The sequence below is a fragment of the Grampus griseus genome (assembly GCF_964374135.1).
Source record: "Grampus griseus genome assembly, chromosome: 3".
Taxonomy (NCBI): Eukaryota; Metazoa; Chordata; class Mammalia; order Artiodactyla; family Delphinidae; genus Grampus; species Grampus griseus.
Window position 1 is genome coordinate 20641575 of NC_139019.1, and position 288358 is coordinate 20929932.

General features: G+C 34.0%; 1 pseudogene across 1 annotated transcript; it reads right to left on the reverse strand.

Moving 5' to 3' along the window:
* Positions 1 to 94945: 94945 nt before the first annotated feature.
* LOC309820966 (GTP-binding nuclear protein Ran-like) lies at positions 94946 to 95638 on the reverse strand (annotated as a pseudogene). The gene has a single exon. The product of its transcript is annotated as a GTP-binding nuclear protein Ran-like (transcript).
* Positions 95639 to 288358: the final 192720 nt, after the last annotated feature.

Consider the following 288358-nt stretch of genomic DNA (forward strand, 5'->3'; position numbering starts at 1 on the left):
GGAAGGAAATCCCTACGGCATGAGGATCTTAGAATATGTTCTACTGTGTCTCCTCCACCGATATTATTTTGCAGGGAAATTAAAGCTTAATTAACCATGTGTGACAAAATTTGATGGAGAAAGGTATAATACATCACATAACGTGGAAGTAGTGCTGGAAATAAGGTAAGAAAAGTTAATGCAATTGCTATTGGCTTGGTAAATTAGTCAAAACATCTCTGTTCGGATTGTGTGGTAAACTATATGAATCTAAATTCTTCACAGTCATCCTTTGGGAAATTACTTCCTTTGGTAATAGATATGATAGTAGTAAGGGTGACATTAAACAAATAGAACAAAAACAAAAGCATTCATTAGGTACAGTATGATAAACTAATAGAAGAAAATACCAAGACACATATGCCTATAATAAAAGTTTAGTTTAAAAGCCTATAGTTAAATGAGATACCATTACAAAATTGAAAGAATTAACTCACAAGTAGACTACATTTGAATGTAGACCAGTAATCTAAAGAGGCCCACAAACTGTCTTTCCCTTTCACTGTCTTTACAGTTTGCCTGCTCTTGGTACTTTGTATTATCATGACTCACTCTGAGCTCCCACACTAATTATTTAAAAATAGTAAATGAACAAAAAAATGGAGAGCAATAGGAATAAAGTATAGAAGGAAGTCAGAGATGGAGACACAAAGGAGAGGAGAAAATATTTGAAAGGGATGTGATTTTTAATAAAACATTTTGATAAAAAGAAAAATAGTGACAACAAAGAAGTAATCCTGGTTCAGAATGAGGGAGCCAGTAATGAAAGTGAGTGGAGCCTTAATCCAGATTCTTAAATTTTGTAGGAAGCAACTTGGTATAACCCTTAGTGCCAATTCCAAGTATTTAACGTTTTTCTGGAATATTCCTAACATGCCCAGCTTTATTTACAACTTGCATTTAATTATTATATTTTATCCTAGTTTATATAAGATACTGTATGTTAAGAACAAAGACTAAAAGATGAATAAGATTGTTTAATTCTTATTAAAATTTGTTTACAGAGAGTGGGAGGGGAGTCTGATACCTGCGGTTTAAGCAGTGTCACGAGAATGCAGTCTCGTTAGCAGCTGCGCTAGGCAGAATAATGTCCCTCAAATATTTCCATGATATAATTCTTGGAACCTGTACATATGTTACCATACATGGCAAGGAGGAAATGAGGTTGCATATGGAATTAATTTTGCTAATCAGCTGACCTATAAATAGGAATATTATCCTTAACTATTCTTTGGGTCCAATGTAATCAAGCAGCTACCTATAAAAAAGGGAGAAGTATGAGTCAGTGTCAGAGTGACATAATCTGAGAAAAAACTCTACTGTGCATTGTTGGCTGTGACGCTGAAGCAGAGTCATGAGCCAAGGAGTGAGAGCAACCTCTTAAAGCTGAAAAAGTCAAAGAAATGAATTCTCCCTACAGCTTCGCCAGAAAGAACTCAGCCCTGTTGACACCTTAGTTTTTAGCCTAGTTAGATCTGAGTCAGACTTCTGACCTACAGAACTATAAGATAATACACTTCTGTTGTTTCAATGTTCTAAATTTGTGGTAATTTGTTGCAGTAGCAGTAGAAAACTAATGCACAGCCCACGGAGTACGCTGGAGAGTCACATAAGCTATCTGAGAAAAAAGTGCCACTTTAGCAGATAGCTGAAGACTGGGTAGATATAAGCAATTCTAAAGGATCAAAGGAAGTCCTAAGTAAGTATGTTACAGGGACAAGGTATGAATTATGTGGAAAGCTGAATGGGGGAGACGGAGCAGTACACATTTTGAAAAACTGAAAAGAAGTTTAGTGTAGATATATGCAATACACTCTGTGTGATGTGTTGGCCAGGAGAGGGGATTGGATTGGGGCAGGAAGCATTTGGTAATGGACAATCATGAGTCTGGGGGTTAATTTATTTAGACAATAATGGGGATTTAAAAGCCGTAAAGATTTGAAATTATTCCTAAAGGCAACAAAAAGTCAATAAAGGTCTTTAAAGGTGTGTGTCAGGGGCAGGGGAGGAAGGTGGTGGAGGAGCAGGGGGGAGGGGGCAGTGATCCAATTTGCATTTTTTTGTGTGTGGTACGTGGACCTCTCACTGTTGTGGCCTCTCCCGCTGCGGAGCACAGGCTCCGGATGCACAGGCTCAGCGGCCATGGCTCACGGGCCCAGCCGCTCCTTGGCATGTGGGATCTTCCTGGACCAGGGCACGAACCCGTGTTCCCCGCATCGGCAGGCGGACTCTCAACCACTGCACCACCAGGGAAGCCCCAGTTTGCGTTTTTGAAATTGCTGAGGCTGCCCATAGAGGAGAGAGTGGAGCAGGCCAGACTACAGTTAGGAGGCTGTGCACTAAACTCAGGAGAAAGATGTGATGGTGGCCTTGACTAGAACTATGACAAGCGGGATCCAGAAAAGGGATGTGAAATCCTGGGAGGTTTTCTTTTCTTTAATTGTCTCCATTAGCAGAGGGTTGACGGCTGTACCTGAAATTTTATCCTTAGTCTCAAGAAAGATTCATTCTAGTATAGAAATAGAAGAGCTTTTTGGAAATTATCAGGATTTTTTTATATGCAAAATCATAGGTATTCACACCTGTATATGGTTTTATAAGCATGTTTTTACTTGATATTTTGTGGAATAAGCAAAAGAACACTGTAGTGAAAGTCAGAAAGGTTTTGCTTCTATTTTGATTACTGTCAATACCAGACAAATTAAAATCCTCTCTAGGCCCTATTATCCTTATGGACAAATTAGACAAATTTGATTTTATGGTATAGGTTAAATTAAATAAAATTGCCAATATTTGACCAATTTTAACTTACAGAAATAAATTTTTATGGCTCAATCTTTGTTTTTTCATTTATGAAATTGTATGCTATTTTTTAACATGTTAGAGAAACAAAAATCAGGAACCTACATATTTAATTTTGAGGACAGTGTAAAACAAAGCAAATATGTTTCATATTTACTTAAAATGACTGATTTAGATACATATAAAACCTATAAACTAAAATTATGGTTTACAATTGCAAGGATATAATACCAACCCTGCTTCTGTTGCACTTTCTGATACCTTAGGCACATCTCTACATTTAGATTATTGTTTAATAAATATGTGTGATAGTCATAGGAACAAAAAAGTTAAAATTAATTTCCTGGCCAACTATTTTCCTTTGTAATCTTAACAACGTGGGGCCTCATGTTCATTATTTCTTACAATAAAACTACTTCAGAATACCTTAGGTAATTGACTTATAATGACGATAATTTTCTCTTCACCTAAGAAAATTACTTTTAATTTTAAATTTCCTCTTAGTCTTAAGGGAATGATTCACCTTGTCAGTTCATTTGTTTTTGATTTCCCATTTTAATTAGTCTCAATTTAATTACAATTGATTGAGTTAAAATATCAACTAAGAAGCTACCTGCATGAAAAGGAAAATCTCATTTTCCCAATAGGATTAACTTACTCTTTAGAGAAAAATACCCAAACTCCTTTGTGTGTGTTGTGTACATGAGCTTCTAAGTTTATTTTGTATAGATTAAGAAAAAAATGACTATTTATAAAAATGATAAAATTATTCTTGGGCCCTAAATCATTTTACTCTTCTGTTTTAAAAAAAAAACAGAGAGAGGAAACACACAGACACACATACATAGATGATTCTAACACATGAACAAGACTGAGAACTGCAAAATTCTATACTGTTTGTCATTTAGCCTCCCTTCCCCTTGCTTTCTCTAATCAAAATACACTGATATAGTTAAACATCTTTTAAGGAAAATATAATTGCCATTGGAAATTGTTAGAAAATTAGGTTCAATCTGTGTTATTTTCCCAACTGATTATAAGAATAGCTGTCATTTCTTCTCATTCTATGTTCATCTATTTTTCTCTTTTTTACAAATGATATTTAAGAAATTAGTACCAAAAGAGTATTTCTAGGAGAAAATCTTATTACTTGCAACCATGTGGGACACATTGATCCAGGACAATTCTTCTAGGACAGCAACTTCTCTTTATTCTCATCTCTGTCTCAATGCCAATTTATCCATCTACTACTCATACCCAATTGTGAACAGAATATTTTCAATTTTATTTTACAGTTTTTACAAGATTCCCAAATTATGAGTATAAAAATTTCCAGCAAACTACAATATATGAGATTAGCATTTAATATGTGATTAAAACAAAACTATATGAAATTTTAATTACAACTAGAGTTGACTTTAATACTACTGGGCAATAAGCATTCTTAACGTTCTGTATTTTTTTTCTCACTTTTCATAAAACATCATTAGTTTCAAATGACAAAATTTCAAAATTCCCCCCAAATATTAAAAATGACTACTGAAATGAAAGAGGTCATTTGTAAATCAGACAATAAAATAAAATAAAATTTGGTTGAACATATATGTTCCTAGATATGATGTATTTTATGTTATATAAGTATAAAATACAGTAGCTCATTATTGAATAAGCTTTTCCATTTTTATGTTTGTAAATGAATGTCACACATTTCATAATTTATTTTTGGAAGTATATGTACTTAATGGAACCATAGCCCAATAGCTTTTGAGGATTCTTCAGTTGAATAGTCTTCAAAGATTTTATTATTTTTTATCATCAAACATAAAAATTGGAAGGAGTTTCATTTTTGGAAGGAGCCATTCATTCTAAAATTACATATTGAGACATATGCTTCTAGCATGAGAGACACAGTAATGAAAACACCAAATAAAATCTTATCTTACTGTACTCCTTTTTCTTTTTTCTTTTTAGTGGGGAGTAAAATTAAACAGTGTCAAGTCTTCAAAATGTTCAGCAATAAGAGATAGTTTAAAAATTAATTATAAGACAGATGGTAGAATGGTGGTTGCTAAGGCTGTGAGGAGAGGGAGAAGGGGGATTGTTGTTTAAAGGGTATAGAGCTTCAGTTCTGATAGGTGAAAAAAGTTCTGGAAATTGGTTGCCAACAATGTGAATGTACTTAACACTACTGAACTGTACACTTAAAAAATGGTTAAGATACTAAAATTTATGATATCAGGAAGGAGGTATTTGCTAATGTTATGGTGGTAATCATTTTGCAATATGTAAATCAAAACGCACAACTTAAACTTACATAATGTGATATGTCAATTATGTCTCAATAAAGCCAGATTTAAAAAATATATAGTATATTCATACATGAGCCAGTATATAGAGATGAAATGACAATATTATATATAAGACCTACATAATCAAGTTGACATCACAAAATTAGGAAAATTAAAAAAAAAACAAGTATATAAAAAGTGAAATGAATTCAAATAATTAAATTAAAACGTAAAATCCAGCCTAGACAAATGACTTTTTCATCATGGGGATCTGCTTGAGGTTGTTGGATAACACCTCAATATTAGAATATTATCTTTCATAAGGATAACACCTCAAAAAGGTGATTGGATAACAATAAGAACAATAAATAAAACAACAATAATGAAAGAAAAGAAGAAACCTTGCTGATATTCCCTTTAGGAGAATAGAAACAATTTAGTTTTACTGTATGATTAATAAATAGCTGTCCACCAGAAGCTGAAAAAAGCACTAAAAAATTGCATTTTCTTTTTCTCTCTGAGAATAAATTAAGAGAATGTCAGGAGAATAATTTTCTACAATGTATTATCTTCATTAGTATTATTTTCCCAAAAGGAAAAGGATACACAAGAAAGATAACAGATGTAGATGCCTGTGACTGAGAAAGAAAATGCTCAAAAGGGTCTAAGAGAGAGGAGCTTCAAGATGGTGGAAGAGTAAGGTGTGGAGATCACCTTCCTCCCCACAAATACATCAGAAATACATCTACATGTGGAACAACTCCTACAGAACACCTACTGAATGCCGGCAGAAGACCTCAGACCTCCCAAAAGGCAAGAAACTCCCCATGTACTTGGGTAGGGCAAAAGAAAAAACAAGGCAAAAGAATAGGGACGGCACCTGAACCAGTGGGAGGGAGCTGTGAAGGAGGAAAGGTTTCCACACACTAGGAAGCCCCTTTGCGGGCAGAGACTGCGGGTGGTGGAGTGGGGGAGCTTCGGAGCCACGGAAGAGACTGCAGCAACAGGGGTGCGGAGGGCACAGCGGAGAGATTCCTGCACAGAGGATCGGTGCCGACCAGCACCCACCAGCCCGAGAGGCTTGTCTGCTCACCCGCTGGGGCGGGTGGGGCTGGGAGCTGAGGCTCGGGCTTCGGTAGGAGCGCAGGGAGAGGACTGGCGGCGTGAACAGAGCCTAAAGGGGGATAGTGCGCCACAGCTAGCCGGGAGGGAGTCCGGGAAAAAGTCTTCAGCTGCCGAAGAGACAAAGGGCTTTTTCTTGCCTCTTTGATTCCTGGTGCCCGAGGAGAGGGGATTAAGAGCGTCGCTTAAAGGAGCTCCAGAGACAGGCGCGAGCCATGGCTGTCAGTGAGGACCCCAGAGACGGGCATGAGACGCTAAGGCCGCTGCTACAGCCACCAAGAAGGCTGTGTGCAAGCACAGGTCACTATCCACAGCTCCCCTCCCGGGAGCCTGTGCAGCCTGCCACTGCCAGGATCCTGTGATCCAGGGACAATTTCCCCGGGAGAACACACGGCGTGCCTCAGACTGGTGCACTGTCATGCTGGCCTCTGCTGCCTTAGGCCCGCCCCGCATCCTTACCCCTCCGTCCCCCCCGGCCTGAGTGAGCCAGAGACCCGAATCAGCTGCTCCTTTAACCCCGTCCTGTCTGAGCGAAGAACAGACGCCCTCAGGTGACCACGCAGAGGTGGGGCCAAATTCAAAGCTGAAACCCGGGAGCTGGGTGAACAAAGAAGAGAAAGGGAAATCTCTCCCAGCAGCCTCAGGAGCAGCAGATTAAATCTCCACAATCAACTTGATGTACCCTGCATCTGTGGAACACCTGAATAGACAACGAAGTATCCCAAATTGAGGAGGTGGACTTTGGGAGCAATGATATATATTTTTTCCCCCGTTTCTCTTTTTCTGTGTGGAGGACAGCTTCTTGGTGCTCCAACCAGGTGTCAGGGCTCCACCACTGAGGTGGGAGAGCCAAGTTCAGGACACTGGTACACAAGAGACCTCCCAGCTCCATGTAATACCAAACAGCGAAAATGTCCCAGAGATCTCCATCTCAATGCCAAGACATAGCTCCAATCAATGACCAGCAAGCTACAGTGCTGGACACCCTATGCCAAACAACTAGCAAGACAGGAACACAACCCCGTCCATTAGAACAGAGGCTGCCTAAAATCATAATAAGGTCACAGACACCCCAAAACACACCACCAGACGTGGAGCTGCCCACTAGAGAGACAAGATCCAGCCTCATCTACCAGAACACAGGCACTAGGTCCCTCCACCAGGAAACCTATACAACCCACTGAACCAACCTTAGCCATGGGGACAGACACCAAAAGCAACAGGAACTACGAACCTGCAGCCTGTAACAGAGAAAGCACCAGACCTAACAAATGAAGAGGAAATAGGCAGTCTACCTGAAAAAGAATTCAGAATAATGATAGTAAAGATGATCCAAAATCTTGGAAATAGAATAGACAAAATGCAAGAAACACTGAAAAAGGACCTAGAAGAACTAAAGAGGAAACAAGCAATGATGAACAACACAATAAATGAAATTAAAAATACTCTAGAAGGGATCAATAGCAGAATAACTGAGGCAGAAGAACGGATAGGTGACAGAGAAGTTAAAATAGTGGAAATAACTACTGCAGAGCAGAATAAAGAAAAAAGAATGAAAAGAACTGAGGACAGTTTCAGAGACCTCTGGGACAACATTAAACGTACCAACATTCGAATTACAGAGGTCCCAGAAGAAGAGAAAAAGCAAGGGACTGGGAAAATATCTGAAGAGATTATAGTTGAAAACTTCCCTAATATGGGAAAGGAAATAGTTAATCAAGTCCAGGAAGCACAGAGAGTCCCATACAGGATAAATCCAAGGAGAAACATGTCAAGACACATATTAATCAAACTATCAAAAATTAAATACAAAGAAAATATATTAAAAGCAGCAAGGGAAAAACAACAAATAACACACAAGGGAATCCCCATAAGATTAAAAGCTGATCTTTCAGCAGAAACTCTGCAAGCCAGAAGGGAGTGGCAGGACATATTTAAAGTGATGAAGGAGAAAAACCTACAACAAAGATTACTCTACCCAGCAAGGATCTCATTAAGATTTAATGGAGAAATTAAAATCTTTACAGACAAGCAAAAGCTGAGAGTTCAGCACCACCAAACCAGCTTTACAACAAATGTGAAAGGAACTTCTCTAGGCAAGAAACACAAGAGAAGGAAAAGACCTACAATAATAAAGCTAAAACAATTAAGAAAATGGGAATAGGAACCTACATATCAATAATTACCTTAAATGTAAATGGATTAAATGCTCCCACCAAAAGACACAGACTGGCTGAATGGATACAAAAACAAGACCCGTATATATGCTGTCTACAGGAGACCCACTTCAGACCTAGGGACACATACAGATGGAAAGTGAGGGGATGGAAAAAGATATTCCATGCAAATGGAAATCAAAAGAAAGCTGGAGGGCTTCCCTGATGATGCAGTGGTTGAGAGTCTGCCTGCTGAAGCAGGGGCCACAGGTTCATGCCCCAGTCTGGAAAGATCTCACATGCTGCGGAGTGGCTGGGCCCATGAGCCATGGCCACTGAGCCTGCGCATCCGGAGCCTGTGCTCCACAACAGGAGAGGCCACAACAGTGAGAGGTCTGTGTACCGCAAAAAAAAAAAAAAAAAAAAAAAAAAAAAAAAAAAAAGCTGGAGTTGCAATTCTCATATCAGACAAAATAGACTTTAAAATAAAGACTATTAGAAGAGACAAAGAAGGACACTACATAATGATCAAGGGATCGATCCAAGAAGGTATAACAATTGTAAATATTTATGCACCCAACATAGGAACACCTCAATACATAGGGCAAATACTAACAGCCATAAAAGGGGAAATCGACAGTAACACATTCATAGTAGGGGACTTTAACACCCCACTTTCACAAATAGACAAATCATCCAAAATGAAAATAAATAAGGAAACACAAGCTTTAAATGATACATGAAACAAGATAGACTTAATTGATATTTATAGGACACTCCATCCAAAACCAACAGAATACACATTCTTCTCAAGTGCTCATGGAACATTCTCCAGGACAGATCATATCTTGGGTCACAAATCAAGCCATGGTAAATTTAAGAAAATTGAAATCATATCAAGTATCTTTTCTGACCACAATTCTATGAGACTAGATATCAATTACAGAAAAGATCTGTAAAAAATACAAACACATGGAGGCTAAACAATGCACTACTTAATATCCAGGGGATCACTGAAGAAATCAAAGAGGAAATAAAAAAATACCTAGAAACAAATGACAATGAAAACACGACGACCCAAAACCTATGGGATGCAGCTAAAGCAGTTCTAAGAGGGAAGTTTATAGCAATACAATCCTACCTTAAGAAACAGGAAACATCTCAAATAAACAACTTAACCTTGTACTTAAAGCAATTAGAGAAAGAAGAACAAAAAAAAACCCATACTTAGCAGAAGAAAAGAAATCATAAAGATCAGATAAGAAATAAATGAAAAAGAAAGAAAGGAAGGAAATGATAGCCAAGATCAATAAAACTAAAGCTGGTTTTTTGAGAAGATAAACAAAATTGATAAACCATTAGCCAGACTCATCAAGAAAAAAAGGGAGAAGACTCAAATCAATAGAATTAGAAATGAAAAACGAGAAGTAACAAATGACACTGCAGAAATACAAAGGATCATGAGAGATTACTACCAGCAACTCTATGCCAATAAAAAGGACAACCTGGAAGAAATGGACAAATTCTTAGAAATGCACAACCTGCCAAGACTGAATCAGGAAGAAATAGAAATATGAACAGACCAATCACAAGCACTGAAATTGAAACTGTGATTAAAAATCTTCCAACAAACAAAAGCCCAGGACCAGATGGCTTCACAGGACAATTCTATCAAACATTTAGAGAAGAGCTAACACCCATCCTTCTCAAACTCTTCCAAAATATAGCAGAGGGAGGAACACTCCCAAACTCATTCTACGAGGCCACCATCACCCTGATACCAAAACCAGACAAAGATGTCACAAAGAAAGAAAACTACAGGCCAATATCACTGATGAACATAGATTCATAAATCCTCAACAAAATACTAGCAAACAGAATCCAACAGCACATTAAAAGGATCATACACCATGATCAAGTGGGGTTTATTCCAGGAGTGCAAGGATTCTTCAATATATGCAAATCAATCAACGTGATACACCATATTAACAATTGAAGGAGAAAAACCATATGATAATCTCAATAGATGCAGAGAAAGCTTTTGACAAAATTCAACACCCATTTGTGATAAAAACCTTGCAGAATGTAGGCATAGAGGGAACTTTCCTCAACATAATACAGGCCATTTATGACAAACGCACAGCCAACATGGTCCTCAAAGATGAAAAACTGAAATCATTTCCACTAAGATCAGGAACAAGACAAGGTTGCCCACTCTCACCACTATTATTTAACATAGTTTTGGAAGTTTTAGCCACAGCAGTCAGAGAAGAAAAAGAAATAAAAGGAATCCAAATCGTAAAAGAAGAAGTAAAGCTGTCACTGTTTGCAGATGACATGATACTATTAATAGTGAATCCTAAAGATGCTACCAGAAAACTACTAGAGCTAATCAATGAATTTGGTAAAGTAGCAGTATACAAAATTAATACACAGAAATCTCTGGCATTCCTATACACTAATGATGAAAAATCTGAAGGTGAAATTAAGAAAACACTCCCATTTACCATTGCAACAAAAATAATAAAATATCTAGGAATAAACCTACCTAAGGAGACAAATGATCTGTATGCAGAAAATTATAAGACACTGATGAAAGAAATTAAAGATGATGTAAATATATGGAGGGATATACCATGTTCTTGGATTGGAAAATCAACATTGTGAAAATGAATCTACTACCCAAAGCAATCTACAGATTCAATGCAATCCCTATCAAACTACCACAGGCATTTTTCACAAAACTAGAAAAAAATTTTTCACAATTTCTATGGAAACACAAAAGACTCTGAATAGCCAAATCAATCTTGAGAATGAAAAATGGAGCTGGAGGAATCAGGCTCCCTGACTTCAGACTATACTACAAAGCTACAGTAATCAAGACAGTATGGTACTGGCACAAAAACAGAAATATAGATAAATGGAACAGGATAGATAGCCCAGAGATAAATCCACACACATATGGTCACCTTATCTTTGATAAAGGAGGCAAGAACATACAGTGGAGAAAAGACAGCCTTTTCAATAAGTGGTGCTGGGAAAATTGGACAGGTATGTGTAAAAGTATGAAATTAGAACACTCCCTAACATCATACACAAAAATAAACTCAAAATGGATTAAAGATCTAAATGTACGGCCAGACACTATAAGACTCTTAAGAGGAAAACATAGGCAGAACACTCTATGACATAAGTCACAGAAAGATCCTTTTTGACCCACCTCCTATAGAAATGGAAATAAAACCAAAAATAGACAAATGGGACGTAATGAAACTTCAAAGCTTTTGCACAGCAAAGGAAACCATAAACAAGACCAAAAGACAATGCTCAGAATGGGAAAAAGTATTTGCAAATGAAGCAACTGACAAAGGATTAATCTCCAAAATATACAAGTAGCTCCTGCAGCTCAATAACAAAGAAACAAACAACCTAATCCAAAAATGGGCAGAAGACCTAAATAGACATTTCTCTAAAGAAGATATACAGATTGCCAACAAACACATGAAAGAATGCTCAACATCATTAATCATTAGAGAAATGCAAATCAAAACTACAATGAGATATCATCTCATACTGGTCAGAATAGCCGCCATCAAAAAATCTAGAAACAATAAATGCGGGAGAGGGTGTGGAGAAAAGGGAACAGTCTTGCACTGTTGATGGGAATGTAAACTGATACAGCCACTATGGAGAATAGCATGGAGGTTCCTCAAAAAACTAAAAATAGAATTACCATATGACCCAGCAATCTCACTACTAGTCATATACCCTGAGAAAATCATAATTCAAAAAGAGTCATGTACCAAAATGTTCATTGCAGCGCTATTTACAATAGCCAGGACATGGAAGCAACCTAAGTGTCTACTGACAGATGAATGGATAAAGAAGATGTGGCACATATATACAATGGAATAGTACTCAGCCATAAAAAGAAACGAAATTGAGTTATTTGTAGTGAGGTGAATGGACCTAGAGTCTGTCATACAGAGTGAAGTAGGTCAGAAAGAGAAAAACAAATACCGTATGCTAACACATATATATGGAATCTAAGAAAAAAAAAAAAAGGTCATGAAGAACCTAGAGGTAAGACGGGAGTAAAGACACAGACCTACTAGAGAATGGACTTGAGATTGTGGGGAGGGAGAATGGTAAGCTGTGACAAAGTGAGAGAGTGCCATGGACATATATACACTAACAAACATAAAATACATAGCTAGTGTGAAGCAGCTGCATAGCACAGGGAGATCAGCTAGGTGGTTTGTGACCACCTAGAGGAGTGGGATAGAGAGGGTGGGAGGGAGGGAGACGCAAGAGGGAAGAGATATGGGAACATATGTGTATGTATAACTGATTCAGTTTGTTATAAAGCAGAAATTAACACACCATTGTAAAGCAATTATACTCCAATAAAGATGTTAAAAAAAATAAATAAATAAACATGGTGGGTAAAACACAACTCTTTAGTGTCATTTCTCTTGCAGTTGATGTTATAGATTTTAAAAGTTTCTAAAGAATTATGTTTCTAAAATTTCTGACAGAAATAGGAGACATCAGTGGAACAAAGATGTTCACAAATTTCTGAGAAAATTGAATCAAATTGATGAGTAAACCACTGCAGGATATCACATATAAGGGAAGTTCACAGAGTTTTTAGAGTTCTATTTCACAGCAAAATTCTCAAATTTCAACCACTATGGAAAATATGGAGAGAAGGAAGGCTGAAAATCAAGGTGGTTGATTTAAATAATAGCCAACATTAAACTTACATTTAGGATAAAACCAGAGAAACACCCACAAAAGAAATTTAGCAAACTTTTTGGAAGGAGCTAGTACTTTAAGAGTGAAAGTTGTCATCCCAGAGAAACACTCTTTTTATATTACACCAAATCAACTCTTCCTTAAAATGTATGACCGTTGTTTGTTCAAAACAGAGTTCTAGAAAAGAACACATTACATTTGGTTAATATCTCTTTGATCTCATTAATTTACAACAGGTCCCTATTTCTCCTCCCATTTCCTTTTCTTCCCATTTATTTGTTAAAGAACTGAATATATTTGTAAATACAAGTGCTTTCCACAATCTGGAATTTTCTTTTTTTTTTTTTTTCCCTGTACGCGGGCCTTTCACTGTTGTGGCCTCTCCCGTTGCAGAGCACAGGCTCCGGACGCGCAGGCTCAGGGGCCATGGCTCACAGGCCCAGCCGCTCCGCGACACGTGGGATCCTCCCGGACCGGGGCACGAACCCGTGTCCCCTGCATCGGCAGGCGGACTCTCAACCACTGCACCACCAGGGAAGCCCCTGGAATTTTCTTTTTATATCATGTAATTTAGCATGTTCTCGGTCAGCCATATTTCTGTTAACTGATAGTTTTGTGGAGACTTGATTAGATCCAAGTATTTGCTTTTGTTTTTATCATTTTAATAAGAGAACTTATAGTGATTTTGTGTTATATTGCAGCATATCAAGAGGCACAAACTTTTTATTTATCCCTCCTCTAACGATACTAAGATTGATTAGTGGTTTCATGTAGTGTCACTGTGCCAACCTTTCAATGAATGGTTAAGACAGCCAGTAATGAATATTGCCTGGATTTATTAATTCATTAGTGTTAAAATATATTAACTTTCTAACTCTGGCATTCCTTTTGCATTTCTTATTCATGACTTCTCTGTAAAAATACTCCTCATCAACTATTTTGATACCCTGAAACAGAGCAAAGACAGGCAAATGCTTGATTCTCAATTTTCAAAATAATGAGTTGGCACTCTAACAAACTCCCAAAGGTAATATTTTTTTGAAGTGTTATTATGAACTCATGAATAATTATATATTTAAGTTTATTAAATTCACTATAGTTACTTTTCTTCCCTGTGGTCAAATTGTTCCATCTTTCTCAACTGAGACTTGCTTTATATAGGCTCATATGTCTTATGACAAAACCCTCATATTTGTTGATAATCCTTTGCTTCCAAGCATGAAAAGATATCACAAGGCATGAAGCTACAACAGCAATCCCTCCAAGGAACTCTGGATCACTTCAATAAGAAATGGTATTTATGGAAAACAGTAGTGATTATTTTTACTGGGTTATTCCTTATTTCTAGGGCTTTTCAATGAACAAAGCTAGGAAATAATTTTTAACATTTCTTAAAATTAGAGGAAAGAAAGCATTCACTTAAATACACAATTCCAAAAGAAATTAACATTTGAAGACTATTATTTAACTTCTATATAATTTATGTGTATATTTTAACTAATGCAGATAATCTTGGTTCCTAATGATATTAACAAACACACACACATACATACACACACACACAAAGATATGAAATCATACTAAAAGAAATAGTATTTTAAGAGACTATTATTTATCTTTCCTTCCTACTATTTATTTGTTTTCTCCTTGCTCCTAGAAGTAATTATTTTTATTGAGATTTCATATATCTTGCCACTGTTTACTTTTAAAATGTTAACACATATTCATATATTTCTGTATTTTAAAAATGTTAACACATATTCATATATTTCTGTATTTTTCCTCTTTGATACTCAAAAAGATAGCACACTATATGTAGTTATATACACATTATATTTTTCATTTAACAACTTTCTTTGGAGATAACTGCTTAGCACATTATAGAGTTCTTCATTCTACTTTCCAGTGGCATAGCACTCTCTGGGTGATTTTTCACAGTTTATGTGGCCAGTTTCCTAAGCAATGTAATTTTTCCAACCAGTTAACCTAAACAGCATTTAAGTTATTTCTGGTCTTTTAACTATTTCAAATAATGCTAAAATGCATGACCTTGTCCATAAGCCATTTCACATCGCTTGCAACTTTAATCTTTGAATAGATTCCTAGAAATAGAATTTCTGGTTCAAAGGGTAAATGAAAGTGCAATTTTGGAAAATACTGCCAAATTCCCCCCAAACAGTGATACCATTTTGAATTCTCACAAAGAATATATAAAGTCTCTGTGATTTACAACTTGCCAAGTGAACATATAATCCAACTTTTAGATTTTTATCAATATGAGAGAGAATGAATACTATTTCAATTACTCTTTTTTGGGTTTTTTTTCTTATTGTTAGTGAGGTAGAGATTCTTGTCACATATATAAGAGCAACTGCATTGTTTTTTTTTTTTTGGCATTTAATATTCATAGTATTTGCTTTCATCCTCTGAACTTTTTTAAAAATCAATTTTCAAAGTCCTTTAGAAATTTAGAAATCATTTTCTTTTAAATAAGTTGCAATTTCATTTTGCAGTTTTTCATTTGTCTTGTTTACTTATGGTGTTTTGTTACTCAATGTTTTATATAATCAAATTTATAAACCTTTTTCATTAGTGTTACTGAATTTTGAATATTTATTAAACTCTCCTACTCATGTATTAAAAATTCACTCACAATTCACTATTTTTTTCTAGTAATTGTATGTATTTATTTTTTTACATTTATATATCTGATATACTCATTATATATGCTGATATAGAGGTGAAAAATTGATTTAGCTTTCTTTTTTTCCCCCTCAAACAATGTAGCTGTCCCAACATCAATGATTTTGTTATGTTCTCTTTTTACCACTGTTTTGAGATATCTCATTACTGTATAATGATTTACAAATATACTTTGTATAATCCTAGGTTTTCTGTCATTTCATTGGTATATCTGTCAATTTCTTGTCGATACTAAACTGCTCTAAGTATATAGATTTTATGATAAGTTTAAAAGCTTGGTAGGAGCGGCTCACTCACATTCTATTCTGGGTATCTTGACTACTCTTCTGAAAATTTATTCTAAATTTTATAATAAACTTCTCTAGTTCGAAAAATTAAACTGATATTTACTGGAATTGAAGCACATAAATTAACTTAGAGAAAATTAATATATTTATGATGTTGAGACTTCCCATCTAGAAACATGTTATATCTTTCTATTTGTTCATTTATTTATAGTATTTTAAGTAGTACACACTAAGATAGTTAATAAAATATATTGTAAAATAAAAATTAGATGCTATTTAAATTTTTTTTTAATTTTAATTTTTTAGTGGAGTATAGTTGATTTACAATGTGTTAATTTCAGGTGTAGAGCAAAGTGATTCAGTTATACATATACATATATCTATTCTTTTTCAGATTCTTTTCCCATATAGGTTATTATAGAGTATTGAGTAGAGTTCCCTGTGCTATACAGTAGGTTCTTCTTGATTTTTTTTTTTTTTTTTGGTACGCAGGCCTCTCACTGTTGTGGCCTCTCCCGTTGCAGAGCACAGACTCCGGACGCGCAGGCTCAGTGGCCATGGCTCACGGGCCCAGCTGCTCCGCGGCATGTGGGACCTTCCATGACCGGGGCACGAACCCGTGTCCCATGCATCGGCAGGCGGACTCTCAACCACTGCGCCACCAGGGAAGCCCCTTCTTGATTATTTTATATATAGTAGTGTATATGTCAATCCCAACTTCCAATTTTTAAAAATTTAAAGACAAGGTACAGAAAGATTGAAAGGAAATTTGGAGGTAATACAAAGACTAGAGAATATAAAGAGGCAGACATACCAAACATCTGATAAAATAAAATACAGAGACCAATACAAGATTATAAATATGCTAAGACCTAGAAAGCAAAAATGTAGTGTAAGTCAATAATGCTTAGGAATAGGAATGAAACAAACCACCCAGATACATTGCTGTGACATTTCAGATCATCAAAGATTTTTTTAAAAAATCCTAAAAAGCATGGAGTGCCAGTTGGTGACATAAATATGATATCCACAATGAAAGTATATTAGACTTGAATGAAAATGAGCATCAATAATCACAGGGAACTATATTCAACATCTTGTAATAACCTATAATGGAAAAGAATCTGAAAAAGAATATATATGTGTATATGTATATATATGTGTATACAAAAATGAATCACTTTGCTGTACACCTGAAACACTGTAAATCAATTATGCTTCAATAAAAAAATTGAAAAGAAAAAAATTAGCATCAATAATACTGGATTTTGAGAGAAATTAACGAGTATCATCAAAAAATAGCAAGAATTGGGCTTCCCTGGTGGCACAGTGCTTGAGAGTCCGCCTGCCGATGCAGGGGACACGGGTTCGTGCCCCGGTCCGGAAAGATCCCACATGCCGCAGAGCGGCTACACCCATGAGCCAAGGCCACTGAGCCTGCGTGTCCGGAGCCTGTGCTCCACAACGGGAGAGGCCACAACAGTGAGAGGCCCGCGTACCGCAAAAAAAAAAAAAAAAAAAAAAAAGCAAGAATTATTTTGAACATGTAGCTCTATCCATAATCATTCACATATCAATTGTGTACCAAAACAAGATTAATATTGGTTCAGGAAAGAAAATAATCATATTTACCTTTTATTTCTAAGTAAGCAAATAAAAATATGTCCCAGGAACAAAGAGTGTCTAAGTTCATCACAAGAGTTCAATTAAAAGAAGTCATAAAATCACAGCTGCAGAGCAAGTATAGATAACAGATTGATATAGAAGAAATAGTGAGACTGTTAAAGTTGGATGGCCTTATGTATCTTAGTGATAACTTAACAACCAAAAGAAGGAGGAAAAGAGGGGAAAGATCCTGAGTAGGGAGGTTGGGAATAGCATTAAGCTTCTTTTTTTCTTTTTTTTTTTTACATTTAATTTGTCTTTATTTTTGAATAGTGATTTAGCTGAGTATTGCACTGAAGATTAACAATTACTATTCTTTCAGCACATTGAAGGACTTTTACCCTGTCTTCTGCTCTCTATTTTGTTAAGGAGAAATGTATTGCTAATTTCAGTATAATTTTTTAAATTTTTATTTATTTTTTAATTAGTTTTTTATTGAAATTGTTCTACAATGTTGTATTAGTTTCAAGTGTACAGCAAAGTGATTCATATATATATATTTATATATATTCTTTTTCATATTCTTTTTCCATATAGGTCATTACAAAATATTGATTATAGTTCCCTGTGCTACACAGTAGGTCCTTGTTGTTTAGCTATTTTATATACAGTAGTGTGTATATGTTATTCCCAAATTTCTAATTTATCTCTCCTCCCCCACCTTTACCTTTCGGTAAACATAAGTTTATTTTTCTATGTCTGTGAGTTTGTTTATATTTTGTAAAAAGTTCATTTTATCATATTTTTTAGATTTCACATATAAGTGATACCATATAATATTTGTCTTTCTCTGTCTGACTTACGTCACTTAGTATGATAATCTCTAGGTCCATCCATGTTTAAAGCAGTAATTCTTAACTGGGGGTGATGAATATGTTTATTGCCTTGACTGTGCTGATGGTATCATTGTGGGTATGCATATTTCCAAACTTATCAAATTGTATCATTAAATATATGCATTTTTAAATATTATGCAATAAACCTGTAATTTTTTAAAAATTGAAATTAAATTAAAATTGAAAAACTATCCTCCTCATATTTTTTAATCTGACTTTGTGGTTGTTTTCAGCACAACTGTTGCTTTAATCAGACCTAAACAGGGACATCATTTTTATTTAATTTTATAGCTTTTATATGTCTATGAAAATATACAATATTGTCTCTTATTATTGAAAAAATTAATCTCTATACTTTTAAAATCATATAAAGTCTAATTATATAACTAACTGGGCCTACTGTGTGTCTACATCTATTTTGCCTGTTATCTATCTATCTATCTATCTGTCTATCTATCTCTCAATCATCTATCACAATCATCTATATTCCAATCATATTTTGTAAATTAAATAAAATGAAGACATATTATGAGACTCTGAATGACAGTGACTTTCTCTAGATCATACAGTGTAAGTTGGGCAATACCACCTCTTGAGGTGTGAAAAATTTCCTTAGATGTTACAATGATTTGTGGCATTTGAACGTTCAACCCTATCCAACAGAATCTTTTTCCTTAGTTAATAATTTCATGGAGTGTGACTAGCAAAAATATATCAAAAAATGTTCTTTAGCAGGATGATAATGAAGAAAAAAAAGTGAGAAACACTGCTCTTGAGAATAACTATGTTTCCTACCGTCAGGCAGTTAAGTTAGAGCAGGGTTCTTAAAACATGGTTTGGCAACCCGTGGGGATCTGGATAACTGTCAGGAGGTTCACTGGGCCAAAATGATTTTTCACAATAATGCTAAGATGCTACTTAACTTTTTTACACTTATTCTCTCATGAGTGCACAGTGACATTTTCCTGAAGTTACATGACATGTTATGCCACAACAGATCAAAAGCAGAAGCAAATATTATAGTCTAGTGGTCTTCTATTACACTAGACTAAAGGTATTTCCACAAATATTAAATAAAGCAATGCCTCGCATTTATGTTTTTTGAAAATACTTTTTTCATCAAGTATTTTATTTATGTCAACATGTTTTAGATTTTGTTATAAGCAACTAAATAACTATATTTTAAAATTATGTTGTAATTTCTAATATGATAAACATAAATCATGTAAACAAAATTCTTTGGAGCCTTCAATAATGGTTAAGAGTATAAAAGGTGACCTTATTTCCAGAAGTGTAATAGTCATTGACTTATCCCAGACCAAAGTCAGGAATTCTATTCTCTTGAAGGATAAGAATTTGGGGAGGGATGCTCTATTCCAAGTTTATAGTGTAGCCTGTAGTGTAGCATTTCAGAGTTAGAACTGAAAGTTGGGGAGTCAGCAGGACACTTCATCTTTGGTGGAACTTGATTTGTAATTTTGCCCTGATGATCTGCCAAAATATCAGTTTATTCCTCAGTGTCTTAGTCACTGCTTTTGAATTTGGAAAGAAATGCCCCTAATAGGTTGATCTTGCTTTCTGGGGTTCTCTCTGTCTGGATCTTTATCTCAGGATTCTTCACTTACGTTTAGTTCGTATTACAAATAATATGGTTTCAAAACAGAAGTAACCTGTTTTTACATTTCAAAATAACACCTTTCACTTAAATGAAAAAATTCAATTATAGATACTAATTTGGAAGACATTTTATGATACTTCTTCACCTGAAGAAAAGTTATGTCATGGAAAATTTCTGTTTTCTACTAGGAAGTTCTGTAATAGCAAAACAACAGCAAGAAAAATGTAAGCGTTGTTATAAAACTTTTACATGTACTGTGTCACATAATTTTACCAATATTATTGTTAATGGCATTTTACAGGTTAAAAACAAACAAAACTGAAATGTGAAAAATGTTTCCCCTCTTGTCCTCCCTCCTCTGTCCATGGAGACCCCCTTTCCTCTCAGGTTCTATCCTGAAGTTCTACTGTTCTTAAATAATAAATACCTATCTCACAGGTCTAATTCCTTCCTTTAATAAAAACCTGTTCCTGAATAGCTGGCTCAGTGAAAAAGAGCTTACATATAAATGCAATCATTTTCTTAACACCAGCAAATTTCTGCTGAAAGATAAACATATGGATGAATGATGGCTGGATAACTTTGATGCACTGAATTTTAATCATCTGGTATTACTTTACCGATACTAGACCCAAGTCAATGAGATTGTGCCTCTATGAATATGTTAAGAAAAAGTTAATCAAAATGAAATGATATGTATGAGGGGGTCCTTCTCACACTATGTTTGAATGCTGCTAAAGGAGCTTTATACACTGAAGTTCAACAATACATCCCCAATAACATACAGAGGCATATTAAGCATCACAAAGTGATCTCTTTCTCAGTAATGTAATATAGGCATTGCAGTTTAAATATTTTAAATGAAAATAAGGAAGGAATTATTCATAAATAGAGACAGATGGAATAAGAAAAGGATGCCTTGACATTTAAAATGTTTTCTGGACCCTTAATGCTTCCACTCTCCACTTGTGAGAAGAACAGGGGATTTTTGTGAATGGGGGAAGATTACTAAAAAAGCAGCAGCAACTTTAGAGGTTCAATAAAAACAATGAATGTTTATATTTAATAGATGTTAAATAGATATAAGCTATATATTATTAAGAATCATTATAATCATGAAATATTTCATGACTAAGACTATGCTTAAATATTTTTTGAAGATTGAATTAGTACATTTTCAAAGGGATAACGTATTTCATGCTGAGGTATAATTATTTTTAGGTATTTTTCCTAAATTTGAAGTGCCAGAAATTTAAACTATTCTTATTTAACTTTTAATTAAAAATAGCTTGTGGCAATCAAACTTTTAAGATGTTTTATTTTTCTATGTTAGCCATAATTTAAATATTGTGTAACAACTTTTCATTTTAAATACAAATCTACTGAGCTGAGTTGAATTATTTTAAGGATATTTTCTTTGAAATTATTAATTCTGTTTTGTATTTAGTACACATTTCCATAAATTAGAGGGAAGGGAAACTAAAAGTGCTGTCTAGGGACTCAAATTTCTTAGCACATTTACTCTAAATAAATTTATAATTAATAATTAATTAATAGCAGTATAAATGTAAACAATATTAATATAAATAATGCAATTAACTTCCAATGAAAGTTTAATAAGTTTCTATTAGAATTTTTCCTTATGCAAAATTAGGTTAGGTTTTAATGTACCTAATATTATTTTTACTTCTATTGATAAATTCAAAGTATACTCTAAGAATTAGTGTTATATTTTACTTTTTTTCACCTGCCCCTTTCAAATGATATTTTATTTACCTAATAAATAATCAAATAGTTTTACTATACCTTTTATTCTGAGTAATTCATAAAGCTAGCATCACTTATTTACTTTTACTGAAAAAATACCTTATATAATATATATCTATACTTGTTTATTTATTCTCTGTTTTCATCATCTTAATCAACCCTCCTTGACACTGACATCCAGAAGGCTGACCTCCATGCTGCTGAGCTACCTTGACCTCTGGATTTAATTATGCTCAGCTAATGGGAGACAGGAGAAGAGAAATAAGTGAATGTGGTACCCTGATTCCTCTTCTACTGGGCCACCACTTGACAGTGGCTACTCCCTGTATCAAATGCTACAGTGGCTGTTTTAGTCCTCTACTAACCATTAGCTCTAATAGGTTGTGGACAACTTCATTTTACTTCTGCATTTCAGGCCTAAGGGTGATAAGGACTTCCTTCACTACTTCCTTTGTTCTTATTAGTCCTAATCCTATCCTTTCTTCACCTTCCCATATCTTGTACAGAATGCTTTCACTAAACTGTCTTCAGTGACCCCCTCTTTTGAATATGCCATCTGTTTCCTGCTTAGATGCTGACATTTTCAACTTGTCTATTGTTGGAAACACTTAAAGTTTCAAGTTATATAGTAATATTGTAGCATCTAAAGTTCAGTCAGAAATTTGTAAGTAAATATCATTTTGAAAATAATGATTAATGTCTGAAATACATTAAATATCTTGAAAAAGTAAAAAAAAAATTTTGAACATATCAATAAAATCATATACAGGTAATTAAACATATTCATTTCAAAATTAAAGCAAAATAACCAAGAGCGAATTCAAGAAATGTATGAGTGTATGTCTTAGAACCACAGATGAATGAATAACAAATTTGTTTAAAAGAAAAAGAAATGACAACCCCTCAAGTATTTATTTCCTTATCTCTGTTTCCATTCTCAAGTCAATGTAACATGGTTCCATTGCACAAGTCAGCTACAAAGCTCCTCCTGACAGTAAACAGCGATTGCAAAATTGAGAACAAGCCCTTCTTCCATCCCTATCCTTTCTTTTTTGTTATTTCTTTTTTTTTATTTTAATGTAAAGTATTTTCTAATTTTAGGACCTTGAACCATGTACAGGTATTACAACCTCTCTAGAAATTCAAGAAATTGAATTTTTTAAACCTCCAAAGATTAAAATGCATTTTATTATTTTTATTTTACTATTTCTACCAACTGAATACATTTCAAGTTTGTTTTACCATAGAGATTTGCCTTCTCTAATATGTCTACTCAAGAGTCTTTTGTGGTGATTTTGACTATTTTCCTTTACTTTGGTAGGAGACAAAGAAAACCAGGGGAATCACCATTGTGTAGTTCCTCATTTTTTGTTATTTCTATAGCTTACTATTTGCATTTCCACTTCCCTCCTTTCTTTTAATACAGTACAATTTATCTCCCACATTTATGTACACTATTTTTTAGGCTATTTCATTGGATTATATTCCTTTTAATACTGAAGTTTGTGTTCTGCAGGTTTTCTTTTGTGAAACCTTTTGCTGCTACAGTAACTGTTTCCTCTTTTTCTCCTTTCTTTCTGTTCACCATATCCTTCTTTTATATACTGTCCCTGGCTAATCCATTTTAGTGAATATTTCTCAGACTGAACTATGTTTATCCCAGTGATCTAGGGTGTGATCCCCTATGGCTGTCATAACAAAGCACCAAAAACTGTGTGGCTTAAACTAACAAATTTATTATCTCAGAGTTCTGGAAGCTAGAAGCCCACAATCAAGGTGTCAGTAGGGCCATGTTCTCTCTGATGTCTCTAGGGGAGAATCCGTCCTTGTTTCTCTTAGCTTCTGGTGTTTGCTGGCAATCCTTGGGTTCCCTGACTAGTGGACACATTGCTCTTGTCACAGGGCCATCTCCTTTCTGTGTGTCTTCATACTGCCTTCCCTCTTTGCATGCCTGTCTCTGTGTCCAAATTCTGCCTTTTCAAAATGCCAGTCTTATTGGTTAGGGCCCACCCTAATGACCTCATTTTAACTTGATTACCTCTGTGAAGACACTATTTTCAAAGATCATATTCTGAGTTAGGAATTCAATGTATCTTTTTGGGGAGACACAATTCAATTCATAACACAAAGCTAAAACACAAACATGATATATTTTCCTGAAGATTTGGGGAGCTGGAAGATTGGGGTGAGGGAAAGGTATGGTTTCAATTTTTTTTCAGCTTTGTCATATACATGTACACTCAAAATAAGCTGAAACCTACTTTTATATGTAGAACAGTTATGCCCTTCATCCCCCATAAGCATAGGAAATAACACATACGATGAAAGAGTATGACTTCATATGCTATATTTTGCTTTTTGAAATGAATTTTGTCTATAATGCTAATCATTTCATGACCCAACTGCATACTTTATATTATAGAAGCTAATTTAAAGTTTATCTGGGCTTTGGAGATTATTTTTTATTTCCAAATTACTAAGACAGAACTAATAATAAAAATATAATTTAGAGTAAATAACTTTCAGGCTTTTACAGCATATCAAAAATCTATTCTTGACAAATTTTCTATTCTTTTTTACATCAACTATTTGAACAGAATCTTCAAAATGTGCTTTCACTCCTGCAGATTATATGCTTAACTTTTACCACAGTGGGGATTCATCACAGGCATTCTAGTTCTATCTCAGAATTTACTACTGGATGTTTTCTTTCATTTTACTGAGTTTTAAATGACTACTATGTAATTATAGAACAACTACTACTTTAAAATAATTAGAAAAGTGGAACGGTTTTACAGAAAAGTTCTTCACTGTAGGTTACCTACTTACTTAGGCAGGCAAACAAATATGCACAGCCTTGCCGGGAAATAAGTGATTTATTATCACACCTCAGGGTCCACAGACTTTTAGAAGTGTGCCAAATGGTACTCTAGTGGCTTAAGAGTTAATTTGGTTTCCCAAATTATCTTCTTAGCAAGAAGTTGGGAAGGCAGATACCAGAACTTCCACCTGTTACTTAGACACTTTTAGTCCAATATGGATATTTGGATGTTGAGAAACAAATATTAATACAGCTCCTGACAAATCTGTGTTTTAAAATATTTTAATTTTTATTTCTTAAAACTTTAAGGTAATTATATGAAGGACTGCAATGGTTAAAAAAGTTATAGATGGTATTTCATTTCCTGAAAGTTTTAAAATATGGATTTCTGAGATGATTTGAGTATTGTTAATGGGAAGAGAGGGGAAGTAGATGACTTCTCAAGTTAATTTCCAGAAAAATAATTTCCTGTTATATGAGTGCTACATTTTCATTATCTAACTAGTAAGCACATTTTCAACAATATATTTACTTGTGAAAATAAAAGTAAAATAAGCCTCTACTCAAGGTCTAATTTTGAATTAAAATTCAGTTAAAATACTTTTGATTTTATATTTTTTCTAAGTGTACTCAGTAATAGTATATGAGTATGGCACAAAGAAAAAAAATTATGTAAGCATACTGAGCAATTTCAGACACACAGAAAGCAGGGAAACAAACCGTGCATTTAAAATATTCAGAATTTTCTGCAGTGTTCATTCATCTGAGCAGCCACAGCCCTTGAACTCTAATGATGAAGTAGGTGACCAACTCCCAGGAATACTAATCTTTAATCAACCCATATTTGAAGCATGAAATTCTCACCCCAGGAAGGTGATTGGTTAATTTAATGGGAATAGGATTGCCAAGTGTGAAATATGTATAGAAGAATAATTTAGAATATTGCTATCTATTGCTCTTGCAATTTGAAGAGTAAAATGTCTCTTTATCTGGAACTTACCTAATTATTTTTTCAACAAAATAATTCTAAACAGATCAAATAGGAAATGTCTCTTTTGATAATCCTTATCGAGGCAAAATGATTGTGACTCAATTGTCTTCATATCTTCAATTGTCTTTTAAGCCTCGATTTAAGACGTTTGATAAATATTCCCTTACAATTAATGAAATGAAAAAAGCTGAGTAGACTCCCATTAATTACATGATCTAATAATGAATATATAATAACTGACAGAATAACCCAACCACTATAAGATTGTCCCTAGAAAAAGTGCTGTAACAGTACTTACTCAAAATTTGTTTTAATGTCAAACATAAATGAATAGTTAGATCTGTAAATTAACATCTTGAAAGTTAAATCACTTGCTTCCTGTCTTCATAGATTTTATGGTCTGGGAAATCTTTGCTGTCTGATTTGATCCTATTTAACTATAAGATTTCTACACATTTTGTACCCTACTGCATTCCAGGAAAATTGTTTTAATTGTCTGAATGAAAGAAATTGTATTAACACTTCATATAAAAGTTTACAAAATATCCAAGCTGTAAGCAACTACCCCTGAGACCAGGTCATTTTCTCTTCTGGAATGAGATGTGATATATAATGTTATAAATTTGGGGACTTAACATTTAAATCTGGAGAAATTTTTAAATTGTTATGAAATATATACAATAAGTCTAATCCAGGTAAACTATAGAGCTGTTTAAAAAAAGTACATTATTTATATACTTACAATTACTTACTTTCTTGAAAGTGTTATTTTTCTTTGTTGTAGAAAATGGTGCACTTGTATAAGAGTTCATTACTCTTATTTTTGATTATTTTGCTTTTGCTAATTAATAAAAATTTAAGATGTTATTTCCTTTAATTTCATTCCTATTTCTTAAAATAACTTATTAAGCTGTTTATATAGGTGTAAAAAATATGTGACAGAATTATATTTAGAAGAGAGACGTATTAAAATATTAAAGTGACTTTGTGTGTTTCTGTGAATCTTTCCAACCTATTGCCATTAATTATACTTCATGAACATCAAATACTGATTTTTTTATTCATATTTTAAAGCTGATTGATTGTTTATGGAAGTTTTCAGAGGCTTTTGATGTTGTAAGAAAAAAAAATTAATAACTATGCCCCAATACCAATTTTTAAATTAAAGTTACACCTTACACTGCTGAGAAACAAATAGGAATTCACTGGCAAGGGAAGAATAATAGCGAATTTGAAATTAGAAATGAGTCATGTTTTTGAGGTTTTCAGCAGTGACTTGTGTTTTTCTGTATTTAGTCAAGATTATGATGCAGTGTTGTTTTCCATCTCCCTTCATCATGATACCAGAGTGATCTTGTCTGATGTTGCTGTCCTGTGAGATTATTTTTGAGAATGCCACATGAGGCCATGAATGCCAGGCTGGCTCCCTGCAATACTGAGTCCTAGACGTTAGAGTTCAGAAGAGCTCCTGTGTCAGGGGCTGCTATTCTCTTGCTCAAAATATATCTTCTTAACATCAGATATACCACAATATAGCAACAATGTCCTTTTTTTCCCAACCAAATTAGAAAATGTAATGACTTTTTTTTTAAACAAACTGCAGAATTTACTATTGACTAGAAAAGCAGTCTATATACAAAAGTGATGCCAGAACATGTAATTTTATGTGTCTTAAAATTTGTATAATTGCTTTACTTAATAGTTTAAATTAAGTAGGGGAAAGATAATCTACTTTGAATTATGTTTGGTCAAATCTCCACACAATCTGCTTTTCCTAATGCTATTTCTTACAGTGATTTCCTCTTCCCTGCATTATTGTAATTTTCATTATGTGCTCCACCTCTGGGATCAGTCAGTTTGTGAATAGTGGTCATTATATTTTCAAAATGAGTATCTCTGATCATTTTACATATTCATCTCTATAATTATACAAGATTTATTTTTCATGCCTTGCAAATGGATTAAAAGTTGACACTCCCTCCCACTATCTGAAATCAGAACTACTCTTCCTCCTAAATTCCTAAACCTTTCATGTATGTATGGACATGAAAACCATTCCCGAATATGCTTCTACTTTCTAATCTCTACATTTTGCTATTTTTATTCTCTCCTCATGAGAGAGTAAAAACATGAGGTGGCCCATGCTCATCTCATGTTTTTTCTTCCTATCAATATACTACATTCCATTTCAACTAAATTGCAAGTTTTACATTTCATAGCTTTGAAGTAGTCTCACACCTTGCTTTTAAACTGATACAGCATTTAGTGCCGCTAACAGAATATCACGTTATGTGGTACAATGCAGATCATTTTTGTGCCTCTCTTATTTCTCAACTAGATTATATGTTTATTTTAGGTAGGAAAGGCTCATCATTCAAACATTCAATATCAAGTGTCTAGTAAAGTCTGGACACAAGTCTTCATTTTCATAAATTCTCAAAACAACCCTCTTGATTGGAAATTTAAACTGTATTGTTTTAATATGTAAAATGCTAAAGACTATATATTTCCATTTTGACACACAGTTATCTCTTTTTCAACTTAAGGTAGTTTTTAAAAATCATTTATTTTTATAAGTATATTACTACATATTAATGTGTCACAACTGAGGGAAAGAAGTTTGAAAGCTGCTGTCAGGAGAAGTTTGTCCAATTTTTAATTATTATCTACTAGTTACTGATAAAAATGCTGAATAGTTAACAATCTTGTGAAAAAGATTATATCAACAATGTTAGTTTCTCTTACCCTGCTCTAAGAAAACTTTCAGTTTCAGAAAACTAAAGAGTAAATTAATTTTACAAATAAACAAAATAAAAATACTGTCTAGAAACTAGCCAAGGTTAAATTAATTAACATTTGGGATTAACATACTATTCACATTCATTTTATATAGTGTAAGGATATTATACCTATGTGTGTGTGTGTGTGTGTGTGTGTGTGTGTGTGTACAGGGGAATGTGATGATCATAGATATGTTCTGGGGGACATAAACATAACAAGTCTTAATAACACAGGCGGTATAGCACGTGAGATATAAGGGAGACTGGAGCAGCGAATATGGTCATAAATGGTCCAGAAGAAAGGTCTGCAACAAAGACTGATTGATAGGGAGTAGGAGCAATGCCCTGGAAAACAAGACCTGAGACTTGTCATACTCCAGTTAAGGGGAATTTCAATATGATAGGAACACACAGAGAGTAAAAGCCCAAAAGAAGGCACCGAATATCCACACATTTAACTTGAATCATGTGAATTGTCAACAGTCAGTAAAAAACATAGCTATGTTCAAGAAAGAGGGAATTAACTTTAAAGTAACTATAGTGTTTGGGAAGAAATGTGGTTAGAGATAGGAAGTCTATCCATGCACCTAGCTATGTGTACAAAGAATCAATTTTTTTCTTAAATCATAACTCCATTGGGAAATGCCAATAATTCAATCACAGTTTTCCCCTCTGAGCATAATCCCACTATTGTTACAGGGAATCCAGTCTTCCTTCTGTTTCCATTCGTTTCCCCATGGGACCAAAGATCTTACACTCTTTCATATCTTCTGTTTTGTTTTCTTTTTAACCAGTTCTACTCTTACAACAGTTGATTTTCTCAACTGATATTGCATATTTCTTCTTCTCTAGAAAATACTGATGCAGGCATATATAGGTTGTGGTAGGGATTCACCATAAACAAAGTACAATGAAGTATCTTTTTTTGTTTATGTAACACTCCCTCTGTTTCAAGGGGTTCTGAAATATGTCTCACATGCTAGGTAGGAAATAATTTGTGAAACATTATATTGTGCCTCCCTCAAAGTTCCCTGATCCAAGATGAAAAAAACAGTAATCCAGGAAGGGTTTCTGTTTCTAAACTAATTCCTACATTTGAGCTACCTGCATACACTTGGCCTATGACATCCTAAGATTGATTAGTACATACCAATCTATGTTGTAACTGTCAGTTTGCCTATCTCCCACATGCAAATATATGTAAGTTACTTGATGGCCAGTACTGTAAACTGTTCATCATTTGATATCTAGTTTTTGAATTTCTACTATGATTATTCTATTTTGGTATTTTTACTTGTTACAATATACAGTTTACATATTATTTTATTGTAGTTATTTACCAACTCTTTAGAAGATTTTCCTTATTACCTAAGAAGTTATATATCTGAGTGCATTATATAATAACAGAACACACAGAGAGATACCCCACAAAACAACATATATACTAATATATGCACAATTATCCTTCCATCTAGCAAAACTTTCATCACCTAGTCTATAGAGAAATTTAGGAACTATCCATGCAATTTAACACACATGAAAAGATATTATATATCTCAGGATCCCTTTCTGAGATCTACTCTTCCTCATGATTTTGCTGAAGAGCTCATTATCAAATTGCTAGCACATTTTTATCTCTTTAACTGCTAACTCATTTAGATCATTATAGGCCTGCAGGCTGCCTAGGTTTCCAACGTCAACCCAAGGATAGTTCTGTGTTGCTATTGTCAGCATTTCAGTCTCAACTGAGATTATTCAGTTCAATCTCATATTTAACCTTCAACTTTTGTCTAAAATGCTCAGCAGCACTTTGAAACAACACATCGTTTACATATCATCACCCCAGTACAATCCAAACTACAGTTAGCAGGATGCAGCAGCTTCAAGAACTTGGGGTGACGTTCCTTCTGAGCCAGTTAGAAGAGTTTTCTAATGGACCAAAAAGTTTTAAGACTCCAAAATATATATAGTAAAGTCTTGGATAAAAACTTGCTATTAAAATCAGAAGTGAAGGAGAAGCAATAAGAAAACTGAATGTAGTTTCTTGATATTCATTGTCATGAAATTATATGAAATAGCACAGTGATTTTATTTTTATACAAATCAATAGTTATATTCTAATCTCTTTAAACATTAATATTCTATGCAAGGTTTAATGTTTTGGATGTCCACCACAAAAGACATTGTTATCTCATGATGGATAGTGAAGAAGCACTTTAGCACATTAAACAAGTTACTAATTGTTCCAAAGATAAAAATAATGACTTTATGAGCTGAAAATACCTTTATACTGTTACTAATGGGTTCATTTTTAAGATAGTGGTACTTTTACTATAAACATTATAATCTATATTAGAGATGGTTGATTAAAAGAATGATCTGAATTATCCTCATTCTGCTTATGTTTAATCACTGAGTTAAAAGTAATAAGCAATTCATGTTGGTTTCAATAGGCAAAAATAGGTCCCCAAACATTGTATCTGTTCCCAAAGAGGAGACTACACAGATTCTAATAGTATTCTCTATGAAAATTAATCACACTGAATTTCATTTATTCATCTATTAAAATGCTAAAAGTGATACAAATCCATTTATTGTTCTACTGATCCATTTCAGCCAACACTTAAAGAACACAAACCTAGAACACTGAATGGGAATCTGTCAGAAGACAACTGGAGAGATAACTTTGTCCTTAGGGAATAATGTTAAATAAATGAATTTAATACAAGAATAGTAGCTACAATATGTGTCAAAGTTCATATATCTCTTCTTCCTACAATATGTAAATTATGTGTAATGTATTACCACTTATATGTATATACGTAGTGTTGTAGTGTTCAGGTACAAATTCCATAACACTATTTCATTAGAATCAGAGTGTTATGATTTAATTGTTCTTTTAAGCTATACACATACTTACAAAAGTGAGCAAGGCCGAACTATTTGTTAATTGCACAAATGCATTAGTTTCCTTAGAGATAATTTTTAAATTAATTTTAAACAAAAATTAAATGGCAATCTTTGGTGCATCTTTTCTAATAAAATTTATATATATTCAAATTTTAATCACTTCACTCATAGAAGCTAGTGACCAAATAGTTTTAAAATGATGTTCTGAGATAGTCCTTAATAATAATTTTTAAATAAACTTGATTTTTCAGAAATGTTTTAAATTTACAGAAAAATTGTAGAGTACACAGTGTTCCAATATACCCTACACATCATGTAATTCCCCTATTATTAACATCTTACACAGTAGAGTACATTTGTTGCAATTAAGAGAAATATGTTGATACATTATTATTATTGACTAACCACCACATTTTATTCAGGTTTCCTTACTTTTTAATCTAATGTCTTTTTCTGTTCCAGGATTCCATTCAAGGTAATGACGCTACATTTAGCTGGCATGCCTCCTTAGACTCCTCTGCTCTGTGACAATTTCTCAGAATTTTCTTGTTTTTGTTGACTCACAGTTTTGAGACTTACTGGTCAGGTATTTTGCAGAGTGTCCCTCAGTTGAGATTGGTCTGGTATTGTGATCACGATTATACTGGTGTTATTCATTTTGGGGAGGTTCACAGAGGTAAAGTGCCCTTGTCATTATATCACATCAAAGTTACATACTATCAACATGATTTTTCACTGTTGATGTTGACCTTATTCACCTGGCTGAGGTGGTGTTTGTCAAGTTTCTCCGGTGTAAAGTTACTCTTTCAATACCGTATTCTTTGGAAGAAAGTCATTGTGTGCAGCCCACATCTAAGGAGTGAGGAGTTATGCTCCCCCTCCTTAAGGGCAGAGTATCCACATAAATTATTTGGAATTATTCCACATGGAAGATTTATCTATTCTCTCTCTTTAATAAATTAATTTATTCACTAATTTTTATGTGAGTGCAAATTCGTACATTTGAAAATATATACTTTGGGTTATTAACCAATGTTCCTGTATTCATTTCATTGCTTAAGTTGTTCTAGTTTTGGCCATTGGAAGCTCTTTCAGTTGACTCTCATTGTCCCTCCAACATATCTCCCTCCCAACATTGTGGGTGTGTTAATTGCTTGTTTGCTCTTGAGGACTTTCTTACTTTATGGTACTGCAGGATGCTTCAGGGTCATCTTGTATATTTCCTGTCCCAGCCCTAGAACCAGCTGTTTCTGCAAGGAGCACTTTTACTTTTGTTGGTGAATGATAATAGAAACAAAGATCTAGATGCTAAGTGTGTTGATTGCTATTAGAACATCATAGGAACTGGAGGCAACCTGGGGCTCACAGACCAAGATAAGAACTAGGGGCCACAAAGCAGATGCATGTTTGAGAGAGATGAATTGACCTGAACAAGAGAATTCACATTATATAGAGCTAAAAGGGAGATAATGAGATAATACCGAATTAATACTCAAGTAGAATAGAAAACTTAAAAATTAAGGTTTGAAACAAATTATCTGTTAAATACTCACTTTGTCACTTGTAACTATTTCCTATTAAATTATTTTTATAAATTCATTGGGATTATATATATAAAATACATATATTTTAATTCAAAACATATTATTAATATGCTATATTAATAATATTTAGTATGTAAATAAATATATATTATACATATTCTTATAATTTCCAATTAAAATTAACTTCAAATTAATTAGTTAGATTTGTACAGAACATCCTCTAATTTTTTTCTTTCCTTTTTATATCTTCTTACTGTTGTACATCCTGAGTTTATTCTCATGCTTATATTTGTTATTTTGTCAAAAGTAAACTTTCAATTATCACTATATTTACTATAAAAATAAAATATATATTTTATTTGTTTTACTATATTTGTTGTTTTCCTATATTTCTTAGTTTCTGTTGAGTGATTCATCTATAGTTATTAATTAATATCATTCATTTATTATTGTTTTAAATTATTTTATCCATTTATACAGAAATAGTTGGAGCATGAATTTAACTCTGAATGCAATTTTAATTACATCTCAAACAATGATACACATTATTGTCTTTTTATACATTAATAATAAGTTATAGCAGTGGATTTAACTTTCTTATGCCACCAATTCTAATGTTAACATGTTGCAGGAACACCCTCATAGACACACCCAGAAATAATCTTTAACATCTGGGCAACCCATGATCCAGTCAAGCTGACACATAAAATTAATCATTACATGTACTTATTTTCTGTCTTATATTTTTAATGTCTATGCTCTTCAATGGTTCCTGTTTTATGTGGGAACTCAGCTCCATCTTAGGTAGTTTCAAGATCTTATCTCTTATTTCCCATAATGTTATTTTATTCTACAGGTATGGGTAAAGTACAAGGTTTTCTGATTTGTTTAGCACCTTTCTTTCATATTTCTCTTGTTTCAGGATCTTTCTTTACAAAAACAGATATGCATTTAATGTGGATTATAATTTATTAACTATCATTGGTTTTTGAAGTGAGATTTTTCTTTTTCTTTCTCTGCTTACATATAACAATATCATGGATATGCTCAGAGATCATTAGCTATAGATCCAACTTATATTAAAATAAATAACTTTGTGCATATTTATATCACATATACATACAATGGGGTTATACATTTTATTATTTTATTACCATCTTTATCCCCCTCCATCATATCTATTTGTATTTTCACCAAATATTTCTAGGCCAATTATTCTCAACCAGGAGCAACATTTTTTACCAGGGATTATTTGGAAAAGTCTGCAGAGATTTTTGATTTTCACGATCGAGGAGATGGTATGGAGATCTAGCAAGTAGAGAACAGAGATGCTGCTAAATATTCTATAATGTGGAGAACATCGCTTGCAAAAGAATTATGTGGCGCAAATGTCAGTAGTGTGAGGTTGACAAGCCCATCTCTAGGCACATGGCAATAAGGGTCTTCTCTCTCATCTTGCTTTGGTAAATGGAATATGAGAGCAAATAACATGTGTCACAATTTGGTAAAATTTTAACAGACAGTTCAAAATATAACATGCTGCTATTTCCTTCCCATAAAGTGCCTTGACCTAGATAAGCCCCTTTGGCTTGCATATTTGAGTGAGAAACATATGGAACAGAGGTTTACTTATCTAAGAAAGACAAGAACTTAAAATAGACAAGTACTATAAGTGAGAAAGACATGCTGTTATTTGAAACTATCGTGGTTTTATTTTTTTTTCCTATAATGTAATCTAGGAATTACCACGTGACCATTTAAAATTTAATTAAAATTACATTAAAAATTAGTGCTTCAGTTGCACTAGCCACATTTCAAGTGCCGTAAAAATTGCATGTACCTAGTAGCAACTATATTGGACTATGCAGATAGATAATTTCTATCACTAGGAAAAGGTTTTTTTTGGGGGGGGAATATTAATAGGCTATTCTCAATGATATATCTCTCCTCATTTCCCCTCTTTGCAACTGCAGGAAACTCAAGTTCACATAAAATGTATGTTAAGGCAGTCTGTGTGTGTGTGTTAAAGTGTGATTGTTTTATAAATTCACCTACATTTTGTTTTTCTCAATCAAAAGTATCTCATGATTTTTTAAATTACTTCATTTTAATGCTGTATAATGTCCACGATAAGATGCTAGATTGATTTTCAGTTCCTTTACCCATCTACTATCTTTGTTTTTTAGGTTTGGCACTGTGTGTTTCAGGGGTGAGTTTGGCCACTTCAGATATCAATGAAGCAAACAACCTTTTATATAAAGTTTTATATTTTGGTTCTTTCATTTCTATAGGAGAAAGTCCCTGGAGTACTTTTTGGCATGAGCTATGCTTTATTTATTTATTTTTGATAGGATCTCTAGACTATCTTTTTTCCCAAAATGGTTGCAGCAATTCATATTTCTACCAGTAACACAAAAGACTGTTATTCACTGAATGCTATACTGCTCAAATCAGTCTGCACGGTGTTTGATATTTCATTTTTTCTTTGCTTCTCTCTCTGTGATTTCTAATGAATTTTGCCATTATGGTTTTTGGAATTTTGATATGCTTGAGAATTCAACAGTTTCTCTTTTTGTTCTTACTTGCATATTTTTAAGTTAAGTTTGTAGGAATCTTCCATATAGTACTCTTTATTTCTCTTTTATTTCCTCAACTGCACTTTATCTAATCACTGGTTATTGTACTTTTTTTCCATATAAAAACTTAATTTTTATATTATAAAATGTATTTGTCTTTTATTTTATAACTCACAGAATTAATGTCTTCATTATTAGCATATTCTTCTACCCTGGGGTTTTATATGTGTTCTGTTTGATATTGCCCTGAGGGTTATATTTTTTTCAGTTTGCATAACTGTAATATATTTAGAGTTTATGTCTTTTGTTGTCAAATTCGATTATTTTTATTTATACTTAACTTTAGATTTGAGTAAATTATTTTCAATATTTAATTAAATATTTTAAATTATTTAAGTTTAACATATGGCTTGTTTTTAAGACTTTTATATTTTAAGGTCTACTAAATTAAATTTAGGGTTATCTGCATAATAACTGTATAATATTACTTGAGTGATAAGAATTCTTAAAATGTAACTACTTTGACGACTATATAGACTACCTGTGTTTTGCTTGAGTGTTATGACTTTAGATGTCTACTGTAAAATTCTTGTGTCTTCAGTGAAAATTATGCCTTGTCTTTCAAGTACACCTGAATAGACTTCTCCTGACTTCAGGACCAACAAGTTCATGACATGAGATGTTTCTAGTGAAGACGATAGAATTGATAAGACCCGTTACCTAAGCTTTGCCATTCCTTTTGACTATTTCATCTTTGACAGATGGTAAAAATGTATTTAAAGCACAGTTAAGGTTTTACTTACATAAATATTTAAATAAACAAATGATCAAAAGAAAGGAGATAAAAATCACTACTCCTATGATCTCTCTTATGTGTGTGTGGATTTTTTTAATGTGATAGTATCATCTTTATTCTTTAATGGTATGTTTTTAATAATTTTAATATATAATCAAATATTCCCATATAAAATAAATTTTAATGTTTACCTAATATTCTACCTCATTTTGCCAAAAATTTATCCAGTAAATTTTATTAGATATTTATATTTCAAATTATTCTCTTTGAAAAAGATATAAATTATTTGTCCATATACTTATTACCTTGGGAGTAATCCCTAGATTCTGATTCCACAATTACTTTTGTATTGTTAAATTCCTTCTAAAAATAATTGTGTTACAGTGGCAACCTATGGTGGAAATAATTAAATGTTGTTGTCTACTTTATTTGGAACACCAGATTGTATATGTTAATAATAGTTCTTAAAAAGCAAATGCTATTGAAAGACTGAAAAGTAAATTCACATAAATAGTTACTTCTAATCTTTTTCATCTCTTTCTCCCTAAAAATAAGAAATTTCTTGATATTTCTGTATCTAATCTAATATCTATTGCAATGCCTGCCACAGACTATATGCTCAATATATTTGGAATAAATTAATGTTTATGATTTCGGTCTCACAAATTTGGACTAAAAAGTAATTCCACCTTTTTTTTGTTGTTGTTGTTTTTTAATACTGAGACTGTATTGCTTATTTGGAAATCCAGTCTTTTCCTAAAATTCTCTTAGTCACCTTTAAAAACTCTTACACAGGTTCACAGTTGTATGAGGGAAATAGAAAATGAGAAAGGCTCCTCATATCATACAGAAACAACTCTTTATAATTTTTCTGACATGCCTGATGATTACTGCAGCCTTCAAGACTAGTTCACTGACTTTTTCAAAGCAGCAGCCTGGAGTCTGCCTCTGGTATGAGTTGAAGAAATGCCTCCATTAACCACTACTGCTGAAACTTGTTCTCATCAGCCTCTGGCTTGTGGGGCTTGAGACATAGTACAATCATCTGCTCATTTATTCAAGCCATTGTGGCTCTCAAACATAAAGGAGGTCACTCTTTCCCAAGTCACACACGGTGAAGGCTGTCTCATATCAAAAAAGTGTTTGGTCCCCAATCTTATCAATACTTCCAATTCACAGAAGAGTGCACATACCACAGAGACTTGTTTTATTCTCCTAGCATGTGGTCAACAACTCTGTGAGTTATGCCAGGCCATTCTTTGACCAAATAATCACTCTTCAGTGTCCACCTAACCATGGTGAGTTGCCCAGAGGACCCAATTCAGTCTCACTTTTATGGTGAATTATTTCTCAGGGACTGCAGTGGCCCTTTCCTTTAAATCATCTTGGTCAGGGTAACCTAATTCATCCAAAGGGTTTCTTTTTCAATAAAGTTTAATTACCAAGAGACAGAATTAAGAAACCCTTGACCTTGTAGGCAAATTTGCACTACTACAGTCCTAAAATAGCCAAGTTCTTTGGTGAGGAGCACCATGACAACATACACTTAAACAGAGTTTACACCGTGTCATCAGAATGGCCTGATATACAGTTCCTCGTGAAAATGGGAAAACATTCTTGCCTTGCAACAGGGGGTAGTCACATAGTTATTTCTAGGGCAAAGGGATACTTCTCCAAAATGAATTGATGTTTCCATTTATAGACAGAAAAAAATAATGACTTTTAAGTGATAAAATGTGGTGCCAAAAAAAAAAAAATCTTCTCCACAGGTGCCTTTTTTTTTGTTTTAACCAATGAATAAATAAAAACCAATTTTTTAAAAACAAAACAAAAGCATATATATATATATATACTTATACATATATAAAATCTTATTGTATTGATATATTTGACAAAGGAGTTTATTTGGTTGGTTGGAAGATAAAAGTATCACACTTAATGAGTATTTCAGAAAATTATAATGACTGGCTTTTAAGATCATTCCTAGCTGTAGGTGACTAACCTTACTTAATGAACATTTTGTGGGTCTGTGCCCACATTTCCTTTATGCCTGTTTTCTGTCCTTCACAGGACATGAAAATATTTCACAGTCACTCTATAAACAGGGAGCTAATCCGTTAATGTCAATGGAAAGTTTATTAATGTGTAAGTTATATGGTCTACATCCACACATATGTCATATCATGTGACAAGCCACCGTTTGTTATACAACCTTCCATGCTCAGACATATGTCGATTAATAGAGCAGAGGATGAACATATCAAAAATAAATTTTGTGAAAGGTTATTTTCTGAGACAAGTAAATTGTTAAATTATTTAAATAAATATGTAAAGTAAGCATGCTTACAGATCCGCTTGCCTCTCACAGTGAGCACTGGCATAATAGCTTACTTATCAAAAGTAATGATTTCACACTATGTTAAACTGAATATTTTCCATGATTACATTTCAGTTAAAAAATAGATAAACTTATATTTATAACTTCTGGAGCTAAGTGACACAGTAAACAAGGTCAGAAAAATAATATATTTCTGTACATGTAAAAGTCATGTTAGGACGGTAAACTGAAACAAGTACCCTGCTTGCATAAAAGTTTAAGGACACATTCTGACATATTGATTTTTACTCAGGTGGTTTTTTTACGCAGTAAATTTTGTTAATGTGGAACCTGAGGAACATTAGTCTATTTTTCCCCCTTAGAAAATAACAGCATTCTACTAGCACCTTTCAAAATAAATACCTGTTTTTAATGGAATAAAAAAATAAAAGAAGTAAAATAAAATTACATGTTGAATTTGTTAAAACTGAGGAAATACTTAAAATATTTAAGTCTTTCATGAAAAATGCTACTTAACAATTCTAAGTTAGTATAAGTATGTAACAAATGCTATTAGGGCTTTATTAATTGGTTTCCTTCTTTCCTTTGTTGTTGTTGTTCAAGTCTTTCAACTTCCATAAAAACTGTGAAGTACTTTATGGAGAGTAAAATTAAGTAACTTAAGTAAGAAAACATAACAATAAGTCTTTTTTTAGGAAATGCCTACATTTCTTTATGATAAATTACAATGAATTAACTATTCATTTTGAATGATTGGCTACAATACCAGTCATAATAAGATTTACATTTAAAATTTTAGATTTAACATGTTTTCTACATACATGTAAAATCTCTTTTTAAAAAATTTTTGAACAGGAAATATGATTGAATATACATATCTGCTTTTTATTTTCCTTTGGAAAATATCTTGATGATAAGTATTGCTTTCTTCTAGGTAAACACATACACACACACACATACACACACAGAGTCAACTAAAATGAGTTAGTAAGTGTGGAACTTATGCAGATAAAAAAAGGAAAATTGAACACTAAGTGTACCCAAAATATTTGTGAAGCATACTACTATATTATCCAAATTATTTGTCATAAATATTAAATATAAATCAGTTTATGTTATGTATCTCTTATACTCAAGATTTGGTTGACTTCTAGTTTACCAGTCCTTTGTTGTAAATTTTAAATGATAAAGGACAATATTTAAAAAGAAATAGTAATTATATTTGTAAATACTGTTTTGTATAAGATAATGTAAATGTGAAATGATAGAACATTCTTTTAAGGTGGTTTTGTAAAACTTTGTAAAAAAATATAATGTGCAAATGTTAATTTATAAATTAGTGTTTATTTTTTAAATGACTTGGGCATCATGGATCTATATGCATATGTCTGTCTATAAAATATGGAGGTATATACCTCTCTATTTGGGTAAGAAGAAACAGATGTATACAGTAAATTGTATACAGTCCAGATAGTTCAAGAAACAGTAAGATTTGTACTAAAATAGGAAGAATTATAGCAGTAGTCACACACCAAATGAAGAAGTAAAGGAAGTTTGAAGCCTGTTGACCACCCTTAGAAGAGTTTTGTTTGGATTTCATCCCCATTTTCCAGGTGATAAATCCTTTGGATACCTATAATAATTATAATGTAGTCATGAATTTGTCTTCAAGTGAGATTTTGTGCCCTGGGACAAAGGTTTAATTGACATGGGGAAGAGGTTCATGTAGAAGACAGGCAGATGGAAAGTGTCAAGAGAAGGGAAAAACGTGATCCTATACCTCTATGTCATATATAAAGGTGGATTTCCTTGATAATTTTGAATTTCAACAGACATGGGTTTTCAAATAATGGAGTGAATGTAGTTGCCTTTGGGTTTATTCAAATACCAGTTGAATACCTCTGTAATGACTGGAAACAATACAGCTGATAGAATTTGATTTTGTGCTAGATATTTGAGGCTTTCTACAGTCATAGGGTTAGGCTTCCAACTAACAACCAGGGGCAATTTGGAAGGAAGTTTTTTTTTGCTCCCGTTTGCTTCATAATATATTTTGGTCAGGATTTTATCTTCACCACTTCACTCACTGTGTCTTGGAAGAATTCCTCAATAAGTTCCTAATTATGGACACATTGGGCTCATTAGATTCTTCTGCTTTATTCATTTCTCACTAATATTTCTATTATGAACTTTCTTTTTCTTACTGTTGCCTCTATCTTGGTGATTGAAAAGCTATTCTCACTGGGTCTTCACTGATGTTTTGGTCCTCTCATTCTATATGACAACTTAATCACAAACTCTGTGTCCTCATCCCGAAGTATTCTTTTCTGAAGTCTAATAAAATGGATCCAACATCAGTGGCTCAGAAATATCAAGAAGTTGTTACATCCCATATTGTACTCACTAGCAGTAGCAACAGAGCTCCTTTCCTTGATCAATAGTCTTCATCAGAAGGAGTGTCATCTTCATCATCATCTGTCAAAGAAGCCAAAAACTGGGACTCATCCTAGACACTTCTCATTCTTGTTTCTCCTACATCAACTTAGTCACTTGTTTCCACATATTTACTTTTATAACGTTTTTCAAAACTCAGCTCTGACATCTATTTTCTTCCTCTCACATGGGTTATTGTAGTAGATTCCTAATTGTTCCTGTGCCTAAAAAAATCATTTCTTTACTATATTATACCCTAAACATACCTCTAATACATCATTAAACATCCTTAAACACAGTGAATACATAAATTTACTGATTTTCATAGGTAAACATTGTATTTATCTTTGTAAGCATTGTAGTGCATAATACACCAAAACTGCTCAATGTCTGATAACTAAATTTAAATATTCTGAATTCTTCAGAGTACAGTTGGTATCTAGACCCAGATATATTTATTTATACATGTGGCAGCCATGAAAAAATGCCTCTCAATCTCTGTCTGCAGAGAGTATGGTTGACTGATGGCTCCAGCTGCTACACTCTGTGATTCATCACTGTTCACACTGAGGCCACACTTCCCACAGATTTCAGCCCATGACTCATCGTGGCAGGAATATTAAGTTAGCCTTGTTCTTGCGAGACATAGAACTCAACTGAGGAGTGATGTTGGCTCAGGAATGGACTTGTTGAACACTCTTAGACCTGATTTGCCTTCTAAGAGACTTTCACTCAAACTTTCTTCCTTCCCTCTTGCCTTTATCTGGGGTCAGATCAGCATCAAAGACTAGTAGCTCTCCCAGCCTTTCCTTGTTCCTTTCCCTTTTCCTTGTTAGGCATTGCCCTTAATAAATCACATGCATGGCTTATTCAGTCTAGCTGTCTGCTTCAGAGAGCATCAAGACTAAAACAAGTGGTACCAGAAGTGTTCCAAGAATACAGGTCGTAAGATGGGGAATCTGGGACTGGTTCTAAACCATGCATCAGAGTTGAGGTACAATTGTTAGGTAAGGTGCTGAGTGCCCTAATACAAGATAGTGACTCAGCTGCTAAATATTTTGCTGGCTGTTACCTTGGAAAATTTCCAGCAGTGGGGAATGCTGCAGCAGATGTGATGATTCAGGCATTCAAAAATATGGGGGGCAGAGAGCAGATGGGAGGACAGTGCCTATAAAGTAAAGAGAACTAGTTGGTTACTGCTAAGGTAGTATTGGTGTCAACAGAGCAATATTAAGAGACTAAGGGCAAGAAGTTAATAGCTAAGAGGCCAGAAGGTCTATAAAAAGGAGCTTATCTCTAGAAAAGTGGAAAAACAGACTGAAGTTGAGCAGCACGCTGTAGACCTATTTATTAAAGTTGGAGATCTCCTCAGACATTTAGATGCTCAGTGCTTGCAGATCTGTTATGGGAAAAATCCAGATCCTGAAATATGGGGCAGGGGCATGTGTATGGATATACCTGTATATGTTGATTTTCTGGACTTCCAGAGGTTGCCTACCCTTCCTAGTAAGAGCTAGCACTGTGTTCTGCTGGAAGTTGCTGTAGAAGAAGAGAAGGCGCTGCCCCACAAGGCAAGAGGTTTTCTCCTCAGGAGCTACCCCTATATCTTTTTCTGATTGCCAGAATAATGATAGCAAAAAATCCCAGGAAATCCTGCCTTGGAATGCACTGAACCTAACATAGGAAAGAGACCATAAACCAAAAGAGTTGCAAGAAATAGTCATCATGTTTGGACTGGAGCCAGGGGTGTATTCCTAGGATTTACTCCTAGGGTTCTTGATCAAGGAGGCCAAAATGTAAGAGTAAGCAAGCAACTACTTATTGAACTGGGGATCTCTATCCCAGGACATAGTTATTATCTTAGGAGAGACCTCAAAGTATTAGAAAAAAAATTGCTACTGAGGAGGCCCTTGGAAACCTGGGAAAGGTAAATAGTGAGCACTAAAGTGGTGGGGGTGGGGGAATGTTTGCATTGTCCTAGGAGATGGTATAGAAGAAGGAGGTTAAGAGAAATGGGCATACTGGAATGGATATATTATATAAGGTCAGGATACCCATCAGAGATTTATATTCCATGAGAGAGTCCAGAAGAACCATTCACCAAGAATATGAGGTAAGAGGGGCATCAACAGTACTCTGCAGAACAGGGCTGACATAGAAGAGGCAGCTGCAGAGTTGGACGATAGGGCTCAAAAGTAACAGAGGTCAGAATTCAGCACTTAACTGCCAGGAGGCTGCAATTACTGTTATGACTGACAAGGTCAAAATGAAATATAAAGCACTTAACCGACAAAGATTTGTGAAGATGGTTAAAGGTGTGCAGCCTTCCTTAAGAGCAAAATAGAGTAGCAACCCCCAAGGATGAGGCTTAATTTGTCACCAAGTGGCCTGTTGTTCTCCTTGAGCAATAGTGCATGCAATATCCACAGATCAACACTGATCTCTGTTCTGACAGTTAGAACATTCATAGACAGAGTAGTTAGACCTGCCTTGGTATATGGGAGCTCTTACTGTTGGACCCATATTTAACTTAAGTCTTGGCCATCAGGGCTGTTTAGCTCATGGGTCAATAGTGTTGTTTTAGTGTACTGATATAGGACAGATGTATTTTAAAAAAATCATGGATTTATATTGATATTTCAAATTTATATTTAGTACTATAGGATGTTTACTTGATTTTTTTTTTTTTTTGCGGTACGCGGACCTCTCACTGTTGTGGCCTCTCCCATTGCAGAGCACAGGCTCCGGACGTGCAGGCCCAGCGGCCATGGCTCACGGGCCTAGACGCTTCGCGGCATGTGGGATCTTACCGGACCGGGGCACGAACCCGTGTCCCCTGCATCGGCAGGCGGACTCTCAACCACTGCGCCACCAGGGAAGCCCTGTTTACTTCATTTTAAACTTTAATTTCTTTGTTCTCTTGTACTGAAAATCTAGTAAGCATAACTACTTATTTGTTTTATTTATCTATAAACAAATTTTCATATATACAATTTCAAAGTAATAATGACAGTATTGTTTTGAACAATAAAAAAGCAGAATAAATTTTAAGATTTATTTGAAGTTTTATTTGATTATAAAATATATTCAGCTAAGAATAAAATGTAGGAATACAGTGTTCTGAAGACACTGGAAATAACTCCTTCTCCAGTGTGACTAAGCAAACAACTTGAAGTATAGTTAGATTTATTTGTTTTGATTTCCTTTCAATTTTCAGAAATTTTCTTTTTTCTTATTGATTTGGTCCTGAATGAATTCATAAACTACAGTCACCATGGTTCTTTACCTAAAATTCTCACATCTGTTGACTTTGAATAAACTATTTGATTGAATTATAAACATACATTACAGGAAAATACATAGGTTATATGTATACCTCAAAATCATGGGAGTATATAACCATGCAAGCACCACCCAGGTTAAAAGCAGAAAAATGAAATATTAGAATATCCCCAGAAATAACCTTAGTGTGTCTCCCAAATACCCCTGCCTCTTTCCCAACATTTTTTATGATCATTTTTTGCCTATTTTTGATATTTATATAGTGAGATTTGAACACATAGTAAGACATCATGTTGTTGCAGCATATATTTATTTTTTAAAATTTACTTTGCTGATAGTATTGTATTTTTAAAGTATTTCATTATTCCTGTATCCATTCTATTGTTGATAAATTACATTCAGTTTTTGGATGTTTTTCATGTCTTTCAAATGTCTTTTGCTGCAATATGTATGCATATCTTTAAATTTTGAAGATAAATCTTAATGTATTACCAAATAATTTATACCAGTTTTACAACTTCCCCAGCAAGCTATGAGGATTCTTATTTCTTCACTTTCTTGCCAATGTTTCAGATTGGCAGTCTATTTTCAATTTTAGTATTTCTGCTTTATTTATGGTGTTATTATCTCATTGAGGTTTTAATTTATATTCCCCTGGTGACTAAAGTAATGGAGAAACTTTTCATATATTTACTAACAAATTGTACATTCTTCTTTTAGAAGTGTCTGCCTAAACCTTTTCTCTATTAAGTTTTCTGCCTTTTCTAATTAATTTATAGGTATTCTTTATACCTCCTTGATGAGACACTTATGGCCTATATGTGCTATAAATACCTGCTCTACTCTATGATTCTGACAGCACACAATAGAAGTCCAGAAACAGACGTCCATATACACAGTCATTTGATTTATGACAAAGAACTGTGAAAAAGAGCTGAATTTTCAATAAGTAGTGCTGAATCTTTTGGATTCTGTAAGGAAAAAAAAAGTGAAATTTGATGCTTATATCACCCCAGAAACAAAAATTATATCCAGGTATAAAAGGTAAAACAAAAACATTTCTAGAAGATAACACAGGAGAGTATCTGCATAACTTTGGAGTAAGAACTGGTTACTTAAATCAGATGAAGAAAACACTATCATAAAGGGAAAGATTGACACACGTGACTATATTAAAATCAAAAATGCTATTCACCATTTAAATGAGTAAGAAACCAAAAATTGACAAGGTTCAAATTTCAATAAACATTTTATTCTACTGATATTATATGTCCTACTTTTTCCCCAAAATATGTATTTCTTGCTCAACATTTTTCTTTCATTGTTCATGATTCTTCTTTCTTCTTTTATTATATAAAATATACTTTTTATCATCTCTTGATATTTCTCTATTTTTTACATTCTTGGGGGGGCTATGATCCCTCCATATATTTGTTTTTGGAAAACCTTTAAAGAGTTCAGTAATCCTTGATCACTGTAATTTTTGTTCATAACTATATCTTAAGCAAGAAATTATTTTTCTGTTTCTATATTATAGAAAAATTTCTACAAGAAAAGTATTAATTCCCTGTGTGCTACCAAGATCCCCAGTTCCCTCCGGTTGTAAACTTTTAACCTGGATTCTTATCTTCTACTTAAGAAAACTGCCTTTGAACTTTATACTCTTGTGGCATATGGATTGGGGTTTTCTTTCCTGACAGGAGAATCCCCTCACCAAAGCAAAGTCTCACCACAGACAGTGTATCAGTTTGCTAGGGCTGCCATAACAAAGTACAACAGATTGGGTGTTTTAAACAACAGAAATTTATTTTCTCACAGTTCTGGAGGCTAGAGGTCAGATGTTAAGGTACTTGCAGGGGTGGTTTATTCTGAGGCCTGTCTCCTTGACTTGTAGATGACCACTTCATGTTCACATGATATTCTCTCTTTATATATATTTGTGTCCAAATTTCCTCTTCTTAGAAGGACAACTATCATATTGGATTAGGGCCCACCCTACTGACCTCATTTTAACTCAGTTACTACTTTAAAGACTCTATCTCTAAATATGGTCACATTCTGAAGAACTAGGGGTTAGGCTTTTAACATATACATTTTGGGGGACAAAACTCATCCCAGGACAGATGGGATGCTTTATTAACTTGAACATTCCTTTTATTGAGACTGTCCTTCCAGGGTCTTATATATATAATATATATACAGGAATCAGATGCCTGTCACTGCCTCACACACCCAATACCTCATCACCATTTGTGACATAACATTGAAATAATATCCTTAATTTTAAAGGTATGTATCTCTTCCTGAAATGCCTCACTTTGCTAGATAACTACTCTGGATTTAAGACATTCTTTCATTTATGTTGTGTGATTTTTCACTTTATTTCTCTTGAGAAGGTTTCAAACATGATGTAGCAATTTTGTATTTTCATTTGATAACATGCATATATCTGCTCAGCCTAACATGTTGGTTGGTAGAAACAAAAGAGAGTACATCACTGTTGGAAACCATTTGGAAATATATGTCAACATTGTTGTTAACGTATTAAATGACAAACACTAGTTCCAAAATAATATATTTAAGATCTATCTATCTATCATCTACCTACATATCTACTTAAGTAAAGAGGGAGAGAGTTTTTAAAAGGAATCTTAGAAAGACACTTTTATACTCTAAGGGTTAATTGTGGTTAAATCGGGAAGGCTAATGGTGATGTAAAATTAAGGGGATATAAAATTTCCCTTTGTCTGAATGACTCCTTTGAACCCGCTTTTTAACTCTTCACAGTGAACATCTGCAGTCTGAGTATACTTACACTGGACTTTTGTTTCTAAAATAAACTTGAATTATTTTGTCAGGATTTGCCACACTTTACAAAAATGTCCATGAACCCAGTAATTCTATGTCTAATAATATATCATGAGGTAGCAAAAGGAAAACTGTATAAACAAATTCATTCCAGCTACAAAATATTTGGAAAATCCAACTGTCTAACCAGTAGATTACCTATGAATAGTTTATATATAGTTGTGTAAATGCTATGTAATTGCTAAAATATTGATTATTTGTAAATTGTAATAGTGTGGATATAAAATTATGTAAAAAAACGAGACACTATAATGTGTATGTGTAAATGTTTGTGTACTTACACACATACCTATATTTGTGCACACACACATGCTAAGTAAAATTGTCACTTGCCATCTACCTCTACAAGGGTTAGGTCACTAGCCATTGCAGTCATTGACCTTCAATGACCTTCAACACTCTGAAAAGAGTTCAGGGTGGAGATCAGGAAGGATGCACTCTGTGCTCTGGGAAAAACTGACAGAACAGAACCTCAGATAATTAGATATTTTAAGGAGGAGATTTATGAGCCCGATTTCTTGCATCTTCTCATATCTAGAAAAGTACTAAAATCAGTAACGGAGACATGTGCTCATATGTCTCAACTTGATGTGACTGTTTATTCCTTTAAAATAAAAGACTATACACATATGTTAAAAACTAAATGGAATAGTTTTTCCTATCTATTCAACAGATAAATTACAAATAGGTGCATAGTTTTGGCAGCATGTGATAAAAATCTATTGAATTTATGTTTTAAACAAAGTTAAGAACCATTTAACTTAAATAGGACTAACTATGCTATGGAAACAGAGCTAACCAGGCAAAGCAGAGGTATATGAAATATTTGACCTCTCTAACAAAACAGTTATGAATACTAGTGGAATTTGTCTCTATGGACAAAAATAATTTACCTTTGTTATTTAATATTACCTATAGAATGGTGAATAGGACATCAGAATTACCACTGATGGAACCAGACATTCTATTTTAAAACCATTGGTCAAAGTAAATCTAAGCAGAATGTGCAGTGGGGGGAAAAAGTCATGGAGCAGAGAAAAATGTGATAACTTGCTGCTTGGGGCTTTGTGTTTTTGCCCTGAAGTTTGTAGCCTCTTTGCTCCTGCTGCATCATTCAGCAGAGAAACCACTTCCTGAATATATTTAATGATATTCTAAAATAACACTTTTCTAGGAATCCAAAATGCCCCTGACAGCAAGAGGTAACCAAACATTCAGTCAGCTAAGATTCAATTTTAGATCTTCATGGAACACTATGACACATTATTTAAGAAAAAAAAAATCCTTTATGCATTGCTGATATTCAGCCAGCAAGCAAGACTACATCCATATTGGTTTTTAAAATACTGAAATACTTTCGCCCTTTTGATAAATAGGTAATGCCTCCCGTTCCCAAATCCACACATTCTGACTGTGCCATCATTACACTAAGGGTCTTGGGTTCTCCGCTAGTATCTCCTGTACCACCCCACAGTTCAGCAATCAAATTGTTAATCCTGGGTACAGAAAGGTCTTCCTGGCCCATATTTCAGCACCATGCTGAATGTCTATCCTCATTTATTAGTGACCATGTTGTGCTGGAGGTTGAAAATTTTGAATTTCAGCCCTTCTTATATGTAGTTATGTAACAGTTTAAAATATGTTATGCATACTTCAAGGTTACTTAATATTTCTTCTTTTCATTCTTTAAAAAAGTTTTTCAGTGACCGTGTGTATCTCTATCTGCTATAAGAGGTTTTCACATTTGACCTCTACTCCCCTGTGAGTTCCCCCTTTGTAATGAGCATATGTACCATAGTCCCATTTAACTATGATAAACATCTAGCAATTTCTAGGCTGCCATAACTTACTTGAAGGAAAAGGGTTCAGCCTGGAGGATGACAGTGGCCCGGATAGCTTTCAGGCTGGGTCCTTGTCAACCAGGAACGTGATTATTCCTGAGGAGTCTCCATCCTGATCTTTACTCACCAATACAAAGCCTATTTCTTATCTGATACTGCCAGGACTGCTTTCCATTTTCTTGGACAATAATTTGTGCTGAATGATGCCCTCTTCTTAAAAAAAAATTAAGATAGAAAAATATGATTTTGATAGTGAAAATTATTGATGATACTTATGAACTGTGATTCAGCAACCCAGTTATACAAGGCAGTTTAAATATTCAAATAAAGAAAAAAGAGCAAAAGTAATTTTTGATATTGTGAAGTTAGGTTTTCACATATCTGGGAAATGCTAATCAGAGGAGAGATGAAAAGAACATAGGCTTACATGCTCAATATATGTGTTCTGAATGGATGAATTAATTCAGGAAACCATGGATAACTGTACACATGTTGGAATGCTAAAACTGCTATAAATGCATAATATACCATTGAAAACTATATTTAATATACCCTCGTACATTTCAGGGTATTCCTTTTGTAAAAATCCACCTCTGACTTCTAGATGAATGCTGAAGGGAAGATTGATTTGCTTATATACGCACATGTCATAACATGTCTTTTTCTAAAGCCATAACATAGACCAGAGGGAGAAAAATGTCTCAGCTTAATGATTAGTAAAGAAGACCCTGTTCTGTTTTTATTCAAACTATTAAAATAGAACCTAAACTGAAAATATATTATATAAATTATTTATTGATTTGATACACTTGTAACTTATGAAAGGAAACATCGAAAGTATAATTATCAATAAGTAAGCAAGACTATGTGGAGAATGTGGAGATCCAAGAAAATTATATGATGTCATAATTGGAGATATCTCATTCAAATCAAATATGTTCCCATCATTGTAGTGTTTCGTTTTTAAGTTTCTCTTGATAACAGTGTGTTAATCTAGAGCTACAGATCAATATTTATATACTCTGGACATTGGAAAATAAATGGTTAGGTAAAGAAAAAACTAGATGCTTCCAGTAATGTGCCTTGGTGTGACGTGATTAAAGCCCAGTGTCCATAGTATTATATGAGGAGCCCTTCACCTACTTTTACTCTGTATAGAGTTTTTGAGGTATTATACACAGATGAAATGAAACAAGAAAGCCTTCACTCTCTCAGAATATTTATCACTAGCTAAGAATTAATTTAAAAATGCTGGTGTAGAAGTTTGATCCAACTTGGAGGAGACATTTTAGGTAAAGTAATGCTGAGTCACAGCCAAAAGACAAAGAAACCCACAGGAGTCACTTTCTCTCATTTCACCCACCTATGTCACCTCTGCAACCTGACCAGAAAGTGTATTTGAAATACAAAGGGTGCATAAATATTTATTTCCATGATTCAGGTACAACCAGTGTAGACACAAGGCCTGTCCTGAGTGTAGATATTTGGGCAAAGAAACCTGTTTGCCTTAAGGGAAGTCTTACATAGGGCCGTGGGAGGGAAAAAAAGGGAAATATACCACATATAAAAGCTTTCAAATATTTAATGGCTTTAAAAACTCTTTCCACCAAGACTATGGTCAAGTTCAAAGTTCTTGAATTTGGAAATCCAGATCAACCTTATTCTTAAAGTGTGAGGTTCAGAGAGATTTAGCAGTAGGAGTAGGGATGGTGGTTTAATGACACATGCTATAACAATTTCTGACTAGTTGATTGGTATTGATGATTAAAATTAGAAACATAGGTTGCAGTCAGATGATTAAGCATCATAAATTCTAGAATACGTAGTCGAATTTCAGCCTATTGGCAATAGAAAGTGACTGATGACTTTGAGCAGAGGAGTTAAGTGATAAAAAGGGTAATTTATAAAAAGTAATCTAAAGGAAACTTGTTAGTTGAGTTGGAGTGGGGAAGACACTGAGAATGAGAAGGATGTTCATCTTGAACTCTTAGGATTTTTTAACTCTTTTCTTTTTGAGCTTATTGTACATATTTTTGTTTGTTTCTTTGCAAATTTATACAGAAATAAGTTTGTCTGGTTTGTCTCATTATGCTAGTTCAACTCTCTATACAACTAAATAACTAAGCCCAATTTAATGTTCATCTATCATCTTTGATTTTAATTACTGCCTGGCTTATTTAACAATGTCACAAATATTTGTCTAAACAGCATAGAAAATACCCTTTAATCTTTTGACTTACATTCTCATATCACAAACATGTTTCCCTATTTCTTTATCAAGAAAGCTATCTATTTACATAGTAGACAGTAACTAAAAAGCTAAATGAAACTGACAAAGTAGTGGAAAAGTAACCACTAATAAGTTACTATAAGAATAAACCAGTCCAGATTGAACTCTTAACAGTTCTTCAAAGGGAAATATAAGAGAAAAAATTGTACATATTTGAATTTGTCATTCAAAAATATTCCATAAATATGGTAACTTATTTAATATATGGCCTCAATTTATTTTATTGGTAACAATCGTCCAGATGATTACTATAAAATAAGTAGAAAATTCAACCAAGCCAAAATAGAAAGCTATAAATTATACAGGTCCACCAACCAGATGTGGCTTGGTATTTGTAGTATATCTTCATCTATGACTACATCTATGTCAAGACATGTTTATGTTGTCTAAAATGAGGAATACGAGTGTATATACAATCAAAAAGCCAAATTCTACATATTTTTAAAATCTTTGAAACATTAAATTACTATGTAACATATATGTAATAGATATATGTCTGCAACATAAATTTTAGTTCCTGAAATTTTTATTCATATGAATCCCAAGCAACTTACTTGAGTTATCCTCTAATATTAGATGTTTACACTATATTCTTCTATTTATAAAACATAATAAATAGCATATTGTAGCCTTGTATTATAGCAGAACCTTTACTCATATACTTAATTATTTGTTATTGCTAGATCCCTAGAACTAGATTTACAAGGTCAAAGGTAATGTGATATATAAAAATAGTTTTGCAAGTTGCCTATTGTCCATCTTTATTCTGATGTTATTTTGCTTGGTATTTCCCTCCTCTTCTCCCCCGATGCTTATTCATTCTTCATCTCTCAATTTAAAAGCTACTTTAGCTGAAAGGCCTGCCCTTAACAACTTTTGAACGGTATATTGATTTTTTATATTTATTATAACAAACTTTAATGTTTTTTTCATAGTACTCCTCACAGTGTTTAACTATATAATTGTATGTGCTCTTAATTTGATTGATTCATTTTTCTTTCTCTAATTAGCATGCAACCCTTTAGAGAGTGGGAAATCGGTTATCTTTGATTTTGTTACTCGACAAATAATCAGTGTAGGAAGTATTGTAGGTCTTCAACATATATCTATTGAATAACTTCATGGCTGAGTTTATGCAAAGGGGAAATCTGCTAAGAGATAACATTATTATAACCACTGTACTGGAGTTCAGGAATAGGACACCAGATCCTTGAAGAGCTATGTCTTAAAAAGTGAAGAGGAGAACCTTGCCTTAGAGACTCTGGGGGGCTTTTAAATACAACAGACACTTACTAGTCTTCACCTTACATGACCTTTTTATGCCATTTGACAGTGCTGACTTTTCACTTCTTAAAAATCTTTCCTTCCTTGGCTTCCCTAATTCATTATTTTATAATTTTCCCCAAATTCTTCATCTTGGATGAGCTTCTTTTAATATAATTATAAATGATAGGTGGATAGAAGAGAGAGTCATTATTTAAGCTCAAAGATCACATATACTTCAAAGTAATCAAACACTGATGCGAAAGAAATAAAAAGGCACAAAATTCAGACAGAATACTTTGTGCTAAAATAGAATAAATATTTAAAATGCTTACATTTTAAAAAGGAGTTCCCAAGATTGAAAAAAAATTATTGTTGAAATGTATGGAGTTATCAGCAAGTATATGTAATATTAAAATAATGTATTTTATTTTATTGTAATATTAAAATATTATTACATTATTTTAATGTAATATTAAAATAATACTAAAATAGTGTGAGCAGTGCAAGAATTTTTTTTTCAGTTTACTAATTTAACTTTTTCTAGAATGCTCCAGTGAAAATTCTTTGAAATCTAGGAAGCTGAATCAATGTACCTATTTAAAGTTAAGAACTTAAAGTCCAATTTACTAATAGTAGCTGCAGGAATGGTAGTGTTGTGAAGAAGTTTTTGACATTTCTGGCTTGAGCAGGAAGCAATGTTGTGATGAACCCAGCTTCCATTCTTTGCCTGGGAGTTTCTCTTGCCAATTGTTCACCAGGAAGGTAATTTTACAACACCCTTCACCCAGCAGTACCCAATCAATTATAGGTGGGAGTTGGCTTATAAATACCCCAGCTCCCTCACTCCTCAGGGAATCACTCACTGAGTAGTATATTGTACTGTGGCTCTCCGAGTTTCCCCAGCAGATTAAGATAAAGTCACACAGAATAAAGACGCAGACCTGCTAGATAATGGACTTGAGGACACGGGGAGGGGGAAGGGTAAACTGGGACAAAGTGAGAGAGTGGCATGTACATATATACACTAGCAAACGTAAAATAGATAGCTAGTGGGAAGCAGCCGCATAGCACAGGGAGATCAGCTTGGTGATTTGTGGCCACCTGGATGGGTGGGATAGGGAGGGTGGGAGGGAGGGAGACACAAGAGGGAAGAGATATGGGGATATATGTATATGTATAGGTGATTCACTTTGTTATAAAGCAGAAACTAACACACCATTGTAAAGCAATTATACTCCAATAAAAACATTAAAAAAAAAGAGATAAAGTCACACAATATTGTAGTTGTGACAACAGAACATAACCTTTATAAACTACATTCTCTTGATGTCTCTTTTCCCTACTCCTAGGGTCAGATTTCCTTCACCAGCAAAATAACTGAATTTCATGCAGATCCATACCTCAAGGTCTGCTTCTGAACTAAACTATGAACAAAGATAAAATTTCCAGTGGAGGTGGGATGGGAGCATTCCAGCATGTGTTTATGACGTTTCTGCCATTCCTCTTTCCCTTCTAAGAAGAGACACCTGGGAATGAGTAACAATATTAATTATTTAATTCAAAATTTAGTAGTCCTAAGCCCTCTTTTCCAGTAGAACTATTTATTAGAATAAATTACACATGTTTAAATATCAAGTAATTTATAATTGATTAAATTATTTTAAAAGGGATTTTTTTTAAACAAAGGATCCTAGATTCCTTCTGTGCATCTCCTTATCTTTTGTTATTAGTTTCAGAGCATAAAATGTGCCCTCCATGAAGTGTTATTCAGTGACTCTAATAAGACAAGATACTAGGTAGCCAGACTATGCGATGCTTATTGAAAGAAATGTTACTTATCGTATTATACACAGAATTATTTAATCATAATTGTTGTCACTAGACCTTATTGAATTTTAACCTCACACATTCATGTGGATGGAGCAATACTTAAATGTGTGTTTTAGAATTTTTTCAGAATCTTTGGAGTCATATTTGAGAGACATAAAGAAAATACAGTATTTATTATTTCTGGTCACTTACACTATGAATAATATATAAAAATTTGAATATACTTATTTAAAATAAATTTGAATTTATTAATTAAAGATGAATTGATTGAATGTGTTAAATAATAATATCCATCTTCTAGAACTCTCATAAATATACTGTGTATATTTTCAACTGTACTGGGCTTATAGAAAAGTAACTAATAATGAAACTCTGAGATCAGATTCTCTACGTAGTCTATTTTATAATTTATATTTAAAATGTCTTAAAGTAAAAGGAAACTACAAAGACAATCTAATCTAGAATATGCTTATTCTAATTTCCAAAAGGGAATGAACTGATTAGAGTCACCTTTCTCAGGACTGAATGACACCTAACACAGCAGAAATATTCCTCCTGGTAAGCAGGACTATGGATTTCGATTTTTAGGTCCTGCCCAATAGAAGAACTTACGTGTTTTTAAATTAATCATCAAATATAAGAGGCACTCATTGTTAAAAACAGTAATTAAGGATTAGGTCTTTAATTATGATATGGGGATCCACAGACCCAGAGTCAGAACCTGGTACTTAATGTAAATAAACATTGCCCTAGCCGTTTGTTAAAAACAGCAAAGAAAATTTTATCGAGACTATTGCAATAGGGGTCAACATTAGTTTTAAACATTTGTGAGCTAATGGAAAAGTACTGGAGGACTTGGTTGGGGCATGGTGAGTGTTATTAGGTCATCCTGTTTGTAAATTGTAGCTTATCAAAGTTAGGATCCTACCCTCTCTAGGGACCGGAAGGAGGAGACATTATCTTTCTTGTTGATTGCATTTCAGAGGGATGGCTCCCAGGCACAGTAGAAAGACGTTTCTGGGTTGCAGGAGATTTACATCTTAAAAGAACAAAGAAAGAATATACATAGACAAGTTTTCTAAAGTTAATGCTGTCAGGAAAGGGAGGATAGGGACATAGAATAAGATGAAGCCTGTCCAAAGTTTAGTCAAGCTGAGGGAAACGGTAAGGCCATCTTGGTCATTATGCAAGAGAATTACACCTGCTAGCATTTTTCACTTTTGTAATTACACACATACACACACATTCTGTTGTAATCATAGAGATGACAATGTTTGTTGAAATACTACTAAGAAATTATAATATCTATATTTGTGTTTGGGGTACCAATTGTGAAATAAAATTCATATTTATGGCAAGACAAGAAAAATTTAAACATAAAAATTTTTCTCTGCCCTTTGGCCACCCCTCTCTTCCCACTATGCACTGCACATCTGCATTATACATCAACCAAACCTCCCCCATCAGCAGGAATACCTATTCAATCATAAACAGCAACATTCTCCCAGCACTGACAAGACAACTCCTTAAAAGATAACATTCCTTCTTGATCTTATAAAGGGTCACGTGACCCACAACAATGGCACTTAAATCTGGATTATGTAAATTGTCAATAATACATTATTTAATGTACAGCCCTCTGTCTCAAAAAACTTATATAAACTGTGTATTGACTTCTAATGTGCGGAACAGTTCTCAGAGCTTTCTGAGATGCTCTTCCCGGGTTATAATCTTCAAATTTGGCTTGAATAAAATTTTCCAATCTTTCTTAAATCAACTGATTAATATTCTGTCGAGAAATTAATCACCAAAACTAACCACACTGGATGCTTGTTGAAATTTTTCACAAAGTTAGGTACATAGATGTGTTATCGGTAACAAGTGTTCTCAAATTTGCAAATTACTGGACTAGTTCATCAGTTTAAAAATACGAGGTTACTACCTCTAAATTTCTTTAGCGTTCTAGACATTCCTCCCAACCCTTAACTTTTGACTCATTACTACTTGCTCTTTAGTAGCTACCCATGGCCGAGGAGTTCTCCACTGCTAAATTTTTATATTAAGTTGTTTGACTAATGAATCCAGTTACCAAAGCTGTGTCCTTTTCAGGGCCACCGTAAACAAAACTCCAACACAGGACACTTACACACTACAATATAGGTTGATGCGAGAACCAATTATAAACTCAGACAAAGGATGACAACATAATTAGCATGAAGAAAAAACACTGCATTACCGTATTCTTTCATTTTACTTAGTGTTATTATGGTTCTATTAAAAGAAAAGAAATGAAAGGTTATAATATTTGTTCTCATGGTAACTCTCTTTAAATATATAAAGAAAGGCAATGATTAGTCATTTTTATTCGTTTAATATCCAGTGTGTTCACTTGCCAAAGCACAAAGGCCAGAAAAGGAATTAACCTTTGCTCTTGGTTTGATAAGAATGAAACTAAAATAAGAACCACATAGCATTAATATGTTAAATTGAAGCTGCTGAGAAGACAGATGAAGGCTTTAAAATAACCCTAGATGGTTACTGGTATAACATGCTCAAAACAAAAATGCCAGCCTCTTTAGTTCAAAGATCATTAGTTCACTTATTTGACAATTAGGGATTTTACATCTCATAATGTGAGAAATGCACTGTGTTATCTAACAGCGTGTGTGACCCTCAGGTAATTAAAAGGCGCGCATGAGCAGGGCAGGGTGAAGCAAGGCTGCTTCATTACAAGTGGTGTTTGTTCCCTGAAGGCAGAAACATCAAAAGATTCCTGGAAGTGGTCCAAGGCATCAGACAAAGGCAATGTGCTTCCCAGATAGTAAGGCCACTGAGTGGGATTGCAGCACTGGGAACTGTTTAATCTGAGTGTGGCTTTTAATTTGTTTGTCAGATTGGTGAAACACAAGACCTCAGAGGGAACTGAACATGCAGACAGGAACTGAATGTGACCTTTGCAGATGACAGACCAGACTTGCTTGGGGAGGAGGGCATGTTTTTAATATCTGTATGTTCTGTCACTTTTTAAAGTGGAGAGTGACAGATTGACAAATAAAAGAGGAACAGGAGAGTATGGAGGCTCCTCTAATGCTGTTGCTCTATTTCATGGCTCCCTCACTTCCTGGGCAAGTACTGTATTTCTACCCCTATGTTATATTCTAGCTGGAAGCCAAGCATTCAAGGAGAAGCAAGATCATGGATTTGACAAGACTGGGGCTATAAAGAGTCAGACAGGCAGCCTAAAACTCTTGTGATAATTCCAGTTCTAGGAATCTCTCTGACAGAAGTAATCTACCTATGCACAAAGATAAACACTTCAGCATTATTTGAAAAGGTAAGCATTGTAATTTTAGAAATTTCTCAATAGGAGAAAGGAAGTTACATATATAACATCCACATAATATAATAATTATTAATTATTTATATATCATATATAATTTGTATACTGTATAGCATATATTTATAATGATGTATAAGTAATATATAATATTATAATTGTGATTATATATAAGGAAATATATAAATTCTGTTCCTTTTTATAACATGTATAATACAACATAAACATATACAATGTATTTTATAATATAAATGACAAACAAATATGCATACACACAAAGAAATATACTACAACATACACTGATATATGAAAAAGGAAAAAAAGTCATATTGAGAAAGCTTGTATACTTATGCATGTAGCTATATTATAATGTTCTGTAGGGATACATATGCATGGAATGGAGTGATGAAGGCAGAGAGGTAGATATTTTATATGCACTATAATTTAGATTTTCAAAGATAGATTATTGTAAATTTGGAAGAAGGTACAAAAGGAAAAAACAAAACTATGGCTTTGCCTCCTCTGGAGTAAATACTTAAAGGTTCTGATCATTTCTTAAATTTCCTAATAAAATGTAATTCTCCTCTCTCATTCACCCATTTCATTTTATTCTTTTTTCAGTTGAGTGATCTCCAGAATTTTCTTTGAATTATAGTTTTTATCAAGAAGTATAGTTAGTCCCAGCTGACCTAAAGTCAATAAAACATTCTGTTTAAATGTTTTTTTTTAAAGAAGAATAGTTAGATGGTTAAAATTAAAAGTTGGTTTAAGTGTATAATTCCTAATAAAAAGATGCACATTTAATTTCTTTTATAAATGTACACAAATATTCCATTCTCTTAATGTTGGCCAGACTTTATTTTGAGCACTGGGGCCCATACTCAGTGGAGGTCTATTGTACAGTCAGATGACTTTTTAGCAACCAGTTTCATTTTTCAAAGTGGGGAGAAAATTTTGATACAATTAAAAAATAATTTGGTCTCCTAATCCTTCAAGAGTTTCATAACTCTTTCCCTCAATCACATCTTATATTTGCCTAATACTATTTTGACAGTAATTATGTTGACTTACTTTTATTAGTTCCAAAGAACTCAATTTTCTTCGTAATTTTAGATGTTAACTTATTATTTAATTAAATCATACAATTGGAAACAGCACTGACTTGAACAGGTTTGGGAACAAAACTAGCTTACTCATGGTAAGCACGCAACTTACCACGGGAAAAAGTGTGTGGCTCACTAGAAGTAGCTAAGAGCTTAGTGAATTAAGAGGATTTTGGACATTGGACAGGATATGTTACAGAAGAGTGGTTCTCAAATGGGGTTGATTTTTCTTCTCAAAGGACATTTGGCAAAGCTGGGAGACATTTTGTGTTGTCACAACTGTGCAGAAGAAAGTGTGCTCTTGGCATCTGTTGAACAGAGGCCAAGAATCCTGCTAAAGGTACTACAGTGCACAGGACAGCACCCACAGCAACAGTGCCACTGCTGAGATGGACTGTTACAGTGGGAATGGAAAGCTGCTAACTTTGTGGGTCACTTAAGAGAAAAAGATGTAGAAAGTGTTATCAATTAACATGCTAAGATTTGTTTGTTTGCTTCCAGAAAGAAGTGGAGAAGTCATATTCCCTTCGACATTTCATGCTCCATAGAAAAGTAAGTATTAAGTTGTATATAAAAAAATGATCAATAAATTCTTGCTCGGTGATACAGATACAGATTGCAAAAAGAATCTGTGACAAGCCAAAGGGGAGGCACAGATAAATATCATCATGAGAGTAAAGATCAAACATATGAAATCTTTAAGAAGTTAGAAGAGTGGAATAAGTCCAGAATATGTTTCAAAAAATTATCTTGTAATCATTTGTGAACAAAAAGACTTTTCTATTACAAACTCTTTAAAACAATCTGAAAATACAATTTCAAATATATTTTCTTTCAATAACAAGAAAGAAGATTTTGAACATGTCATTTTAGAAGTTTACAAGTATGGGGGCAGATGCACAATATAATTACTTGTGATTAACCAGAATTGCTGCTAAATTTAACCTTGCTTACACATGAATGCAAGCTATGTAAGCAGGTTGAATTTTTTAAAATAGAGATTAATTATATTGAAAATAATTTTATACTTATAGCAATGAATAAAAATATGACATTTCTTGAAAAATATTTTATATAATTTTACATTTCTCTATTTGGTAGACATTTTTTCTTTTACTGGGTTTAGAAATAATTTATTAAACTCATTTATGTTTTTAAAAGTCATTATGTTGAGTTATAATATTCATAAAGTGAATAAAATGTTATCCCCTCACTATTTGTATCCAATTTGTTAATATTTGTACCTAATTTGGAAAATTGACATATTAGGAAAATTTATACATTAAGTAATCCATTCATTGTTTGCAAAGCAATGGATATAGCAACTAAGAGAATCACCATATTGGTAGAGGGATTACATAGTCATAGCAGAAGTGTAGTTCATATTTGCTTTTATAATACTGGTAGTGAAATAATGTCTATGTGATACTTAATGACGGATTTTCATTTCCTTCAGTTAAATTATACTGTATTCTGAAGGAGAGTGATTTGGACAAGTTCTTATCTTATGCAAACATATAAGCTAAGCCAGCATGATGGGGAGTGCTAGATAGAGGTAAAAATTAATATTAGGAGAAATTTGTGTAATTAAATTTTGACACCTAATGTTGGCTTTGTGTCTGGCCTTCTACATGTAACACATGTATTATGCACTAGCAGAGGCTGGTATTCATGTTGGAAAGGTCAAAACTCAGTAAAACTCAGGAGCTTTCTGATCACCTCAATGTTTAATATCAACATGTTTTTATCTTTTTTTGATTATTATCTATAAATGACATTTAGGATGTTAATCTTCAGTTTCCTAATAAATGATATTTTTAATTTCTCTGCTGGTTTTCACATTACCCATCTCTAGTCCTATCTTCATCTCGGCTTCCCACTCCTCCCCAAGAACCAAGTACTAAGACCTGGAGAGCTGCTCATTTGCATACTTTTTAGGATCTTTATAAGGAGGTCAACGGTCTAGTAAAACATCAAAGTATCACAGTCTGATGTCAGCGGGCTTCAAATGTAGACATAAGTTTCTCTGAGAAAATCACCAAGTTCTGAGAAGTATTCGTAATCTTAAATGTCATTTTAGTTATAATATTTACATAGTTGCCAAAATCACATTTATTTTTAAATTTCCATTTTCTAGTATTCCCCTTTATTTTTCCTTTCAAAGAATGGAACTGAGATTTTTAAGCTGAAGGAGGTAAGCCAAACATTGAACTGATAAATAAAAGTTTGAGAAGACAAGAAAAAATAAATCTTAGCATATGTAACAGAATGATTTGAAAAAGTGAAAAAAAACCCATTGTACATAGGAAATTGAAGTGAGAGTAACCACTAGAGTCACACAAATCAAAAGGACTTTAAACCATAATTACCTAGCCTACTAAGAAGTAAGTCTTTTAAAAGTAATATTGCACAAAGGATGCTGTGAATGGGAATGTACGGAAAGATGGAAAGAGAAATGGAAAGAAGACAGTATTAGCTAACTTCAATATGTTACTACTTTTTCTGGAGGTTTCCAAGGGATGGATGCTAAAAGTATGCACCATATTAAAATTGCTCTGAATTATTTTGAATCACTGTACTAAAAATAATGAGTCCCCTGGCGAACCATGCTGGCTACACAACATTCTTACTCATTCTTGGGAAAGGCCTAAGGCAAACTCCAAAGCAGTCTGAAAGGCCTTTTTCTTTCCTTTCTTTCTAAGTTAAAACCAGGTTTTTACATCTTATCACTCTATATATGAGGAAAAACCTGACATGGTAAGAAGATTCACAAGTTGTAGAAAAGATCATTGAAAATAAAAGTCCAAGTAAAGTTTAAACTGAGCAAGAGAAAAGTCTAGTCCATGTAAGAAAGGGAAAATTTTCAGCATATATTATATTTTCTGGGGTGATGAAGAGAAGAAAAATGGTCCTGAGGTGGGATAGATCATAGCATCTCTGAGTAACTAAATGAAATATAATATAGCTAGAACATAGAGAATGAGGAAATGAGGCACAATATACAGATGAATACAAAGAAGAGGATATCTGACTCCATCAATTGGCACAATTTTTAATAAAACCATTTTAAAAAAAAGAAAATGGTATCTGAGAGGGTCTTTTATGCTGTATTGAAGATTATAGATGCAAAAATGCTAAGAAAAATGGGAAATAATTAAATGACTAAGTGGGATAGTGACATAACCATAAATAGGGGTTTAAAATATCTTGCCAGCCAAAAGTTCACAATGGCTTAGAACAAAGTAGTGGGGGTAAAAGTTGGGAAGAGTGAAAAAAAAATCAATAGATACTTAAGTCAGAGTGTAATGAGATACTGTGCTTGATTTGATGCTGAAAGAGAAGTAGGCTGGTTTTTTGATTTGGGCAACTTGATGAATAGTGCTGCCAACACTGAGATTGAGATGTACAAATTTTATACAAGGATTGGAGGTATAATGAATGAATTAAATTTTAAGCATTTTGAAGTTCTGGGTGCCTCTGAAGAAGGAATGTGAAGAAATTACTTGGGTCTTGTACTCAAAAAAGGCATCTGGATTGAAATGCAAATTTGAGGGTTATCAGAAAATAGGTAATGATTATTTTACAGTGATAAGACAACTTGTTTTGTAAATTATGCTGAAGAGCCAACTGAAAATAAAAACGTCTGAAAAGAGGGAAGAATTTGGAGCTAGAAATATAAATAGAGAAACTTAACTGTAATAGAAAACAAACACAGAAAAAGATGGTTTTTATGAATTCTCTAGACTTACTGTCTTATTTATTTACTTGTTTATTTTTGAGCTTATATTTAGTTGTATGAAAACTATCAAATAAATTTGGAGTTTGAAGTTTATTACCAAAAATAAGCATTCCCTTTATTACCACTGAGTCTTCCTTCATTGTTCATTTAAATATACCATCATTTATTTAATGTTATTCATATATGTTGTTTTATGTTATTCATATAAATAGGAGTAGACTCGAAATTGGTATATAAGTAGTCCTAGATTTTCTTCCTCAAATTCTAATAAAGTTTCTTTGCTTTCTCACTTTTGCCTAGTTCTACAAAAGAGTAGCCATTAACAGAGCATCTACCAGACAATTGCATTATCACATCAGGGGATAAAAAGAGCCCCCAAAGGGGAAATTGCTTAGGGAAAGAAACTGCATAGGTCTACTTCACAGGCAGGTTGGAAGGGAGAGAGTGGGCTAGGTAGGAGAGAAAGGCAGTTTTATGAGCTTTTGGTCAGTATAATTTTGTTATGTGGAAATGAGAGGATGTAAAGAAAGAAAAAAATATTGTGCTAAGTTATAAACTAGATCACATATATTTTTCATTAATTCATTAATTCTATGAATTCCTTAATCTTTATGTTCACACTTCATTTAGATATAACTCAGTGAAGAGCCTGATTATGCTTGCTGAAACTTCACAAGGAACACATTAAAAAAGTGGATCTCTAATCTTGGTGAAAGGAGACCCTATTCTCAGTCCACTGTCATCATGACTATTTAGGGGCCTAATCTACAAATGGTACACCAACTGTTGGATAACTTTATCTGGAAAAATGAATACATTTTACTTATCATTGTAGATTACACCATAAGTCAACTATGTTACTGCTGATGTAGGCCATTTTTTAAACTATTAAACTGTAACAGTGTAAACTATTAAAAAGATGTGTATATGATACCACAGTTATAATTACAAGCATGTTGAGGGGTTTTTTTTGCTTCTTTCATTACGTTATGAGACAGACATCTGATACTTGTTTAATCTGAAAAGTTACAGGAGAGTAGTATTGATATCTGTCAGTTCTGGGAAATTATGTTAGTTCCAAGAAATGATACAATGAGTTACATCATCATAACATAAATAGTTCTGTGAGGTTCCATTAGGTGTGCATCAGGTTTGTGCATAGATTGATATTGGATTTACTCTTATTCATAAATATCTGACATACTATCATATAATGTAAGAAAATACTTCGAATAACAGCCTTCAAATATCAGCCTAATTGTATTCATGAATATCTCATACTACTTTAATAATGATTTTTAAAGAGATAAATCAAATATCAGTCACCTTCTGACTTAATAGGTTTGAATTTATCATTATAAAAATTAATACCTATGAACATAAACATATGAAAATATACATATCTTTGGATGCATGGATATAATGCTATAGGTATGTATATATACATATATGCATACGCATACATATACATAGAAAAAGGAGTGTTTGTTATTTAATCTATTGAATTATCTCAGTGTTTCCTAAGAATCAAAATTTTGCATTAAAGAGTCTGCACTTTAAACCACTCAACTGTTATTATGGGTCAAAATATTGCTAAATGAAATATATTATTTCAATAAGAGCTATTAAATATGTTATTTATGGTTTGAAGCTATTAATCATCACTTTAACACTTATTTTTTCTTTGTTTTTCAAAAATAAGTCACATTTCTTTTTCATTTGTTTTTCTATGTGCTTTTCTAAGACATAATTGTAAAGAAATTCACATTTAAAAAGATGCATGTTCAAAATAGATATAAGGCTATATATAAGGATATAAGGTTATATATCGCAGTTTCCCAGACTGCATTTCTGTGACACAGTGTCATCCTCTGATTGATTGACTGGTAGATTGTTTAATACAGCGATAGCTGAAACTATTTTTATCAAGAGACATCCTTCACTTTACTGAAACTCAGAAATATGTATTTATATCAATGTCATTGGTGTCTTTTAGCTCTCACTTCCACTGGCAGATTTGTTACAAGTTTCTATGCAGGACATGGAGAAGTGTGAGTATGATGTAGAAGAAATTTAAGATTTATCTAAAGCATGCTAAAAGGCATGTAATGTGTAGTTGTTTGATTATTTATGTCACCAGAAAACCAGAGAATAAAATAATATAATAAAAATATCAGTAATAGTTGTAATAATTGAAGTACAGATGAAAGTTTAAAAAGGTTAACTGAACTTGACAAGAGTTACATGAACCTTCTTATGCAAAATAATAAATAAATAAATAGGGAGCCTGGGAGAGTTTACAACTAGCTCATAGCAGGCAATTAAAAAATTTTTGATGTATAGGCATCCAACACATTTTCATTTGTATACACACCTAAATCTCCCAATAAAGCAAGAAAGCAAAGGAAATGCAAGCAATCCAAGTTTGAATTCTCACATTACAGACAATTCATTCAGCATAATATTTTACATTATTGAGAAAAAGCAAAATATAATTATTTAGGATATTATCTCATTTAAGGGTAGTGAGAATAAAGTCAATGAGATTACCATCAAACTGTAACTATTCTCTTCCAGCCTCAAAAGGCTGAATTGAATTGGGATCCAATTTGAGTAAGATGAGAAGTGAGACAATGTTTTCAGGAGGAAATTTATTTGTTTTTAAGAAAAAAAAAAGTGTGAAAAAATTTGTGAGGCCATTCTACAGCTGAAGAGGAATATTTTTGACAGTGTTGAAATCACTAAAAGTCTAGTCCTTCTAAAAATTTTCAACTGTTTCCTGAAACCAGAAATGGCCTGGCCCTAACAAAATCTTAAAGTACGTTTCCTAACAATGATTTCAAATAATGTTGTTACTGACCTGTTAAAATTACTAAATAAGATTTATTTAGTAAATTGTAATTTTAACTGTTAAACTGTTAAAGTTACTAAATAAAATTTATTTCTCACATTGCTTTAGAAAATGGTAATGTACAATTACTTTGCACACATTAACTTTGAATGAGTGAATCAGTCGGTTTGTTGGATGGTGTTTATTATCTGTTGGGCATCATAAAGAGCATTTGGGGTTTAAATAGTGACAAGCCATATCCATGGGCCTCCAGGAGCTAAGCATCCAATGAATAATTCATATGCTTTGGCATCATGCCACTGTGCAATAATTATATGTGACTTCTGACTCAGAAACTTCTTTACATTTTCCTTCTCTTCTTTGAAGTCTACGATGTCTTCATTTATAGATAATCTCATTGATGATAGAAACATACTGTATATTCAACAGTTTCTTACTTGTTCAACGCTTTGCAATAAACACTTCATGTAATGTTTAATACAAAAAAATCATTCTCATATTTCAATTAGGAGAATATTTATGTATTATCTGTGTCAACATTGTTTTCTTTCCTCTGTTTTGCACACTTTCTCATAGCTGGTTCCACAGACACCCACTACCTGCATAATGAGTTCTCAGCTTTAGAATAAAATCTGGTAAGATAGATATCTTAACATTAGTCTGACAAAGGAGTCTATGTACTTGAACTGATTTAAATGCTGTGCTGAAAGAATTCCTATACTGTTTTTAAGAAACATAAATTATATTGTATCCAACTCAGAAAATTAAAGTTTTTATAATGTTTTAAATGGAGATTCTCCTTTTTCATTTCTTATCCTCTACAAAGGATATTCAATAACTAGGTTTTTAGTTCAATTATGTATTAGAAATGCTATCTTACTACTTATATTATCTACTCTTAAAACACATTACATTCTATGTACCCCAGTTCAGGCAATTGTAAAATCCTGTCCAGTCCTTGATACATGGTCCTTTTATGGAAACATTTTAATCCAAGACTACCATTAGCACTGTTGTTCTATGTAACCGTTTCCAGTAGACTTTAAAGCAGCGGTCCCCAACATTTTGGCAGCAGGGACCGGTTTCGTGGAAGACAATTTTTCCACAGACTGGGGCAGGGTCAGGGAGTATGGTTCAGGTGGTAATGCGAGCGATGCGGAGCCATGGGGAGCGGCAGATGAAGCTTCGCTGGCTTGCCCGCCGCTCACCTCCTGCTGTGTGGCCCAGTTCCTAACAGGCCGCGGACCTGTACAAGTCTGTAGCCTGGGGGTTGGGGACCCCTGCTTTAAAGGATACTGAAGTGATATTCCAGATCACTGATGCTTATAACTTGTCCATCCCTGATAGTTCCCTGACTGTTTCAATCCTATTATGATGGCATTGAAATATCTTTAATCAATAATTGTACAAGATTTTATTTATTTTTATCAAGTGGATCTGGAATAATTTCCACTTAATGGCACTATCCAGGTGGGCAGAATTACTTCAAGACTTTAATTCTTAACTTTTACATTTTGTTCTGTATAACCTACTGTGTTCACAGAATCCTAATATATATAAAAGACCTGATATAGTTTTCTCCATTACTTAACTATAAGAGGTCCTTCCAAGGTTCAAATTGAATATGGATTGCAGGGCTGGAAAAAGAAAGCTTTGGCTAGATTATAAACTCGGAATACACCTTTTAATGTCCTCATTTTTCTAATTGCTATGACATTCTAATAGCAAAATGTCACGTAAGAGATTCTGATAACTACACTGCATCCTATCCTTCCTATTTTCCTCTCACCATTGTGGAAACAACTATGTCTATCAGTTACAAATTGCTTCCATAATATGGATGTGGACATTCAGTAATGACTACTGAATCTGAAGGCTGCCAACTTCTTACTTCATTTCTATCTCCTACCTAGTATTTGCACTCTGTTTTCCTCATAGGACTTATAGATTATGAAAAAAATAAAAATTGCTCAGATAATACCGAGATGGATTAGGAAACACCATGTATTTGGCATTCAAGTCTATAAAAAATAATCTAAGAAAAGTTTGTTTTTTATTTTCTTATCTTTTAAATTATTTATTTATTTATTTATTTAATTTTTGGCTGTGTTGGGTCTTCGTTTCTGTGTGAGGGCTTTCTCTAGTTGCGGCGAGGGGGGGCCCCACTTCATCGCGGTGCGCGGGCCTCTCACTGTCGCGGCCTCTCTTGTTGCGGAGCACAAGCTCCAGACGCGCAGGCTCAGTAGTTGTGGCTCACGGGCTTAGTTGCTCCGTGGCATGTCGGACCTTCCCAGACCAGGAGCGGAACCCATGTCCCTGCATTGGCAGGCAGATTCTCAACCACTTTGCCACCAGGGAAGCCCTAAGAAAAGTTTTAAAAAAATGTTTTCAGCATACATCTGTTTCTCTAATGATGGAGTTGTTTGTTGAGAAGTAACATATTCCTCTTTCATAATCTTCAGTGTAATGGTTACAGAAGTGTTTTGTTAAAAATGTGATTGAAAAAGGTTTTTTTTTTTTTTTCTTGCAAGGAATGAATAAAAATGAAAAACACTTCATGGAACAAATGTTAACTATCTCAGCATAGCTTATGTATTATTAAATCAAATATATGATTTTGTTTTGGAGTTCAAAGATGTAGCAATTTTCTGAATAGATGTTCTCAAAATGAATTATTATTTGTTTCTCTGTGTGTTGTATTATTATTATGGATACAAAGCCATAAAAGAGTCAATACTGAAGCAAGGAGACAAGAAATAGACAGGTGTTAGATGAATTATGATGCTAGAATGCAATGCAAGGATAGATAATTTAAAAGAGTAGAATATTTTAATAACTACAGAAAATGCATTTAGATAAATTTTAATAGCAAAAGGTGTTATACAAATAATTGAATGCAGCACAAAGGGACTAAAAAATGGGTATATTTTAAGTTAATAAAAAAAGATTGTGTGTGTATGTGTGCATATACTTTTTGCATCATTATTAAAGATTAAGAGCTACTGAAAGTAACCAAAATAGAATCATAATCTTTACAATCATTTAAGATAAGTTGAGAACTATAGGAAGATTTAGTCTTTAAAAATATAGAATTTAAATAATTAAAATTATTCTACTTGGTATTTATCTAATTATTCAAATATCTTCAAAACTTTTTAAAGTGTCATGTTCATAGTTGAGATATATGAATAAAAGTAGACTATATGATCTATTCTTAAATTTGTTATTTGAAAGTAAAACAAAATATTCAAAATATTCAGCCTCTTTCTCACTACTAAAATATGATAACGCTAACATGACACGAAGTTCAAGCACCCCTTCATAGATCACACAATTATTTTACTATACTTGAGCCAAAATTAAGCTAACAATTTGAAGCTAGTTAACTGTGTTTATGTGTGAGTGGGGCATTCCTGTAATTATCATACATTTCTTATGGAAATATAAAACAATTGGGTAAATGTTTCTGAAGTTCCTATCTAGTGTTAAGATTCTACTATATTCTTAGTTGCTAAATATTTGCATTACATAAATACTATGAATTTCATATTTCAATATTTTTTTAAATTATTAAAAAATAATTTAATTAACCATGACTTTACAAATAATGGATTGATGTTTTCTCTCTTTTCCAATTTCTTATAATTGTAATTTGTCCTATTTTTATTAAGATAAATTGTATTTGCGATCCATCCACATTGATGCTTGAATCTCTACTCCTTTAATTTGTCTATTTTCCCAATTCCATAGTTTTTCATTGTATGAATAGACCACAATATATTTATCTATTAAGTTAGTATGTAATTGTTGAATATTTCCTTCCTACTCGACCTTTTTTTTATTAACAATACTGCTGTTATTGACATACTAATATTGCATACATCCCCTGGTGTATGTGTGTGTGAATATGTATATATATATATATATATATATAATATATTTTATTTAGTAAAATACAACTTAATAACTTATAATATCCAGTGGGGCTTGTCCTTCAACACATCCTACTTCTTCATGAGTATCTTGGCTATAATATGATTCTTGTTCTTATAAAATTTAAATCCGGTCTTTCAAGCTTCATTAAAAGCCCTGCTGGAATTTTTATTTTAATGTATTTGAATGTGACTCTTGCATAGATTCTAGTATTCATGCTGCGATAATTTGGGATAGATTTCTGGAAATCCTTGTTCCCTGCTATGTTGCTTAGGAAAGGGTGGAATATGTTCACTCTATTTTTGAATGACATCTTAAATTTATAAGTTTCACCACCATCAACAGTGCATGAAAGTTTCCATTGCTTCAATAATCACAATTTAAAATGACATCTCACATCGGTTTATTGAAATGTTCTTAACAATTGTACATCAGAGCATTGTCCAGGTGTGTCTCTTCCATGAAATATCTGATCATAGATTTTGCCCAAATTTGCTCATATTTCAGTAGGATCATTTGCTTTTATTTATTTATTTATTTTTTTGGTCTTGAATGACTATTTCTTTTTAATACATTCTGAATAATTTATTAGTTGTATCTCTCTGTCTATGACTTCTAATTTTACTCTGTTCATGGTGTACTTTACTATTCAAACATTTAATATTAATTTGTTCAAAAATTTGATTGTTCTCCTTGTGGTTTACACTTTTTGTGTTTTAAGAAACCCTTCCTAATTAAAGCTATTTTAAAATATTTTTTCAACATATTACAATGTTTTCTTATATTTTGTAAGAAAAAAACTGTAAGGTTTTATTGTGTATAATGTGAACTAGGAGCCTATATTTTTTCTAGCTGGATATTCAACTGTCACAGAATTACTGACTTTTTATTCAGTTGAAGTATTAATTGCATAATTTATATTTTCTTATACATGGGGGCAATTTCTAATTGCCTATTATTCCTCTTCCAATACTGTCTGCCTAATAATGGTAACTTATTAACAAGTCTTTATATATGTTTAGGCAAGTACCAGCTTACCCACCCATGCCTTAGTAGTACAAATTTGTTCAGTTATTTATATCATTTTACTACTGGAAATAAAACTCACTAATTCTTCTTACCTCTTTAGATAATATCTAGTTTATTCCTTCTTTGTCATTTAAGGAAGATTTAGTGGAAAGAAAATAAATACGAGCGGAGGTGGCAAATATAATCATACTCAAATAGAAGTATACATGTTTTTTAATCTGTTTTTTAGTGATGTATCATAAACAACATATTATGTCATGATATATAATTTTAAAGCATAGTTTTAGTGAGGAAAAGTATTAGATCATATGGCAAGATACGTGAATGTCTATTTTGGATATTTAATTTTTTAAACAACTTATTATTTTAAAGTCACTCTAAGAATATTATCTAAAACTCCTCATAGTAGAACCATAATTATTTATTTAGCATATATTTATAAAAAGTAAAATTGATGTTGCAAAGAATTTGAATATTTTTCAATGTTTTTGCTATACTGTAAGTTGGTGTTTTAAATATACATCATCAGATGTTCAAATTACTGCAAGAATTTCCTAACTTATCCCTGTTCTAGACACTAGGCCACCATATGACTCATTCACCACATAATATCCATAAAAATTTAAAAATAATACATATTATATTATTTAAAATTTTTTAAATATAATATACGTGAGTTCATGTCACAGTCCTTCCAAAAAACTTACAATATCCCCATTTTATGTCTTGTGTAAAATCCAAACCTTTTTACATGACCTACAGTGACCTACCTGCCTTCATCTCTGACCATTTCTTGGGTTCTCTTCCCTTGCTAACTAGTCTCCTGTGTTAAAAAAATATATATATATACCATGCATCATTACATGTCCTTTCCCCCCCACACTGTATAGAATACGCATCCTCCAGAATGTCATGTGACTACTCTCTTATCATTGAAGTCTCAGTTCAAATGAGATTACTTTGACCACTCTACTAAATTAGCCTCTTTCATAATTTTCTATAACAAGAGCCTCTTCCACATTTATTCATAGTGTTTGTGCACACTGAAATTGTTTTTTATATATGTGATTATTGTTTTCCTCCTCCAATAATAGAGTAAGCTCTTTCTCTACTTATTGATGCAGTCCAGTGTATAAAGTAGTGCCTAATATTCAAATCAATATACAAAAATATTTTAAGGAATCAAAATGCAAAACTACCCATCCAAAAAAAAGGTTTGAAGAGAATTGTTTCCTTCCACACACTGAATGCCACAAGGAATAAAAATAAACAATAATGAAACAAACAAACTATATAATAGCATACAAACTGGCATTGGCAACCAACCGTATACTTGGGTGAAGGTGATGCTGGCACTGCCTTGAGAACTAGACAGAATATTCTCTACCTTTATTTTGCCTCTACCATTGTTTATCTTTGCATGCTGATGGAGGATGCAACATATGGAAAAGAAAAAGAAAGGAAGATGTTTATAGATTTTACACAGTACGTAACATATACTTCTGGGTCTAAAACAAGAACAGCATTTAGATTTAGGGAACTGGAAATAGACTTAAGAGCTGTTCATACTGGAAATGATATAGAAATTTTCAAGAAAATTGTGGTAGAAATAACTCATTTCAATTAATCATTGTTTCACTATCACATTGAGAGAATACCCATTCATCATGGCAATTCCTCTTTATGAAAGAAGAATAGATGCTATACAAAGATTTTGTATGGATTGAGATAGTCTGAGATGAGTAAGAAGAAGAAGGTAATGTGTAACTATTAAAAATTATTTTAAAATTAATCATACAGGAAACTATTAGCAAAGTGATTTTAAAGAAAAAAGCTGTAATCATGATACAAAGTTATAATGCATATACCAACTTATAGCATATGTATTACGTACATTATACACACATGATTATGTGCATGGAACTATATACATATGTACACATGTTATGTATGCAAATGTATACATATATCTCACTTATGGAAAAATCTCTAGTAACATAAACTGCGTCCACATCCACATCGATTACTACATAGTTTCACAAAAGTGTTCATGGAATAGAAAGCTAAAATATTAGCTTAAACACAAGTTTCTTCCTTGTGTTTTGAGATTATGAAGGATGATTTTAAAGGGTTTATATATTTTTACTTCACTTTCTATATTCTTTATAATTTTTATTTGTTTTATAACAATTTTATATAAAATTATAATTACCCATGATCTAGTATAACATGAAATACAATCCGTAAACTTTAATTATTTTTGTTTCAGCATATGTATTGCATTGACATATTTTGCTAAGGTAATAAAACATTTTGTATAGTAAGCTTCTTAAAGCAGAGGGAAATGTTTTAAAATTGTCATTTGATTTATGATTGAATGGGAATGAAAATCGAGCACAGTTAAACTAAATATCCACACTGACTCTGAATAAGATGGATTTGAATTTGAATAACACCATTTTACTCTGGGGATTGTCACAGATACTTGATAGGAAATTTATTGGCTCAGTATTCTTTTAATCAATTACTGACCCTATGATACCAACCAGATTGACAATGAACCAAAGAATATAAACATTTTCTGTCCTTAGATGGCTTATATTTGATTCAGCCTGAGAGATGTAGTGAAAATATAATCACACAAATCATTGCCATTATGATACATGAGATAAAAAGAGATCATGGTTGCTATTAGTGTGTTGGTGGGAGGAGAGTGGGGGCAAACCCAGTATTTGGAAGTGATATTTAATGTGGGGCTTGACAACTGTTAAGGAATTAGATATTAATATATGCTGGGAATAATTGCCACTTCAAAATTTGATAGATAAACAGATAGATAATTAGATAGAGATAGATAGAGATGGAGACAACTGTACATTCACAGTTATTTTGAAAAATTGCCAACACGTCTTCATTCTTAGTTAAAGTGTGACAGAAGAATTTGACTATTTCTCCACACTATTTGTGTCTTCATTGATATACAATGAATATAAATAGAAGAGTAGAATAACTTTTATGTTTTTGTTTGTGCTTCTGGCCTCATAATTAGCAAACATGTTTTAGCATGTCCGTTCATTATACTTTAAAAATAATTTAAAGAGATATGTCATCAAGTAAGATTTTGTGACAGAAAATATGGACTTACATATGACTTGAGGTTGAAAAGTCAAAGACAACATCATATTTACTGTATTTACTCACAATATATGTAGAATTGAGAAATGAGCATAACTATGCAAAATATAGTGAACATAAAAAATTCTTACTTAAGATAATTTAAGTGAAACCCTTCCTAGTGTTACTTTAAAAAGATATTAATAAGTTGAATAAATATCAAATGATGGATTAAAACATACTTGGTTAGGCAATGTATCAAATCTACTCAGGAAAACATTGGAAATTCAATCATTTAGCCTTATCTTTGACTAGTTTAAGCAAATAAATATATGTATACCAACACTAATGAATAAAACGTTTTTTAAACATCAAAGCTTTTCTTGAATGGTGTTGGTCAAATTAATTATCCCAGAGTAAGGGACTTTCCTTTACTGCACAAGATACTTTGCCTTGCTTCCTTGAAAATACTCCACTGCACATTTTATAAGGGAAGAAACAAAGGCTACACTTCAGAGGTACATTCACAAAGACATATACAGGGCACCTCGATGGCTCAAACTTTCTCCAAGGCACCGGTGCCTTGGAAAAAATACCCAAATTAAAAGTTACTGTGCATTAATAAAGCATAGATTTTTATTACTTTAAAGCCACAGTGTTCTCTAGATGATAGTAATTTTCAAGATATTTTGTGTTGCCTTTCCCAACTTGTTAAGAATAAATGTAATCATCATAATGACCAACACTTCTCCTAATTTGCAATATGTAGTTCAAGACGTTTAAAAAACAAACAAATGACTTCCAGTTTCCATTTCTGCATGTAAGGAGTTTGAAAATTGACACGTCATCTGAACAACATAAAGAGCCAAAGAAACTGAAAAAATCAACAACACTTCTTGAAACTGTTGACTGAAAAAAAATGCACAATCTAAAAGTTGAGAGTCATGTTTTATTTGGGGAACTTACTGAGGGCTATTAGTCTGGGAAGCAGCCTCTCAGATAGCTCCAAGGAACAGCTCCAAAGTGATAAGGGAAGAGTCAGGATATATAGGAGTTTTGTTTAAATACATATATATATATATATATATATATATATATATATATATATATATATATATATATATATATAGTGAAACATCAAACATTACTGTAACCACAAAAACCAGACATCTCAAGTTAATGATTTTGGTGTTTTTTTATGTACAGAAGATGCAAGAGTCTGGGCTCATTGAAATTATTCCTTTGATATGCACCTTAACTATCTAGGGCCAGTATTCTATTTTTCTCAGTCCTGAATTCCCCTCAGGGCACTACTTTGGGGTAGCTGCAGTGGCTGATGGCTTGATGGAGTCAACATTTATCGTTTGTTGAAATGGCGGGCAACATTCTTTGTCCACAGATCCTTGAGAAAGAGAAGGACACAGGGCCAAAACTGCCCTAAGATTGGAGAGACAGACAGGATTAAATACAGGGAGTTAACAACTTACTAGAGCAGAGACTCACAAGCAGAAGCTGCCTCAGTAGTGCCTGGAGAGGAAAACCTCAAATGCAATTCATAAATTGCTGTAGGCTCAGTGTTGACAATTTGGAGTTTAACCAGATGAATCCAGTCATACAGGGGGCCATGATAATTATGTGAGATTTATTTCCAAAAGGCCAACCAAATTCCTAGAGTAAATACTTGAGAAAAATCACTTCATGCTCCCAGTAGGGGGAGGGGGAAAAAATACCATTTTGAAATACTCAGATCACTTTGTTCATTTTAAAAAGGCCTGACCTCAGACTAAGGTATTTAACCAGAGCCTAACCTGCTGTAATATTATCAAAGCCTAACTGACCTGGGGGAAATGGGGAAGGGAAATACTCATACACTATAGCCATCCTGTCTCACCTAAAGGTGGGTTGGGGGGGGGGCAAAACTGAGGATCTCTTGTGAAGTTCAAAGGCATAGGCTCATTAGAAGACTGAGAAGTAACCACAGGACTATTTAATACCTTCTCTCCCCCAACAAGAAACCACCATATTAGTAAAGGCCTATTTATTGCAGTTCCTTACTCATGTCTCATTATCAAGAAACAATTTTATAAGGCAAACCAAAAGGCAAACCCCCACAATTTAAAGAGAGAAAGAGAACATATCAGAACCAGACATGGCAGGGATGATGGAATTATCAGGCTAGGAATTTAAAACAATTATGATTAATATGTTAACAGCTCTAATGGATAAAGTAAATAACATGTAAGATATGCGAAAAAAAAACACCATAACAGAAATGAAGAATGACTTGATGAGCTTATTAGTAGACTGGCCATTGCTGAGGAAAGAATCTCTGAGTGAGAGATGCTGACTGAAAAAAATGCACAACCTAAAATTCGAGAGTTATGTTTTATTTGGCAGACTTTCTGAGGACTTCAAGCTCAAGACACAGCATCTCAGAAAACACTGAGAAAACTGTTCCAAAGATGTAAGGGGGGGAGCCAGGATATATAGGAGTTTTTGCAACCAAAGACCAGGTAGTCAGAACATCAAAAGATTACTGTTAATAAGAGAAAACCAGATATCTCAAGTTAAGGAATTTAGCGCTCTTCTGTGTATGGGAAGATACAAGAGTCTAGGATCACTGAAATTATTCCTTTGATATGCACCTCAGCTATCCAGGGCTGGTATCCTGTGTTTTGTCATCCTGAGTTTCCTCAGTGTGCACCATGGTGGGGGGCAGGAAGGCAGTGGCTGCAGAGGCTGACTGCTAGATGGGCCTGGCAGTGGGCAGCCCCGTTGTCTCCATCCTGAGTCCCCTCAGGGCTCACCATCCTGGCGACTGTTATGTAATGGCTTGATGGCTGCAACATCCTTTGCTTACTGATATGGCAGGCAATATTTTAGTTCTCAGAGAGCTTATCAAGAGAATCCTGTAAAACTGAAAATCAAAGAGAACAAAGACTACCCAAGTCTTTGAATACAGGGTATCCAAGGAGAGTGGGACAACTACAAAAGGTATAACATACATGTAATAGGAATAACAGAAAGAAAAAAGAGAAAGGAACTGAAGAAATATTTGAAACAATGATGACTGAGAAGTTCCCCAAATTAATAATAGACACCAAACAATGGATTCAGGAAGCTCAGAGAACACCAAGCAGTATAAATACCAAAATAAGTACACCATAGCATAAAATTCTGAAAAGAACCAGAGGAAAAAAAGAAAAACACCTTACCTATAGAGGAACAAAGATAAGAATTGCATCTAACTTCTACTCAGAAATCATGTGAGCAAAAAGAGAGTGGATGAAGTATTTAAGGTGTTGAGAGGAAAAATAAGCACCAACTTAGAATTCTGCATACTTGAAATTATCCTTCAAAAGTGTAAGAGAAATAAAGACTTTCTCAAACAAAAATTGAGGGATTTTGTTGGTAGTAGACCTACATAAAATGATGTATAAAGTGTTAAGTTATTTAGAGAGAACAAAAATAATATAGGTCAGAAACTCAAATCTGCATAAGGTAAAAAAGGGCATCAAAGGAAGGAATAAGTGAAGGTAAAATAAAAACCTTGATTGCTGTTAATCTTAATTGATCTAACAGATAACAATTTGTTAAAATTTATAATATGCAATGTACTCATTTATGTATGCTCATGTGTATATATATATATTTATATTATGTATACATTATGTATATTTTATGTACATCTATCTGATAGAGGTGTGATTATATACAAATGAAACGAATGACAAAAGGATGGGAGGGAGGAATTAGTATTATTTTGCTATTCTAAGGTACTTTTCCCATGAAATGGAAACGGTATAGTGCTTTTTGAAAGTGGACTTGCTATACATGTATGTATGTATATATATATATATATATATATACATATATATATATATGGCAATCACTAATAAAAGTAAAAAAGAGAAGTATAACCTATATGCTAAGGAAAGAAAATGGAGTCATATAAAATGCTAATTAAAACCACGAATTGCAGAAAAAAAGTGGAAGACAAAAACAGGGATAAGGGCACAAAAGAACAACAGTAATGGATATAATAGATATTAATTCAGCTGTATCAATAATCACTTTGAACGTCAATGGTCTAAATGTACCAATTAAAAATCAGAGATTTTCAGAGTGTATCAAAACACAAGCCCAACTCTACTTCATCTACTAGAAATTAACTTTAAATACAAATATACATAAAGATTAATAGTAAATGAATGGAGGGAAGTGTACCATGCTGACGCTAATCATAAGAAAGCACAACTATTTACATCAATTTCAGAGAACAGATTTCAAACAAGGAAAGCTATCAGGGATATAGACCTCCCAGTTTTAGAAAATTAGTTTCCATTTTAAAAATATAGGTTTTAGGGCTTCCCTGGTGGTGCAGTGGTTGAAAGTCCGCCTGCCGATGCAGAGGACACGGGTTCGTGCCCCGGTCCGGGAAGATCCCACATGCCAAGGAGCGGCTAGGCCCGTGAGCCATGGCCGCTGAGCCTGCGCGTCCGGAGCCAGTGCTCCGCAATCGGAGAGGCCACACAGTGAGAGGCCCATGTACCGCAAAAAAAAAAAAAAAAAAAAAAAAAATATATATATATATATATATATATATATAGGTTTTATATCATAAAACTACAAAAAGATATTATTTTTTGAATATTTAAAAATTTAAGTTTTTCCTTTTTGCAGGACAACGTACATGGTTTATATAAGTTTACCTTTAAATTTTAACATATATCAAGGATTATGCATTCTCTACGTCATTTTTTGGTGGGTGATTTCTTAGCTAAGAATTACTCTGGTTGACAAACTATAATTATAAATTACTAATCATTACATCTGGTCCTTAATATGTATACCAGGAATTTAAAATGTAGTGATGATATATCTTATAGTTTATTTGGATGTGCTTCTATATATACTATAAGTATTTCATTAAAATATTGTTCAATGAGTGATTAATACAAAGACAAAATGTGTATGCACCCTACACAATTAAATGTGGAATAAAAATGATGTTCTATTTATGATATTCTTTGAAATAAATTTGTCCCTGAAGATAACACAGCAGCTGGACTTATGGAAAAAATGAGACCCCACATGAAGAGAAAAACTGAGGCTATTTTTGACATCCCTGTTTCAAGGACAGATGATATTAAGGTAATTTTTAAACTAAATTTCCCTTTGCTTTGCATGATATATAGAAAAAGGAATCTGTCATTTTAAAAATTTTAACACATTGATGTCTATTTCAGTAAAGAATTAAAATTACTATTATGGCCTCAGTTCATTCTGAAAATATCTTAATGAGAAAAACTGCTGATTTACCCCAAATATTATGATACACTATATTCGGTTCTCATAACAACTATGAAATAGAGGATGATGTTTCTGGTAAAAGATTATCTAATTTCAAAACAAAATATGTATGTTAATCAGTGAAGAATATTACATGTGTGAGGAAAGAGCCCAAGTTATGAATATAAAGACCTGTTTTTTTTAATATATGACTTAAGGTAGCATGACTTCAGATTTGGATATGACAATCATGTTGACATTAAATAAAAAATGAAAATCTAATTTTAGCATATCCATACATCTCAATATTCTTTAAATTGTTTACCACTATGAAGATATGTACTTTTCTGAACATATAAGAAAATATACATCAATAATGTATTTTAAAATATTAAATATGGAGAAGAAAGGAAAACAGAGGTATGCTGTTGCTTTGCCCTGCTGTAATTTTCTCATAATGCATGCACTGACTAAACAATTCTATAAGTCCATTTGACAAATGATTATTATTTGTAAACATACTAATATTGAGGGTCCTATTTTCCCTGTGAGGAAGGTATTAGTAGGAGGTAAGTATATATTTAAAAGATGACATGGATTCCATTTATATTTCTTGGACAAATAGAATAACAGGGGCAATTACTTTCAAATCAATTACAGATAGTTTTCAAATACGGATTGTGCTACCAACAAGTTATTTTAATTTTCCACCTAAGTTATGACCATATCTTTTGTATTTTCTTCCAAACTATGAATTAACTGCACCTATAATGGTTCTTATTAGGCACTTTTGATCTGTGATCAATCTACCCTATAGATATTCTATAAACCTGCACCACAGAAAAAAGATATTAATATCTAATCTAGGAAGTAAAGGAAATAATTGCAAAAACATAGTTGAAAGATGTGTGTTAATTAGATGCATAGCAAACTCTTCAAAAATTTAGTGACTTAATGAAATAATGATTTATTATTTCTTAAGAATTGTGATTGGTCAGGCAGTTCTGGTCTGGGCCAGCTTAATGAGAGCTGATTGTTTAAGACAGTGGCATTGCATGTCTTTGGCCTTAGCTGAGATGAGTGGAATGCCTGGGATGGTTATACCTCTCTTTCCATGTGGTCCTTCATGTTCTCTCTCCAAGTGGTCTCTTATTCTCATTTTTTGCTGTGTGCTAAGCATACTGTTGACCAACACAAGCAACGTAGTCAACTTCGGATTTAAGTCTGAGAGATAGACCTTTACTGTAGATAGGTGAATGATAAAAGCACATTTCAAGTGGATGTGCAAACAGACATAGGAAAACTTTGGGGTATTTTTTGCAATTTACTGACATGTACCTTCTGGTCACAAATTAGTCACATCCTTCACTCTAGAGGATGATGTCATCTGTCCCTTAAATCCTCCCTAATGACAAAAGGAATCTTTTCCCTAGCTATAAGGGAGTATTCTGCATAAAACTCAAAAGTTAACCCCTTCCCAGGAATTGTCATACTAAGGGAGTTGCCTCCTTTAATATATCTTCTCTCCTCTTGTGAAAGCTGCATTCAATTACCTATTGATGCTGTGTGTAAAGACTTGGCCTCCCTGCCTTCAACTTGAAGATTCATCTCTGTTCCAGTGTTCTTAATAATATTAGTTAAGGTTTTGTTGTGACTTCATTAGAGTTCAGATTTTTCCTCTGCCCAAACCTACTTCCATCATTCACTCAAAGATTTGTCTCTGGGCTTCCCTGGTGGCGCAGTGGTTGAGAATCTGCCTGCTAATGCAGGGGACACGGGTTCGAGCCCTGGTCTGGGATGATCCCACATGCCGCGGAGCAACTAGGCCCGTGAACCACAACTACTGAGCCTGCGCGTCTGGAGCCTGTGCTCCACAACAAGAGAGACCGCGATAGTGACAGGCCTGCGCACCGCGATGAAGAGTGGCCCCCACTTGCCACAACTAGAGAAAGCCCTCGCACAGAAACGAAGACCCAACACAGCAAAAATTAATTAATTAATAAACTCCTACCCCAAACATCTAAAAAAAAAAAAAAAAAAAAAAAAGATTTGTCTCTGAGAACTTTTATCAATAAACTGCATTCAGGCAATTTTCTTCTCATAGCATGTTTCCCAGGAACCTAATCTGAGTCACTTTCCCATAGAAAACATGTTCAGTTGCATTCCAGGAACCCCTGAATTGTCTTTCAATTGAGGCATCAGGTTCAAAGTTCATAATCTTGTGAACTGCATTAGGTCCAGGTACACATGAAGCCCAACTGAGTGCAAGTTCTTAAGTGCATTACCTCTTGATCTAACACAGTGAACTTAAAAAAAAAAAATCATTCATTTCCCAAACACCCAGCATGCAAAATTGAGACAGGCAATAGATAATTGCAATAGATACTTTTGATCAGAATAAGGAAGTACAAAAAGCATTTATGAAATCCAGCTGAGCATGTGTTCTCTTTTCTGGGATTTGTTTCCTAGTTTGTTGTTCTCTTTGGTTTTTGGCTTTACTCTCAGATGAAATTTTGACTCTGCCCTCTCAAGATGACATTCCTTTTTTATAAGAATAGTCAATGACTAAAGTTGGATAACACTTAATCCAACTCCCTTTTCATAGAAATCTGTGGCCCAGATCCCATTTTGCAATTTAAATAATCTCAATACCATTTAATCCAAGTTATATGCATCAGTACAACTCTCCTAAAGAATTAGTGTTTTCTATGAATAGTATTTGGGTCCACTCCTGTTTCAAAAGACACATCCACACATTTTTATGAAATTGAGTTCTCTCTAACTTGAACCATATGGCTGATAACTACAGGCCAATCCCTTCAGGTTTCTTAAAAGCTTTTTGGTCTAGCTAAGCTTGTCTGCTCTGCACATCTTAAATCTTTCAGAGGTCTCAACAAAGTGTGTTACATTCATCATTAGTTGTTTAATGAGCTACATTTTTTTCTTTGAAAACTTTGCTTACTAGAGAGTCTAAAGATAAAAACAAACATATAATTTCATTCTTTTACACATAGCTGTCCAGTTTTCCAGCACCACTTATTGAAGATGCTTTTTTCCATTGTATGTTCTTGCCTCCTTTGTCGTAAATTAGGTGACCATATATGCGTGGGTTTATCTCTGGGCTTTCTATCCTGTACCATTGATCTATATTTCTGTTTTTGTGTTAGTACCATACTGTCTTGATTACTGTAGCTTTGTAGTATAGTTTGAAGTCAGGGAGCCTGATTCCTCCAGCTCCATTTTCTTTCTCAAGATTGCTTTGGCTATTCGGGGTCTTCTGTGTTTCCATACAAACTGAAAACTTTTTTATTCTAATTCTGTGAAGAATGCCATTGGTAGTTTGATAGGGATTGTACTGAATCTGTAGATTGCTTTGGGTAGTATAGTCATTTTCACAATATTGATTCTTCCAATCCAACAACATGGTATATCTCTCCATCTGTTTATGTCATCTTTGATTTCTTTCATCAGTGCCTTATAGTTTTCTGCATGCAGGTCTTTTGTCTCCTTAGGTAGGTTTATTCCTAGGTATTTTATTTTTTTGTTGCAATGGTAAAAGGGATTGTTTCCTTAATTTCTCTTTCTGATTGTTCGTTGTTAGTGTATAGGAATGCCAGAGATTTCTGTACATTAATTTTGTATCCTGCAACTTTACCAAATTCATTGATTAGTTCTAGTAGATTTCTGGTGGCATCTTTAGGATTTTCTATGTATAGTATCATGTCATCTGCAAACAGTGACAGTTTTACTTCTTCTTTTCCAGCTTGTATTCCTTTTATTACACCATAAACAAAAATAAACTCCAAATGGATTAAAGACATAAATGTAAGACCAGACACTATAAAACTCTTAGAGGAAAACATAGGAAAAACACTCTTTCACATACCACAGCAAGATCTTCTTTGACCCATCCCCTAGAGTAATGGAAATAAAAACAAAAATAAACAAATGGGACCTAATTAAACTTCAAAGTTTTTGCACAGCAAAGGAAACCATAAACAAGACGAAAAGACAACCCTCAGAATGGGATAAAATATTTGGAAATGAAACAACGGACAAAGCATTAATCTCCAAAACATACAAACAGTTCATGGAGCTCAATATTAAAAAAAGAAACAATTCAATTAAAAAATAGGCAGAAGGGGCTTCCCTGGTGGCACAGTGTTTGAGAGTCCGCCTGCCGATGCAGGGGACGCGGGTTCGTGCCCCGGTCTGGGAGGATCCCACATGCCGCAGAGCGGCTGGGCCCGTGAGCCATGGCCGCTGAGCCTGCGCGTCCGGAGCCTGTGCTCCACAACGGGAGAGGCCACAGCAGTGAGAGGCCCGTGTACCGCAAAAAAAAAAAAAAAAAAAAAAAAAGGCAGAAGACCTAAATAGACATTTCACCAAAGAAGACATAAAGATGGCCAAGAGGAACATGAAAAGATGCTCTACATCACTAATTATTAGAGAAACGCAAATCAAAACTACAATGAGGTATTTTTTTTCTAGATCAAAAAATCTAGAAACAATAAATGCTGGAGAGGGTGTGGAGAAAATGGAATCCTCTTGCACTGTTGGTGGGAATGTAAATTGATACAGCCACTATGGAGAACAGTATGGAGGTTCCTTAAAAAGCTAAAAATAAAACTACCATATGACCCAGCAATCCCACTACTGGGGATATACCCTGAGAAAACCATAATTCAAAAAGAGGCATGTACCACAGTTTTCACTGCAACACTATTTACAATAGCCAGGACATGGAACCAACCTAAATGTTAACAGATGAATGGATAAAGAAGATGTGGCACCTATATACAATGGAATATTACTCAGCCATAGAAAGAAATGAAATTTAGTTATTTGTAGTGAGGTGGATGGACATAGAATCTGTCATACAGAGTGAAGAAAGTCAGAGAAAAAAAATTACTGTAGGCTAACGCATATATATGGAATCTAAAAAAAAAAAATAAATTGGTACTGAGATGAACCTAGTGGCAGGGCAGGAATAAAGACGTAGACATAGAGAATGGACTTGAGGACACATGGTGGGAGAGGGAAGATGGAGTGAAGTGAGAGTAGCATCGACATATGTACATTACTGGATGTAAAATAGCTAGTGTGAAGCAGCAGCATAGCACAGGGAGATCAGTTCGGTGCTTTGCAATGACCTAGAGACCTGGGATAGGGAGGGTGGGAGGGAAGCTCAAGAGGGAGGGGATTTGGGGATATATGCATGCATATGGCTGATTCACTTTGTTGTACAGCAGAAACTAACACAGTATTGTGAAGCAATTATACTCCAATAAAGATCTATTAAAAAATATATATATATGGCAAATCCTGAGCCATATATAGTTCATATAAATTCTGCTTTCAAACTGAACAGTTCTTTCCTTAGCTCAATACTCTCATGCAGTAACTTATCATACCTATACTGGAAAAGTGAAGTAACACTTTTAACATGAAAGGTTTCTAAGTATATATTTCATCTTCTATGATATTGTAAGCAATATTTTTGCCATATATTTTACTATAACTTAAACGTGTCCTTTTTTTCAGCCTTTTTTTATCTATTTCCTCACTACTTTTTTAGTTTTGGCTAACATTTTGTTTGCCATTTTTCTAGTCTTTTTTAATAGATTCCTTGCCTAATAGTTTCCACTTGATGCCTGGTATCAAAATCAGTGACACATATTTTAGGTTTTGTTGAGGGAGAAAAAAAAAGTTACCTCAAAACATATTTGTTTAAAACAGCGATGTTTATTATTTCTCACAATGCTTATGGTTCTCTGAGCAGATCTCTGGGCCAGCTGCTTACAAGCTGACAACATAGCATGGCCTCACTGATGTGTATGGGGCCTCAGAGGGAACACCAGGGAATGACTGGGTCTAATTCTCCATGTGGAGCTTAGAAGGAAGTTCCTGGATTATTCATGTGGTGGCTCAGGAATTCCAGCAGAGAGAGATGGCAAGTCATACTTCAAAACCTTGTTTAGAGTCTCCAGTTTTATCATATCTGCTAATGGTCTATTGGCCTATGCAAATCACATGGCGAATTCTGAATCTGAGGGGTAGAGAGAAAGAGTCCATGTTCTGAAGAAAGTAGGAGCAAGCTCATATTGCAAAATATATGCATACAGGAGTGGATGGGACTTTTGGTCACTTTTTTTTTTATATCTACTGCAATATGGTATTGGGAACCCCGCCCCCCAGCAATATTAAATTGTATATTCTCAGTAACACCACACTCAGTCATCACTCAGTGCCTATCTTCTCTTTGTTCACAAGCAGCAAGTATAATGTGCTATTCATGTGTTTTACATTTTAGGAGCTATAGTCATATTCTGCATGAGCCAGATTGAATTTATTATTTAATTCCAAATCTTCCCTAATCTTGTATTCCTTATTGCCTTTAATGGTTTCATAATCCTTCAAGTCATCTAGGCTCTAAGTCTTCAAGTTATCATTGCATATCTCATTTTGATCCCATCAATCAGTTTCAAAGCAATGCTGACTCTATAATATGCCTTTTATTATATTTTTCCTTTCTATCCCCAATGCAAATGCTTTAGGGGGGGATTTTCTTATCTCAGTACCAATACTAACAGAGCAGATTTTTCTTTCTTAAATCTTCCCTCAAGAAAGTGCTATCAAAATTTTCCTAAAAAATAAAATATTCAAAGGCACAGTGAAGTTAAAGACACACGTTAGCAACTCACAACTCAGTAAATTTTCCACAACTTTAACCAGACCATCATGGTCACCAAAGACCTGACACAATGTTTATTTTTTTTTTTTGCCTTGATCCGTATACTAAGGCCAAATATATAAAGTGTTGATTTCCTGTACATTATGCTTCCACACTATTTGATCCATTCTCATTTCTTTCCTTGCAGCCTAAAATACTTGTTATTACCTTTTATTTCCAAATGAAAAAAATCATTTCAGTCCCCAGCAAATAAAACAAATAAAAGCCTCTGTAAATTGACCTTTTCAGATTAAAAAAACATATTATTAGCCCCACCACCATCATCACTTTCACCAACAAATGGAAAGCACTTCTTCCTCTGAACTCACAAAATTATTTAGGACCTTTCTTGCAGTATTTGAATTTTCAAGCTAGTAATAAAAATACCTGTTTACTTGTCTAGTTGTTCTATGATAGGAATAATGTCTAACATACTTTATATCCAGAAATATCTTGTACAAGGCCTTTAAAGATGAACTCAATAAATAATGGCAGAACAGAATCCTTTAGCTATGGAACAATAGATTTTGATATAAGTACAATAAACTTCATAAAATAATAAAATAATTTATATTTAATTTCTACTGCATTTTTCCAAGGTCAATCTCTTGCCCTTAAAACAATAATTTTGCAAATCCCCCAAGGGCAAGATGTTAAAAGTAGAGACAAAAGAACCTGAAAGGAAGACTGGGGTTTTTTGACATTTTCACAGTGCTAAGGGAATAAAAATTTGAGTTCATTAGTTGCCAAGGAGAAGAAACCAAATTATAAAAGCAATATTAATATCTGTTATTCTTATATAATTAGGATGATACCAGAGAATCCAGACAATCATACAAAGATTATTACACTCCCGCCAGTCAGTATGATATAATCTTCTTTTAATCTTGTTGCCTATCAGATTATAGGGTTAACTTACTCTTGATGATAAAAGCATCATTGAAAGCATTTATTATTTTTCATACATAGGCCTATGCTGCTCATATCTCTGTACCTCTCTTTACTCTGGGATGTTGACCGCATCATATTCTGGTTACCTCAGTGGCCCCAAATACTAAAACTGTGTCTTCCCATCCCAGTGAAGACTGATGAAATCCCTTCCAACTTCTCTGCCTCTGGGCATTGCTGCCCAGATTTTCAAATTCTCCCTCCATATAAAGAATAGTTAACCCCTAAGAAGAAAACTGGAGCAAGTGAATATTGGCTCATTCTTCTTTGGTTTCTTTCTATCTAGGATCTTGTTTCATCAAATCTTGATTGCCACGGCAGCTTTCCAATATACGTATTATTCGGTTAAATTCCCCTTCCTTTTCTTCTTCTCCTTCTCCTCCTTCTTATTATTTTATTTGGCTTTCCTATATGTTCTGGGTAGGACTTTGGTCTAACAAAATTACTCCATCCTAGCTGGGATTAGAAATCTCTATTAAGTTATTTGCCACACAAATTAAAATCAGAGACTATTTCGAGAAGAAGCAAACGGTCAGTAGTTCCAATGGAACCTGAAATGTTAACAAGCTGACTAAAGAGCATCAATTAAATAATGTGTCACAGAAGTCACTGTCTTTAGCCAAAACTGATAATGTCAAGTGTGGAGTGTTTGGGAAAAAGCCAATGTCAGAGTGTGTTGTTGAATGATTGACAGTTGCTCTAATAATGTATGGAATGCATCATGCATTTTAGTTACTGAATGAAAGACAGCACATACAGAGAATGAAGGTGAGTATTGTGGGGATAAGTACATAAGTAGCTTCTTTTTCTGTTCTTCACTTATTTCCCCCTAGGTCTTCATGAATGACTAAGTCTAATAAATGAATTTGGAAGAAAAAAATAAGCATAAGCTAACAAATATACAGTAAATGTCAACTAGCTACAGTAATTGTAAAATAGCAATGTATATGCATGTACATCAATTTTGGATAAGGTAAAATGTGAAATGATGTGGGTCTTAGAATCAATAAAAGTATGTATGCCACTTCCCTCAATGTGAGCTTCATCAGGATTCAAGGCCTTATTTAATCTTCCATTCCACTTACTTTTTTGTCTGATTTCTCAACTGTTTCAGAACTTGAATAGAGAAGTGGTGTTACTTATTTTTTTTCTTTCAAATCCTAGTAGCTGTATTAAGGATTGTATCCTTTCAAGTAAACAGAGTTGTGAGTCAATAAGATCAGATTTGTAAGTTCCTTCTGTCCTAGAGCAAGAGAAGAAATGAAAAAAAAAGGGGTAATGGGATTCAGATCCCCTTTAGAGTAATTGTTGATCTAAAAGTGCTACATTCATTTTGAAGATAATAAATTGGGCTAATGAAATTAACTTTATTAGGAGTTACAGAAGGGAAGCAGTAAGCAGTATACTGTTTAAGATTTTGTAAAGCAGGAAGACTGTATGAAATTACAAAACATGACATTCTAAAATATTAGCATGTGTGGCATATAAATTAAATACCATTGCCCTTTTCTGACTCAGAGTTTTGAAATTTAGCAAAAGCAGTAGTTTGTAAATCATAGAATGAATTCAAGCAACCTAACTTGTTTTGGGCATATTTTACAGATCCTATTTTATCCTGTTACCCAAGAAATCACTTGCATCTATCTTGTTACTCTGGACCATTTTCCTCTTTAAAGAATTCACATTTAGCCTTCTGTACCCCAAAACCACGTATTGCTACCTCAGGGACATGTTGCCTAGATTCTATCAATGCTTCATATAAATTTCCCTTATAATGACAATATTGGCTAAATAATAACAAATGCCAAAAGCACTCTGTAGCTTATGTTCAGTGTTGTTTGGCCAGATTCCTCAGGCTGTTGATACCGCTCTACTGTAATCTATTCAGCCAGAATGATCTTTTTGAATTTACAAGCCATCAAGGCACAGGGATCATACTAAACTCTGGCTTATGCCACATTTCTAAATGTGCTAGCCCTTGATCTTTATATGACTCTGAACCAGTCAGCACTTACGATCAAGGTGTTTTTACCCATACCTTTCTCTCTGAAAATATTGACTTAGTTGAATATCTGCCAAGCCCTCTTCCCTGTCACATCCATCATCTTCCTGGAATCTCTATCCATATAGCATATAAGAAGATTTTTAGTTATAAAAATGACACAAAGTTCAAAGGAAATAATAATGCAAGTTTCTGCATTTGTGTCTGTTCTCTACATATTTAATAATTTTGATGCCTAACATAAAGACTTGCATACAGTAACTGTTTGCTAAACTTTTATAGAATGGATGATTAACAGTTTACCTCCAATAAAATATAGATGACCATAAAATGTTTTGCCTATTAATCATAATAAATGGGTGAAGATCAAGAAGTTGGTAGACGATGAACATAAGACATGAAAGCACATGATATAATGTGACCTACAATGAAATCTCCCTAAGATTTTTTTTCTTTAAAATGTACATGTTAAAACATATATGGTTGGGCTTCCCTGGTGGCACAGTGGTTGAGAGTCCGCCTACCGATGCAGGGGACGTGGGTTCGTGCCCCGGTCCAGGAAGATCCCACATGCAGCAGAGCGGCTAGGCCTGTGAGCCATGGCCACTGAGCCTGCGCATCCGGAGCCTGTGCTCCACAACGGGAGAGGCCACAACAGTGAGAGGCCCTCGTACCACAAAAAAAAAAAACACACACACACACACAAAAGAAGAAAACATATATGGTTTAAACTCTGTGTTCCTATGTCTGATTTTTTTTATGAGTTTCTGTACATTTAAGCTCATGAGTTACTATTTGGGATGCAGAAGGGCTCTGATTTTGAGAAATTTATAAAATAAATTTGAAAACTTCTTTTCTGTCTCAATGATGGTTTTTATCATTGAGCTTTGTATATGATTTATTTTTGAGATACAATTCATGCTTATAAAGAGATATTCACGGTAGCAACAAGTTGTCTTTAAGTAATTAAGTTGGAATGAGTTACCTATACATTCATAGAAAAAAAAAACCTCTAAGTATGGCTTTTAAGAATACTGTTGCTTTCACTTCTCTGTGCTAAAATATAAGTCTCAAGTTTTTCATAGCCATTCTCACACAGAGAGTAGGAGTAGCAGGCCACCCATTTACTTCCAGCTTTTAATTAATGTGAAAGAATAGACTACCCTGAAACACATGCCCAATAAAAACATCTAAATAAATAATGAAAAAGGGATCAGACCATTTGCTATATATGATTCGGTAGAGGAAGCGTTTGGTCAATCAGAATTTCAGCTAGAGTTGTCTTAGGACCTCTGATGAAATTAGAAAAATAGTAGAAATAAATTGTCAAGGGAACTGATGTAAGTGTTATCTAATGATCCAGCACAAAAAATTAGCAATTCAGGAGACTCAAATGTGCATAGGTTGAAAGATCATTAACTCTGAAACAGGATTTTTCTTTTTATTTGGCATTGATATCATTTCCATCTCATACTCTGGGGTGAGCCTGTCCAGTGAAAAACACTGCCCCTGAGTGCTTCATGCTTGAGCACTGAGGGCTTTATTCCTCCATTAGAGGGCATGCTTTATTCTGCTATTTGAATTAATCAAGAAAATTTACTGCTAGTTTACAATTTGCATAGCACTACTGACACCAAGTAAGAGCCTTTCATTTCTCTAAAAGCAATATTTGTTGTTTGCTTTACGGTTTCTTTATTCATGGGATTTTACTTCCACTGCCTCCTTGAATGTTTGTTTCTAAATCTGTTGCCTAAGCACTTAGCTTGCTTCTAATCCTTTGCATCACTAATAACTCAGCCTTTCCAAGCCAGTGGGTCACTAAATTGCACTTATTTTTCTTTCTGAATAAAAAATATATAGTATTTTATACTTTTTCATCAGTTATTGCTTGTTCATCCTTGCTTCAAATGTATATTAGCATAATTATATTTTTCAAAATCTTAACTTTTCTTCTCAAAGATAAAGACATGAGTCTGTGAGACTACATAGTACTTGGTGAATTTTAAGTGTCGTAAAGATAATCATCAGATAGAGTATCAGGGAAAAAATTAACTTCTATTCCAAAATATCTTTGTTAGGTTTAAATGTGGCCTATGGTATAAGTCACTCTGTTTAGTGGTACTCAGGAAGAACAGTGATGTATGTTTAATTTGTATAAATAGAAGTATATTTTCTAAAATGACCATGAATTTTTACATCTACTTGCAGTACATGAGAATAATGTTTTATTTACACTCTCATTTATTACTAAATGTTCTTAATAATTTACCTTTTGTAAACTGATACATAAAAAATATAACAATATATTAATTTTAATATGTTTGTTAGTGACATAAACAATATTTCTGGTCATTTGTCTTTATCTTCTGTCGTTATTTGTTTATACCCTATTCTCATACTTTTTTATTAGTTTGTAGAAACTCTAGGAACACAAATCTCTTATTATAAGGGATATTTTCTCTCAATCTTATATTTGTACATCCTCTATGGTGTCTTCAAATATAAACAGACATACACAAACAAATCCATATAGTAAAATCTGTCAGTTTTTGTCTTCACATCTGGATCTTTTCATTGATTAAAAATTAGTTGTAAAAACAAGCCACTGTAAATATACTCTTCCATATGCTCAACTGTATTTTTGAAGGTTTTTTTTTCATTTTTCGATTGCAGCTTTTTAATCCATTTGAAACACATTTATGGTGGTTTGAGGTCAGGACCAAGCTTCATCTTTCAATATGGATAAACAACTATTTCAAGGCTGTTTAATTACTTGAAATGGCAAGCTTTTCATGAATCATATGCCCATACATGCATATATCTATCTCTACATTTTAAATTCTGGCTCATCAATATCTTTGTTTATTTTTCAATTTGTTTTACTGAGATTTTTTTTTTAATTTAAGTCTATAGACATTTTATCCAATGCTAAGAAAGTATGGAATAAAGTTCAATAATTTCTTGGTTTCTCTCCTATAATTCCTTTCTTTCTTTTACTTGAAAAATATTTATCGACGTGTCTACTGTAGGTCAGAAATACCCAATAGTAAACAGGAAAAAGGTAACACTAGGAAGAAAGAAAAAGCAGTAGTATAAACAGATAAATGCAACTGAAAATTGTGTAAGTACTGTTAAATGATTTTCCTATCCAAGAGAATTTTATTGCAGAAAGATAGTTACTAATGTTTTTAGTTTTTTTAATGTTTAAATTATTAATTGTAATTACATTTATTCTAAAGATCTTAAAAAACACACGATATATCTTTTTTTTACTTTTATAATAATAGTTATCTTGAAAAGTAATTTCATATTTCCTTACACTAATTTTACTATTTAAACAAATCATTTTGTTGACTACTTCTAAGTGCTTCAAATACTATAACAATACAGAAATTATTAACTATAAAAGTTTATTTATTCTCCTATACTATTTAAAGGAATTGCATTATGTAATTTATTCATTTTCTCATTTTCTTCATACTTTTTCCCATACTTTTCAAGGATAGAATCATAATCTCAGAACTAGAAATAAAATAGCATAATATCTCTGCCTAGGTTATGGGTTGTGATTTGCCAACAATTGACTTCTAATTCAACTATGAGGCCTGATTGTACCTACTAAGGTGTCTCAATAATCTTTATTTAAACATTGTTCTAGGCCACTTTTAAACATCATATTAATTTTCTAAGTCACATAACCCTCTAAACTTGTGCATTTCCTTGTAATCTGAAGCTTTTTCAGTGTGTAACCATGTCTACCAAGTTTAATTTTCTTTATCTCCCATGTTCCTTAAATATTTAGAAACATCAAGTGGCATCACATACTATATTTTACAGGGTGGTCCAGAGTTTATATATCCTAGGAATTCAGAGATTGGGTATGCAGTCTGGTTTTCTCTAAGCAGTAGATCAAGCTACTATCCTTCATCAGATTTGGGGAATGCTTTCTACCTGACCATTCCGTAAAAACTGGAACTGATAAGCATTTCTGTTTCTAGTGTATGTCCTACTTTTACCAGAATAGTTTGGCTTATTCACAGTTCCCTTTATTTATCCTTCTCTATTTTTGAGTGGGAAAAAATTAGTAAACCACAGTTTTTATACAGACAAATGCTTAATATTATGGAATAATCATATATATATATAAAAACCAATAATGGTTATTACTATATAATAATAATATATAAAACCAATAATTTGAATTTTTATTCTCTCTTGTTGTCCATTACCACTGCCTAGTCAATAGGCTTCCTATTAACATTAACTCCTTTAACATTTAGATACTTCTATTTTTGAAGGTCTTTTTGCTTTCTGGAACAAAGTGTTCTGGCGCTATCTTCAGTGCAGGCATATCTGTTTGAATATAATGCACACGTTCCTGAAAGATCTTGCATTCTGTAAAATCACCACTAACAATCACAGGGCTTATGGAGAAAATGGCACTGGCTAAATCATATGAAGCTATGTAAACAGAGTACTAACAAAAACAGTAATTGGCATCTTGGGAAATAACTGGGGCAGATCAGGCAAACAGCACAGGTTTTCTGGAAGTTGCCTTGGGGGATATTAAAATTGCACAAAAATAATAGGGATGAAACTTTGGCTTGTGGGAGGTACAGAATCAATGCAGAGGGAAGTGACGCTCTAGGCAAGTAAAACCTACCTTGAGCCTAGAACGCTTTAGTGGTGGGATTATAGCTCTCTGGAGTAAACTCAGGGCAGAGACCCATTTTCAATTTTCCAAAAATAGAGATGAAGGGACTCTTGCCTACGAAATAACCCAGCTTACTACCTTTTGTTGAGGGTTACGATTAGCCATTATTTTGGCTCACTTCCTTCAGTAAATCAGACATGAATCCACACAGCCTTTTTTTTTTTTTTTTTTTGCGGTACGCGGGCCTCTCACTGTTGTGGCCTCTCTCATTGCGGAGCACAGGCTCCACGCAGGCTCAGCGGCCATGGCTCACGGGCCCAGCCGCTCCGCGGCATGTGGGATCTTCCCAGACCGGGGCACGAACCCGTGTCGCCTGCATCGGCAGGCGGACTCTCAACCACGGCGCCACCAGGGAAGCCCCCACACAACCGTTTTTTAACTTACACTCAACTCTCCCCTCGTTATTAATGATGTAGGAATAAAAATGGTTAATGGAAGGATGTTATCGCAGAAGGAAATTTCTTGCAACAGCATGGAAGCAGCTTCTTTGAAACAGTTTGTAATTTTTTTTTAAATTTAGAAATAATGTTGGAGATAAAAATCTGTGAGCTCATATTTAAATTTTAAAAAATCTCGGGACTCATAGAAAATAGTTTGAGAGGACAAATATAAAACATCCATCATTCACATTTTGACAACATATATAACATTTTCTTCTTTTTGGTCCTGAGTTTACATTGATACTTCTGATTTTCACTTACATTTCCAAATGCTTTAATCTTTTATAAATAAAACCTAATTTTCTCTATATCAATGCATATTTATATCTTTCACTTTTAACCTAAACTGGGATTATATCTCATTTACTTTTATAACTCTCCAAGTGTTTATTGAACAAGTCAAAATTTTTCTAAGACACAGAAAAAATAATAAATAATGCTGATAGATTTTTCTAATGATAGATTACCCTACTTTCGTGGAATAAACCCTGTTTGTCCTGATTCATTTTAAGTACTACTGAATGGCTTGATATTCTAAGATTTTATTTATATTTTGTCATTTCTTCAAAATAAAATTTATAATGTTTTTGTGCTGTTATAACCTGGTAAGATGATTGGATAAGATTTTTTATATTTTCTATGTTATGGAACATTTTAAATAAAATCGAAACTGTCCCTTGTCAATTTTGTTAATTTATGCTTCACTATAAAAACATCCATTTGCTTATTTTTTTTTTTTAGATATTTGAAATACAACTTTATTCTGATTCTAAATGGAAAGAAATGGGAATGACAGTAACAAACAAGATTCCACCACTGAATATTGTGATGTGACTATAGCAGTCTTATACGTGAAACTCAAGGAGGAAATAACTGTGTCCCAAAATACATAAATATGCAGGTACAAAAAAAATGAAGGTTTTTTTTTTTTTTTTAACTGCCACATTCACTCCGAAGCCCATTCATCTCTTTCAGCATCCCAAAGATTAATCACATGCTCTGCTTAGCTATATAATAAAGAGGCAAACATGTTGTACCACTGACATCACAGGTCAGTTGCCTATAAAACTAGACTTCTGACGCTGGGCTCCAGCTTCACTTCCTCACGGGTCATCATCTTCATCCAGGAGGGCAGTTGTCTGAGCAACCTCTAGATCGTGCTTGTACTGCACTGCCAACGCTGGGTCCATGACCACCTCTGGCGGGGCAAAAGCAGGCATGGCGACAAACTCTAAGTTAGGGTCTCCGATCAGTTTTCTAGCAAGCCAGAGGAAGCTTTTCAAAGTTGTAGTTACTTTTGGCAGAAATGTCATAGTACTGATGATTCTTCTTTCGGTGGAAGACAATTGACTTTGCCTTAACCTTTCTGTCCTTAATGTCCACTTTGTTGCCACACAACACGATGGGGATGTGATCTCTATGCCAGGTCTCTATGCCAGTTATGCACATTCTTGTAAGTAACTCTCGATGTTACATCAAACATTATAATGGCACACTGAGCTTGGATATAATAGCCATCTCTCAATCCACCAAATTTCTCCTGACCAGTTGTATCCCATACATTGAACTTAACAGGTCATCTGTTGGTATGGAACACAAGGGGATGGACCTCAACACCCAAGGTAGCTACATACTTCTAAAATTCACCAGTCAGATGACATCTCACAAATGTAGTTTTACCAGTACCACCATCCCCAATCAATACCAATTTGAACTGAAATTGGGGTTCTACTTGGGCAGCCATGGTGATGCTACTTCCAGAAGCGTCTCTGCGCTCGTCTGACTGAGGGCTCCATTTGCTTAGTTTTTAGAATGCATTTGTCCAAAGTTGCACATCATATTATTTTACATGATTTTATTACCTTTCATATCTGTGGCTATATGTTACATTATTTCATCTTTTCAGTCATAGACAGGCACTGGTATCATACATTAAAAAGAGACAAATATTTATTTGTCAGGTTATATTTTCATTGTTATATTAATTTTATATATTCGAATGTAGTGGATATTTTAATATCCAAAAAGGAGAAAAATATCTAAATGAAAATGTGAACTCCAAGTAAACAGCATTTATCTAACACAAACAACAAATAGTATATAAACAAAGAAAAGAAACCTAGGTTCTAAACCTAGATATCTATGACCTTGAGTAATTTACTTAATTTTCTACGTGACTTACATAATGCTTGTTATTACAAATTGGATCTCAGTAATATCACTCTAAATAGGAAAGTGTTCCCTGGGTAGGGGTGTGTGTGTGTGTGTGTGTGTGTGTGGTGTGAGCACACGTGCATGCACATGTGCGCGTGCATGCACATATGCACATATTTTACAAACTACAAACTACTCAGAACAAACAATAATGCAAAATGGAGAATTAAGCTTTTTATCTATTATAGCCCCTGGTTTTGTCAAATGTATACCAAAATCTTTCAGAGATGTAACACATTTTTCCCCTTTAATAAGAGGTTTTTATACCCAAGTATCCAAATCTCATTAACTCTATCAATATGACCATGGGTACATCCTCACTGGGAAAACCTTCCTAGAATTTTCTCATTTGACTAACACTGTACATTGTCTTATTTGATTAAATAATTTAAATCGAATGAAGGATTCCAAGGAGCTCTTTTTTTGCAAAGAAAAAATATTTAACCCTGTAATGAGTGGCAGATACCAATCTTTGTTAAACTTTGAATTTAATTTCTCAAATATAATTCTCTTTGAATGGCACTGTACTTATGAAGTGTCCAAACCCTTCTTGCAAATTATAGATTAATCACAAGGATGCATTTTTATTGTTCAATTTCCTCTAATACAGAAAAAATCATTCAAATAAAAATGTAAAATAAATGGATACAATTAAGTAATCTTATCTTTCTGTAATACTCTAGGTATACTGTATTCTATAGGACCATTGATACAGAGATATTGATAATATCTCAATCACTATTTATTGCTGCCTGAAACAATCACTATTTGTTACGGTCCAAATCAGTCCTGATCTAGTTTATAATAAATTGAAATAGGACCAAGGCATACAAGATATCGCCAAATGTTATTTTATCTACAAAATGAGGATAATTTTAACAAAATGAACATTCTTAAAGGCTTTTTGGAAATAGTTCATACACATTATAAGCATGTGATGCCTAATAGGTTTCTTTATGCTTTACACTATTCATTATTATTATATTAAAATGAATGGGCATAGCAAGAATGGTTATTGTTCAGTCTGAAATGATAGAACACATTTTTTAATCTTTTTCTTTAACTCATATTATTTATTTATTTATTATTATTTTTTAACATCTTTATTGGAGTATAATTGCTTTACAATGGCGTGTTAGTTTCTGCTATATAACAAAGTGAATCAGCTATAGGTATACATATATCCCCATATGCCCTCTCTCTTGCATCTCCCTCCCACCCTCCCTATCCCACCCCTCAAGGTGGTCACAAAGCACCGAGCTGATCTCCCTGTGCTATGTGGATGCTTCCCACTAGCTATCTATTTTACATTTGGTAGTGTATATATGTCCATGCCACTCTCTCACTTCGTCCCAGCTTACCCTTCCAACTCCCCGTGTCCTCAAATCCATTCGCTACATATGTGTTTTTATTCCTGTCCTGCCTGTAGGTTCTTCAGAACCTTTTTTTTTTTTTTTTTTAGATTTCATATATATGTGTTAGCAGATGCTATTTGTCTTTCTCTTTCTGATTTACTTCACTCTGTACAACAGACTCTAGGTCCATCCACCTCACTGCAAATAATTCAATTTCGTTTCTTTTTATGGCTGAGGAATATTCCATTGTATATATGTGCCACATCTTCTTTATCCATTCATTTGTCGATGGACACTTAGGTTGCTTCCATGTCCTGGCTATTGTAAATAGAGCTGCAATGAACATTGTGGTACATGACTCTTTTCGAATTATGGTTTTCTCAGGGTGTATGCCTAGTAGTGGGATTGCTGGGTCATATGGTAGGTCTATTTTTAGTTTTTTAAGGAAAAAACACATTCACATTAGAAAATTGCTTTTATTTGAATATTGATATTTAATAATTGTATCACTTCAAAATGTCTAAATCATACAGATATATAGATATAAGGATAGATACACAAGGATAGATACATAGGTAGATTCCTTATGGTGGTATACTTAACTGAATTTGGGATTAGGAACTATACTGATAGATATACTAAGAGCAGATATTATTTCTATGAATATTTTAAAAGAAAAAATTATTTAAGTTTTATGTTTAACATTTGATATATGAAATATTCACAATTTAAAAAGTAAATGAAATATTTTACAATAAATTTGTCAGTTATCCTTTATAAATTGTTGGCTTTTTTAAAGAGAATAATCAAATAAATTTTATTTGTTGAAATGTCTATAATATTTAATGCCATCTCCTCTTCAAAATTCCTGATATTTGTCATACAAAGTGTATTTAGTGTTTTTCCATCCTGAAATAAATTTGTGCAGCTTTAAAGCGTGACAGTTACAATTATAGAAGATTTCTGCTGATTTCTTGGATGGATGTTTTTTACTCTCTGATTCCCATGTAAAATAGCATAGAATATGTTCATACTATGAATTCCCGCATGTCTGAGATGGAAAGAAGTGAAAGTGATCAGAATGTTATTAATGGTATTACACTGTGAACATGTACACAGAGGCAATACAACTGGTTCAGGAAGTACTGATCCAGGGATTGCAAATAGTGTTAGCAAGTGATTGAGATTCAGGACAGGAAGTGTTAATTGCACCATGTTAGAGTGAGCCTAGATGATTTTTTTTTTAAAGAGCAATTTACTTAAAAGGGGTATGCATTCTTTTTAAAATGAATATCTTATTTGCAAATTGAAGATTAAACAGCTTTTGCTCTATAAATAATTGTGGGGGGTGGTAGATGAATGCTTTATTTAAATATTAATTCTTAGCTGTGTATATTTTTTTCAGACATTCACTGAGAAAATTGATTTTGTTATTTAGTACATTCACCAAGCAAAATATCTGTTTAGTCTTAAAGACATCAATCAGGAAACGATATGCATTTTAATCCAACAAATGTATTAGTTTAGACAGTAAATTTTAAATTTGAACCTAAGAAATGTTTTAACATAGCCTAGTAAATCTGCATTTTTATTTAAAGCTTAATTAACTTTACTATAACATAACAAACAATTGAGCAAAGGACTTTGGAAGAGACATATCTCCAAAGACATGCAAATGGCCAACAGGTATATGAAAATATAAAAAGATGTTCAACATCACTAATCATTAAGGATATTCAAATCAAAACCACAATGAGATATTATCATGGACAAGTACTGCATGATTCCACTTGCTAATCAAACTCGTAAAAGGATAAAATATAGTAGTGGTAACCAGGGCTTGGGTGGTAAGGGAAATGAGTTGTTATTCAATGGATATATAGTTTCAGTTATGGTAGATGAATAAATTCTATGTGTTTGCTGTATAACATAATGTCTATAGTTAACAATATAGCATTGTGTACTTCAGTAGTTGTTAAAAGGGCAGGTCTCATGTTAAGTATTCCTACTAAACAGAAAAAGAAAAAAGAAGGACACAGAAAACTTTTGGAGGTGATGAATATGTTTATTAACTTGATTGTGCTGTGGCATCATGGGTGTTTGCAAATGCCCAACTCATTAAATTGTACACGTTAAATATGGGCATTTCTTTAGATATCAATTAAATCTTGATAAAAGTTAAAAAAAATCATTAGTATTCAGATAATATAGAAAAACTGAGCAGATAAAAAATACAAATATACCAAGTTCTAAAAAGTAAAACTGACAAGCCACAGAAAAAGGGATTGAAAAAGGTGAATAAATATATAAAATAATAAATTACACTGATAATCAATGTAAAATAAACATTTATATTCTTAATAATTCATTAAAAATTACATATCTATCTATGCTAAGTTGACAAGAAATGGAAGAAATGTGATTTTTTTATATGGTATTAATGAGGTTAAAATATGGAGCAATCACATATATTGGTCTACAGTTTTCTTTTCCAGTAGTGTCCTTATCTGGCTTTGATGTTGAGATAATGCTGGCCTCATAAAATGAGTCTGGATGTGTTTCCTCCTTGTTAATTTTTTGAACAGCTTGAGATGGACTGGCATTAATTCTTCTTTAAATGTTTGGTAGAATTCACCAGTGAAGCCATCTGATCCTGGGCTTTTCTGTGTTGGGAAGTTTTTGATTAGTGATTCAATCTCCTTATTTGTTACTGGTCTGTTCAGATTTTCTGTCTCTTCCTGATTCAGTCTTGGGTGATTGTATATTTCTAAAAATTCATCTATTCCTTCTAACTTTTCCAAATTTTTTTGGTGTAGAATTTTTCATAGTAGTCTCTTATGATCCTGTGCATTTCTGTCCTATCAGTTGTAATGTTTTCTCTTTCATTTCTCATTTTATTTATTACAGTTTTCTCTTTTTTTTTCTTAGTTATTCTACTTAAAGTTTTGTCAGTTTTATCTTTACAAGAAACAAGCTCTTAGTTTCAGTGATTTTTTTTGGTCCAAATTTCACTTATTTCTGCTCTGATCTTTGTTATTTCCTTCTTTTACCACCATTGGGCTTAGTTTGTTCTTTTTCTAGTTCCTTGAGGAGGTATAAAGTTATGTTGTTTATTTGACACTTTTCTAATTTCTTAATAAATGTATTTATCACTACAAACTTCCCTCTCAGAACTGCTTTGGCAGCATCCCATAGGTTTGGGTATGCTGTATTTCCATTTTCATTTGTTTTGAGGTATTTTTTATTTCTTTTAAGGTTTCTTCTTCTTAAGGAGTATGTTGTTTAATTTAAACATGATTTAAAATTTTCCAGGTTTCCTCTTCTTGATTTTTAGTTTCTTACTATTGTGGCTGGAAATGATACTTGGTATTATTTCACTTTTCCTGCATTTGATAAGATTTGCTTCATAGCCTGTCATATCCCTGATGAATATAGATGCAAAAATTCTCAACAAAATATTAGCAAACCTAATTCATCAGTACATTAAAAGGATCATATACCATGACCAAGTGAGGTTTATTCCTGGGATGAAAAGTTGGTTCAATATACACAAAGCAATAAATGTGACATACCATATTAATAGAATGAAAGAAAATGTGACATACCGTATTAATAGAATGAAAGAAAATCATATGATCTTCTCAATAGATGCAGAAGAGGCATTTGACACAATAGACCATTTTCTCATAATAAAAATCCCCAACAAATTTGGTATATAAGGAACAAACTTCAACATAATAAAGGCCATATGCAACAAACCCACAACTGTCATCATATCCTACAATGAAAGACTGAAAGCTTTTCCTCTAAGATCAGGAAGAAGACAAGGGTGTCTAGTGTCACCATTCATTCATAGTAATGGAAGTCCTAACTAGAGCAATTAGGCAAGGAAAAGAAATAAAAGGTATCCAAACTGAAAAAAGAAGAAGTAAAATTGTTGTTATTCACTGATGATCTTATATATAGGAAGTTCTAAAGACTGAACCAAAAAATGTTGAAACTAATCAATGAATTCAGTAAAGATGCAGGGAAAAAATATACAGTTGCATTTCTACACAATAACAACAAAACATCTGAAAAAGAGATGAAGAAAACTATCCATTCATGATAGCATCAAAAACAATAAAATACTTAGAGATAAATTTATCCAAGGATGTGAAAGATCTGTACAATGAAAACTACAAGATTTTGATGAAAGAAATTGAAGTAGATTCAAACAAATGGAAAGATATCTCTGTGGACCAGAACTAATATTGTTAAAATATCCATGCTAATAAAGGTCACCTATAGATTCAATGCAATCCCTTTCAAAATTCCAAAGGAATTCTTCATGGAAATATAAATAAATTCTAAAATATGTATAGAACTACAAAATACTCTGAATAGACAAAGCAATCATTAGAAAAAAGAACAAAACAGGAGACATCACACATCCTGGTTTCAAACCATATTGTAAAGCTATAGTAATCAAAATAGTATGGTACTGACATAATAGCAATAATATAGATCAGTGGAAAAAAATTTAAAGTCCAGAAATAAACTGCTGCATATATAATCAACTAATGTTTGATGAGAGCCAAGAACACTCAATGGGTAAAAGATAGATTCTTTAGCAAAGGATGCGATGAAGCCTGGATAATCAGATGGAAATAATAATAATAATATTTGACCCCTATTTTACACCACTCACAAAAATTAACTCAACATGGATGAGAGAGTTAAACATAAGACAGACCTGGTACTATACTCCTAAAAAACATAGAGAAGAAGCTCCTTGACTTTGATCTGGGCAATAATTTTTTGAATATAACACCAAAAGCACAAACAACAGAAGCAAAAGTAAATAAGAGGGACTACATCAAACTTAAAAGCCTCTGCACAGCAAAAGACAACCATCAAAATGAAAAGGCCACCAATAGAATGGGAGAAAATATTTGCAAACTATTTATTGGATAAGGGATTGATATAAAAAATAGAACTCATACAACTAAATAGCAAAAAAAAAAGAAAAAAATCTAATTAAAAATGGACAGAGGAATTGAATAGAAATTTTTCCAAGAAAACATCCAAATAATCACCAGGTACAGGAAAAGATGCTTAATATTACTAATTATCAGGGAAATTCAAATTAAAACTACAATGAGATATTATTCACACCTGTTAGAATGGTTATCATCAAAGATAGAAGAAATAAGAAGTGTTGGCAAGGATGTGGAGAAAATGGAATGCTTGTGCACCACTGGTGGGAATATAAATTGGTTCCACCACTATAAAAAACAGTGTGAAAAGTTACTCAAAAAAATGAAAACTAGAACTACTATAGGATCCAGCAATTCCACTTCTGGTTCTATATCCGATGGAATGAAATCAGGATCTATAAGAGATATCTACACTCCCATGTTCACTGCAATATTTTTCACAATAGTCGAGATATGGACGCATCCTAAGTGTCTGTCAATGGACGAATGGATAATGAAGATATGATCTATCTATCTATCTATCTATCTATCTATCTATCTATAGAGAGAAAGAGAGGGAGGGAGGGTGGGAGGGGAGAGAGAGAGAGAGACATGAGAAAGAGGGAAATAGTGCCATTTGCTATAGCATGGATAGACATTGGGGGCATTAAATAAGATAAATAAGGTTGACAGGGGAAGACAAATACTGTATGATATTTATAAGTGGAATCTAAAAAAGCTGAACCTATAAAAACAGAGAATAGAATGGTGGTTACCAGGAGCTGGGAGCTGGAAAAATGTCTAAGGGTACAAACTTGTAATTAATATATAAATAAGTTCCAGATATCTCATGCAGAGCAGTGATTATAGTTGAGAATACTGTATTATAATCTTCAAATTTGAGAGACTAGACCTTAATCATTCCCACTGCAAAAAATAAATGATAATTATGTGTTATGAAAGAAGTGTTAGCTTATGTTGTGTTGGTAATTGAAATATATAAATGTATCAAATCAACATGTTGCACACCTAAACTTACAGAATGTTATATGCTGATTATATCTCAATAATTTAAAAATTTGGATCAATCACTTTGAAAGTACTTTGCTAATAGCCCAAGCAGTAATTAGCTTCTGAAATAGTTACCAATGAGCTCATCCCTTGGTATTCATTCCGTTGTGTAATCTCTTTTACCTGAGTATGTGCTGACTTAGTCGCTTGCTTCTAACATGTGGACTGTGGCAAAAGTTGATAGGCTGTCACTTCTGAGATTAGATTACAGAGGTTAGGATCTCTTTCTTCCTCTGTTTGATGAAGTCAGCTGCCTTATTGTGAAATGATCTGTGGAGAGGATTGAGGCTGGATTTCCATCAATAGCCAGTGAGGAATCTGGGCTCTTAGTTTAACATGTGATGTATTGGATCCTGCCAACAACTACATGGGCGAGTGTGAAAGCAAATCCACCCTCAGTTGTACTTTGAGAGGACTATGGCTTTGTGAGATATCTAAGGCAGCTCAGGCATGCCTGGATTCCTCACCCACAGAAACTGTGAAAAAAAATAAATATTTATTCCTTTAAGTAGGTATGTTTTGGAGAAATGTTTAACACTGTGATTGGTAACTAGTACAGCTGTTAAATATGAATAATCTCAAGTCATAAGACTCAACAAATTCATTCTAGATATGTGCTGTGTAAAAAAATATTATGGCTCATGTGAACCGGGAAATGAAATAAATAAATGGGTTATTCATAAAATGAACTTTTAAAAAATTTATAAACATAGGTTAACCTGGAACACAAAATTATGAGTAAAACCAATAAGTTACAAAAATAACATGTATAGATGATTTTATACTTGTATATTAAAGCAGAAAAATATTATATATTGTATATAATTATATTAATATGTAGTAAAGATATAATATTAATCCATGGTCCAGGCATTGAGATCAGGATATTGCCTCAGTGAAGGATGATTGAGAGGTCAAAGAAAGCATCACATCATTTATAATGCTTTATATTTTTCAAATAATATGTCAGATGCAAATGTGGCAAAATGCTATAACTTATACTACGTTTTGGTAGAGTATGCATAGATATATTTTATATTACGCTCTACTTTTTCTTGTTTGAAATATTTCATAATTTTTGAAATAATATTTAATAAGGGGAAATGGAAACATAAATGTGATACATTAGTATGAAATTGATAAAAGTGTCATTAATATAAAATATAATGGAGATAAAAGCACCTTTATTTGGTTCAGATAAGCTAAAAGAAGACCAAATTAGACACAGATCTTGTTTATTGTAGTACTCCAATGACAACAGGATCAGCAACCATAATATATCAAATCATTTCCAAGACATTAAGCAAACAAATAATTTATATAGAGTAATGTAAACAAATCATTTATACATCTATTGCACGCAGTGCATCTCTAATCTATGCCTCAGAGACATCTAGTAAATAGTATGAAGTAGCATAAATCTATCGTATTTTGTTTTTGTTGGGAAAAAAACTTTATAAAAATGACATATAATCTACTAAAAATGGAAAAATACATTATTCAACCACGTAAATCTGACATCTAGAAATATTAATAATATGCTAATTAGAGAGCAATAATTATTCAAAGTTTTAGTCACTTGATATGCAATATATTATATCAAAGATGGGCAGTCTTAGAGATTTGTTTATGATTCAATTTGTTGTGCCATATAGATAAATTTCCAGATTAACTTTTTTAAACTAATATATTTCCTTTGACTTACAAATTATTAAAAGGTATATAGTACCAAAATATTTATTTGTTTTGTATATATTTTGTCACTGTTACAAAAACAGTTATAATAATTAAAATAATGTCTATTATTTTCATCATTATTTGCTTAATAAATAGGACCAAAAAAACTTGACTTCAAGATATTATTCATGGCTGTTTACAAATAATAATTTGTTTACAACAAAAGGGAATGAAGAATGGTTAATAAGACTACAGTAATTCCCAAACCCTTCATAACTCATTAGCTGATTTCTGAACATTCACTTTCATACATTTACATAAACACTTTTAACTATTAACATGGAATTCATTCTGTGGGAAATATAATGTGAATTTTTGTGAATTATTTATACTTGAATACTTAAATATATTTTTGGTAATATGTATAGAAAGAAAAAGTATACATATGATATTGAAATAAAAAGCAGATGGAGATGAGAAAGGACAAAAAGAACTTGTAAGACTAATTTGACACTGTTTACAGACTTTGCTTAGATTTCATTAACGGCCCAATTTCCTCACCACTTCTATCTGTGCATTTTTCTGTGTAAGTTCGCAATGCTTTCCCACTGTGGGTAAGTTTAATTCTCTGTGCCTGGGCTTAGTTTGTGACTTGCTTATGTCAATATGACCTGACATCAGCAGTGTCTTGAAAAGCATTTGCAAGATGAGACTCACTAGCTCTTGAGCTTCTGATGTCAACATGATAAGAACGTGGTAAGTCTGATGGTCCTTAAAAAGGGATGAATGACAACTAAAGCAGAGAAGTATCAGCTGAGATGTCCCAGGAAAGCCCAGTTGAGAATAGAGCCCTGACCAAATTTCAGATCCAGTCAACCACTGATACCTGAGCAAACTCAACATAAACTGGGCCCAAACTAGATTAGCCAAGCCATGGCAAGCCATGGGAAATTCAACTTATAATAAACAGTAGTTGATTTTAAGCTACAGGACGTTGGATTTCTTTTTACACAATGATAATTAAATGATGTAGGCCAATTATTTTACAGAGCATTTTATGAAATGGAATGCATATAATGTATAAGTTTTCCATATTGTGGAAAAGAAATTTGTAATAAATATTAAAAATTCAGCTTAAATTTTTCTTCCTTTAGATGATAATGTTTTGTCCAAAGTAGAAAATTCTAATATATACAATTATGCTAATGCATGGAAGAGGTCCTTCCAAGTTATACTATGACAGACATCAAAAATATTTCATGAAATTGAATCATTACGTTGTATACCTGAAACTAACATGTTATATAATATAATGTTGCATGTCCATTATACCTCAATAAAAAATAAAAATAAAGAAAATATTTAAAAACTCAAGATAAATATTAAGCATGGATTACTATAAGCCAGAGAACATGGAATGTGCAGGCATGGATTTAAAAAAAAATAATTTCACTCTTTTTCTCTATTCATTAACACTAATACTCATTTTATTTACAGATGTAGATTACTACATTGATATAGATTAGAATAATATAAATCATAAAGTCTCACAAGGTAAATGACCATTTCCTAATTATCTCTTTGTTGTTGTTCATATGGAAAAATTATTTTTACCTGAATGGTTTTAAGGTACATATTTTAAAAGAACACTTCTAAAATTTACATATAAAACGACAAACCAAACATTGTACTATTATATATTATTGGTGTCCTCGAGCATTTTTCAGTATTTTATCTTTTATGAATTCAGGGTTATTCCTGGAACTAATATGTAAATATAATTTTAAAACATGTGTTTTTTGGTTTTTTTGGGTCTTTTTTGCAGTACGCAGGCCACTCACTGTTGTGGCCTCTCCCATTGCGGAGCACAGGCTCCGGACGAGCAGGCTCAGCAGCCATGGCTCACAGGCCTAGCCACTCTGCAGCATGTGGGATCCTCCCGGACTGGGGCAGGAACCTGTGTCCCCTGCATCAGCAGGCGAACTCTCAACCACTGCGCCACCAGGGAAGCCCTAAAGCATGTGAATAAATTATGCATTTATATCATACATCTTAGAATCAAGCAAATTCAGGAAATCAAACCTGATAGTTTAGGTAAATATATCTGCTTATTTATTTGCTCAACAAATAGAAGAGACAGGCAAAGAGTTTTAATTAAATGAGGAGAACCTGAAGTAGTCAGCTCTAATAATTTAGATTTGCATTTCTCTAATGATTAGTGATGTTGAGCATCCTTTCATGTGTTTGTTGCCAATTTGTATATCTTCTTTGGAGAAATGTCTATTTATATCTTCTGCCCATTTTTGGGTTGGGTTGTTTTTTTTTGGATACTGAGCTGCATAAGCAGCTTGTATATTTTGGAGATTGAGCTTTTGTCAGTTGTTTCATTTGCAAGTATTTTCTCCCATTCTGATTGTTGTCTTTTCATCTTGTATATGGTTTCCTTTGCTGTGCAAAAGCTTTTAAGTTTCATTAGGTCCCATTTGTTTATTTTTGGTTTTATTTCCATTTCTATAGGAGGTGGGTCAAAAAGGATCTTGCTGTGATTTATGTCATAGAGTGTTCTGCCTGTTTTCCTCTAAGAGTTTTACACGGTCTGGCCTTACATTTAGGTCTTTAATCCAGTTTGAGTTTATTTTTGTGTATGGTGTTAGGGACTGTTCTAATTTCATTCTTTTACATGTAGCTGTCCAGTTCTCCCAGCACCACTTATTGAAGAGACTGTCTTTTCTCCATTGTATATTCTTGCCTCCTTTAACAAAAATAAGGTGACCATATGTGTGTGGGTTTATCTCTGGGCTTTCTATCCTGTTCCATTGATCTATATTTCTGTTTTTGTGCCAATACCATGCTGTCTTGATTACTATAGCATTGTAGAATAGTCTGAAGTCCGAGAGCTTGATTCCTCTGGCTCCGTTTTTCTTTCTCAGGATTGCTTTGGCTATTCAGGGTCTTTTGTGCTTCCATACAAATTGTGGAATTTTTCATTTTAGTTCTGTGGAAAATGCCATTGGTAGTTTGATAGGGATTTCACTGAATCTGTGGATTGCTTTGGGTACTATAGTCATTTTCACAATGTTGATTCTTCCAATTCAAGAATATGGTATATCTCTCCATCTGTTTATATCACCTTTAATTTCTTTCATCAGTGTCTTATAGCTTTCTGCATACAGGTCTTTTGTCTCCTTAGGTAGGTTTATTCCTGGGTATTTTATTCTTTTTGTTGTAATGGTAAATGGGAGTGTTTCCTTAATTTCTCTTTCAGAATTTTCTTCATTAGTGTATAGGAATGCAAGAGATTTCTGTGCATTAATTTTGTATCCTGCTACTTTACCAAATTCATTGACTAGCTCTAGTAGTTTTCTGGTAGAGTCTTTAGGATTCTCTATGTATAGTATCATGTCATCTGCAAACAGTGACAGCTTTATGTCTTCTTTTCTGATTTGGATTCCTTTTATTTCTTTTTCATTTCTAATTGCTGTGGATAGAACTTCCAAACCTATGTTGAATAACAGTGGTGAGAGTGGACAACTTTGTCTTGCTCCTGATCTTAGAGGAAATGGTTTCAGTTTTTTACCATTGAGAACGATGTTAGCTGTGGGTTTGTCATATATGGCCTTTATTATGTTGAGGTAAGTTCCCTCTATGCCTACTTTCTGGAGGGTTTTTATGATAAATTGGTGTTGAATATTATCAAAAGCTTTTTCTGCATCTATTGAGATGACCATATGGTTTTTCTCCTTCAATTTGTTAATATGGTTTATCACATTGATTGATTTACATATATTGAAGGACCCTTGCGTCCCTTGGATAAACCCCACTTGATCATGGTGTATGATCCTTTTAATGTGCTGTTGGATTCTATTTGATAGTATTTTGTTCAGGATTTTTGCATCTATGTTCATCAGTGATATTGGCCCATGGTTTTCTTTCTTTGTGACATCTTTGTCTGAAAACCACCACTTGTTAAGCTCACAGATTCTGTGGGTTGGGAATCTAGGCAGGGCAAGACTAGATTGGTTTATCCACAGCTTAAAGTTTGTGGAACGAAATCATCTGCAAGTGTCTTTAAATACATACTTTCCTTTCAGTTGGGACCTCAGATGGGATTTTCAAGAGGACCTGCAGGTCATTTCCCCACATGCTCTGGACTTGCTCTGAGAATAGGGATAGCAGGATAATCAGACTTCTTATAAGGAGGAACAGAACTCAAAAAGCTAGTGTCCTGATGGACAAAGTGAAATCCTTATTGTGGCTCTGACTGCAAAACCACATAATCTCATTTCTAATGTATTATTTTGTTTAAAGTAGTCTCAGATTCACCAAGATTCATGAGGATGTGGTCTAGACACCATCTTTTGAAGGCAAGGTGGTATAACATCACACTGTAAAACAGCATGTAAGATGAGTGATATAGTTGTAGCTATAATTGAAAAATACCACCTGCCACAAACATATACTCTTCTGGCTTAATTTTCTCATCATCTCTTGTCACTAACATTCAATATATCTTACCTTTTATTTATATATATCTTTCTATTAGAATGTAAGTTTTTGTCTGTTTTGTTTCATTGTTTTCTATAACACATCGAAGAGCACTTGAAACAAGTAATTGTTTAATAAATATTTTTTGGATGAATGAATGAGTGGTTTTAAATTATTTTTAAAAGACGAGAGAATGCAAAATAAGCTTAATATGAATAAAATATGTATATAGAACATAGAATAAGTTAAAACAATATGTTTTTAAGGCTACACATATTACTATATGCTCAACTTTACTTGTACATGTTAAAGTCTGATGATCACAAAATTTCTTGGTCTCTTTTATATCTAACATTTTTATATCATGTCTTTTTCTAAGCCAGATTAGCATATATTGTGTGATTTATGTTTACTTCTTCTATAAATCAATGAAATTATGAGTTTAAACTGAGATAAATTCATCTATTCACTTGCCATGAGAAGCTACATTGCTCCAAGAAAATTTTTAGGCTGTGGATATACATGTTCTATAGCCATATTAGATGCATAAATGAGCATAATGAGCATGCAAATTTCATGTAAGTTTGAGGGAAAGAATTAGTGTTTTGTTAAGTATATGTGATGAGGTTAATAACACTGATAATCATGCCCCTAAATATGTATGCTGGAGTTAATGATAGTGACAAGAATATATCAAATTTATGAGTGAAAAACTAGAGAAAGAGGAAAGGTGATGGGTATAAGAAATTAAAATGGTCATTGTTTTCCAGCCAGGGGTGAACATTCAGATAAGGGAAGGGAAAGTACCTGCTTTTTGAATAGTGTAAGGAAAAGAGGAGTCGCTAGAATAGAGATTTTAGTTTGGGATGATTATAAAGTAGATACAGTGAATGTGGATGGTTGAAGTAGAATGAAAATACTAATTCATAAAGTAGAGTAGGTACAGAATGAAGAATATTTATGATTATGTTAGTATTTAGGATCCCTTTTCATACATTCCAAAAGTAAAATATAGTTTATAGATGAATTCACTCATCATATGCATGAATGTTGATATGGTGCTTTCACTAATATACAGTGAAATTTTTCCCTATGAATCATTTTCCTCAACTTCTACTAGGTACTTAAATCAAGTTAATTCTAGGAAGAAGAGACAATGGGTGTATTTTCCTGGTCCAAGCCATTTTCTCCATTCTGCCTTCAACAGCAGTAAAATATGAATTGTGCTCTTATTCTCAATAGGCCATGCTGCCCAATTTTCACTGGATCAGAAACAGATGGAGAAGTAGTATCATCATAAACTCTCTCTTTCTCTCTCTGTCTCCTTCTTTCTCTGCCTTTCTCTTTCTCTCTTCCCTTCTCTTTCTCTTTTCTCTTTCTTTCTCGTATTTACATGTATATGTGTAATTGAATAAATATACAAATTTTAAGTGACCTCTTAAGTTGCAATTCTTCATAGATGTTTTCCTTGGCACCTACACAAATTCAAACTCTTAGTTTATATTTCTCATAGCATCTTCTACTTCTATTTCTTGAACTTAATACAATTTAAAGTAAGGAAACGTTTGGGGGATTGTTTATTTTATCTTGCTTCATGAGGTTAGAATGGGTCAACTTTATTACTGCTATGGTTATCACTTCATCGCATTCTCTAGCACAGATTAGAACTCAATAAATACATTTTGAAAGAGTAGTTACTTACACTCATTGAGTTCCATACTCCTCAGTTTTAAACTGGAATTATAACACCTACACAATATACAAAACAGGTAATGTCTCAAATCTTTTTTAGCCTATTCACTTTTATAGGTAATGTTAATTTTTATTTCCTCAGAACTGATTTCTCTTTCTCAGTGCTAACTACAAAAATCCCATTGCTTTACTTAGATTTGAAGCTGCAAGTCCCCTTGACAGTTTTCAAATAAGTTTCAGGAAGATAAAAAATGTTCTCTTTTCCTTGCAGTTGAAAAAAGCAAATAATCATCCGTATTATACAACTGTTGGCATAGCTTTGGCATATAAGTTTTACCTTCTAATAGAAATAAAATTTTGATTAGCTGTTTAATATTTGTGGGCCTTTAAATAATATCTACTTTTCCATATTATGATGGCTATAAATTTCATTTTGTTAGCCATAAGTTTATTGCATTTGTCATTTCCCTCTTCTCCCACATGCAGTACACTTGGAACATAAACAACAACAATAACAATACACTAAGTTATCTACTAGACATATTTGATTTCTTATTTTAAAAGGTTTGAGTTTTGATCACTCATTTAAACTGACACTACCCTCTAGCTTTGGTTTGAGGATTGCATATAAATCACCAGGCAACCAGCAGAGTGACAAACTTTGAATTAAATGCTCAATTAAATTTGGTGATGCTACATAATGAAAAGTACTTCATAAGATGGACGGGTCATTAGCATTTGGGGGCAATTGTTAAGTCTGATTTTGTTTGTTCATATATGGATAACAAAACACACAGTGTCACAGTGAAATGAGAAACCTAATATGAGATTTTTCCATGAATAATCTTCCTCCAGATTAGAGAGAATTTTTAAATAATTACTTTAAACTGATTAAAAATATAAAGGAAAAACAATAAAAGGAAGTCTTCAGATAAAAAAGAAAAAATAACTAATCATTGGATAAATTTTCAGAGTAAACAATCTCCATGAATACAAATTGGACCTCATATTCCCAGTTTGTTTCCAGAACAAAGTCAAAGTGTCATATTATATTAGGTGAATAATACGACTGCACAGCTCATTAAAGCATAAATTCATTTCTTTGCTTCTCTTGTGGTGTAATGTGTTTGCATTTTGCCCTGAGGACAGATACTAACATTTATCTGTGATTAAAGATTCACAGACCATTAACAGTATAGCAATTTCCATGCAGTTAAGGCAGGGAAATAAGATGTTTTAAAAATTATTTCTCATCCCATGTGCAAGTTAGTCTCCCTTTCTTCAGTTTAGATTTTTTCCACTGGACGAACCCATTCCTAGATTGGCTTTCTCTACAGTTAATGTAGAAGTGTTCAATAATCCACCACCTTCTTTTTTTCTCAGTAATCATTTAAGCATTTTCTGTGATTCTGTCCTCTGTGAGGACTGCCTCAATTGATTAGGGAAGTGAGTGTTAACTCTAAAATTGTCTGTCTGTATTCTGAAGGTTATCTGCTGGAATAAAAGAAGGTGAAGATAAGGGAACTTAATCGACAGATACAAGGCTGAACAGCTAATTATCAGAAGGGGGCATGGGGGAACCCTATTGATATAAAATTGAATATCTACAAAATGTTTTCCAAGTAATAAAGTATTGCAGTGTGCCTGGGCAATACCTTACTAGTGATATTAAAATGCCAGCAACTGGCAACAAGGAACAAAGGGTTTTATGTCAAATATCTGGGTAAAACTATCTGTTCCACATTTAATCATTTATTAAAAGTATAGAACAGATGATTTTGGGTGAATTTTATCTATTCTGCAGTCATTTGTTTAAGAAATATGCACCAAACACTTGCATTAAATTGCACGCTTGAAAAATAGTATAGTGGGTAGGAGCACAGATGATGAGGATAAATTTCATGGATTAAACTTCTCTTTCTGTCATTTTCTAGCTGTGTGATCTTGAATAAGTTGTTAGTTAAGCTCTCTCTTCCTTGATTTCCTTCCTAAAAAAGGGTGTGACAACAACTGCCAGTACTCATCACTATCCAGGTTTTCTGTTTGTTCATAGACACAGAGTCCAAATATATTCCCCATCTCACGTACATTTACATCAGTTCAAGTGAACCTCTTCCAGCCAGTGAATTGAGAGCAGAAGTGACTGCAACTAGTCCAGCCTGGCCCATAAAACGTATTTGTGCATAATTTTGTTCTTCTTCCCCAACAATATGTAAAAAATAAAGAACTCTGATGATGTTCATGACCTAAGCCACAGAATGGAAGATGGCAATGTCCCTGAATCACTGCTTGGAGAAGAAGCTTTCCTGCTCCACATGCAATCTACTGTGATATGAGAGAGAAATATATTTTTATCACGTAAATCTATGAATATTTGATACTTTGGGTTTTTTTTTGTCCCTTGCTTTTTAGGTTGGTGCTCTATGATTGGACTTGGGCCAATGGAATGTGGGCAGAACTGATGTAAGACACTGCCATGCCTGACTTTTAATGTATTCTGTGCGCACACCTCTATATGACTCTCTCCTTGTCAAGGAATTGTAAAGGCACATGATGAAGATGATGTTATAAAAAAATATAAGAAGTTTAGAGCCCTGAGTTACCATAGGACTCTGATAAATCAACCTTTATACTGGTTAGCACTGAGATTTTGGCATCCATTTCTACCCAGTAAAACCTGTCCATCCCTAACAATGAAGTTGATGAGGAAGTCTGTCATGGATTAGAACATATGAAGTAGTTTTTGTGTTCTTGGAAATTTCACAATGTACTTAGGGAAATTATATATATATATATATATATATATATGTTAACTATATGAAAGGTGTAAGAAATACATGATAGCTACATTACTACTTTTAGGAGTAATGGAATTTTGCAATTTTTCACATCAGTTAGGAGAGTGACATGAAAAAACACAAGGATTTATATTTGATGATTCTTAAGGCAACTATTTAGTTTAAGTATATAAGTACTAAACAGATACTTTATTTTAGTTATTTTAAAATGAATTTTCTCCCATCAAAAAAGTAGTTACTGTCTATCAAAGTATACAGTTCACATAAAAATGTTTTAATAGAAAATTACATTTTTGAAAAAGGTAAACTCTTTGAATTTCCTTCTGTCAGCTTTTAATCAAGTGGCCTTTGAAGATCTAAATCTGTTGAGCTCCTGTTAACTCCATTAAGATTCTGTACCATGCTGGCTTTGAGCCTGCAAATTCCTACTGGCCTTTTCATAATTTACAATAGATGATTAGGCTTTTATTTACTTTTGTTTTTTGTTAGGTGTGCTCTATAAATTTGTTCTTCAGATAGACAACCTAGAGATAAATTTATAGAACTTATAAAGTAATTAAAATTATATCAATAAATAATATTTTCACACAAAAAAACATTTCTTCCATCATATCACATCCTTCACAGTCATTTAAAAGATATAATTTCAGGTTTCCTTCTCCTCTAGAATATTATAGTTATGAATTACAGATTTCTCTTGCCCTGGTTGGAAATGTTATTCTTCCAATTGATTTTTAACAGTGAAAAATAGCTTTAGAAATGTAAATGATTCCTATTTTCAAGCCAGTATTTAGGAATGCATGACCATCCAAAGAAAAAAATAGATGTGTTTGTAGTTCTATCATCCTCCCATGTCATATGTCAATCTTTGGACATTTCTGTTATTACACTTTATATAACATTTAACAGGTAATCAGCAATATGAGATTTTCTCTGAAAAAGTAATTTTCTAATAAGGAATCTGAGACTTTAAGATACAAATATCTAATTTAACATTTCTCATAAGAGGTAAAGTCAAAATTAAAAGAACCTATCCTGAGTCTTTGTTTTTAACCACTAGGGTATGCTATTTTCATTGCTTCTTAATTAAAATAATTTAACAAAATTTCATTATAAGTAGATAATATATAAGAACATGTTTTTTCCCCTCATGATGCCATCATCTATCTAACAATGTGGAGTTACTAATGAAATCAGAAACAACATCAGAGGACATTTATATTTTGTTTTCTTTCTGAATTGTTTCACATGATTAAATCATCAATTATTAAAATTCTTGCAAAACCAAACAAATGGGACCTAATTAAACTTAAAAGCTTTTGCACAGCAAAAGAAACCATAAACAAAATGAAAAAACAACCTACTGAATGGGAGAAAATATTTGCAAATAATATGACCCATTTGAACTGTAAAGGGTTAATATACAAAATATATAAACAGCTCATACAACTCAACAACAGAAAACAAACAATACGATTAAAGAATGGGCATAAGACCTGAATAGACATTTTTCCAAAGAAGATATACAGATGGCTAAAAGGTACATGAAAATATGCTCAACATTTTTAATCATCAGAAAAATGAAAATTAAAACCACAATGAGATATCACTACACACTTGGCAGAATAGCTATCATTAAAATGTCTACAAATAACAAATACTGGTGAATTTGTAGAGAAAAGGGAACCCTTGTACACTGTTGATGGGAATGTAAATTGGTGCAGCCACTATGGAAAACAGTATGGAGTTTCCTCAAAATACTAAACATAAAACTACCATATGATCCAGCAAATCCACTCATAGGTATATATCTGAAGAAAACAAAAACACTAATTTGAAAAGATTGCTCCCCATTGTTCATAGCAGCATTATTTACTGTAGCCAAGATATGGAAGCAACCTAAGTGTCCCTCAACAGATGAATGGATGAAGAATATGTGATATTTATATATACAATGTAATATTACTGAGCCATAAAAAAGAATGAAATCTTACCATTTGCAACAGCATGGATGGACCTGGAGGGTATTATGGTTAGTGAAATAAGTCAGACAAAGAAAGACAAGTTGTGTATGTTATCACTTATATATGTATAAATGTATATAACCAAACAGGAACAGACTCACAGATATAGGGAAAAAACTACTGGTTACCAGTGGGGAGAGGGAAGAGGGAGAGGAAGATATGGGTGGGGGATGAAGAGGTACAAATTATTATGTATAAAAGACATAAGCTACAAGGATGTGTTGTACAATACAGGGAATATAGTCAACATTTTATAATAACTATGAAATGCGTATAACCTTTAAAAATTGTGAATAACTATGTTGTACACCTGCAACTTATATAATATTGTACATTAACTATACTTCAACTAAAAAAAGGCAAAAAATTGATTTCAAGATATACCTTATCCAATAAAGAAAAGCAATGGACATATAAACAGAAAGATGGGTTCAACACAACTAAAGGGGAGTATTACTATGGATCTGATTTAAAGATACGGACCCAGGTTGCACGAGTAATATAATAAAATATAAATATATTTTTAAATTGCTAGGAAACATACAGTGTACATAAACAAAATTCCTCACTTAGCAGAATCAGTGAATTAAAACAAAACAGAAACATAGGATTTTTGATAAGTAGAACTGTCTCCAAATCAGTTTTGTCACTTTCCAATTATGTTAAATTGTACAAATCACTGAACCTCACTGAGACAAAGAGATGGTTATAAGAGCCCCAAGTACCTGATAAGAGGATTGAATATATTAAAAAAAAATTCTTAGTAGAATGCTTTGTTATACCTATGGTATAAATAGATAACTCCTATTAAATAATACATTAAATTGTATTAAAACACACATTTTATTGATGTCATATTAAAATACAAAACTTTAATTTTACTTTTTTATTCACTAGGTGAATTAAGGTATTCAGGTTAACTAAAAGTTAAATAATTGATTCTCTGAATTCTCATATATCCCCAAATGTTAAAATGTGTCTCACTAGTTATGGTGATAAAATTCAATTTGTTAGTAAAGGTGTACGTTTGGAAGGTTTCAAAAGAAAGATTTTACTTTTTCCCTTTCTCAAAGTATAAGGAATGGCTAGCTTTCAAATTTGTTTTATTAAAATTCTGTTTATCACACCTCTTTTATTCCAATAATTTCATAATCTATTTTTATTTTTTACTACAATCATTCCCTCCATCCTATTTTTTCTGCTTTCTTTTTTTAGTGTACTCTCTTTTTATCTGCCTCCTTTTATTGTCAGAGGTCTGTACTGTTTGAAGTAGCAAAACAATCAAGTATTTACTGCCTACAAGGTAACAAGGCTTAAAATACCTGCCAAATGATTTAATATTTTCTCTGAAACAGTAGGGAATACTAAAGGCTTTTTTGGAAGCTCCACCAGAAGAGGTAGTCACTAGAATCTTTTGGAATGAAAGCTATTTCCTACCATAAAGGAAAATACACAAAATTGGGAGGAACACAAATGAAGTAATAAAGCAAGAGGGAACACAGAAAACAATCAAATTGAGGCATTCAAACTTAGCTAGCCATGCCATGAGAGACCTCAGGGTTGTCATGCTCTCATGTTTGTTTGTTTGTTTAATTTAAAAAACTTTTTTAAAATTTTATATTAGAGCATACTTGACTTACAATGTTGTGTTAGTTTCAGGTGTATGGCAAAGTGATTTAGTTATACATATACATATGTCTCTTCTATTTCAGATTCTTTTCCTATATAGGTTATTACAGATTATTGATTAGAGGTCCCTGTGCTATACAGTAGGTCCTTGTCAGTTATCTATTTTCTATATAGTCAGGCGTATATGTTAATCTAAACCTCCTAATTTATCTCTCCCCCCCCCACCTTTCCCCTTTGGTAATCATAAGTTTGTTTTTGAAGTCTGTGAGTCTGTTTCTGTTTTGTAAATAAGTTCACTTGTATCATTTTTTTGATTCCACATATGTGATAACAGAATATTCGTCTTTTTCTGTCTTACTTCACTTAGTATGATAATCTCTAGGTCCATAATGCTGCGAATGGCATTATTTCATTCTTTTTTAATGGCTGAGTAATATTTCTTTGTATATATGCACCACATCTTCTTATCCATTCATCTATTGATGGACATTTAGGTTGCTTCCATGACTGGCTATTGCAAATAGTGCTGCGGTGAACATTGGGGTGCATGTATCTTTTCAAAGTATGGTTTTCTTCAGATATATACCCAGGAGTGGGACTGCAGGATCATATGGTAACTCAATTTTTAGTTCTGTAAGGAACCTCCGTACTGCTCTCAGTAGTGGCTGTACCAATTTACATGCCCACTAGCAGAATAGGAGGATTCCCTTTGCTCCACACCTCTCCAGCATTAATTGTTTGTAGACTTTTTGATGTTGGCCATTCTGACTGGTGAGAGGTGATACTTCATTGTAGTTTTGATTTGCATTTCTCTAATAATTAGCAAGGTTGAGCATCTTTTCATGTTCTTTTTGGCCATCTGTACGTCTTCTCTGGAGAAATGTCTATTTAGATCTGCTCATTTTTTATTGTTTTTTTTTTCTTGTTTTTCATTTTTTATATTGAGCTGCATGATCTGTTTTTATATTTTGGAGATTAATCCCTTGTCAGTTGCATGGTTTGCAAATATTTTCTCCCATTCTGTGGGTTGTCTTTTTGTTTTTTTTTTATGGTTTCCTTTGATGTGTAAAAGTTTAATTAGGTCCTCTTTGTTTATTTTTGTTTTTATTTCCATTACTCTAGGAGGTAGATCTAAAAAGATATAGATCTAAAAAGATATGTCAGAGTGTTCTGCCCATGTTTTCCTCTAAGAGTTTTATAGTATCTAGTCTTCCATTTAGCTCTTTAATCCACTTTGAGCTTATTTTTGTGTGTGGTGTTAAAGAATGTTCTAATTCATTTTTTTACATGTGGCTGTCCAATTTTCCCAGCACCACTTATTGAAGAGACTGTTTTTCCTCCATTGTACATTCTTGCCTCCTTTGTTGTAGATTAATTGACCATAGGTACCTGGGTTTATTTCTGGGATTTCTATCCTGTTCCATTGATCTATAAGTCAGTCTTTATGCCAGTACCATACTGTTTTGATGACTGTAGCTTTATAGTATACTCTGAAGTCACAAAGCCTGATTCCTCCAGCTCCATTTTTCTTTCTCAAGATTGCTTTGGCTATTCAGGGTCTTTTGTGTTTCCATACAAATTTTAAGATTTTCTGTTCTAGATCTCAAAAAAATGCCATTGGTAATTTGATAGGGATTGCATTGAATCTATAGATTGCCTTGGGTAGTATAGTCATTTTGACAATATTGATTCTTATGATCCAAGAACATGATATATCTTTCCATCTGCTTGTGTCATCTTCAATTTCTTTCATCAGCATCTTATAGTTTTTGGAGTACAGGTCTTCTGCCTACTTAGGTAAGTTTATTCCTAGATATTTTATTCTTTTTGATGCAATGGTAAATGGGATTGTTTCCTTAATTTCTCTTTCAGATTTTTTGTTGTTAGTGTATAGGAATGCAGGAGATTTCTGTGTATTAATTTTGTATCCTGCAACTTAACCAAATTCATTAATGAGCTCTGGTAGTTTTCTGGTAGCATCTTTAGGATTTTCTATGTATAGTACCATGTCATTTGCAAACAGTGTCAGTTTCACTTCTTCTTTTCCAATTTGGATTTCTTTTATTTCTTTTTCTTCTCTGATTGCTGTAGCTAGGACTTACAAAACTATGTTGAATAAAAGTGGCAAGAGGGAATATCCTTGTTTCTTTCCTGATCTTAGAGGAAATGCTTTCAACTTTTCCCCATTGAGTATGATGTTAGCTGTGGGTTTTTCATAAATGGCCTTTATTATAGTGAGGTAGGTTCCCTCTATGCCCACTTTCTGGAGAGATTTTATCCTAAATGGGTGTTGAATTTTGTCAAAAGCTTTTTCTGCATCTATTGAGATGATCATATGGTTTTTATTCTTCAGTTTGTTAATGTGGTGTATCACTTTGATTGATTTGAGTATATTGAAGAAACTGTGTATCCCTGGGATAGATTCCACCTGATCATGGTGTATGATGCTTTTAATGTGTTGTAGGATTCTATTTGCCAGTATTTTGTTGAGGATTTTTGCATCTATGCTCATGAGTGATATTGGCCTTTAATTTTCTTTTTTGTTGTTGTTGTTATATCTTTGCCTAGTTTTGGTATCAGGGTGATGGTGGCCTCGTAGAATGAGTTGGGTAGTGTTCCTTCCTATGCAATTTTTTTGAAGAGTTTCAGCGGGATAGGTGTTAACTCTTCTCTAAATGTTTGATAGAATTCACCTGTGAAGCCATTTGGTCCTGGTCTTTTGTTTGATGGGAGTTTTTAAATCACAGTTTCAATTTCAGTGCTTGTGATTGGTCTGTTCATATCTTCTATTTTTTCCTGGTTCAATTTTGGGAGATTGTACCTTTCTAAGAGTTTGTCCATTCCTTCTAGGTTGTCCATTTTATTGGCATATAGTTGCTTGTATTAGTCCCTTATGATCCTTTGTATTCCTGTGGTGTCCATTGTAACTTCTCCTTTTTCATTTCTAATTTTATTGATTTGAGCCCTCTCCCCATTTTTTTTTTTTTTTGATGAGTCTGGTTTTGTTTATCTTTTTGAATAACCAGCTTTTAGTTTCATTGATCTTTTCTATTGTTTTCTTTGTCTCTGTTTCATTTATTTCTTTCTGTTCTGATCTTTTATGATTTCTTTCCTTCTGCTAACTTTCAGTATTGTTTGTTCTTCTGTCTTTAGTTGCTTTAGGTATTAGGGGTTTTTCTTGTTTCCTGAGGTAAGATTATATTGCTATAAACTTCCCTCTTAGAACTGCTTCTGCTGCATAACATAGGTTTGGGGACATATTTTTGTTTTCATTTATCTCTAGGTATTTTTTATTTCCTCTCTGATTTCTTCAGTGATGCATTGGGTGTTTAGTATTATTTAGCCTCCAGGTGCTTCTGTTTTTCACAGTTTTTTTTTTTCTTGTAGCTGATTTCTAATCTCATAGGTTTGTGGTCAGAAAAGATGGTTTATGATTTCAACTTTCTAAATTTATTGAGGCTTGCTTTATGGTCCAGCATGTAATCTATCCTGGAGAATGTTCCATGTGCACTTGAAAAGAATGTGTATTCTCCTGATTTCAGATGGAATGCTCTATAAATATCAATTAAGTCCATCTGGTATAATGTGTCATTTAAGAGCTGTGTTTATTGATTTTCTGCCTGGATGATCTGTCCATTGATGTAAGTAGGGTGTTAAAGTCCCCCAATAATATGTTATTGTTGATGTGATACTGTTGATTTCTACTTTTATGGCTGTTCGCATTTGTCTTACATACTGAAGTGCTCCTATGTTGAGTGCATATATATTTGCAATTGTTATATCTTCTTCTTGGATTGATCCCTTGATCATTATGAAGTGTCCTCCTTTGTCTCTTATAAGAGTCTTTATTTTAAAGTCTATTTTGAGTACTGCTACTTCAGCTTTATTTTGATTTCCATTTGCATGGAATATCTTTTTCCATCCCTTCACTTTCAGTCTGCATGTGTTCCTAGATTTGAAGTCAGTCTGTTGTTGACAGCATATATATGGGTCTTGTTTTTGTATCCATTCAGTCAGTCTATGTTTTTTGGTTGGAGCAGTTAACCCATTTACATTTAAGGTAATTACTGATATGTATATTCTTTTTTATTTTTTCTTTTTTTTTTGGCGGTACGCGGCCCTCTCACTGCCACAGCCTCTCCCACTGCGGAGCACAGGCTCTGGACGCACAGGCTCAACGGCCATGGCTCACGGGCCCAGACACTCCGCGGCACATAGGATCCTCCCAGACTGGGGCATGAACCCGTATCCCCTGCATCGGCAGGCGGACTCTCAACCACTGCGCCACCAGGGAAGCCCCAGATATGTATATTCTTATTGCCATTTTATTAATTGTTTTGGATTTGTATGTCTTTTTTCTTCCCTTTTTTGTTCTCTTATCTTGTGATTTGATGACTATCATTAACGTTGTGTTTGGATTGCTTTTTCTTTTTTATGTATGTATTTATTGTAGATTTTTGGTAACCTCAGAGTTACTGTGAGGTTTGCTATAGCAGTCTATACGTATACAAGATTGTTTTAAGTTGTTGCAATATCCTGCATTTGTACTCTCCTCTTCTCATGATTGCTGGTTTTGATATCACATTTGTGTGTGGATGATTTCCTACCTTTACTGTATTTTTGCCTTTACCAGTGAGCTTTCCCATTCATAACTTTCTTATTTCTAGTTGTGGGTTTTTCTTTTCCACCTAGAGAAGTTCCTTTAGCATTAGTTGTAAAGTTGTTTTGGTGGTGCTGAATTATTTTTGCTTTTGCTTGTCTGTAAAGCTTTTGATTTTTCCTTTGAATCTGATGAGAGCCTTACTGGGTAGAGTATTCTTGGTTGTAGGTTTTTCCCTTTCATCACTTTAAATATGTCATGTCAATCCTTTCTGGACTGCAGAGTTTCTGCTGAAAAATCAGCTGATAACCTTATGAGGATTTCCTTGTATGTTATTTGTTGCTTTTCCCTTGTTGATCTTAATATTTTCTCTTTGTCTTTAATTTTTATCAATTTGATTAATAGTGTCTCAGTGTGTTCCTCCTTGGATTTATCCTGTCTGGTACTCTCTGAGCTTCCTGGACTTGGGTGGCTCTTTCATTTTCCATGTTAGGGAAGTTTTCCACTATTATCTCCTCAAATGTCTCAGGCCCTTCCTCTCTCTCTTTTTCCTTCTGGGGCCCCTATAGTGCAAATGTTGGTGCATTTAGTGTTGTCCCCCAGTTCTCCTAAATTATCCTCATTTCTTTTCATTCTTTTTTCTTTATTCTGTTCCATGGCAGTGATTTCCACCACTCTGTCCAGCTCACTTATCCATTCTTCTGCCTTATTTATTCTTCTATTGATTCCTTCTAGTGTATTTTTCATTTCAGTTATTGTATTGTTCAACTCTGTTTGTTCTTTATATCTTCTAGTTCTTTGTTAAACATTTCTTGTACCTTCTTGGTCTGTGCCTCCATTATTTTTCTGAGATCTTGGATATATTTACTATCATTACTTTGAATTCTTTTTCAGATCGATTGCCTATCTCCACTTCACTTAGCTGTTCTTCTGGGTTTTTTTCATGTTCTTTCATCTGGAACATAGTCGTCTGCTGTATAAATTTGTCTATCTTTCTGTGTTTGCAGTCCTGCAGGCTGCAGAACTGTAGTACCTCTCACTTCTGTTCTCTGACCCCTGGTGGATGAGGCTTGTCTAAGAGGCTCATCCAGGCTTCCTGGTGTCAGGAACTGGTGCCTGCCCACTGGTGGGTGGAACTGGGTCTTGTCCCTCTGATGGGCAGGGCTGTGTCAAGGCATGTGTTTACAGGCAGCTGTGGGCTCAGGAAGACTTTAAGCAGCCTGTCTGCTGTTGGGTTGGGCTGTGTTCCTGCCCTGTTGGTTTGACCTCAGGCATTCCAGCACTGGAGCCTACAGGTTGTTGGATGGGGCAGGTCTTAGTGTCAAAATGGCAGCCTCTAGGACAGCTCACTCCACTAAGTACTCCCCAGTACCTCCACCACCAGTGTCCTTGTCTCTTCAGTGACCAACAGCCACCCCCTGCCTCCACAGGAGACCCTTCAAGACCAGAAAGTAGGTCTGGCCCAGGTTCCTATGAAGTCACTGCTTTTCCCCTGCATCCCAGTGCACACAGGACATTGTGTGCACCCTCCAAGAGTGGAGTTTCTGTTTCCCCCAGTCCTGTGGAGTTCCTATGATCAAGCCCATTGGCTTTCAAAGCCAAATGCTCTGGGGACTCCTCTTCCTGATACAAGACCTGAAGACTGGGGGCCTGATGTGGGGCTCAAAACTTTCATTCCTGTGGGAGAACTTCTGCAATATAATTATCTGCCAGTTTGTGGGTCACACACCCAGTAGGTATGGGATTTGACTGTATTGCAAATGAGCCCCTCCTACGGTCTTGTTGTGGCTTCTTTGTCTTTGGAAGTAGAATATCTTTTTGCTAGATTCCAGTCTTCTTGTTGGTTCAGCAGTACCTGTGATTTTGTTGTTTTCATGAGAGGAGGTGAAGGGAGGTCTTTCCACTCTGCCCTCTTGTTCTCACACTTGCTCTCGTGTTCAAGAAGGAAGCTGATCTTGAATCAGGAACTTACAACGAAATTTGGCATTTTCTTAGTGGACAGAAATAATCTTAAAAATTAAACAATGAAAAATTTAGAAACCTGAAATATAGGTACTAAAAAAGTATTCTTCAAGTTGTATCGTATAAGTGTAAAAAATATTAAATATATTATTTCGGTTAGCTTCAGAAAATAAAATGGTAATGACAAGCATTTGGAGATAAAACGTAATCAGGAAAACAGCAGCTTTCTGCACATGGTTACGTATCAACTTTCTGTAATTCTTGTTTAATACACCAAGTGTGAAAGTAATAATAAAGCACTTCTTTGATTACTGAATTTTTAGAACTGCATGGTGGACATGTCCTTTACTTTCATCTTAATATGTTAATTTCCACTCATCTATACTTTAAAATTTTGTCTTAATTAACATGCACATTTTTTAATGTTAGTGCTAGAGTTATTTAATTTAGATTGCAATGCTTATTTTGAACTTTCTAATGATTTTCTTTTTATTTATATATCCATTCATTCATTTTTTTTTTTTTTACATATTCAGTACTTATAAATCACTCTTCTGTTTGTTTAGGAACGGAATGAAGAAAAATGATAGCATTGAATGGTGAGCCCTATTTAGTGTTAGAAACTAATACAGAAAATTGTGCTTTAATAAGTTTCTAGAAGATAAATCAAAACAACCAGAAAGCAGAGTAAAGTTGAAGTAATGCAACTGTGGAGACTTAAAGTCAGAATGAGAAACATCAGAGAAAGTCATTTCTAGTTGTTTCTTTTTCTTTTTTTTTTTTTTGTCTTTTTCTTTTAATTCAACTGAGACAGAAGACTGTAAGTTCAGGCATATATATATGGAACATTTATATCTCCAAAGGGCAGAGCTAGTACTTTTTGAGGTTTACTAGAACATATTTTCTTTCAGGTACTTGATCAAATATTAATGTCCAATCACATGCATTTACTCATTACTGCAGAGTAGCTTTCAGTTTCTTTAGATTATTCCATTTGTAAGTAATTCACAAAGTTTAACTGTTTTTGAAAATAATTTTTAGAACTTGTTCATTTTATATTTCAAGTCATATCAGTTCTTGTAGATTTCATGGAATCAAATTCAGACTCATATGATGCCCTGAGACATCTGCCACACACATTAAGTCCCTTAACAACTGTCACTCCTCTCAACTCACATGTCACTCAATTTATATTTAATTTTCTGAAATATATGACTGGCTTTCCAAAAATCCCCAAATCTCACAAATGTAGATAAAGTGAGCATGAAAGACAGACAAAACAATCACCTACAATATATTTCATGTTTTCCTGTTGTGTGATTGACTAAAAGAATTTCCCTATGAGAGAATACAATGAAGAACTTGCAGTTTTCTGTTTTCTTCTCTGCCATCTGCCTGTTTATTTCTTTTAGGTGATAATGAGTGTGAAGAACAAGGAGATCGGCAGCAATGAATTTAAAATATTCCAATCTGTGGATCATTTCACTAGAGACTCCTGGGGATGCCTCAATCTCTTTCTACAGTAAATGTCTTTTAAATAATGATTTATATAATTTTTTTCTCCTAAAAATATACTCATTAATTTAAATTCCTTGAAAGTAAGTAGTATTACCTCAGTTTTTCTAATATATTACATAAGCCAGATTCACAGTAGACATTTGATAAATACTGTGTTTTTACTCCAGGTGTAAGAATTTGGAATTACTGAATCATGTGCAGAATGCAATGTTAATTTTTGAATGACTTCCAGAAGTGTGTCATCTACATATCACATAAACAAAAGACAAGGTGTGTACATCTTCTTTGTTTATTAATCTGTTAATTAGGGAAATAATGGTACTAATGGTATAGTGATGTTGAAAGAACAGTATATATAAACCATGCATGAGACATTATAAGTGCTGTATAAGTTACTACATCAATTGTTTTGTATTAGGGCACCTGTCCAGACACAGATAATAGAAGTTACTGACTTTAAATGAATACTTCTTTTCATACTTCTTGGTGATATACAATTTCCTTTAGTAGCGAGCTGAACAGGATAATGCAGAAACTAAAAATGCTTTTTTTTCTCTTCTTTCTTCTCTAGAATAGGCTATTCTTAGACAACAAATGGAATATTTAATGTACCACTGCAAGAGACATGAGTCCCTTGACTGCCCCCCACTGAAATCCACCCCCAGATCAGACTTTTGAAAGAGAATTGAAGGAATATATTTTATAGTAAGTTCATAAATAAATTTGTAATTGTTCACATCAAAGATCTCCCTCCTTGAATTTGGCATGTTATGAGGCAGAACTTTTGTATCATAAAGGGTTTTTGTCTTGTTAACACACTCACACCTATTCTTTTTCATATAAACTAAAATGAATTTCATAGTAAAATCTACACTTTTACTGTAATCAGTACTGTCAGGAAGATCAGTAAAGAAAGAAATATCCAACACAAACTTTCACAAGGCTGGTTTTTCAACTCTATTTCAAACTTATATATTTTCATTTAGGATCAATCAGATAAGTCATACTCTAAGACTTTCAAAAATTTGTTGAATATATATTCCAGAAGCCACAAAAATAGTCTGAGCAATGCAAGAATAAGCATCTTGAACAAAATCACTTCTTACATGATTTCCTATTAATATTATATTTTTCAATCAAACTTACAGGGTTATTCAAAGTAATGAAGTTATAGAAATATTGTACATTAATGAAAATATTGTTTCACATGTTCCTCTTCTGTATAATATTGAACACTTTAATATCTAAATTTTATAACAAAATAATACAACTATAGGGTTCCTAGATATGATTCAGAAACCTTAATATTTATGTACAAAAATCATTTATTGTCCACTTTCTTACTATCCACTCTAATCAAGGTGTTCACACAATGTATGCCTAGATGTCCAAGTAATCAGTTACAGTTTGAATATTAATTGAAGAATATCCATTAATAAAATAAAAATGGTAATCAAAACTTCCCATTTATGCATATCATAAAAACAAATATATCACAAATGTTTTCTATAAGTGAGTTTAACCAAAATTTAAAAACAGACAATCCTCTCCTCCTAGAAATTTTCCCCATGAATATAAGCACTTTTGCTCAATTTAATACTGCATATTGCCAAAGAAAATCTACCTTGAGCAGAGTTAAACAGGCAAGGAAAATCTCACTCAAGACCATGATAAAAATTATTGAATGCTGGGGTAAGCTAATAAAAAAGTACTAGAGGACACATTGGGTTGGAAGGGTGGGGGCTGCTCAAGGTGATTAAGCCATCTGTATTTGCTGACCTTAGGCTCATAGAGATTGGGAGATAGAAATTCTATCTTTCTTGATTGCACTGCAAAAGAATAGTTCTCAGATCCTTGAGAAAGACCTTCCTGAGTTATAAAATTGTCAAGAGGATTTTAAAAATATTTACTTCTCTAAGAGACAGAGAAAAAGTTTGCAAATTTTCTAAGCCTCTAAGAAAAGTGAGGTCAGGACAGTATAGTCAGGAAGAAACTTATCTAAAGTTTAGTCAACCTGAGGGGAACTGTAGTCACTTTAGCCATTATCTTAAGTACTGTAAAAAAACAAAACAAAACAAAGGCAATGAGTAAAAGATTGGGAAAAAATGTAGAGTATTATAATAAGTCATAGGTAGATAGATATAGTTATATACAATCTAACAAATAAATTCAGTATTTTCTCCCAATAACAGCAAAAGCCAACTAAAAATACAATAGAAAATGAGATAGCATTCAAATGACAGATAAAGATATATTGGGAAGTGAATCTAATAGAAAGCATAAATCCTTTACAGAAAAAATATAACATTCTATTTAAAGCACATGCAAATATATTTCATAAATGGCATACGTATTTGAATAACTGTAGACATGCATAGTAAAAGTAATTTTCTCCAAGTTAATGAAAGTCCACCAGTAATTAAATCAATTTTAGAAAACCTTATTGTTTTTAACAACTCATCATGATCCAAAAATAAAACAGGAAATTAGAATATATTATATATATTTATATAATATATATAATTTTTTTCTAAATTAAAAAAATGTTGACAAATGTTAACTAAATTTAATGTGGTGATCATTTTGCAATATACACAAATATTGAATCATTATGTCATACATCTGAAAATAATATAATGTTGCATGTCAATTCTACCTCAATTAAAAAGTAAAATAAAATAAAAATAAATTTTAAAAGAAATAAAATAAAAATAACAGTTTTTGCATTTAAATATTTAATCAAAAGAAAATTTGTTTATTTATAACATAAAATATGAAATTGAAATATATATAAAATTAATTGAATATTATAGGAATGTGAAATTTCTCTATTTTTTAATAGAAAATAATTACCCAAGCACTATTCACTGAACCATCTCTCCTCTTACTCATCTGTACTACCAAAATGGAATTTTTTATTATATGAATGAATTTCTGTATTATCTCTCACTGCTCTTATTTATTTAATGCTGAGCCAAGGTTGCAGTTACTTATGTTTCATAACTGTAAAATAGGCACTAATATCTAGGAAGACACTCTTTTCCACAGTTTGCATTTCTCCTGTTACAAGTTTTTAAAAATTTTTTGATGCAATATTTCTATATGAATTAAGATGCATTGTCATTAATGTAAAAAAATAATTAATTCAGATCTATGCTCAAAAGTCACCTCCTGCACACCTTACCCTGTTTTACTCTTCTACATGGGCTTGAAACACATTGCATGGTGTATTGTACATACCACATAAAAATAAATTTCACAGTCCCTATCATATATTAAATATGCATTTTATATTTGTCTGCCTCCTTTATTAAAATATAAGCTCTTTGAAGGCATTGATTTTGTTAATTTGGATCATTGTTGTATATGTAGCATGTACAACATTCCTTACCTTGCAGTAAGCTCTAAATAAATTCATTTTACATAGATGAAAGAATGAATGACATCTACCTCCACCCACTCACCCCCTCCAAATACTTGTTTCAGGAATGCACACTTCAAGTCTCATGCAGCATTCTCCTTAGGACTATTATTGATCCAGGTACTACTGGTCTGTTCAAACTGAAAGAAAATACTTCATTCCCTTAATAGGGAAGTGATTTCCCCAATCTCTCACTGATGGAAAGGATAAAGTGTGTGACTTCATATTGCTGACACACTGCTAATATATTTTTTGTGAATATGAGGGATGTTACTATGAAGACAAAATGAGAATTCAAAGGAAGGCTGGGCAGAGTTACTAGCAGGGATAATAAAAAAGAAATTGCCTCTGACCTCAGGATGCATAATGCTTGGCTACTGCCTTACCTTTGAGCATGTTGCTATTTTTTAGATTGCATATTTTAATTAAACCTTTTAATTCAATATATATATTTAAATAAAAATTGAACTTGAGTTTAATATTACTTGCAGTTGGAAACACTTACTAGAGTGGGATCCAGAAGTTCCCTTCAGAAGAATTTGTCACCTCCATCAGGAATTGCTAGTTTTCTCTAAGCATGCCAATTTAGTAAATATCCAGTCAAAGATGGGAAAAATTCTGTCAAATGCTGGTGATCTTCCTGCATGAAATAAAAGAAATAGCAACAAGTTAATCATCATCAACACAATGTCAATTCCCGAAATGCAGCATAGCATTGTAATTAAGGTTGAATGCTCCAGATTCAGACAAAACTTCTAAATTAACATTTCAACTTATATTAATTATGAACACTGTGCTTTTGAGCAAGTTTCTAAGATTCAGTTTCTTTGGAAATATTTTGAAACTGCAAAACTAGTTAATTATTAATGATAAATAATAAATTTTGGGAAGGAAGGGTTACAGGCTATTAATTATATGGTATTTGTGTGGGAAGGTATTTATGTGGTGTAAACTTGAAAATCCATAGCAGTGGTCAAATAGTGACTTCAGTTTGATAAAGGGAATAAAGCTAATAGGCAAAATATATGATGAGAAAAAACAAAATATTTTGTTGTTTTTATTGTTACCTTTTCTATAAAAATTGTTTTGAAGATCTCAATGTAACTTTTAAATTACTGGTAGTATTTTTAAAAAGGTGATTTAGGGCTTCCCTGGTGGCGCAGTGGTTGAGAGTCCGCCTGCCGATGTAGGGGACACGGGTTCGTGCCCCGGTCCAGGAAGATCCCACATGCTGCGGAGCGGCAGGGCCCGTGAGCCATGGCCGCTGAGTCTGCGTGTCCGGAGCTTGTGCTCCGCAACGGGAGAGGCCACAATAGTGAGAGGCCCATGTACCGCAAAAAAAAAAAAAAAAAAAAAAAGGTGATTTAAATGTTGAACTTGGGTCATATGTTTTTTAAATACCATCTGCTTGCTTTAAAGGACTATTTCGTGTTCCACATTTTGAGATGAGAAAACTTAGGCCCTGCAGAAATGGATTGTAAGTGGCAGAGAAATCATGAAGCTAGTTTTCTTTTCTGTTAATCACATTGAATTTCTACCACAGAAACCTGTCAATTAAAATGGGCTTTTGTTACATTCTTAAGGAGAAACGAAGTCATTATGGGCTAGTGAGAAGGAATGACACAATATAACTCACAATAGTGACAGTATTAAAAAAATCACTCTGTCTGCTGTGCCCAGAATAGAAAAGGGGGAGGGAGATGTGTATGGAAGCAGGAGGATAGGTTAAGAGATTATGAAGATGGATGATCATGAAGTGAATGTCTGTGGAAGTAAGGAGAAATATTCTGATTCTGGATATTGTTTGAAAGTAGAACCAACAATATTTGTTAATTGATTGGCTATTGGGATATGGCAGAAAAAGATCAAGATGACGTCAAGGTTCTGGACCTGAGAACACAGAGAGAGGGTATTGAAGTTTACTGACATAGGAAATAGAAATGAGTACTAAGCGTGTGGGAAAGAGGTGAAAAGTAAGTTTTGAAATTTATTTTCATGTCCAAGTATAGGTTTTCATCCAGGAAGGAGTTAAATACAAGAACCTGGAATTACAGAAACAATGTGAAGTAGGATCATAAAGTGGGGAATTTTTAGGATATATATGATATTTAATGCTATAGAACCACAGAAAAGGGCAAAGAAACTGGCTGGAAAGCTAGAGGATGTCACAAGTACTAGTTGTAATGCAATTACTTTTGTCTGAGTCCAAAGACAGCTATTGTTTCATGCCTAAAGTATAAGAAATGTATAAATCTTGCTTGTAGGCTTCCCCAGGGCTCTGACTCTGTCATTTTATATTATTGAGAGGAAAGCAGGGGAGAGGAAAAAAAAATAGAAAAGGCAAGGAAAGGGAGGGAGATGTGGTAAAAAAAGTTGCATCTTTAAGAAAAGTGTAAAATAGTTAAGAGCTGTATTAAGGTCCCATAAAAGAACTAAAAACGGAAATTTTTAGACAATTCAGACAATTTTTAGACAAATTCAGACAATTTAGTGAAATATTGTATAGGCTATATACCTATCAGCTTGCTTCATTCTGATGACTGTAGTAGACATTCATATTGTACTGTTCACATTCCCTTTGCATACAAGTGTAACTATTTGCAGGCTGAAGATACTAGCTTAAATTTATAAGTGTATACAGAGAATTGTACTTGGCTGACAAAAGCCATCTAATAAGATACCTGGCACAACTTTTAGAGTCAGTCATAGGCCAACAGATACATGGGTACAAAAGCCTGGATTTTTTGTCTCAAGACACCAGAATTCTGTAGCACAATTTTCAATTCAGGTTCCCTGATGGATCAAGCCAAGTCTAGATTTACCTGGCATCCAATCATAGCTTGGCTCTTTCTGCTTTCTTATTCTGCTTACCTCAGCTTCTTATAGGATTCTACAGAAGAGCACTCCCTCAAAAAATCATGTACACCAGATTTTTTAATCTCAGGTTCTGTTTCCAGGAAAGATTACCTAAGGCAGATTTTGGATATATTTTGAAGATAAAGTTGTCAGGATTAGCTGATCATTTAGTTCTCAGAAATGAGTATAAAATATAAGTCAAATTTGACATTAGGAAGGAAATTCTAAAGATAGGTTAATGTATTTAGCTCATTCATCAGCTAAAGAACGAAATGGAACTGAAGACACCTTCACTAAGGTAAGTTAACTATTGATATTCCATGGCATGCTGTAGCTGTACAAAAGTTAGGATTTGCACCAATATCGAGTTAAGATAAGATAGACATAGAAAGGAATGCACTGACTCATACAATATTTCTGGAGTTGAGATAGATGGGGAATAGTTGCTATTAGAACTCTAGAATCAAGTGACTGTTGCTGAGGACCAATAATATTTTGGAAGGAAAAACTGTTAGGCTCAATGGAATCTATCATGTATGCAAAGAAAAATATAGCATCTAGAACTTTTCCTATTCAACAAAAATCTTCATCTACTGTGTCAGAGGGTTACTCATGCTGAGCACTAGACTTAGGACCTAATTTTGAGTAGGAGATCATCAGTAAAGGTTAAATTTTCAGGTTTGCAATTCTACTGTGCCAAAGTCTGGGCCCTGTCAGAGAAGGAGCAGACTTTGGGGCATGTCAAGGCAGATGATTGAGAAGAATGAAGACCCAGCATCCCCTGAAACCTGTGGATCTGCAGGAGTAGCCCATTCTTTCTTGTTAAGTGAGAATGCCCCTTCTTCCCTTGCTTGAAGACTGTGCAGAAGTCTCAAATAATGCAGCAGGGAAACTAATAACATTGAGAAGATTAGTAATGACTGATCTCTATAGACAAGGGCGTACAGAAAATAAAGATGTTATCAAACTAGAATCCTCAATAGCAAAAGGGATGATAGGAAGCTGAAATATCAGTGGCCAATGGCAACACTTAACCATCAGTTATAAGGTTGGTGTAATAACCATAATCAACAGTGTGTTAAAAAGGTTGTCAAAGAGTGGCCTTCTCCTCAGGTACTTATGGAAGTGGCTAATAGAAAATACACTTTCAAAAGACAAAAAAGATGGACAGCCAACAAAGGAATTGCTTAACATATATAAATAAAAGATACCTACAATGTATGAGCAGAAGGCTAAAGGCAATCAATCCAATGGAAAGCTATGATTCGCCCACTGGTTTCAAGAACTGAACTAGTACTCAGAATCAGCACCCTTTGACTGAAGCAAGGGATGGTCCTCATGAAGAAGGACTATGCAACCATGTAGTATGTGGACTCAGTGGTAGTTATTCTGCTCCCCCCCAAAGGGATCTATAGTCATTTACATAAGTAACCATGCTGCAGTGAAAGGGAAATAGCCCATATTTCCAGAAGTATTAGATTCAGGGTCCATGTTAACATTGATACTCAAGGGCCAAAATTGTTGGTTAAAGTAGAATAGTATATAGTGATTAGATGTAAAAATTGATCACTAACCGGTTCGATTTCATAGTAAATTCATTGATTTTATTGCCCAAACTGGTGATCACTTCCCCATTCCCAAATATACAATTCAATTTAACATATTTAGAAGTGGGATCTTTGACCTATAGAATAAGAATTATTATAGTAAAAAACAAGCAAAAAATGGAAATCTTGAAAACTTCCTATCATGCCCAGTCAAGATAGTCAATCAAAAACAGTAGGCCAGGGGGGCTTCCCTGGTGGCGCAGTGGTTTGGAGTCCGCCTGCCGATGCAGGTGACGCGGGTTCGTGCCCGGGTCCGGGAGGATCCCGCGTGCCGCGGAGCGGCTGGGCCCGTGGGTCGTGGCCGCTGGGCCTGCGCGTCTGGAGCCTGTGCTCCGCGGCGGGAGGGGCCACGTACCGCAAAAGAAAAAAAAAAAAAAAAACCCAGTAGGCCAGATTACTGCCTCTCTCAAAAACTTAACTAATATAGAGATGATATTCCCCATTATTCCCATGTTTTATTCCAACATAAAACCTTTGGAAAAACTAGGAAAATCATGACATGATAATAGACTAGCAAAAATGTAACTAAGTTTGAGTCACAATTTTAACACTTTTACTAATTGTGGTACTTTTAGTATAGAGTAGTACAGCCTGGGTAAGGGTTATATAGATATTGGTCTGGCAAATGTGTTTTATTTCTCTCAATGCCCACCACTAAAGAAGATATGCAGTTTTAATTCACATGATATGACTATCAGTATACATTCATAGTCCTGTCAAAGATATCTTTAATTCTACACTCTGATGCTATATAGTCTAAAAAAACATTTGGGGCTTCCCTGGTGGTGCAGTGGTTGAGAGTCCGCCTGCCGATGCAGGGGACACGGGTTCGTGCCCCGGTCCGGGAAGATCCCACATGCCGCAGAGTGGCTGGGCCAGTGAGCCATGGCCGCTGAGCCTGCGCATCCGGAGCCTGTGCTCCGCAACGGGAGAGGCCACAAGAGTGAGAGGCCCGCGTACCGCAAAAAAACCCCACAAAAAACCAAAAAACACCATTTGGAGGTGTCATACTGATTCATTATATTTGTGATATTGATTAAATTGTATCCAGCTAGCAATAAGTAGCAAGCACTCTGGATTCCTTACTGAGACATAAACATAAAAATTGTAAAGAAATTGTTACTTTGGTGAAGATTTTAGGTATGCAGGGGTTTGGGACAGGCCAGGACATCTTCTCCAAAGAAAAGGACAAGTATTTGTAACTCTCCTACTCTACCACTAAGAAAAAACAACCCTTGGTAGACCTCTTCACATTTTAGAAGTAGCATTTTCTCCAAGGGGTGGTGGGGATATAGCTGTAACCCATTTACTGAGTAAGGAGGGAGGCTCTGGGTTCTTAATTGGTCCCAGAACAATAATGAATCCTGAAATGAGTACAATGTGTGAAACAAGCAGTCTTGCTGGATTGGGTCATATGATTCAGTAGACCACCCAGATATTAGAGGTATCCAGGGGTAGAAGATAATATAATTTATTGTCATAGGGATGGATACTTACCATGCCATATGTAGTTGAAAGTTATAGTCCATTTGAAAATATACTTCCTGGCATAATACTAGTTCTTGGTAGAACTAGAGTAAATGATCATGAGATCATTCACATGAGATAATGTGAATCCTGAACTTCCCCTCATCAGTTAGATAGTTTTGACCAATGATCATAAAGTTAGTTGAGACCAGCAGCTATCCAACCTAAGTTAAAAGTGATATATCTATGACTGGGTCTGAGAAATATTAGCGGGCACAAGCTAGGCACATGAACTCATAATCCAGAACTCCATTTTACCCACCTCTTCTACACTTCTGCTATTCCCTCAACTCACACAAATTGCAGTATTGAGGTATTCTATATGAAAGCTGGTGAAAGAGGGGAAAAATGGAGCTTGGGTTACAGATGTGTCACCATGCATGTTGGTTTGAGTTGAAATGACTGTCGGGTGCACTATGCCTTCATTCGGAGTGATAATGCTAAAAGACACGGATGAAGGTAACTCCTCCCAAGAGACAGACTTTTAAGCAATGTACTAGTTATTTAATTTGTGTGGAGAAAGAAATGTTCTTGGGTTAAAGAAATACCTGGACTCATCAACAGTAATGAATGGCTTAGCTTATTTTTTAAGGGACCTGAGGAATAAGAAGATCTAGCACAAGGAGTTATCTGGTAGAGAAATGTGGATGGACTTACGGGAACAGGCACAAATGGTGAAGATATTACACGTTAATTCCCACAGTGGACTTCTACTGCAGAAAAAACACTAATGAACAAATGGAGAGTACAATTTAGCCAGTGGCTGTCAGTCTCAAGTACTTTTGCAATTGTGGCAGAAATGAGAGTAAGGCAAGAGCCCAAGAGCATGAGTTTTCACTCAGCACAGCTGATCTAACATGTACTGCTACAAAATCTTAGACCTGCCTGCAGCAGAGACAGTAAGCTCCCACTGTAGTACCAAGGAAGAAACCAACTATGCACTTAGTGGCAAGTTGTTTATACTGCAACCATTCCATTTTCATAAAAGGCAATGTTTTATCCTGATATGGAGTGATACATTTTCTGGATATGGATTTGCCTTTCATGCAACCCTTTCAGCCTATCTCTGAGGGCTCAGATAATATTGATCCACCAACACTGAATCCCTCATGTTATTTTCTCAGGACAAGGAATCTTCTTTAAAGCAAACTATATGCAGAAGTGGGAGAATGACTATAGGATCTCTTACATAGTTCACCATCCAGAAGCTGCAGCCTGATTGAGCAGTAGAAGGTCCATATCCTGAAAAGGTAAACTACCAAGGTACAGAAAACAAGAAGTGGAAACAGGAGTGACTCTATTCACAATTACTCTCAGCTGTCCACTTGGTGAATATGTGCTTCCTCTTTCTGCAAATTTAGGCTTTGCAGGACTGGGGATCTTGGTTCCTAGATTGGACACACAGGAGGAACCTCACTACTCTTAAAACTATGGCCACTTCTTGGCCACTTTGAGTAACTTGTGTAGGCAAAATAGTACCATATTGTTGGTAGAGCTGCTGCTACATATGGGGTAGGGAAAAATACGTTTCAGATTTAGTTGACTCTGTGGGCATTTTTGGATACTCATATGCCTGGTTCAACTGTAAATATTCAAGTACAACAATCACTATTATAAAGGCATGGTAAATAGGAAGATCATCACCTTCAAGCACCAAGTCATATATTACTCCAGACAAATGAACACACACACACACACACACACACAGACATATATATATATATACAAAAAAATCCAATTTAATAACTCCTTTTAACTATATATTTTGCTAGTCAAGTTAAATATTTTCATTCTATTTCTCTACTTCTGGTGTAAATTTTCTCAATTGTTATAGTTTATTTGATACATTATCTTTTTGGTAGGACTTTTTTCTTCCAGCTTTTCCTATATTTAGATAGAGAACAAATCTGTATATCATAGGTATTATATCTATATTTCAAATGTAAGTGAATTTTTCAAGCCAAAATGAGTTTTTGAACACAACTCATCATTGAAAATCTGAACATAATGAAATCTCAATACACTGAAATATCTATTATTGCTTGCATGAAAAGTTTAAATTGGATTATGTATATATGAGTGCAATCATTGATACTGACAATTATGTAAAGGGACAATTTCATTAATATGTGTCTCTGCCTTTCTCCCTCAAATCTATAATTTCAAAAATAGAAAAACAAATACCATGTCTACTAATTTTCTTCCTCAGTACAGTTTCCAAAGAATTGTGCCCTTGTCACTAAGTGTCAGAAGCAGCAGAAGAGCTGGAAGAAAGGAGAAGAGACAAAGAAAGTGAAACACAGTAATAAACAACATGGCCTCTATCTGTGTTCCTTACCTCCCCTACCCAAGCTCTTCTTCATTGAAATATCTAATTCCAAACTACAAATTACTTTCTACAGGTAAAAACTCATTAGTCTCTTTCCTATTAGTCATTTAAAAGATCATTCAAATTCAAATGAGTGAATATTAGCTCTAAACATGCTTTTGCCCATGAATATCTATAGTCACTGGAAGGTGTGGTTTTATTGTGTGTGATTTTGTAAGCTAATAAATTACATTTATACTAAGTTTTGAAGAAAAACTCTAAAAGGAGGTACTTAACTCCCTTCATGGAGAGTAGGAAAGTCAGAAAAATAATTGGACTGTTTATAAATTTCTGTCCCTGAAAGAAAGGATATGCATATGTTTTAATAGAGAAGGAGACTTTATTAGGTTGAAGGGATTTTCATTATTTGTGTTTCTAGTATATGCTGATATTAGTTAAGGCAGTCCTGGATTGAAAACACAGATACTAATATCAAAAAGTGAGATATTAATTTCACCTTTGGTAGACCTATATACTCTCAGTTTGGTTTATGTGTCAGTCTTTTAGTGAACATGCATCTTATCATGAAAGTCATATCAACAGAGATGGTTCTGACAGTAGTATCTAATTGAAACCACCAAATGTGAGAAGCACACTCATTAGTAACCATACTTATGGAGGCAGCAAGCTATTTCCACTATAACACCTCTATATAGGTTTCCTATAAACATGTTCAGACAGGACTTTGGAATAAAAAGTATTTTAAGAATAGTACACTTATAAATCCTATATTCAGATGTATATTCTACTGTGCCACCCTATTACATATAACCCACAATCTGCCCTCCCTGATTATCACTTCAGTTAAAATTAATTAAAATACCATAAAAATTTCAGTTTTGAGGTAAAGTTTATATAGCCTAATCTCTGAAGTTCATGTTGGTAGCTTTCGATAATTGTTTCTCTTTCATTCTTTTTTTAACATCTCTGTTGGAGTATAATTGCTTTACAATGGCATGTTAGTTTCTGCTGTAAAACAAGGTGAATCAGCTATACACATACATACATCCCCACATCTCTCTTCTCCTGTGTCTCCCTCCCACCCTCCCTATCCCACCCCTGTAAGTGGACACAAAGCACCGAGCTGATCTCCCTGTGCTATGCGGCTGTTTCTCACTAGCTATCTGTTTTACATTTGGTAGTGTATATATGTCCATGCCACTCTCTCACTTTGCCTCAGCTTACCCTTCTCCCTCCCCATGTCCTAAAGTCCATTCTCTATGTCTGAGTCTTTATTCCTGTCCTGCCCCTAGGTTCTTCAGAACCTTTTTTTTTAGATTCCATATATATGTGTTAGCATACGGTGTTTGTTTCTCTCTTTCTGACTTATTTCACTCTGTATGACAGTCTGTAGGTCCATCTACCTCGCTACAAATAACTCAATTTTGTTTCCTTTTATGGCTGACTAATATTCCATTGTATATATGTGCCATATCTTCTTTATCCATTCCTATGTCGATGGACACTTAGGTTGCTTCCATGTCCTGGCTATTGTAAATAGTGCTGCAATGAACATTGTGGTACATGACTCTTTTTGAATTCTGGTTTTCTCAGGGTGTATGCCCAGTAGTGGGATTGCTGGGTCATATGGTAGTTCTATTTTTAGTTTTTTGAGGAATATCCATACTGTTCTCCATAGTGGCTGTGTCAATTTACATTCCCACCAACAGTGCTAGAGGGTTCCCTTTTCTCCACACCCTCTCCAGTATATATTATTTGTAGATTTCTTGATAATGGCCATTCTGACCAGTGTGACATGATACCTCATTGTAGTTCTGATTTGCATTTCTCTAATGATTAGGGATGTCGAGCATCCTTTCTTGTGTTTGGTGGCAATCTGTATATCTTCTTTGGAGAAATGTCTATTTAGATCTTCTGCCCATTTTTGGACTACTGAGTACTTGAAGTGTAATTAATGTGATCATGAACTCGTGGAAGGAATATTTGCTACTTTCATGTCTGGTTACAAACCATATGGAAATTTACCTCTTCAATTATTTTCTTTTATTCTTCAACAATCTCAATTTTAATGCATGGAATAACTAAAGGTCAACTGAGAATATTATGTACTTTTCTAAAAATTGCCACCAATTCTACATCCAACCCTATTTAAAACCATTCAAACTATCTCTATCTTTATCTATATTTATCCATCTATCTGGAGTTTTATATACATGTATGTAATGCACACAAATATGTATACACACATTCATATACACATACACATACATATACATATACATATATAGTGGTATCGGAATAATGGCTCAGCCAAAATTTCCCATTCCCTAATTCCCAGAACCTGTGAATATGCAGCCTTAAAAAGTGACTTTCCACATGTGATTAAAATTAGGAACCTTAGAATAGGAACATTATTCTGGATTGTCCCAGGGGATCCAACGTAATCCCTTGAGTCTTTACAGATAGTAAAAATAGGCAGAACAGACAGTCTAGCAGATGCAGTACCAAGAGGAAGAAGAGAGGCTGCAAAATGAGAAGGCCTGGAGGTATGGCCATTCGCTCTGAGTTGGAGTGGCCCACATGCAAGGTCCTGATAGAGTCCTCTGGGAGGTACGGATGGTCTCCAGCTGACAGTCAGCAAGGAAATGGGAGCCTCAGTCCTACAAATGAATGGAATTGCATTCTACCAACAATTTAAATGAGCTGGGAAGCAAAATATTCCCCAGAGCCCACTCGAAGAAAAGTGGCCCTGCCAACACCTTTATTTTGGCCTTGTGAGACACAAGAGCTGAGAAACCACCTAAGCCGTTGCATGCCTAGACTTATGACCTATGAAAACTGTGAGGTCACAAGTGGGTTTTAAGCCACTCATTTTGTGGTAATTTTTTATGGTGGCTATAGAAGTTTAATTCACACATTTACTTTTTTTTTTCCCCTTTCCCCAATAATATTAAGCCATGGAAGACTCAGGTGTGCTATTTTTTGGAAAAACAGTCAAAGTGTCCAGCCCGGGGGAACTTTAGCTTAAGTTTCATGCTCATATTTTCTCCTCTGGGTTCTTTGTTTTTTATCTCCTCATTTTATAATGTATCTGTTCACATTTTGGGAACAGTATTCTTCTGTTGGAGCATTTTATTCTTTCATTCCTCCTCCTGAATCATGGGTATTTCTCCACTTTGCTTACTTTTGTCTTTAGTTATATTTCTATACCTAAACATTAAAGTCCAAAATATATGTACTTTAGTAAATTTATTATATGTATATATTTGACTTTTACAGCTGAAGAAAACTGATTTTTTTCAAAATCAGAAAGAGAGAAAGAGGGAAGTATATGTAAGAGACTATGATTGCTGTTTCATAATTGCTATTTTTTTAAACTTGGAACTTGTGAATTACTTTTTAATTTAAACTTCTTATATAGAAAAAGCAAATCAGGTCCAGAGATATAAGGTAATTATAAGCTTGAGGTCACACAACTAAAGAAATTGCCAACGTGAAATTCAATTTATCACAATATGACTTCAAAAGGTCTTCTCTTTCACCCAGTCCATAATGCCTCACTCAGGAACATTAAACTGTGCCTTCAACTTTACTGCTATCATTGTATCATGGAGCCTAGCAAAGTTCTGGACATAGAAAAAGTATTTGATTTACATGCATTTCACTGACTTAGCCAGAAGAAAAAGACAGATGTCTTTTGTTTAAGACCAAAATAGATTAAAACAGAAGAAATTAAAACAGGGCATCACCTAACTTTCTGTATAGCTATCATCTACCCAGAGAAACCTTCTCAGAGTTTTTTAAGGAATGATTTATAATTTATATCTTTCTGCTATTTATATGAATTGTATCTATACTTACTGTGGTAAAGTAGGGTAGGATAATGATTGAGAGCACACTTTTTTTTTTTTTTTTGGCTCCGAACACGCAGGCTCAGCGGCCATGGCTCACGGGCCTAGCCGCTCCACGGCATGTGGTATCTTCCCGGACCGGGGCACGAACCCATGTCCCCTGCATTGGCAGGCGGACTTTCAACCACTCTGCTACCAGGGAAGCCCGAGACCACACTTTTAAATCAGACTGTCTTGAATCTTGGCTCTGCTATTTAACCAACTAAACCCCATCCTTATTTGTCTACTATTTCTTCTTCTAATTCAGGGGTTGGCAAACCATAACCTGTGGGCTAAATCTAACCCGTGGGCTGTTTTAATACAGTCCATGAATTGAGAATGGTTTGTAGATTTGAAAAGGGTTTTAAATGAAAACAGGATAATATGTGACAAAGATCATACATGACCCTTAAAGCCTAAACTGCTTACTAACTGGCTATCCACAGAAAAAGTTTATCAATCCCCACTCCAACTCTTCTGTGCCTTATGATTTTGTTTTTCTGCTCTGATTTCTGGAATATTTCTCCATGTTTTCACACAGTTGGCTCCATTTTTCATTCAGATTTTACCTTGAAAATCACATCTTTAGACAAACTTCCCTATTAATTTTCTTCCATATCATTTCACGTGATTTTTACAATATCACTTTTCATACCTATTTATGATAGGATTTATCATAGCGTTATCAGTTTATAATAGTATTTATCATTTATCATTTTATGATTGTATTTAACACACACACATATATATAGTCTTATTATTGTTTTTCCCTCACTTCTGTAATCAAAGAGGGCGACACTTCTGCCTTTCCATCAATGTATCATCATGATCTATCATGTGAATATATTTTATAAATTTACTGAAAAAACAAATATGTGTACAAATAAACATCTTACCCTGTGTAAATTCTCATATAACATACTTATCTCTAAGTATCATTATAGAATGAATGTAGTGATCAGCAATTTGGAGGATAAAATTATTTTTGGAGTTACAGCCCTGTTTGAATGACTGTACTGCTATTACCTCAGAAAAGGCAATAGCTCTGTTCTGGTCTCATGAAGTGGATATGCTTTTTTTTCTTTAAGGTTCGCTTTTCTTCAGCAATTTTTAGAAAAAAATTACTGTCACTCAAATATATTCATTTCCAAAATTTCTACTTCCATTAAATAAGAATAATTGACAGAGAGCTCTGTAGAAAAGTGAGGCATTGAATTGTGATAATCACCCAGGAAATTGCCTCAATCCTCTGTTTTCTTTCTGGTTTAGAAGGAAGAGTCTATATTTTTGAACTTAGGCAGTTGGTTTAAGTGGGACAAAAGAAACTTGCTGTGATTCTGTTTGAGACAAAGTGTCTTCACTATAGCAGTGTTTCATTTCAATATGATTTGGGAGTTCATTTCTATTTACAGCACACTTAGGACTTTCAATGCTTTCTTGCCAAAGAACAGTGATATTTTGCACATGGACTCCAGTTTAAAAAGGCTTGAATTTTATGAGGCATCACTATAAAAATTAGGAGAACTAGCTAAACTTTCTTAATTTATTGTTTACTAAAACATGAATGTGTTATTGCTATCCAAAGATACTAATAGGATAATAATCTAATTCTCTAAAAATGTGTATTCACTTCTGCCCCACCGGTCCCAGTCTCTTGCTCTCTTTTTTTCTCTCTCTTTCTACACACACAAACATACACACATTTGCATATTTATGTATGTTTTGTGGCTTGTATAGGTTTCTATTCTTTTTGAATGATCTCTTCTTTGGTAAGAAAAGGTACAATTGTATGTTTTTACCTATTTAATGAAAAATAATGTGTCAAGTGTCTTAGCACTTCACAGAAAGTCTTGCATGCAGTAAGTTTATAAATATTTGCTGAATTGAATTCACTTTGTTCTTTGTATTAATCTGCTTGGGCAGCCATATCAAAAGACTATAGACTGGGTGGCTTAAACAACAGTTGATTCTCATAGCAGGATTTGGTTTTGGTGAGGCTTGCACATGGCCGCCTTCTCACTGTGTCTCTCTCTTCCTCTTCTTCTAAGTCCACAGTCCTGTCAGATTAGGGGCCCAGCCTTATGAGTTCGTATACCCTTAATTACCTCCTAAAGACCATATTTCCAAAGAACAAAAGGGACATTGGGAGTTAGAGCTTCAACAAAAGGGAGGCCACAGTTCAGGCCATAACACTCTTCTTTGAATAATTTTCTATTTCTTCGTTTTTGTGTTTATTTTTTTTAGTTTAGTTTTAAAAATAAAGTTCATGGGATTTAATTTACTTAATTAATAGCCTGCATTGAACAATCATCTTATTTAGACCATAAAAACAATGCCCATTTTTCATCTGAAAATATTTATATTGATCTTTTCATATCTTCATATTTAGAGTTATGAATATTAATACTTGTCTCATATTTTTTCATGATTGGCATGTGGTTATTCCTAGAATAGCCTGCTTTAAACTTCAAGGGTTGGAAATTTGCTCTGGAAAACAAATAATTCCTGTAGCATTTTTTAAAGCACCTTAGAGTTATAAAACTGAAAGTTGAAAATCCTTTCCTCTGAGTTTACAAGCTTTCTATTTAAAGTGACACATTTTTCCATTTCATCATGTGGGAAGTCTCAATCACTCATCTTTTTTTTCAACAAGTGGTGGCTATAATACCATATCTGCATAGGAGTTTTATTAAGTTCTTTTATTAAATTCAAGTTGTATTAAATAGTTTAATATTAGATTTTACTATCTAGTAAATTACATAGAGAAATCAATTTTATCTTTTTCATTACATCATAATAAAACACCACTTGATTTTTTTTTACAGAAAATACTAGAAAATGCTTCCACTGTTTGAACCCATTCATCATAAACCACTAAATTTCTTCTTTTGTAAGCACTTCAACTCTCTATTATGTGGCAAAACCTCTAGATTCTCCTCCATTCTCACTATCCTTTGTACATACCTTCTAGCCTTAGAAAAAATTATGGTAACCAAAACTAAATACATATTGGTGTAATCTGGTCAGAGGAAATACAAATAGCTCCCTAAATTAAGTCCATAATAAAGTATTTACAACAAATGCAACTGAGGCTAAGAAATGGTGAAGAACTTACCCAGAGTTTTAGAACTTTATTCAGAGTTACCTGACTCCAAAGTCAACAACCATATGTGCATTTCTTCCTGAACTTTAGGAAACAGATAAGACACTTTTGATATTGAGATAGGTGCATCACCTAAAACCATATTTATATATGTAAATTTTTTGTGAAAGAGTTTGACAAATATATTAAAAGATACAGCATGGGTAACTATCAACATTAAATAACTGAATGTGTTGTCTATTAGAATTGATACTTGGGGATAGATTTTAAAATCACATATGAGAAAGTGGGGGCCTATCTCAGATATTGTATCCTGGGCAGTAAGTGCTAACGTTCTAAATCCATGAAGTTGGAAGATTTTCCAACTGATCCTAGTCAAGCTTTTCTGCGACCCATTTTTCCTTTACATAACAAACAGAAAATATAATTGTTACTGGCTTTAAAATTTTAGTTCTCAGAAATAAGCATGAAATCAGAAGATTAAGTTAAAATATTTTTTAATTGAAATGGAATAGAATCAAAACAATTTTGCTTGATGACAATGTTAGCAGGCTGTAAGAGACTTCTGACTATAAGTCTATAGGCAACCTTTGGGACAACCTCCACAGTATAGACAGTACATATATCTCTGAAAAGCCTCCTAAATATCCTGCTTTACATAAATTAACCACTTTTTCACTCACTGATTTTTGGGTTTTTTTAGTTTTAATTTTTGTTGAAGAGAAGTCTCACCTAGCATTCTCTTGATTTCCACCATCTTTACCTCATTAGAGGAAAAGATAATTAATTGAAAGAGTTTTAATACAAGCAGCCTTGACTAGTTGAGTTGGGATTCCTTTTAATAAACATAGTGCATGAGAATACACCTCATCCCCAAGACACACACACACACACACACACACACACAAGCACATCTGTTGTAATTTCTAGAGCAAGGCTTTGAGTAGGACTCGCAAAGTTTATCCTTTTTCCCAGCAGTTCCCCCTTTTCCAGTATGACTTCTACCCCTACAGGAACCTTAAGCATTACAGATGGGAGTGAACTTAAGTGTCACCTTCTGTAAATGGACTAGGTTGCCTTTTTTGCTTCCTGCACTGTTTCAGACATCTTACAGATATATTGTCTAATTGTATTGTCAAATTTGTTTAACATTTATTAAAATGTTTTGATATCTAATAATTGACATTATCCTTTAAATATGATACTGGGTAGAAGGATTAGTGATTTGAGGCAAATTATAAGCCTTCTCAATACCTGTTTCCTGATGTATAAAATCAAGAAAACAGACACATTACATTGTAGATACATCATGGGATGGATTAATAATTATCAGTTATTTCATTTATCATATTGATATTGATAAAAGAAGTATACCATAGAACACTATTAGGCTTAATAAAGACTTCCAATATTTCACATTCAATAGCTGACATATCCTTTATTCTTTAGTCAAGGGTAAGTAAGGAGTGCTGATAATTAGTCTAATTTGTGGGTTGATATGTTCAGTTTTAAATTTCCTACTTTTAATTAACCTACTTTTAAAAGTTGGTATGATCTACTGTGCTTGGTTAATGGGTATCACCATATTTGATTCTCAAGGAAACACTGTGTTTTAAGTATTCTCCTATATGTTTTACAAATGAGCCTCCAAGAGGTTATGTAATGCTCAGAAGCAAATGATAAAAAGATTCTCTGTGCAAAAGGATCTCTCAATATAGCTAAGGAACGAAGGTATACACAATTTCCGTATCAACTAAATTAAAAAATAAGCTATAATTTTTAGAAAGATGCAATGCCTAGCCATATGAGTTATCTAAATATTATGCTATGTTTTTTCAATTTATGCATTGACCTGAAAAATTATATTTGAATTATGCACAATGTCTTTTGTTTGAAAGTTGCCCTGAACAATAAAGGTTATAATTAAAGAGAAAGTAAATATGCACTCAATTTAACTTTCAAGATGGGAAAGAGACCATTTGGTTTATTTCAATGCCTTTACTGTGCAAATATTACTATAGTTGTTTATACACTATTGTTGAGACCACTTTTAAATCTGCTTTTATGGATCATTTCTTACAGTGTCTCCCTAAGGGAGACATATAAGAGGTGGCAGGGAGGTTTATAACTATGCTTCAACAATAATTAGTGATAGTGGTAACTTTTAGAAGACCTTTAAAACAGCAAATGAACTAAGTTAGCTTATCCTCCCTAATTTAATAGGCTTATGTTTAAAACAACAAAACACACTAATCTAAGTACATTCTGATGTCTTTAAAATAACAAGAGATGTGTTGTAAGCTTCTAAGTGAAATGTGCTCTTAACATGTACACTTATAAAAATATGTTCAAAATTTAAGGCTGCATTAAATTTTTCATGACTTTTTTGAGTGTTTTAAATGCAGCAGTTAATCTTGAAATGAACTTCATTTCCATAAAGCAGTAATAAACTACAGAATTTTAACTATACTGGCAAAGGACTGGATTTATTTTAGGAAGAAGTAAGATATTCATACATATATGTAGCCAAAAGTGTGAAAAAATACAATCTGCTTTATAGTATCTCCTGTTATTCGATACAGATATTCAAACTAAATGATTGCTGTAAGCATGTGAAAAAAAAAAAGGTGCAAACCTTAAAATATTGTCTGAGAAGCAAATTTCATGAGAGGGCAATGTGTGAGCTCTCTTGGATTTTTGTCATAATACAAAAATGAAATAACGTCTTTTTTTAAAGTATTCTGGTTTCTTACAGCAAAATGGCGTGCACATATAAAAATAGGCAGAGAAGAAATTGTGGCTTAGAACAATTTACAAGAAAATACAACTGCTAGAAATATATTCTTTCAATGTTATTTTGGATGATTACTGTCATTGTTCATCTATGGATTTTAGCTTTATAATGTTGCTTAGTTATATTAAAATCTCACTTAAAGGCATTCAGAACATTAAGGCTATTTTCTGGGAAATAATAATATGAACCAGAATATAAATAATATTTTAAAAACCTCTTTACCCTAGATGCACATTCAGTGTGCATCTATTTTTTTGTGTGATCAGCAGCCCAAACTCACCAATCCGTTATTGAGAAATTTTCTCCAGCCAGTAAAAATACTGTTTTCTTGGCTTCACAAAACCCCAGGACTCAGACCTGACCATTGTACTTCTGACCACAAAAATTGTTCTGAAGTAAGCATGGAACATGAACCAAACCAGAATCTTTTCCTAGATGATATGTGACTGACATGGGGAAATAGAAAATATCTTTTTCTTTTTTCCTTAGATTTGCTAGACACAACGGTATCCATGACTACACTTAGTTGCTATTGTTACCATTTATAGTTGTTACTTAATTTTTATAACTTGGGTAATTATTGTCATAACATGGATTATTTTAGATAATTTCATTTTCTTAATCAAATATAAGAATGCTGGCTTAATTGGAATAGTTATATTGCAATTTGATTTGAAATAAAGTAAATACATCATGAATAAATATTTATTTTTCATTGATTTTGATTAAAAAATAGAGACTTTAAGAAAAATGTTGCCAGCTTGAAATAAGGTATAATCTTGTGAAAATTTCCTATTTAGTTGAAGAATCAATTTTCAGTAATTGCTTATTCAGACACAAATCAATATTTTTTGGAAAGTTATTCAGAGCTGAAAATAAAGTTCTAAAAATAGAAATATACTATGATACCAGAAATTTAAAACAACCAAACATATGTCTCATTCTGGTTAAAACTTTTTCAACAATTTTAATATATCATATTACAAGTTCAAAAGGAAATTTTTGGATATGTAGTTATGTTTATTATCATGAGTGCATGCATATGTAGAAAATTATCAAATTGTATACATTAAATATGTGCATTTTTGTGTATCAATTTTACATCAATAAAGCTATAAAATACATTTTATGGAAATAACTTTTAAAAAAACACCTTAATAGGTTTGCATTATATATATGAGCTATATTCATGTTATTAGCTGTATAAATGAGTGTACTAGCTGTGAGTAGTTCATCTTTATTTTGATATGAACATTTTGTACATATGTTTAGGGCAAACTAGTCTGATTGATACTATAATGATGTATACACCTCATTATACATTTTTCAAAACCCATAGACTGTACATTAGAATGAGTCAGCGTATGAGTGACAATCATGTAGTATAATCATCAATATATGCCCATCAATTGTAATAAATTTACCACTGTGGTATGGGATGTCATTATTTGAGGGGGCTATGCATGTGTGAGGGCAGCAATTATATGGGAAATCTTGTACCTTGTGTTCTATTTGCTGTGAACCTAAAACTGCTCTAAAAAATAAAATTATTTAAAAAATTAGTAACAAAACTACATGTCTTAGCATACAACTATATATATATATAGTTGTATGCATATAGTCATACATAGATATATAGTCACCATTGAAATACACTTATTTCTGTCATTTATGTGTGTATGTGTATATTAGGAAATTTGATGAATTAACATGAAATATTAACATGAGTACTATTTTATTTTCTTTCTAAATCACTATCTTCTACTTTTCATAAAACATGTACATTAATTAAGAATGACTGAGGAAAATAAAAACAAGGTCATCCTTTCTTAGGTTTATGCAACTCAAAATTAAGCTCATTGTGTTACAAGAGAAAAAAAAGATCAAGGCAAATAAAAGTTGTATGAGAAAGGAATATTTTTGGCTGCAATAACAGAAAATGTGAATAAGATAGCTTAAACGCTAAGAATATTTACTGTATGCTTAAAGAATAGTCACGAGTTTTGGATTTTGTTATTCCCTAATGAGTAGTCAGTAGTCAAAGGGTCTGTGGTTGCTGTTCTTGGATTCAGGCCTTTTTCTCTCCTCCTTTGCTACCCTTGGGAAATTAGCCTTATTTCTAAGGCTTTCACTCTACAATTCTGAGATAGTTATCGTAGATCCAGGGTTTATATCCTGGCTAGAGAGCCCCCCAGATTGGACAAGAAGGGAGTAAGAGAAAAAAAAATTCATAGTTAGACCAGTCATTGGCACAAAAGAATAAAAAATGTCATAATTGGCTTGGAACAATTACAAATTATTCCCTGTTTGCTTGCATGTAAATTTCACCAATTTATATTATCTGTTTGTTAATAAGGATGAATTGCAATGGTTATTGACTTGTCAACCAGCAGCGTCCTCTCCAACATCTTAGAGAAATCTAGGCAAGAGTTGGCTTAAGGTATAAGATTTTAGATAACACATCTTCTATTATATTTCACTGATATAATATCAGAGTGGAGGTTCTATGTAATATATTTATATCTAACTTTTAAGAATATACCCATGGGAAATGTGAAACAAAGATTTTCAGAGCATGTATAACTGCATCATAAATAGAGCTAGATGTTAAAAATACTCAAATGCAAGTGACAGGAATGAGTTCCACGAATGTAAAGGTATACTCATAAGAGCTATATTTTGTGAAACTCCTTTCTCTGGAGGTCAAAATATAATGAATTTTTCTATAATAATCGAGTTTTAGGACTTGAACTGGATTAAGGGAACACACAAGAGAACCTCTCAGGGTGGCTTTAATTGCTATGATTTGTGGTATGTTTTTACTATAACACTACTCTGCGTTGTTCAGATCACTTGAAGTCTTTATTATGCATCCAAAAATGCCCAAATTATACTTAGATCGAGCTTAGAAATTAGCTCATTATACTTCTCTTGAATTGAAAAATTATGTGCCATCTTTTAAATTTGTGGCTAATGATATTTTCTTCAAAATTAACATTTAATTTATTTAATGATTCAATCAAGTCAGTTATAAATATAACTTAATTGATGACCCATATTTTATCATATTGGCCTATCCATGCTTTTCAGTATTGTCTGTTCTACACAGCTGCTTTTAATTAAAGAATCGTGCATAAAATTACAAGAATATATACAATATAGTCATTAAATCATTTTATATTATTTTTTAGATAAATGTACATCAAGTTGCTCTGCCCTTCGAGTACCTAGCGAGCAACATCAAATCTAGCAGCACGAAGGATACTCAATTTCAGGGCATTTATCTATCACACTGTGGAAAAAATATAAAAACTCAGGTTTTCAATATGCATAATGCCAGTTGGTCTTTCTTACTGTCATGCAAACACTTTTACTAAGGAGAGGTTCAGAAATGTTATCAAGTATCCACCATTCTGAGAAAAAAAAATTACAATTTTAAGAAATCCAGGCAGCTTTATTAACATAATTTAAAGTACTATACAAAATTAAGTATTTTAATTGTAATGATCACCATGTTCCAAAATATACGTATTTTGATGGACAAGTATTTTAATACTTGTGAATGAAAACACTACCCATAACTTCTCAACAGATCTTTAGGATACAGCAACACTGGTTTTTGCACCCTAAAATTATTCTGTAATAAAAAGGGAATATAGTCTATGTACCTTGTTGCTTATCTGTCCATTTTATACTCCTGTTATTAATTTCAATCACTATGACCTTTGATTCAAGCTGATATTGATGAGGACCTGTTTAATGTTTCATGATACATTAGGTTGTTTAAAAAGACTTTATTTTTTTCTAATGTTTTCTTATTTGTAACTTCAATCTTTTTCCAGTGATTGACTAAAATTTTGTATAAAGTATTCATCTTTTCAACAACCAGCTTCTGACTTATTCATTAAGCATATCTTTATAATTTGTGCTGTCATGGTTATTCTACCATTTATCTCTATAAATGAGGTCAGTAAAATTTGTACAACTAGGACACAGAAAAGAAGGACTTTAATGCTGAAATGGGAAATACTAAGATGTTCATAATATCGATAAAGGTCTCTAATTTTTATTTTCAATTTAAATATCCAAGAGACTCCATGTAATCCTATTTCTTTTATAGCAATTTGTCTAGCCAACCTTTTAAACTGTCTTCCAGGAAAGCTTCCAATCCTGATTCAAATAAATCTGGTTTTTGAAGAAGGATCACGTTGAATCACTATAAGTTTATGGATGGTTCTCTGGATGGGCAGCTGTGTTTCTAAGAGAACCACGTGAGTTTTGCACCTTATCTTTATTTTGATGTGATACTTGCTGGTATGAGTGGCAATGCTCATGCTAATGCTTTGGTGATTTGTGTGTGTGTGTATCTTTACTCTTGTGCTATCTTTATGTAAGATATGTATGTGCTATCAATCCAAAATTAAATTTAATCAGTTATTTTTTAAAAGGGTATTATTAATTAAACATATGCTAGAAATCTAGAGACATTCAAACAAATGACATACTAAAGTCCAACTTTTGCCACATGCTCTATAACTCAATGTGCCCATCCTTGTCTGAGAGTAAAAATCTTGGTATTGATGTCAGTATTAATAATGTGTAAAGGCTGAAATGTCGTTCCTGCATGGTTTTGTTCCCCTTACTGCTTTCCATGTTCATTGTATTGCTGAGTGAAATCATCTCCAAGTAACTGCATGTTTTTTATGGTCTGGACTTAAACAGCATATCAGACCTTTATTCTAGTAAATGGTAGAACAGAGTTATGTAAAGTCTGGCTTATTAATAAAACTGTGGTTAAATAAAATACCTTCCTTTTTTCCCACAACAGAAATTATTCTTGCTTGGAAATCAAATACTGATGGCTTTTCCTTAAAACAACAAAGAGTTTTCCTTTAAGTGTTTTTCCCCCCAATGACAATATGTCTTGCTATTTCTCATTCTCCTTTTCATAATACTTATATTTTTAAGGGTGTTTCAGGACAATAATCTGTGAAATATGAGTAATTAACGTTTATCTGATACTTTATTACTCATTTAAATATATAGCAGAGACAAAAAGGTACCAATAGAAAAATGAGAAATGTTTTTTAAATTTATTTTAATCGAAAAATACTGGTTTAGATTATGTTACCAAATTAATTAGCCTTATTGCTCAATATTTTAAAAAGAAGACATCACTAAATTTAATTTCTATTTTCTTTTTGGATATATCTTACGTGCTTCATATTTCTTTTGATATTTGATCAAAGATTTCAAATACATTTAACATATTTTAGAAACAAAATCAGATGGTAAAAATATCTAAAACATATGCCTTTATATAATGTTAACAGTCTTCATTAACATGGCTTTTCTTACATTATTTAATCCTCTGAAATTTATCTGTAATATGTTCAGGTGGATTAAAATACAGGCTTATGTTCCTCCATCAATAAAATTTAATTACCTCTGGTAGAAAAGCAGCTTTTAGAAATGCTTTAAAATTTTACATTCATAATATTGTTCTCATGACAAAAAGTGCATTATTATGTTCATTACATATATATTAATGAAAAATAAAAACAATCTAAATGATTAATAAATGCAAGATAATTAAACATGATTTAACTAACTTTTAAGTGCATAATATTATAAGTATTCCCTATAAAAATGTGTTAAAAAATCAGGGTAAAAATTAAATATATAAACTATGATTGGACTAATGTTAATGAAAAAATGCATGTAAAAGGAACACAAAGCTACATGGACATGAAAGAATTCAGGAGCAATACTGAGAGTGATTGTCTTTAGGTGGATGTTGCAATTTTCCCTATAATTTTAAAGTTTTATATGAAGAACATAAATTTCCATAAAGACAAAAATAAAACATAAAATCAATATGTGTGCGTATGAAAAACTGAATTTCTCACCATTATTATTCTCTAACTCTTTCCTAAGTAAATAACTTTTTAAAGAGAAGGAAGAGTTTGTTTCATTAGCAGTATTTTTAAGGCTCTCACAGACTTTCTATAGAAATCTTTCTTTTAATGTGTAAATTCTGTGTACAGCCTCAAATTTTCTAAACACTCTCAAATTTATTTTATTTACTCAGCTGCAACATCATAATTTTTGTAAAAAGTATTTGAATAATTTTGTATGTTTTTCTATAAATATGAAATCTAGAATTCATGAAATGATGAAATATTTTAGCTGAGGAAAGAAGATATTCTAGGATTGAAAAGGAGGGTACTCTGAGCATTTGATGTTGTGTCACAAACATCATCTGTGGTAGACAGAATAGTGCCCAGGCTGTTATCACTAGAACCTGTGAAAACGTTACCTTACATAGCAGAAGGGACATTGCAGATGTGCTTTAATTAAAAACCATGAGATGAGGAGATTATTCTGATTTGTCTGGGAAGACCCAGTCTAATTACAAGGGTCACTGTAAGAGGATCAGAGTCAAGAAGAGGTGTGATGATTTTAAGAGGAAAGCAGAGTTCAGAGTCACAAGCCAGGGAGGCAACAATCTCTGGAAAAGGCAAGAGAAAGAAATTTTCCCTGTGGGCATCCAGATTAAACACAGCCCTCCTGACAGCTTGATTTTTAGCCCAGCAAGATCCATTTGGACTTCTGACCTGCAGACAATTAATTTGTGTTGTTTTAAGCTATTAAGTGTATGGTAATTTGTTACAGCAGCAAGGAGAATCTAAGACATCATCTCACATTACAGCCTTACTAAAAATAAATTAATATGGGTTGTGTTTTTAAAAGCATTAATTGGTAAAACTAGAACCTAGAACATTGTGTGTGTGTGTATATTTGTGTGTGTGACGTTTAATTTCTCTATCCCATACTGCCTATGTTATTTGACTACTGTAAGTTACTCTAGTTCACAAAAAAAGCCAACACTTAATTGATAGAATCCAAAAGGAAATGCTCAAAAGCATCACCAGTAAAGAAAAAAAATGTAATTGACAGTTTTTAACACATTTTCATTTTAGGATGAATTCAAACCTCACAGCATATGGTAATTGGTTTGTCTCAAAGTGATTTTTTAAAATATGTGCTTTTCTAAAAAGTGTAACTTCTTGAGCTGTCTGTTGTTTTAAATAAATTCACACTTTTCAAGCATATTTGTTTCCACCTACTGTATCTGATTATGGTGTCTTATCCCCCTGTCTACATTTGCATAGTCTATGTGGGCTCAGCTATGGACAGGGACATGTTGTTTTAAATTGGTGATGGGCCCAGAGAAGAGGTGTTCTTATATTCTTCTTTTCTATATCAAACTTGTGTAGTTCTCACCAGGGAGGCCCAGCTCCTGTATTAAAATATATTTTTGGTGTGACCTTGACTACAACTGACATCATCCGAATTTTCAACTTCTACACGGCTAAAATTCATCTCTCTATATTCAAAAAGAAAAATTCTAGAAAGCTTTTCCATTTCATATGAAGAGAATGCAGAACATATAGAAACAAAGAATTTTGAATAAAAATTCTTACTGAAGAAAGGTTAATTAAATAAAAGCTAAATTTATATAAGCTTGTTAGGAATGGCATTTTGACAGATATGTTTAAAAATGTAACTAAACAGAAGGCTACCAAAGAAACAATGATAAAATTGGGAAGAAAACTATTACTTTTGAGGGAGTATTGGCAGCACCTATTACAAGCATATTTTGAAAAATACAGGGTTGTTTTCAAAATGTTATTGAGGGATGCTGGGATAATTTTGCTGAATAAATGTTTGCAGTCTGTGAGTGTTTCTTCATTTAAAAAAATAAAATCATGAAATGGCAACATAATGAAAGGTCTGGAAAAGGCAGACAAGTTTTTAAAAAGTTATCAAAGTATAAGACTGATCAAAAGGTGATTTGGGGCTGGGTAAATATTGAGGTCAAGATATATGCAGCAGCTTAATAATAACTCAATTGATGCTTTCTATTACTTTCTAAAAATTATGAGGTCTTGATCTTTTAAAATGCCACATATTTATTCAATAAAATGAAAACAAAGGATTGTCAGAGACCAAAGTTTAAAATTATTCAAATCCAGTTGCCCAAATAGTTATGTTGTCATGATGTGTTCATTATTATAGATATTTTTATTTCATGTGCTTTAGCTTGCCTTTGATAAATGCTTCCACTCTTCTTTTTCATCTTTTTTCTTATTGAAGTAAGAACTTTAGTAATCTTCCCGGGGTGTGATCTTTGAGAATTTAAATTCTGATTCCACTCCTTTGTATTACCTGGGCTCTTTAGATAGTATATAACAGAAAACCCACTGGAGAGGGCTTTAACATCTAGAACATTTACTATCTCGAATTACAAGAAGCATATGAAAAATGCACTTCCAGGACTGCTTAATTCAGTAAGTCAGTGATATCAACAAGAACCTAGCATTGTTCCTTCTTTCTGCCATGCCATCCACAGTTCCATGAAGCTGAGTTTAGTATTGTGCCTTCATTCTCTATTAAAAAACAACTGTATCAGCTTCAAGGATGATGTTCTTACACAATAATACACAGAACTGAAACAGGAATTGAGACTATATTAATAAAATATTTCTTGAATATCCACAGAAAGCCTCTCTTTATGACATGTGTCTCAGAATACGTCATATCTTGCTAATACTACAACCACTTGAAAAAGGGAGAGTGGTTTTGATACTATTGCCTTAGGTGATTCAATACCCATCACTTGGAGTTAAGGGATTGACTTCCCAATGTCCCTGGAAGAAGCGGATCATTAAATGCCATCTATAGATTCAATGCAATCTCTATCAACATTCCAACAGCATTTTTCACAGAAATAGAAGAAATTATTATAAAATTTGTATAAAATAAAAAATGACATCTAATAGATAAAGCAATTTTGCAAAAGAAGAACAATACTGGAGTTATCAGACTTCCTGATTTCAAACTACATTACAAAGCAGTCAAAACAGCATGGTACTGGCATTACTACAGATACATAGACCAATGGAACAAAACAGAGAGCCCAGAAATGAGCCTATGCACATATGGTCAACTAATCTTTGACAACGATGCCAAGATTATGCAATGGGGAAAGTAAAGTCTCTTCAACAAATGACGCTGGAAAAATTGAATATCCATATGAAAAAGATGAAAATGGACCCTTATCTTACACCTACACAAAAATTAACTCAAAATGGATTTAAGACTTAAATGTAAGACTCTTAGAAGAAAACATTGGATATAACCTTCTTGACATCAGTTTGGCAACGATGTTTTTGATATGACATCAAAACACAGGCAACAAAAGCAAAAATAAACAAATGGGGCTACGTCAAACTAAAAAGCTTCTGCACAGAAAAAAAAAAAAATCAACAGACTGAAAAGGCAACTTATGGAAAAGGAGAAAATAGTTGTAAATCATATATCTGATAAGGTGTTAATATCCAAAATATGTTAATATGTTAATATAAAGGATGACTCCAGCTCAGTAGCAAAAAAAAAAAAAATCATTAAAAAATGGGCAAAGGACTTGAATAGACATTTCTCAAAAAAGACATACAAACGGCCAGCAGGTATACTAAAAGGTGTTTGACATCACTAATCATCTGGAATTGTGAGTGAAAACTACAATGAAGCATCACCTAATACCGTTAGGATGGCCATTACCAAAAAGACAAGAGATAATGAGTATTGATGAGGGTGTGGAAGAAAGGGAACCCTGGTACACTATTGATGGGAATGGAAATTGGCACAGTCAGTATAGAAAATATTACAGAAGCTCTCCAAAAAATTAAAAATAGAACTACCCTATGATCCAGCGATCCCACTTCTGGGTATATATCAGAAAGAAATGTAAATTAGGATTTCAAAGAGGTATTTTCACTACTGTGTTCATTGCAGGACTGTTTACAATAGCCAAGAAATAGGAACAAACTTAATGTCCATCTACAAGTGAATAGATAAAGAAAGAGTGGTATATATACAATGGAATACTATTCATCCGTGAGAAAGAAGGAAACCTTGCCTTTGAAGCAACACAGACCTTGAGGGCATTTATGCTAAGTGAAATAAGTCAGATACAGAAAGACAAGTAGTGTATGATCTCACTTATATGGAGAATCCAAAAAAGCTGAATTATACAGAGAGTACAAAGGTGGTTTCCAGGGGTTGGGGGTGGGTGGGGAAAATGGGAAAGATATTGGTCAGAGGGTACAAACTTCCAGTTATAAGATAAATACATTCTGTGGCTCCAATGTACAGCATAATGACTATAGTTAACAATATTTTATTGTATATTTTAAAGTTATAAATAGAGTAGAATTTAAATGTCTTTTCCACATATAACCACAAAACGGTAATTATGTAAAGTGATGGAAGTGTTACCTAAGCTTACTGTGGCAATGATTTTGCGATACATAAATGTATCAAGCCATCATGCCATACACCTTAAACTTACACAATGTTATGTGTCAATTACATGTCAATAAAGTTGGAAAAAAATAAATAGATAATAGAGTTTGTAAAAGCAACCCTAAGCATATGCCAGATTATTAAATGCTATTTTAGCTGAATATTTCTCTTATACTTAGATTGTCTTATTTCATTGTCCTCTGCTGTGTTTTGCTTCTACAAGAGAATGCTACTGATCTAATTGTAACTGTCATCTCATTGCAGGTTATTTAGCTTTCCTGTAATAGCTTAAGAAGATTTTCTTTAGCTTTGGTATTTTGCTGTGTACAGCATCTTTGGGTGTGGCTTTTTTCCTGATGCATGTTTCATCAATGGGGTTTTCAATCTATAGATTAATTTCTTTCCTCTTTTTTGGATGATAACTGCAAATTTTTTTCTCATAAGTCTTCTCACCTTTATCTACTGCTGTTTCATATAAGCTGGCACTTTATTATTAATTACCCATGTTTCTGAAATATTTTTTCCACATATTGCATCTCTTTATTAATCTCTATGAAATTCTGGGATATTTCCTTAGAGCTATCTTTTGATTTAAACTGTTTTTCTCAGTAATGCCCAATCTACTCTTTTGACTGTGGAGTGGTAGGTATGTTTTCATTTTCAATATGTCTGTTATCTTTCTTCATTTATACCTGTGTTATTTGTCCCATTCATATTTTCCTCTCCCAAATTTCCATGTGCATTTCAAATGTGCTTATTTTCAATTCTTTTCTAATTGCTCTATGGAGTTCTCCAGTTGCTTGGATATGAATTCTTCTATTTTTGGAGTCCATTTAGTGCTTGTAATGGTGCTCTGCTTTCTGTGTACCTCTGATTAAAATGGTTTTAATGTTCCCCTCTGCTTGACTGAACTTTAGACAGGCTTCCTCCTGACTCTACGTTCTTTATCTCCCTTTTCTTAAGAGCATTTACTTTAGAAAATTTATAATTGTAAATTCTTTCTTTGCCCCTCTGAGATATAAATATTTTTTCAAACCTATTGAAAGTGGGGAGAGGGAAGAAGGAGGAGCAATATAGGAGTAAGGGGAAAAAAGGTTATTATATAAAATCATGTGTGTGAAAAATTTGAAAACTGTAAAGCACTGTAGAATTTAAAGTATCTTCCGTTCAATAAAAAATAAAATAAAGGAAAAAAAAAACCTGTCGCTGTTTTCACAGCCCAGGTTTGTTCTCTCAAGGACCTGGGAACCATTCTTTGAAATGCAATCATCAAGTAAGTTAGTGCCTCTATCTCTCAGGATCTATAGGAGGATAGGAGGCTTCAGTGCTGTACCTTGCTTCAAGTTGTAAAATTACCTCCTGTTATGAAGAGAGCAAGGTTACTTTTTCTTTGAATAGGTCAGTTAGCAAACACAGGTTGACCGTGATCCTCCCACCTCAGCTCTTAAAACCTCTCCAGAGCTCAGACTGAGTTCTGGCCTCTTCCCTATTGTGATTATCTTGAATAAAATCTTCCTTGCCTGTTTAAATTTTATGGTGGACTTTTTTTTGAAATCTGCTAAATCTGTATGAATCCTTATTGTCCATGATTGCATCTTTTCCTCTGCATATTTTTCTAGGAAGTAGTTTTGTGGTCAACTTCCCAACTGCTAGAATGCAATGTATGTTTTTCACCAGTTCGTCTCTTTATGGTTCAGTGTAGGGATCTTGTCCAAAAAATTTGCCAAATTCAGGACCTATATTCATGAACACTATAAATTTGAATTCTCTTCTGGTCAGGACAACTCTGCTCCCTCCTTAGCCTTAAACAGCTTGCTTTTGGCTCCACTGGATGGTTTATATCTGGATTTATCACCATGAGTGCTACACATTATCAGATACCAATTGTCACTGTGGATTCTGGTTAATGGGGGTATGCTTTTAAAATTTACTTTAGTCCCCTCCCTTCCCCCCCACCCCAGGCTGAAAGAACTGGTTCGAGCATGTGCTCCATCCAATATTTTGGCAAGAATAGCTGACTCTGGTAGATGTGTGTCTGATATCAGTCATGTTCCTCTTCTTATTCATAAGGTCCCGTTTTTGTTTAGGATAACAATGTGCCCAGCTACAAATATTCACCAAATATTCAGTTGTCTACGTTTCCATGTGGACAATGTTCTCCATGGGACAGAATTCTAACCAACACAGTTGTGATGATAGGCTTTGTGTAACACAACTCTTCATAAATGAAAAGGTAAAATTTAGAAAGCTATGTCTCCCTCGACTCTTTAGCCTTTTACCTTTATGTGCTTGAAATTTAGTTCTAATCACTGGATATGGGGCAAACATCTTACAACCAAGAAGACAAAAATCACATGATATGGGTAGCTGAACAGTAAGAGGGAAAGTGTATGGGTCATCAATAACTTCCTTGAGCACAAACGCTATACTGTCCCAGGAAAGGGCAATCTTCTTGACGTCGATTTACAATGTGTGTAATGACTATGCATGATTTTCCCAGAGGCAGATCCATGAAATTTTGAAATAAAATGGACCATGGAGATTCTCCTAGAGAAATGAACTAGTGGTAGCATGAATGACTAACCAAGTGATATCCTCCACTAACAGGAGTATATACTTTTCCTAATTCCTAACCAGAAGAATTTGATACATGTCATGGACCAGTGATTGCTGTTGGTTTCGTATTCTCTATTAGTTTTTAACTTTCTCTCTCTTTATCATCACAGTTATTAATTCTTTCTCCTTTACTGTATGCTAGTTTGTTGGAAGCAGGCAACATATTTTTAATGCTTTTATTTGTAAGGTCATGAGGAACAACATCAGGATCAATGGAAATTGAAAAGCATAGTCTAGGGCCTTCCCTGGTGACGCAGGGGTTCAGAGTCCGCCTGCCGATGCAGGGGACACAGGTTCGTGCCCCGATCTGGGAGGATCCCACATGCCGCGGAGCGGCTGGGCCCGTGAGCCATGGCCACGGAGCCTGCGTGTCCGGAGCCTGTGCTCCGCGATGGGAGAGGCCACAGCAGTGAGAGGCCTGCGTACCGCAAAAAAAAAAAAAAAAAAGAAAAGAAAAAAAAGAAAAAGAAAAAAAAGAAAAGCATAGTCTAAAGAATTTGGTCCACAAGCTCAAAGCAGTCACTTAATATGATTTGGAGTTTCTCCCTTGGTGAGTGTCTAAGTGCCTCTCTGTTAAGAGGAGTGTGTGAATATATGTTAGTTAGGCAAAGAGATAAAGTGTTATACACATGCTTTCATTTGCTAACCCAATGGGCAGTCCTGTTTTTTTCCCTAATAAAATTAGTCTAATTATGTTAGAGGTAGCAATGTGCCCGGCTAAAACTACTCACATTGCTTACTCCCTTACACTTAGTAGTATTCATATGGCACGATTCTAACCAACAAAAGCAAATATAAACAAGTGGGACTGCATCAAACTAAAATACTTCTCCAAAGCAAAGGAAACCATCAATGAAATGAAAAGGCAATCTACTGAATGGGAGAAGACATTTGCAAATCATATATCTGATAAGAGGATAATACCCAAAATATAAAAAGAACTCACATATCTTAATAGCAAATAAATCAATTAAAAATGGGCAGAAGATCTGAATAGACATTTTTTTTTTCCAAAGAAGACATACAAATGTCCAACAGGTACATGAAAATGCTCAATATAATTAATAATCAAGGAAATGCATATCAAAACCATGATGAGATATCACCTCACATGTGTTAGAACGGCTATTGTCAAAAAGACAAGAAATAATAAGCCTTGGCAAGGATGTGGAAAAAAGGGACCCCTTGTTCACTGCTGGTGAGAATGCAAATTGGTATAGCTACGATGGAAAACATTATGGAGGTTCCTCAAAAAATTTAAAGTAGAACTACCATATGATTCAGCAATTTTACTTCTCAATATTTATCCAAAAATAAATGAAAACCAGAACTCAAAAAGATATATGCCCTCCAATGTTCAATGCAGTATTGTTTACAATAGCCAACATATGGAAACAACTTAAGTGTCCATCAGTGGATGAATGTATAAAGGAATTGCAATGTGTATACATATATGAATATTTTTCAGCCATAACAGAAAATGAAATCTTGCCATTTGCGACAACATGGGTGGAATTCAAAGGCATTATGCTAAGTGAAGTCAGTCAGACAGAGAAAGACAAATATCATACAATCCCTCTTATATATGGAATCTAAACAAACAAACAAAAACCCCTTAAAAACAACAACAACAAACAAGCTCAAGCTTATAGATACATACAGAGAACAGACTGGCAGTTGCCAGAGACAAGAGGTAAAGGGTTGGGAGGAATAAGTGAACTGCTTTTCTTTTTTAGTTTAAATAATTTGAATTTTTAAAAATGACATAGTTCTGCCAATGAACTGCCTCTATATTTGTTAGATCTCAATTAGGGAAACAGATTATGAGTATTAAGCAACAAGGAATTTTTCTGTAGAAACTAGATCATACACACTGTGGGAAAAACTAGGGAATTAAATGTTCAAAAATAATCAGAAAAATGTCTGTAAGCAGTAATACGTGACATATCAATAACATTGCCCATTGCTGTTGGCACATCTCCTCTTTGACTTGTGTCATGTTTTAGGAAATCCACTCTACTAGTGAGATTGAGACAACTCTTACATTTATAAATAGCATGTTTTCAGAAAACAGGATGTAATTTCCCAAATAATACAATGGCTCTCTCATTTTGTATTATTAATGCTCACATTATACATAGCTAAAATGAATTGAAGTGTTGCTGTCTACCAGGCACTCTAAGAAGAACTTCCTATACCATCGCTAGGATGCTAGGGAAAGAAGTATCAGCCACTACAACATGTGCCCTTCATCAGCTGACTTTGAAATAACTCTTTAGATATTGGTGCCAGCAAAGAAAGATATTTAAGATTTGCTAAGTTTTCTGTCTTTTAAAAAATTATATGCTCATTGTATTCATATATATTTTTTAATATGACCTCTAAACATGTGTAATTCACACTTAGGTCCTATACTCAATGCTGGGTTAAATACTTGCTAAACAACTTCCCAGACAACCATTGGTAAAGCCTGGCAAAAAGCATGATCCTTTCAAAATTTGTCTCTTCTACTCAAAGTTTTATTTTTTGGTTTTGTTGCTCTCCCTTCTCTTCATCAAACCTCAGGATACCAATGCCCTCCCACTTTCTCTTTTTTCTCTATTAAATTGTCAAGTTCTATATTTGGAATAGGCCTAAACAGAAGCATTTACATTTTATGGAAATTGTGGATATGAAACACAATGCTGAATTTCTGGCCAAAATCAGGTTTAAGACAAGGTTAAAGGCTTTTGAATACATGACTATAGGCGTTTACTAACTCTGCAAAGATAATCCCTACCTCCACCTCCAGGTAATACCTGCTTTTTATCTATTACAGAATAACAGAATTCCTGTGGCAGAACAGATATACAAAAAAGTACATCAGTAAAATTTGAATTCTGAGCCACAGAAGGCTTGTGTACTTCTATAGAACCATTCCTATATACTAACTCATATTTTCATTTCCTCAGAGATTCAAACGTTTAGCTAAATAAATGTCATGTCTTGGCCCTGGAAGAAAACCAAAACTATCAGATCTCGGGATGTCAATAAAATATTTTTTTGATTAGGGTTATTGGAAGAGAGGAAGAAAACACTTCAGACGCCAGTAAGTGAAATATAAATCCTGGTTCTATTATTAATAGAAAGAGATTCTACTTGAAATAGAAATGATAAGTTACAATATTCTATATATATTCAAGGTATTTTAAGAAATATTTTCCCAAACAGAAAAGTGATTACATAGTAAATAGTAGATTGATTTAATAACATACTTTTTGTTTAACCATTAATAAGATACAATACTATATATAATTCTGGGAACTGGATTTTTTTTTCATTATGACAACTAATAGGGTTTGGCAAATGTTTCCCATTACCACTATGCACTACAAAGTATTGAAGGAGACATTTCAGAATATCTGTACATTGACTATAATTTATTTTGAGGGGATATTAATATATAAGTAGGAACTTACTCTTTATTTACTACAACCCAAAGGTATCTGCAGGTAGGTGTGTTCAGTAGGCAGAGTCTTACTTCAACTTATTAGTCAGTGACAAGTAAAAAATTATTTTTATCATAGTTTGTCTAAATATTTTATTCAGCTTGACAAGTTCACTTATGACTCAGCTATCATATGAGCAAGTTCATGCATAGGTTCAAATTATTTTAATTTGTAAGCAATGAACATATCTACTAAGACATCTTGTGGGATGAATTTAGGTGGAAAACTGAAAAGTGCATAGCAAAGTAAAATATTTGGTGTTTTTCTCCTAAAGGAGCAAAACAACAGGGGTGAACTCCCTTTGAAGTCCTGCTTTGTGCTGACAGTTGAACTATACCTCTATTTCATAAACCATAGCACTCCCAAGTTACTGAAAATAAATTGATTTTCTGGAAATATGCGACACGTAGGTTCTCAATATGGATCTTGAGCAGTCTGTCCCTAAAGTAGTTATTTGCATTTACACCCCTGACCCGCCAGTATCTTTGGTGCTACTGTAGTTTTTCACGTACTTCAAAAGCTACAGATCTGTTTCCATCTCTCTTAATCTAATATAAACTGCACATGCTTCTATCAGTAAAGACCTTCATTTTTATCCTTCTTCGATTTCATGACACCAGTGGTTCTATACTTCACAGCAAAGGGAGCAGAATGAAATTACGTATCACTCAGATTTCAGCAATATCTGGTTTATGTGATTCAGGACCTCCACACAAAGAAGAGGTCATTCTCAATATTTTAGAAGATGGCTCTTTCTGGGGATTTTATATGATAAACCTGTCAATGTGCTTGACTGGAGGTGGTAAAAATATGTTTATTTGGGTGAAAATGGAAACAGTTTAAAACAGTCAAGGCCTAAAATGGCAACTGTCAATATAAACACAGATAATTAATAAATAAGTTGGTCAAAATGATGGGCTATATTGAAGTCTATACAAGAGAGAAACTGAGGAAGCAAAGCTGTCGAATTATTCTAAATTTAGTACAGACATCACCAGTGAAGTTAAAAGCGAAATGCAAAAAGCAACAAAAAAATTAACTCCCTGCCCCTAAAAAAAAAAGAAAACTGGAAATGAGAAAATATGTCATATTACTTAAGAACAATGGTTTCATTATGCTTAGAGATAAAAAAACATAAGCAAGTACATTTGACTAAAATGTTTGTTTTTAATTAATTTAAATATTTTCCCCAGAGCTTAAAAAATATACAAAAAATCAAAAGGATAAAAACAAATTAAAGAGATAAAAAGAAAAAAACGTAGAATGGAAGTGTTGCTGAAGGAAAAAACTCATAGAGTGATTTAAAGCTTAAATGCAACAAAAAATAGATTAGCTGGGAGATCAATTTTTACTAAAGGTGGAATGATCTAACTGCAGTCTTCTTTTAAGGTACGTGGGGATGAGGGATAGTTAAGAGAGAGAGAGGCAGGGATCAAATGTCCAAAGTACAAAGGTATTACAGAATTGATTTGTGTCAATGTATATATATAAGTAATTTCAATCCTTGCATTGGGAATGGTAGAAATAGTTCAGATGTTTCACTCTGTTGACCTGAAGCATTGTTCTATATTAACAATCTTCCACAGACCTGCCAGAAACTAGAGAGAATATTAAGGTCTCAGCCACACAGACAAAGATCCAGTCCTGGTGTGAAAGCAGAACTTTAAATATGGATTTTGACTAGAAGAGGATTTGCATATGCTGTAATCCATGGGGCCAACCAGGGGTATATTCCATGGATATAACTGGGTAATTGACTGGAGTAGGTTGTTTGAATAGATGTAAGCTGATTTGAAAGGATGGAGAAGGAAACGCTACTGGGAACCTATTGGAGGATCTGAATGAATGCAAGGGCTTATGCCAGAAAGCAGGAATTAAGCCTCCTGACAACCAGGGATGTGTGACCACGTACCAGGAGTGAATCCAGATGCAGAAGCCAAAACAAGATGAACAAGAAATAGCTGTCACTACAGTAAATTCAGGTAGGAGAAAAGGAGCCAGAAAACAAAATGAAGTCAGAATAAGGAACACTGGTGGTAGTATTATGTGGCACCCAAATAATGTTCCGTAAAATAGTCAAGAGAATTTTATATACTTCTATATTTATGCCCTTTCATTCAACATGTTTATGCTAATTACCTACTTAGAGTTATGGTTTGAGCCAATGTATCGCTCTACCTATAGTGATTTCTGGTAGAGGCAACCTGATTTAGAGCCCACATTCATCAGAACTGGTTCAGACACACAGTAGGGTTTATCTTGCAGGTTAATATCATCAGGTTCCACAACTGGAAGACATTGGGAAATCAGACAAATTATAGTACAAATATACAACAAAATTATTTTGAAATGTGTGTCATATTAGTACTTTCCTACCTTGAAATAAATAGGCAATGCTCCTGTTTGCAAAGACTGTTTTAACAGTGGTGATATACACTTGTGTTGTGAGTTAGAAATTTGCACAAGTCAAGAAAAAACTATGTGATCAAATGTTTTGAAAAATAGACTTTCCTCTCTTGATAGAAATGAGAAAATTCTCTTTTTGTGCTATAAATCACCCAGGCAACTGAATCCTCTTTCATTCCGCTATCAAATTCTCTTCTCCATATTGGCAGCGAGCTTATATCTTTTGGCCCACAGAATATATCTCATAATAGTGAATTTAATCACATTCGAATGCAGCATCTTATATGGGATGGAATTCTAAAAAATCTTATAAAACATAAACCTTAGATTATAATAATGTGGACTCTGAATTTAAAATGAATGGTTTTGAAACCAGCCACACCACTTGATGTGTGGCCTTTGTCAAGTTATTTAACCTCTCTTTGCTTTAGTTTTCTTTTTGGTAAAATAGGCATCATAATAATAACATCCACCTTGCGTGATTTCTGTGAGGGTCATGAGACAATGCATATAACAGTATATGACACATGCTAAGCCAGTAATAAATGTTAGCCAGTAGTAGTAGTAGAAGTAGTAGCTGCAGTAGTAGTAGGGTTGCCAGATTTAGCAAATAAAGAGCGAACATCCAATTAAATTTAAATTTCTGATAAACAAGAGATTTTATTTTTTAGTATAAATATATCCCAAATATTGGTGGTTGGTTATAATACCAGTGACATACTTTTACTTTTACTAAAAATTATATACTAAGAAATTATTTACTGTTTATCTGAATTTCAAATTTAATTAGGTATCCTCTATTATACATAATAACTAGGTAGCAGTAAAGAACACCCGGTCTAACTGCTTAATTTTACTGATTTCAAAGGAGCCCAGAAAAGAAGCCCATTTCGTGAGTTAATTGGATATTACATAATTCCTAGGAGAGGAAAAGTAGTTTAAGGACAATTAATGCTTGGAAGTTATAACAACTGATCAGAGAATAAATTTTATTACCATGTTAACTTTTTCCTGAAGTTTGGCTTACTTTGATTTAAATGATACTATTTATTAGACATAAACGTTCTACTCATAATGGACTGTGCTAGGCTCTGCTACTTCCTTTCAAAACTTTCTTCATTGAAAGTCAAAAAGTTTTGAGGTCAAGTATTCCCCTGGTGTATTATCACACATGTTTGAACATTATAACTTTGTGCCTCTTTCTGCAGAGTAGTTGGTAGCTTTTTTTTTTACACAGTATTAAAACTCTGAGTGTAACCAAAACAACTCGATAGTGGCTGTAGTCAATAGTGAGATACCCTCAAATGAAAGGGCTGATTAGGAGCCAGAGACAGAACCTCATGGTGGAATCACCTTGTGGCTTTGTTTTAACTCTTTGTAGAATTTGTTCAATACTAATTTCTAGTTCATATTCACCAGGAATAGTGACATTACCATTATATGGGTGATTACTTTGTAAAATAGATGCTAATCTATTTTTATACTTAAAAGGAGAAGGACTGCTGTTCTCTGATCTTGAAATGACATTTGAGATCCACAAGTATTTCAAGGTAATTTGGCTTATGTTGAGAATTTAAATGGATGGAAATAAAGTCAAGAATTAAGACTTTACATAAGAAACAAAAAGTCTCATTCTTATTAATAACTTTCCACAAGATATTTAGAAACAAAATATAAATCAGCTTCTATTAGGTTGTTAAAGAATCTAGATTGACACCATATTTTATAAGCTAGACAATAAAAATATAGAGGCCACGTTCATAAGTGAATATTAGTTTAAATTGTATGAAATAAAATCTACAAAGTATTTGTATATTTGTGAGATTCAACATAAAGTATTCTGAAGCCAATTTCAAGTAAATAAAATGAAAGTACAATTCAACACTTTTTAAAATGTGAAGGCTGATATATTGAATATCATATCAATATATTTAGGCTCAGACATACACATAAGCTTAATTTTCATGTAAATATTTTATTTTAACAAGTATGTCCAAAATATAATTATATATATGTGTGTGTGTATGCATGTATATGCTCTCTATGTGTATATATATGCTTAATGTATATTTAATGTGTCTTATATAATCAGTTATATACATATTTTATAAATATTTGTATAATTTATTACCACTTTCAGTATCATTTATGTATAATGCATAGTTAATAAAAATATAAAATAGTGTGAACAATAATCAGAATACTTTTAATATTTTCCCAGATATTGCTCTTTACAAATAAATGATTCATGCACAGGATGATGAAATACATATTTTGTACCATAAATTAAAAGATCCATTCTTTCTTCTTAAGGAGAAGAATAAAATCCATTAATAAATTTTGTGTAAGTTATTCTTTTGCACATTTACTTTTTCATAAGAATTTTAAAATGGGCTTGCCAAATTCTCCAAATAATCTTGTTGCTATTTTCATTAGGCTACATTGAATTTAAAGATAAAGGTTGAGTATTGATATTTACACAATATTGTCTTCTGAACCAAGAGACATAAGCTCTCTCACACTCAAATTTTCTCATATGCTTTTTTACATTTTGGTGTATGCAGCTTAATGTCTTGCACATTCTTATAGCATTATTTTAAAGTACTTGATAGTTTTAATGTAGTTGTTATTAATGTGAATGTTTTGCCATATTATATTTTTAAACTGGTAATCTCTAGGATATATGCAGGAAAGGCATACTTTTTAATTGACCTTTATCTGTCTACTTGAATGAACTCCTTTGCTTTAAATGCTATATATATATATTTGATTCTCCTGAATTTTCCTAGTAGGGAATCTTATTAACTATAAATAGTATCAGTTTGTTTTTTTCACATTACAAAGCAAATGGTTATTTTATATCTCCCATAATACATAAAAAGACGGATCTATTCTATTAGATAACGAAATAAAGAGTGTGAATTTCAGTTTTACTTTTAAATATAGAATTTATTTCAATAGATTTTATGTAGTTTTTTGATGTCTTAAATTATTCTCAAAGTCTCTATAGAATTTTCTTATGACACATGTCAAATACAAAAGTGTCCAACTGTATTCCCTAACCTAATTCCAACGTGACTTGAGCAGGTGTCAGAAAGGAGTCTAGAGAACTTTATGAATAGCTATAATGTTTTCAAAAAGACAATTTAAGCCATTTTGTATTAAGTTAGTTGAATATCACATGAATGATGGCAGAAGACACAATGTACCATTAGCTTTTTCAAGAGCCATTTATATAGTGCATTTATCTTTAATCTAGTATGCTTTCATAGACAAATAATTGCCATAAAATCACAGCCTTCAAATGACCTTATCTTGCTTAGGCATCATTAAAATATATTGCTACTTACCCCAAACAGAAAAGGATATCCATATTTCTATGCACATTTATTTTTACTCAACTAGGTTTACATTCAAAAGAAGTATAATGTGTTTTTTTTCATATATAGGAAGGAACTCATACCTCAGAATAATTTTGCAAAATAATTGCTCTAGGTATTAGAACAGGTGAAGGTTGTGAATGGTTTTACAGTCTTTTGCATCAGTTATTTTATACAATGTCTTTTCAGGATCTAAATTCATACAGGAAAATTACTCCAATCCACACTGGCCTATGCACTCCATCAGTATTGATTGCTTTCTTGGCAAAGGAAAGAGAGTGTGTCCTATAACCTGAACGTTCTGAAAATCAGTTCTACAAAAAGAAAAAAAGAAAAACCTTGCAGAACATTTGAAAGGGCATTGTTGGCATAAGGACCGTTTTTAAGCATATTTTTACTTTCAAGGAAGTATTATCAATTTCCAAATGAAATCTGGCTTAGTCAGTTAGGGCTGCTGTAGTAAAAAATCATAGACTAGGTAGTTTAAACAACAAACGTTGATTTCTCAATTTTTGAGGCTGGGAAGTCCAAGTTCAAGGTGCAGGCAGATTTGGTTCCTGGTGAGAGGCCTCCTTCCGGATTATAGGCACATGGCTGTCTTCTGTGTTCTTACCTGATGGAGTGAGCTGTGGTCTCTTCCATCTCTCATAAGGACACTATTTCTATCATGGTGTTCCTACCCTTACGATCCCACCTAAGCTTAACTACTTTCTGAACACCCCACTTTCAAATAACATTGCACTGGGGATTAGGGCTTCAACATAAGAATTTGGGAGGGAAGAAATTCTACCATGGCAAATGCTAAAAGGATTTTTAAAAATTTTTGGAATGTTAAATACCATGTAATATTTTAGTTATTTTGATATTGATAATTTTGAAGTGATCAAAAATCATTGCTAAAAAATGAATAATTTTCTTTTTTTATTAAAAAATCAATATTTATTGTTGAATATATAGATAAGCAAAAAGAATAAATTAAAATCACCTGAAAATAAATGAGCTGCAATATCTTGCTTTATTTTTATACCTTCTAATAAGATAATTTCTGGCTTCTTTATAATCTAATCTTCATGTAATATATGACATTAAATACTTTAAAACATATTGCTTCTGATGAGTTTATGATATAATATTATTCAGAGGTGTCACTGTTTATGAAATCAGTGCCTGATTATATATATTTCCCCTGTTTTACATAAATAACCTCCATAGTTTTTTCCATGGTAGTGGAACCAATTTATTGATACATTCTCATCAAAAATGTACAAGGATTCTCTTTTCTCCACACCCTTATCAACACTTGTTATCTCTTGTGTTTTTGATAGTAGCCATCCTAACAGGTATAAAGTAATGTCTCATTGTGGTTTTGACTTGCATTGTTCTGATGATTAGTGATGTTGAGCACATTTTCATATCCTGTAGGCCACTGTATGTCTTCTTTGGAGAAATGTCTACTCAAAATTTTAACCATTTTTTATCTGTAGTATTTGCTTTTTTGCTCTTGAGTTGGAGTCATCCTTTATGTATTTTGGATATTAACCTTTTATCAGATAGATGATCTGCAAATATTTTCACCCATTCTGTAGGTTGCCTTTTCTGTTGATTATTTCTTTTGCTGTGTAAAAACTTTTAAAATTGATATAATCCTACATTTTTACTTTTTATTTTTGCTTTTGTTACCTATGCTTTTGATGTTTTATCAAAAAACCATTGCCAAGGGCTTCCCTGGTGGCGCAGTGGTTGAGAGTCCGCCTGCCGATGCAGGGGACACGGGTTTGTGCCCCGGTCTGGGAGGATCCCACATGCCGTGGAGCGGCTGGGCCCATGAGCCGTGGCCACTGAGCCTGCGCGTCTGGAGCCTGTGCTCTGCAACAGGAGAGGCCACAGCAGTGAGCAGCCCACGTATCACAAAAAAAACAAAAAACAAACAAACAAAAAACATTGCCAAAACCAATGACAAGGAGTTTGTCCCTTAGGCTTTTTTCGTAGAAATTTTATGGTTTCAGGTCTCACATTTAAGTTTTTAATCCATTTTGTGCTTGGTGTAAAATAAGGATCCAGTTACATTCTTTTGTTTTTGGCTATCCAATTTTACTAACACCATTTACTGAAGAGACTATCCTTTCCCCATTGTGTATTTTTGGTGCCTTGTCAAAGATTAGTTGACCATACATGCATGCATTTCTGGGCCCTTTACTGTGTCCCATCAGTCTATGTGTCTGTTCTAATGCTAGTACCATGCTGTTTTGACTACTACAGCTATGTAATACAGTTTGAAATCAGGAAGTGTGATATCTATAGTATTATTCTTTCTCAAGATTGCTTTGGCTCTTCAGGGTCTCCTGTGGTTCCATATGAATTTAGCATTGCTTTTTATATTTCTGTGAAAAATGCCATTGGGATTTTGATAGGGATTTCATTTAGTCGGTAGATAACCTTGGGTAGCATGGACATTATAAAAATATTCACTCTTCCAATTCATGAACATAGAGTATCATTCCATTTATTTGTATCTTCTTCAATTTCTTCATTAGTACTCACAGATTTCAGTATACAGATTTTTCACCTTATTGATTAAATTTATACCTGTTTTCTCTTTCTTTTAATGCTATCTATTGTAAATGGGATTGTTTTATTAATGTATTTTTCAGGTAACTAATTGTCAGTGAATTAGAACAACAGTGAACAGAACTACAATATTTTTTTTTTTTTTTTGCATGGAAACACAAAAGACCCCAAATAGCCAAAACAATCTTGAGAAAGAAGAATGGAGCTGGAGGAATCATGCTCCCTGTCTTCAGACCATACTACAAAGCTACATTCATTAAAATAAGTATGGTACTGGCACAAAAACAGACATATAGATCAATGGAATAGGATAGAAAGGCCAGCAAATAACTCATGCACTTATGGTCAATTACTCTATGACAAAGTATATACAGTGGAGAAAAGACAGTCTCTTCAATAAATGGTGCTGGGAAAAGTGGAGAGCTATATGTAAAACAATAAAATTAGAACATTTTCCAACACCATATACAAAATTAAACTCAAAATGAATTAAAGACCTAAATGTAAGACTGGATAGTACAAAACTCGTAGAGAAAACATAGCAGAACACTCTTTCAACATAAATCGCAGCAATATTTTTTTGGATCCCTCTCCCAGAGTAATGGAAATAAAAATGGAAATAAGCGGAGCAGCTGGGCCTGTGAGCCATGGCGGCTGAGCATGCGCGTCTGGAGCCTGTGCTCTGCAATGGGAGAGGCCACAACAGTGAGAGGCCCACGTACCGAAAAAAAAAAAAAAAGAAAATAAACAAATGGAACCTAATTAAACATAAAAACTTTTGCACAGCAAAGTGAACCATCAACAAAACAAAAAGACACAGACTGGGGAAAATATTTTCAAACGATGCTACTGACAAGGGATTAATTTCCAAAATATATCAATATAAACGGCTCATACAGCTTAATGTAAAAAAAAAAAAAAAACAATCAGAAAATGGGCAGAAGATCTAAATAGACATTTCTCCAAAGAAGACATACAAATGGCCAAAAAGTACATGAAAAAATGCTCAATATCACTAATTATTAGAGAAATGCAAATCAAAACTATAATGAGGAATCTCTCACACCAATTAGAATGGCCATCATTAAAAAGTCTACAAATAGGGCTTCCTTGGTGGCTCAGTGGTTGAGAATCTGCCTCCTAATGCAGGGGACACGGGTTCGAGCCCTGGTCTGGGAGGATCCCATATGCCACAGAGCAACTAGGCCCGTGAGCCACAACTACTGAGCCTGTGAGTCTGGAGCCTGTGCTCCACAGCAAGAGAGGCCGTGATAGTGAGAAGCCCATGCACCACGATGAAGAGTGGCCCCCGCTTGCCACAACTAGAGAAAGCCCTCGCATAAGAAACGAAGGCCCAACACAGCAAAAATAAATAAATAAATTAATAAACTCCTAACCCCAACATCTAAAAAAAAAAAAAAAAGTCTAAAAATAATAAATTCTGGAGAGGGTGTGGAGAAAAAAGGGACCATCCAATACTGTTGGTGGAATGTAAATTGGTGCAGCCCCTATGGAGAACAGTATAGAGGTTTCTTATGAAACTAGAAAAACTGAGTTATCATATGATCCTGCAATCCCATTCCTGGGCATATACCCAGAGAAAATTTTAATTTGAAAAGATACATGAGCCCCAATGATCATAGCAGCACTATTTACAATAGCCAAGACATGTAAGCAACCTAAATGTCCATCGAAAGATGAATGGGTAAAGAAGATGTGGTATGTATGTATGTATGTAGGTATGTATGTATGTATGTATATATATATATATATATATATATACACACACACACAGACATAATACTCAGCCACAAAAAGATTGAAATAATTCCACAGCAACATGGATAGACCTAGAGATTATCATACTAAGTGAAGTCAGACAGAGAAAGACAAACATCATATGATATCATTTATATGTGCAATCTAAATAAAATTACAAATGAACTTATTTACAAAACAGAAATAGACTCTCAGACATAGAAAATAAACATGGTTATCAAAGCAGGGGGTGAGGGGAGAGATAAATTAGGAGTTTGGGATTAACATATACACACTAACATATATAAAATAGATAAACAATGAGGACCTACTGTATAGCACAAGGAACTATATTCAATATCTTGTAATAAACTATAATGGAAAAGAACGTGAAAAAGAATACACACACACACACACACACACACACACATACACAGCCCTGAATAGCTTTACTCTACACTTGAAACTAACCCAACATTGTAAATTAACTATACTTCCATAAAAAATGGTTATAAAAAATAAAATAGTTACTGATCATTCTCAAAAACATCTGAAGCAATACAGCAGAGGTACCAAATAAATGGAATGAGAAGGAGATGATATTTATATTTAATCTCTACATGATCCTTTGAGAGTGTAGCAACATGGACTCATTTGAGGTCAGATTTAACTTCACCTTTGCTTTGTTTGTTTTTAGACCCAAGCAGCAAGGATACCTTTAGATCTGTTGTTGATTTAAATCAGACTATTTTATCCTATGTCTAAATGCATGATTTTCCACTTAACATGATTCTGAATTAACTACTCATTTTTGCTAACTGCTGAAGTGATATGCCTCCTAGGTTAATACCCATATCCTTTAGTGTGACTGATTATAAACATATATACACACAGAGTCATGTGTGTTTATTATAACAGGTTAATTTATTAGGAAACTGAGGAACAATTATTTTAAACAAATTGCCCAATTCCATATTTAAATGAGAAATCCAGATTGCAAACTCAAATGTTCTTATCTCAAACTCATTAAAAACTTTAATTTCCTATGAAGTTGAAAATTGATGATTTAAGTATATTGATTTCAAAATAACCCTTCCTGGTATTTTAAATTTAATGTTTTAGTAAAATAATTAGTTTTACACGGAAACAGTTGCATCACATACATTAGACTTTAAAAGGTTAACAAGATATCTTCAGAAATAGTTTCCCCTGACCTATCATTAGATGTCAACAAACAAACAAAAATAACACCAAGATCATAATTTGATGCTTTGGTACAGAGACCTTCTTACTAAGAGAGGAGTTAGCAAAAATATACATGAAATTAATTCACTCAGCAAACATTAATTGAATGAATATAAGCCCTGGCAGTTTAAGACATTCTGAATGAGGAAAACTTAAGATCTGCTGTGATTGCAAATTAGTTGATGCATCGTAAAAATACAAACAGTACCTATTATGTTGTGCTATTGGGAATAAAGAAATATATTAGAAAAGAATCATCTCAGCTTCAAGTGAGTTTTCAAAAGCTGAACACCCTAGGGATATTGAAAAATAAACCCAGTGCAATGATTATGAAGTATACAAAACATGACTACTGATTTTAGTCCTAATACGGAATGCTTCTACAGAATTTTAATGAAGGCTGAAAGGACTTCATGTAACAATACCCTTTTAGTTAACAATGGGAAAATCTGAAAGAATTAAATGAGAGTTCCATAAAACTTTTGGTACTTTTATTCTAACCTTTACAATAAACTGGTTAAATCAAAGAATATCAGAGCAAACATAAATATTATTATTATTTTTTTAGAAGATGTTGGGGGTAGGAATTTATTAATTTATTTATTTTATTATTTTTGCTGTGTTGGGTCTTCATTTCTGTGCGAGGGCTTTCTCTAGTTGTGGCAAGCAGGGGTCACTCTTCATCGCAGTGCGTAGGCCTCTCACTATCACGGCCTCTCTTTTTGTGGAGCACAGGCTCCAGATGCACAGGCTCAGTAGTTGTGGCTCACGGGCCTAGCTGCTCTGCAGCATGTGGGATCCTCCCAGACCAGGGCTAGAACCCGTGTCCCCTGCATTAGAAGGCAGATTCTCAACCACTGCACCACCAGGGAAGCCTCAATATTATTTTTTTAAATGATTTGGAACAGCATGCTGATCTATATATTTATTTCAAATGAATTTAAAACCAAGTAGGATAGTAAAATAATAAATATACTTCAAACTGAATGTAAAATCCTCTGTTTTGGGCTGAAAACTCTGAAAGCAAATCCAAATAATATAAATGTAGTGTGATGTTAATCCATAAAGTGTTTGATCACTATTAGTAATAAACCAGGAAATGATATTAAATATTTCATTATTATATACACATTTTGTTATATAGGTATATTCAACATGCTAGCTAATTATATTAAATATATCCAAGTTGTTGATCAAATAGCTTTTTTTTATGATGAATATATTTTGACAAAATGTCTTTTAAGTATCTTGAAAATCACTGCACATTTTAGTAAAATTTTTAATTATTTTCAATTTTTTGTCTATCCAAAACATAAAAAATGTAGAAACTTTATCATAAAATGTAAGTTAAGTTTTAAGTATATGTCTAGTACTAAAAATACTGTTTGCTTAAAATATGTGGGTATTTAACATTTCTCACCTATTATATAACAAATTTAAACACATTAATTCTTTATTCTCACAGTTGTATATATCTATAGCATAAAATAGCTCTAAGTTAATGATGTATCTTTTTTTAAGTTAAATTTTATTGGAGTACTATGTTATTAACACAGTGTTGTGTTAGTTTCTACTGTATAGCAAAATGAAGCAGTTATACATACATATACATACATTCCCCTTTTTTCGGATTTCCTTCCCATTTAGGTCACCAAAGAGCATTGAGTTAAGTTCCCTGTGCTATACAGTAGGTTCTCATTGTTATCTAATTTACACGTAGTATCAATAGTGTATATATGTCAATCCCAATCTCCCAATTCATCCCACACCCCCTTTTCCCGTTGGTAACCATACGTTTGATCTCTACAACTGTGTTTCTATTTCTGCTTTGCAGATAAGACCATCTGTACCATTTTTCTAGATTCCACGTATATGTGTTAATATACTATATTTGTTTTTGTCTTTCTGACTTACTTCACTCTGTATGACAGTCTCTAGGTCCATCCACATCTCTACAAATGACCCAGTTTTGCTCCTTTTTATGGCTGAGTAAAATTCCACTGTATATATGTACCACATCTTCTTTACCCATTCCTCTGTTGATGGACATTTAGGTTCCTTCCATGTCCTGGCTATTGTAAATAGTGCTGCAATGAACATTGGGGTGCATGTGTCTTTTTCAATTATGTTTTTCTCTGGGTATATGCCCAGTAGTGGGGTTGCTGGGTCATATGGTAGTTCTATTTGTAGTTTTTTAAGGAACCTCCATACTGTTCTCCATTGTGGCTGTATCAATTACATTTCCACCAACAGTGTAGGAGGGTTCCCTTTTCTCCACGCCCTCTCCGGCATTTATTATTTGTAGACTTTTCAATAATGGCCACTCTGACAGGTGTGAGGTGATACCTCATTACAGTTATGATTTGCATTTCTCTAATAATTAGTGATGTTGAGTATCTTTTCATGTGCCTCTTGGACATCTGTATGTCTTCTTTGGAGAAATGTCAATTTAGGTCTTCCACCCATTTTTTGATTGGGTTGTTTGTTTTTTGATATTGAGCTCCATGAGCTGTTTTCATATTTTGGAGATTAATCCTCTGTCAGTTGCTTCGTTTGGAAATATTTTTCCCCATTCCAAGGGTTGTCTTTTCATCTTGTTTATGGTTCCCTTTGCTGTGCAAAAGCTTTTAAGTTTAATTAGGTCCCAATTGTTCATTTTTGTTTTTACTTTCATTATTCTGGGAGGTGGGTCAAATAAGATCTTGCTGTGATTTATGTCAAAGAGTGTTCTGCCTAAGTTTTCCTCTAAGAGTTTTGTAGTTTCTGGCCTTACATTTAGGTCTTTAACCCATTTTGAGTTTATTTTTGTGTATGGTGTTAGGGAGTGTTCTAATTTCATTCTTTTACATGTAGCTGTGCAGTTTTCCCAGCACCACGTATTGAACAGGCTGTCTTTTCTCCACTGTATATTCTTGCCTACTTTGTCATAGATTAGGTGACCATAGATGTGTGGGATTACTACTGGGTTTTCTATCATAGTCGATTGATTTATATTTCTGTTTTTGTGTCAGTACCATACCATCTTGATTACTATAGCTTTGTAGTATAGTCTGAAGTCAGGGAGCCTGATTCTTCTGGCTCCATTTTTCTTTCTCAAGATTGTTTTGGCTATTTGGGGTCTTTTGTGTTTCCATACAAATTCTAAAATTTTTTGTTTTAGTTCTGTGAAAAATGTCAGTGGTAGTTTGATAGGGATTGCATTGAATCTGTAGATTTCTTTGGGCAGTACAGTCATTTTCACAATATTGATTCTTCCAATCTAAGAACATGGTATACCTCTCCATCTGTTTGTATCATCTTTGATTTCCTTCATCACTATCTTATAGTTTTCTGCATACAGGTCTTTTGTCTCCTTACGTAGGTTTATTCCTAGGTATTTCACTCTTTTTGATGTGATGGTAAATGGGACTGCCTCCTTGATTTCTCTTTCTGATCTTTCATTGTTAGTGTATAGGAATGCAAGAGATTTCTGTCTATTAATTTTGTATCCTGCAATTTTACCAAATTCATTGATGAGCTCTAGTAGTTTTCTGGTGGTATCTTTAGGATTTTCTATGTATAGAATCATGTCATCTGCAAGCAGTGACAGTTTTGCTTCTCTTCTAATTTGGATTCATTTTATTTCTTTTTCTTCTCTGATTGCTGTGGCTAGGAGTTGCAAACTATGTTTAATAATAGTGGTGAGAGGGGATACCCTTGTCTTGCTCCTGATCTTAGAGGAAATGCTTTCAGTTTTTCACCATTGAAAATAATGTTTTCTGTTGGCTTGTCATACATGGGCTTTATTATGTTGAGGTACGTTCCCTCTATGCCCACTTTCTGGAAAGTTTTTTATCATAAATCGGTGTTGAATTTTGTCAAAAGCTTTTTCTGCATCTATTGAGAGGATCATATGGTTTTTACTCTTCAATTTGTTAATATGGTGTATCACACTGATTGAATTGCGTATATTGAAGAATCCTTGCATCCCTGGGATAAATCCCCCTTGATCATGGTGTATGATCCTTTTAATGTGCTGTTGAATTCTGTTTGCTAGTATTTTGTTGAGGATTTTTGCATCTATGTTCATCAGTGATATTGGTAATTTTCTTTCTTTTTTTTTTTTTTTTTTGTAGTATCTTTGTCTGGTTTTGGTATCAGGGTGATGGTGGCTTCGTAGAATAAGTTTGGGTGCTTTCCTTCCTCTGCAATTTTTTGGAAGATTTTGGAAGGATAGGTGTTAGCTCTTCTTTAAATATTTGTTAGAATTCACCTGTGAAGCCATCTGGTCCTGGACTTTTGTTTTTTGGGAGTTTTTAAACCACAGTTTCAATTTCAGTGCTTGTGATTGGTCTGTTCATATTTTCTACTTTTTCCTGGTTCAGTATTGGAAGGTTGTACTTTGCTAAGAATTTGTCCATTTCTTCCAGGTTGTCAATTTTATTAGCATATAGTGCTTGTAGTATTTTATGATACTTAGTATTTCTGTGGTGTCCATTTTAAGTTCTTTTCCATTTCTAATTTTATTTATTTAAATCCTGTCCCTTTTTCTCTTAATGAGTCTGGCTAAAAGTTTATCAATGTTGTTTATCTTCTCAAAGAACAAGCTTTCAGTTTTATTGATCTTTGCTACTGTTTTCTTTGTTTCTATTTCATTTATTTCTTCTTTGATCTTTATGATTTCTTTCCTCTATTAACATTTTTGTTCTTCTTCTTTCTTCTTTAGCTGCTTTAGGTGTAAGGTTAGGTTGTTTATTTGACTTTTTTCTTGTTTTGTGAGGTAGGATTGTATTGCTATAAACTTCCCTCTTAGAACCACTTTTACTGCATCTCATAGGTTTTGGGTCATTGTGTTTTTGTTGTCATTTTTTCCTAGGTATTTTCTGATTTCGTCATTGGTTTCTTCAGTGATCTCTTGGTTATTTAGTAGCATATTGTTTAGCCTCCATGTGTTTTTGTTTTTTACATTTTTTTTCCTGTAATTGATTTCTAACCTCAAAGCATTGTGGTCAGAGAAGATGCTTAATACGATTTTAATTTTCATAAATTTACTGAGGCTTCATTTGTGACCCAGGAGGTGATCTCTCCTGGAGAAGGTTCTGTGTGCACTTGAGAAGAACGTGTATTCTGCTGCTTTCGGATGGAATATCCTATAAATATCAATTAAGTCTATCTCGTCTAATGTGTCTTTTAAAGCTTCTGTTTACTTACTAATTTTCTGCCTGGATGATCTAGCCACTGTTGTAAGTGGGGTGTTAAAGTCCCCCACTATTACTGTGTTATTGTTAAGTTTGCCTTTTATGGCTGTTAGCATTTGCCTTATGTGTTGAGGTGCTCCTATGTTGGATGCATAAATATTTACAATTGTTCTACCTTCTTCTTGGGTTGATCCCTTGATCATTATGTAGTGTCCTTCCTTGTCTCTTGTAATAGTCTTCATTAATAGTCTATTTTGTCTGATGTGAGTATTGCTACTCCAGCTTTCTTTTGATTTCCATTTGCATGGGATATCTTTTTCCATCCCATCACTTTCAGTGTGTATGTGTCCCTAGGTCTGAAGTGAATCTCTTGTAGACAGCATATATACTGGTCTTGTTTTGTATCCACTCAGCCAGTTTGTTTTCTTTTGTTTGGAGCATTTAATCCATTTACATTTAAGGTAATTATCAATATGTTTGTTTCTATATTACTATTTGCTTAATTGTTTTGCATATGGTTTTGTAGGTCTTTTTCTTCTCTTGTGTTTCCTGCCTAGAGAAGTTCCTTTAGCATTTGTTGTAAAGCTGCCTTGGTGGTGCTGAATTAACTCAGCCTTTGCTTGTTTGTAAAGCTTTTGATTTCTCTGTTGAATCTGAATGAGATCCTTGCTGGGTAGAATAATTTTGGTTGTAGGTTCTTCCCTTTCATCACTTTAAATATGTCCTGCCACTCCCTTCTGGCCTGTAGAGTTTCTGCTGATAAATCAGCTGATAACCATATAGGGGTTCCCTTGAATGTTATTTGCTGCTTTTCTTTGTATTTAATTTTTATTAGTTTGATTAATATGTGTCTCAGCATGTTTCTCCTTGGGTTTATCCTCTATGGGACTCTCTGTGCTTACTGGATTTGATTATTTCCTTTCCCATGTTAGGGAAGTTTTCAACTATAATCTCTTCAAATATTTTCTAAGGCACTTTCCCTTTCTCTTCTTCTTCTCTGACCCCTGTAATTCAAATGCTGGGGCATTTAATGTTGTCCCAGAGATCTCTGAGACTCTCTTCATTTCTTTTCATTCTTTTTTCTTTATTCTGCTCCATGGCAGTTATTTCCACCATTGTATCTTCCAGCTCACTTATCCGTTTTTCCACCTCAGTTATTTTGCTATTGATTCCTTCTAGTGTATTTTTCACTTAAGTTATTGTGTTTTTCATCACTGATTGTTTGTCCTTTAGTTCTGTTTGTTCTCTACGTCCTTGTTAAACATTTCTTGTATCTTGTTGATCTGTGCCTCCATTCTATTTCTGAAATCTTGGGTCATCTTTCCTATCAATACTCTGAATTCTTTTTCAGGTAGATTGTCTATTTCCTCATTTGTTTTGGTTTTGAGGGTTTTTACCTTGCTCCTTCATCTGCAACATATTTCTCTGTTGTCTCATTTTGTCTAATTTAGTATGTTTGTGGTTTTCTTTCCACAGGCTACAAGGTTGTAGTTCCTCTTGATTCTGCTGTATGAGGAACAGAAGCCTGGTGGATGAGGTTGGTCCAGGGGCGTGTGTAGGCTCCCTGGTGGGAGGGACTGTTGCCTGTGCTTTGGTGGGTGGAGCTGAGTCTTTTCCCTCTGATGGGCAGTGTTGCATCAGGTGGTATGTTTTGAGCTGTCTGTGAGCTTAGTATGACTTTAGGCAACTTGTCTGCTGATGGTGGGGCTGTGTTCCTGTCTTCCTTGTTGTTTGGCGTGAAGTGTCCAGCACTGGAGCCTGAAGGGAGGTTGGTGGAGCCTCCTCCTGGTGTTGAGATGGATACCACTGGGAGAGCATACACTGATTAATATTCCCTGGGCCCAGGAATTCTCTGGTGGTCCAGCATCCTGGACTTGATGCTCCCACTCTGGAGGCCCAGGCCTGACCTCTGGCAGGGGAACCAAGAGCCCGCAAGCTGCACTGTGTGGCCAGAGAAAAAAGAAAAGAAAAAGAAAAGGAAAAGAAAATAAACAGACAAACAAAACCCAAGACAAATAGCAAAAACTAACAAACAACAACAACAACACAACACACACACGCACAAAAAGAAGAAAACAGACCCACCAAATCCAAGATAAATGATAGCAACAAAACAAAACTAACAGAAACAAAGTAGCAGACAGACAAAAAAGAGGAAAAAAAGAAAAAAAGAGAACGAACAAACAAAAGAATTAAAAAATGAGAACAATCAATATGGACTAAACTAACAAAATATGAGAAATAAAACAGAAACAGAAAGCAAAAAAAAAAAAGCAAAGAAAGCATAAAATAAATGCATAGAAACAATCAAAAAAAGAAAATAATAATAAAATACAAAGAAACAAAGAAAAAAACAAAACCAGACAACAAGAAAATGTAAAGTCAAAATAGAAAAATAAAAAATATATATATTAAAAAATATAAACGACAACACCATCCACTGAACAAAACAAAACAAAAATAATAATAGTAATAATATTTTCCTGGGTCCTACTCTGTCAGTGTCCTTGTTCCCAAAATGAGCCACAGCCAATCCTCCCTCCCCAGGAGGTCCTCCAATACCTCTAGGTAGCTCTCTGAACCTGCTGTGGGCACTTTGGGGCCAGCTAAGACTGACTTGGCCCAACTCCTATATGTACTTGGCCCCAAAGTCCACTACTGCTAAGGCTACACCAGTAACAGTTGTAGGAACACTTGTCTATTCAGGTATTCCACAGATGCAAGATTTATCAAGCCAGTCATGGAGATGTAATCCACGGCTTGTGCAGCTGCAGGAAAGATTCCCATTCCTCTTCCTTAGTCCCACTGCCGCTGGGGCTCAGCTTTGGTTTTGGCCCCACCCCTGTGTGTGCACTGCCCTCAGGCGTCTGTTTCTGGCCCAGGTAAGAGGGAGCAAAAGCAGCGGCTGATTGAGGCAGACTTATTCCCTCAGGCCAGGGAAGGGTATGGCAGCCACAACTCGGGTGTGCGTGAATTGCCTGCAGTGGCGGGGACTGACAGGCAGTTGCTATGGTCTGGGGCACACTCTCTCTACTGGGAGCTCCTCCCAGTGCCTGCGAAGGCCAAAGAAGCTGGCAAGTGGGGAAAAGGGTTGTATTGGTGGCCCTACCCCTTGTGTGCCATCAACAATGACATCTTGCTTCTATGGTATCCCAGGCTTTTTCTGCAAACTTTCCCGGTTGTGGAGCTCCTTACTCCTGTCCCTTCGGGCTGTCTTTTCACAGTCAAGAGCTGTCCCCTCCCTGGGTCCATGCTCCAAACCCCACTTTCCAGCACCAAGACCCCTTCCAAAACAAGAGACTCACAACTCAGGGTGGGTTGCTCAGAGCTGTGGTGCAGACCATGCACACAGTTCTTACTTTTTTCCTGTCTTCCACAGGCCATCCCCTGAATTCTCCTTTTATCTGCTGTGTTCTTCTTTGATCCCCCAAAGGTCTCTTCCTATCCCAGCTGACTCCCAATGAGGGAGTTTTTCTGAGTGCGAGGACCTCCCCTCACTTTCAGCTTCCTGCCAGGGCTGCTGGTCCCTTTTTTGATTCCTCCTCATTTTTTTCTTTCTTTCATCCTACCTGGTTGTGAGGGGATTTTTCTTGTGCTTTTAGGAGTCTGAGGTCTTCCACTAATGTCCAGCAGGTGCTCAAGAATTGTTCCATTTGTAGATGTATTCTTGACATACTTGTGAGGAGCAACGAATTCTATGTCCTCCTATTCCGCCATCATCAATGATGTATCTTTTCAACATAAGTACACCTTTCTCTCTTTGTACATTTCTTTATAGCAGATGCTGACAATCCCCCAACTTTATTTCCTCATTTGTAGTACTTCAGTGTGTGCTGTACTAATTTATGACTGCAAACATCTGGACTCTTTGACTGAAGTTGCTCTGGTTTTAGTAGCCTGCTTTGCCAACCATAGTTAGACTGGAAGTGCCAGGAAAATACTTTCCCCAGGGAGTAGCCTTCAACCAATGGCTGATGGTAGTTGTTGTATAAATACCTTGAGGCAGGGAACAACTCTGAGATGGACATTCTAAAGTAACTTCCAGCATATTCTCAACAAGTTTAAACTTCAGTCACACACAATGGTAGCTGTATTCATAATAATACTTTTATTAACCATTATTTTTCTGTCTCTTCTCTCCCTATTCTTACTCTCAAAGTATTATTTATTTCACCTTCCAAACAAACAAATTTCCCACATACCTTTGTCTCACGTTTTACTTTTGGAGGAATCCAAACTTAGATATATCCTCTGCCTATATTCTGACTTACAATATTACTACTATCTGTAATGTTATTATCTGAGGCAAAGTCTAGACCTCTCAAAGGAATTCCAATAGTGTGTATCTGGGGGTAATTATTCCTGAGCTTGAATCTCAAAACACACAGGAATGTCACATTAATAAGATAGATAAATATCTTGAGTATTTGAATTCTAACATTTATTACAACTCAGACTCAAGTTTAGTTTATCATTCTATTGTCAGTAAAATAAATCTATTCCAATTTTCCTCTAACTATTTCTAGAATCTGTAGTTTTCAAGCACATTTATTTCAAAAACTTGCAAATCACCATAGACTTTCATATAAAGAGTATTTAGTACTGGTGGAGGATTACAAATAGGCAGTCATATTTTGACACTCTTCCTCTAGAGGTGAGGTCATGTCACTTCCCTTTGAATTTAAGACAGGCCTAGGACAGTTTTGAGTAATAGAGTATGACAAAAGTTACTCTCTGCTAGCTGGCAGACTCAGTTCTCTCTTGTAACCCAGCTACTATGCTGTGAGCACACAACCACATTTAGAGGAACCTTGCCCTAGGCCTACTGGGATGGTCAATCCAGCATACAGTTACCAGCCACATAGATTAATAAACTTGAAAGTAAATCCTTGAGCCCCAGTAGAGCTGTCCTGTTGACAACATGTACAAAAGATAAGATGCCCGGCTGAGTGGAAATGATGGCCCACAAAACTATGAGTAAAATATCTGTTTAAAGCCACTAAGTTATAATAAAACAGTTTCTGAAGCAGCAATAGACAACTGTAAATGTAGCATTCAGGCCTTGAAGGGAATGATCTATTGACACATGTGCTTTTGAAAGCAAAGAACATTTTAAAAGTTTCCTGGTAGCTATTAGTTAAGGATTTTGACCACGTTTTCACACACAAAAACAAATTCAGTATAATTTACTAGTTTAAGTTTAAGAGACATCTCTTAATTCAGTTCATAAAAAAAATTTTGTGATGTATGAATACTACTGACTTGATGAATCTATTTAAACTCTTTATCCTGTCAATTTATTGTGTCGTATATAAAATCAAGAATATAGTTTAAATGCACTTGGCATCCTATACCTTTATAGCACTTCGGTAATATTTAATGACATATCACTAACTATGCATGATTTCACCTGGGATGTTCAAATGGCCTTATATATTTTTGGCAACTTCTTAAGACATATGCACCATGAAGACCAAAATGACTTAAGTGGTTACACCCTGTAGTTTAAATGCCTATTTATGAATCAAATAGGTAATATGTAGTTAAATAATAGAACTATGAAATAATATGTCTTACAGTTTTATTAAAAATATGAAGAAATACAATGGAATAAAGTGATAATGTGTCTGCAACTATTTCTTTTTTTTTATGGTTAGGCAAAGGAAGTAATTATACCAATCTTGGATTAAGGCTGCATTGGGAAATTATTTGATTCTTAAAAGTGATAAAATAATAATAGCTGATGACATATATTAAGCAATTATTAGGTAATTTGAATTTTCCTTAAAATATATCTAATTGTTAAATCAAATAAGCTAAATAGATAATGTTTTATTTTAAATGAAAAAAACCCACAATTTCAATGTGGTAATTTGCTCTAAATTCACAAAGGAAATAAATAAAATGCATAACATTTTATCTGAAATTTATCTGACCACAAATGAGTACTTTCTTATGTTTCACATTGCTTCTTTAACTTTACATATGTTGCTCATTAAAAGAATAACTTTTTTTCATATCACTTAACCCTGTGCATGGTGTCTGTGTATTGTTTATATTTTTTTCACTCTGTAAGAACTTTACACTCAGGACAACTTTTCATATGTTTTTTTCCCCAGCAGCTAGAAGAGATGCCTGATGAAATTACAACTGATAATATATAGTACATATTATGTATGTTTAAGTACATATATACATATTTAATATTATAACATTTTATTTAAATTTTTATTATATTCAGTCCTATAGGTAGTTTTTCCTGATTTTTTACACCAGACTAGTTCTGCCATTAGAGTCTCAGCCAAGAGCCTCATTTCCCAACTTGTAGAACAATCTATCCTGTCTGGTGTTCCACTATATTCTGAGCACCTAACAGTGCAAGGCAAATAGTAGAGACTCAATGTCAAATAAAATTTAACAAGGTTGATCCTAATAAAAATTTCTGTCAACTATGGACTTTTCCACTGATATTTCCTATATTTCAAAATTGAATTTTCTGAAATTTGAAGACAAAATTTTGAAATGATTTTAAATTGCTTCATTTATTTTTTCTAATGGACGTGATCATTTTTTAATAAAAGCAACACTTATTTTTCAAGTACAAATCCAATCAGATTAATTTTATGTTGGTGAACAAGGTTTCCATAGACCCACTAGCTGAACGTTTAAAATTAGTTTGTATTAAGTTCATAGTTCTTAATTTCATTGACACTTGTCCTCACTTTGTATTGCAAAATCTTCATTTCCACTGAAACACACCAACACACACACACACACACACAATTGTTTGGTGTATCCTTAGAAGGTCCCATGTCTGTTCTTAATGAAGTCTTTTTTGCTATTTTGTGACATCCTCCATGTTAGTTTTCTGCCTCTCTCAAACAACTTGAATCACTTGCACAATTGCCAACACTGATTATTCTGAGGACAGTTTAGAGTACTAACTTCAAAATTACCAGGCTTGCTATTATTGAGATTTTATAAAATATCAAGGCATTGCTGAAATCATCATGTTCTACACCTTGCAAATAGGTGAAGAATGACTTTCTCCTCAAGTTTGGGTTATAATAGATTACCTGGACCTGAGCTGCTGTTCTTGTTTCCTAATGCTGGGGAGACAGGTCCACCAATTTATCCCAAAGTCTAGTCTACTGGGTTGGGCCAGGGGATCAATACAGAACTCTGTCTATTCTCATAATTCCTTTCCTTTCCAACACACACACTCATCTAATAAATTTTTCCATGCTCTTCTCTTTAGGAAATATTTAAATTTAAATGTAAAAATAATACATTCAATTGCAGTAAGTGGGACATTAAAAACTATATAAGCTCAATTTCTAAACTCATAAAAATTTGGTACAATCTCTCTTATAAATATATGCAAGTCCTACACAGAAAGATAGCTAATTAGTTTTATTTTTCCTCGAATGGGTCTGCACTTATTTTTAATAAATTATTTTTTAATAAATTATTTTTATATAATGGACATATTTTAATAGGTCATGAAAATTCATGTTTTGATTAGTAACTTAATCATATCTCTCCATAGACACTCATATTATTTAAACTGGGTTATATCTGGTACCATAATAAATAATATTATATTAAAAACTACAACCATCTACACGTATGTGTGAGTGTCTAAGGAAGACCCAATAAAAAATGTTTTATTATACACAGTCTCTTTGTTTCTTCTATTTGTTAGAAAAAAAATGATATTCTCAAAAATGTTTTTTCTGTCCCACATGTTCCCAAACCCAAAATTACTTATCCAAGTGGGTCTTCTGCAATGAAATAAACAGATTGCCCTGGAAAAATCTGTTTTATTTATGAAACATAAAGATAAGCCATATGAGAAGGGGGAGAGAAACAGAATTTATAGTGATTTTGCATGTGAGGAGGAATTGAGATTTATGGGCAAAGGGACTGGAAGGTTTATAAACATTGAGAAGGGCTTCCCTGGTGGCACAGTGGTTGAGAGTCTGCCTGTCGATGCAGGGGACACAGGTTTGTGCCCCAGTCCGGAAAGATCCCACATGCCGCGGAGCGGCTAGGCCGTGAGCCATGGCCACTGAGCCTGCGCATCCGGAAGCCTGTGCTCTGCAACAGGAGAGGCCACAACAGTGAGAGGACCGCGTATTGCAAAAAAAAAAAAAAAAAAAAAAAAAAAACAAAGAAAAACATTGAGAAGAAGAAAATTTCAAAAATATTTCCTATGATTATTTATGAATTGGAAACCTTTTAATGTACTTTTAGAAGAAATACATTAAGTTATTTTAATAAACCTGTGGGTTTTTTATGATACTGTCTTAATTTTGATTTTTTTAAGATTCCAGGATATATACATTTCCTGTATTATAATTTCCTTGTGTTTCTACATAAGTGAGTGGCTAAAATGGGATTCCCAACCCAACATGAGTGTTACTTAGGTTCACTTCAATGTCATGATACATATTTAACATAAATTTACTTACTAACGCCATATCCCTTCAGAAACGTATGCTAAGTTGTAGGATCAGCCCTAATAAAATGGATATACATAATAATATGGCATACTTATAATTTAATAATCAAACAATTTAAATGTAATATTCAGTGATGACAATAATTCATTGACAAGCGTTAAGCCATTGATTAAACAAAGAAGTTACTTTTACTGGATTATAATTTCAATAGACTTTTTACATTTTACAAATGAAAACTAATATAGTTTATAAAAATGGCATAATTTTTTTGCACTATCAAGGACTGAGAATTAAGTACATTTCTGTTATGAAAATACGCTGAGGTACTTATAGCTTAATCTTTAAAGTATATTTTACTATAGAAGATTATTTCTGTCAATACTGAGAGCTACCCAATATTTCAGTTCCCAAATACAATTGAAAAATCCAATAAATTTTAAACCAATAGTGTGTATCCTAGAATAATAAATTACTATACAAATTTGTGTCATATATTACTTCTAAATTCTAAGGTTGGTTAGTAATTTCCTGTTCCAAGTAACAAAAAACACATAAAAAAGGAGAAATCAATAATTTCTTATCTTAAATAAATCTGAGATCCCTCCAACGTGTTACCAGAGGTTTATAGAATTTTAAGCTGTACATCTGGCTGCTGTCTTAAATGTCTGCTAAGCTAAATCCCTCACTCTATACATGAAGACAGTAGCCTCTAAGAAAGGAAAGTGATGTCATGCAAAAGAGATCTTACCTTCTAGTTTTGTTTTATTAACTGATTTATTTCAGTAAAAACAACTAGTAAGTCAGAGTCATAGTCATACCTTTGTCTTCTAATTCCGAGTTTTTGTTGTTTTCATTTACTGGGTCATATCCGAAACATATTATATTAAGTCATAGCATGGTTGGTTAATTTGGAAGCAGTTGTGACAGGCACACACACACAAAAGAGTAACATAGTAAAAGAAATGTCTATTTCATAAAGCTTATGTAGAAAAAAGGCTTATGAAGATGATATACCTTCCCTAGCAAAAGGATAGAAAAAATTACATTGAATGTCTTTAAATATTGAGCTCTATGTAGCAATACCAATTAGTTCAAGCTCATAAATAAAATAGTACTATGGAAAAAAATTAAAAGCTTCACTATCAAGATTAATTTTTCTTTAATTATTAGATTCTAGTTTTTTTGTTTGTTTGTTTTTGTTTTCGCTGTACACGGGCCTCTGACTGTTGTGGCCTCTCCCATTGCGGAGCACAGGCTCCGGATGCGCAGGCTCAGCGGCCATGGCTCATGGGCCCAGCCGCTCCGCGGCATGTGGGACCTTCCCGGACCGGGTAACGAACGCGTGTCCCCTGCATCGGCAGGCGGACTCTAAACCACTGCGCCACGAGGGAAGCCCAGATTCTAGTTATGATAAGATTTATAGCTATATTTACCATGTCTACCATGAAATAACATTCTCTGAATTTCTGCTTTGTTTTCAATGTTGTCAGCAATCTCTGACAGAACTAAAATTTACCAACACTGAGTTAACCATAATAAAAGAATTTATAAGCAGAAAAAAAATCACAGGACACATTAAGAGACCAATGCTTACAAAGAAGGGTACCCTTGTAAGGAGTCAGAACAGGGGCTCTAGTGCTCTGCAGTTGCTGTCAGCCACCAACATTCTTGGTGTTCCCTTTCATTCATTAGGACTCTGGATCTGGTTCAGTGACTTGAAGTGCCTAGACCAGAACATCGTCTTACATGGGATAATCACCCAAATGTTTGTTAAATGAATCAATGAGTACAGATCATATCCTCTGGGTGCTAGCTAGTATAGCCTTGAAAACATATTAGTGACAATCCCAGTAACCTTAACCTCTTTGGAGAACACCGTGGCACATACAATTTGATCAGACACAGTGTATAACGATCAAACCCTGTTTTTGATGTTTGCTGACAGTTTTTAAGCCTCATCTCTCCCACTTCCCCTTTATCTCACATCTGGGCAACCTGATAATAAAACCTGGATGCTCCTTGCTTTGACACAAGTGGTAGTTTCAAACCACACATGCCCCTTCCATAGCATAGGAATCCTTAGCACAGCCTTACCCACTAACACTATAGAAACCTCAAACCAGTCTCCTGTCCTTGCACTCTTAAGCTATTTTAAGACCAGCTTAGATCTGCTCTTATCAGGAGCCTCAATATGTGAGTAATAAAATAAAACTTTTCATACCTTCTTGGTTTGTGTGTAGTGTCATCTGTCTTGATATCTGAAACAAATTTTGAGTGGGGGGGGGGTCTATTCTTCCCTATAGCATGGTCACAACAGAGTATAGACCAGAAGATACATCTGTAACCTGCTGCTTCTTGGTGCATACACTGAACTCACCCTAGTGCCTGCCCTTTCATTAGGACTGCTTGCTCAATTATGCTTTAAATTCCCACTAAATCCAAATATTCTTTCAAGAAATTATTTTGTTCACTTAAGTTAGCCACAGTCTGAATTTTTTACTTATATTCTATATCTCAATTGATTTATATGCAATTTGTTCTTTGTTCTTTTTTGTGGTTTTCATATTCTAAAAGGTTTATTTATTATTCTGTAATCAAAAGTCAAACACACATATATTCTAATATACTTATTTTAAATTTATTATGTGTAACTGTGATGGTTAATGTTATTTGTCAATTTGATGGGGTCACAGAGTGCTCAGGTATTTGGGTGACACATTATTCTGCATGTGTCTGTGAGGGTGTTTTAGATGAGATTAGCATTTGAATCAGACTGAGTAAAGCAGGTTACCCTCCCTAAGGTGGATGGGACTCATTCATCAGCTGCAGGCCTGATCAAAACAAAAAGGCTGATCCTTTTGCACGTAAGAGGGAACTCCTGTCTGACTGCTTTTATCTGAAACTGTTTTTCTCCTGCCTTTGAATTCCAACTGAAACACTGGTTTTTCCTGGGTTTCAAGTTTACTGACGACCTTTGACTGGAAGTTATACCATCAGCTCTCCTGGATCTTCAGCTTGCTGACTGCAGATCTTGGAATTTGCCAGCCTCCCTATTGTGAATATATATATATATATATATATATATATATATATATATATATATATATAGAGAGAGAGAGAGAGAGAGAGAGAGAGAGAGAGAGAGAGAGAGAGAGAGAGAGTTTCTTTGGAGAACCCTGAGTAATTCAGTACTTTTCATATTTTTCCTATTTTCCTGTTTACTATATTTCATGTTTACTAAGTCATTTGTAAAACTTAAGAGAATTAAACATTGATGAAAAAAGTACAGCTATAGAATTGTCTGCTGAGATAAAGTTATTTAAATGTCAAAATCAAGAGAGCTGAAATCTAGAGACTGGAGTTGAGAAGCCATATACTGCAGGATTCTACATCTGATATTTAAAAAACATTTTTATGATGCTTGAATTTGAACATTTCACATAAGTATGTATAATATTTGAAAGCCTATTCCCTCAAAAGTCCACTGAATGCTAGTGTACTAATAGCATATAGCTACTTCAGAGGAATGAAGTCACTAGGGTTAGGTGTCCTCCAAATGTAATGTTCCAAGGATTGCTTATATAAAAACTATTGCCTATTTCCCTACTGGTTTGTTATTTTATTTACTTACAAGGAATACCATGTGATGTTCTATACACTTAAAGCCCAATTTTAATTAAAACCTAATAATAAGCTTGAATATACGATACTGCTATACTCATAGTTCTCATTAAAATGTATATATTTTAACTAAAATTTTCACTCATCCCACTCCTTATGATCTGCCAAGTCATGTGCTGTCACTGTTACCTCAGTCACTGAGATGTTAATAATTGACCTCAATTTTAGGAATTACTCCGAAATTTGTTTTAGTACTGTGCCTATAATGAAAGTACCATAGAAAATATATTTTTCAAGTTTTGCAACTCATTGGGCATATATTATCAATAAACTTCAGCTATTTGCATATTTTACAAGTAGACCATTTTCTCCACCGGAATATAGTGCTAGATTCTTTACTTGGAATTATCAAAGTAATTACTGTGTTATTATCAATATTCATGAACTCACTCATGAATCAAAATATACTTCTTATGTTAACTCACTTGTAACATAAGCTGCTATTTAGTTTTAAATCCATTAGAAAATGAAGATAAATGCATTCATTTTGCATTAGAGAGAAGCACATTTTAAAAAAGGCACAGAGTAGATGCACATGGTTTACCCTTATGTAAAGAGACAGATCAATTGAGAATAGTCACAAGATAAAATGATAATCTATGTACTTTACTCAAAGCTTCATTTTGTCTTGTGACTCTTATTTAATGTTTCCTCCAAAATTTGCTATCCAAACTCTGTACAGTGCACTTCAACACTTAGTTATGGATACTGACAACATAAAAAATAAATAATAAGAAATCTCAATATGTAACCTCCACAATCAAACCTAGCTCATAAACTGCTGGGTATTAATGTCATCAGGAGTGGCTTTCCTCACTTACCAGCATAAGTTTCAAGAGCTAGACTGTGGTTTTCCTTGTCTCTGCAATATTGAAAGCATATGTCAAGAGGGAGTATCCATCAGTGACAAAAAGTTGAAGCAGAGTGCCCTTGCTAACTCACAATAGACATGTGGCTGCTGAGATATGCAGGTTGTTTATTACAACAACAGAATCTGTCCAATACTGGTTTATGTACCTTTCTGGATGTTTTATACATAATTCTCAAAATAACACTGTGAGGTAGAACCTGTAAATGAAGAAAACCAACTTCCTGCTTTGAAAGAGATTAAATATAGAATCAATTTTCATTTGTAGAATTGATCTATTCTGTAACACAGTATGCAATATAATAGAGCTATGTCAAGAGAGCTGAGTGAAAGAATAGCAGGGATGAGGGGGACCTTCAAGATGGCAGAAGAGTAAGATGTGAAAATCACCTTCCTCTCCACAAATACACCAAAAATACATCTACATGTGGAACAACTCCTACAGAACACCTACTGAACGCCGGCAGAAGACCTCAGACTTCCCAAAACGCAAAAAACTCCCCATGTACCTGGGACGGCAAAAGAAAAAAGAGACAAAAGAATAGGGATGGGACCTGCACCTCTGGGAAGGAGCTGTGAAGGAGGAAAAGTTTCCACACACTGGGAAGCCCCTTCGCTGGCAGAGATGGGGGTGGTGGAGGAAAGCTTTGGAGCCATGGAGGAGAGCACAGCACCAGGGGTGCAGAGGGTAAAGTGGAGAGATTCCCACACAGAGGATAGGTGCCTACCAGCACTCACCAGCCTGGGTCTGCTGGGCTTGTCTGCTCACCCCCAGGGGCAGGTGGGGGCTGGGAGCTGAGGTTTAGGCTTCAGAGGTCAAATCCCAGGGAGAAGACTGGGGTTGGCTGCATGAACACAGCCTGAGGGGGCTAGTGCACCACAGGTAGCCTGGAGGGAGTCCAGGAAACACTCTGGACCCACCTAAGAGGCAAGAGACCATTGTTATGGGGTGTGCAAGGAGAGGGGATTCCTTCCCTATCTGCCCACAGAAGGCAGAGCACTGCCGAAGTGAGCTCCAGAGACAGGAGCAAGCTGCGGATATCAGCTTGGACACCAGAGACGGGCGTGAAATGCTAACACTGCTGCTGAAGCCACCAAAAATCCTATGTGCAAGCACAGATCACTATCACATGCACCCGCCCTCACCCCAGGAGCCTGTGCAGTCCGCCACTGCCAAGGTTCCATGATGCAGGGACAACTTCCTCAGAAGAACACAGCATGCATCAGGCTGTTGCAATGTCATGCCGGCCTCTGCTGCCAGCTGCCATAGGCTTGCCTCGCATTCCAATTATAACTACCGTACCCCTCCCTACCCCCAGCAAGAGTGAGCCAGAGCACCCTAACCAGCTGCTGCTTTAACCCCATCCTGTCTGGGTGGGAACAGAAGCCTGAGGGAAAAGGTGGGGCTAAAACCAAAGCTGAACCCCAGGAGCTGTACAAACAAAGAAGAGAAAGTGAAATTTCCCTGTGCAGAATCAGGAGCAGCAGATTAAATCACCACAATCAATTTGAGGTAACCTGCATCTGTGGAATACCTGAATAGACAACAAACCAACCCAAAACTGAGGTGGTGGACTTTGGGACCAAACGTAGACTTGGGGTTTACTGTCTGTGACTGAATTGTTTCTGATTTTTATGCATCTCTTAGTATTGTTTTTAGCACTTGTTATCATTGGTGCATTTGTTTATTGGTTTGGTTGCTCTCTCCTTTTTTCAAATTACTTTTTAAAAATTTCAATAATTTATTTTAAAAAATTAATTTTAATTATACCTTATTTATTTATGTATTTATTATATATTTTATTTTCTTTCTTTCTTTTTTTTCTCCCTTTTATTCTGAGCCGTGTGGGTGACAGGGTCTTGGTGCTCTGGCCTGGCGTCAGGCCTCAGCGTCTGATGTGGGACAGCCGAGTTCAGGACATTGGACCACCAGACACCTCCCAGCCCCATGTAACATCAATCAGCTAGAGCTCTCCCAGAGATCTCCGTCTCAACGATAAGACCCAGCTCAACCAAACAGCCAGCAAGCTCCAGTGCTGGATGGCCCACGCCAAACAACTAGCAAGACAGGAACACAATCCCACCCATAGCACAGAGGCTGCCTAAAATCATACTAAGTTCACAGACACCCCAAAACACACCACTAGACACAGCCCTGCCCACCAGAAAGACAAGATCCAGCCCCACCCACAAGAACACAGGCAGAAGTCCCCCTCACCAGGGAGCCTACACAACCCACTGAACAAACTTCAGTCACTGGGAGCAGACACCAAAAACAATGGGAAATACGAACATGCAGGCTGCGAAAAGAAGACCCCAAAGACACTAAGTTATGGAGAATGGGAAGACAGAGAAATATGCAGCACATGAAGGAGCAAGGTAAAAACCCACCAGACCAAACAAATGAAGAGGAAATAGACAGTCTACCTGAAAAAGAATTCAGAGCAATGATAGTAAAGATGATCCAAAATCTTGGAAGTAGAATGGAGACATTACAAGAAACATTTAGCAAGGATCTAGAAGAACTAAAGAGCAAACAATGATGAACAACACAGTAAATGAAATTAAAAATTCTCTAGAAGAAATCAATAGCAGAATAACTGATGCAGAAGAACACATAAGTGACCTGGAAGATAAAATACTGGAAATAACTACCACAGAGCAGAATAAACAAAAAAGAATGAAAAGAATTGACGACAGTCTCAGAAACCTCTGGGACAATATTAAACAAATGAACATTTGAATTATAGGGGTTCCAGAAGAAGAAGAGAAAAACAAATGGACTGAGAAAATATTTGGAAAGATTACAGTTGAAAACTTCCTTAACATGGGAAAGGAAATAGTCAATCAAGTCCAGGAAGTGCAGAGAGTTCGATACAGGATAAATCCAAGGAGAAACATGCCAAGATGCATATTAATCAAACTATCAAAATATTAAATACAAAGAAAAAATATTAAAAGCAGCAAGCGAAAAGCAACAAATAATATACAAGGGAATGTCTATAAGGTTAACAGCTGATATTTCAGCAGAAACTCTGAAAGCCAGAAGGGAGTAGCAGGACATATTTAACATGATGAAAGGCAAAAAACTACAACCAAGATTACTCTACCCAGCAAGGATCACATTTGGATTTAACAGAGAAATTAAAACATTTACAGACAAGCGAAAGTTAGGAGAATTCAGCATCCCCAAACCAGCTTTACAACAAATGCTAAAGGAATTTCTCTAGGCAGGAAACACAAGAGAAGGAAAACACCTACAATAACAAACACAAAACAATTAAGAAAATGGTAATAGGAACATACATATTGATAATGACCTTAAATGTAAATAGATTAAATGCTTCCACCAAAAGACATAGACTGGCTGAATGGATACAAAAACAAGGCCGGTAAATGTGCTGTCTACAAGAGACCCACTTCAGACCTAGGGACACATACAGACTGAAAGAGAGGGGATGGAAAAGATATTCCATGGAAATGGAAATCACAAGAAACATGGAGTAACAAATCTCCTATCACACAAAATAGACTTTAAAAGAAAGACTATTACAAGAGACAAAGAAGGACACTACATAATGATAAAGGGATCAATCCAAAAGAAGATATAACAATTGTAAATATTTATGCACCCAATATAGGAGCACCTCAATACATAAGGCAAATGGTAACAGCCATAAAAGGGGAAATCTTGGCAGTAACACAATAATAGTAGGGGACTTTAACACCTCACTTTCACCAATGGACAGATCATCCAAAAAGAAAATAATGAAGGAAACACAAGTTTTAAATGACACGTTAAACATGACAGACTTAATTGACATTTATAGGACATTCCATCCAAAAACAACAGAATACACTTTCTTCTCAAGTGCTCATGGAACATTCCCCAGGATATATCATATCTTTGGTCACAAATCAAGCCTTGGTAAATTTAAGAAAATTGAAATCATATCAAGCATCTTTTCCAACCACAATGCTATGAGACTATATAACAATTACAGGAAAAAATCTGTAAAAAACACAAACACATGGAGGCTAAACAATACAATACTAAATTACCAAGATATCACTGAAGAAAACAAAGAGGAAATTAAAAAATACCTAGAACGAAATGACAATGAAAACACGACAACCCAAAACCTATGGGATGCAGCAAAAGCAGTTCTAAGAGGGAAGTTTATAGCAATACAATCCTACCTCAAGAAACAAGAAATATCTCAAATAAACAACCTAACCTTACACCTAAAGCAATTAGAGAAAGAAGAAAAAGAAAACCCCAAAGTTAGTAGAAGGAAAGAAATCAAAACGATCAGATCAGAAATAAATGAAAAAGAAATGAGGGAAATGATAGCAATGATCAATAAAACTAAAAGCTGGTTCTTTAAGAAGATAAACAAAATTGATAAAACATTAGCCAGAATCATCAGGAAAAAAGGGAGAAGATTCAAATCAACAGAATTACAAATGAAACAGGAGAAGTAACAACTAACACTGCAGAAATACAAAGAATCATGAGGGATTACTATAAGCAACTATATGCTAATAAAATGGACAACCTGGAAGAAATGGACAAATCCTTAGAAATGCACAACATGCCAAGACTGAATCAGGAAGACATAGAAAAAATAAACACAATAATCACAAGCAATGAAATTGAAACTGTGATTAAAATTCTTCCAACAAACAAAAGCGTAGGACCAGATGGCTTCACAGGTGAATTCTATCAAACATTTAGAGAAGAGCTAACACATATCCTTCTCAAACTCTTCCAAAATGTAGTAGAAGGAGGAACACTCCCACACTCATGCCAGAAGGCCACCATCACCTTGATACCAAAACCAGACAAAGATGGCACAAAAAAGAAAACTACAGACTAATATCACTGGTGGATAGAAATGCAAAAATCCTCACCATAACTGTAGCAAACAGAATTCAACAGCACATGAAAAGGATCATACAACATGATCAAGTGGGGTTTATCCCAGGAATGCAAAGATTCTTCAGTATATGCAAAATAATCAATGTGATACACCATATTAACAAATTGAAGGAAAAACACAGTATGATAACCTCATTAGATGCAGAAAAAGCTTTCAAAAAATTTCAACACCCATTTATGATAAAAACTCACCAAAAAGAAGGCACAGAGGGAACTTACCTCAACATAATAAAGGCAATATATGACAAACCCACAGCCAACATCATACTTCTTTTTTTTTTTTTTTTTGGTGGTACGTGAGCCTCTCACTGTTGTGGCCTCTCCCGTTGTGGAGCACAGGGTCCGGACGCACAGGCTCAGTGGCCATGGCTCACGGGTGCAGCCGCTCCGCGGCATGTGGGATCCTCCTGGACCGGGGCACGAACCCGCGTCCCCTGCATCGGCAGGCGGACTCTCAACCACTGCGCCACCAGGGAAGCCCACCAACATCATTCTTAATGGTGAAAAACTGAAACCATTTCCTCTAAGAGCAGGAACAAGACAAGATTCTCCACTCTCCCCACTATTATTCAACATAGTTATGGAAGTTTTAGCCACAGCAATCAGAGAAGAAAAAGAAATAAAAGAATCCAAATCAAAAAAGAAGAAGAAAAGCTGTCACGGTTTGCAGATGACATGATACTATACATACAGAGTCCTAAAGACTCTACCAGAAAACTACTAGAGCTAATCAATGGATTTGGTAAAGTAGCAGGATACAAAATTAATGCACAGAAATCTCTTGCATTCCTATACACTAATGATGAAGAATCTGAGAGAAATTAAGGAACCACTCCCATTTACAATTGCAACAAAAAGAATAAAATACCTAGGAAAACCTACCTAAGGAGATAAAAGACCTATATGCAGAAAACTATAAGACACTGATGAAAGAAATTAAAGATGATACAAACAGATGGAGAGATATACCATGTTCCTGGATTGGAAGAATCAACATTGTGAAAATGACTATACTACCCAAAGCAATCTACAGATTCAATGCAATCCCTATGAAATTACCAATGGCATTTTCCACAGAACTAGAACAAAAAAATTCACAACTTGTATGGAAACACAAAAGACCCCAAGTAACCAAAGCAATCTTGAGAAAGAAAAATGGAGCTGGAGGAATCAGGCTCTGGGACTTCAAACTACACTACAAAGCTACAGTAATCAAGACAGTATGGTGTTGGCACAAAAACAGAAATATTGGTCAATGGAACAGGCCAGAAAGCCCAGAGATAAACCCATGCACATATGGTCACCTTATCTTTGATAAAGAAGGCAGGAATATACAATGGAAAAAAGACAGTCTCTTCAATAAGTGGTGGTGGTAAAACTGGACAGCTACATGTAAAAGAATGAAATTAGAACACTCCCTAACACACAAAACACACAAAAATAAACTCCCTAACACACAAAAATAAACTCAAAATGGATTAAAGACCTAAATGTAAGGCCAGACACTATAAAACTCTTAGAGAAAAACATAGGAAGAACACTCTTTGACATAAATCACAGCAAAATCCTTTTTGACCCACCTCCTAGAGAAATGGAAAGAAAAACAAAAATAAACAAATGGGACCTAATGAAATTTAAAAGGTTTTGCACAGTAAAGGAAACCATAAACAAGACAAAAAGACAAGCCTCAGAATGGGAGAAAATATTTGCAAATGAAGTAAATGACAAAGGATTAATCTCCAAAATATACAAGCTGCTCATGCAGCTCAATATCCAAAAAAAAAACAACCTAACCCAAAAATGGGCAGAAGATCTAAATAGACATTTCTCCAAAGAAGATATAGAGATTGCCAACAAACACATGAAAGGATGCTTAACATCACTAATCATTAGAGAAATGCAAATCTAAACTACAATGAGGTATCATCTCACACCGGTCAGAATGGCCATCATCAAAAATCTACAAACAATAAATGCTGGAGAGGGTGTGGAGAAAAAGGAACCCTCTTGCACTGTTGTTGGGAATGTAAATTGATACAGCCACTATGGAGAACAGTATGGAGGTTCCTTGAAAATCTAAAAGTAAAACTACCATATGACCCAGCAATCCCCCTACTGGGCATATACCCTGAGAAAACCATAATTCAAAAAGAGGCATGTACCACAATGTTCATTGTAGCACTATTTACGATGGCCAGGACATGGAAGCTACCTAAGTGTCCATCGACAGTTGACTGGATAAAAAGTTGTGGCACATATATACAATGGAATATTACTCAGCCATAAAAGGAAACAAAATTGAGTTATTTGTAGTGAGATGGATAGACCTAGAGTCTGTCATACAGAGTGAAGTAAGTCAGAAGGAGAAAAACAAATACTATATGCTAACATATATATATGGAATCAAAAAAAATCGTTTTGATAAACCTAAGGGCAGGACAGGAATAAAGATGCAGACATAGATAATGGACTTGAGGATATGAGGAGGGGGCGGTGTAAGCTGGGACGAACTGAGAGAGTCGCATGGGCATATATACACTACAAAATGTAATATAGATAGTGGGCAGCAGCTGCATCGCGCAGGGAGATCAGCTTGGTGCTTTGTAATCACCTAGAGGAGTGGGATAGTAAGCATCGGAGGGAGATGCAAGAGAAAGGGGATATGGGGATATATGTATACATATAGCTGATTCACTTTGTTATACAGCAGAAACTAACACAACATTCTAATGCAATTATACTCCAATAAAGATGTTGAAAAAATAAAATAAAATAAATGATAATTTATTAGTGACAAAAAGAAAAATGAATAGCAGAGATGGCTTCAAAGCAGAAGCAATATTTGAACTGGACCTATAAAGATCAGCAGAAGTATTTTCAGATGAAGTGTAGGAGAACATTCTTGGCAATAACAATAATATAAGCACAATACCATCAACGAAGAGTGTGTGTTCATTTCATAAAATGCATATTGATGAGGACAAAGTGTATGCTGTATGGGTTGTGGTGATACATGAGGTTGGGTTTACCTTACAAAACTTATAAACTATAATCAAATAGGATTATAGATTGTTCCACTGATTATTATACATCAGATATTTTATGGGGATGAAAGAAAATGTAAGGATATCAGCTAATTCTACATAGATATTGCTGAGTTTTAGTATTATTAGATTCAAAAGATGGTAGAGTAAGTTAGAAGTATGAGAACCATAATTTATTATTAGACACAGAATCCTTTAAGAGCTTAATAAGTTTTTTTCTCTGTTGAAAGTTCCCTTTTTCCCTAATTTTTCCTTTCCTGCATTCCATCCTAACATCTTTAAAATTCTGAATTTATAATGAATAATAAAGTTAAGAAAGGGTTTGTTTTCTTTAATATGTAACATATTTATTTTTATTCATTTCCAGCCCAACCTCCACTCCTATTATAAGTCCTTGTTTTTATGGTCTGAAAGTTAATAATGAGCCTCTTCCAAACAGTCTTATTATTTACAAACTTTCATATCTGAAAAAATTTTACCCAAAGAAACTAGATTCCTTAAACTAAAATACTGCTGTGTTTAAGTGGCTTCTCTGCCTGAAATATTAAAATAGGTCAGTAACTATTGACTTAAGACTGGATCACTTTATTTATAGCCAAAGTTCTATATAAATTAGCTCAACACACTACTTCCTTTTAGGTCACTTAGCTTTAGTAAAATTATTATTTGTTTTTCCCTTTGTAGTTTCATGATTTTCCAAATCTGTTCCCATGTGTTATATTACCTGTATTACTAGAGTTAGTTACTACTATCTTTAAGTTGTAATTCTTACAACTGTCAAATCCAACCAATTTTCCTCAGTAGTATCCTTATGAAATAATGATTTCTCAAGGAGTCTACCATATAGTGGTGTTGCTGTAATAAAAAAAACAAACCTGACTCCACATTGAATCTATTCCTTTAGCTCTAACATTTGTGCTCTGTTGCTTGTGCTTAGTCATGCTGGCTCTGCACCTTTTGTAAAAGATTGTTGTTCATAGCCTGAAATATACAAGATAGCCTATTCTCAAGGCTGTGACCTCTAAAGGTATAACACTTTTCTGTTCACATAGAGATAAAAAGTTGCAGAACACCTTTCTTCTCTAGGCAGAAAAGGAAAGGCCACAACTAGAAATAAGAAAATTACAAAATGGAAAAGCTCACTGATAAAGGTAAACATACAACAAAAGTAGGAAATCATTCACACACAAAGCTTGTAGGGAGGTTAAAGACAAAAGTAGTAAAATCATTTGTATCCACAATAAGCAGTTAAGAGATACACAAAACAATTAGATGTAAAATATAATATCTAAAACAGTAATTGTGAGAGGAGAGTACAAATGCAGAGTATCTAAAATGCATTTGAAATTAATATATCAGCAACTTAAAAAAAGCATGTATAAATACAGATTCCTATGCAAAAACCTCATGGTAACCACAAAACAAAAATCTATAATAGATATACACACAAAAAAGAAAATGGAATCCAAACATAACACTAAAGATAGTCATCAAATCACAAGAGAAGAGAACAAAAGAAGAAAGAGGGAAAAAAGACCTACAAAAACAAATCCAAAACAACAAAATAGAATAAGAACATACATATGGATAATTACCTTTAATGTAAATTAATTAAATGCTCCAACCAAAAGACACAGACTGAATGGATACAAAAACAAGACCAGTATATTTGTTGCCTGCAAGAGGTTCACTTCAGATCTAAATAAAATAAGTGATAATTGTCTTTTTCAGAGGTAGGCAAACTATGGTCCATGGGACTGACATCTGTTTTTGTAAATAAAATTTTATTGGAACACATACACATCTATTCATTTCTGTATGGTCTGTGGCTAATTTTGAAATACAACAGCACAGTTGAATAGATGTGGCAGAAACTATATGGCACATGAACTTAATATATTTTATATCTGGTCCTTCAAGAAAAACTTTCCAAGCACTGGTCTATTGAATTTGGCAATTTGGAGATGATTGCTATTTCAATTATATGGAGAAAACATGATTGAGACTGCAGTATATCTGTCCATTTTGGCTTTTTATAACTATTATTCTCAGAACAGTAAAAATATGATGGACAAAATATTTTATTAAATTCTAATACTTAATATTTTTGCTCATGTTAAATTAGAATCTTCACAATTTTTATTCATGTTCAAGTATCCTATATCTTTCAAACAATGAAAATAAAACAAAATGGTAAAGAAATGAATTTAGTTTCAGCAAGAACATATTGAATGTAAAGCATGCCAAAGATGGATTAATGCAGGGAATCTCAACCTTGCTTACCCGATCAAGAAATTTAAACACATCAGTACTGAGTTAGACCTAAAATCATATGATGTAATAGTTTGAGTACAGCTTGAAGATTAGGGTTTTTGAACCTCTATTCATGCAATTTCAAAGTGCAGCAAGATTGATAAATGTAAATTTAAAGATAGTAAAAAGCAACTAAGACAATTATGATAAAAATTAATAACATGAGTTATTGTACTAACATAACTTCAAGTGTGCTTTAATGATTCAATAAATAAATCTATGTGGCAATGGCACAAAAATGGGGGACAGATTGTTGAATATTATAAATAGCTCACAAAAAGACCAAACGAGTGCCCCCCAGAATCTTAGGTAGAGTTCAAGTGTATCAAAATATTGTTTTTGGGATATAAAACACCTCAAAATCTCCAAAAAATGAATGTATTTGTCTCATCAAGAGGATCTTCATTAAATAATTATATTATCAATGTTATACGTATACATAGGATTAAATTACTTCATATAATTACTTTTTAAATTAATGGGATAATATCTAGTATATACTTGGAGTTTCTAAGAGTTAATAAATATGCAATGTTTCTCTGTATGTGTTTACATATTACTAGACCCCACAGACAAACTCCTACCCTCTAAAACTCTTCTATTGCTTTGTTCTACAGGCTTAGATATCACAGCACATTGTGTTTTCTAGCTTGCCAATATCCTTCACTAAACCAATATTTCCTAAAAGCATTTATACGGAGATTATTTTATCTCCAAGCACATGCCTTATATATATATACATATATATATATATATATATATATATATATATATATATATATATTTGTGTGTGTGGTACACAGGCCTCTCACTGTTGTGGCCTCTCCCATTGTGGAGCCCAGGCTCCAGACGCACAGGCTCAGCGGCCATGGCTCACAGGCCCAGTTGCTCCACGGCATGTGGAATCTTCCAGGACTGGGGCACGAACCCGTGTCCCCTGCATTGGCAGGCGGACTCTCAACCACTGCGCCACCAGGGAAGCCCTATATATATTCTAAAGCATCATATCTTTTTTCTTCCAGCTTATTGAGACATAATTGACATACAGCACTGTATAAGTTTAAAGTATATAACATAATGATTTGACTTACATACCTCATGAAATGATTACCACAATAAGTTTACTAAACAAATACCATCTCATATAAACACAAAATAAAAGAAAAATTTTTCCTTCTGATGAAAACTCTTAGGATTTACTCTCTTAAAAACTTCCATTTATAATATACGGGAATGTTAATTACATTAATCTTATTATTGTATATTATATCCCTAGGACTTATTTAACTTATAACTGGAAATTGGTACTTTTTGACCACTTTCATCCAAATTCCCCTCTATCCAACCCCCACTTCTGGTAACCACAAATCTGATTTCTTTTTCTATGAGCTTATTTGAGTCTTTGTTTGTGTGTTTGTTTTTGAAGTATAATTGACCTACAACACTATGTTAGTTCCTAATGCGCAGAATTATATTTTATACATATCATTATATCTTATATATACTAATCTGTTAGATATAACATTATTTCATGTACCACTAAGAAAGAGAAAAAGCTGAATATGAAGCTACGACATAATGTATTCTTATGGTTTGCAAAACATTTCCATTTCAGATATGTTTAGTATGGAAATATATGCATTTATAATCAATGAAATATTTGAATTTAAATAAGAATATAGCACATAAATATTATATTAGCATATTAGGGAATAGATGTTTTCTACCATGAGATAAACACTGAAATGAAAATTGACAGAAAAAAATTTAAATGGTTTGATCTCTAACATTTTGTATCACTCTACACGGCTCATTTAGCACACTGTGGCAGCAATTTTCTGAATTGTATGTAGTGACCTGAAAAGTTAATGAATCTGGTAAGGTATTTTCTATCTTTCTCCTTAGATGAGTCATAAATACTTATAGACTCTGATTATTTGTCTTTTGAGGTTTATATGCCACAATGAAGAGGGTTTTTTATATCCTAGGAACCATTAATTTTTTCTCCAAAACAGATAAAATGATTTCACGTCACTGTTTTTCAAGTTATTTTAATATTGCCTAAAAAATGGGGCAATATAATATAAATGGAGCTTCATATTCAGACATTAAAATAAAATGTCTAAATAGTCTCAATCAGATATGATAGGGAGCTTTTATATGATGATTCAAAATGCATTAACTATTACTTTGGTAACAGACTGGTATAGTATTAAATTAATGACATGTTCTAAATGCTTTCATTGACCTCATGTACTTCTAAAATGTTCAATGTCTGCACTTCATAAGTGACTTTGATCTCATCTCTTATTGAACTCCATGACAGATGAGAAAAATGGAGACAGTCTCTGACAGTGGAAACAAGCAGCCTGTCATAATTTTACTCTATAGAGCTGGTCACATTTCCAGTATGTTACTTTCTTCCATGAGTGAAAACAATGATTTAATTCCTGGAACTCTAGGAAAGTACTTTGCTGTAACAGGCACAGGAACTATGTCTGATGTACGAAGTTCTAAGTGGAAGTTCCACCTAAACAATTTGTTAAATAAATAATGTTGAGATTGTCATAAAATTTTTCACTTTGTTTCTTACACATTAAAAAGAATTGAAACTTACAACCTTTTGACATACATGTGCATACCAAATGAAATTCTGTGAAAATATTTCTTCACACTCTACGTGACACGGGAAGCTAGATGTGGTTGAACTACTATTGTAACTGTTATTGATATATTAGCAGCAGGAGCAGTGGAAAGGTACACAATTGTTAGCAGGAAGAATAAACTAGATGTAGAAACAGTTGTATTATCCTATTTATTACTTTTTCAAAGCTGAGTTTTGAAGTTTTGTAATAGCTGACATCTGCAATTAATGTAAAATTTTATGGAAATACAAAATAAGGATACCCTTAACAATATTTTATTGTAAAATATTGTCACCAATCTCTGAGTATTTAAACAAAGAAGTAGAATGTGCATTTGACCCAAGTGTTCGATATTGTCACCAATCTCTGAGTATTTAAACAAAGAGGTAGAATGTGCATTTGACCCAAGTGTTCGATAATGTTTTTATCATTTAGATTGCTCAGGAAGGTCATTAAACTCATTAGTTGCACTTGAGATCTTCAAAGAGATGACTGGTTTACTAAAAATTAAAACCTTTTGAACTTCCTTTTTAAAACAAATGAATTCAGAATAGTCATTGCAGTGATTTAAAGAGAGATTTATGAGAAAGATAGAAATGAGATTTAAAAATGTTTTATATATTTCCCACAGTGAATACTGTCCAGATTTATTTTCATATTATTGTGATAAAATAATCCATAAGAATAAAGTCTTATTGTGGATTTCAAAATGTTTAAAGATAGAGTTAGTGTTATTAAATTTTCTAACTTTTTACTTGAAAAAATTTTTGAAACATACACTGATGTCAGAATCTAGATTTATATATGTATTATTATTTGTGGGTCTTTAGAGACCCTCTTATATTGCTCTGTGTCTCATAAATCTTTAGGCAATTGAGTTTCTTCAACAAAAAGCTACATATATTAATCTTCTCACAAAAAATAGACCTGATAAAATTACTGTTTGTTTCGTTCTTACTTTTCTCATGAATGTGCTGCCCTTAAAAAGAATTTATCTTATTAAAATAATGAAAAAATTTTTTTCAAAGAAAGCAAATATTATTTAAAATGTTTCATTATCACTCATTTATGAAGGTTATTTTCCCTAATTATTTTCAAGAAACATTATTTCAAAAGAGCATTTGGATTAGATTTTATAACTTTCCTGCCAGTTCCTAAATCTGTGGTAAAATATACATACTTCCTAAACTCTGAGTCTCCAGACTTAGTAATACATCAGAAGTTAAATAAAAGATAATGGGGTAAATTTCCCAAATCCTTTTATGATGAATATGTGACAAAAAATAGAGCTGTTAACTCTTTGAGAAAATTTGACATTGTCTCTCCTGGCTTTACAATCAAATCCCTGCTATCAGTTCAAACTTTTAAGTTTATATATTCCTTTTTATAAGTTGAAAAAAGTAGTATCTCACCTTAATTTAACTCTTAGATGCTTGAAAAGTCTAAATTCTTCCTAGAATATGAAAATCATAGATATTGAATTTCTAGAAGATACATATCAAAGAGAATTTGTTGCTGTACCATACCATTTTAGAACCATCAGCTGTAATCTTGGTATCTATGTTTGAAGAAATAAAAGAGAATACCTTATGGTTATTAGGCATGGTTCTCTGGTTTTGTGAATAAAGTAGATAAATCTAGAACTCTGCCAATCTATCACAATTCCCATGTACTCTTCCACCTCAGGAAGTAAGCTTAATGCCTGTCATTGGTAAGAAGCTATATAAATTATAGTCAAGAGACTCATTCAAAGAGGAAACATTAAGTTACATTGAACTCAGAAGAGAATAAGATTTTATACCTGAGAGAGCAAAAGCACACACTCACACACACAGCAGCTGAGGTAATTTAATTATTTCTTATACCATGAATTTTTAAAGACATCGTATTTGATAGTGGTCAAACTGTCAACCAGAATGAACCATCATTCTTTGACACATGTTTCTTGAAATAATATATAAAAATTAGGAAATGTCTAGCTACATAAACTTGTAAAAACAACTTGTAAAAAATTTTGATATGTGTAAATAATAAAAATAAAACTTGCACACATAAAAGTGGAAAGCACATGGGTATTTATAGTTATTGGCCACAAATTATTTGATTGTATATTTTGAAGTTATTTTCCTCACAGGGAAATTATTTGCTCTTTAAAAATAGAAAGCAATAGCAAAATTTTTATTGAAATAAAATTCTATGTAAAAATCCATGTCATTTTTTTTGGTTGAGTTGTTCTAAACTTTCTGTAATATTAAGCCTTCTTATGTACCTTAAAATAAATCTAACAACTACCCAGCTCTCATTTATTATCACATTAGAAATATCAATTTTTTTTCTTATGAGGATGGTATAGTAAAAATGGAAAGAATAAAAATCTCTTAAACTGTATATAATAATCAAGCATTAGAGTGGAAGAAATTTTCACGGTCACAGAATTTTTATTCTGTGATACATTCCCATGTATATTTTAAGTTCAGACACTTCTCTCAATGAAAGTCAAAATTAAACTACTCTTGAAGCAATCTTGAAGTAATTCCAAAAACAATTCATCAACGTTGTAAATCAAAAACCAAATAAACTTCTAGATTTTGGTCATAAAATACCTTTGGAATAAAATGCAACATGTTTAACATTATATTTTAAATTTAAAAAGTATATAGTTTTCAGAAATTCAGAAAAATAGTGATATGTTGTATGAGTCACATGGTAAATAATAAAAGAGGAAAACAGAACCCTCCTACACTGTTGGTGGGAATGTAAGTTGGTGCAGCCAGTTGAAAACAGTATGGAGTTTCCTTAAAAAGCTAAAAATAAAGTTACCAAATGATCCAGCAATCTCACTCCTGGGCATATATCCGGAAATGACGAAAACTTTAATTTGAAAACATACATGAACTCCAATGTTCATTGCAGCACTATTTACAATAACCAAGACATGGAAGCAACCTAAGTGTCCATCAACAGATGAAGGGATAAAGATGTGGTATGTACATATATCTAGGGGTTATCATACTAAATGAAGTCAGACAAATACAAATATTATATGGTATCACTTATATATAGAAACTAAAAAATAATATAAATGAACTTATTTACAAAACAGAAACAGACTCACAGACATAGAAAACAAATTAACTTTGGTTACCAAAGGGGAAGGGAGGAGAAGGATGAATTAGGAGTATGGGTTTAACAGATACACACTACTATGTATAAAATAGATAAACAAGAAGGATTTGCTGTATAGCACAGGGAACTATATTCACCATCTTGTAATAACCTGTAATGGAAAAGAATCTAAAAAAGAATATATATGTATATACATATATGTATAACTGAATTACTTTGCTGTACACCTGAAACTAACACAATAATGTGAATCAACTATAATTAAAAAAAACAAAACAGACTGCTACTAGATATTTTGTGAGTTTTTAAAGTTTGAGCTGAATGTCCAGGCTGAACAGAGTTAATAAATCTCAGCAATGAAGCTTAAAAAAAAGTGAATATTTATTTTATAAGCATGTTCTTCAGTATATGTTAAATTTAGTATAATTTTATAATATAAAAAATTACATTACCTAATATATAAATAACTACTAATTACCACTATTATGTAATAAGCAGTCTTCTAATATACAAGTGATTTCTTCAATAATACCCTGTAGAATAGGTAACAGAATAATTTACTTATATTTGCAGATATTATTCAAATCATGACATTCTTTTAAAAAGTTACAAGAAGTATGAATTTGAGATTAAGAACTTTACTAAAAGTCTCTTTTACAAGGATGGCATTTGACAGAGTATTATAAATTTTTCATTGTGAAATAAAATGCACATAGAGGAAATCAAAAAACTGCAGTACTATTCAAAATAGCCAGGTCATGGAATTAACCTAAATTTTCACTGAGGGATGAATGGTTAAAGAAAATGTGGTACATACATACAATGGAATATTATTCAGCTTTACAAAAGAAGGAAATCCTGCCATTTGCAGCAATATGGATAAAACTAGAGGACATTGTGCTAAGTGAAATGTCAGATACAAAAGACAAATTCTACATTATATCACTTATATGAGGAATCTAAAATAGTCAAACTCATAGAAACAGACAGTAGAATGGTGATTGCCAGAGCTTGGGGGCAGGGAGAAAAAGGGAGGTATTAGTAAAAATGTACAAAGTTTCAGTTATACAAGATGAGTAAGTCCTAGAGATCTACTATACATCATAGTGCCTGCAGTTAACATTACTGTACTGGATACTAAAAAATTTGCTGAGAGGGTAAACTTTATGTTAATTGTTCTTAGAACAAATAATAATGATAATCATAATAATAAGTAAAGAAGTTAGGAGCAAACATTTGGAGGTGATGCATTTGTTTATGGAGTAGATTGTGGTGACGATTTTATGGATATAAACTTATCTCCACATTCATCAAGTGGCATATATTAGCATGTACAGCTTTTTGAATGTCAATCCTACTTCAATAAAATGGTTTAAAAAAAAATCACAAAACAAAGTTGTGCATTTCAATGTAGCCACATTTAGAAATAAAAGACTGCCAGCATTAACACTTAGCCACAACAGCTTAAAGCAATGGGATCAATTATGCAGATCTATAAGGTAGATGAAGAAGAGCATTGAAAATATTCATTTTTAACACTAATGTTTGGAGAGGAAATTAATGCTTGTGAATTTCCTGGTTTATATATCATATGTCTTAGTACATTCAAGCTGCAATCACAAAATACCACAGACTGGGGAGCTTATAAATAGCAGAAGTTTATTGCTCATGTTCTGGAGGCCAGTAGTCTGAGATCAGGGTGCCAGCATGTTAAGATAAGGACTCTCTTCTGGGTTGCAGCCTTCTCTTTCTATCTTTACATGGTGCAATGGGCTAGGGATTTCTCTGGTGCCTCTTTTATAAGGCACTAATTCCATTTATGGAATGGATGGAATTAGTGTGGGTCAAGAATTCAGGAGACGGTTGGCTGAGTGGTTCTTCTGCTCCATGTGGCATCAGCCCATGACAATCCCTTAGTTGTCTTCTGTTAACAGCTGAACTGGAAAATGCATGAACACCTTATTTACACATATGGTCTCTCAGAACTCTCTCTGTTGACGTGCTGTCTCAGCATTTGCCTTCAAGGTTTAAAAACCTCCCAAAGGTTCCACCTAGTAATATCATCTAGGGCATTATGATTTTAACATATTAATTTGGGGGAGACACAAACACTCAGAAATAACATCATGCTAATAAATTAAAACAGCACTGCCAAAACTCTCACCATCCCAACATTTACCATGGGTAAATCATTTTGACTTGATTCAATCTTTAATTTGATATAGATATTTTAATTCTCAAGTTGAATTTCTACACACTAATCATATTATTAACGTTTACTTTTCAAAAGTTCCCCAGTGATCACTTTGTAAAGGATTGAAATCTTTAAAATAATGTCTTGCAATATACATACCTATTTATGTAGATCCTTTTCAACTTATCCTAATAACGCTTTACTGTTTTCTCTGAGAAACTGTTGTGCATCCTTTATTTCATTTTATTATTTTTATATATTTTTTAACATCTTTATTGGAGTATAATTGCTTTACAATGGTGTGTTAGTTTCTGCTTTATAACAAAGTGAATTAGCTATACATATACATATATCCCTATATCTCCTCCCTCTTGCATCTCCCTCCCTATCCCACCCCTCTAGGTGGTCACAAAGCACCGAGCTTATCTTCCTGTACTATGTTGCTGCTTCCCACTAGCTATTTTACATTTGGTAGTGTATATATGTCCATGCCACTCTCTCATTTCGTCCCAGCTTAACCTTCCCAACTCCCCGTGTCCTCAAGTCCATTCTCTACGTCAGTGTCTTTATTCCTTTTCTGCACCTAGGTTCTTCAGAACGATTTTTTTTTTTTTTTTAGATTCCATATATATATGTTAGCATATGGTATTTGTTTTTCTCTTTCTGTCTTACTTCACTCTGTATGACAGACTCTAGGTCCATTCACTTCACTACAAATAACTCAATTTCATTTCCTTTTATGGCTAAGTAATATTCCATTATATATATGTGCCACATCTTCTTTATCTATTCATCTGTCGATGGACACTTAGGTTGCTTCCATGTCTGGGCTATTGTAAATAGTGCTGCAGTGAACATTGTGGTACATGCCTCTTCTTGAACTGTGGCTTTCTCAGGGTATATGCCCAGTAGTGGGATTGCTGTGTCATATGGTAGTCTTATTAATTTTAGTTTTTTAAGGAACCTCCATACTGTTCTTCATAGTGGCTGTATCCATTTACATTCCCACCAACAGTGCAAGAGAGTTCCCTTTTCTCCACACCCTCTCCAGAATTACTGTTAGTAGATTTTTTGATGATAGCCATTCTGATGGGTGTGAGGTGATACCTCACTGTAGTTTTGATTTGCATTTTTCTAATAATTAGTGATGTTGAGCATCTCTTCATGTGTTTTCTGCCTAGAGAAGTTCCTGTAGCATTTGTTGTAAAACTGGTTTGATGGTGCTGAATTCTCTTAGCTTTTGCTTGTCTGTGAAGGTTTTAATTTCTCTGTTGAATCTGAATGAGATCCTTGCTGGGTAGAGTAACCTTGGCTGTAGGTTTTCCCCTTTCATCACGTTAAATATGTCCTGCCACTCCCTTCTGGCTTGCAGAGTTTCTGCTGCAAGATCAGCTGTTAACCTTATGGGGATTCCCTTGTATATTATTTGTTGTTTCTCCCTTGTTGCTTTTAATATTTTTTCCTTGTATTTAATTTTTTGATAGTTTGATTAATATGTGCCTTGGTGGGTTTCTCCTTCAATTTATCCTGTATGGGACTCTCTGCACTTCCTGGACTTGATTGACTAATTCCTTTCCCATATTAGGGAAATTTTCAACTATAATCTCTTCAAATATTTTCTCAGTCCCTTTCTTTTTCTCTTCTTCTTCTGGGACCCCTATAATTCGAATGTTGGTGCATTTAATGTTGTCCCAGAGGACTCTGAAACTGTCCTCAATTCTTTTCATTCTTTTTTCTTTATTCTGCTCTGCAGTAGTTATTTCCAGTATTTTATCTTTCAGGTCACTTAACCGTTCTTCTGCCTCAATTATTCTGCTATTGATTCCTTCTAGAGAATTTTTAATTTCATTTATTGTGTTTTTCATCATTGTTTGTTTGCTTTTTAGTTCTAGATCCTTGTTAAACGTTTCTTGTATTTTCTCCATTCTATTTCCAAAATTTTGGATCATCTTTACTATCATTATTCTGAATTCTTTTTCAGGTAGACTGCTTATTTCCTCTTCATTTGTTTGGTGTGTTGGGTTTTTACCTTGTTCCTTCATCTTCTGTGTATATCTCTGTCTTCTCATTTTGCTCAACTTACTGTGTTTGGGGTCACCTTTTCGCAGGCTGCAGGTTTGTAGTTCCCGTTGTTTCTGGTGTCTGCCCCCAGTGGCTAAGGTTGGTTCAGTGGGTCATGTAGGCTTCCTTGTGGAGGGGACTGGTGCCTGTGTTCTGGTGGATGAGGCTGGATCTTGTCTTTCTGGTGGGTAGGACCACGTCCGGTGGTGTGTTTTGGGGTGTCTGTGACCTTATTATGATTTTAGGCAGCCTCTCTGTTAATGGGTGGGGTTGTGTTCCTGTCTTGCTAGTTGTTTGGCATAGGGTGTCCAGCACTGTAGCTTGCTGGTCATTGAGTGGAGCTGGGTCTTAGCATTGAGATGGAGATCTCTGGGAGAGCTTTTGCCATTTGATATTACATGGGACTGGGAGATCTCTGGTGGACCAACGTCCTGAACTCAGCTCTCCTACCTCTGAGGCACAGGCCTGATACCCGGCTGGGACACCAAGACCCTGCCAGCCACATGGCTCAGAAGAAAAGGGAGAAAAAAGGAAAGAAAGAAAGAAAGAAAAAAAACTAAGTTATTAAAAACAAAAAAATTAAAAAGTAAAGAAAAAAGAAAGAAAGAAGAGCAAAACCAAACAAAAAAACACAAATCCACCAATGACAACAAGTGCTAAAAACTATACTAAAGAAAAACAACAACATAAAAAGGAACAGACAGAACCATAGGACAAATGGTAAAAGCAAAGCTATACAGACAAAATCACACAAAGAAGCATACACATACACACACAAAGAGAAAAAGGAGAAAAATATATATATAAAAGAGAGCAACCAAATCAGTAAACAAATCTACCAATGATAATAAACTCTAAATACTAAACTAAGATAAACATAAAACCAGAAACAAATTAGATGCAGAAAGCAAACTCCAAGTCTACAGTTGCTCCAAAAGTCCACTGCCTCAATTTTGGGATGATTCGTTGTCTATTTAGCTAATCCAGAGATGCAGGGCACATCAAGTTGATTGTGTAGATTTAATTTGCTGCTCCTGAGGCTCCTGGGAGAGATTTCCCTTTCTCTTCTTTGTTTGCACAGCTCCTGGGATTCAGCTTTGGATTTGGCCCCAGTATCTGTATTCTGGGGCTCTGGCTCACTCAGGCCAGGGGAGGGAGGGGTAAGAAATGAGGGGCCAGCCTGTAGTGGTAGAGGCCAGCATGACGTTGCACCAGCCTGAAGCGTGCCATGAGCTCTCCTGGGGAAGTTGTCCCTGGATAACATGACCCTGGCAGTGGCAGGCTGCACAGGCTCCCAGGAGGGGAGGTGTGGATAGTGACCTGTGCTTGCACACAGCCTTCTTGGTGGCTGCAGCAGCAGCCTTAGCTTCTCATGGCCATCTCTGTTGTCCACACTGATAGTCGCAGTTTGCACCCATCTCTGGAGCTCACTTAGGTGGTGCTCTGAATCCCCTCCCCTCGCGCACCCCGAAACAACGGTCTCTCATCTCTTAGGCAGTTCCAGACTTTTTCCTGGACTCCCTCCCAGCTACCTGTGGAGCACTAGTCCCCTTCAGGCTGTGTTCACGCCACCAACCCCAGTCCTCTCCCTGGGAACTGACCTCCAAAGCTGGAGCCTCAGCTCCCAGCCCCCACCCGCCCCGGCGGGTGAGCAGACGAGCTTCTCAGGCTGGTGAGGGCTGGTTGGCACTGGTCCTCTGTGCAAGAATCTCTCTGCTTTGCCCTCTGCACCCTTGTTGCTGCACTTTCTTTGGAGGCTCCAATGCTTCCCCCCAACTACTCCCTGTCTCCACCAGTGCAGGGGCTTCCTAGCGTGTGGAAACTTTTCCTCCTTCACAGCTCCCTTCCAGAGGGGCAGGTCCCATCCCTATTCGTTTGTCTCTGTGTTTTCTTTTTTCTTTTGCCCTACCCAGGTACGTGGGGAGTCTCTTGCCTTTTGGGAAGCCTGAGGTCTTCTGCCAGTGATCAGTAGGTGTCCTGTAGGAGTTGTTCCACATGTAGATGTATTTTTGATGTAGTTGTGGGGAGGAAGGTGATCTCCACATCTTACTCCTCTGCCATCTTGAAGGTCTCCTCTATTTTGATATTTCGAAGGTATTGTAAGTAGTCTCTTTTATTAAACATTATTTTTTTAAAGGTTTGACTTTTTATAGGTAATTTTGATTTTGCATTATAGTTTTGCAATATGTTACCTTTGGGGAAACTGGGGCAAAGATTCCTGGAATTGTACTTTATTATTTCCTACAACATGGAAGAATTTAAAGTTTTTCCATGTATTAGGTCACAAACAAACTTTTTAAAAAGTCAGTTCTGTTCATACAAATTCAAGACACAAACTATTAATAAATAATTATGAATAGATAATAAAAGAGGAAATATGAGAAATTTTAAAAGCCTTCAATTAAAAATGTGGTTAAATTCACAATATCATCTTGAATATGGTTGTTTTTAAACAATGTTAGCACACTAAGTATTAAAATGTTGGGAAATAATTTTTGCAGAAGAAAATTAATATTTTTAAATACTTATATTAGAAATGATGGCAGATAAATTATAAGGTTGATGTACAATGAATAACAGTAGTAAAAAGGCATGAAAAGACAATTAAAGAAATAGCACAAAGTAAAAATCAAAAGTAGCTTATGTAAAAGAATAATGAAACAAAGTAATTTATGGTAATGCTAGTGGACACAAAGTAAAAAACACAAGTAATGATATGAAAAATTTAAACAGAAAATGACAACAGATAAGTTGTTTATAGAAGAAAGATAATTCTATGACTAACTTTATTCCATTGAATTTGTAAACTTGTTCATTTAACCATAAATCGAAAACAATTCATGATGCCTACTCTTACCAGATGTATGCATTGTAACAGATGTGTAGACAGCCAGTAAATAAATAGATAGATGGTAGATAGATAGGCAGGTAGGTAGTTGATAATAGAACTTGTAGTCTATAGTTTTTTGTTAGTTCAGGATCATGATTAGTGTTGTTCAGATCTCTGTGTTCATTGATATTTTTCTTCGGTTCCAACTGTTGCATCAAATGCTATTGGTGGTGTGTTAAATCCTCAACTATTGTTATGGAACTGCCTATTTCTCCATTCAATTCTGTTAGTATTTGCTTCTTTTTTGTGCTCTGTTTTTAGGTGTACACACATTAATTCTTATTATTTCTGCCTGATGTATTGATCCTTTCTCATTATGTCATTTTTTTATAGCTATGGTAACACACTTTTCCAGTCTCATTTATAGTAATATACCTACTCTCTCCTTCTTAGGTTTACAGTTTGCATTACTTATCTTTTTTCCATCCATTCACCATCAAACTATCTGTGTCGTTATACGTAAACTTAGTTGTTTGTAGATTGCATAATAGTTTAATCTTATTATTTTATCCAATCTAAGAATCTTTAACTTGTACTTACAATTTTTTGTCAATTAACAGAAAAATAACCATTGATATGGTTGGGTTTAGGTATATAGTTGTAATATTTGTTTTATATTCCTCTTCTCTGATCTGTTTTATTAATTTACTTTTTAATTCCAAAGTAATCTTAATATTGATGCTAAAAGTTACAACCATATAAAGCTAAATGGTAACTTCAGGCATTAAAAAGTAAGTTTTTACTTTTTTACAGTTTTATTGAAGTTGATGTTGTAATATTTCACACAAAATATACATTTATCACCTTATATCTATTTTGCTCATGTATACATGTATATAAACTCCCTATGTCATTGTATTTTGTTTTAAACAACTGTAAGTTAAAAATTTTATGAAAATGTTTTTATCTTTTATTCATGAAGGATATCGTCACTAATACAGAACTCATCATTGATATTTAACCCTTCTTTAGCACTTTAATATACTGTAATCTAGAGTTCATCATTTCTGCTTTTTTTTTTTTTTTTTTTGCTGCATTGGGTCTTCGTTGCTGCGAGTGGGGGCTACTCTTTGTTGCGGTACATGGGCTTCTCATTGCGGTGTCTTCTCTTGTTGTGGAGCACAGGCTCTACACAGGTGGGCTTCAGTAGTTGAAGCATGTGGGCTCAGTAGTTGCAGCACGCGGGCCCTAGAATATGTGGGCTTCAGTAGTTGAAACACATGCGCTCAGTAGTTGTGGCACATGGGCCCTAGAATGCGCAGGCTTCAGTAGTTGTGGCTCATGGGCTCAGTAGTTGGGGTGCACAGGCTTGCTCCATGGCATGTGGGATCTTCCTAGACCAGAGATTGAACTCGTGTCACCTGCATTGGCAAGAGGATTCTTAACCACTGTACCACCATGGAAGTCTGAGTTCATCATTTCTGATGAGAAGTCAGCGTTTTTTAAATTGTTCTCACTCTTTATGCAATGTGTTCCTCCTTCCATATACCTTCAAGGTTTTATCTTTATAATTCTTAAGCAATTTTGACTACGACAACGTTGTGTGTGTGTGTGTGTGTGTGTGTGTGTGTGTGTGTGTGTGTGTGTGTGTGTTTATTCAGGGCTCTCTGAGCTTTATAAACACATAAATTTGAGTTTTACCAAATTGAGGAAAATATCAAGCATTACTTATTTTTTTCCTCTCCTTCTGCAACTTTAATTTCAAACATTTTGTACCATCTGATACTTCCTATTCAACTCTGTTTTCCACAATTTTTTTTTAACTCACTTCTTCAAATGGATAATTTCTCTTGGTTTATCTATAATTAACTGGCTTTTCTTTAACTTCCATTCTGTACTTAAGTTTAAACTGTATTTCTTTTTCAACTTCGGATATTATTTTTTCCAGTTTGGTTATTTTATAATTCTAGTTTTCTGCAAATATTTCCTGTATATTTATTTGTTACCAGCATAATTTACTTTTTTGACCATATTCATAATGATAATTTTAATATCCTTTCCACCGATTCTTAAGTCTAGCTCTACTTGATTGTATTTTCTCTTGACAATGGGTTGTGTTTTTCTTTTTATGTTTAGTAATTTTTATTATATCAAACACGTTGTGAGTGATTTATTGTAGGTACTCTATATTCTGTGTTTTTCCAAGGAATAATAATTTTGTATAAATAGTTAACATTTCTGAAATTAAATTGTTTCCCTTGCAGTGTATAGTACTGAAGTATGAATTAAATTACTTTTGTTTAAATCTGCCCTCTTAAAATACATCTGGGAGTCAAATGGAGATTTGGGCAGAATTTACAGTAGATTTTAGGCTTTCCTTGACTAAATATTTCCATTCTGGTATTCTTCCCTCATATTCTTTCAGCAGTGGTTGTGCTGTAGGGAAATGGAGTTTTAAAAGTAATTTTAATGTTTTAATTTCCTGTATACTTGAAATATTTTATAATAAAAAAAGAAAACATGTTTACCTATAATGCGTCTTAAGATAATCTTAAAATAATTAAAATAAACAACAACTTGGTCAAACAAAATACATTTGTTATACTAATCTTTTCTTTGAAACTCTACCAAAATAATGCATGGCTCTATAATTGACATGCAGTCTAAGGCTTTGCTGAGCTGAAATAAATAGGCAGCCAGATATTTTTCCAGCAAAGATGGGCTTATTCAGGATGAGCAGAGAACTGCAATTCAGGGTCTGCAACCATGGTAAGCTAGGTGCAAGTCCCCACAGGGTAAGGGAAGGAAAACGCTTTTATACAGAGAGGAAAAGAGATTTGGGAGGACTAGAGTAAACAAAGAGTCCATGGCTTTTCATGGGCTGAGTCTTTCTTTGTCAGGAAAGAAGAGGAGTCTTTCTTCTTCTCATTGGGCTCTGTTGAGACAGAGCATGAGAGCTCTCCTTTCTGGTCTCCCAATTGTATTTACTTGAGGTTTCTATTTATTATTATTAATTTTTTACAGTTTGATAGTGTATATGCAGTGCAATTGACCAAAAGTACAATGGACTAAATTTTCTGAGTGTGAAAGCAAATATGAATATGAAGTGATTCATTTACGGAAAACAAACATTTCCTCATTGTTCTGCTTTAGTTGCTTTTGGGTAACTGAAGAATGGAACCCCACCATTCAAATGCTGCCTATCAGGACTTGCTATTCTTTTTTTTCTTTTTTTCTTTTTTTTTTTTTTGCGGTAAGTGGGTCTCTCACTATTGTGGCCTCTCCCGTCGCGGAGCACAGCCTCCGGACGCGCAGGCTCAGTGGCCATGGCTCACGGGCCCAGCCGCTACACGGCATGTGGGATCTTCCCGGACCAGGGCACAAATCCATGTCCCCTGCATCGGCAGGTGGACTCTCAACCACTGTGCCACCAGGGAAGCTCAGGACTTGCTATTCTTAACAACAAAAATATTTATTCAAATCTTCTCCAGAATCATGCACTCTGCAGCTTCTCTCAAAAGCCAAGTGCTCTTATTACCAGCTCTTTCATCATTTTCCTCTGGAGAGATTTCTGCTCTTTTCAGAATTTTAAGTAGCATATGTGTGGCTTGCCTCACTTCCCTTGACCCTGTGTTCTTTCATTCCTTAAACACTGCTACATCATTGAAAAGGTATGTCTGATTTTATACGAGGGAGACTTTAAATAAACCCTAGGGCTAAAACATTGAATAAAGTATAAACAGTTTACAATCTGTAAGTGAAAATTATTACTATATTCAGAGTAGTTTTTTACTTGTTTATTGTTTGTTTTGTTTTGTTTATTCAAGCCACAATTATTGGTTCTGTTTTTGGAATAATTTGGCAATTATTACTTTAAAATATATTAACCAGATCATTATCCTTTTTTGACAAATGAGGAAGATGAGGCTCAGAGAGATAATGAGAGACTGAAGGTTATTTATATATATATGTGTGTGTGTATATATATATGTGTGTGTGTATATATATATACACACATATATATTTCCTCCGAAAACACATTCTCTTAAAAGTAGAAACTGAAAACTTAAATCAGCTTTATCATTCCCTCAGTACAGAGTCAGTTTCAGGGAACTTATTTTGCAGCTTATATATCACTGTGATAACATAATCTTTTTTAAAAAAGTATTATAAATTAACTTGAACTGTCAGTGCATTTGTAAAAGGTTAGCTTTTAAATTCAAAGAAATATGCCTGTCTTCTTAAATTAAGATATCTAAACAAACAAAAGAAATATGTATGCACTACTGCAATTGCTGTAGAGAAATCTATGGCTAATATTTTTAATCCTTCTCTATACATTTATCAGGATTGCACTTGTCAGACTGTTACAAATTATATTCATGATAATAGCTAAATCCATTTTTTGGTTATTTATTTTTCACCTAAACTTTGTTATCACTTTTTTTTTTTTTTTTTGCGGTACACGGGCCTCTCACTGGTGTGGCCTCTCCCATTGCGGAGCACAGGCTCCGGACGTGCAGGCTCAGCGGCAGTGGCTCACGGGTCCAGCCGCTCTGTGGCTTCCCAGACTGGGGCATGAACCCGTGTCCCCTGCATCGGCAGGCGGACTCTCAACCACTGCGCCACCAGGGAAGCCCCTTTGTTATCATTTTACATCTCTCAGTGCATAATTTTATAATTTCTATTTAAATAATTTCAATAGAGTTTGTTTTATAGTTATTTATTTGTTGTCTATAAATAACTTCCAGTTTTATTAAGGCATACCTATTGAGAATTAGAATCATATGCTATTTTATTTCTTACTTTGTTTTTAACCCTACATTTCTAGCTATTTATAAAATAAAATAATTTAGAATCAGGAAAAATGAAGAAATTCTTTTAAAACAAGAAAATAAAATTTGCCCTAATTTGAAAATTCCTTTTATGTAAGGCATATGACAGTTTTTGTTCTTAAATAGTAACAATACTGTGTTTGGTTACAAACACCAACTCAAGATTTTAATTTTTTTTCTAGAAATTAAAGCTTGCACTTTTGCTGCACCTTAAAAGAAATACAATATGAATAAGAGGTTTTTCATGCAATTTTTGCTACATATATGTATATGTATATACATATATGTTGTGGTAAATGACTATTTTAAACTTAAATTATATTTTAAATGATAGATATTTACTGTCAACACTAAGAAAAATATCTACCAATTGGTGAATAGAGGAAGTAAAATTTAAAATGGAACTGCTGCTGCTTGAATGATATACATATTTAGATTTTTTAAAATTAAAAGTGGAAAAGCTGAAGTACCAAAAAAGGAATATCCACTTAAATTTACATATTAATTTTAAGACAGAGATACTTTTATATCTCTATTCATATTGACTAGAGATTTCCACTGATGCATTAAGCTATTATAGGCTTATGAATTTAACCTCGTAATTAAGAACAATGAAGTGGAACACTGCAAATTAGAAATGATCAGATATTGTTCAAATTAAGATAAGGGATTTTTTTTGTGTGTGTGAAACTCCTTTTTAAGGTGTATGGAATATATGTCATAAGAAGGAGAGAAAAACAATAAAGATGTATCCTAGTCCTTGGTACACACTACAATATTGTATGTCCATGTATATGGGCATACCTCGGAGATATTGAAGGTGGGGTGCCAGACCACCGCAAGAAAGCAAATATCACAATTAAGAGAGTCACGTGACTTTTTTGGTTTTGTATGTACATATATATATGTATATATACACATATATATATTAACTTTTAAGTATATGCTCTACTACTCAACACGATTATTTCTATTTTACATATCTACCAGTTTTTAAGATTTATGTATGCTTATGGAAACACCTGTCATAGCTATAGTCAATGTGATCAATAAATCATATACATATATGTCTCTATATAATTTTTCATTTAACGCCAGCTGAATGCCACTTTAGATTTTTAAAAATCTTATTATATATTGTGATTTGGAGCTTGTAGCAAAGACACCTGGTCACAATAGAGATTGTTCCTTGAACAGTTAACGCTTAAGTAGAACAGCATATGTTCTTAGAAAGAAAAATATTTTCCCCATTTCCCAGTTTCCTGCCAAAACTGCTCCCCCAGGCACAATCCAGGTCCTCTCTGCTCCCTTATTCTGTACACACAAGGGGAGAAGAAGTCACTAATGATTTGAAAATTTGGGATTGAGTCACCTGGCACGTTAACTCTGTCTAGACTTTGGTCTTCTTAGGCCTTAATTGCTTCAGGCTCTAGGGGAGGGAGGTCTACCTGCATCAGCTCCGTGCTGGACTGAAGTATACAAGGATAGTCTTCTTAATTCTGGGCGAAAAATCACAACTTATCCTTAGCATTGATAATAGTGATTTTAGTTCATCAACAGACACTCTCTTATTTTATTCCTCAATTCATTCAGAATCCTAGTGAGGAAGAGGAAACTTTTTTATTGGGTGCTTCTTAAAACCAAACATATAGTGAGATCTCCAGGCAATTAGTGGTTCCTATAGTGGCAGCTTAGGGTAGGGAGATGCCAGAAGAACAGTGTAAAACCTGAGAATTCACAGCCATAGAGGTCTGCATGAGCATTCCAAGTTGAGGCAAACATCCGAGAGAAGGTAGCAGGGGCTGCAGGAAGTCTCAGGGCCACAGACTGCAGGACTAGCAGGTTCAGAGGCAAGGGGAAACACAATCTTTATTGGACTTTCAAACATGTATAGTTTGGCAAAACAGCATTTGATGCTTTTAAACTGTAAGACCACTGAATTCCCGTGTATTATAAAATATGAAGAGTTTCCAGTCTTAAATCATGTATGCCCAGTTTAAAAGGGCAGCACAGATCTACTATTCTGTATTCCATCCTGTACTCAAGACTAAGGAAAGAACTGTGGAAGCACAGCCTATGATCTACTTTTGCCCACAAACTCAAGATCATTTCCCTGCCTGTGGAATGTCATTTTGATGTTTGTTATTTGTGCTTTATTTCAGACTTAGGATTTTACATATTGAACTTTTAATAGTGAAAATGCAAAAAGATTTCAACTTTTACTATATTTGTATTTTAATATCTTTGAACTTTAAATTTCAAGAGGGCATAATTTTGATAGTTTGAAGGGCTTATGAATTTTATTTTCATGTTCTCATTTATTTTTGTTGAAAAACCTCATGTAATATTTTTGTCATAGTGGTTAAACACAATTTAGGATGCAAAATAAAATAACATGTGACTTTTCAGTCTACTGTATAGAATGTCCTTGAAATTGATTCCCAGATGTATTCTTCTGACCTACATATGATCTTTCCAGGTAAACTTTCTGAACTGACATTGGGCACCATGTCCAAAATAGTAATAGTTTGGATTGAAGGAATGGCACCTGAAGTTGCGGGTAGCACTGCCCTGACAAATATCTCAACAACTCCCCTGGTTGACCACAAGTAGTCAAGTATAGCTTAGGGACATGAGAACAAACAATCTAACAGAATGTTAGAGAGGAACACATTTTCCCACTAATAGCTTCCATTCAAGCTTTAATAAACCTTTCTTTCCAAGCTTAGGGCATTCTAATATTTTCAACTCCTCTCAGAATAGATTCATGGGTTGGGGTTTTTACTATAACCTTATCTTTTGGACGGATTGATCCAACTCACCCCTGGCTACCACTCTCAAGCTCTCTTGATGTAGTCCATTCTCATCCCAGTAACTCTTCCAATACTGTCTCAAACAAATCTATATAGAAGCAAACTATCCATTAAGTCAGGGTATAAAATGACAAACAACTATCACATAAATAGGGCAAAAAAGAGAAAGTGTATAACAAAAGAAATCAATGTTAAAATAAAAGCAAATATGTAGAAAACCCAGAGTTAAATATGCTATTCATCTTCAGCAATTATACAAATCCTTTTGGTATAACTTTTTATCCAACAACTTTACTTATTTCTTTGATTTTTTTTTTCATGTAAAAATCACTAGATTAGGAGTTATTCTCATTTATTTGTGAGACACAGCCATGATCAAGCTATGCTAGGTCCCTGCTTTCAGAGAGTTTATATTTTACTGGGAAGGATAAGCAAACACTTAAAAAAAAATAATTGCAAATATGAACACTTACATAAATATATAATAATTTTCATTTACCCTAAGTTATTAAATTAAATTTCATTTAATTTTCACATTACTCTAAGTAATGTGAACAACTGGCCAGGAAGTTCTTTCTTTGAGAAGAGACCTAAATTGCTTCTTTGAGAAACAATTATGCAGTGCTCTGTGGGAAGATACACTCAGGCAGAATGGAAGCATTTCCCAGGTCTCTGGCTAAAAGAAGTGTGCCATATTCAAGAATCAGAAAATAGGGCTGTGATGCTGAAAGATATGGAAGAAGAAAGGAGTGGTAAAATTTAACTGGAGAGGTAGAGTACCAAGTAGCATTTATGATACAAAACCTGAGCTATCTCTGACTAAATTAGGCAGAAAGTGTATGCAATGGAAAGACACAGGAATTTCAGAGAATGGAACAGAAGAATGCAGCCACCAACACAGTCATGATTCTGATATATGGTCAGTCTGAAGAAAAAGACACTACTTGTTTCATTGTCTCTAGACCCACACCTACTCTACCTAGCATAGCATCCTCCTTGCATCATTCTTTCAAAGCTCAAAGAAACAAATCTGAAAGCTAAAACTGAGCCTACCACATCATAGGTGTTACGAAGAAAAGTAAAGGAAATGTATGCTTCTCCCCATAGTTTTCCACAGAGAGGGGCGGGGCCTGCTTTATAGCAATAAGGGCAGAACAGGGGTGTTGTCCCGAGTAGGAAGGAATTCCTGACGCTCAGTTAGCCAAAATATAAAATTGCCCATTCAGGGCCTTTTGTTGATTGTTCAGCATCTAAATAACATGTCTTATTTTATTAAACTGAAGGAAAGAATGCTTCTGGTTAACTAGTGTAACCGTCCTTCCACTTCTGCTGTTCATGTTTCAGTGATCTCTGTCATGCAGTGAATCCTAACTATCCCTGCTTCTTTCTTTTACACCTGTTTTTTATTTTTGACTTTTAAGACTAGATTTTAGATACACACAAACCTAATTAAGCATAACATATATTCAAATTTTTAAGCATCAACTTTTTACTGAAGATCTTAAAATAAAACACAAGTTTCCTGTTCTACTTATCTTTTTACTTGGCCTTGTTTTACACAAGGGGTTCTAATATAGACAATTTGACAAAATCCCTAAAATAACTCATCTATTACATTTTAGCTGAGATTGATGGGCTTCCTAGAATTACAATGCTTTAAACAGTTAAACCTTTGTTTTTCTCTAATATTAAAGTCTAGCAAGGCAGTACAATGGCTGATAAATGCTCCATGTATAACAGGTGAAGTCTTTTATCTGGTGTCTCCAATAAAAATGAACTCAATCAAGATGGTGCTACCTACCTTCCTATCTAAGTACGTGTCTAACTTGTATTTTTCCATGTAGAGTACTCCTGCTACCATACTCCAAAGTAGACAGCAGGAAAGTCCTTTCAGTTAATTAATTCATATCAAATCCAGCACATCTGGGTAATCTGCAATATGATCCAAAGGTCTGAATGTAGTTTCCCATGGCCAAGTGATCCCCAATCTAAAAGAACAAAATATCTATTATTACTACTTCTAAGTAATTCTGATAATAATATTCTTTATGAACTCATCATTATGCAACCAACAGTTTGCTAAGCTCTTTACCTTTATTATAGATAATACTTTCATTACTCAATCCAAAGATCCTATATTTCCATTTTAAGGATGAGAAACTGAGGAACAGAGAAATGAAATAACTTAGGATTGTACATCTAACTAGTTCAGAATCACCATTTAAAACCAGGTTGTATGACCATGCTCTTTCTTATCTCTGTACCATACTTTCTCCTATGTAAGTTGCCATTATTCTATTGATGAGACAGTCTGAACTCATCTTAGGCATAAAATATCTAGAAGGTCTACTATTATACTAAACTGTTTGTTCCTTGGTGTAGCAAATCATATTAACCTGAATATCTCTCTTCCTTAACAAAATTCTTGAAATACAGTAGATGCTTAATTGATGTTTTATAAAGGAATTAATTTTAAACTTAATGTACATAGGAATATTGCATATTTAAAATGAAAATTACTTTAAAACAAAATAAATTATATTCACTTTTTGAAAAATTTATGTAATCTCACCACAATGCCCGATGTCCAATATGCATACTGGAATGGAAACAAGATGACTAGTATCAAACATATTTAGAGACAGGATTGGGGTGCAGAATGGAGAAAACAGCAATCACTATCTAGTGCAACTAGTGCAATTATCAAACCAAACCTGTGCCCTGGAACCTGGTTAAGTTCCTTGGTTAGAACTTCTAGACAGGTCTGGTTAGGCTGCCTTGAAAAAGATCCTTATAGATATAGTGCTTCAGTTTCCATTTCTGGTCTTTTTCTGGCTGGTTTCTCGTGCCTCCCTCATTTTGCCCTCTTCACCTCATATAACAATAGCTACCTAGTCATCTGTATTAGTTTTCTATCTCTGTTGTAACAAATCACCACAAAATCAGTGGCTTAAAACAATACTCATTTATTACCTCACAGTTCTATAGGTCAGAAGTACAGGTTATCTTAGCTAAATGCTCTATCTCAAGTTTCACGGAGTAGAAATCAAGGTGTTGGCTTGTTGGGCTCTTACCCAGAGACCTAGGGAAAAATCTGCTTCTAAGCTCATTGAGGTTGTTAGAGGAATCTAGTCCCTACAGGTAGTAGGACTAAGATTCTAGATTCCTTGCTGGTTGTCAGCTGGGAGCTACTCTTATTTCATCTATCACACCATCTGAGAATAAAACATAATTTGAATGGAAAGAAACATATTTATTCCCATATCTGAAAGCAGATTTACAACAAAAGGACAAAGTCTTACAGCTATTTAAATTTCAGGGACAAAAACGATTTGCTTATTCTGCTTTACAAAGTTGACTGAATCCAGTGGGTGGATATGATGTCTCTGTTTATGGATGGACTAGCTCTACTTTCAGCTCTTCTCTCATATGATTTTACTGAGAACAGAAAGAAATTATCAATACACAACCATTCATTTTTTTCTATAGGTTATCACAATGCTAGCCTTAGTTGAGATATAGATTGATTTGCATAATATTGTAAATAAAAGTTCCACTAAACATTGTACCTATGCATTAAAGAAATAAACATCAGAGTTTTCCATCAGCAAAATCTATCTTCTTACCACCTGCCAAGCCAATGTGACTGTTTAAACTTTAGATTAAACAGAAAGAAAATTTTGTATTAGTAAGGATTAAATTTAGCTGTGAATGATGAAAATTTTAAGAGTGGCATTTAGACACTATTTCTCCCACAGGTAAATTTCTAGGTAGGCAATCTAGGTCTAATGAGGAGCTCCTGGTACCAAGATGTCAGGTCCTTTCATCACCCTGCTCTTCTTTCTATATCCTCAGCCTAATACTTTAGTATATTAACTTCCTTCTTCTAGGACTTAGGCAAAGGAAAGGATTTAGAAAGATATATTTTTGCTTTCTCTTAAGAAGCTTCCTAGAAGCTGTGATAAAATATTTATACTTACAAACCATTGGTTGGAATGTAGTCATATACATCTAAAAAAAAAAAAAGTGTAGCTGGGAATGAGGGCCTTTAATCTGGGCATTCCTGTGATTTAAATTTTTATGTTATAATGTTGAAAAAGCAGAATTGATGTGAAATATACAGCTCCCCAAACCTTTCTACCCAGGATTTGAGAACCCTGAGATTTTCTTCCCCAACTGGGAGAAAATAAAACAGGCACGCAGAGAAATCAACAGGAGGAAGTACGCCAAAGCAAGTCGACAGGTTTGGAAAACCCATCCCTATCCAGAGGCATTGGGATGGGGAGACTGGAATGAAGAGGAAAGAAGCCACAAAAAGGAGCCCACAAGGCTTATTTGATCCTTTGGACCTAAGATTCACTTTGCTGCCCTGAGACATAGAGACATCAGGGGAGCATCGGTAGGGGATCCCTACATACCCTGCCCCCACTGATATAATACCAACAGCTATATCTTGGGAAATCTGTTCTGCTCCCTCAGACTACATCAGCAAATATCAAAGGGAGGCCCAGCAGCACTACACAGCAAAGGTTCTGACAAACTGCCATTTGAACCACAGTCCACAAAAGTAGGCCAAGGCATGTATGCTAAACCTAAACAGGGTGACTTCCTGTTTAAATCGAAGCTTTAGATAGAACCCAGATTCCCAAACATAATAGACAAAATATCCAGGATGCAATCTAATATCATCTATTATAAGAAGCAAAAAAAATTATAACTTTAATGAAAAAAGACTGATGCTACCACTGAGATGAATCAGATATTGAAATTATCTGAAAAGGATTTTAAAGCAGTCATCAAAAACTGACTAGAGAATCAACTAAAAATTATCTTAAAATTGAGGAAAAATAGGGTTTCCCTGGTGGCACAGTGGTTGAGAGTCTGCCTGCCGATGCGGGGGACAAGGGTTCGTGCCCCGGTCTGGGAAGATCCCACATGCCGCGGAGCGGCTGGGCCCATGAGCCATGGCCACTGAGCCTGTGCGTCCAGAGCCTGTGCTCCGCAACGGGAGAGGCCACAACAGTGAGAGCCCCGCTTACCGCAAAAAAAAAAAAATTGAGGAAAAATAGAAAATCTTAGCAAACAAATAGGTTACAAAAAGGAACAAATTAGAAGTTACAGAATTTAAAAAATAAAATAACAGAAATATAGCAACTCATTGGGTGTGCTCAATAGTAGAGTGGAAATAACAGAGGATAGAAATGGTGAACTTGAGAACAGATTAATGCCCTTCACTCAATATGAACAAGAGAGGAAATAGAATGAAAATAATTGAACAGAGCCCTAGGAGCTTGTGAAATAACAGCAAATACCCAATATTTATATTATTGGAGTCCCAGATAATAATGAGAAGCACAAAAGAGTTGGGCTGAAAGAGCATTTGAAGAAGTAATGTCTGAAAACTCCCCAAATTTGATAAAAGATAGAAATCTACATATCCACAATGATGAGCGTGATTAGAAACCAGCTATTTTGAATTACTGCATAGGCATTTTATAGTATGAATACCCTGCTCACACCTAGAGTCTGGACATTTAGATAAGGACCTGAGCTTAGGATTCCCACCAAAAGTTCCCATTTTGCTTTTCCTGGGGCACCTTTTACATAAGCACTTAAAGTTGAGCCTGTGAAAAGTTAATGACCTCCACCCCAATCCCCTTATTAATAGCAGATGCTTGTTATCCTGCTCTCTATCTCCTGCTTGCTTGTGACCTGGGACAGATGACTGTCCTTCCCCAGCATCATTTCACTGCACTCCACTTCTGGGATCTGTTAAGTAATGAATCTTGTGACTTTAATTCCTTTGTGTGAGTGTACTGAAACTGCTCCTTCAATCAAAATGACCCTGGGGGTTTTTACCTCCCCAAAGTGAGAGCTCTCATGCTAAGGGAACTAGTTGTGTGGTGTGGGTGGCTTGTGCAGCAGGACATAAATCTACAAATGTGTAATTTAATACACCAGTTACAGGCCCCCCAACACACTGAGAGAAACTTATTATCGGTAAACCCAAAGATATTCGTCAAGATACATCATAATTAAACTTTTGAAACCCAAAGATAAAGAAAAAAATATATTACATTACACTTAATAGTGAAAGACAATGTTTTTGTTTCACCCAAAGAGTGGGGATAAAGCAAGGATTTCCACTCTTACCACTCTTACTCAATATAGTGACAAATGTTCTAGCCCCTGCAATTATGAAAGAAAAAAAAAAAGGCATACAGATTGGAAAGCAGAACATAAAACTGACTCCATTGTCAAATGGCATGATTTTTTTTACAAAGAAAACCTAAAAGACTCTACAAAAACAAAGCAAGACAAAAACAAACAAACAAATCCCTTCTAGAAGTAATGAGTTCAGCAAGGTCAGAGGATATAAGATCAACTTGCAAAAAGCAATCTTATCTCTATGTACTAAAAGTGATCATATGAAAACTGGAAACCAAAATTAAAAACACAATGTCATTTACAATTTCTCCCTAAAAAAAGAAATAATCGCATACATACTTAATAAAACATGTACAGGTTTTGTAGGCTGAAAATTACAAAATGCTGATGAAAGAAATCAAAGAAGGCCAAAATAATTGGAAAGACATTTTGTGTCATGGATTGGAAGACTCAACATAGTAAAGTTGTCATTTATTCTTAAATTGATTTATAGGTTTAATTAATTTCTATCAACATTCCATTGAAAAGCAAAATTGATTCTATCAATATAAACTTCTTCTAAAGCATGGTTCTTCTAAAAGCTAAATGGAAAGGCAAAAGGACTGAAAGATACAATTATTGTGAAAAGAAGAATACAATCTGAGGAATCACTCTACCCAACATTAAGATTTACTATGTAGCTACAATACACAAAACAATGAAATATTGGAGGAGGGATAGAAACACAGATCAATGGAACAGTACAGAGAACCCAGAAATAAACCTGAAAAAATATGCTCAACTAATTTTAACAAAGGTGTAGAAGCAACTCAATGTAAGGATACATTTCAAGAAGTGCTGGAGAAGTTGGAAAGCCATATGGGAGAAAACAACAGCAACAAAAAAAATCTAAACAAAAATAACTTCACATGTTCTAGTAAAATTCATTAAAATTGACCATGAATTTCAACATGTAACATAAAATGATAAATATCCTAAAACAAAGCACAGGAGAAAATTTTCAAGATCCAGGGCTAGGCAACGAGGTCTTAGACTTGATTCCAAAACTATAGTTCTTAATAGGAAAGACGAATAAATTAGATTTCATCAATATGAAAAACTTTCTCCAGGAAAGTTCTTGTTAAGAAGACTGAAGGATAAGCTAGAGAACGAACTTATGGTTACCTGGGGGGAAGGGTAGAGGGTAGGGATAGTTAGGGAATTTGGGATTTACATATACACACTGCTATATTTAAAATGGATAACCAACAAGGACCTACTGTATAGCACAGGGAACTCTGCTCAGTGTTATATGGCAGCCTAGATAAGAGGGGAGTTTGAGGGAGAATGGATACATGCATATGTATAGCTGAGTCGCTTTGCTGTGCATCTGAAACTATCACAACATTGTTAATCGGCTATACTCCAATATAAAATAAAAAGTTAAGAGAAAAAGAAAGATAAGCTAGAGACTGAGGAAAATATTTCGAAAAGATATACTTGACAGAAGACTAGAATTGAAAATATATAAGTAACTTTCAAAACTCAAGAGTTAAAAAACAAAATTAGAAAGTGGGCAAAAAACATGAACAGACATTCCACTGAAGAACATTTTCAACTTAAAAGAAACTGGCATATGAAAAATACAGGATTTATGATGTTCTCTTCCTCTGAAGGGAGTTTACTTGGGCTTCAAGAGAGTAGTTGTGGTGACAGCACTAGAATAATTTACAGCTGCATTTCAGTCCCTCAGCTCTTTCTGCTTCTTCCTACTCGAAAGGTATCTAATCTTAGCCTTTCAAGTGAAGTGTTTCTGTTGTATTTAAAGTTTCTCTTTTGTGCTCCCTGAACCACAGTTTTTGTCCAGTGCTCTCTTTGGCTTCTCAGCTTCTCAGCCATGAATTTTTAATTACCAGAGGCCTCATAGGGAAAAGTTGTATCAAATGCTGGCTTCACATCCTGTGCCTGCCTTACCCCTTGCACTTGACCCCACACATCCTCACTACCTTGGGAAATCTTTGATGCTTTCAGTGTTTTTTTGGGGTTTTTTTCCTAATAGGTTTCATAATTTCTATTTTCAGTGGGAAACTTGGCCTAGAATAAGCTAATCTACCATGACTACAAGTTGAGCTCCCCAATAAGCTCTTGATGATGAAGATACATATGTATTATAGGGAAGAACTTAAAGAAACTCTTCTATTAAATTTCTCAATTTAATTGATATTTTCCTAATTACCTCCATGCAACTGACATCCTTATAAAGTTTTACTACATAGACTGAAAACATAAAACAACATAAGTAACATTTTCTTCCCTAAGGATTTATTGCATCATGATATGTGACAGCATTTTTTAAAATGTAGAATTAGTATTTAGAATAAAATAAAGGTTAATATAAAACTATATGTGTTTAAGTCACCAAATCTGAATGTGTGTGAATTTATATATTTAATTAGGACTATTGTTTACTAAAATATTTCATATACATTATGGTAGTCATAACTATAAAATAACCCCCCTCAAGATTTCCTGCCCCATGTTGATTTACACATCCTACATGTGAGTTAGGGATTGTGATTTAGGTAGATTTTTCTCAAGAGATTAGACTATCTTATGTAACACAGCTGACCTTAAGAAAAAGAGATTAATTTATTGGACCTTAATAACATGAGACACTTAAAATCAGATATTGAAAGCAATCAAAGAATTTGACATGCCCATTCCATTTCTGGTTTAAAGATGGAGAAATCACATGTCAAAAAATGTGGGCACTCTCCAGGAGCCATAGCCAACAAGAAAACAGGGACTTCAATCCTTCTGCCACAGAACCTGAATTCTTCCAACAATCCGAAGAGTTTTTCCTTTAGACTCTGGATGAGAACTTGGCCTTAATTTCAACCTTGTAGTACAACGATAACAGAACCCAGGCACACTGTGCCAAACTTTTGAACTACAGAACTGTCAACTAATAAATTGAAGTCATTAAGTTTGTGGTAATTTGTTAAAGTGCAGTAGAAAACTAAACCATACATAATGTCATTTGATGCTCTTATAAAACTTGCAGTAATACTATGACAAGTGCTGTTGCCTTAGATAGGAAGAGAAATTAAATATGTAATCTGAAGAATCCTTACCTGTTTCTTTTCTACTAATGGCTGAGTCTATATGTCTAGGGCTAAAACCTAGTGATATAGAGATTAGCTTTTATGGATTATGCCTTCTGTTTTCTATATGAATTGATTTCTCTAGTCTGATATGCACACTTTCTGATCTAATGAATTGTAATTTGAGGCACTGTTCAGACTAACACTTAATTTTGAATTTGCATTATATTCTGGTTTCATTACTGGGCACTATCTATCACCAAGTTTACAACTCTATGTATTGAGACCCATGGGGGCTATGTCCAGGGTCAGAAACTATATTATTGTAACAGTGTTATCAACATGATTCATGATCACAAAAAGAAAAGATGCAGAACTAGAAGAAAAAATTGTGAGTTCAAACTGAGACTCTCATTCCAAGGCAATGCTTGTGCAATTCAAATACATAAACATAGATCCATGAAGAATCTAAAATACTACATGAAATTTTTATAAGTGCATTGAATCAATTCTGAAGTCATTAGAGATATCAGGACTTTGAATATTGTTTTGGGAAAATTTTCAAAATAAAGTTTTGAAACTACTTTTAAAAAGTAATATATGAATAAAATTTTAGGATATACATTTTTGGAATATATCCATACATGATATAAAGCATTTATCTTCTTATTTTAGCATGGTACAGCAATTTTCTCTTTTACCTGGTCACAGTCCCTAAATCAATTCAACTAATATATTCCGTTTCTACTACAGATAAAGAATTAATGTGTATTTTGATAACAGCACTTAGTGAGTTTGTCTGTACTTTTTATTCAAGTATATTTTATAGTTATATTTATTTTTTATTGAAATATAGTTGACATACAATATTATATTAGTTTCAGGGTATACAACATAGTGATTTGACATTTATATACATCACAAATTGATCAACACAATATGTTTAGTAACTAACTGTCACCATAAAAAGCTATTGCAGTACTATTGACTATATTACCTATGCTGTACGTTACATCCTTGTGGCTTATTTATTTTATAACTGGTAGTTTGTACATCTCAATCCTCTTCACTTATTTTGCTCAACCCCCACCTTCCCTCTGGCAGTAACCAATTTGTTCTCTGTGTCTATTTGGTTTTGTTTTGGTTTGTTTGTTCATTTTTTGTGTTTCTTAGATTACACATATGAGTGAAATCATGTTATTTGTCTTTGCCTTATTTCAGTTAGCATAATACCCTCAAGGACCATACATGTTATCACAAATGGCAAGATTTCATTATTTTTTATGGATCAGTAATATTCTACTAAACATACAATATTACTATTATTAATATACTAACACACATATAATCATTAATCTATAATATATAATAAATTCTGTTATATACATATACCTATATATATATCTGCATTCATCTACTGATGAACATTTAGCTTTCTTCCATTTCTTGGTTACTATAAATAATTCTTCAATTAACCTAAGGGTTCATATATCTTTTTGAATTAGTGTTCTTGTTTTTGTTTTGGATAAATACCCACAAGTGGAGTCGCTAGAACATATAGTAGTTCTATTTTTAACATTTTGAGGAGCCTCCATACGGCTTTCCATAGAGGCTATACCAATTTACATTATCACCAACAGTGCATAAGCATTCTCTTTTCTCCACATCCTCACCAACACTTGTTATTTCTTGTCTATTTGATAATAGCCATTCAACAGGTGTGAGGTGATATCTCATTGTGGTTTTGATTTACATTCCCCTGCAAATTAGTGATGATGAGCACATTTTCATGTGTCATTGGCTATCATTATGTCTTTGGAACAATGCCTGCTCAGGTCCTCCATCCATTTTTAGCTGGATTTTTAAAATTAAGTTTGTGAGTTCTTTATATAGTTTTGATATTAATCCCTTATCCAACATATCATTTGCAAATATCTTCTCCGATTCAGGTCAACTTTTAATTTTGTTGATGGCTTTCTTTGCCGTGTAAAACCTTTTTAGTTTGATGTAGTTGCATTTGTTTATTTTCCTTTCTGCTGTCCTTGCCTGAGGGGACAGACACCCGACGGCCAAAAAAAAAAAAACACTGCTAAAACTGATGTCAAAGAGCATACTCCCTATATTTTCGTCTAGGAGTCTTATGGTTTCAGGTCTTACGTTTAATCTTAATCTATTTTGAGTTTATTTTTGCATATGATGTAAGAAAGTGTTCCAGATTTATTCTTTTGCATGTAGCTATTCGGTTTTCCCAGCACAATTTATTGAAGAGACTGTCTTTCCCCCAATGTATATTCTTGGCTTCTTTGTCATATGTTCATTGACCATATAAGTGCGGGTTTATTTCTGGACTCTCTATGCTGTTCCATTGATCTATTTGTCTGTTTTTGTGCCAGAATCATACAGTTTTACTACAATAGCTTTGCAGTATAGTTTGAAATCAGGAAGTGTGGTACCTTCAGCTTTATTCTTTTATCATAAGATTGTGTTGGTTATTTGGAACCTATTGTAGTTCCATGCAAATTTTAAGATTGTTTATTCCAATTCTGTGAAAAATGCCATTGATATTTTGATAGGGAATGCACTGATTCTGTGGATTGCTTTGAGTAGTATGGACATTTTAAGTGTTAATTCTTCCAATCCACTAGCATGGTATATCTTTCCATTAATTTGTGTCATCTTCAATTTTTTTCATCAATATCTTACAGTTTTCAGTGTATAGGTCTTTCATGTCATTGGTTAAATTTCTTCCTGGGTATTTATTCTTCTTGATGCAACTGTAAATGGGACTGTTTTCTTATTTTTTCCTTCTGATAGTTTTTATTAGTGTATAGAAACACACAGTTTTCTGTATATTGATTTTGTATCCTGAAACTTTACTGAATTCATTTATTAGTTCTAATAGTTTTCTGGTGGAGTCTTTAGGGTTTTCTATATATAGTATTAAGTCATCGGCCAATAGGGGTAGTTTTCCTTCTTCCATTTTTAACTTGTATGCATTCTATCCCTTTTTCTAGTCTGATGGTTGTGGCTATGATTTCCAATACTATGTTGAATAAAAGGGGTGAGAGTGGGCATCCTTGTCTCGTTCCTGATCTGACAGGAAATGCTCTTAGTTTTTCACCATTGAGTATGATGTTAGCTGTGGGCTTGTCATATATGGTCTTTATTATGTTAAGGTATGTTCCCTCTATACCAACTTCTTCTGGAGAGATTTTATCATAAGCGGATGTTCGATTTTGTCCAAAGCTTTTTCTGCATCTATTTAGATGTTCATATGGTTTTTATTCTTTAATTTGTAAATGTGGTGTATCACATTGACAGATTTGCAGATATTGAACCATCCTTGCATCCCTGGACTAAATCCCACTTGAAAATGGTACATGATCTTTTTAATGTATTGCTGAATTTACTTTGCTAATATTTTGTTAAAGATTTTCTAATCCATGTTCATCGGGACATTGGCCTGTAATTTTCTCTTTTATATAGTGTCTTCATCTGGTTTGGTATCAAGTTGATGCCAGCCTCATAGTATGAATTTAAAAGTGTTTCTTCCTTTTCAATTTTTGGGAATAGTTTGAGGAAGATAGGTATGAACTCTTCTTTAATTTTTTTTTTTTTTTTGTAGAATTCACCTCTGAAGCTGCCTGGTCCTGGACTTTTGTTCATTGGGAGTTTTTTGGTTATTCGTTCATTTTCATTACTAGTCATTGGTCTGTTCAGATTTTCTATTCCTTCCTAATTCAGTCTTGAAGATTTTACCTTCCAGGAATTTATCCATTTCTTCCAGGTTGTCCATAAAATATATTTTTAAAATAATCTGTATTTTATTTAAAATATTAACTTTCATATGATTACTGTGATGTTGGCAGTTGGAACATTCCAAAGTATTAATGAAGCAGACTATAACTTTAAACTTCTCTTTCCAGAGAGGTAAATATACACTTAAAATATCAAACTTATATAATTCATTGACATGTATATTGAAAGAAATTGGTGTCTTTGTTTTTCTAAGAAACTATCATATTTAATAGCTAGAATTCATTGCTTTTACTCTTCTGCATGACACTTTACACTGTATGCATCTGACAATAGATTGACATATGTTTAAATAAAATATTTCAAAATTAAATTCTGACAGAAAGAGTATTCTTTTATTCTGAATAACATGAGTGAATTTACCAGACTATCAAACATATGGTTTGATATGTAAAATAATTTTTAAAATATGGAATTTTAACAGCATTGACTGTGAATATGTACCACTTAACTGCCTATTTAACTCATGCTTTATCTAGAAGAAAACACAGCATATTAATGTTTTGTGGGCTTTAGAGTTTATCTTTCCCAAGTTTTATTCTTGAAATGGTAAAGAAATGCACATAAATAATAAGTAGATTCCTAATGGGAAAAATTAAGTTATTGTGTAGATGCAAATATTTGAAAACATATTCAAAAATATCATAGAGCCATTAGAAGTTTTCCAAATAAGAATATAAAATATATAGTTTCAGCTCAATTACAAATTTCTTAAGTCAAGGTAAGGAGTAATGGGGGAAATGTACTTCTTAGAGTATTTACTTAATTTACCTTTAAGATTGGCATACCGTTTGATTCAATATTTTCGCCATTCCTAAGATAATTCTAACTAAAAGTCAGCTTTAAAAGGTTTACTTATTGTTAGCTATTTACCAGCAATAATATTAACATTGGCATTTTCATCACGTAATACTGAATGAATGATACAACAAACAGATGTTTTGACCTAAATTATTGCTGATAATTTTTCCATCAGTCAAAATGCTGTTCATTGGTTAGGGGTACAGATTGTGGCAGTTAGGAAAATTTTTAGTGTTGCTCAAAACAAAATATTTGAACTTAGTCAACTTAGTCCAAAGCAACCATGAGATACAATAATTGGAGGGAAGAAAATGTAATGGGCTGAAATAATTTATCACAGATGCGAGAAGTAACATTCAGCAATAGAAGAAAGTCCTGGAGGTTAGTATGCCAAAAGAGGAACCCCAAAACAAATAAGTATTGTTTTTATTATTTTCCACATGCTGAGAACACACTAGATTGATTTCCCTGGGGGAATCAGGGAATTGAAAGGTAAATGTCTGGATTTGGACAAATGGATATTTCTAGAAAAGATACTCCTTTAGAAACCAGTTTGTGGGTTCAATGGAGGAAATATTCATGAAAATGACAATTTCAGTTGATCATTAAGATAACCTGGGGGAAGTTACCTAAACTTACTGAGTGAGCTTTCTTATGTATAACATGGAGAAACTATTAACTATATAAAGGCATAGAAGATAAAAAATATATATATATATTTTTAAATGCCCTTGCTATATAAGTCCAATTTAAACCAGATGTGAATATAATTACTCTGTATTACAGTAAACATCAAATGTATAGTTGAGAAATAACTAATCTAACTATTCAGAAATGAATAAATCATTTTTAGAAACAACTTTCAAAACACACACACATTTATTCTTGTGTTTAATTTTTGTTCTAGTGTCATTCATTCAGCAAAAAGGAGACAATTCTTTGTGCATGCAGCTGCCATTTTTCCTTCAGCTCCGTATGCCAAACATTTTGCTACATCTATGGCCTGGACTTAGTGAGCCAAGTAATATTAATGTAAAATCTGCTGTTAATATTAAATGTAATTGGATGCATCTACTTTTATTTTTTCTTTTAATTCTACTGTTCAGTCAACATAATTTTATCTGGAAGTCAGGAGAATTAATCAGACTATCTTAAAGCAAAGGGACATTTATTGTCTGTGCATACTGGAAATCTTAATACAAATGCATTTCTGGCATGAACGACCTCTACCAAAGTTATGGATTTCTGAGATTTTTCCATATTTGGGTAATTTCTCCTCTGAGATTTGTCTATCTATTGTCCATCTATTTTCTTAATTTTTTTTCTTTATTTTTAGTCTTGAGAGAGTTAGGGAACATGGTTTCAGAAATACAAAGCTTTAAGCAGTCTCATTACTTGAGATTTCAGACGATGTCCCCAGTGTTTTACATCAAAACCTATGGAAAACATTTCTGCATTTGTTTTGTGTTATATGGCCATCCCTGAACCATCACTGTCCCACTATAGGTACTGGGAAGTGTGGCTACTCCTTATAAATACTTCCTCTGACTAAATGGCTTGAGATAGAGAGGATTTTACAAACATCATGCAAGGTGGTTTTTACCATAATGAAATTGACATCTACTGCTGAGCAGCAAAAATGCCGAATATCCATTTGCATGTTCATGTTGACTATGAAACATACACATCCACCATTTTCCCAGATATGTAATTTGAAAAGGAAACTACCATGATCACATATACCCAGTCAAAAATTTTAGTAACTGTAGGGCATGGGTCCTGACCAATCAGAAAGATGTCATTCGTAAGCAACGACTGCAGTTATAAGCACTATTGACAAACTGACAAATAAATATCAAATAATATCATTGACTTCCTGAAAAGAAAATAACTCAGAGCTTTACCAAGATTTGGTATTCTGGTTCAAGTCCAAACTTTCAGAGTTTGTCCATTTGCCTTGGTTAATTTCAGTAACCTATGGATAAAGTGCAAATTATACCATTACATCAAAATACCTGCTATGCAATGCTACAGCAAAAAAATTAGGATATTACTATAAAAATTCCAATTTGGAAAATTACAGGTTCAATATTTACATAGCAGATTTTAGCTCAAAGCATACACCATATCATAATGTACAAAGATTGCAAGTATGGGTTGATTTGGCAGTGAATTAATTTCCTTGACCAGACCATCTTTCGATGCTCAGGGTTTTGTTCTCAGAAACTCTCTTTGATCTTTCTATCTCATTGGCATATGTACTCAATATGTTTCATTTGCCCTTCTTGATCCACTCCACATTTGTCATTCTGCTGTACTAAGTTCAGAGTTACGATATTACCTCTTGTAGTACCTATATACCGGTTGTAGGTTGACTTGTACCCCTATAAAGATATTGCAATCCTAATGCCTGGCACTTGTGAATGTGATTTTATTTGGAAATATCTTTACGTTAAGATGAACTCATATTATACTAGTGTGGGCTCTAAATCCAATGACTGTTGTCCTTATAAGGAAAAACAGATTTGGAGACACATAGAGACACAGAAGAGACATAGGAAATAAAGGCCACATGGTGACTGAGGCAAAGATTGGAGTGATGCAGCTCTAAGTCAAGGAACATCAAGGATTGCCAGCAACCATGAGAAGATAGGGCACAGGCATGGGACAGATTCTCCTGCAGAGCATCAAGAAGGAACTAACTCTGTTGCTATCCTGACTTTGTACTTCTAGCCTCCAAAAGTGTAAGAGAGAAATTTCTGTTTTTTTATGTCATCCAGTTTGTGGTAATTTATTATGGCAGGCTAAGAAGACTAATACTGCACCCAAACTTTTAGAAACTACACTTAGATTTCTTCCAGTGTGGAGGAGGCAAGGTGCCTTTGAGGAAGAACTCACCATTGGGGCCGCCTATAAATCCTGAGACTATTTTATGAAGCCTTCACCAGAGAGATTTTCAGGCATTTGCTAATGCCATTCTCAGATATAAATTGAAGATATGATATAATTGCTCTCAGTTTTTGTTGATCTTCAGAGACTTAACATGTCATAGTGGTCCACCAGTCAGAGTAGTTGTAGATTAAGTATTAACCCAAGTCCTTCTAACAGTGGGTCCAATACAACTACAGATATATCTCATAGTTTTTTCCCCTATCCCAGAAGATGTAGTCAGAATAGACATACTTAGTGTATGGCAGAGTTCCCACATTGTTGCACTAACCTTTGGAGCAATATTACAGATAGGAGTCATAACTAGAAAAGGCTAGTTAGAAGCTCCTTAAACTGTCCACATCCTACAAAGACAGTGAGCCATAGCAGTGTTACATACTAGGTTGAATTGTAGAGAATTATTATTACTACAAAAGGTTTGAGGAATGCATAGTTGATTATTTACTACTTTATCCCCTTTTAAATATTTTGATCAGTGCTAAATCCAGGTTAATCGTTAAGAATTACAATGATTCCATGATGCCATTCTTAGGTGGTGATGCTAATCATAAATACTGTCAAGATGTGGTATCTTTATTGAAAGAATGTGAACATTAACACAAGTTATGCTGCAATTTTTTCTAATTTCCATCAGTAAGGAAAAATAATAATTTATGTTAGTCTAGGATTTTATCTGATGTCTTTGACACAGGGCTATGTAAATTTTCTTTATCTGTATAATACCACAGTTTAGAAGGAATTTGATCATCTAAGACACCTTACACAGAGGAATGATGGGGTACTTTTTTAAAATAAGAGGCCTCCTATACTATTCATCATGAAAAAAAGCCCCAAATCTTAGTGTATCTCCCTGGATTTGGGAGCAAATGTATACTACATTTGGCTATTCTGCTTTAACCTATTTATCAGGCAACCCATAAAGCTATCAGTTTTGAGTGGGTCATGGAGCAAAATAGATCTCTTCATCAGGTGCAAATGGTCCTATTTTATGATTCAGCACATCAAATGGTATCTGTGGCAATGCTAAAATCTGAATGGAGTCTCCAGTGAGTTGTCTTTGGAGGATCGCAACACAGACCATTAGGTATTTTGGAGAAATGCCAGGTTCTAGCTTGCTAAAGAGCCCTGGTAGGAGCTAAACTCCTGACTGGGAGACATCAAGTCACTATGAGTCTCTAATCGCACCCTATAAATGCAGTATATAAGATACATTAAACAGGGCTTCCTTGGTGGCGCAGTGGTTGAGAGTCCGCCTGCTGATGCAGGGGACGCGGGTTCGTGCCCCGGTCTGGGAAGATCCCACATGCCACAGAGCGGCTGGGCCGATGAGCCATGGCCACTGAGCCTGTACGTCCAGAGCCTGTGCTCCGCAACGGGAGAGGCCACAACAGTGAGAGGCCCGTGTACCGCAAAAAAAAAAAAAAAAAAAGATACATTAAACAAAAATTAGATGGCATAGTAGCACTCAAGTTTAAAGTAGAAAAATAAAATATATGTATTTTGCCCATGTAGGTTTTGTGCAAATAATCTGCATAAGAAGGTGGAAAAGACTTCCATGGTACTTGCTCTAACTACTTTGCCAGCTTTCTCAACCCATACCTGGGTCTCGTGGGGAGTTGCCTATAGTCTATCCTTACTTACAGATGGATCTGCATCGCATTCCAATTCTAGCTTAATATGTGTGGCTACTTAACACTACTTGGGTTTTCCTGAATGACTCTAGGGACAGGAAATCCTTTCAGTAAACATATAATTTGGTGAAATACCTTATCTACTTTGTGTGGAAATATAAATGAACTGAGATACCGATATAACCAGTTATGAATCCTAGGCAGGGACGAATAAGTTGGCCAGCTTAACAAAATTCAGAAAAAATAAAATTGAAAAATTAATGTGGCAAGTAAATCTGAAAAGATAAGAATGTGGGTAGTACTTTCTGTATGGATGGGCATATTATGTAGAGCTATTGATGTCCAATGAATATGCCCACCAGAAGGCAACTACAGTGAAAGCTCATGAGTTCAGATACGTAGACTTCTCACCAAGATTTCTCCCCATAATACTACTGCTGAGTACAAAACCAGGTAACATTAGAGGACAATGCTGCAACACTGATATGACACAATTACCATGGAACAACCAGCTGGCTACCTAGTGATAGGTTGATTACATCTTTTTGTCATGACTGGATATATATATATTTTTTCTCATAGGAATAGACACATATTCTGGGTATGGATTTGCCTTCCCTTACAATAGCATTTCTATCAGCATTACTAGCTCTGGACTTGAAACAATCTTTATCACCATTTTGCTCTACTCAATATTGTTCCTGCTCATGAGATACATTTACAGTTTAAGAAATGCAGAACTTTCACTTCTGATCAAGTTGGAGCAACAGAGACCAGATTTATCTTCTATCCTTCAGTAAAAACAAAACAAAAAAACAGACAAAATATAGGAAAACACAGATTAGTGGTTACCTGTTGGGTATGGAATGAAAGGGACATAAAGAAGAAATTACAGTGAGGTGCAAGACAACATACATGGTGGTGACTGAATATATTCACTATCTTTGCTGTGATGATTATGTCATGGTGTATACATATATCAAACTTACCAAGATGTGTAGCTTAGACTTTCTGGCCAAGATGGTGGATTAGAAAAATCCTGAGCTCACCTCCAATACGCACACCAATAAAGTCACAAATATTTACAGAGCAACTATTGATGAGAAAGACCAGAATCTAGTAGAAAAGATCTTCCACAAGAAAGATGTAAAGAAAGAACCACAACAAGATGGGTAGGAGAGGGAGGGATGCAGTATAGTCAAGACCATACCCCCAGGTTGGTGATCAACAAATGAGAGGAAAATTACCATTGCAGAGGTTCTCTCCAAGGAGTGAGGGGGCCAAGCTCCACATTGGGCTCCTTAGGCCCACTGTCCTGAACCAGAAAGACAGGCCCCCAGAATGTTTGGCTTTGAAGGCCAGTAGGGATTATTTTTGGGAGAGCTAGAGGTCTGTGGCAAACAGACTCCACTCTTAAAAGATGCACACAAAATCTCACATGTTCTGGGACCCAGAGCAGAAGCAGTGATTTGAAAGGAGCCTGCTGATCTTAGAGAGCTTCCAAAAAGACATGAGGCAACTGGAGCTCAACCTGGCGACACAGACACTGGCAGCAGCCAATTTGGGAGCTCATTTTACCACAAGGACACTGATGCTGACAGGTACCATTATGGAATCCTCCTTCTAGTTTATTAGTGCAGGGACTCCCCCCACCCCCCACCTCGCCCAATAACCAATCAATACTTTACTGACTGGCCTCAGGCCAATTCAAGCAACTATCCAGTGGGGGACACAGCCCACCCACCAGCAAGTAGGCTGCTTTAAGACCCCTGAGCCCAAAGCTGCCCTGACACACAGCCCTTTTCATCAGAAGGCCTAGGACCTGGCCCCACCCAACAGCAGATCTGCACCAACTCTGAGACACCTTGGACCCTTCAGCCAGCCTTCTCGAGATCCAGCCTCACTCACCAGTGGGCTGACACAAGATTTGGAATATGTCAAACCCCACAGTCAGCCATGTCAGGAATCAGCCCTGCAAACCATCAGGCCAACACTACATCCAAAGACAGTACCACCTATCCCAGAACCTGGCTCTGCCACCACTAACTCCAGGATCACCCTGGGCTCTGGAGCCAGGCATCTCATGGCCCAGTCTCATCCAGCTGTGGCTGGCAGCCTCCACACAAGGCAGGGCTTGGCAACCAACACAACTGAGGGCCAAGCACAAGTACCAAACCACCTACAGTAGTCAGAGCAACACAGCAGAAGGACCCATGCAACCCACATAGGGGGCATCCCTGGAGCATATAGCTCTGGCAACCAGAGGGGGAGTGTGCTATTGAGATACACAGAATGTCTTCTACAAAAGGTCACTTCTCCAAGGTTGGAAAATGAAGCCAACCTACCAAATATATACAAACATGAGCAGCAAATGACAAAAATGAGGAGATAGAAGAACATAATTCTTAGCAATATTTTTGGGATCTATCACCTAAGACAGAGGAAATAAAAGCAAAAATAAACAAATGGGACTTAATTAAACTTACAAAGCTTTTTCACAGCAGAGGAAACCACTGACAAAACTAAAAGTCAACTTACTGAGAAAATATTTGTAAATGATATTACAAATAAGGGGTTAATATCCAAAAACCGTTAAACAGCTTACACAACTCAATATCAAAAAACTAACAACCTGATTTAAAAATGGGCAGAAGATATGAATAGAAATTTTTCCAAAGAAGCCATACAGATGGCCAACAGGCACATGAAAATATGCTCAACAACACTAATTATTAGAGAAGTGCAAATCCAAACCACGAGATATCACGTCACATCAGAATGGCTATCATCAAAAAGACCACATATAACAAATGTTGGTTAGGAAGTGGAGAAAAGAGAACCCTCGTACACTGTTAGTGAGAAGGTAAATTGGTGCAGCCATTGTGGAAAACAGCATGGTAGTTCCACAAAAAACTAAAAATGGAATGACCACATAATCCAGAAATTCCACTCCTGGCTATAAGGAAGTGAAAACACTAATTTGAAAAGATACATACACCCCAATGTTCATAGCAGCATTATCTACAACAGTCAAGACATAGAAGCAAACTGTCTAACAACACATGAATGAATAAAGAAGATGTGGTATTTATTTACAATGAAATACTACTCAGCCATTAAAAAGAATGAAATTTTGCCATTTGCGACAGCATGAATGGACCTGGAGGGTATTATGCTTAGCGTAATAAGTCAGCCAGAGAAAGACAAATACTGTATGTCATCATTTATATGTGGAATTTACAAAATAAAACAAATGAGTAAACACAACAAAGAAACAGATTCACAGGTATAGAGAACCTAGTGGTTACCAGTGGGGACAGGGAAAGTGAAGGGGCAAGTTGGGGGTAGTGGATTAAGAGCTACAAATTACTATGTATAAATTGAATAAGGTAAAAGGATATATTTTACAGAATAGGGAATATAGCAGTATTTTATAACACTATAAATGTAGCCTCTGTCTAAAAATTGTGAATCACAATGTTGTACACCTGAAAGTTATGTAATATTGTAAATCAACTATACCTGAATAAATAAAAAACTGGGACACATTAAAAAAGAGCTATATAATGTATATAAATCTATACATGTAATACATTTATAAATATACATACACACAAAGGTTTCAAATTATTTGCAGTCAATAAAAAATTCTATAGATAACGTTTTGCTCAACCTCCACATGAAAATTAGATATTTAGTTCCTAATAAACATATTCTATTTGTTACTCAATAAAATGTATATAGATATATACATAATGGAATATTCCTTAGCTCTAAATAGAATGAATTCTTGCCATTTGTGACAACGTGGATGGACCTAGAGGTTATCATACTAAGTGAAGTTAAGTCGGAGAAATACAAATACTGTATGATTTCACTTATAAGTGGAATCTAAGAAAACAAAACAAAAAAATGCAGAAACAAAATTACAGATACAGAGAACAAACAGGTAGATGCCAGAGGGGAGGATGCTGGCAGAAGAAAAGAGTGAGGGAGATGAAAATGTACAAATTTTCAGTTTCAATATAAATGATTTGCAGATATGAAATGTTCACTGTGGGGAATACAGCCAATAACTATGTAGTATCTTTGACATATCTTAACCAGATTTATCATGGTGATCATCTTGAAATGTACAGAAATATTGAATCACTGTGTTGTGTGACAGGAACTAACATAGTGCTGTAGGTCGATTATACTTCAAAAACAAACAAACAAGCTCATAGAAAAAGAGATTATATTTATGGTTAACAGAAGTGGGGGGTGGGGGGAGGAGGATTGGATGAAGGCAGTCAAAAGGGTCCAAACTTCCAGTTATAAGATAAATAAGTATTAGGGATGTAATGTACAACATAATAAATATAATTAACACTGCTCTATGTTATATATGAAATTTGTTAGAGTAAATCCAAAATATTTTCATCACAGGAAAGTTTTTCTCTATTTCTTTAATTTTGTATCTATATGAGATGATGGATTTTCACTAAACTTATTATATAATCATTTCATGATAATTTTGTGATAATTCAAAACATTCTGTACACCTAGTAAACTGATACAGTGCTGTATGTCAATTATAATCTCAACAAAACTGGAAGAAAAAAAAAGATGTGTAGCTCAAACATGTACAGCTCATCATAAGTCAATCATACCTCAATAAAACTATTTTTAAAAAGGAATGTTTGTGCCCACTGAAATTACTAATATGCCCCCATCAGTCAAAAGCAGTGACCTGGTAGAAATATAGAATGTCCTATTGAAGGCTAAATTATGGCACCAGCTGGGAGATAAAATCCTACAAATGTCATGACCAGTCTATATTACACGGTATATATTTTAAACCAGTGACAAATATATAATGCCCTCTCCCCCAGAGACAGGAATCATTGCCTTGAGAAGCATTGGGTAAAATTGAGAATAGCCCTTTCAATATGACTTTAATAATAATCAACATGTTTTGCCTTCTGTCTCTGGAAAAGACTGGAGAACCAAGTGACCAACAGATGAATGCATCCACCAGGAAAAGTACAGGTTCAGATGAAATGGAATTTAAGACTGCTTTCTACTCACTTAGCTGGGAGATTAATTGATTCCAATTGAGGGAAAAACTGGTTTCTGCTATTTAATGGGGGCAAAGAGGATTATCTTTGGGACCCAGTTAATCCAGTGAAATATTTCCTAGTACTCCTTCATACTGTACTATTGATCAGTGGAAAATGATATCTACCAACTAGGGCAAGATCACCAAGGACTCATATTCTACAAGAATAAAAGTTCATGTTGCCTGATAAAGAACCCAGTCCAGCTGTGCTGGTGGCAGAGAAAGGAGAGAGTAAAATGGATGTTGGTAGAATGAAGCTGTATTTTGCAATTTAGGCTTTAAGATTAGTGGCAGAGGTGAATGTCATAGCCGTTATGATTTATGGTTTATGTTTAATAAGTGCTTATTTTCTAAATTTCTCCTTTATACCTCCCATATATCTTTTTCTTAATTAATTAATTATTTACTTATATTTGGCTACATTGGGTCTTTGTTGCTGTGCGCAGGCTTTCTCTAGTTGCAGCCAGCGGGGGCTACTCTTCGTTGTGGTGTGTGGGCTTCTCATTGCAGTGGCTTTTCTCGTTGCGGAGCACAGGCTCTAGGTGTGTGGGCTTCAGTAGTTGCGACATGCGGGCTCAGTAATTTTGGTTTGCAGGCTCTAGAGCGCAGGCTCAGTAGTTGTGTTGCATAGGCTTAGTTGCTCCACGGCACGTGGGATCTTCCCGGACCAGGGTTCAAATCCGTGTCCTCTGCATTGGCAGGCGGATTCTTAACCACTGCGCCACCAAGGAAGCCCCTCCCATATATCTTACAGGAAATTATTTTCTATGAAAATATTTTGTGATGGCTAGTATTTAAGGTTTTAAGAATTGATATTACCTGGTGATAAAACACGAAATGATGGGACCTCATGGTACCCTGTGTTGAAATCATGAAATCTCTACTTTATACTTGTGGTTTTCCTATACTAACAACTTGAAGATAATATCTTTGAATTATTTATATTGAAATTACGTAGTATACTATAAATATATATATACATTAGATATTTGGAGTTTCTTTTCCATCATGGGCAATGTATACATGTCATGAATGAATTAGCATCATAGGTCAAGCCAATTAAAATAGTCATTTAAATGGTAAACGTGAATTTGGATTATTGACTTATTTACTTTATTTATATAACAATTTCTCTTTCTGCATTTGTCTGAATAGATTTTTGTCCAACTATTTATGAAATTAGCCTGTTAATTTATCACTAATGATAAAATAATCTATGTGTGCATTGTACAAATTATACTACTTTTAGTTGTATTGATTTGGACAGCTATTTGTGTAGAACCAATTATAAATTAAACACAAAAGTTATCTTTTATTTTGGAATAAATTTATCACGTAAAAATTTATTTAAAAATCTGTGAACTATAATTAGACATACCTGTAAAATGTTAAATTTACTACACAGCCATGTATTTCAAAAATTTCTATCAGTTAATGCTTTTTTTGTTTTGTTTTGTTTTTTGGGGTTTTTTTTGTGGTACACGGGCCTCTCACTGTTGTGGCCTCTCCCTTTGTGGAGCACAGGCTCTGGACGTGCAGGCTCAGTGGCCATGGCTCACGGGCCCAGCCGCTCCGTGGCACGTGGGATCCTCCTGGACCGGGGCACGAACCCGCGTCCCCTGCATCGGCAGGTAGACTCTCAACCACTGCGCCACCAGGGAAGCCCAGTTAATGCTTTTTTTAACTTTTTTTTTTTCTTTCAAATGCTGAGAGCTACTGCTTTCCTTTCATTGCAATTTTAGCATGCATTTCATCCCCTAAAGACTATGCAGGTTGCTTAGCAAAGGAAGATTTGCGCTGTCAGTCCTTTACCATAGAATAAGTGATCATGTCTATCTTTACATGTAAACAGTGGAAGAGCTAATCCTGCCTTGGTGTATCAAAGCATTTCAGTTCTGTTTCTAAATGATAAGTGGCCTTGAACAAAGGAAGTTATCTAAACCTAAGAAAGTTAAGAAACACATTCTGCATAAATAAGAAATGTCATTTAGTTGGAAACAGCTGCATGAAAGTGGGGCTCCTGGTTGAAGAGATTATGGTGTGATTTGTCCTATAGGTGAGAGTCAGTAGGATTTTTACCAAATCTGATCTTCCATGTCAACTGCCTCTGGTATATTCAAATTTTTCTTTTTTGAAAATCAAATGAGCCTACCACATTGATACTACTGAAGAGCACCTATGAAATATGTTGAAGAGTTAAGCAAAATCACAAATATTTTAAATGTGTTTTGGATATTTTTTCAATGTTTAGGAACTTCTTTCAGCAATCAGCAGCTGAATGTTAGGGAATATAATCTTATATATACATATACATATATATATGTGTGTGTGTGTGTATATATATATATATATATATATATATATATACACTTTTTTCCTGTTGGAGAAATCCACTGAAACTCAGTGTTTTTACCTTGATTTAGAATGTTACCTCATTCCTAAGAGAAAATAAAAATGAACCTCAAACTATAGCCTTGTTATATCTCACATTTCAGAAAAGCTTCTCAAAAGCCCCAGCTGTAAGGAATTGTGATCCAGCCCTGATGTGAGTCACTGAGGTCAACAAATTCACCTGAAAAGGATTATAAGTGCCCCCCGCTTTCCTTGTTATCACTTTGTTTGATGAACAATTTATTATCTTCCAAACTAGTGTAAAGACTTAGCTTAACAAGTGCTGCCCTAAATTGGATTGACATATTAGATTTTTAGACAGAAATTTTTAACAAACATAAGGGATATCATATTGACAATTCATAGAGAAAAGTCTTAGAGATACGGCAAGTGGGAAAAGACAAAAGGTACATTTTTAATCTTGACCCATTAAAGAAAACTAGCTAGAACCTGAAAAGAGAACTAGCTGTAAAAAAGAATTAGCTACAACACTAAAATCCTTTGTAAACTATAACATAAATGCAACAGATGATGTAACAAAATACATGAATGAACTTGAACATTTGTTTTTCTACAAATCATGGTAACACTATCACATGGAGTGTTCATATTCTAAATTTAATCTCACACATATAAGCTCTACATGTGTATTTATCCAGAAATTGGACTATTTTTTATTGTTTCAGAAACTGTGATATAGAATTTCTTGTCGTATTTCCTAAAAAGCAAAGAAAAATGGAATTAATTCACACCGTTTTAATGAAAAATTCATGCTTTCACTTGTGTCAGCTTAATTGTAAAGCTTTAGAATTTTTAGAAAAGTTGTAAAACCAATGTACTATGAAAGTTCTTAACTGTTGGAGCTAGTGATGAAGTCAATTTCAGCACCCTGTTCATTGAAGATGTTGTGATTATATTAGAATCATTTAAATGAGGATGTCCATTTCTAGTTGTCTCAAAATTAAAAAATGAAAAACACAATCAGTCTCTCATGATGTTCTTAAAGTTTCAGGGAAGAAAATGAATAAAATATGAAATGCATCTAGCAACTGTGTGAAAAGGTTAAGATAGCATTTATCACAATTTATATAACTAGAGAGAATCTGGCCCCATACACTTTTTCCCCTTGAACTGTATCCTATTTTTGAAAACTTTGCTGTAACTATTTCACAACTGTAACTTCTGTTTTCAAATTCTTTCTCACCAACATTTACATTTAAAGCCATTATATCTGAATGAGAAGTAATAAAACTGTAAGTCTGCTTTGCTAGACATATTCTTAAATGGGATAAATAGCCATTGTAAATATTTAATTTTCCATCAATCTCATTTTTCCCTATAACATGAAATATCACATTAGATAATTTTTTTAAACCAAATTCACTCAAATTCAATTATGCAATCAGAAAATATTACATATTTTCTCATTCACATGGCTTTAACTAATTGCACAAGAATAGGGAAAATTCATAGGCCAAAAATAGCTTTAGGAGCAATAAGCAGTTAAAGTTGGGCAATAACTGTTAGTAGCAATTACTTCCCCTCTTCAGTAAAAGAAACCAAGAACATGTTTTTTTTTTTTTTTTTATGATGATGATGGTTCTTCAGATTTTCTCATTAACTATAACTTTATGGCTTAGAAACATGGCCATTGCACACTGAAGTGCAAAGTGCTAGTGTATATGGAGTAGAGGCTAGGAGTGATATGCAAAAAATCAGTGGCTAGGTGTTGTTCAAACATATCTCAATTTAAACCAGCTGACATCCAACATATGCTTTTCATACCATTCAAGAATGTAGACTTAAATATTCGACTATTTAATTCTCCCCAGTGAAAACATTACTTTCTAAAAATTTAGCATTAACAATAAACCACAATAATATAATTATTGTTGCAAATTTGTTTATAATAATGTAAACATTCATTTACGGACTGGTAATTATGTGTCAGGCATTATACTAGCTATTTTAGAAGAGTATCAGAGTTCAGAGATAAGGAGTTAAATTTGGAAAGGTTGAATAACTTATACATAACAACACTGCCTGCACGTGGCAGAATCTATATTGATTGTGCCATGGCTATAAGAATTTTATTTGAGTGAAGTTTGGATTTAACAACTAACAAATTACTTAAATTTGCCTGGTACTCTAATGGCTATATCTATATTCATCTTTACATCTATATAGAGAGGTTCTCAGAGTCATTGTTTTGATAGTGAACATTTTGGATCTTACTAATATTTCTGTTAATGCATTTAAAAAAATAGACTCAGGATTATTTTCACTGACTGAATCAGAATATCTTTACTCTTACTCATGTGTTCATTATTTTATATTTGATAATTAACTAGTTGATAGACTATAACCAGTTAAGGATAATAGCATAAGGCATGTATGACTATACTATGATCATATCTAAGGAAATCTTCTTCATTCATGTTTTCAAATCACATCTCATTACCATATAGCTTTATATTTTTTTGATCCAAAAAGTAAAACTCAATTTGAAATATTATTTAACTTGAAATGTATTGTGTGAGACATGATTTTAGTAACCCCCTCAAAGTCTCAATAAATCAAGTAGGAGAGGTTTTATGATGGCTAACACTCCATTATTTTTTATAGCTCACATAATCCCCCTATCAGGTTTATAAAAGCCCTGACGTGTTCCTTCTTCAATCAGAATCCTTCTCATCAAACGGAGCATCTTGTAGCTGCTTAGCTCTTTCTCTCATCTGTTGGGACAAGCATCATTACTGCTAAGAAATTTATAAGTCATTCTTCATTTTTTTTAAATAACAATGTAGGTTCAGGACTGCAAAAATTGTCATTCACTGGGTATTCTCTGGTAAAGTAACGAATAAAAGGTGGTTGCTGTCACTTAGCCATTCCATCAGGAATTGTGTTTATTCTATTTGACAACTACAAAGACTTCTAACTTCTGAGAACAATTTCTGTCTGGTTCACTCTAATCACTAAGGACTCTGATTCATTTTAAAAATGAGAAATATAATTCAGTGTTTTGAGCAATTTCAAGTTCAATTCTGAAAAGCAAGCTCAGTGTTTTGTTGTGTTTTTGTTATAGTTTCAAAATACCCTCACAGTCTGTTAACTACATAGCCTCTAAGTTTTTTATTGCATAGGTTTCATATGTTTGTTCTGTTAAAATCAAAAAATTTTCAGCACGCCAGTTCATAAAATAATTTCAATATACTACCTATCACTTAAATTTTGATATTTATTTCATTATTATAGTGGAGATAGGCCAAAGAGATAGGCCAAAAAAAAGTGTCACCTCAGGAACACTTAAAACCTATACCATCTGGTTTTCAGGTCCCCCAACATATTCCCAAATACAACAGGTCAAAAGAAAACTTGTAATTTTTTTACAGTATTTTCCCAAAGCTACTAGGTGAGTGTAATGCAGAGCCTTTTTTTTTTAATATTGGTATAGTACATGGGAACAAATTTAAGGCAACCATGTAAAGTGGTTATATGGAAGCTCATCTCATTCCCATAGCTACCATGTGCAAATTAAAGTATAGACTGTTAAAATGTAAAAGAATGAGGAGGAAAGAGCACAAGTAATTGATTCTGGCCAAAAAAGAATGGCACAGAATGTGAGCAATTTTTGCTGTTGTTTGCCTATTGAAAAGCGTACTTTACATGATGCTATACATAGAAGGATCTAAATACATTGTACTTGTGACCTATTTGGGTCCGCGAACAGCATAAAAAATGAGAGCAAAATAAATACATTTTCAGATAAAGAATAGCTGAGAGAATTTATGCTTACAATTTGCATTTTTATGTCAGGCTTTTTGTGTTTTAGATTTAAAATCGGTATATCTTTCAGACAACATATTATCCAGTGTTAATTTCTTATCCAGTTTAACAATTTTGGTCAATTAATCAAACTGTTCATTTATATTTAAGGCATGATTTCCGTCTGCTCTCTTGCTATTTGATTTCCATTTGTCCTATTTTTCTTTACCTCTCTTACTTCCTTTCTGACTTCTTTTGAGTTAATCAAAAATTTTTTTAACTATTCAATTTGATTTATTCAATTGACATCTTAGATTACCTTCCTTTTATTATTCTGTTCCTAGGGGTTCTAGGGCTGGAACAGAGAAGAACAAACCTGACTCCATATTGGATCTATTCCTTTAGCTCTAACCTTCGTGCTCTGTTGTCTATGCTTAGCCATGCTGGCTTTGCACCTTTGTCTCCTCAAACAGTAAAAGAATATTGCCTATAGCCTGAAATACAGAGATAAAAAGTTGCAGAACAGAAAATAACATTTGTCTTGTTGAAGGTTTACAGGGACATTGAGACCAGACCTACATGAACAGCTGCAAGAGCAAAGGATATTACCTCAGGAGCCCTAGCTAGCACCAAGAAGTCTGTAACAACCAGACACAACCCCTCTATTTTTAGTGTAAAAGAAGGCTGAAGTCTAACTCAGGGAAGTTGGTTCTTTGAGCCACTAGTCCACCATCTTCTCAGTATGCTGGCTTTCTGAATAAAGTTGCTAATTCTTGCCACGACACTTTGTCTCTCCATTTTTTGCCCTGTTGTACAGTGCACAGGAGGAGCTTGGACTCACAGTAACAGGGCTATCAGTGTGCACACTTATCAAAGATAATTTAGAGTTGATATTGATAACTATTTAAGATATTAAGACAGACTCACTGCTGGGAGACTCACACTTCTCTAATGAGTGATGTTTGTTTGAATACTTCTTAATCTAGTTTTATGGCTATTTATCATGGAAGGGCTAATCTGGAATACATTATTCTATCCTTGGTGGATACAGAAGTTTTCCGTTTGGTAATTGAAAGAGTGATATAGATGTTTCAGTGTTGTCCAGAGACAAAGAAGAGGAGGAGGGGAGTTCCCTTTGTGTTCGAGGTGCATATTTGTGATTTAAAAAAAATTATAACATAACAAGTCCAAACTCAGGTGAAAGGTCAGAATGGATATGTACGGATATCATGCTATGGATCTTTTAATCATAGGGCTGCATAAAATTTGCTGGGAAGTGAATATAGAGAAGATAAAATGTCTAAGCACTGAACTACAGAGAATTTTGATATCTATATGTCAGAAAGATACAGAATAATCAACTAAGGATTCAGACAAGTAATGGAAACTGAGGTGGGGGTTTCTTGATACCTTAGAAAATAAGGAAAGAAATCATATTAAGCAAGAGGGAACATGGGAGTTATGAAAATATACCTCTCAAATCTCCTACTACATAATTGACTGCTAGGCCTAGCTGCTGTGCTCTGAAATCCACCTCCACATTAACACTAGAACCATACCTTACACATGCTGTTCTGAGCCAATGACAGTACACATTTCCCTGATAGATGAAATTTGTTTGAAGATTCCCCATGAGTCTGCTGATAATTTCTCAGACCTGTACAAGCAGATTGCGCTCCTTCCCTTTATTCTTCTTTCTTTTCCTTCTTTCCATTCCTTCCTTCTTTCCCTTTTTTCTTCTATTCTTTTTAAGACTGAAAATTACATCATGATCTGATGACTCTCAAGTCTTTTTTTTTTTTTTAGATCCCTCTCTATTTTCCTTCACAGGAATTTTCAGTCAGTCTTGTTCCTAATCATCCTTTCTGTTTCTCTGTAATTGACATTGTGCAATAATCTTTATAAGAAAGCAAAGAAACAATATTCTAAAGAGATAGTTATGTTTTGTTAGAGTGATGGGATAAAGTAAACATCCAAAGAAGACTTTTAATTTATTGGGAGTTTGCTGACTAAAGTATACCAGTATAGTTTGATAGAGATGGAAGACTAAGTGAGATGAGAAGTATAGAGCCACAGTGAGAAGCTATTCTAGGTGAGGAGAGAGGATCTGTGAGTCCATGGTTTCATGAAGTAACAGAGATTTTAAATATATACACATACACATCTGTGTATGCTTACATACATTTATACACATATATACATACATACATATATATACATATGTACCTGTATATATATACGTGTGTGTGTGTGTGTGTGTGTGTGTGTATAATGAGATTAAACCAGGTATTCTCTTGGGAGAAGTAAATCATCAATGCATGCCTGGTTTGGTCCTTCAGAAAGTTTTTAGAGATAGGGATGAGGAGGATTGAGGGAAGGAAGTTAAGATTGCCAGAAGCACTGAGATTTATTTGCTTTTATATAGAGTCTTGGAGAGAATAACAAAGGAAAAGAGCCAATTCAAAGAGTGCCCCCTTGTGAAAAATATATATATATTTTGGTTTTGACATTTTGACAGACATTAAAATCAAGGTTCCTCTTACTTTTATGAAGAAAAATAAGATGTCAAGATGAAACAAGATTTAGTATTCATACAGAGCAGAAAATAATTTTAAATTCTACAAATAAAACATTCCACATTTATGTAATGTACTTACCAAGAAATAATTACATATTTATTTCTCTTAAGTAACAAAAATAATTGTAAATTTTTGATAACCAGAAAATGTTGAAAGAATAAAGATAATTTTGCTCTTCAGTATACTAATTTGTAGAATGTTTAATTATTTATATGTAAAATATAACTATATATTTATATGTAAAACATATAACAAATATGAGAATACAACAAAAGCGGTTATAATTTCTATTTGAACATAAAAGTTTAAAGTAAAATTTACATAATCTACTTTAAATTCAATCTGCAGACCTGGACCACAGACACTACCACATCTACATTTTAGAGAGGTACTCTGAAACTCTTTTAGCTTCACCCATCCATGTGAAACAAAGTATCTTCAGGGCTAAAGGATTATGCCCACCCTAGCTCATGTCTGCCTCCCTGCCTCCATTTTCTGAATGTTTTGGTTGAAACACATCTCCTCAAAATTCATATGTTGAAGTCCTAGCACCCTGTACCTCAGAATGTGACTTTATTTGGAGATAGGGTCATTACAGAAAGAATCAAATTAAAAAGCGTTCATTAGGTTGGCCTCTAATCATGTATGACTGGTGTTCTTACATAAAGGGGAAATTTTGGGACAAATATGTACAAACACGGGGAAACACCATGTGACCATCAAGGCAGAGATCGGCACTACATATACCTATAAGCCAAGGAAAGCCAAAGATTGCCTGTAAACTACTAGATACTAAGATAGTGGCATGGAACATATTCTTCCTCACAGCCCTCAGAAAGAATTAAACTCACCGACACTTTGATCTTGGACTTCTAGCCTACAGATCCGTGAGACAATACATTTCTGCTACTCAAGCTACCCAGTTCAGTGGTATTTTTAGGAGCCCTAGTAAACCAATATACAAGACAATGCTTCACTTATCTGTGATTCCAGAGTTCTCTGCCGGAAGGGCACCAGCCTTAATTATTGGGACTCTGACTCTGGAAGAATGGCCCATGTCTCTATTTTGTGAACACAGACTTGAGCAATGTTCAGTTGGTGACTTTGCTGAGAGACGGGGCTACTGCAGATGGAGTGTAGACATGTAGATTGAGATGTCACATGTACATATTTGGGTGCTAAATCCAGAAATTGGAAGCAAAGGGTGGTAGACCAGGGGCAATGAGCCCACTCTCTGTGTGCTAACACACTGTGTAGTAAGACTCCAAGGAGCCTAGGAATTCTAAATCCAAACCTATTCTTGTAAGTCATTTTCAAGTTATATTTGTCAATATAAGAGACAGAATATATTTATACATAATTCAAATAATTAGGTTGATTTACGATTTTAAAAGTGTAGACATGGTATTTGGACTTACATTTGTATTTGGCTCTGGCCATGTTAGAGTCATGCCTGTCTAGGTTAAAGTTAATTCTCTCTGCTGTAATTACACAAATACACAGAAAAACAAATACTACGAAGACAGTCTCCTTATTTTACAGGCATGTTCTTCTTGCTGTTACTTTAATAAATGTATTGAACTATTACTAGAATAAAAATAGGAATAGATATGACTCTTGAAAGTAGTTCACTAGAATACTTCAGATATAAAAGTAAGAAGTATATCGAACACATCAGCCTTCTATATCACAAATGTTGACAACCACCTGTATTCATGTGATTAAATGAACCTGAATTCTCTACTCGACCAAATGAAGTCCCATAAATGGATTTTTACTGTCAAGAATCATCTGAATCATGAAGAATCAATTCAGTGTTGATATACTTAAAATTTGGAAAAGCATAATGATGCTTACTCTTACTTCCAAAATTTGGCAAAATAAATTCTTTTTTTCCACTTCTTTAAAGGTTCTCTTCTATTTGGGACTATAAAATCTTTTAAGATTATTTCAATATATAATCATATATTTAATTAATATCAGTCTTTTAAACATGTATTTTTCTGTAATCAACACATTAATTTTTCTAAACAATTATATTTTAAGTCCAATAAGAATATTGCTCTGATATTATTTTTTGTTTATTCTTCTTTATATTAGTATATTTATTATCATACAACTTTTAAAATTTCCTCATTTACTAGGCCTACACAAAAAAGGGCATATCAATAGCTCAATAAATTTCAGTCATTATTTGATCAAAATATTATTTGAAATAAAAGTTGGACACCCAATAAATTACACATTTATTCCATATATAGTTATAAATGCATGATATTAATGTTTTTATTAACATGTTTAACATATGTATATAACCATATACACAGATAGTTAAAAAATAGCACTTGCTTTCTATATCATGTGAAAAAGAATTTGGAAATTGAAAATACATTCTATATTACTGGAATCTGTAAAGTGAAGTGCATTTTAAATATTTATTGTCAATGTTTGTTTAACATAAATAAAGTTATCTGTCAGCACAAACAAATTTGGGATGTAGTGCTTCACTTAAAATCCACTACCTAATAGATAAATTGACTAAACTACTCTCTGAGCACTGAAGAACTGAGACTAATCTACTATTTCATACTATCCGCCCTTCCATAAAATGATCACAAATCCAATATTGAATATGTCACTTCTTGAGAGATGTGCTTGAACATTCACTCATGGAACCTAGACAGTGAAATGTTGAAATCAGTCAATGAGCCAGAGATGAAGAAGGAAGCAAATGACAAAATGAGCTTTTCTTTCAGAAAGGAGATACAGTTTCAGTACTATATTAATCATTAGTATAAATTTTTAAAAAGTCCTCAGTGGTACAATATTCCAAAAACATATTATATGTACTTGATTATTGTTTTCAACTACATGTGGTTGCTTTGTTGATGCAGTAAAAATTAAATGAAACCAGAAAAACTTTATGGCAAAAAACATAAATAGTATTGTTTTCCTTTTTCACGAGTTAAACAAAATGTTTCTTTGTGGCCCACTATTGACTATATTAGAAAGTTATCTGTATTTGCTATTATTTTCAAAGTAAAAATTGACTTCTCTTTAGATAACTTCTTGTTAATATTGGAAGTCCTTTTTTTTTCTTTTTTGCTAAAAAAGATTGCTACAGAAACCTAAAAGCATAATTTCCTCCCTTCACTTATGTAAGTATAGTTATACATGAAATCTTTGAATAGTTCCTTGTTTTAAAATGGTTTTCCCTCTTTTTAGTGGATGATTGCTATTTCACATAGATTATAATTCGAAATGTCTATTGATATTTATATTTTTCTTTATATATAGTACTTTTTCTTTAAAATTAATGATATATATCACACTGTAAATCATATCTAAAAGAATTGGTTAATTTTAGTGTTGTCTGGAAAATACATTGTTCTATCGAATGGCTCTTAAATCAGTAATTTATATTACTTCCAGTACATTACATCCTACCACCACCTGGGAAGTACAGTTTTCTAGAGCATTGGCTTTCATTTCATTCTAAATGCTTGATTGATGAAATTAAGCATGTAAACATTTAATAAGCTGAATTAAGAGATTAGTGAATAGAATAAACATTCTTTTACTGTGTCCCTTAAGATTTGTTTCAAGATGAAGCATAAAATCTAAAATAAACATTTATAACTGCTGAATTTTGGGCTTAAAATATATCCACATTGCAGGAATTCATATACATACTTGTCTAAATTTAGAATCAGAAGAAATCTAAAAGTTCATCTAGTTATACAAATCAAAGTATTTTATTTTACTTCTAAAGTAACTAACATTTATAATGGTTAAGATTCCTGCCTAAGTTGACAAAGATAGATAATGACAATTTTATTAATACTCAGTGTTTCTGAGTGTAAACCAAAGCATTCTCCCATAAAATATATCTAGTAGACTTTATACAAATATTCCTCTTTTTACCACAGGCAAAATGTGTTGATTTTCATAACAAAAGCTATTTGACAGACTGTGAGCAATTCTTGGTATTATAATTCTTTGTTTGCAATAGACGAGTCAAATATTTTAAGATGGACAAAATAATTACTTTATTTTAGACTTTAAAAGTATTTGAAAAGAAATGGTAACTGATATATACATTTTTTAAACATAAAATAACTTGAATGATTAGAAAACTCTGTTCTAAATAAGAATAGGATCAGTTTCAGATTCATTTCTGTATCCTTAAAATTTAAGACAGTCATAGTATAGTATGGTGATCAATAAGTATAGAACTTTATTAAATTGAAAATATGATGGACGCTGGAATGAAAAATCTCTGTCTAGGAAATTGGGCAACAGTGATATGCAGAGACTGATAATGTTTTAATAATGAGAGGTTTTCAAAAGAAAAAAAAAAACATAGCAGGGGACTTCGTTGATTTCAATTGTTCCTGAATTTTAAAGCATATTCCAGGGTAGATATGTGCATTTACCTTGGGAATAATGGACAGAAAAATCTCTGTTGGAATTATAGAGATCAAAGCTGCAATGAAAAACTTGAAAAATGAACTTATGTGAAAATAAGGAAGTGACACATTCTAATTTTCAGGAATGGAAGGTAAATTGCAAATTGAAAGGTCACAGCCTTTAGTGAAAATTTACTAAAAAGAAAAAAAAAGAAATTAGGACTAACTACCAGTGTTTAAAGTTCAAATATCCTCTTTTGATACATATTTGGATTGGCTTTTTCAATCTTCATTTCACTTTTTTTTCTCTTTTCTATTTGGAAAAAATATATACAACTCAAACCATTTTCCAGATTCCTTTCGGCTGTAATCATTGATGTCAATTAAGTTCTAACAGTTCAGTGCACTCAAGTGTGAATTTAAGGGATGAAGTGGTAAATGCCTAATAATGTAGACAGACAAGGATCCTGCAACGTGGTCACAAATATGTAACTACAAATATGTCCCTAAAGATACCTATAGCCATGTTATGTGGTGACTAGGAAAGCGACTTGATCCAACTTCTGGGGAAATACTATTAATAGTCCATGAAATAATGTGAATCCCTGCAGCAATAAGCTACCATGTCATAGTAATTTGGGTGGTGGTTGTGTTTTGGTCTGAGTTATCACACAGTGAGACCAAGGCATAAATGGTCCAGACTTGTACTCATTTCCTCAGATCTGCAATGCATAGTCAGAATAGTCTTAAGTTATTAACTAGCAGAATCTCTTTCTTCTCCACCCCCAACACCATCAGCTCATTGACATGAGAGTGTGGGATTACTTACTGGAAAGGCCTTATGAAGACTCCTAACAAAATAGCAAACTTGGTAGGAACAGCCAGAAATGAATTTTGTTTATTTACTGCTGCATAAGAAAGTATCAACAAAAATTAGATGCATAAACAACCATTTTATTATATCTCACAGTTTAGGAAGGCAAGAATCAGACTAGGGCTTGGTAGCATAACTCTTCTGATCAAGGTAGCACTGATTGTGGTGTATTAGACATATTCATCACATGGCTTGCCTGTGATGGAGGTAAACCTAGATGGTCTCACTCACATACTTAGAGCCTTGGCATGGATGGCTGGGCCTCTCTCCCACTTCTTGTAGTCTTGGAACCTCTCCACATGATCTCTCCAACAAGGTTATTACACTTCTAAGAGGAGACTTAGGACTTCTACAGACCACCACGGAACCTACTAGTCCTTTTACAGACCAGAACCCACATACTGTCAGCTTACCAATATTGCACAAGTCAAAACATCCACACACCAGCCCTCTATGAGACAAGTTTCAAAAACTGTAGCCATTTGATTGTCCACAACCACATACTCTAAAATGATCACAGTAATCAATGGTGAAACTTATTCTTTGATTATCCCAGTTTCTGTTATAAAAGACACAGTAAAAGATAAAGAAGGGGTATCTTTTTAAAGGATATCATTTATTCATGAGAAAAATGTCTTTTGACACATCCCTGCTTTGGGGTATCAGTAAAGTGATAGGATGTGAACAGGATTCTTTATTAAGTTTTCCTTTTTTTTTTTTTTTCATATAGGAGAAGCAGGAAAAGAAATATCAAATTTGTTCTAAAGCACTATAGCGGTGAGTTTCTTATGAATGATAAGCATAGGTCTTCAAGGGTTACATGTGCGTGAGAAGAATGAGACTAGTGTCAGGCTACTGTTTGGACAAGCTAAAGTAAGGAGACACTAGAACAGAATTTGTAGGTTAAGACTGGAGAAAGACGGTAGCAGTGGACATAGCCTGGGGTCCCATCATATTTAGAGGATCAAAGGGAAATGTGTTTTTCTTTTGGCCACTTGGCTAATAGTAAATATTTAATATCTGTTTTACATTGCTTCCTACCATCTTTGGTACCATACGTTAATTCCATGAGGGATATTATATGATTCTTAAAATCTCAGTTTAATTTGCAAGCAATAATGTACTAGGTATTCTTCCTTGAGATATTGAATTAATATGCTTCAACTGTATTCTTTTAAAGAAGTCATTAATAATTAACTATGTATAAAGACTATGATATAAATTAAATAGATAAAATATGTTCTCTGAAGTATTACATTAATTTAATTTAATTCTGCTTAAATATTCATGAATAACTATAAATTTAAATAAAAATAATGCCAATTATTTACTTAAAATGAATACAGGGTTTAAAGGCTTATATATTCTTTAAATAGACTATTGTTTAGAATAGTTTGGTGTTCATAGCAAAATTGAGTGGAAAGATACAGATATTTTCCATATACTACCTATCCTCACATTGGCATAGCCCTCCATTATAAGTATCTCCCACCAGATTCATAGATTTATTTCAACTGATAAATCTACATTGGCACATCATAATCATCCAAAGTGCATAGTTTACATTAGAGTTCACTTTTAGTTTTGTACATTCGATGGATCTGGACAAATGTATGACAAGTATCCATCAGTATAGTATCATACAGATAAAAATCCATAAAAATCCTCTGCGCTTCTCCTATTCAACTCTCTCCCCCTAACTCCCGGCAACACTGTTCCTTTTGTTGTCTTACATAGTTCTGCTTTTACAAAATGTCATGTAGTTGAAATCATGCAGCATGTAGCCTTTTCAGATGGGCTTATTTTACTTAGCAATATGCATTTAAAGTCCCTCCATGTCTTGTAATGGCCTGATAGCTCATTTATTTTTAGTGCTGAATAAAATTCCACTGTCTAGATGTACCACCTTTTCAATTCACCTACTGAAGGACATCTTGGTTACTTCCAGGAACTGGCGATAATGAATAAAGCTACAATATACATTAGTGTGCAGGTTTTTGTGTGGACATAAGTTTTCAACTCCTTTGGGTAAATACTGAGGTGCACCATTGCTGAATCATATGGTAAGAGTATGTTTAATTTTGCAGGGAACTGCCAAACTATCTTCAACAGTGGCAGTAAATTTGCATTCCCACCAGCAATGAATGAGAGTTCCTGTTGATACACAACTTTACCAGCATTTGGTGTTGTTAATTTTTTAGAATTCTGGCCATTCTTTCAGTTGTGTAAGGTATCTCAATGTTGTTTTAGTTTGGAATACTCTAATGACATATGATGTGAAACATCTTTTCATGTGCTTATTTTCCATCTGTATGCCTTCTTTGGTGAGGTGTCTGTTCAGATACTTTGCCCATTTTTAATTAAGTTGTTCATTTTCTTCTTGATGAGTTTTAAGAGTTCTTTGTATATTTTCGATAATAGTTCTTTATCAGGTATGTCTTTTTGCAAATAGTTTCTCAGAGTCTGTAGCTTGTTTTCTAATTCTCTTGACATTTTCTTTTCAAAGTTTTTACTTTTAGTAGATTTGCTAATATTTTGTTGAGGATTTTTGTATCTGTGTTCATGAGAAATATTGGTCTGTATTTTTCTTTTCCTGTAATGACCTGATCTGATATTGGTATTAAGGTGAGGCAGACCTCACAGAATGTCAAGAAGTATTTCCTGTGTTTCTATCTTCTGTAAGAAATTTTACAGGGCTGGTATAATTTCTTCTTTAAATGTTTGGTAGAATTCCCCATTGATCTCATCTGGGCTTGATGTTTTCAGTTTTGGAAAGTGATTAATTATTTGTTAAGCTTCTTGAATAGATATAGCCTTATTCATACCATCTATTTCTCCTCGTATGGGTTTTGGCAGACTGTGTCTTTCCAAAAATTGGTCCATTTTATTTAGATATTCAAATTTGTTGGCACAGAATTTTTCCTAGTGTTTATTATCCTTTTAATGCTCATGTGATCTGAGGTTATGTTCTCTCTTTCATTTCTGATATTAGTAATTTGTGCCCTCTTTTTTCTTGGTTAGCCTGGTTAGAGTCTCATAGATTTTGTTGATCTTTTTTAAGGAACCAGCTTTTGGTTTTGTTGATTTTTTCTGCTGACTTCTTATTTTCAATTACATTAATTTTTGTACAAATTTTAAAATTTCTTTCTCCTGATTATTTTGCGATTTTTATTTTCTTTTTCTGGTTTCCTTAGAAGCTTAATTATTGAGTTTAGATCTTTCTTCTTTTCTAAAATATGCATTCAATGCTATAAATTCTGCTCCAAATTCTGCTTTCCTTATATTTTATAAATTTTGATGAGTTGTGTTTTCATTTTCATTTAGTTCAAAATATTTTAAAATTTCTCTTGAGATTCTCCCTTGACCAATAAATTATTTAAAATTCTTTGGTTTAGTCTCCAAGTATTTTGGAATTTCTCAGCACTATTTTTATTATTAATTTCTAGTTTAATTTCACTGTTGTCTAAGAGCAGACATTATATGTGTCTTTTAAATGTGTTAAGGTAGGGGTCCCCAACCCCTGGGCCACAGACTGGTACCAGTCCATGGCCTGTTAGGAACTGAGCTGGACATCAGACAGTGAGGGGCGGGTGAGAGAGCAAAGCTTCATCTGTATTTACAGCCGCTCCCCATTGCTCACATTACTGCCTGAGTTCCACCTCCTGTCAAATCAGCAGTGGCATTAGATTGTCACAGGAGTGAGAACCCTACTGTGCATGCAAGGGATCTAGGTTGCACACTCCTTATGAGAATCTAATGCCTGATTATATGAGGTGGAGCTGAGGCAGTGATGTTAACACTGGGGAGCAGCTGCAAATACAGATTATCATTAGCAGAGAGGTTTGACTGCAGAGGGACCGTAATAAATCAATTGCTTGCCGACTCATATCAAACCCCTATCAGTGAGTGGCAAGTGACAATTAAGGTGCATCTGGTGGCAGGCTTTATAGTGGCAAGTGAGTTGATGTACTTCAGTTGTAGAGCTGCATCTGGTGGCAGGCTTTAAGTTAGAATCCGACACTTATTTTAGTCTGCACGTGGCCCACCCATTATTTTATTTACCATTTCTGTCTGTACCTCTTTCCCGCACTGAGCACTTGTCTCAGTCACAGTTTTGGTAAGCCCACAAGTTAACCTTAGCCAAAACGAGTAAAAAACAAACATTGCTGGGGAGCTTCTTTGAAAAGGGGGAAAGACCCAATGATGAGACAGCAGAAGACTCTAAGACTGCTAGCAAAAAGAAAGCTGCATTTTAAAGAAAATAGCAACAGTCCTACCTAAATTATGGGTTCATTGCAACAGGTGATTCACATTCTCCAAGCCAGCTTTGTATAACATGTGGCGAGCGGCTACCCAACGAAGCCATGAAACCTTCAAAACTGCTTTGCCTTATGGAGACCAAGCACCCTGCATTAAAGGACAAGCCTCTGGAGTTTTTCTAAAGAAAAAAACATGAACACAAATAACAAAAGCAATTATTGAAGGCCACCACTTCATCAACTGTCTCTGCAATGAGAGCATCATTCTTAGTGGCTAACCACATTGCTAAAGCTAAGACGCCTTTTACTATTGGTGAAGAGTTGATCTTGCCTGCTGCTAAGGACATTTGTCATGAACTTTTAGGAGAGAATGCGGTTCAAAAGGTGGCACGTGTTCCTTTCAGTTAGCACCATAACTAGACAAATTATGAAATAGTAGAGGATACTGAGGCACAATTGTTAGAGAGGATTAATGAGTCACTGTGGTATGCAGTCCAGGTTGACGAGTCTACCGATGTTGACAAGGCAACAATGCTTGCTTTTATGCAATATAGTTTTCAGGAGGATGTGCATAAGGATATGTTATGTGCACTTATGTTGCCAACCAACACCACAGCTGCAGAACTATTCAAGTCTTTGAATGATTACATATCAGGAAAACTGAATTGGTCATTTTGTGTTGGTATATGTACAGACGGAGCGGCTGCCGTGACTGGACGGCTTTCTGGTTTCACTACTCAGGTCAAAGAGGTCACTTCTTCACTTCTGAATGTGAGTCTACACACATGTCATCCATAGAGAAATGCTGGCTAGCTGAAAAATGTCACCTGAACTTAACAACGTTTTACAAAATGTGATTAAAATTATCAACCACATTAAAGTACATGCCCTTAACTCACGTCTGTTCATGCAGCTCTGTGAGGAGATGGACGCAGAGCACACACGTCTTCTCTTATAGAGAAGTGAGAAGACTTTCTAAAGGTAGATCACTGGCCAGAGTTTTTGAGTTATGAAAGCCACTCCAGAGATTTCTTTTAGAAAAACAGTCAACACTGGCGGCACATTTCAGTGACACAGAATGCGTTGCAAAACTTCCTTACTTGTGTGACATATTCAACTTGCTCAACAAACTCAATCTGTCACTTCAGGGGAGAACAACAACTGTGTTCCAGTCAGCAGATAAAGTGGCTGCATTCAAAACCAAACTGGAAACTGGAATTATGGGGGCAACAAGTGAACATTGGGATTTTTGACATGTTTCAAACATTAGCAGAGATTTTAAAAGAGACTGAGCCAGGGCCTTCTTTCTCCCAGCTGGTGCATGATCACCTACCTCAGCTTTCAAAAGAGTTTGGGCATTACTTCCCAACCACAAAAGACCCCCGAACTGGGAAGGAATGGATCTGCGACCCATTTGTGAATAAGCCAGGTGAATCAATTTTGTCTGTGCTAGCAGAGGATCAACTGCTTGAGATTGCAAATGACAGTGGTCTTAAAAGTATGTTTCAGACACCTTCAAATCTCCATACATTCTGGATTAAAGTCAAGGCGGAATATCCTGATATTTCCACAAAAGCACTGAAAAACCTGCTTCCATTTCCAACATCCTATCTTTGTGAAGCAGGGTTTTCTGCAGTGACAGCAACCAAAACAAGATTATGGAGTCGACTGGACATAAGCAACACACTTCGGGTGTCACTCTCTCCCATCACGCCCAGACGGGACCATCCAGTTACAGGACAACAAGCTCAGGGCTTCCACTGATTCTGCATTATGGTGAGTTGTATAGTTATTTTATTGCATATTACAATGTAATAATAATAGAAATAAAGTGCACAATAAATGTAATGTGCTTGAATCATCCCAAAACCACCCCCTCCCCAGTCCATGGAAAAATTGTCTTCCACAAAACCGGTCCCTGGTGCCAAATAGGTTGGGGACTGCTGTGTTAAGGTGTGTCTTATGGCCCAGAATATGGTATAGCTTGGTCAATGTTTCACGTGAGCATGAGAAGAATCTGTATTGTTGTTGGATGAAGTAATCAACAGATATCAGTTATATCCAGTCAAGTGAGGTGCTGTTGACTTCAATTATGTCTATACTGATTTTCTCCCTGCTAGATAAGTTCATTTCTGATAGTGGGGTGTTAAGGTCTCTAACAGTGGATTCATCTATTTCTCCTTGTAGTTCTATTAGTTTTTGACTCATATATTTTGATGTTGTTATTAGTCACATATACATTAATGATTGTTACGTCTTCTTGGAGAGTTGACCCCTTTATCATTTTGTAATACCCTCTCTATCCCAGATAAACTTCCTTAATCTGAAGTATGCTCTGTGTGAAATTAATATAGCTATTCCCATTTTCTTTTGATTATTGTTAGTATGGTACAACTTTTTCTATCCATTTACTTTTTTTTTTTTGTGGTACGCGGGCATCTCACCACTGTGGCCTCTCCTGTTGCGGAGCACAGGTTCCGATGCGCAGGCAAAGCGGCCATGGCTCATGGGCCCAGCCGCTCCACGGCATGTGGGATCCTTCCGGACCGGGGCACGAACAAGTGTCCCCTGCATTGGCAGGCGGACTCTCAACCACTGTGCCACCAGGGAAGCCCCGTATCCATTTACTTTTAACTCTATATGTGTCTTTATATTTAAAGCGGATTTCTTGCAAATAACATATAATTGGGTAATTTTTTTGACCCACTTTCTTTTAATTAGTGTATACAGACGACTGACTTTTAAAGTGATTGTTGATATGGTTGGATTTGTTACTGTACCAGATTTGTTACTGTTTTCTATTTATTTCTCTTGTCCTTTCTCTTTATTTTTTGTCAGTTATACCACCTTTTTTTCAATTTTTAGTTGCTCAAGATTATGCATTTACAAGTAATCCAAGTTCAATTTCAAATGACACTGTACCACTTCACAGGTAGTGAGCAAACTAACAATATAATCTTATACCAATAATCTTAACTTGTCCTCCCCTTCTTTGTAACATTTATGTAATTCACTTCTCTCTCTCTCTCTCTCTCTCTCGTGTCTCTCTGTCTCTCTCTCTCTCTACATATATATATATATATATATATATATACACATATGGTAGTAGTTTTCCCTGTGACATCATTTCCTTAACATATTTATGAAGAGTTGATTCTTCAGTTTCTCAGTTTTTTACTTGTCTTGTTTTCAGGACAGAGTGATAACTTCCAAGTTCCTTACAGGCTAGACCAGAATCAAGAAGTCCAAGAATTATATCTAAACCATGAAAAGTATGACGAACTATGCCTTCTCCCGTCACTGTACCTAATTCAATATTAGGGATTTAGCAATTATCTTCCTGTCAAATGAACTGATCATCCAACTGTGTACAAACTTTTCTTTTTGTGTTTCTTTTTGATTAGATCAGTATCTCAAAAATATGTTATCCATACACTCCCATTAGTAAAATAAAAATTGGAACACTGACTCTCAATATGTCTATATTTATTTATGCTTTTAAAAAACTGTCTGTATAATACCTTACCAATATCTATTTTAACATTATAATGAATAGACAGAAAAATTATGATATTAATATGTATGTATATATATATGTGTGTAAATATATATATATTTCTAATGTATGATTCCTGCAACATAGTTACAGTGAATTACTATATTTTGAAAACTCCCTGGGTTTAATCCCTCCAATTTTCAGATCATGCTCTAGGTAATTATTTTAAGAGCTTCAAGATAATCTCTCATAATATTCTTGCATATAGCCGCTTGTGTATCTAATTTAAAGAAAATGAATTTCATGGTATATAAATGTTAGATTAATTTTGATCTAACAAATACATTCTATTTGTTATGGACATGATACAGACTATTAGAATCCAAAAAGACATGAATATTCCTAACAGGGTTCCTTGGGAAGAACTGTTTTATGTGATTTGTACTCAACTGGGAAAAGCTTGAGAAATCAAGTTGCTCTCTCCAGAGTTTTTTTCTCTTCAACAGATAATAAATTCCACAAGTTTTTACAAATTCCCTTTGTCATTACTTTCTTTTTTCTCTTATCCTGGTGCCTCAGGAGTCTAGAATTGCTAGAGGGAATACTTCAAGTACTAAAACACATTTTATATCACACCACAAAAATTATCTTATAGAAAACACTATATATTATGTTGTGTTTGTGTGACATACACACATATTTATATATAATCAAAGTAAAAATAGTGGTTATCCTTATATGTTTATATTACACATATTATAGAACTACTAGATTTTTAAAGCAGATAAGCTATATAATAAAGAAACCAATAAAATCAGCACAGATTTTTTTTCTTATGTGAAAGTACTTATTGCTTATATTTCTAACACTATCCCAATTAACATATGAATCTGTAAAACTTATTCTTTGTATACGACAATGTAGAATTTTCTTTACAAAATGCCATTTAATAGTAGGAATTATTCTTGGGATGTGCACTCACTTTGTATACATATGTATTTTTTTAAAATATCACTAGTATGACAATTTGACATACTGCCAGCTGAAAACAACAGTTCAAATGATTTACCTTTGAGGACACAGACTGAGTATATTTGAAATAGTAGAAAGAAGTAGAATGATAATCGATAATAATGTGAGAAAACATCTAGCAAAATTATTCCTGTCATTGCTGAAACATGGGCTGCCATGGTTGCAGATATATGGTTAGAAATGAGTCAAAACTAGTTTTGTTTTCTTTTATTTTGTTTCGGTGGGGGGAACCTTGAATAACAGATAATATATGTCAGCAAATGCAAATACTCTGCTCTGAGAGTCAAGTATTTCAAGGAATAGGGATCATCAGAAAAATCAAGACGTTCTCTTTCAAGAGAATAGTCTTACATACTATTTCAAAACAGACACACAAATACAGTGATTTAACTAATCAAAGTTTGCTTGTATTTAAACATTAGCTAAATTTAAAACTTTGGGCAAAGTCACTTCTCATTTTAAATAGATACTTACAGAATCATTTATTCAGTCAGTCAGTCATTCCTCCATTTAGTCACTTATATGAAACTATTTATTTTAGACCACCATGTTAGCCCCCTAAAATAGCAATTATCATGCAAAACATGACCTTAGCCCTCAAAGAGATTACAGTTTGTTCTGGGAAAACAATGGTAATGAAATAACCATATGTCATCATGGAAGTTATGATGGATTAAAGTACAGGACACTATGAGATCAAGAAGAAAAGGGGTGATAAAACATCAGAATGAATGAATATTTTAGACTACTCTCAAATTTGAATATTTTTTATTTAAAGTATTTTGCCAAATACAGATCTCTAAAGTAACAGCCAGGTAAGTGATCAGGGATATTACCAATACAACTTGCAGGAAACACAGTTAAAACACAAAGCTGTATCTGAGGGTCAATATTGAATAAATACAGAAGAAGGATAAATATATGCCATCTAACTGTACATCCCTATAAAGCAGAAATATTTTTTTAAACGACAAATACTGGCTGAAGCATCAGCATGCTTAGGGTGAAGGAAGGATAAATTTGGTAGTGGATAGGGCAATTGTGCCATCATTAAAACAGAAATATCATGTTGCCCTTTCTCAAAACTAGGATGATTCAGTTTTCTCCATTTGAAAAAGCAACTGTGTTTTAAAAATAGATATTCTATATGAGATAGATATAAAAGTTTCTTACAATAGTTTTATATATATATTTTTTTTAAAGTATATATCATCTAGGTAGTTGGCCCAGTGAAGCTTTCACTAATAAGAAATGTCCAGAGGCATAGCTGGCAGCACAATTCCCTGACAGTTTCTTTCTGGGATGAACTAGCCTCAGGAGTTTGATATCTTATTTCTCTGGTTGCCAAGTGAAAAAGAGATGCTAAACACCTGATCCAAGTTATACCAATGCCTGTGTTTGTAGGGCATGCTTGGGCTTGGGGGTTTAGGGGTTTAGGATGCTTGCATACTCAGTTTTGTATGTGTAATATTATTTCATTACACAAATTATTATCAATACAAATTTTCAAAGAACATTATGAAAGGCATTGGTTTAGGTTTTTTTTTTTTTTTCTCTTTGTTGGGTCTTTGTTGCTGTGTGGGCTTTCTCTAGTTGCAGTGAGTGGGGGCTACTCTTTCGTTGTGGTGCGCAGGCTTTTCATTTGCAGTGGGGTGCCTTCTCTTGTTGCCGAGCACAGGCTCTAGGTGCACAGGCTTCAGCAGTTGCAGCACACGGGCTAAGTAGTTGCTGTGCATGGGTTTAATTGTAACTAAAATCTAAAAATTCTATAGAGACTAAAACCTATCCTCAAAATCATAGCATAGAAAAAAAAAATTTTAAATCTCTGTTTCATTGATGTGAATAGTAAACCTGGTGCTTAGAATACAGCATTTGAGCTATCACTATTATAAGTAGTTCGTAGAAGTCGTAGTCACAGTAGTCGTAGGAATACTATTGAAAGTGTTGCCTCAGTGTGGTGATAAGTACCTATGAAATGTCTGAGATAGTTCCAAGGCACTTAAAATTTATACACAAAATATATAGCATAAATTTGTACAGTGATAAACGTGTACTGGATAATTCAGATTGAAAATGATTTCCACATTAAGTACCTACTTAGAAAATACATTGGATTTTATTCAGGGGGGAGTCAGATCAAAATATCAATATAAAGACACATTTTAATATTGCTCTAAGTTTCCATCTTACTTAAGATACCTAGAAATTGACAGAGTATTACTGGGAGTGGGAGGTTGAGAATTAAATATGAACAGTAGTAAAGCTATATTTATAATGCTAAATGCCATATTTTAATTGAAAAGTAATTCTGCCTGAATATTTTGAAATTCCACATTGTTAACCTGGAATGATATGTCAAACATTCTTGCAGATAATGGTTTAACATATTTTATACAAATAAAAATATAAGATATGTATTAAACATTAAATGGGTAAAGGAGGATATGAAATCCAATAGTGATCCTACAGCGGTAGAATCAACCACAATAATAACAAAACACAGATAAAGAACAAAAGCTGCATGATTTAATGCAATTCAAAATTATTAACAAACTTCCTGAATAAAGAAATGCCTAATTGTATATATAGTATGATATATGTGTACACACACAAACATATTTAGAAAGTTTTAATGAGAAAATACATCAAATAAAATTAAATAGAAAATTCATCATAGACTAAAATCTTTCATATTAAAAAAAAGTCTATTGCAATTACATACCCCAAAATGTGTTCTGATGAAGTAACATGATTATTTGGGGTGGTAGATGATTTTTTCTTTATAATTTCTAAATTAATTATACTTTTATAATAATAATAAATTATTTCTAACATAAAAATTCAGTATTTACCAAAAATCAAATCCTGAGATTTAAGTCATTAAGCACTCACCTAATTCAACCTCAAAATTACATATACTATTTATAATCTAGTATTATTTTAATTGTTAAATATTTTGATGCATAAAATGTTTAGAAAATTTATATATTTAAAAAAACAAATTATTTTTTGACTATACATAAAATAAATATAAATTTATAATAATTAGGATTAAAGATTTGTAAGAAAATATTTTTTTTTTCTTCTCAGACATTAACCTTTCTGACTTCTATACCAAGAGTGAAACAAATGATTTAATATACTGTTATAGCTAAATTTACTTTCAGGTATAAAGTGAGAAAGAAAGAAAGTTTAATACAAAAGAAGTTGATTTGTACAAACCAGCCATCATATTGTCACACTGTGGGCAAATATTTTATGATAATCTAATCATTTAAAAAATCAGCTCTCTGTATAGCATATATACCCTAACACATGTATGTACATTTACTAGCACAAAAATATAATATTTAAAATGACCCCCTTTTAAAGAACATTTTAGTGACATGAGTGGCATCCTTCTTCTATGTATTTTTGGAACTGAAAATCTTTACCTATGGGCTACTTGGTTGTAGTAATACGAGAAACAATCTCAATGAGAACTGAAACTATAGACATTTGTTCAGTTCACTGCCTATGTTAACATGACCTATCTATTTGGCTGTCTTTATCAACTTGGCTTTATTATTCTAGGAAACTTTACATACAATGATAGATGTAACAATTACCACAAACTTAACTACTCAAATAATACAAATTATACAACTCAGAATTAAAGATAAATTATTGGCTTACTGTCTCACATTCTGTAGGCCACAATTCTTGGCCAGGCTGGCTGTACTGGGTTCCCAGCTTAGGGTATTGGAAGGCTGAAATATAAATCTCTGGTTGAGGCTTTTCTCTAGAAGCTTTGGGGAAGAATCTGCTTCTGAGCTCATTCACGTTGTTAATAGAATTTCTTTTCTTGCAGTTGCAGGATTAAGGTCACCATTTCCTTTCTGGCCGTCAGCTGGGGGCAGCTCTCAACTTCTAGGCCACTGTATTCTCTGTTATGGGCCCCCCTCCATCTCAAGCCAGAGTAGTACTGTAAATCCTTTGAGTGCTTCAAATCTCTCTTACTTCCCTTTCTACCACAAATTAAAGAAACTTTGCTTTTAAATGGCTCATATGACTGTATTAGCCTACCTAGACAATCTCTCCTTTGATTAACTCAAAATTAACTGATTAGTAAACTTAATTATATGTGCCAAATCCCATTGCCATGTAATATAAGATAATCATGGGGGTCATATCTCATCATATTCACAATTACAGGGATTCTGGTGGGAAACTTTAAGCTGGCATTTTGGAATTCTGTTTGTCATAAACAAAGTTGTAAATAATTTTATTGTTCACTTTACAAACTTCCAGAAAACCTAACATCCAATATGGCTCAAAGGACGATAGCAAAGAAATGGAACCTGTGGGATTATTCTGAGAGCATCTTCATGGATGCTACTTGCTCCAATATGGTGGAGAGAAATGCCTAGAAAGCCATTACTCTTTTAGGAGAACACAGAACGAGACTTAATGAGCCAATATTTGCATCAGGGAAAGGAAAAAAGCTTTCTTTCCAGGGTATGTAGAATTCTGCTGCTCCATAATTGGTACCAGCAATAGCCAACATCACACCCAGTGGAGGAGCAAGGTAGGCACCACCAGCAGCAGGCAGGAAAGCAGAAATCTGCTGGCCAGATAGGTCAAAGTGAATTAAACTAATCAAGTGATGACTCAACATTGGAGTCTTCTGTGGACACTTTACTTCACCAATGCTGAGGTGATCAGTAAGAACACTAAAGTGACTAAAATGGACAAGTGAAGTGAGAAGAAACACAGACGTTCTGTTTACATCCCCCAAAGTGACTAGACTATGAATTGAACAATGACTAGGATATTAATCAAATCACTGGATTTAACTAAGCATACCAAACTGGATTTTAGTTTTTTTCCTTAGCCAAATTGGTGAAGTAAAAGCACATGTGAGGGACTTTCCTTGTGGTCCAGTGATAAAGAATCCGCCTTCCAATGCAGGGGACACGGGTTCGATCCCTGGTCAGGGAACTAAGATCCCATTGCCACGGGGAGACTAAGCCCGCACAACACAACCACTGAGCTCACGCTCCTCAACTAGAGAGCCTTGTGCCACAAACTACGGAGCCTATGTGCTCTGGAACCTGCTTGCTACAACTACAGAGCCCACATGCCCTGGAGCCTGAGCATCACAACTAGAGAAGAGAAAATCCGCGCACCACAACTAGAGAGAAGCCTGCTTGCTGCAACGAAAGATCCGGCATGTCTCAACGAAGATCCTGTGTGCCGCAACTGAGACCCAACACAGCCAAAAATAAATAATAAATCTTAAAAAAAAAAAAGCACATGTGAGTTTACTTACAGAAACTACCTCCCAAAAATCCTCTTTTCCCACATATGAATTTTAGAGTATAAATTAGATTCTACTTCAGTTTCAAAAGATATGGTAAACACATGAAAGGAAGAATATATCTTGTCAGTCTGTAGGTTTGGCCGACTCTAAGCGTCTTCTATCACCCTTCTTGATATCCACTACATAACTGTGATGTGCACAACATCTGTCCTCTGAAATTTAGAGAGTAAAGGAAAATCCCAGACAAGTGTTCCTTGATGAGCAAATACAGAGATATATCAACCTTGATATCAGCAACTCCCACACATTCCGTGTGTGTGTGTGTGTGTGTGTGTGTGTGTCCGTGAGAGAGAGAGAGAGAGAGAGAGAGAGAGAGAGATTTACAATTTCTGAAGAACTGGGGATAGAAGTCAAAATAGCCCCTGGTCATTTAACTGGTCAGTTGAAAATGTCATGAAAATGTCATCCTAATCACCTGAGAGGAATGGAAAGGGTGGTGAGGTCAGTTACTGACTTGGCTTTAAAGAGAAGAAATGTTCAGTGAGAAAAAGCTGCTCTTACAACCTTGGTCACTGCAGAAATGCAAGCAAATAGAGGTATTATAGTTAATTTATCTTCCCTTCAAAGGAGAGAGGAAGCTGCTGGAAAAATACACCTCAGTTATTTATCTCTTGCTCAGACATATCCTCAAAAACTCTTTGAAAGAGTTTGTAAAATGAATTCATATTGTGACAGCCTTTTCAAAAGTCCTGCATTATATAAACACCAAAGGGGGTGGGGGCTTTATCTTAATGTACCACTATGTACCACTCTATTTTTGAATCCTTTTTATTCTGCCCCTCTCTTCTCTTTAAAAATAATACTTTACTTTTCATTTTCCATTGGCTTTATTATATTATTCTAACCAAAGCACCTCTGAGAGTAGGTGAAGCTTTTGTAAAATTGATGGCCTCACCTGTAGCTATACCCCATTCTCCTTTTGACCTCACCACAGCACAAGACAGTAAAAGTTCCATTTAGTAAAGCAAAAAAAAAAAAAAAAGTTATAGAAAATTAAGATATTTAATCATTATAATAGTTTATACTTACATAGTATTTCATATTTTTACTATTTATATACTACCACAGTACTATCAGAATGATTTAGCATTTATGTTTCTAAGGGTCTGGGGAAACAAATATGAAGAAGTTAAAATCCCTCACTCAAAACAGCTCAAACCTTAATGTGTAAGAAGTAGGGAAGAGCAAGTATCCACAGGACATCTGTATATCACTTATGGGAGTCTGGAAGAGGGTTTATTACCTCAGTTTGGCTCCCTGATTCAGAATATCTCAGAACTTGATTCAGCTTAGGACTAAATTCTAATGAAAGAGCTGGGACTTTCAAAGTAGAAAGATAGACAAATCTCAGAAAGGAAAGAATGGAAGGCCAGCAAGAGCATGGTGTAAGAAGTTTGCTCTTGTTGACTGCTAAGAGGAATGCTAGGATGGATGCAAAATGAAGCTGAAGAGAGAGGAATGGAATAAATCATGGGTTATCTTCTACGTCACATTATAAAGTCTACACTACAATATTATTCAAAGGTGATTAAGAGCTTCACAGAAGATTTTTAAGAAGAGGAGTGATATAACCTATTTACAATTCCTATTTCACAGATATAGAGAAGAAGTATAGCATTGAGAGTGATTAAATTAACTGGAGTTTTGAAACCAGATAGCTTCTGCTCAAATCCCAGCTCTGCCACATGTTAGCCATGTGTACTTGGGTAACTAAGTTAGCATCTGTGTGCCTCAATTTCATAATCTCTAACATATGATCATCATGTGAATTAAAGTGAATTAATATAGAGTATTTAGAGCAATGCTTAACATGTAAGTTCTATAGAGCAGTTAGCTATTTATATACATAATAAAAATTGCTATTACTATTATCACAGTTATTTTTTATTTTGTTAGAAGGTATAATAATACTGCATACAGAAAGGCCATATTTGAAGAGTATAGTATTTTAAGAAAGAGAGAATTGAGTGTCTGTTATTAGTCACTTGGGTAGAGGAAAAGATAAATTTAAAAAAATAATAAAGATGGAAAATTAGTATGTGATGTTTATTGAAAGTCATTTGCTTATTTTATTTTTTATTTATTTTTATTAAAGTATAGTTCATTTATAATACTATACTAGTTTCAGGTGTACAACATAGTGATTCCATATTCTTATAGATTATAATCCATTTAAAGTTATTGTAAAATATTGGCTATATTCTCTGTGTGGTACAGTATGCTCTTATTTATTTTATATAGAGCAGTTGGTAGCTCTTAAAATAAATGCTCTTATTTTATATAGAGCAGTTGGTAGCCCCTCCCCCATCCCTCTCCCCACCGGTAACCACTAGTTTGTTTTATATATCTGTGAATCTGTTTCTGTTTTGTTACATTCATTCCTTTGTTTTATTTTTAAGTTTCCACATATAAGTGGTAGCATATAGTATTGGTCTTTCCTGTCTGACCTCTTTCACTAAGCATATATACACACACACACACACACACACACATAAAACATCATCTTTATCCATTCTTCTGTTGATGGACATTTAGGTTGCATCCATGTCTTGGCTATTGGAAATAATGCTGCTGTGAACTCTGGGATGCATGCATCTTTTCTAATTAGTGTTTTCCTTTTCTTTGGATATATATCCAGGAGTGGAATGGTAATTCTATTTTTAGTTTATTGAGAAACCTCCATACTGTTATCCATAGTGGCTGCACCAATTTACATTCCCACCAACAGTGTAGGAGGGTTCCCTTTTCTCCACATCCTTGCCAACATGTGTTTGATGATAAGACATTCTGACAGGTGTGAGGTGATAGCTCATTATGATTTTGCTTTATATTTTCTTGATAATTAATGATGCTGCTTCTTTTAAAAGATAAACTGAAGCATATTACAAGTTTTAAGAGCCCATTTGAGCAGAAATTGATTAGAATCTGGCAGTGCCAAACCGGAAGTGGTTAGGGGCACTCCACTGATAGGAGCTCTGGGAGAGAGGGTATAGAGAAAAGGCAGAAGCAAAGTAAGGAATAATTGATTGTCTATAGCCTACAGCTTGGTTGTCTATTTGTGACTGATTATCCCTAGGTTTTGATTTCACAACCTTGAGGCATCTACAGACTTAGATTTCAGTTTGCCTACATAGGTTCCCACGGCATTAGAGCCTTCACGGCTTCCTTATTTAATTAATGTAACTTCTCAGGTATCTAGTTTGAGTAATTGGTTGAGTACTATCTTACATAATGAATACAAAAGGTATACATTCATAAGAAGATTTTTAAAATTCTCTTTTAGAAAATATCAGGGATTTAAGAGACTATGGTTATAACAAATAGCAATAGTAGCCAATAATTATATTTATGTAGAAATTTCCCCTACAGTTGTGAATTGGGATTTCTTAAATTTCTCTCAGTATTTTTCTTGTGATTGTACTGGTAAGAAGAGAGGAATGCAGGGATGTTTTTGTTAATGTATTACTAAAATTTGATGTCCTGGGTAGGACTACTATGGTATGCAGTTTGCTTACACAGATAATCTATTAAGATCTTAGATTAGTATTCATTGCTTCCATATTATTTTTATTGCGATAATAATGCATAACAAACAAGTTCCAAATTTCAACAATTTAAAATGTATTTTTTGCACACTTATATACGGGTCAGCTATGGCTCTGATGGTTTGCCCAGGTTGAGATTTGGGTTCAAGTCTGTTCCATTTATTTCCTCATTCTGGGACCAATGGCTATTTTTCTTTCACAGTGGATTAGAGAAACATAAAAGGGCAAACCAAAGCTTACAAGTACATTTAAAATTTCTGCTCTCATCAAATTCATTTTGAAATGAATGTGAAGAAACAACTTACCTGGCTAAACCAACTATCAAGGTGGCAGGAAAATATATTTCCATCTGTTCTAGTGAGAGATAATATTTGAAAATAGACATGGCCAAGGGTATGAATGTATATTTCTACTACAGGAAAGAAATGAAGGGTTGCAAGGATAATCCATTCTATAATATTTACTCTTAGATTTCTTTTTGAATTAATAAATAGATATGAAGTCAGCTTTATTTTAATCTATTCCAACTTGTTTATTGTAAACAAAGTCTGAAAAACCCATGTGAGAAGGTATTAATATTTGCTCCACCTTTAATTATTAAAGCTAGCTTGTAAGATAAACAGCCCCAGATGTAAACTAAACCAAGACAAATTGATGATTCTTCTTGAAAGATTGTATGTAGTAAAAAAGCCATCTCAAGAGCTCCAACATTTAAGGAGTGGATGGGATAAGAGAAGATCCTGATGGATACTGAAAATGACAGGCTAGAAACCCAGAGAGAATCAGAAGAGTTGGAAGAGAAGAGAGAGCTCGAAAAGAGAGGAGGAAAGTGTGATTAAAGATGAAAATAAGAGTAACTTGAAGACTGACAATTATCTATTAGATGTGACAATTAGGAGTTCAGTAATGTCCTAAGAAATGAGGTTAATAAAATCATTTATTGCTTTACAATTTCCGACGTTAAGTAAATAATAAAAGCCAGAATGTTTTACTAGATGGAGATAATTAAAAATTGATTAGACAAATTAATATTCTTGACAGCCTAGGATGACTGGAGTGCAGTGGAAAACATAATTCAACCCCTTAATTTATGATGATGGGTGAGAAAAACAATACTTTTTATTTTTTGATAAAAAGATTAAATCAGAGATCGATAGTTGCTTTAAAATGCTTAGTGGCTTCAAATTTTGTAAAGAAATGCCATAGTGCTAACTATAATCATTGCTCTTATACTTCTACAGATGAAAAGAAAACTAAGCAACACATTTCTAATATAAAACTTTCTATACCTCACTCCAAATATAATTGTTTCCCAGACAATACTTCAGTGTTGTTGCTTTCTATAACTTTAGAAACATCTGACATAGTTGAAAACATATGCATAAGTATAATCTATAAACAATGTGTTATTGTTTTCTTCCCTGCTTGGGTTTATTTATAATAATAATTACCTTTATATAAAGCCTGTAACATTTGTTCAGAGTGCTTTTACTAATTTATTTCTTTTCATGTGTTTTGTTTCCAAGGTTACCTTGAAAAATATAATTTCATTACTAAGAACTGGTGAACACTGGTCTATAATTGATTTTAAAATATTTAATTTTCCTTGAACTATATATATATATATAATATACAGAAAAATATTTAATTATATTAATGTTAAATGTTTCTGTGTGTATGCGATACATATAACCAACAGCTTGTTTATAATTACATCACCATTAGTTAAAATAACGAAAATAGAGATGACTTTCCATTAGTAGTTTTGAAACAAAGATACAAATCTTGATAAAGTAATGTTTTAAATTTTAGATGTGCATAATATAATTGAAAGAAGGTATATCTATTCTTGAGAAACAAATATATATATTTTAGAATATCTGAATCTTTAGGGGACTTTTTTTTTTTTTTTTTTTTTTTGCGGTACGTGGGCCTCTCACTGTTGTGGCCTCTCCCGTTGCGGAGCACAGGCTCCGGACGCGCAGGCCCAGCGGCCGTGGCTCACGGGCCTAGCCGCTCCGCTGCATGTGGGATCTTCCTGGACCGGGGCACGAACCCATGTCCCCTGCATCGGCAGGCAGACTCTCAACCGCTGCGCCACCATGGAAGCCCTAGGGGACATATTTAACTTAGACATCCAAAGAGAACCCCCAAAGTGTCACTGCACGTATTTTCTTTTTAATCAATAGGGAAGTATAATGTATACTGGTAAAAGCTTTAAAAACTCTAATGTAATGTATGTTTACATTTCTTTCTCACTACAAAAAAAAGCTTAATATATATAGTATATGCACTTCTATTAGAAATATGAAGGTGAACATTTTCTCAACAAAATTTTAAAGATTCTCAGTTAGTTGAACTAATATATATTTGTTCAACTAACATATATCAATATATTATATATAATATACATATTAGTTCAACTAACTTTATATATTAAACTTTTTGCTTTTTCTTTATATTTCAACAAGTATTTGCTGAGCCTCTTCTCTGCATGAAACACTGTACTAAGTGTTCCCTACTCTGCTGATTGTTATTCTCATCAAAGGTGTTTAATCCACCTTATGGCCTCTGTGCTGTTTTGTTCCTCAGTGCTGAATATAAGCCAGTCTGTGTCATGATACTTACTGAAAGGTATATAGGAATTGGTTGCATAACTAATCACTCTAAAACTTAGTGCATAAAATAACCATTTATTATCCTTATGAATTCTAGGGGCCAAGGATTTAGATAGGGCACAGTAGGGTAGTTCGTTGTAGTTCCCCAAGGGCTAGGGCCTCACCTGGAAGTCTTGAAAGTTGGAATCACTTGAAGGCTCAGTAGCTCACCTGGCTAGCAGTTTATACTTGCTGATGGATGAGACCTCAGGTGTGACTATCAACTGAAATACCTACTTGTGGCCTCTCCATGTAACTAGGACTGCTTGAGTGGTTAGGTTCCATGGTAGATCATCCAGAGAGAGAAAGAAACAGAGAGACAGAGATCAAGAGACAGAGAGAGAGAGAGAGAGAGAGAGAGAGAGAGAGAGAGAGAGAGAGAGACAGTGACTGGCTATATTCTTTTAATGACATAGCCCCAATTGTCAAATAGTATCATTTCTGCCATACACACTGTATGAAGTCACGATACCTTTTCCCCAGATTCAAGGGGAAGGAAATAGATTCCAATACTTGATAGGGAAGAGACTTGGCAACATTTGGAAAGATATATGAGAATGGAGATATTGCTGTGATAACTTTTGCAAAATGCAATCCCCCTCAATATTGAAATATCAAATATGTCAATCATCAGTCTAGAGATATTTATGGTTTTTAATATTTGTTTATTTTTACATTTTTGTTTCATATTTTAAGTAATAATCATATTGCTTGAATCTAAAACAATGAAGAAGGTAATATGAATGTATATAGTGGGAAAATCATCAGTATTATACATTTCTTATCCAGATAATAGAAAGCAGCAGGGCACGATGGCTAAACATTTTATCCTTGAATATCTTTTTCAAACAAGAAAAAGTTTAACTATTTTACAATACATATATCAATCAATTTTAAGGTCTGGTAGGTATGTATGAGACTACTACATTGTGGAATATAATGGTGATCAATGCTGATTAATAACAATAGGTTTATAAAACATCACTGCCTTTCAAAATATTTTTGTTGGTAAAGTACACCTATGTTAGTTTCCTAGAGGTTCCTTAATAAATTAGTAGAAACTGGGTGGCTTAAACAACAGGAGTTTATTCTCCCAGTTTTGTAGGCCAGAAGTCCAAAAATAACGGGTCAGCATGCTCTGTGGGGGAATCTGTTCCATGTCTCTCTCTCTTAGCTTATGCTGGATAACAGCAATCCTTGATGTTTCTGTTTATCAGCATATCACTCCAATCTTTGGCTTCCTTTCACATGATCTTATCCTCTGTGTTTCTTCTCTTCTAAGGACATTTGTCATGGGATTTAAGGTTCACCTGGATAATCCCAGGAAGATTTCATCTTGAAATGTTTAACTTAAGTACATCTGCAATGACCCTTTTTCCTAAATAGTTCACATCCACAGGTTCTGTGTGGCCATACTTTTGACGGACCACCATTCAGTCTACTACAGTATCAATGGTAATATTTTACCAAAAATATAGAAAATTAATTAGTACACACATGGCTAAATGCTAAAGGGAAAACATAGAAAGTTCTTTTAGTTAGTGTTTTTTTTTTTTTTCCTTTTCAATGTTAGCATGGGCTGCTAGTTGTCATTAATTAAAGTGCTTTACAAAATTAGATAATTTTTTTTTGCTGTTGAAATATCATTGAATTAAATTTAACATGGATTTATTGTCAATTTAAATATTTTATAAATATCATCCTTTGCTTGTTCAAGTAGCTGATTTGAAATTCAATCCATATACAGACCAGTACAGTAAGATATCTACTTCTCTGCCAAGCCTTATCCTCCCCAGGAAAACAAAAAGAAAAGAAAAGGAACAAAAAAAAAAAAAAAAAAAGGTCTGGCTTATATATAATTTTTCCATTCAATCTTTTGACTCTCAACATGGCTCACTATTGTTCAATTTATCCCAAGTCATATGTAATATCTATAATGCATAAATTAAGTAGCTTATGAGGCCAGCAGTCTGATATAATCAATTAATCCTTATCATACCTTTTTATTAATTCAGACTTCTTGACTTTTCACTTTTCCTATATAGTCTCATGTATAGATGGTCCAATTCTCTTACTAAAAAACCTTTTAAATCTATTTAAGAATAAAAAGTTGCCTATTAAATGCATCTACTAATTTTCACAATCTTTTTCTCAAGTTTCATATCTCTATAACATTGTAACTGAATATCTTAACTCTATGACTTTTGAAAATAAAAGTAAATTAAAACATAACATATTATACAAGTCTAAAATCTTTATTTCTAAGAAAATATTACATTCTTATTTAACACATATAGGGATTATGGAGTTAAGGTAACTTTTGTAGATGCTTATGATTTAAAACATCCCTTAAATTTGTAGATAATACAACAAAGCATGGCTTATTTGTGGTTATTTTTGTTTGACAGCTCACTAAAATCATTCTTCAATATATTTCTACAGGTCACAGTGGTGATTCCTGGTAAATAAATACAAAGTAATATAAATTCAACACTGGTACAGTGAATTAATTTAGATCTCACATACTCTGTAAACTAATTGTGTGTAGAGAAACAATGTTCAAGATATTGAATAGATGGAGGAAGTTGAGTCTAATTCCACAAAAATAAGAATTTATAGCTAGGAGAGAACTTTGTAAATCATGACCCTGAGGCAAATAGAAATTAAATAACTTATTCAAGTCAGTTTTAGGACAAGAAAGAATATTTTGACCTCCAGTTCTATTTTCTGTGTATTATATCATTACATTTGAGAACATGCCCTCCAATTTAATAAGCCTTTACATTTCGGTTACAAATAAATTACTGAACAGTAATTAATTTTACAATAATTTAGGTCCTATTTGGTTTTTATTGTCAAAACAACTTTTCCAGAGATTTTTTCCCCAGCATGAATTACCCCAAAACTTGATAATAATTTAGGCAAGTTGGCAATGGGATGCTTTCTTTTAGGGAGAGGTATGCTAGAATCAAGTGTATCAGTTTGAGTTTCTTACATAACACTACCAAAACTTGACTCTCAGTAGAAAATGATTTGAATGTGCTTTAAAATGTCTTAAATTCCCTTTAAATTGATGATGTTTTAAAATATTAAATATAGCAGACTAATAGTTCAATTAATATTACAGTGTTAACTGTTATGATTACTATGTTTTATTACTTGAATTTCAAAGCTGTGTTCTTAATTTTAATTCCATGTTATTTATAATTGCCTGAAACCATCAGTTAAACTAAAACTAGACTTGATTTTTTTTAGCACAATGACACATTTTCCCTGCTTATTTTATGGGAATGTAAAAAAAAGATGAAGTTAGTTATTTTCTTAAATTAGATTGCTCTCTGAAATTCCTTTTGTGCGACATACTGTCTTGGAAAAGGCTTTACATTTTTTAACAAAGAAAATCTCTCTTATTAGCCAAAATTAAAATAACTACTAATTAACTAAATTAAGAAATGCATTACGGGAAATTAAGAAGTTTACTTAAATAGGCTATTTGTAAAGTTGGGGAAATAATCTTTTAACTGGAATACCCCAATTATTTTGTGAGTCCATAGCACAAAGAGATATCATAAAACTAATTATTTTAAAATCTGAAGAAGTTTATGCTTTTTTAGATTAATAAAGTTATAATGTGATTAAGAATAATAAACTGCAATTTTAATAAATTATTCTTAATCTAATTAAGTGTGCAGTGTGAATGCATCTAGCTTTCACTGAAACTTTTTCATTGCGTTTTAACTAAAAATATCTTCTATAAATTAAAGTATGTAAATAGATATCTTACAATTGATACAATTTGATAATTAGTAAGGATTCACTCCTTTCTTAAACTAAGTATATGAAAAACTGCAAAATAAATGCCTGATACCTACCAATTAATATTTTAGCTTGAATATAGATATGATTAGAGTAAAACAAAAATAAAGGCACTCTAAACTCAACAAAAAACATTAAATTAAATAAAGGCTTTTGAAAACTTACAATTTCCATTTACTGAAGTATTTGGGAAAATAAATGATATCTGAGATACTGTATACTATATTCACAAAATACTTATTAAAATTTTTGTGCATTTATATAATCATTCATTCACATGGTGAAGTCTCATAAATTTTTCTCCCAAATCATAGGTGTAATGAAATTGATTTTTAAAATTACATTAATTTTAAAAAATACATTATATGATTGCATTTGGGGCAATGATCAGATAATACCTTAGTTACTCCAATGTAAGACCAAAGATTTCTTTATCTTAAGAAAACCCATGTTTTGAAAATTATTTTTTGTTTACATTTGCAATCGTATCTTCTTCAAAAAGAGAAAAATTTAAATCTTTCTTTGCAAAATGCACCCCTATTATATAGTTCTTGCATTATTTAATTGGCTAGTACTAACAATGAAATATTGAATACAAGCGGTGAGAGCTAAAATCCTTGCCTATTTCTGATCACAGGGAAAATCATTCAGCTTTTCATTATTAATAATTCTGTGAGTTATACATTTTTCATAAAAATCTTTATTGAGTAAATCCTTTAATTCACAAGCTCCTGAACTTTTTTTTTTTATGATGAATTGGTATTGAATTTTGTGAAATGCCTTTTCTAGAACTATGCAGATAATCATATGTTTTTTCTCCCTTTTATCCTTGTTTCCAAGGTTAATTATATTAATTGATTTGGATTGTTGAATTGATCTTGCATTGCTAAAATAAAGCCCACTTGGCCATGATATATTACCCTTTTGATATATTGAAGGATTGCTAAATTTTAAAAGAAGATTTATATCTAGGTTTGTGATAAAAAAGAAAATTGTAATGTTTTTATCAAGTTTTGGTATCAAGGTGTGTCAGCCTCATAAAATGAATTAGAAAGTATACTGTCCCCTGTATTTTTTGAAAGACTTTACGTAGATTGATATTATTTTCTTAAATTTTTGACAGAATTCACCAGTGAAATAATGTGAGGTGAAATTTAAAGGGAAGTTTCTGATTACAGATTCAATTTCTTTAATGTGTAAAAGCTCATTAGTTAAACAAAAATTAATTTTTTTCCAGTCAGTTGTGGACAACTGAGGATAACTGCTATTTTTTAAGGGATCTGTGCCTTTTACCTATGCTATTAAATTTATTAACAGAAAGGAATATTATCTTTTTAATGTTGTTAGCTTCTGTATTGATATTCCCTTTCATTCTTAATATTGGTAATGTGCTTTTTCTTTCTTTTTCCTTTATTAGTCTTGGTAGGTGTTTATCATCAAAAGAATATTTTCAAAGAATCAGTTGTTGGACTTGCTAATTTTCTCAATTGTACATATGTTTTCTATTTTATTTACTTACTTCTGCTCTGATATTTAGTATTCATTTTCCTAAGCTTATATTTGTTGTTGTTGTTGTTTACATTACTAGTTTATCTATCTCATTGTTATGGAATAATATCAGATTTACAGAAACAATGCAAAGACAGTATAAAGAGTATCTGTATACATTTCACTCAGTTTTCCTTAATGTTAACATCTTATAAAGCAATTGTGTATTTGTCAAAAATAAGAAATTAAATTAGTATTAGCTGAACTCCAAACACTCTTTAATATTCACTTGTTTTCCACTCTTGTCCTTTTGCAGGTTTAGGATCCAAACCAGGTTACCACATTCCATTTAGTATTTCCAACTTTTCAAGTTGAAATGTAAACAGTAATTACAACCTTTCTTGTTTGCTACTGTAGATAATTAACGTTATAATTTTCCCTTAGGAATTTTTTAGTTGTTTACAAATTTAGATATGTTGTAATTTCATTATCGTTTGGTTGAAACATTTTATGATTTCCCTTTTTATTTTTCTTTTTAGAAAAATGTGCATTATAGTACACAAGAGAATATATATAGTAACCTCTATTATACATGCACTTAATATATAATTATATTCCATGCTACATATAACTATATATATTTAAATTATATATATTTCATATTATGTATACATATACACATTTCTAAATACTTCAAGCAATTTTCCAAAGAAAATTTAAATGTCTTTGTGTGAATGTTCTGATCCAATTTAAATTTAAATTTAAATTTTATTCCTCACACTACTGACCTAATGTTAACATGCACTTATGTTACTGGCACTCACACACATATCTTATTGGTTCTGTTTCTCTGGAGAACCATAGAAAATACTACACATCACATTTTACCTAGTAGATTTGTGTAACCACCACTACAATCAAGGTACAGACCTATTCCATCATCACAAAATCGCCCTTG